Genomic DNA, 285,830 nt, shown 5'->3' with positions numbered 1-285,830 from the left:
TTAAACTTTTTTGCCCCGTCATTATTGAACTCAGGGTTGTCATTCTGACTCTAAATACAGAGCTGGATCCAAAAACCCAGTCAGATTGTTAGCATGAATGAGCTTCAGTTAGCTCACGCTGTACTCTGTGAGGAAAGCCACCCTCACCCGTTTTTTATATTTTATTCATATTGTGTGTGTTTATAAGTCTCCGTTGTTAAAGGAACAGGTCACAGTTTTTCCATACTGTGACATGTTCTTACCTGAGCTTAGACGAGTTGATGCGTACCTGTCTGGTCTTTGTGCCCGTGGAAGAGCGTGGTAGCTTCCAACTTCTAATAGGAAATAATAGGAATATATTGGGAGAGGCTAAATGCTAGCAACATCTTTGGTCTTTGACTGAGGGCACACACAAAGACCAGACAGGTATGGTATGGAAAAACGGTGGCCTGTTCCTTTAATCATCAAGAAAACTGGTTCAATACTGCCACGGGATTGGCCCAAACCACTTGTGGGGCGAGTTCAAACATATCAGTGGGAGCAGCACCAGATGGATTCTCAAGTGTTTGTAAACTCACAAATGCGCCAGAATCTAACAACCTTTTGTAAAATGTTGTAAATCCACAATTGTCATCAGTAAAACCAATTATAATAACTAGAAATAAGTAAGTAAGTAAGTAAACTTTATTTGTATAGCGCCTTTCACAGACACAGAGTCACAAAGCGCTTCACAGTGTTAAAACATAATTATAAAACAGCATATTCATTGCAATAATTCAAAATTCAAAATTCAGTAATCATGATACAAGTGGTGTCAGTATTGCATCAACCGGACTCAAATGCTTTCTCAAACAGATGAGTTTTTAGGTGCTTTTTGAAGGTAGCTGCTGACTCCAATGAGCGCAAGTCAAGAGGAAGTTTATTCCAAAGTCGGGGCGCTACAGCTTTGAAGGAGCGGTCTCCACGGGTTTTAAAGTGTGTTCGTGGAACCATCAACAGGTTCTGCCCAGAGGACCTCAGGTTCCAAGACGTACTATAGGGTTTAAGTAGGTCAGCAATATAAGTGGGCGCCTGGCCGTGTAGAGCTCGAAAGGTCAGCACCAAGATTTTAAACTGAACCCGATGTTCAATAGGGAGCCAGTGCAAGGACTTCAACACAGGTGTGATGTGGGCTCTTCTGTAATGCTCGCTGTTGTTGTGTCCAGGCGCAGTGAAGTCGTGGCGTCTCAGCAGTTCCTGTGCGCCGGCTGTGGCACCGAGCTGGAGGCCAGTGAGTGACATCAGTAACATTCACTTCAATATTTGCTCTTCGTACACATGAAGTGACTCTCTCTCTCTCTATCTCTCTCTCTCTCTCTCTCTCTCTCTCTCTCTCTCTCTTTGCTGCAGGATACATTAAGAAACTGCGCTACTGTGAATACCTGGGCAGGTGAGTGCGGGGCAGCAGTTTTTGATCGTGATGGTAATAATAGACTCACTTTCGTGTTTCAGGTATTTCTGCGATTGCTGCCACAGTGGAGCTGAGGCCGTGATTCCCGCCAGAGTTCTCTCATCGTGGGATTTCAACAGGTGAGACCGTTTTTTATCATCGATTAAGCAAAGCAGGCTCACAATGAAGGTGAGACGCTGCAGGTGAAGGGAGACTTTTTAAACTTAGAGATATCAATTTGAAACTTTTGCTATAGATTACTGACTGACTGAAAAATATCTAAGCCTAAAAATGCCCAAAATTTCACACAATGACAAAATTTGAATCATGGATTGAGCCAGGTTGAAAAGAGTGGTTTTATTTTGTGACATATTAGTTACAAAGCTTCTTCTGAGGGATTTTTTATCGTATTTAGTTTTAAAATAAGCTTTTTACTAGTGTTGTCATCTGTAAAAATACAAAATTTACCTTGATTTTTGACATTCAAAACTCAATAAAACAGGTAAGGAATAAGGAAGAATGTAAATGCCTCTTGATTTCCATTACATCTATGGGGAAATATTGAACTTGTGCAATAATAACCAGGAGTAGGGGAAAGCTGCTGACCCGGAGCTGAGCCCGATCTACCATGAAGCGAATCCACCGTGATAGTACGCCCTCTGCTGGATAAGGCGGATCTAGAACGATCAGCTTTTAGGAAGGTTGATAACATAATTTATTAAAAAATAATACCTTTGTAGATCTGCTTCTACCAGCAGAGGGCGCACTATCAGGGCAGATCCGCCTCACGTTGTGGATCTGTTTCGGCTCCGGGTCTGCAGCTTTCATTATTGATAACAAGGGCAACACCTCCTTTGCTCTGCTCGATCCCGTCAGATCTCGGACGCTAAGCAGAAAGGACCTGGTCGATACTTGGATGGGAGACAGTTTGGGAAAACCTGGGTGAATGTAATGTGTGAGGGAGTGAGTGAGTGGTTGGCACACATGGCACAGACTGGTTGCCTCGCCAGTCTACCCCAGGGCAGCTGTGGCTACAATAGTAACTTACCACCACTGAGTATGGAGTGAATGAATAATGACGACAGTGCGACGCTTTGAGAAAGAGTTTGTAGACACCAAATTAAGAGATGAAATTGGCCCAAGAAAAAATGATCCAAACTAGACTCCAGCATCTGTAGCTGTGAAGATCATTTTAACATATGAAAGCTCTTTGTCATGGCGGTATCAGTGTCTGACTAGGCAAGGCAAGTTTATTTGTAGAGCACAATTCATACACAAGGCAATTCAAAGTGCTTCACAGTTGCATAAATTACAAGGAAACAGATCAAATTTAAAAAACATCAACATAAAAATGAATCAATTGTAAACCTATTATATTATTGTATAGCCTATTGTCTCTTGTAAACCTTGTGCACACGCAGGTATCCCGTGAGTGACTTCTCGAAGCAGCTGTTGGACGGGGTTTGGTCTGAGCCGCTGTTCGCTCTGTCCGCTGTGGGGTTCACTCTGCACAGACAGGCCCGAGACCTGCACAGGTTCATAGTAAGTGCACCAGTACATCCTAAAGACCAGTGGACTCTTTAATGTTCCTTTTGCTGGTTTCAGGAGCTGCACAGTGAGCTGATGGGACTCCAGAAGCTGCTGAGGAAGTGCAGATGTTCTGACGGGTAAACAAAACTATCACGAGACTAATACTTCAATAGAAAAGGAATGTACAGACTGAGCAACATTAGGGGTTACAACTTATTTTACATGAATCCCCCTGAAGATACGTTCATACCTGTGTGTCAGAGTGAGAGCTTTAGTTCTTTCTCTTTTCCCTCTCAGGGCGTTGAAGGAGTTGGAGGTTCTTCCCGCTCACCTGACGCTGCAGCCTCCTCTCGTCTCTTTGGATGATCTGTTCAGACTGAAGAAGGGTCTGCTCCTGCCTCAGACCAGAGCCGCGCTCCAGTCCGCCCTGCAGCACGCACTGCACTGCCAGGTCTGTAGGGGGCGCTACACAGGGGTTTGCCGGTCACTATGAAGTGCCACACAGGAGTCATATCCATTTAGAAAGTGGAAAGAAGTCTCGCTCTTGTGCGCCATGCCTGGGTTGTTTGTTATTTAGGGCAGTGGTTCCAGACCTTTTTAGTCCCAGGTAACTTTTGAAGCATTCATTTATATTACTCAGTGTTGGACAAGTTACTTTAAAATGATAATATATTCTATGTTTTACAAATCCAATATATTTCAATCACATAGTACTGTTTAAAAATGTAGCTGAGTTACAGTACTTTGAGTTACTTCTGAGATGGGTGAGGAACATGCTTCTGTCCTTATGGCGGGGAGTTGATATTGCTGTAATGCCGCCCCCTGGTGGCCAGGGGCGACTCCAAGAGACACTTGGGAACATAGATTCTAATGGGACTTCAAACGTCCCAAGAAAGGTTTAAAAGCCTGGCTCCAAAGAGTTTTTCTTTTTCTAAAAATCGCTAGACCCATGTGTCCACACTGGGGGAGGTGAAATGTTTTTAACCACCATCAATCAAGCTTGAGTGCAGGGCTTCCCGCCTTTTAAGGAACAGGCTGCGTAGGAGGAGATAGAGCGGCCATTAAGGTTCACACACGACTCGGGAACCTTTTTCAATGAATGGGGCTGAATGGGACCCGCTCATCTTTATTGTATTATATCTATGCTTTTGAGTTACTTTAGGCAAAATGTAAACGGAAAATAATAATAGTAATTGTAATAGTAATAATGCCACTGAGAAAAAGAGCAGTCAAAGATTTCCTTTTTCTTTTTCTTTCCCCATTCTCTCGTGTTTTGTTTTTGTGGCATTATCCACAGACAACTGCAGATCTTATTCACCAACTTACAGCTTGATTTGGTGCTGCATTTAATTTGGGGAGAGTTTGGCTCTTTTTTTCTAATGTATTACTGTATTTTGTGAACAAAGTGAGCTACTTCACATAGATCGATTTGTGTTTAGTGGAGTGTTTTGTTCAAAATGTAGCTAAAATACTCTAAAAGTCAAAGCTTTTACTGACAAACACGGACTTTTCTTTGAAAGTGGCTGAAAGTCCAAGTGCCCCCTCGAAAGTGTGGAAGTACCCCCTGGGAGACACGTGCTGCTCGCAAACGACATGGGACGGCAAATAAACAAATCTGTTTGCACAAGGTCCGTTTGAGTTTGGCATGAGCAGGAACAAGAACGAGACTGATATTAAAATGAGAGTATTAAAATTCAGAGGGGTATTTTCTGCCTCCGCCTACATTTTGATTTGGCATATTACCCAATAATGTCATTTAAAAGTCAAACTCTGAGCCTTTGTCCCTGAAGAGGAACTGAAAGGTCAATGGGATTTCAATTTAGCATGATGGAAACAGATGGTAACTACAAACTAAGAATAACAGGGATGGATCCACTTTTACAGTTCTGTTTCCATATTATATCCACCAGGAAAATCAAAAGTCTTCAAAATGCCTTCATCTCTTTCTAACTCGCCCTCCCTCTGCTTCAGTGGTGTCGGGCTCAGGGATTCATCTGCGGGTTCTGCAAAGACCGAAACGTCATCTTCTCGTTTCAGAGGGACATTTGTAAACGCTGTCCAGGTAAAAGTCTTCTCCTCCTCCTCCTCCTCCTCCTCCTCCTCCTCCTCCTCCTCCTCCTCCTCCTCCTCCTCCTCCTCCCCCTCCTCCTTCTCCACCTCCTCTTCCTCCTCCTCCCCCTCCTCCCGCTCCCCCTCCTCCTCTTCTGCTCCGCCCCCTCCTCACTCTCCTCCTCCCCACCTCTTCCTCCTCCTCCTCTCCACCTCCACCTCCTCCTCATCCTCCCCCTTCTCCTCCTCCTCCTCCCCCTCCTCCTCCTCCTCACCTCATCCTCCCCCTTCTCCTCCTCCTCCTCCCCTGCTCCTCCTCCACCTCCCCCTCCTCCTCCCCCTCCTCCCCCCTCCACCTCCTCCTCATCCTCCCCCTTCTCCTCCACCTCCTCCCCCCTCCACCTCCTCCCCCTCCTCCTCCTCCTCTCCACCTCCACCTCCTCCTCCTCCTCCCCCTCCTCCTCACCCCTGCCAGTGTTTGAAATAACCTCAGTTGTCTGTGTGTTTCCAGGCTGTAAGAGGTCCTTCCATAAGCTCTGTTTTGTGGATAAGACGTGTCCAAACTGTGCGGGCGCCAGATCCAAACGTAAACATCAGGACGGATCCAGGAAGTGACACATCGCCTTCTCTAAACAGGGGGAAAATCTTCTATGATTTTGCAATAGATTCCATATTAAATGTCAGCTCGCTTCAGTTTGGAGAAGTAACATTTTCCGCTCACAGTCACTGACCTTTGATGTTGATTGAAAAAAGACTGAAATGTGTCAAATGTAAAAATGTATTAAAGTTTCTATTTCCGTTTTGATTGGGCTCATTTACTCATTTTGCACAGGAGCAAACACTTAAAGGAATAGGCCACCGTTTTTACACACTGAGATATGTTCTTACCTTAGCTTTGACGAGTTCTTTAGGACCTGTCTGGTCTTCCCCCGTGCCTTCTATCACGTAAACACAGCGCAGACGGCGTTAGCATTTAGCCTCTCCCTCTCTCCTCTATAGCTCCAAAACAGGTCAAGATAGAAGCTACCAAGCTCTTCCACGTTTTCCCTATTTAAATATGGTTACGTGAAGTGTTCCACTACAAAGTATAATTACACAAAATTAAACAATGTCGATTTTCTAAGCGGATAAAAGGGAGAACTACAATGTAAGGCTTAGTAATACCAGGAGTAGTTTGGCATCCGCACAGTAAAGTGAAGATTACTGCGCAGTAAAGTGAAGATTACAAACTACAATCTTTGTCTCCACTGTGAGTTCAACACTGTCCAGCTCCTGAATATATCGATCCTGCTCTAATGCCAGTATTAAAGAGGGGGTGTTATGCAAAATCGACTTTTTCAAGCTTTACATCATGTTATTATGTCATTCCCTCATTAAAAACATGCCTGAAGTGTTGCCTTGGCACATTCACGTATTTTTGAGTAATCTGTAAAAACTCTGATGGCAGCCATTATAGGGATAGCTTTGCCTGAGTCCTCCTAGGAACGCCCCCACCTCCTGGAGACGCCTCCGAGCTTTCGTCACCAGCCGAGTAACCGACCACTGCTACTCAGCAGAACCCCCTCCCCACTGATGCCACAGACAGCGTGTGGAGGGGGCGTGTCGGAAAGGCTCAGAGGTTCTTAAAAAGACAGAGGCCTATTTCAAGACATTCGCTAAAGCCATTTTGAGAGAGCAATTTTATACAAGGCAGTTATTCTAATTTACTGCATTTACAGACCAACAGAAGGTTTGGTCATCATTGTAGTGTGCTATAGACTGGTGCTATGTGATTGAAAAAAGCATCATACCCCCTCTTTAAAGAGGGCGGGGCAAACTCCACGCTGCGCCCCCCACACCCACCACTGCCCACAGCACCGGAGGAAATGATTCCAGTCTGGTACGGTCTGTAGGAAGTACCACAGCTGTAACACTGCTCCAGGTCTGAAGCTGAAGATTTCACAGAGCGCCCCCTGTCTGCACAAAAGTCTGGTCTACTACAGTCTGCATTACAAACACAAGATCGAAGTCACCTCATGATGGATTTTATCATGTGACTTTTCATTGTTACTGGGGCCATTTTGAGAACTACAATACTCAATACACTACAATACTACAATATTCAGCATGTCTCAGATCGAGGGCAGTGCCTAACAGCTCTAAATAATAGCTCCTGCGCCGCCACTTTCACCTCAGTTATTGACGCTGATGGAAAAGACCATAAACTTGATGTGACTTTATTTATACATATAGAGTTCATAACCGTGTCAAATCCTTCACAATATGACGGTTTAAAAGCAAATTCCACCACATCGTAAAGACTCCGCCCATGTTTCCAGGTGTCTCCCTTTCCTGCCGCGTATCAGACTTATCTTAATAATGAATGACCGTTTAGGCCCAGGCTGTAGCTGTGCAGTTATCAACGTCTCGTGTTTGTCCAGTGAAAAGGTGGAGTTGGGACTTTGAGCCGTCACACCCGCCGTCGCTGTAGAGCTACATCAATAAACAAATATTAAACTCTGTGTTACTGCGGCGTCACGGAGGTCACTGTAAACTATATTTGATTATGATCACGTTGAAATAAAACCAAAGTGCTACAGTGACAAAAAAATTACAAAGCAGTTCACTGTATTCAGTTACTATAGTGACACAAAGACAATGTACAGGACAGACAGGAAGTGACATAGATAGACATTCTGGTTATGAAATTGTCCCTGTTACAGAGCATGGTGTCCTGCACTGGTCAGCTCCTCCACCTTCCACTTCCTCATGTGTGGCTTAGCTGCGAATCTTGCCCAGATACCTCCTCGTTTGTCCCTGTTTTGCTTCCTGTTGTGACGCCTCCTCTGTGCTGCAGGTGCGGGGGCTCTCGGTGCCTCTTCAGTGTCTCACATGCTGCTTTACACCTTTAGATCATCAGCTGTTTGTTTAGTTTTATAAACGCTGTTTCCTTCAAGGCCAGTAAAGACTCTCTGCAGTAAAAGATTCGCTGAAAAGAACTGAAAAAACATGACCAAGATGCACAAAAGCCTCTTGTAAAACAATGTGGAACACACTAAGTGCAAAAGCGGAGTTAACATGTTGTAAATAATAATAATAATGTAAATAGTGACGTTCCAAGGCATTTGTCCAAGTGGCAGGCCATACATTCACCAGCTGCCCAGGGGCGGATCTAGAGGGGTGGCACCAAGGTCTTGCCACCCCATTGTCATGTGACGTCTCACATCTGCTCTAGAAGCTTAATTTAGCCTCACAGCTAGGTCTCGGGTTGGATTCCCACCCGGACGAAGCCTTTCTGTGTGGAGTTTGCATGTTCTCCCCGAGTCTGTGTAGGTCTCCTCCGGGTACTCCGGAGGAAAGTACCTTCACAATGGATTCCCCTGTGTGGCCAGGACTCCCCTGAAAAAGAGATTCTTAATCTCAGTGGGTCTATCCTGGTTAAATAAAGGTCAATAATAAAATGGAAGCTCCTTTGGTGCTTACAGAGGCTCACTCTCAGGCAGTACTGACTGACTGTGGTTCCCAAGATGTTTTTTTTTACCTGAGTTCGAAACCTCCAATTATATTACAGAAAATGCTACTATTTGTGTTTAATTTTGGGAGGCTCAGCTGCAAGTGACAAAGTGGGTTTGTCCCATTATTTACTTTGGACACTTTGCCATTCGTTTGCCATTGAGAAGTTCCATTTTGTTTGAAAGAACACATTTTGCCTGATGAGAGTTATATGTTTGTTAAGTCTGCTCATTTCGATCACTCGTGGCCTTGCCTTGTGATCAAACAAAACTTGACATTGTTAAACGTGGACCCCAGAGATTCTCCCTGACCCTGTTTGCCACCCCATGATTTTTTTTCTAGATCCGCCCCTGCCTTTAAATGTGTGGGCATTTGGAGAGCTTTATGTTGAAGCATGGCAGATTTGTGCAGGAACTCATTTTCATATGAAGAGAATGGATGGAAATGGTAATGGTAAAGCAAAAACACCCATAATGAAATGAATGCTTATAAACTGTTACGCTGTGTGTCTTTATCATTTTACTATGTTTTGTTTTTATATGAACTATTTTGTTTTAATCTCTCCTTTCTCCGTAATATCGCAACACGTCCTAAATAAGGCGTCAGTGTGTCATATCTGTAAATCTATACGACTCTATAGTTAACTATTACACACCCAAACACAGACAGGGAGACCACACCCCAAAGCATCATGGGACTTCCCTGTGGAGGTGGATGTCGCGTTTATAAGGAAGGGAGACAGACTCTGCCGTTCACTGGATCCGACCGAACAAACGGTGAGTCTGAACACGGCCGTACAAACACTTAAAACTGATTTAAAGTTGGATAATAATGAGGTGTTTCTCATTTTCAGGATCCAGTTTGATCCGACATGTACCCGAATCAAGGTAAGAATGATTCGTGTGATTATGTTCATTTAATCCAGTTCTGTGGTAAGAAATGGAAGTTAATGAAAGTGTTTTGCTTCAATGTTAGAGACAATGTTGTAAAGACGAGACGCTGCAGGTGAATTACTGCACATTACTGATAAGAAAATGTGTTGCAAGTTTTATGTCTTATATCAAATAGGCCATTTATTAGTGGGAAAATAATAATATTGTTACTATTATTTGTTGTTGTTTCCCAGTTAAGAAACCAAATTTGGCCCAAAACCTGAAAGTAGAAAAACAAGATGGACTTTTATCAGTTAATTCATTTTTCCTCGTCTTTGATCGTGTAGTTTGTTGCATATTTTCCAAATCTCTGAGTGGGTGAAGGTGTGGCGTTATCTAAGTATTGAGTTCACCCGAGCTCTCCACAGTTAAACATTAGCGTTTGCAAAAGGCGTTTGCCACGAGCATAAAACACAAAGGCTGGGATTTCAGTTTCCCCATCGCCACCTGGTTTATTTCTGCTTTGTTGTAAATAACATCACCTTATTATGTAAGTGCTTTACATCTTATACTTTCATCATTTATGCTGTAGAAGCGTCATAGGATTGTAGTAAACTTGATGAAATCAGGAAAACAAGACACAAATCTGGCAGAAAATACATTTCCCGCACAATAAAGGGACTAAAATGAAACATATGAATGAACGTCTCAGACATTGTAAATATGTTTCATTTTAATATTACCCAGGTAAAATACTGCATGAAAAAACTACTGGCAAAAGTACAATAACTTCAAGTGACTTAAAGGGACAACACGGAGTTTAAAAATGTTAAAACTAAGTACTTTCCTCCCCCTACATGTTCCAGCCATGTCCTAATGTGTAAAATCGGCTCTAAAATCCTGCACTGTCACTCAAAAAGTTCATGCACGAGCTTAACATAGAAGCTGCAGTTACACATATGACCTGAGGTGGCAGTAGTGAATATAAAATGGTCACCTTGCATCTAGTCTCTTTAAAGGTGCACCATGCATTCATGTAAATAGATATTATTGATTGACTGCGGAATTCTTCCGCAGTCAATTATTGGTTTTCATGTTCTTTATTATTATTCCTCTTCCATCTTTTTCCCGATTTTCTCCAGCTTTCAGCACCTTCATGCTTTGTGCAATTTATGCAAGTTATGCATCAAAACGTTCCGCATGTTGAGGAGAAGGGTGCTATTACTTTTGGGGCTTCTGCAATTTACGTTTTTTCCGCAATCGGCCAAAATGTTGGAGATTTTTCCCATTGACTTATAATGGGGCTGCCGCAAATCCATGCTTTTCTGCACTTTTTTCTGCATTTTATGCCATTTCTGCACTTTGTGCATGTTCAGCTTATGCAACAAAATTGGCATTCTGCAGTTTTCCATTTTTTTAATACAGGAGTTTGAAATGTTTGCATTGGTGTGTATGGGGGAATCCAGCCAATGGGGAGACTCCAGGCCTTTCAGCCATTTGTGCAGCTTCTGCCAATCAAGCACTGAGGCCATTTCAACAGTTTGACCAGTTTATGGAATATAAAAGTTTATGCAATATTAATAATTTATGCAAAGTAACCACTTTATGCATTTTAAAGCGTTTATGCAACTTAAGAGTTTATGCCATTTAGGATTTATGAATTTTAAAGAGTTTATGCAATTTACATAATTTATGCAAATTAACCCATTCATGCATTTTACCATTTTATGCAGTTTATACAGTTTATGCAACATGACATTTTATGCATTTTGCCAGTTTATGCAAATTAACCCATTCATGCATTTTACCATTTTGTGCAGTTTATACAATTTATGCAACATGACATTTTACGCATTTTACCAGTTTATGCAAATTAAGCAATTTATGCAATTTGAACAGTTTATGCAATTTCTGCATTTGCTTCCCGCAATTCCGCAGTCAATCGCAATGGCGCAGCCATTGCATTTCTAGTTGATATTATTGTGTATTTGACCTTTCAGTGACCCAGTGGGTGTTTGGGTGGTTTGCATAGTGCCTTTACTAACCATCCCGATGGCCTGTAGGACGCTCCAGAATATTTTTCTGGTTTCTGGGGGGGTTTTCTGCTGATTAAACCGTCTCCATGGTTACGTACACATTCCATTCTGAAAACCTACCAGAAACCTAAAAAAATCTGAATTTTTTTTTATCCTGAAGCATCATAAGAACCACCGAGATGGAAAGTAAAGGCGCCATGTTAACCACCCATACAAATACACAATAACATCAAGAATGTCTCTTAAAGGGACTAGATGCAAGTTGACCATTTTATGCTCACTACTGCCACCTCAGGTCATACATGTAACTGCACCTTCTATATTAAGCTCATATGACGGCACTTCGGACTTAGCTTCAGTACGGCCTCACTCTTTATTGAAACAGCTGCACAGCAAAGGGGAGCAAGAGGAAGGGGTTGGGTGGGACTTAGAGTGAGATCACTTGAATAACCAGGAAGTGAAACTACTGGATGTTTAGTTTCAGCTGTCTTAGATCAAAGTGTAAAATAAATGTGTTTGAGATTTTACCTGTAAAAAGCCTCTCAGTCCAGCCCTCTGTTCCTCAGGTTACCCCGGGGGCTACCCTCCGCAGCAGCCGGGCGCGTACCCTCCTGGTCAGTACCCCCCAGGACAGTGTCCCCCAGGAGGGCACCCCCCGAACCCCCACGGACCTCACCCAGGCCAGCCCGGGTATCCTGCGCACCCGGGGGGTCACGGCTACCCGGCCGGAGGTCACGCATACCCCCCTGGTGCTGGGTATCCCGGGGGCCCTGCAGTCTGCCCCCCTAACATGCACGGGCACGGGCACGGCCACCACGGGCACAAGAAGAAGAAGAAGCATAAGCACGGGCACAATCACGCGCACTGCCACAAGAAAGGGAAGAAAGGGCACGGGGTGAGATTTCAGATTATGATTCCTTATTCCTTTATTCGACCTTATTTGTTCTTTTATTGTGACTATAGGGCCTCAAATGTATTTCCGGTGATGCAGTACGATGATAAAACTTTTCTTCATTTCAAACTTGTCCTTATTCTGTGTTTTGTCTCTCGTTGTGTTCCAGTCGTCCAGCAGTTCTTGCAGCAGCAGCAGCAGTGACTCAGACTGAAGATTTGGACGTGAAAACTCCATTGTTTAGATACAAAATCCATCTGCTTTTCTTCATTTAAAACTCCTTTGTCAGCACGGTTTAATGCATTATCTTCACGGTCTGTTAAATAAAGATTACTGATGTTGAACCGTTTTCCTCATTGTCATTCCTAGAACCAGAAATGCAGAACACTTTATAAAGGTAATGTTAATACAGAAATAAATTGGTTCTAAATTAGGAATTGCTTAAAGGGGCATTACATAACTTTCTATGCAAAAAAAAAGTTGATATTTGTGCGTATTTGACCTTGTAGTGACCCAGCAGTATGAGTGGTCAACATGGCGCCTTAACTTTCCATCACAGTGGTCTCTCGCATACTCCAAGATCAATTATTTGGAAGGTTTTCACTGCTGATGGACCCTCTGACCAGAAAACCTGCAAAACAATTGATCCTGGAGCCTTGTAGAGACCACATGAACAAAAGTAAACATGCCTAGTTGAATCACTCATACAGCCACTGGGTCACTACAAGGTCAAATACGCACAAATATATATTTTCAAAAATCACACAAAAACTTGCATAATGCACCTTTAAGAGCTGAAGCACTTTATCAGACAATTGTAGACACATTGATGCACTAAAAAAAAATCCAAAGAGCCAAGAGAAGTAGTTTTATGTTTGTGAATATGCAAAATAGAATTTAAAATGTGATAGCCTAACAGATGACCAAAAATAAATATTGCTATAGCAAGACTGCAGTTCAAATAAGACAAAACCATGACTAAAGCAGTTCCAAACAAGGACACAAATATAATAAAAAGCCACACAAATAATGATCTAATTAATCAAAGCAGCGTTAATTATGCAGCAGGTGCAAGGTGTGGATTTTGTTTTAGTTTCATAGCCTATATCCCTTTGTTACATTCTGGACAAACCTGGACCAGATTAGTGAAAGTCTTTTGCAGCTGCTTCTTTAGAGGTCGCCTTTTCTTATATTCATCTAGGATTTATCTTGTCTAAATTGGCCGTAAAAGAATGCATGAAGGGGGAGATATTTGTTTAGGATATTAATCTCGTAAAATATACAGTAGTTATTTTTTTTCGAAAGAGTAAACCAAGAAAAACCCACCACAACACAAAATAGTTGGGTTTGCCTGTGTGGACCAGCAGAGGGCGCTGTGGTATAAACTTGTCTGTGGCCTTGAGTCGGATCCACCAATCAGAGCGCGCCGTGGCCAGATCCCGGAAGTAAACTCGTAAACATTGAAAACATTCGCCTCTAAAGTGGACGTTTGACTCGTGAAAGAGGTCAGAAGTGAACATGTCCCTCACGGTGCTGACACACGCCTGCAGGTACGTCCACAGATGTGCGTTTTAGCAGGAATATAAATGATAAAGTCGTGTTTTGATGCCGGGTGTACGAGTTATGCTACAGACAGCAGCAGCAGCAGCTCCTCCTCACTGTGGGAGACACACATGCAGCTTTGGAAGAGACTGAAGGATTTTAGGCGTTTATGTAACAGTGCTTTGAAAGACGGGCCTTGGGTCAAATACTTAATAAAATGGAGATTAATCACGACTGTCCTAATGAGTTCTGCATTAATGGTAATTTTGCACATAATCTGATAGGGCTATTGAATTCAGGGGCTTATTAACAACTAAAGTTCCTGATCATCATAGTCATTCATCCACTAACCAAAAGGTCAAAGGTTTGATCCTTACTACTAGCAATGCATACAGCTGCTGATGTGTCCTTGGGCAAGACCCTTCACCCACTTTGCTTCTTCTTTGTTCTTATGTAATGTGGTAAAGAGGCCATCGGCGCAGAATGACACTGACAGCCAGATCTGCATCAGCCAATATTTAATTTTCTCATTCTGACAGTTGGTTAATGTAATGTTAATGATCATAGGAAAACAGAACATTTGCTTGACATTTCTTTATATCTAACATTTTTCTGTCCTGTTTTGCTCCCACAGACTGAGGAGCTTGTGTCGTCTGCAGAGAATCCAGAGCCACATGGTGAGACATTATTGTGTTGACTTATCTATAATGATCTGTATTTGTATTAGTTCATATTAAGAAAGCAGTTACTTCACATATCTGTTGTTTGGAACAGGTAACAGAGACGTGATTTATCAGTGGGTACTGTCCAAAGCAATTCGATATTTCCTGAATTAAATGATTTATTGGTAGCTCTTTGCAGCACAGTAATAGCAGGGCAATGTGATGGAATTAACATGGTCCCTAAGAACAAAAAATATATATTTATGGTAAATACATGGGAACAAGACATGACACACACCTAGTTTATTTCATGGCTCTCCTCACCCCAGTATAGAAACTGGGAATGACCTTGTAACGGCACAATGTGACATAGAAACTGTCACAATTCATCAAAAGGTAATTCAACCTCGAGAGAAACGGACAAAAAGCAGTGATTAGAAAACTTTATTCACATGCACGAAGAAAGGTTTTGGGAGAATCCATGACGGGCAGAGGCGGAAGTGACTTGCAGTACTGTTGGCCGTGAAGGACAAGAGTTAAAAGCAGAATCGGTGCGACGATAGGCTGAAGCGGCGGTGAAGGAGGTGTGGCTGGTGATGAGGTGTTGAGGATGAAGCCTGGAGACAGTGGCTGCGTCCGAAACCATCAAATCATAGCCTCTATGTCCTAACTCCTGATCCTTAACCTTTCATGAGGTCAGCTGTTAGATCTCTATGCAGTTAGTGAACTTTTGCTTCAGCCGCATTTGCCAAATTTGACCGTCCTTACCTAGGGGAAGGGGAAGTGACATCGCCAACAGCTGCTGTTCTTCTTCTTTAAGGTATTGGCAGGCAAACAAAAGCGCATGTCGCCACCTACTGTATTACATATGCAACAACATGGGGCCAAATAAAGACATTTAAGGAGAAAAAAAAATCCAGATGAGCCATCACATTTCCCTTTAGCGTTATTTTATCTCAACAGCTGTTTCATAAAGCTACAGTATTCAAATTAGCCATGCGACTTAAGTTTCTTCTAAAGTGGCTAATGGGATGGCACATAGCTCCTAATCACCGAGTTAGCACCAGAGGTCCCTATGCTAAAGTGGCTATGATAGTTAGCATTGATGCTCCTTTTCCTAACTCCTTCCTAACTGACAGCCCAATTCGGAGGCTTCTTATCATGGCGGACACTGACGCACATCCGGTTTGGAGTAAGACCTCTTACCAATCTGCTCGTTTCGGAAAGGGTCAGTGTAATGAGTCTTCCTAGTTGAGTTCACGCCGAGGCTTTAATTAACTAATTAATTATGGATAAATCGCACACACACCCCTGGATCTTGAACGTTTGCTGAAAGATGCACCTTTACCCAAATCTAAAAGCTTGCCTATGGGCCAGTGTAACGCCTCATTTGAAAGCTAAGACCTGTAAACAAATCTAAATGGATCTTTTTCCTTGTGTTGTTGCCGCTTTGTCTTCACTGAGACATTTTGCTTCATATCCTGTCACCAAATAGTGTGGTAGTGGTATTTTCCTGATAATAATATGGTTTATCTTCTCCTCTCCATCTGTCACCAAACCCCAAGTGAATTTCCCTTGACTGTAGTGAATAAAGTTCCTTTCTGTGGTCTCTCTGAGCAGATGTCGTCGCAGCCGGAGCCCGAGGTGCTGCTGCAGAGGGTGGGCCGGGCCGGAGTCATCACCATGAACCGGCCCAAAGTCCTCAACGCGCTCAACCTCAGCATGATCCGGCAGATTTACCCACAGCTAAAGGTACGACTCACACGGAAACCTGTCACTGTGGCAGAGCGGTTCTCCTGCCTCTCAGTGAGCAGCTCGAGGAACAGATTTCTGAGCTCTTTGAGGGAAAGTATGTGTTAAACTTCTTAGAAAAATGCCTAGTTTGATACGCAGAGGATTTAAAAACAAGGGCTGAAACAAATGGGAAAAGATGGCGATATTCTGCTGTAAGGTTCCCACAGAGCGTTAAGTCATTAAATAGTTAAAAGTATTGTCTCCACTTTTGGACACCTTTATTAAGCAGTCATGTGACCCTAGTTCATATGTGCTGAGAGGTTGAAGGTTTTGTGACAGTTATTGTCTCATGCAGATATAGGGTCCAGCCGTTAAAGATATAACTCCTAAACCCCCGACTTAAAGCTGCTCTAAACGATCCCGTTTTGCCGGTCCGGCACCGATGCATTACCAATAAGCGCCTCTAGATGCGCCACCATGTCCGCCACACTCGCACACAGTAGCCAGACCAGCACTGCATCTCCCTCATGTTTATTATAATAGATCCATGCCCTCACCTCACAGCACACCCCTCACCCCCACATGCCCCCCCCCTTGCACCATGTAAACACAAACACATGAACAAGAGATGCAAATGTTCAAAGCAACAGTTAGCGGCTAACAGTTAGCGGCTAGCAGTTTAGCATTATGACAGAAGTTTACTAAAAGATGGTGAACTGACAAACATGTGAGCGACCTGCTCTGATGCAGCTGAAATGTTTATTAATCCAGTATCTACAGGAGCCTTAGATCTTTTTTCCCCTTTTTTTTTTACTCAGAAAGCAAAGCGGCACCAGAGGAGAGGCTCAGGCGTTCAAGGGTTGTGGGAAAATGTAATGTACTGCACTGTAAACTTAGTTCTAAATGAAATTATTATGTTATAAATGTCCAAAAAGTGACTGACTTTCATGAAAGTTGTAGTTTAGCAAATAAATGTAAATCTCACAATATTTGCTTTGTACATATCTTATTTGTGAGGATGAATGTGAGATTTCCGTAGCTCATTGAATGAAATCAGAGCAGCGTGTGGCCTAAACAGTGTGGAGGGGAGTGAGGGGGAAGCCAGGTGAGGGTGGTGGTGGTAGTGAAGCAGAGCAGAGTTCACAGCTCCACCTACTGATGAAAACATTTCAGAAAGACATCGCTTAAAGCAGCTTTAACCCAGCGCATTTTCTCCAGTTTTACCCAAATCTAAAAGCTTCTTGACTGGAGAGTTCACAGCCTCTAGGCCAGTGGAACACCTCATTTGAAAGCTCCAAAACTGATCTAAACTGATCTTTATCCTCGCGTTGTTGCCATTACTTTATTGACTTTTTCATCTTCTCTCTTCAGTCACTTTTTTGCTGCGTTTTTGTCATGTTTTTGTTGGTCTTTTGTTGCTCTTTTTTGTCAGTAGAAAAAGCGCTTTTTTGTTACGTTTTCATCCAATTTCTTGTTGCTCCTCTTTTTCTTTTTTTTTGGCCATAAAACAAGTCTAAAACTCAGCATTTTGACGGTTAAAGCATTGAAACATTGAACATGACCTAAAGTGATGAACTGGTGTTGCAGGAGTGGGAGGCGGACAGCGACACAGACCTGGTGATCATCAAAGCCGTCGGGGGGAAAGCGTTCTGTGCCGGCGGAGACATCAGAGGTGACGCTTCACTTCACTGGGTTCAGATCCACCTTATTTTGCAGATTTCATCATTAAAGGGACTATACAGAGTTTAAAAATGTTAAAACTAAGTATTTTCCTCTCTCTACATGTTCCAACAATGTCCTAATGTGTAGAATGAGCTCAGACCTGCCTAAAGGTGTTCATTCGGGTCTGAAGTGCCGTCATGCACAAGCTTAATATAGAAGCTGCAGTTACACATATGACCTGAGGTGGCAGTAGTGAGTATATAATGGCTAACTTGCATCTAGCCCCTTTAAACCTCTGTATTCCAGCTGTGACCGAGGCGGGGAAGGTGGGCGATCCTCTGTCTGAAGACTTCTTTAGGGAAGAGTACATCCTGAACCACGCCATCGGTGAGTTTATACTGACGTCAAAAGCATTTCTGAATCGTACCTGAAATAGACACATTTTTTTGATGTTTCAGGGACGTGTAAAAAGCCGTACGTGGCTCTGATCGACGGCATCACGATGGGAGGGGTGAGTGTTTGAGCATCTCGCTAAAGAATAAGTTCATTTGGTGTAAATTAGTGACCGTTTTGTGGCTTCTCTTGTGCAATTGCGTTTTTTTTTACTAAAATGGCTTTTTGTTTTGGAAAATTTGGATCTATCTAGCCATGTGTCCATCCTTTCTTCCTTCATTCCTTTCTTTTGTTATTCCGTTCCTTCCTTTCATCTTTCTTTCTTCCTTTCTTTCTTCCCTCTTGCCTTCATTTCTTTCTTTCTTTCTTTCTTTCTTTCTTCCTTCCTGCCTTCCTTCCTCCTTTCGCTCTTTCCTTGATTTCTCCCTTCCTTCCTTTCCTTCTTTCTCTCTCTCTTTCCTTCATTTCCTTCTTTCTTTCCTTCATTCCTTCCTTTCCTTCTTTCTCTCTTTCCTTCATTTCTTTACTTCTTTATTCCTATTCTTCCTTCCTTTCTTTTTTCTTCCCTTCATTCCTTCCTTTCCTTCTTTCTCTCTTTCCTTTATTTCTACCTTTCTTCTGTCATTTCTTTCTTTCTTTCATTCATTCCTTTCTTTGCTACTTTTCTTCCTCTCCTTCTTTCTCTTTCCTTTCTTTTTCCCTTCCTTCCTTCATTCCTTCCTTTCCCTCTTTCCTTCCTTCCTTCCTTCCTTTTTCCTTTCCTTCATTCCTTCCTTTCCTTTCCTTCTTTCTCTCTTTCCTTCATTTCTTTGCTTCTTTATTCCTATCTTCCTTCCTTTCTTCCTTCCTTTTTTCTTCCCTTCATTCCTTTCTTTCTTTCTTTCTTTCTTTCTTTCTTCCATTCCTTTCTTTTTTTCTTTTTTTCTACTTTTCTTCCTTCCTTTCTTCCTTTCCTTCTTTCTCTTTCCTTTATTTTTCCCTTTCTTCCTTTCTTTCTTTTCTTCTTCAAATCAAAGGCAAATTTACTTTAAAAGGGTGATTTTACTTGTTCCATAGTAGCTACATAATAAGAGGAAAGTCTGCCTCTTACTATGTAACTTATCTTCATCCTTTTCTTTAAACTTAGACAAACATGAAAACCCGTTGCATTTGCTTTACGTCAGGTCATTGTTGTCTTTGGGAAACAGGTCAGTGGTCGTAATATTATCCCCAAAGGAACTGACGGAGGCCAAGAAATAACATGTTATAGACACTGGAGGTATAGTTTATGCTCTCCCTTTAATAAAACCGCTCCGACAAGTTATCACTTTACAAATGTTTGGCATTACATCATGGTTTCAAAAGTAAATGAATGAAATTTGATTTGATTCGAACAGGCATGAAAGAAAAAATCTTTAGAAATGGCGACATTGCTCGACTTCTTTACATGCTGAAAATTCTTGCCAAATTGTGGTAAATTTTGCCCTAATTATTGCTGAAAAGTTTCCTGTTGTGTCCAATTTCAATTCAATATCCCATTTTATTCCATAATTCTTCCATTTATTAGAATGGAGACAAATATTTTGATTATAAAAGTATAGATTTTCTGCTTTGGTAGCATTAAAAATGGCATTATTTGTGACTTGCTCCAAGATGTTTTAACTTTGTGCTGTAGCCAGGACTAATTAACATAAACCTTTATTCACATGTCAGTCTTACCGCCTTCGGCCTGCAGGTGGCAGTGCAGTCATTACCTGCTCTTGGAGCAAACTGGCTTAGCTATTTACTTGAATAAAAAATGTACAAGTGGAAAAGTATTTGGTGGAAATACTTCTAGAGTAACTGAGTGTAAATACCTGATTTTTTTTTACAAACTAATAATAAAATAATCCATGTTTTAGTCCAATTTTAATCAGTAGGAATGTTACTTTGACAAAACCTATGGGGGGAAAAAAAACACTAGTCGCTTATGATGTTACTTTACGATCCTCTGTTTCTGAAGGGACAAATCTGAAATGATTAATCAAAGTCAGGTTGTTTTTAAATAGAGTCTGAATATGAATAGCTTCCAGTATTCCCTTTTTCAGAGCCCACGGGGACAAACAGAGGACACAGTGATTCATGACTTTAACCTGAGGTCACTGAGGCTCACAGCACTAAAATTATAAAAATACATTTCCCCAAAGCGCTCTGCCTCTCAGTCTCACACGCAGCAGTTTCTGAGCACAACTTTATTTTTTTAGTGACATTAAATTCAGTGTAGAAGTGTAGAAGAAGAACCTTACATACTAATGCCATACTTTATTTCATTTATCCTTCGAGTGCATACTGCCAATCTGGCTCTTCTTCTTTAATTGAGCTTCTATTCATCCTCACAGCTCCTCACCGCTCCTCACCGCTCCTCACCGCTCAGCACCGCTCAGCACCGCTCAGCCCTTACTTTCTAATCACACTTTTCACGGACAATGTAGCTCATCAACAGGCGTAATCATTTCTTTTTCACGTTTTGTAAATGCACGTATCCGTCTTTGAAGCCTTTTCTGATCTTTGTTGCTGCTAGCTTGCACAGCAGGACTTTTATTCACAAAATCAATCAGCTGATTTAATTAGGGATGCACCGATCCGATACTAGTATTGGATATATACGAGCCGATACTGGAAAAATGCAACTATCTGATACTGAACCTTAGTTCCCCTGGTTCCAACTGCATTTACTTGAAAGTTAGTTCAGTCCTTGTTCACACACGCTGTGACCATACACTGACTCAGCCACAAATCTCTGAACAGTACGATGATTACGCTTCATCTTTCATGAAATATCAAAGTTTTTACCCACCTAGTTCAAGGGATTCAACTATTTCACACTTTTCATCAGCAGAGAGATCCTTTTTCTTTTCCTTATTGCTTGAAAACGGTGGTCTGCATGATAATGGCTGATGCCCTTTTTCAGTAGTTTTTCCCTTAATCGGGCTAGATGCAAGTTGGCCATTTTATACTCACTACTGCCACCTCAGGTCATATGTGGTGTAACTGCAGCTTCTATATTAAGCTCGTGCATGACGGCACTTCAGACCCGAAGTAACAACTTTTTGAGTGACTTCACATCACACCTTCTCCGTGTGTGAGTGTTACTCAGGCCGCTCCGAGTCCACCTGTTTCAGCCGGACTGAAAGTGCCGCAAAGTCCCTTTAGTCGACCTAACTAGAGCCTGTGTGAAAACGCCCTAAATCTAAGCGAATATAATATAATAGTGAATAATATAAGCCATGCTGTTATTTACATTATTTTGAAGCTTTGAACCTGGAGACCCCTCCTGGAACCGCCACCTTCACGTGGTGGAGGGGTTTGAGAATCCAAATGATCCTGGAGTTCTGTTGTCGGGGGCTTCGTGCCCCTGTAGGGTCTCCCATGGTTAACAGGTCCTAGGTGACGGGTCAGACAAAGAGCAGTGCAGAAGCTCCTTATGAGAGACAAACAGGCCCGTTTAATCGTGAGACTGTCCTTCTGTGGACCCACCACCTGCAGGACGAGCCATGGGGGGCTGGTGCAATGTGATTTGGGCAGCTCCAACAGCTGCCCCACGACCCGGAAACGGACAAGTGGAAGAAAATGGATGGATGGAGAACCTGGAGAATTCAATGGCTTGGTTCTTAACCAAGATCGCTGAGCAAAATTCTACAGTATTCTCAAATTTAAAAAAAGGTGGTTCTAATGGTTCTAAGATGAAAAAAGAACGATCTGATGAAGGCTATGCCGAAACTTTATCATCTTGATCAAAAATTGGACATCAGCTACTTGAGTGTGCGATGCTTTTTTTTTTTATTTATGAAGATTTTCCTCAATATCTGCTCCTCTGAAAGTACTTCTGGTACTTCTATTTTTTCATAGCAACAGTATTCTAACAGTGATCCTGGTTAATTAATAGTTATGATTAATTATTGATCTGTAGCATCATGACAAGAAGACTTTTTTTTTTCTTCTGTTACCACACAGTCTCTCCTCCTCCTCACCCACGCTGACCCCAGGTGAGCTGATAAGGCTGACTGATGAGGAGGGAGGTCCGGAGCAGCAGATTAGTTGCACAATAGCCCAATATTGGCCAAATCAAACATAACAAAGGAAAATATGATTTGATTCCCCCCAACAAATGGTCACTGTGCAGTAATATCATCATCCAAAGGTTTTCCGTTCAGTATAAAAGCCCTGATGAGTGAATGCATCTCCTGTGTTTACTGTAACCACAGAAGGCCCCAGTCCAGCTCTATCTGCACATCTCCCACGTCAGACTTCCTCTCAGAGATATCAGCCCACATGTCGTTAACAGGCCACAGTAAACACAATTATCCTGCTGCAGTGAGAGCCGCCGCAAACAGGAAAGAAGGTGGAGTTTCAATGTTTTTACAATAATTAGTCAAAGTCGAGTTGCGTTCAAGACTTCAGCTGTAAGACGTGTTGCTCTGAGGGCGGCGCTTTGGGCACCTGTGCAAAGCATTACTTCACTGCTGGTCTTAGAGCTGGGCAATACATGGTTTTCAAGATATCAAAATCGCTGCTTGGAAGATATGCAAATTAGATTTACAAATGTCAAATGTGGATAAATGCTACAAAACTTGAGAACATTGAATGAAAATTGTGGAAAGATTGGTTAAAAAAATAATTATGGGGAAAAATGGGAAAAATATGGGGAAAGATGTAGAAAGTCTTTTATTCCATTTATTAACAGCAATTTCAAGAGTTTTTGATGATATTATTTTATCTGTTGACTCTAGTTTTTCCACTGTTGTGCTTTTTCCACTGTGGATCACCAAATTTTGCTTTCTCTACACAAGGACTTACAATGGTTCAAGTTGTTTCTTAAGGCCGTTCTTTTATGTCCACTTGGGCCCTTTTAGTTCCAATGTTATATATTATGTATTGTTTTCTGTGTTTCGTTTCACTGCTTTGCCGGTAAATTGCCTCCAGGAAGTGAAGCTGTGGTTGGATTTAAAAAATATATACTGTATATATAAAACGGAGGTTGTAGCGTTTTGGAATTCTTTTGATTGTTATATTCTAAACCCACTGAGAAGTCTGGGTGTGATTATTAACGACTCCTTGAAGTTGGATTAGCAGATGAGTTCTGTAGTAAAAGTTGGCTTTTTCCAGCTACGTCTTCTCAGTTAAAACGGGGCCTTTCCTGCCACGCACTGAACTGGAGCGTTTATCTCGTGCTGGTTGGACTATTGTAACTCATTATACTACAGATAAGACCAGGCCTCCGTCCATCGTCTGCAGCTGGTCCAAATCACTGCAGTTCACTTTCACTGGCTCAGGAAATATGAGCATACACTGTAACTCATTGCGGTTTAACTCCTATTGATGGTTTTTGAATGCTGGAATGGCATGGCCCAAAAAGGACAAACCAAATGTTGCTAGTTAATCCGAGATCACGGATGAAAACAAGGGGTGTCAGAGCTTTTGCTGTTGCGGTGCCCACACTTTGGAACACTCTTTCCTCGAGTGTTGAAACAGCTCAGTCTTTGAAAGTTTTAAAATCGTATCTTTTTTTATGCTCAAATGAGCTGAACAGGATTTCTTGGCGGTTTTCGTACTATTATTTGTCATTGAAAAGTGCATTAAGCAACTTATTATGCGGAAAAAACCTTGTAGTGACCCAGTTGCTGTGTGAGTGGTCAACGTGGCACCTTTACTCTCCATCACAGTGGCCTCTAGGACGCTCCTGGACCAATAGTTTTGTAGGTTTTCAAGTGAATTGCAACAGGTCAGAGTCACCAATACACACTCATGGAATCACAAAGAAGAAGCTCAAAGGCTAACAAACAAAGCTAACTGTGGGCTAGCGACACTTAAACAGTATTTGCAGCCAAGTTTGAGTGAAAAAAAAAGTTAAAAAAGTGTCTCCATTGTGTAATTGGATGAACAATATCCCTCTGTCCCTTTGTCTTTTCTGTCAGCGTAGTATTTACTCTCACGGACCATTAATGTGTAAAAAAAACTGCAGCATGATACGACACCTGCAGTGGCGCTTATGGCCTCTAGGGGCATGAGTGACTGCTAGTTCTGCTTTATGTGTTTTATAAATACATTTGACCATGACAATTATGTAAATTTCAACAAATGTTTAAAAGGTTCTTCTCGAAAAAGACACAAGGGATAACAAGTGTTTTTTCCTTTCCTTTTGTAGTCTCATCAGGACAAGTCGCGACGTAAATTTTTATATATTTCTGATGCTTTGCAAAAATATAGCGTCATCATCGTAATCGAGAAAGTCCCAGAAATATTGAGATATTCATTTTTGTCATTATTAAGCTTAAGTTGTTCTAAGGCTGATTGAAACCGCTTCGCCCGTGTGCTCGTGCCCTCCGCCTGGTGCACCAATGGAAAGTCTGTATTTGGAAAAAGAAGCCAGTGCCAGGCTGTTTGTCTCCTTTAGTTTAAACATGTCCTTTCTCATTCCTCCTCTCGTCTGTCGTTTATATGAATCCCACTCACATGCGCTTATAAGGCCCTGGCACCTCGTCCGGTGGGAGGCTGAGGCTGGTGAGACCTGTAATCAGAGTCACTTCTCTGCAGGCCGTCTCGTTATACCCGCCTTCGGGCACAGCAGAGTGTGTTTTACAGCCAACATCACACAGATCCACTGACAAAACCCTTTCCTGATGATGAAGGAAGTGGTCGGCTCGTCAAAACCGTCCATGCAAAGCAGCTCTTGGCAAAAAATGCTAATAAATCCTGTCATCAATGAATAAAGAGCGTGTCTCTTAATTGCTTGATTTGGGGGTAAATGCTGTATCTATAAAAGGTGTTATTTAACTCTTAAACCCCACCTGAACTTCCAAGTTTGGCTTTACCCAAATCTAAAAGCAAGAAAGTGGCAAATGAGCGGGGAAGAAAGTGCCATAAATCCAACAAAAACACGACTACTCTGCGTTCCAAATTATTATGCAAATGACATTTTTCTAAGATTTTCTAAATTGTCAACTCAAATGAGAGTCAGCATAATTTTCAAGTCTTTAGCTGGTTTAGGATCAATTAAATGTGGTGGAAAAAATTTCCAAGTGATAACGGTATGTTTTTCAAAAATAAATATAGAAAAAACCTCAAAATCCACTGTTCCAAGTTATTATGCAATTCATCGTTTCAATACATTTTAAAGCTTGTAATTAACTGAACATGGTCATTTGTTGAATGTGTAGCATTAGGAGGTCATATTTACTGAAATCAAAAGCTATTTCAATAAAAAAAATATTAACAGGTCAAGTTATATTTGACCATAGGAGCCCTTGTGTGAGAGCAGCTTCAAAATTCTTAAATCCATTAAACTTGTGAGTTTTTGGACAGTTTCTGCTTGGATTTCTTTGCAGGATGTTAGAATAGCCTCCCAGAGCTGCTGTTTGGATGAAAACTGCCTCCCACCATCATAGAAGTTTTTTTTTGTTGAGGCTCCAAAGGTTCTCAACAGGGTTGAGGTCAGGGGAGGAGGGGGTCCACATCATGAGTTTCTCTCCTTTTATGCCCATATCAGCCAGTGGTGCAGAGGTATTCTTTACAGTATGACATGGTGCGTTGTCATGCATGAAGAGGATCTTGTTCGGGAAAGCACGGCTCTTCATTTTGTAGCATAGAAGACAGTTGTCAGTCAGAAACTTCACATATTTTTCAAAGGCCATTTTCACACCTTCAGGGAGCCTAAAAGGGCCTAAAGGAGCCGACCAGCTCTCTCCTCATGATTCTGGCCCAAAACATGACTCCGCCACCTCCTTACTGACGTCACAGCCTTGTTGGGACATTGTGGCCATTCACCAACCAACCACTACTCCATTGATTTGACCATCCAGGGTTACACAGCACTCATCAGTGAACAAGACTTTTTGAAAATGAGTCCTCATGTATTTCTGAGCCACTGCAGCCGTTTCTGTTCATCAGCATTCAATTAACAGTTTAGGGGGGGGCCCGGATAGAAGGTTTATGCACAACTGCAGCCTCTGGAGGGTCCTACACCTTGATGTTCGGGAGACTCCAGAGGCACCTAACAGCTTCAAATACCTGTATGCTGCTTTGTAGCATCTGTTCTCCTAATCTGATGTGTTTGTCTGGCAGAAACCGTCCATATTGTGCCTTTATCTGCATAAACCCGAGTGTGTCTGAATCATCCACAAATCTCTTATCTGTATGATGATTACGCTTAATCTTTCATGAAATATCGAAGGTTTTCATACCAAGACCAAGGCATTCAACTATTTCAAACTTTTCATCAGCAGAGAGACCCTTTTTCTTTACCATATTGCTTGAAAATGATGATCTGCATAATAAAGTGGAACACCCTTTTTCAGTAGTTTTTCCCTTAACTGGGCTTCACCTGATAACTAATTATCCCAGGTCTCTGAGATTAATGTCGGTGATTCATAGAGCCCCGAGACACGATACCATCCACAAGTTTCATTATTATTATTATTTTTTTACCTTTTTGACACAAAAATACAATTTGCATAATAATTTGGAACACAGTGTATAGAGAGATAAAAACACAGCAAAAAAGCGACAACAATGTGCTGGGAAAGAAATAGAGAAATCAACAAAAGGTGATGAAAAAGTGACCAAAATAAACTACAAAAACACGACACAAGCACTTCAAAAATGTAACAAGAAAGCAGCGACAACACAACAAAATAGATCACTCTGGTCGGTCATAGCTTTCAAATGAGGCGTTACACTGGCCTATAGTCTGTAAACTCCTGTCCAGAAGCTTCTATATATTTGGGTAAACATGCGCTCGGTTAAGGTAAGAGATTAAAAAGGATACAATTTGATTCCAAATGGCATTATTAGCATAAGTTTGTCAAAAATATAGAAAATTACGGTCTAAAACATATTCAGCCGCATTTGTGGTTGGGAAGTTGGGAGAAAATGGGAAAATTTTGGGGGAAAATGGAGAAATTAGGGGGACATTTAGAAAAAAAATGAGGAAGAATTGGGATTTTGTCAATGTTGGCCACCCATATTGGGACGGCATGGTGGCACAGCGGTTAGCGCTCACGCCTCACAGCTAGAAGGTCCCAGGTTCGTTTCCCACCTGGACAGGGCCTTTCTGTGTGGAGTTTGCATGTTTCCTCCGGGTACTCTGGTTTCCCCTACCACTAAAAACGTGTACAATAGATTCCCCTCTGGGACCAGGACTCCCTGACAAAGAGATTCTTAATCTCAGTGGGACTTTCCTGGTTAAATAAAGGTCAATAAAATAAAACAAAATTTCAAACACAAATGGTAAATGGTCAGACAGTGCCGCTCGAAAGTACTAATACACCTTGAACTTTTGTACATTTTGTCAAGTTTACAAACATAAAGATTTTATTTAGAATATTTTTTACTGAAAGTTCACACACAAGTAACAGACAACTGTGAAGTGAAAAGCAAAATGATTCTGTGACTTTGATTAAACAGGAGAATCTTGTCCATGTTTCTTGGATGTCGCCGTCATCATCATGTCTTTGTTTTGTTGTGTTTCAGGGCGTTGGTCTGTCGGTTCACGGACGGTTCAGAGTGGCCACAGAGAAGACACTGTTCGCGATGCCTGAGACTGGGATCGGTAAGAACTCATTATTTAATCCACAGGTGTCACTTGTCGTGCTACACATGGATACCAAACACGGGAACATTGTGGGAAGCGTTGATGTAAAGCACTGTTTTCTCCACAAACCTCTGCTCGTCTCTGGTATTAGATTTCATATCCCACGCTGCACCGGGGCGGCAGCTGGAAAGAAAACCTCTCATTAATTATGCAGAGGCAGAGATTGACCGATGTTTGCGGTGATTATAATCCGAGCCAAAGCTGATTAGAAAAGCATTTAAATCGATGGAGTCACAAAGGTTTAACAGTCAATGAGATCCGTTTCGTGGGTAATGTTGGTAATTGGATGAGATACAGTTCAGGTAGATTAGATCACTGGCCCCAGAAGAGAGTTAGACGGACATCTGGGTCAGTGTGGCAATTTTTCATTCTTTTTAGCCGTTTTCTGGCGGACTCAAAACGTATTTATCACACACAAATAAAGTCAAGTCAAAATCGGGTCCATATGAATGTTTTGACTGACCAAATTGTTCAGTGGAAGCGAAAAACTGTCACTCGGAGCTAGTGTTAGCATGTGGCATAAAGCTAACGTTAGGATATGTGTTAGCATTCTGTGTTAGTTATGTATTTATGGGCTGTTTGTATCTTTCTTTAGATATAATAGAAAATCTATTCAGAAGTCAGCATTTGTTCAAGTAGTTTTGGAGTAATGGGTGAAAGAGAAGTTCTTTCCCTCTTTGTTTTCCATCTGGCAGCTTCAAACATGACCATTTATTGACGATTCCAGAGATCTGCTTCTGTAAAAATCGCAGAAATGCCTTTTAGTTATCTGAGCCTGTTTCTACATATGTGTACTTGGAGGTAGAAGAAACCGGAGTACTGCCTTCAGTCTCTTCTGAAACAGTGCAGCTCCTCCTGGGCTTGTCCCTGTTTCAGAGCGTGGTGTCCTGCACTGGTCATCTTCCCCACAGCCTCCATCCTCTTCCTCCTGCGCAGCTCCCTCCACTCCACAACAGTCTTCTCCATCTGCTGGGAAGATCATAGCAGACGAATATAATCCGACTTATTCTCCCGTGAACATCCAATAGCCAGAACAATAGTAGGATAGAAGGCTTGTGTGGCTTAGCTGTGAGTTTTGCCCGGATACCTCCTTGTTTGTCTCTTTGTCTCTTTGTTTCCTGCCTCTTGTGACGCCTCTACTGTGCTGCAGGTGTGGGGGCTCTCGGTGCCTCTTCAGTGTTTCAGAAGAAGAAATTTGTAGGTTTCAAATGTCTCATAAGCAGTGTTGGGCAAGTTACTTAAAAATTGTAATATATTGTATATTAGGGATTACAGCTCTAAAAATGTAATAAGTTTGTATTACATATTACTGTTTCTAAAATTTAGCCGAGTTACTTTTAGCAAAATATAAACTGAAAATAGTAATAATGCCAGCGAGCAAAAGTGCAGTAATGATTTCCTTCTCTGCACCCATTCTCTTGGGTTACACACAAGAGTACACACAACTGCAGATGTTATGCACCAGTATCCAACCTGATTTGTTATACTGCATTTTATTTGGGGGAGTTTGACATTTTTTTTGTTCATACAAATACACTCGTAACTCTGGTTACTTGAAATGAAATATATTCCTGTATTTTGTGTTAGTAATATGTTATACTCCTTAGTTACTGAAAAAAGTAATGTATTTTTGAAACTCGTTACTTTTGTAATACATTACCCCCAACGCTGCTCATAAGCGCGCAGCTTACTTTTAAAAAATTAAAAATGCACAAACTTAAAGTGCATATGACAGGTTTTAATGCTGTTAAAAATATTATTTATTTAGAAGGAAATTATTTTAATGTAGAAATGTTGGGCAGAAAAGTCATTTCTACTTGAATTTTTAAGCTTCTGACAGGAAGTGACGTAGATAGAGGTAAAGTTCATAGCAGTTTGACTCATTTCCCATTGACTTAATATGGTCGGCACAGCAACAGTGTAAAATTGTTTGCCTTCATCTATGTCACTTCCTGTCGGTGTCCAATAAGGAAGTGAAAATATAAACAAACCGGTCAAAGTAAAGAAAGCTGGGAACAATCTTTAGCAAAATCTTAAATATAATTGTGTTAACTATGTTTTTACACTAATTCTTGTATAACGTGAAATCTCAAAACATCTGTACAGGATTTCTAATTAGGCTTTGACTTAAATGAGGTCAGTGGTTGACAACAGCTGGAAACATCTGGACCTTATGCTAATGGCTATAGGAAAAATACATTGAGCAGGCTAATGCTAACGGATTTACCGACTTGCTAACTGTCCGCATACGCTTCTCCTTTTTTTTTCTGGGTTTATGTGTTTACCGTGTAGTTTCCGGTCCGTGTGAAGTGCTAAAGTAAACATGTTTGGAGTTCGCTAAGCCCCACATCGGTGTCTCCCGGGTAAATAACGCCGGTTTATATGTTGGTGCTAATAGACTCTGGGACAGATGGCTCTTTCCGCTTTGGACTCAACAGATTAAAGCTCAGTCTTAATGAAATACATCTGTTTGCGGCAGGAACTGTGACCCCCACTCACCTCCAGGGGGCCCCGGGGAGTCACTGTGCTTCATACAGACAACAGTTCCTAAAGGTCTCACATTGAACTGACTCTTAATTTAAGCATTTATTGATGTTTTAATGGTTAGATTTGGACCTGGGGGGATGTTTTGTTCCATTCATGTCACGCTTCTGCTTCCACCTGATGATGTCATGAGTTGGTGCGCTCATTCTCCAGGAAATACACCTTTTATTCAAGTTGTTACAATCATTTTGAGTGCAATTAATCCCACAGAATCAGTGTTAATTTCAATGAGTAAAATATTTCATCATCATTTCAGTCAAAGTATGATTTCTGTGACTAAAATGAGCCTAAAAATACATAAAAAGTTGTTAATGAGACTAAAACTCTGACTAAAATCTCTTCGTCGACTCATAAAACTAAATAGAAAGATGTTAAAGCCTCAAATGTTGTGCTTTGTTCATGTGAAAGAAGAAAAATGAAGCGGAGAATATGATGAATACTGTACTATAAATAATGTACTATGAATAATGTACATGTAAAATTAACACTGTCCATGAGTTCGATCAAAAAATAAAGGCCCCAAACACAATAGTTTCTACCGTCGTGTAAACTGTATTTATATTTTTACCCATCATGTGCCTTAAAGCGATTATTCAGGGTTCACACAGAGGCACAATGTGTTATATATGTCATTTTTCTGTCATTCGTGACATTCGTAACATTACTTAATGCATCATAATAGGGTTCTTAAAGCAGAACTAAGTAACTCCTGCCCCTAGAGGCCATAAGTGCCACTGCAGGTGTCGTATCATGTTGCGTTTTTTTACTTATTAATTGTCCGTGAGAGTAAATACTACGCTCACAGAAAAGACAAAGTGACAGAGGGATATTGTTCATCCAGTTACACAATGGAGATATTTGTTTTCACTCAAGCTTGGCTGCAAATACTGTTAAAGTGGTGCTAGCCCGCACTTGGCCTTGCCCGTTAGCATGTTAGCTTCTTCTTCGTGATTCCATTAGTGTGTATTGGTGACTCCGACCCGGTGGCAGTCAAGTTGCAATTGTGGTTTTCTGGCCAGAGATACCAGGGGGAGATGAAAGACCCCCCAATCATCCCATTAACACTTGTATTACCCCGAGAGGGACTACGAAGGATTTATTAAGGTAAACACGTTCTGCTTTAACAGAGCGCATCGGTTCGTGACACTCGTGATCTTTCAAGAATGTTAAAATTCACTCTCTGTTTGTGGAGGTTTCAGCAGAGCGTGTCTTTCATGATGATTAGTAATTCAGTGTGAGCTTTGCGTAGTTTTGTTTTGGCTCATAAACGAAACTGCAAATCCACATGAACTCCCACGATGCACAGCAAACGACAATGGGAGCGATGTTATTTATATTCATTTATACTTACAGGTGTCACATAATCGGTGGCATTAATCATAACAGTTTGTGGCGAAATTCCATTACTGCTCAAAAGTTCCCGGTTGTGTCCAATTTACTTCTGAAATGTCTGAGTTTGTCCTCGTTCCTTTGTTTTTTGTGGACGGTTATGATTCTGAGGAAATGATGGATTGGTTGCATTTGGGCATTAAAGTTGACGCTTCCTGCTTTAACCTTGTACATGTTTCTTTGTGGCCAAAAAGATTTAAATTCATCCAGACTTTAATATCATTCTATGCATTAATCATTTACTAAAAGCACAGCGCTCTTGAGATGAACTCGCTGACGCCTAAAGCTCCCCCTGGTGTTGGATTAACGGATATGACACTAATCTGGCACATTTATGATATTACATTTTCCTCCGAATCAGGTCACAGCTCCCATAATCCTCTGCTCTCTCTGACTGTATCTACAAATCTACCACGGTAGTCCATATTTTGTTAAGCATTTGTCTCTATACTGTTTCTAATCCTTGAGGGTGGGTTTAAGGTAAATGAAAATGGTGCTTTATGTGTGACAAAATACAATAAATACAATAAATATTTCTGATGAAAACCTTGGGTTGAAATGTCCTTCTCAGAGCAAAGGATTTTTAATTAGTCGAGTCCCTCCGAGCGCTTCTCTTTTTGTGTGAAGCTTTTTACTTTAAGTGTCCTTGAAGCTCTGAAAAAAAAGCATTGATGCTTTCGCTCTTGAGCTGAAAAGATGTTTTTTTTTATTGTCCCTTAAAGCCGTATTTCTGTATAAAAAAAACTCATTGGCTCGATGAAGTTACACTGACGTTGTGGTCACTTAAAATGTCCTTATTTCTGAAATAACCTATTTTTAACACGGATAACATTAAAGGGGCTAGATGCAAGTTCGCCATTTTCTACTCACTACTGCCACCTCAGGTCATACGTGTAACTGCAGCTTCTATATTAAAGGGATATTTCAGGATTTTTGACATAGGGCCTCATTTCCTAGTTATCCAGAGTGTTGTTGATTTTTGTAATTCAAACAGTTCTTATATTTGAAGAGTTTTGTGGCGCTAGGCTCGTGCAAGGCTAGCACATTTCTATGGTATCAGCTAGCCTGCATTAAAAACAGTGTGACCCGCTCAACAGTGCACCTGAGGCAAATCACTAATAACACCAGACTAACCAGATAAATGTCTGTGTCCATAGAGTAATTTTAACCATTTTGCATTTAAAATAACTTATATTTGAGCAGCATCAGCTTCGTGGTTGTATAAGCTACGCAGCGGCGGAGTGATCTGCTAGAAAATAGTCCCTCAAAATGCGATCATTCATGTGATGCAAGGTCAGTTATATTCCAAACATTACTATATCAACACAGACATTTATATGGTTAGTCTGGTGTTATAAGTGATTTGCCTCAGGTGCACTGTGGAGCGGGTCAGACTGTTGTTAATGCAGGCTAGCTGATACCATAGAAATGCACTAGCCTAGCGCCACGAAACTCTTCAAATAAAAGAATTGCATGAACTACAAAAAAAATATCTCCAGAAATCAGCAACACTCTGGATAACTAGGAAATGAGGCCCCATGTCAAAAATCCTGAAATATCCCTTTAATGTCAGTTGTCAAATGTTATTGGTTCTGTAATATCAGTCTGGCTCTTGGCAGGTTGAGTAAAACTGTCCTTCCTTTAATCTCAAGCATTTGTGAGTTCAATTAAACTCTCAAAACGGAAAAAGAGCACTTTCTTCTAAAACTCCACATTTTGTTCTTGTTCTGGGAAATGAAAGCTACTCCATCTGAGACTTCCTGGAAAACATAAAATCGTTTGAGTCACCCCAAACGTGCTACTTCTGTGATTTTCCTTTGTTACAGATTCTGTGAGACATAATCATGGGCATTCATCACGATATTGTCCTTAATATATTCTGCTTCAGGTTTTGTGTGTGGTGTGGATGAGTAATGACTGCAGTGTAGCTCTTCTGAGAGTCATCGTTCGTGGTGGAGATGATTCACAAGTTTGTCTCTGGATTAAATTTTACACAACGGCGAAAATGCTGCGTCCGTAAATAGCCTTTTTATGTGGGTCACTGCGGTGCGTCCGAGGACAGCTGCGTCATTTCAGTTTGCTGCACTCTGAAGCTAAAGCTAATGTTTGTTGGTGATAGTTCGGGCGCTCTGGGAGAAGCACCTGCTCTAAAGGCTGTGAGGAGAAGATAACGTGGACTTTCCTCTGTGGTTTCAGGCCTGTTCCCGGACGTGGGAGGGGGGCACTTCCTGCCTCGGCTGCAGGGGAAGCTGGGGCTGTTCCTGGCTCTGACCGGGTTCAGGCTGAAGGGACGAGACGTGCATCGAGCCGGAGTCGCCACGCACTTCGTCGACTCCAGCAAGGTGAAAACTGTCAAACACTGAACGGCCACGTCTCAGCAGCGTTTATGTAGACTCTCAGTGTTTGCAGATCTCTATTATATTTGATTATTATTTATTTTCTAGCAGTTCATTCCTGATTAACCCATAATACTACAATGAAAATAATGTCACCTGACTTTTAAATGATTATTATTTGACCCCATGAAATAACCAGCAAAGGCCCACAGAGAGAAGTTCTTTATCACCACCCCTTTGGTTTAACATGTCATTATAACAAACTGCAATACTTTACCCAAAATGTATTGAATAAGGAAGAAAAAGTTGAGTTTTTCAAAGTTTATATTATTATAATTATTAAACTTTGAAACAAGAGAGATCGTTTGTGTTTTTGAATGGAGAGGAGTTTGAGTTAGTGACCCACTTTAAATGTCTTGGAGTAGTTTTGGATCCCAACCTCACATTCAGAAAGCACATTAAAAATGTCACAAACACCATCAAATTGTCTTTAAAAAACTATGAACAAATTCGACCCTTTATTACAACAGAGGCAGGAAAGTCATACCTCCACTGTATGATATTCTCCCATATTGAATATTGTTTCACAGCCTGGTGCTTTGCTGGTGCCACTGCGCTTAAACCAGCTATTAAGGTACTCGATCAAAAACCCCAGTCTTTTCACATATGTGCTCTAATTAACAAATATAATTTTTAAAATTTTGAAAATCTAAATGTTTTAAAATTAATTGTCTTGTTTATAGAGTGCTACATGACCTGACCCCGCCTCCTCTTAGGGAATTAATTAAAAAAGAAATTGTGAGATCAGCACTATCAACAGTAAAATAAAAAACTGTGAAGTACAGTTTCGGAGACGCACGTTTTCTCAGAACATGCTTTCCATTAAGGCTTGTTCCAGTTGGAACGCTCTACAAATGACAAAGCAGCGCCTACGTCTCATTTAAGAGGCAACTGAAAGAACGGCTTCTTTGCCCACAAAGTTGTAACCATGAAGAGGCATTAGACAGGAACATATTTTTATTTATATTTGCAGGTACAGGTGTGTGAGTGGGAGGGACGAGGGGAGTGGCGTATGAAAGAGATGCACTTTATGTATTGTGTAGTTGTTGTCCTCGCCTGTTTTGTCTGAATGTACTGCTGTGTGTTGTGGCTTATGTGTTTTATATTTTGTATGTTCTTAGCATTTTACCTCATGGAACTGCGGATGGAAATTAGCCTTGAGCTAAATCCGGCATATTTACAGCACTAGTTGTTCATTAATATGCACTGTCCCATTCAAATAAATTAATATATGAAATAAATCAGTCAGACATTGAGTAAAACTGTATTTTGAAAGTTTCCTCTTTTGTATCAACTTTAAAGGTGTATTAAGAAAGGCTTTGGTCTGACATAAAAACATTAGCGCTGTGTGAAAATGTAGTCCATAGTTGTTTTTTTTAAATAATAATAAAAATGAATAAATAAAATAAAGATTTTTTTTTTAAGGGAACAAATAATCGTTTGAATAATCGTGATTTCAATTATTACTAAAATAATCGTGATTATTATTTTTTCTATAATCGAGCAGCCCTACATACAAGGAACCACTCACCCATTCACTCCCTCAGTCACACACTGATGTGCGCAGACACTGGGGGCCATCGGTGTCTTGCCCAAGGACACAACTAATGCGTGCAGCTACAGGAGCTACGGGTTCAAATCGCCAACCTCTTTGTGATAGGATCGACCATCTGTCTCTAAATGAAGCGAAATAATAATAATGAAACACAAGCATCTTCTTATTGACTTTTCTTTAAAAACAAGTCTATTTCGAGTGCCCCCTCCTCCATGCTGGCGCCCCCCCCCACCCCAGGGCCCACGTTGCTGCTGTCAGTGTTGTCCTTATGATGTTCGAATGCTTTGTGCACAGATGGCCGATCTGGAGCAGGAGCTGGTGAAGTGTCCCTCTGTGGACGACGTCTCCAAAGTGCTGGACTCGTATCAGAACCAGGTCAGAACAAACTCAAAGTTCACAATAGATTAAACAAGATCATTTGTTTCTGCTCCAACGTGATCCGGCTCCTCTCCACAGAGCAGCCTGGGCTCGGACAAACCTTTCACTCTGGAGAAACATCTCGCTGATATCGACAGGTTCTTTGCTTATTTTTGGATTGACTTTTAAACCAGAGGAATAATGTTTAGAGTTTATTTGCTGTAAACTGTTGCAGATTGTTCAGCGCCGACAGTGTGGAGCAAATCATGGACAATCTCCGAGCAGAAGGATCGGAGTTCACAACCAAACAGGCCGAGGTAGGATTACTATTACTACGACTCTTGTGTTAGTACAACTAGGGCAATGCAGTACAGGCGTGTTTTATTTATCGTCATCACCTCGAAGTTCCCCCACGAGGCCGCGCTCTGGATCGTAAATCAGTTTTATTACAGGTGGAGGATCATTGCACATTGCATCATCATCATTGCACAGGAAGAGAGAAAGAAGACTAGAGAGGGAGGGAGAAAGAAAGAGAGAAGACGGGAGAGAAAAGAGGGAGAAAGAAAGAAAGAGAAGACTGGAGAGAAGCGAGGGAGGGAGAAAGAAAGAGAGAAGACTGGAGAGAAAAGAGGGAGAAAGAAGGAGAGAAGTGAGGGAGAAAGGAGGAGAGAAGACTGGAGAGAAAAGAGGGAGGGAGAAAGAAAGAGAGAAGACTGGAGAGAAAATAGGGAGGGAGAAAGAAAGAGAGAAGACTGAAGAGAAAAGAGGGAGAAAGAAGTAGAGAAGTGAGGGAGGGAGAAAGAAAGAGAGAAGACTGGAGAGAAAAGAGGGAGAAAGAAGTAGAGACGTGAGGGAGGGAGAAAGAAAGAGAGAAGACTGGAGAGAAAAGAGGGAGGGAGAAAGAAGGAGAGAAGACTGGAGAGAAAAGAGGGAGAAAGAAGTAGAGAAGTGAGGGAGGGAGAAAGAAAGAGAGAAGACTGGAGAGAAAATAGGGAGGGAGAAAGAAAGAGAGAAGACTGAAGAGAAAAGAGGGAGAAAGAAGTAGAGAAGTGAGGGAGGGAGAAAGAAAGAGAGAAGACTGGAGAGAAAAGAGGGAGGGAGAAAGAAGGAGAGAAGACTGGAGAGAAAAGAGGGAGGGAGAAAGAAAGAGAGAGAGAGAAGACTGGAGAGAAGTGAGGGAGGGAGAAAGAAAAAGAGAAGACTGGAGAGAAAAGAGGGAGGGATAAAAAAAGAGGGAAGACTGGAGAGAAAAGAGGGAGGGAGAAAGAAAGAGAGAAGACTGGAGAGAAGTGAAGGAGAAAGAAAGAAAGAAAGAAAGAAAGAAAGAAAGAGAAAGAAAGAAAGAAAGAAAGAAAGAAAGAAAGAAAGAAAGAAAGAAAGAAAGAAAGAAAGAAAGAAAGAAAGAAAGAAAGAAAGAAAGAAAGAAAGAAAGAAAGAAAGAAAGAAAGAAAGAAAGAAAGAAAGAAAGAAAGAAAGAAAAAGGAAAGGAAGAAGACAGAAGACTGGAGAGAAGTGAGGGAGGGAGAAAGAAAGAGAGAAGACTGGAGAGAAGGGAGGGAGGGAGAAAGAAAGAGAGAAGACTGGAGAGAAGTGAGGGAGGGAGAAAGAAAGAGAGAAGACAGGAGAGAGTGAGAGAGGCAGGCTACTAGTTACCATAGACATGCACTAGCCTAGCACCACTAAAACTCTTATATATATAATATAATATATATAATATAATATAAGGACTACATGAATTAAAAATATATATATCTCCAGAAATCAACAACACTCTGGATAACTAGGAAATGACGCCCTATGTCAAAAATCCTGAAATATCCAATATCTGAATATTACCACCTAGATCAGTTATTTGTTCACATGCTGTTGTTGCTGTTTTTAGTCCGGTCTCAGTCTCAGTAGCATCAGTGTTCTTAGTGTTTGTAGTGCACAGATTAAGCCCCTCCATTCCTCGTGCTGCTTAAAGATAATCACATTCTACTAATTACTTTGCAAAACAACCCACGACTGTCCCGCCACAGACGAGGAGCTTAGACCCCAGGGCCTCCGACAGGTATTAGAATCAAATGAAGCCTTAAATGTCCGTAAATTGTTGTGTTTTACTCCAAAACAATGTGAAATATACAAAAAAGAGTCTCAGAAGTTTACAATGTGATGATAAAATAAGTATAACAAAATACTGCAATGTAAATATTTCATACAAGACCATAATTAGTGTAAATAAAAGCTTTTAAATGTGATGTAATTACCCTTCATGGACACATCCTGCTCTCATGGACAAAGTGACGTTTTAATTTTTAATGCTGCAGCAGAACAGAGCGACGAAGAGGCTCGCCGTTAATATTTCATCACAGACACTCAGTATTTACTGTGGTTTAAAAGGCTCAGCTCCAGCGTTTACTGAAATACTGCTGTTAAAGACCCAAAGTTCAGGGAATCAGCCCCGACCACCACACATCATTCATCCTGGCCTATTGTACATGTTTTTAGTTGTGGAGAAACCGGAGTACCCGGAGGAAACCGACACAGACACGGGGAGAACATGTAAACTCACAGAAAGTCAAAGTCAAAGCGAAATACAATTGTTTTTATTGAAAACTCACTGTAAAATGTAAACTTAAAAACTGTATAACAAAGCTCCATAAGGTGCACATTTAATTAAAAAATATAAATATTTTGGATAAAATAACCTATAAAATAAAATAGGTCAATCTTTTTCTGAGGGCAGCATTTATATATAAAGAGATGACAAAATAAAGTGCTCAGTTTAAGACAAACTTTTTTAAAAATCAGCTTGAGATTACCTGTTTCTTTATGTTAAAGGGGCTATTTGCAAGTTAGTCATTTTGTACTCACTACTGCCACCTCAGGTCACCTCAGGTCGTGTAACTGCAGCTTCTATATTAAGCTCGTGCATGACTGCACTTCAGACACGAAGTAACACCTTTCTGAGCGACAGTGCAGGATTTTAGAGGCAGTTGTGGTGAACAGGTCTGGGCTCATTCTACACATTAGGACATGGCTGGAACTTGTAGAGGGAGGAAAATACTTAGTTTTAGCATTTTTAAACTCCATATAGTCCCTTTAACCTAATAGACCATATCGCATATATTCAGATCAGCTAATTCCACATCTCATTTTAAAATATATCGATACATCTAAAATAACGATATATTGCCGCACCCATAGCACGTTTCCCAAACGTGGTCACCAAGTGCTTTAGGTACGTCTCCACGGCTGCCCTTTGGGGCAGAATGACAGAGGCTGCACATCTGCACCAACAGGCCCTCGGATCAGCGCCATCACTCATACATAAGGTTCTTTATTTGTCATTATACAACACTGTACAACAAAGAAAAAAAGCTCACGGAAAACTGAAGACATTATCAAAGTTCTTCACTGTCATCACCATATAAAGCTGATATTTTCACAAACATGGTGGATCTTGCCGCACCATAACCACACAGAGGACAGTGAAGTATGAACAAGTGGTGAAGCACACGGGGTTTAAGAGGAGCTCTTTCCTCTTGAAGAAGAAGAGAGAGCGTCTGTTTGTTAAAGTCTTGAGTCTGAGCTGGTCAGGATTTTGAATTGGCACTTTGTCTTGAGTGAATGTTTGGCTTCTGTTTCCGCCGCTGCTCAGGAAAAGTCTCTGAAAATTCCGTCTGAATGTCTTTTTTTCTTCGTAGACTCTGTCGCGGATGTCGCCCACGTCTCTGAAGATGACGTTCAAGCAGCTGCAGTTAGGGGGCGCTCTCAGCCTGAAGGATGTGCTGATAATGGAGTACAGACTGTCCCAGGCCTGCATGGTACGAAAACATACTGACAATTAGATACAATGCATTTATTACCTACAAAATATAGTTATAATGAAGTCCATCCATCCATCCATCCATTTTCTTCCGCTTTATCCGGGGCTGGGTCACGGGGGCAGCAGTCTCAGCAGAGATGCCCAAACTTCCCGGTCCACACACACTTCCTCCAGCTGTTCTGGGGGGACCCCGAGGCGACACCAGGCCAGCTCGGAGACATAGTCCCACCACCGTGTCCTGGGCCTTCCACGAGGACATGCCTGGAACACCTCCCGCGGGAGGCGACCAGGAGGCATCCGGAACAGATGCCCGAGCCACCTCAGCTGGCTCCTTTCGACGTGAAGGAGCAGCGACTCTACCCCGAGCTCCTCCCGGGTAACTGAGCTCCTCACCCGATCTCGGAGGGTGCGCCCAGCCACCCTGCGAAGGAAACTCATTTCGGCCGCTTGTATTCGCAATCTTGTCCTTTCGGTCATGACCCAAATCTCATGACCATAGGTGAGAGTGGGAACGTAGATCGATCGGTAAATCGAGAGCTTTGCCCCGACTCAGCTCCCTCTTCACCACGACAGACCGATACAGCGACCGCATCACTGCTGACGCCGCACCGATCCGTCTGTCCATCTCACGCTCCACCCGTCCCTAACTCATGAACAAGACCCCGAGATACTTGAACTCCTCCACTTGAGGTAAGGACTCCCCACCGACCTGAAGAGGGGAAGCACCTTTTTCCGGTGGAGAACCATGGCCTCAGATTTGGAGGTGCTGATCCTCATCCCGGCCGCTACACACTCGGCTGCAAACCGCCCCAGAGCGTGCTGAAGGTCCTGGTTTGTTGAAGCCAACAGAACAACATCATCTGCAAACAGCAGAGATGAGATCCTGAGGCTCCCAAACCGGACACCCTTCGGCCCCTGGCTGCGCCTAGAAATTCTGTCCATAAAAGTAATGAACAGAACCGGTGACAAAGGGCAGCCCTGGCGGAGACCAACACGCACCGGGAACAGGTCTGACTTACTGCCGGCAATGCGAACCAAGCTCCTGCTGCGGTCATACAGGGAACGGACAGCCCTTAGCAGAGGACCCCGGACCCCATACTCCCGGAGCACCCCCCACAGGGCACCACGAGGGACACGGTCGAACGCCTTCTCCAGATCCACAAAACACATGTGGACTGGTTGGGCGAACTCCCACGAACCCTCGAGCACCCGATGAAGGGTATAGAGTTGGTCCAGTGTGCCACGACCAGGACGGAAAACGCATTGTTCCTCCTGGATCCGAGGTTCAACTATCGGCCGGATCCTCCTCTCCAGCACCCCGGAGTAGACCTTACCGGGGAGGCTAAGGAGGGTGATTCCTCTGTAATTGTTATAATGAAGTATTAAAGGCAAAAGTCTCCCAACAATAACTGCTTTTGTATCAAAATTGGTATTTTACTTTAAATATATGCACAGGTTTGTTGTAAAAATATAGTATTTGGGCATTACAACGCATTTAATTTGACAAACATTAATTTTTAAATAGTGCCACAATCTGAACTAATCCATCTTTCTATCGACCAGGAACTCTTCAATTATGTATAAAACCTAATGATTACGTTGTGTGTTTCTACAGAGAGGCCATGATTTCTACGAGGGAGTTAGAGCCGGTAAGTTTGTATTGATATTCTCGATATTCTCGACAAACTGTCCAGAGGCAGCACATAACTGGAGTATTGATCACATGTGCATTAAGGTTAGGGAGTACAGGAGTATGTCTTTAACAAGGCTTGTTTTTATTTCACCCCCTTCCCTTTTTTTTTCCACCTATATTTTATATTAAGGATTCACCGAGTCGATTCTGAATACCCGATACTGAACCAATACCTGTTTTGGGTCTCACTGTTTTAAATCTTAGTGAATATGTACTTACTGTCGTTTTGAAACTCACTGCGTTTTGCTCGCTGTGCAAAATGCCACTTCTAGCAGGAACGTGCTAATGCTAACGCTAACATCAACTAATCAAAGCTGGGACTGAGGGTATGATTGGATCATCTAAAGCAGGGGTCTCTAACAGGCGGCCCGCGGGCCACTTCTTGACCACGAGATGATCCAATCCGGCCTGTAGAGCACAAATTCCTGAGAAGTTTCTGACCCATTCCTGTGTGGAGTTAGGATTTTTTAAAGAAAAAACAGAATGCTCACTCCAGCCACCAGGGGGCAGCTTAAATTAAAAAGAAAATAATTCCACACGTGTCCAGCAGAGGGCACTGACATAATAAGAGCTCAGGATGTAAATAACACATTATAGCCACTTGGTAAATGGACAGTAAGCCCCTGGGCGGATGTGGCTACAAATAGTATCTTACCACCACAGAGTGTCGAGTGAATGAAATATGACGACAGTGTAGTGGAAACTTGTGACGGAGGCTTGTAAAGTGCAATACAAGTGTGAGCCGTTATATGAGGCTACAGTCCTGTCAGGCTCATTATCATTAATGTAATAAAAAAAGTTTACTATTTTCCCAATTAAAAGACAGTTTATGTTCATGGACATGGATATTTCGGCCCCCAGGGAAATGTACTTGGAGACCCCTGATCTAAAGTAAGGGTCAGCCAGTAGGGCTGGGACAAAATATCAGATTGGATCGCAATACTTTGTGTTGCAATACCAAGTATTGATACTTCGTCAAGTATTGCAATACTTTCAATACTTGTATTTGGAGGCATTTTTTATCCTCCACTCCTTTGTCTTTCAGTAACATTTACACTGCACTTTGATGCATTTTGTGTTAATGCATTTTTCAATCAAACACTTCCATAAATGCCAAATGGTATTTGGTTTATAAACTTTGGACTCCTGACTTAAACACATTTTAAGGTAAAGATTACTTATAATTACTTTCTCTATTGCACTATATCGGCCCCTGAGTACCGTGATACATATCGGGTTATGACAAAAGTAAATCATCCCAGCCCTATTGGCCAGTGCTGGAGTGGTCAAGTTCTTGTACAATAACTGATCTGTAATGCTCAAGTTCTAATGATCAGATCACTTTATGTTGTGAGTTGTTTTTATTCATGTAAAGAGAGTCTTTTTGGTATTTGTTAGTATTCAACATTGATATACTCAAACCCTCTGTATCTGCATTGGAAGCAAAGCTGGATCGGTGCATCTGTATTTTATATTCACACAGCTGAAGGGTCCCTGAAAAGTTCCCATAATAAACAAGCCCTCGTCTTATCACCTCGACCTTTGCTTTTGTGGACAGTATCTCCACTACCCATGATTCATAGCCATCACCTGTTACTGTTCTGTCCTCTCCTTGTGCAGCACAAACATGTTGGGCTGCACAATATGAGGAAGAAATTGTGATATTCGATAGCCATCTTAAACACACACATGGTTTCTGCGGCCACTAGAAAAAGAGAGTGATAGTGGAGTGAATAGGTCTGTGTGTTTAATGGACCGATCTCGTCTCTGTCTCCGTTCAGTGCTCGTGGACAAAGACCAGAGTCCTCGCTGGAGCCCGTCGTCCCTGGAGCAGGTCTCGGAGCAGGACGTGGACTCGTGCTTCTCGTCCCTCGGACCCAAAGACCTGGTTCTGTGAGTGAAGGTCCAGGTCCAGGTCCAGACCCTCCCACAGACGGACAGACGGAGCGAGGCCTGGGACGGACGAGCTCTTTCAGTTTCCACACTCCACACGAGAAACACGGACTGGAGAAATATCTGTATGAAAAGAGTGGACATTTCTGGATTCTTCTGGACAATGGCATTACTTTTGTTTAAGGCGAGACTGGGCAGGTGAAAGCAGTGGTCAGTGTGGAGATGTTTAGCTCGTCTTCTCCCTTAACATCTTAGTTTTCATGTCAGAGAATAAAAAGGCAAAACCTACCCGGTGCAATTTTTATTTTATGATGTTTTGTCGTGAGGGAGCTGGAGCCGGTTTCCCACACTTATTCATTCACAAATATTGCACACAATACAAATATTTTGGGTCGGTTTTCTCAAAAATAGGTTTTCATTGCACTGTTGCAGCAACTTCTCCACTTTAGTCGCTCCTGCAGACTCCACGCTTTCCAGACTTGGACTCAACAACATTTGGAAGGTTTTTTCAGAGGGGTTTTTCAGCCTGATTTATAGAGCTTTGAACCCCAAAAAATTGCTTATTCAAAAACTTCCAGATCCAAGACGTGCCTTATTTTTACATGAAAACATAAAATGGCAGAAAACTTGGAATACATTTTTTTTCTCATATGATTTCTGGAGATATTTTTTTTTTGTAATTCATGCAGTTCTTATATTTGGCAAGTTTCGTGGCGCTAGGCTAGTGCTAGGCTAGCGCATTTCTATGGTATCAGCTAGCCTGCATTAAAAACAGTGTGACCCGCTCCACATTGCACCTGAGGCAAATCACTTATAGCACCAGACTAACCAGATGTGTCCATAGAATCATGTTTGGAATATAACTGACCTGCATCACATGAATGATCGCATTTTGAGGGACTATTTTCTAGCAGATCACTCCGCCACTGCGTAGCTTACACAACCACGAAGCTGATGCTGCTCAAATATAAGGTATTTTAAATGCAAAATGGTTAAAATGACTCTATGGACACAGACATTTATATGGTTAGTCTGGTGTTATAAGTGATTTGCCTCAGGTGCACTGTGGAGCGGGGCAGACTGTTTTTAATGCAGGCTAGCTGATACCATAAAATTACGCTAGCCTTGCACTAGCCTAGCGCCACATAACTCTTAAAATAAAATATCTCCAGAAATCAGCAACAGTCTGGATAACTAGGAAATGAGGCCCTATGTCAAAAATCCTGAAATATCCCTTTAACAGAGCACTTTTTTCTTCATCACTTTCTGTTGCTCTTTTGTTTAATTGGCTTTTTTGTTGTGTTTATATTTACTGGAGAAAATGTGCTCGGTTCAGGTGGGGACTCTCCTGCAGCCTCTCGCGGTTTTGGATCAAAAATATACTGAATGTCCAGGAGAAAAACTGTACTTCACTCAAAGTTTTCCACAATGCAAAAGCAGCGATGGTCAATATAAACCACAACCACATGAATTGTTATGATGTAAAGTCGCTAACGTTAGCTCATTCATGTAAAATCCATGTTGAATAAAACTGATCTGACTAAAGTTGAACCATAAATATGAAACTGTCTTGTCTTGTTGGTTTTATCGCAGAAATATTCAGACACGGCTCAATTATTTCTTCACGTGACGACCCAAGCGTGATCTGCGGCGAGGAGGGATGAGTTAGTGGCGTGTCTGAGTCGAGAGCAGAATGAGTGCCCTGTATTGTCGACTCTACGGTCCGGCACTAAGTGGTAAACGAGGAGTTTCGGACACAGCTTTAGTCTGTGGAATTACATGTGGACGTTGAAAGTGCAGCATCTACTGTACATTTTTCAACAATGGTCAAATCACAGCTTTATTGGGGCATAAAGTCATAGATTCAATAGATTTTACACATTTCTGCTTTAAACTTTTCCATATTTGGTCTTATTTGTTCTAAGTTGCTCTGTCAATATTTTACTCAAGTGAAAGTACTGAAGTTTTTGCCGTAGAAAACGCTTAACCTCTTAACCCCCACCTGAATCGAGCACATTTTCTCCAGTTCGGCTTTACCCAAATTTAAAAACGTCTTGGAAAACAAGCGTCTAAATAGAAAAATAAAACACCACGAAAACAGCCATAAAGAGCAGAAAAAAAGCAATGAAAATGTGACGACAAATCTCCCCAAAGTTATGTCATGTGACTTACACAAAAATGCGACAAAACCGCAACAATAAAGCCACAAATCGGCAAAGAAAAACTGATGAAAATGTGACGAAAACTTGCCCAAAAAGCCACAAGTGACAAAAAAAGTGACAACACGGCAACCACGTGAGGACAAAGATCTGTTTAGATCAGATTTGTAGGTCTTAGCTTTCAAATAAGGACTTACACTGGTCTAAAGACTCTCGTCCAGAAGCTTTAAAGGGACTATACGGAGTTTAATTTTTTTTAAATTAAGTAATTTCCTCCCCCACATGCTCCAGCCATGTCCTAATGTGTAGAATGAGCTCAGACCTGTTCACCACAACTTAATATAGAAGCTGCAGTTACACGTATGACCTGAGGTGGCAGTAGTGAGTATAAAATGACCCACTTGCATCTAGCCCCTTTAAGATTTGAGTAAAGCTGAACCGGAGAAAATGCACTTGGTTAAGACGGAGGGTAAGGGGTTAAAGTGTATATGACACAAGTTTTGCTAAAACAAAGTTAACATAATTATATTTAAAGGGGCTAGATGCAAGTTGGCCATTTTATACTCACTACTGCCACCTCAGGTCTTAAGTGTAACTTCTATATTAAAGAGATATTTCAGGATTTTTGACATAGGGCCTCATTTCCTAGTTATCCAGAGTGTTGCTGATTTCTGGAGATATTATTTGTTGTTAATTCATGCAGTTCTTATATTTGAAGAGTTTCGTGGTGCTAGGCCAGTGCAAGGCTAGCACATTTCTATGGTATCAGCTAGCCTGCATTAAAAACAGTCTGACCCGCTCCACGGAGCACCTGAGGCACATCACTTATAACACCAGACTAACCATATATGTCTGTGTCCATAGAATAATTTTTGGAATATAACTGACCTTGCATCACATGAATGATCGCATTTTGAGGGACTATTTTCTAGCAGATCACTCCGCCGCTGCGTAGCTTATACAACCACGAAGCTGATGCTGCTCAAATATAAGTTATTTTAAATGCAAAGTGGTTAAAATGATTCTATGGACACAGACATTTATATGGTTAGTCTGGTGTTATAAGTGATTTGCCTCAGGTGCACTGTAGTAACTTTACTTTGTTACTTCCCACCTCTGCGACTTCCTAAGCACTTTCCAAATGACTCCTGGGACACAGTTTCTGGAAAAAGTTTGTTAGTTGGAAGTTTTCTTCGTGGATCGGCCTCTGGAGTCGCTGAGTCCTGAGGGCTTTGGTGCATTTCCGACGGAGAACGTGAGGAGCCTCTGAAAATGTGGAATCTGATCCGCTCTAAGTGCTGAAAACACTTCCTCTGAGCACTAATGCGGGAGTGGACCTAATTCATGATAATGCGATTAAATCAGAATAATAGAACATTGTGTGGAAGCAAGTCATGCATTTGAACTTCACAAACTGTGGGTTCCAAAAGTGTCGTGAACTCTTGGATTATACGGACAGATCTCGTAATTATATCCTTTGTTGAAAAGGGTGATTGTTCCCTCTTTTTTAAAATCCTTTTTGCATTTTGTAATTCAATATGTTTGAGGAAAAGGTTTCCTCCAGTCATGAAATGAATATTGACAAAAGTAACGCCTCAAATGTCATTAAAAAGCTTGAAATTGTGTTTTAATTATACCACAATTATACCACAATATCTTGGTAAACAAAGACATGACTCAACATTTTTACAGCATAAGTTCATCAAAAATACAAAAATATGATCCTGAAATGCAGTTTTTGGCTGAAATTGGACACATTTTTGCTCATTGTGTCGTTGTGACGTTTCCAAATCATACAAAGTTCAATACGCACAGATTTTGTTCGTGTGCAGCATTAAATTGTGAGTCAGTGCTATTTGACAGTACACCTGCAGCGCCACCTGCTGTTCTGGAGTGTACATTTTAAGACTTTAAAACAGAGGTGTCCAAAGCTTTTTCACTGAGTCGTATATTGAGTGTATTGCTGGGTTGCAGGTTCTCGAATGTGATGATGTCACAGGAGGGGGAGGAGTCAGTTTTCTCTATTAAAGAGGGGGTATTATGCTTTTTTCAATCAAATAGCACCAGTCTATAGCACACTACAATGATGACCAAACCTTCTGTTGGTCTGTAAATGCAGTATATTCGAATAACTGCCTTGTATAAAATTGCTCTCTCAAAATGGCTGTAGTGAATGTCTTGAAATAGGCCTCTGTCTCTTTAAGAACCTCTGACCCTTTACGACACGCCCCCTCCACACTCTGTCTGTGGCATCAGTGGGGAGGGGGTTCTGCTGAGGAGCAGTGGTTGGTTACTCGGCTGGTGACGAAAGCTCGGGGGCGTCTCCAGGAGTTGGGGGCGTTCCTAGGAGGACTCAGGCAAACCTATCCCTAAAATGGCCGCCATCAGAGTTTTTACAGATTACTCAATATTACATGAATGTGCCAAGGCAACACTTCAGGCATGTTTTTAATGAGGGAATGACAAAATAACATGTATGATCGATTTTGCATAATACCCCCCCTTTAACTGCATTATCCTTTCACAAGGCGCATCTAAAAGGAGAATTCACGAATAACAAAAATGATCATTAATATCGTTCACTGGGTCCATGATCTCTCTGTACAACCACTTCCCCCCATGAGGGCCCCATTTGCCCCGTAGGCCGCACTTTGGGCACCCCTGCTTTAAAATGAAGAAAACGCAAAACAAATTGAAATGTGGAGTAGAAAGTGTTATATTTATCTAGTAGTGAAGTACAAGTAATAAAACTCTACTGAAGTAAAGTATATCCTCAATAATGCTACTTAAGTACAGCACTGAAGTAACTTTACTCTGTTACTGAGCACTTGTTGATCAAACTAAATCCCCGTCTCTGTGGAGGCTTTTGTTTACAGTCGTCCGCACTCCGGCGTTTCCCGTTTCTGTCCGAGCGTTGACCCGTCAGTGTTTGACTTTGGTGATGAATCACTTTTACGACTGGAGCTCGTAAAGCTGCGGAGCTAAAGTGGCTTTTATCGGCTCAAACACAAACCTTAAGTGCTTTCATAAAGTGAGGCTGAGCAGCTGCAGCATGAACGCAGACGACATCACGGGAGGGATGCTTAGGTAAAGCTCCGGCAGTTTTACTGGAACAATGAGGGGAATGAATTTAGTTTGTGCAGCTGAGAATTCGAATGGAACTTTTCAACTTATGGTTAATATCTGTGTGACGGCTGGACTAATCCACATGAAGCAAAAACTGTCACGAAGTTCAGAGTCTTCTCTCTAAGGCCTTACTACTGTCTCATAAAGGCGTCCGAGACAATATTCAAAACGATGAGCTTGATGTGGGTCAGATGACAAACTTTAGGCCATAAGTGGAGTGTGGCAGGTTTGTGAATCAGGAACGATCAGCTGTGAGCCGTCCCATCAACACAACCCAGTTCCAAGATGGGGTGAAATCATTGACAGTGGATTGCTAAATTCTAAATATTCTGTCAATGGGTGAAATACAATAGTTTCCCTGTTAAAACAAGACACTTGTCAGCTATGCAACCATGCGTCACTTACGGGATAAGACTAATACAGGAAAGAGGGTTAAAGTACAGTAGTTTTCACTTGACAGCTGTAATAGATCGTCTGTTTGGACATTTCCTTCCAAAACTATGTGTCTCCCAGTTGTATCAACCACTGCTCCAACTCAAACGGTCACATGACAATCTTGAAATTCTTGAACTTTGGTCCAGACGAGGGCTTCAGGGTCAGCCTTGAGACTCTTCTGTGTTTATAGTTCAGGACCTGCTGTTTAAAGGGACTATACAGAGTTAAAAAATTTTAAAACTACGTATTTTCCTCCCCCTACATGTTCCAGCCATGTCCTAATGTGTAGAATGAGCTCAGACCTGTTCACCACAACTGCCTCTAAAATCCTGTCACTCAAAACGGTGTGACTTCAGGTCTGAAGTGCCGTCATGCACGAGCTTAATATAGAAGGTGCAGTTACACATATGACCTGAGGTGGCAGTAGTGAGTATAAAATGGCCAACTTGCATCCATCCCCTTTAAAGGGACTATACGGAGTTTAAAAATGTTAAAATTAAGTATTTTCCTTCCCCTACATGTTCCAGCCATGTCCTAATGTGTAGAATGAGCCCAGACCTGTTCACCACAACTGCTTCTAAAATCCTGCACCTGTCACTAAAACTGTGTTACTTCGGGCCGAATCACCGTCATGCACAAGCTTAATATAGAAGGTGCACTTACACATATGACCTGAGGTGGCAGTAGTGAGTATAACATGGCTAACTTGCGTCTAGCCCCTTTAAGGCGGCTTATTCTAATTAGTCACACTCATAGATATAATATATGGAGATAACTGGTGTTCCATTCAGCCCCTTTCATAGTGATGATCCTGAGTGGTCTGTGACATTAACATGGCTGCTCAAACTCCTCCTACGAAGCCTGTTCCTTAAAAGGGAAAAAAGTCGGGAAGCTCCACAAAGCTCCACCTGTCAATCATAGATTCAGGCTTCCCCTTTTTATGTATAATATACAAAAACAACGTGGTTAGAAATATGATATAGCCCAGGGTCGTCACGTGGGTCATGGCCATTTTCAGAAAAAACAAACAAACTTAAAGCCAGACTTTTAAGCAGTGCTCGGGAGGTGTGAAGTCCCCATTAGAAGCCTGTTCACCAAGAGTGTTTTGGAGGGGGTGGTATTACAGCAGTGTCAGCTCCCTGCCATGAGGACCAAAGAGAAGGGTTTTCCTCGCCCAATGGTCACGATGACAAGTCGTGACCCAGAATAGAAATAACGTTGGTAGCAGGGCCACGCCTCCCTGGTCCTTCCTCAGCGTTACAAATAAGAAATAAATATGATATATAAACATGATATATATAAACTGCTGTAAATGTTCCTGTACTGCAGCACCGACAGACAGAGCCGGGTCAAAAGGTGAGCACGAGTTTCAGATGCAGACAATAAAAGCGGCCGCACCTAAACCGTAATCCCGGTTTATTAGAAGTCCTGTGTAAATCCAAATGTTTATTGCTGCTTTTGAGCCGGGTTTTATCCACAGTCTCGTCTGAGTCCGTCTGTTCTAAATGAACTTCTGACCTGACTCTGCCGACTTTATAAACTCTATACGACTGTGTACAGAACCTCTACATGTCTTTGAGCAAACATGGCTGCAGTCGATGAGAGCAAACACATCTTCTGTCCTCATGGAGTTTTATGGATATACTTAATGTACGTGAGGAGATGCATGTGATTCCTACTGTACATGTTTTTAGTAGTAGGGGAAACCGGAGTACCCGGAGGAAACCTACGCAGACACGGGGAGAACATGCAAACTCCACACAGAAAGGCCCCGTCCAGGTGGGAATCGAACCCGGGACCTTGAGGAGTTGGGGACATTCCAATTACACAGACATTTAATCCATTTGGAATCCAGTTGAATGACTTTGGATGAGATTTAAGGCGTTAAAAAGTCATAACTGAGCAACTACTGGTAAAAGTACATGTTAAGCAAATAAAATAGTCCAATCGTTTGTTGTGAAAAACGTCACCAGCCGCCATATTGGAAAACGTTTATAAAGCAAAAAATACCTCAAAGCTACAAACTGCAGTTTACACTTGGAGGCAAGAGGAACTACAGCTACGAGGTACTAATGTAGCAACATCTTATAAAATACTTCTACTGCAAAGTCGATGGGCGAGGATCGTGCTTCTCTTTGGTCCTCATGGCAATGAGCTGACATTGTTGTAATAGCAACTCCAAAAGACACTTCATAAACAACTCTCATGAGCACTTTGACCTTCCCTTGAACTGCTCCAAAGAGTTTTTCTTTTTCTAAAAATTGCTTTGACCCATGTGACAAAGCTGGGGTAGGTGTTGTATTTTTAACCACACTGGTTTTTGTATATTATAAATAAAAAGTGGTTCAAGTCTTTGATTGACTTGACTGTGGAGCCTCGTAGCTGGTCCTCCCGCCTTTTTCACAGATCACTCAGATCATTACTATGGGGATGAATGGATAACCGTTTTTTTGTTTTGTTTTTTGTTTTAAGATGGGACAATGCATATTAACTAACATGAGTCCTCAAGGTCCACATGTTAATATGTCCGAGTTAGCCACAATGGCTAATTTTCTATACATATGTTGTACATTACAAAATGATAAATGATTATCTTATGGAGCTAACATAAGATAAGATAATCCTTTATTATATATATTATAATGCACTAATCAAAACTCTTCTGGCTTAAAGAGTGTTCAGTGTGGGAGCGCTGTGGACCATAAAGGCTAATGAGTTTAGTTATTTTCAAACTTTTAAAGACAGATATTATTGATACATTTCTGTCAACTTTTGTCAGTTTTCCTCCAATATGGCGCTGCGTTACCATGGCGATTAGCTGCGATATATCAGTTTCTGCAAATATACTGTAAACACATCACACACACACACTAGAACAATAGAAACAAGACACAAGGACAAGTCGGTTCAAAATTAAAGATATTTTAATAGCAATAAACATTTGTTATAAAACTTTCCCCGAATGTGAACTTCAGACTCTTTGATAATCCCCTGGACAAAACCAGATTAACATGAGATTAGTGAATATTGTGACATTTTAGACGAGGCTCTCCATCCAAAAACATTGCCTCCAGGAAAGCCATAGCCTGCCCTGAAGGTTATTACGAATTCTAACCATTTTTAGTTGATTACCGAAACCAGTAAATAGTTATTGGCAAAAGCCTGAACCCTGATTGTCTTAATATTTGCAATTTTAAGCGCTATTTTTCTTAAAGGCCGATTGGTGTTTTTTAAAAGTGAAGGCAAATCTCTCGACGGCTGCGTTTCCGAATGATGTTTTAGGCCTGGTTTGTGAAAAGTCCGGTCGATGATTTAAATCCTTCAGTAAAATGTGTGTCAATCCGCTCTAAAGCCAGATCAGCCGTTTCTCCCTGAGCCGCCGCCGCTGTGGGAAGTTACCCACCCTCACCCCCGCCCTCACCCCAGCCTCACCCCACCCTCACCCCCCTGAGCGGGATTTAAGAGACGGTTCCCACATGTCTACCATAACACAAACACAACCTCAGTATTTTGGGGATATTTCCTTTAAGCCATATAGGAATGTTCCAGAATGTGCATGTAAATGTATGGAGCGGATACAGACCATTCTTATTCGTTTTTCAGATACAACATTTTAACTTCTTTATGGATTCTGCGTGGGAGCGATTTAAGAGTTTATCATTTAAAGATTTGTTGATCATCTCAAGCACATCGTTAGCATTATCTGGCACTTTGTTGGTTAGAAACTGTAATATTGACCCAAAACAGTGGAAATAAAATGTCCTGTGTTTTTTTTTTTTTTTCATTCAAGAAAACTTACCCTAAGCTCCTCCCACTGCCCCTCCTCCCGCTCCTCTTTGCTGTGCAGCTGCTTCAATAAAGAGAGAGTTAAAAAGAAAATAGTCTGTGCTGCCTGTGTGGCTGTAGTGAAGCTATAGCGAGTGTTTTTATGCCATGAGAGGATTAACAAAAAGCTCTATAAAAAAAAAAATCGATTTTGCATAATAAAATGAAATTCTGTCGGAGTCGGAGTTGTGTCTTTCATGCATGTTTGTTCGAGAGTATCCTGAGATGCTCCATTCCACCTGCTGATGTCATGAGGTGGTGGTGCCCTCCATATCGTCGACAAAGCTGGCCCCCCTTAAAACACAAAGTCATATAACAAATATATGTCAACCGTTTGTGCTGTTTTCACATACTGAGATATGTTCTTACCTGAGCTTAGACGAGTTCATGTGTACCTGTCTGGTCTTCACGCGTGCCCTCAGTCACGCAAACACAGCACAGACGCCGTTAGCATTTAGCCTCCCCTCCTCTATAGCTCCAAAACCTGGTGAAGATAGAAGCTACCAAGCGCTTCACGTTTTCTCTATTTAAATATGGTCTGTGCTGTGTTTACGTGACTGAGGGCACGCGTGACGCCCAGACAGGTACACATCAACTCGTCTAAGCTCAGGTAAGAACATATCTCAGTATGTGAAAACGGTGGCCTGTTCCTTTATGGGGCAGGGTGACCTGACAATCATCAACCTCTTAAGCCCCGCCTTAACCGAGTGCATTTTCTCCAGTTCCGCTTTACCCAAATCTAAAAGCTTCTCAGATGGAGAACGACAGTGTAATGCCTCATTTGACCTACAAAACTGATTCTAACTTTTTTTGTTGCCGGGATTTTGTCACATATTTGAGGGCATTTGTCACTCTTATGTGGCTCTTTCATCACTTTGTTTTCATTGCTTTTCTGTCGTGTTTTCATCGCCTTTTCATTTTGCTACTGTTGCTTTTCCCGAACGCTTTTGTTGCTCTTTTTTTTGTCACGATTTTGTTGCGTTTGTTATTTTGACACTATTCTCCAGACGCTTTTACATCTGCGTAAAGCCAAACTGGAGAAAATGCCCTCGGTTCAGGTGGGGGTTAAGAGTTTGAGTCCGATGAGGGGCCAGCTTCACTCTGGTTTGGGTCAGGGCCGACAATAGTAGAACTGCTTTAGAAGTTGGGCATGACCTGTTTTAGAAAAATGTTGTTATGGTCGGATACTTGTCCCTCCACAATTCTTATCAGACGAGTATCCTTCAGTCTGAAATGACCTTAATGATATCAGTGGGATCAGCCTGACCAAAAAAACAAAGTGTCCACGTGGATGTAACTGTTCTGACCTGGGGCGGCTGCAGTTTGGCAGGTTCAGCTGAACATCCTGACTGAGCAGGTTTTTCCATCAGTGGATTTCTTCTTCCCTGATGGCACCGGTATATTCCAAGATGACAATGCCAGGATTCATGGGGCTCTCATTGTGAAAGAGTGGTTCAGTTAGTCCAGATCTGAACCCCATTGAGAATCTTTGGGATGTGCTGGAGAAGGCTTTGCACTGTGGTCACACTCTCCTAGGGCGATATGGCAAAAAAAGTATCTTTTTTTTTTGATTGATTGATTGATGTATCTCGATTTTCGATCAGATTTTATTATTTCATACTAAAACTGAATAAATGTAGCTGGTTCATGAACTTAGAAAGACAGCTCAAACAAAAGACAAACGCTTTCCTTCAGCATCTTTTTAAGCAGTACTAAGTAACTCATGCCCCTAGAGGCCATAAGCGCCCCTGCAGGTGTCATAGCATAGTGTTTTTTTTACTCATTAATTGTCCGTGAGAGTAAATACTACGCTGATAGAAAAGACAAAGGGACAGAGGGATATTCTTCATCCAATTCCACAATGGAGATCATTTTTTTCACTCAAACTTGGCTGTAAATACTGTTTAAGTGGCGCTAGCCCGGAGTTAGCTTTGCCAGTTAGCCTGCTAGCTTCTTCTTCGTGATTCCATTAGTGTGTATTGGTGACTCTGATCCGGTGGCAGGGAAGTTGCAATTGTGGAGACACCAGGGGAGATGAAAGACCCCCCAATCATCCCATTAACACTTGTATTAAGGATTTATTAAGGTAAACAAGTTACTTAGTACTGTTTTAACACACACATTTTTTTGCCATGTGTTCCATTGTCTGAACTCCAAAACGAGGAGCTGTTTCTGCCAAAGGAATGCTGTAAAAGTCCTATGACAACCATTGAGATTGACCAAAGTAGAGATTTCGATTGCCCCGCCCTGCACTCTCTCTCCCATCATCTATACAAGATCTTGCTGGAAAACTTGAAGCAAAACTGGATCTTTTGACTTTGCAGAAGCTTATTAAAACAAAGCCCCAGCCAAATATAAGAGCGTGTGACCTTTCTTTTGATCATATGTCAGCTTGTACGTGGATGGATCTCCTTTAATACGTCCAGTGTCTCATCATTTTACTGTTTGTAGGTCTCTCGTGACCTGCTCTGAGCTCTTGTGTTTTGTTTGAAAGCACATACCTAACATTAAAAAAATGCTCATACTCTTAAGTTGTTCTTTCATTGTCTCTCAGATTCAGTAAGTTTTCGGTCCCTCCTCTGCTCGGTGTGTCGTCAGGGGACGTCACACTCGATGTACGGTATATCTACGTATCTGCGGTCCACCTCCACCCACTGCTGCACGGCGCGGGCCACGATCTCCTCCGACAGTCTCTGAGCGTAGTCCAGCAGCACGGGGTTCACCGGGGGGAGGCCGTCTTGGGGCCCCTGATCAGACAGCACCAGGTAGGCCTTCTCCCCGCCCCTGTGACCGCGCCCCTTCTCCGAGGAGTCTTTCTTTTTGGACTTGACACACCCCATAGTCCTGAGGAGGCTGTACATTTAGACTGCGGCGCCGGCTTAGATCATACCTCCAAAAACGGCGTCCGGATTAAGAAGTGGTCGTGAGGCGGAGAGAGGAGGCCGGTGGGATCTGACTGAGACTCATTGTAGAAAAGATGATTCTTCTTCAATTTGCAGATTTAGAACTTGATTCTGCAAAGACAAAGAGGATACGAGTAGGTTACTTAAAAGGTACACAGTATAACATTTTAGATTCTACTGTCAAAGCAAAACATGCTCCTATTGACCAGCTTGACACAGTGGGCAATAAAACCATGGATTTGGAAGAGGACCTAACCGGCAAAGCAAGTTATTTGTACAGCACAATTCATACACAAGGTATTTCAAAGTGATTTGAATTTTGAACATTGTCAGAGTTGAGGCCTTTCTCACATCCTCATGACGACTATTCCAGATTTTAGCTGCATAAAACTGAAACGCAGCCTCAACGTGATTATTATTGACTGGGAACCACCAGGAGACCCCTCCCTGAGATGGTTCATACGGCTCTAACATATCAGAGATGGACTTTGGTGCTAAACCATGAAAAGACTTGAAGTCTATTCTCTGAGTGACTGGAAGTCAGTGCAGAGACCGGAGCACTGGACTAATATGGTCGTATTTCCTGGTTCTGGAAGTACTGCAGTTGTCTAACAGTGAGCGGGATAGGGAGCAGGGAGACAAAGGCGTGGATCAGTCTTTCCAAGTCTCTGGTTTTGGGACCTTGTGCCTGTGTAAGTGCTTCCCAGTGGGGCCCCAGTCCCTCTACTGCCCTTGTCAGCTCCGCCCCTGTTCTTCCGTCTGTAGCTGCTCATCGCGCTGAGGCTCCAGACGAGTCTAAAGAGTCAACTTTAGCCTGGATTCATGACTCTATTGTTACCTTTAAACCGCGGACAGATTCAGAGGATCAGATCAGAGGACATACTTTGTGAAAAAGGCCAACATTGCTTCGTAACGCCGCACTGTTTTATAACCTTTTTGTCTTCTTTATGCTTCCTCTAAATCTCTAAAACCGAAAATATGAGGCTGATTGATATGAAATAAAACGCGGGCTAAAGCTTGGGAAGAGTAGACTCCGTTTATGGATTATTTAATGTCCATAAAGTTGATGATTTCGTGATAAATGCTGTTGGATTGAAACACATTAAAGGAGCGGACTGACCTGCTGCTGATCTTATGATTATTTCTCCAGTTTCTCTCAGAAGAGTGGACTTCTGTCCAGCGCAGCTTCCACAAATTAACAATAAAACTACCCAAGGTGCTGGAACACTGTTCCTCTCCCTGGCCCGACAAAGTTGTTTTTTTTTGCATTGATTTATTTCACAGGCAGACTTTACACGTGCAAAAATGACAAAGTTGCAATAGGTAACTTTTTTTTTGCAGGACCCCTCTCCCTCGCCCCTTCCCAGCCACGGAGTTGATCTGGTTGGAGGAAAAAGTGTGTCTCCACCCCACGTACTTCCCACTTAAATGCGCTTATAGGAGCTGCAAGATCACAAAGTGCGCTCCTACTCAAAACACAAGATCTCTGATCTCAGCAATGTTTTCAGATGGTAAAAATCTGCTGATGTCATTGGTTTGATGTGGTGTTTAAGTTCACTTCAACAACTCATATCTGGCTGCCTTTTGTCAACATCTCCATGGAGACGAGTTGGAGACGTCCCGCTCTCAGAAAAAGTTACAGTCAGGTCGGAAGAGATGTGAGCTTCTCACAGCAAACACACATTTGTTTGCTAAGTGCTAACAGTAAAAGTATTTGTAATATAATAATGTCTTGTATTTTATGTTACACTGTGCGGCTTTAAATTTAAAAAAAAGAAAGGTTTTTGGGTGAATTCCTTTTTGCCAGTGTGGGGTAACAATAACATCTGTCCACATTTTTATCATGAATTCAAAATAAAATAAGTGAAAAATAAACATTAATGAAAGGCTAATTACTGTTCCATATGTTTTTTCCATATGGGGAACCTGAAATAAATATTTAAACAAGCAGCTGTTGGAAAATGACTTACGACATTCAGTATTAAAAACACAATGTAAATACTTGTGACTCGTGTGTTTAGTGTTTTAGCCTTGAAGCTAAAGGCTAACGTTAATGTGATGCTAATCTGAACTGATTTTTGTAAAACACACTTGGCTTGACGTTCAGTTAAGTTTTCTTAGTCGCTAAAATGTGGACAGGAAGTGGTCATTACCCGACACTGGCCAACAGGAAGTTAAACAAAAACATGATGATTACAATGTTGCTTTGGTTCTTAGGAAGATTATCCAAGAAAGCAGAATCTACCACTTTGGGTTGCCAGATCCCAGTGACTAAAACCAGTTTGTAATCCACATAGAATGACCCTGAAAACACTATTCCCAGATCAGGTCCACATGAGCGATAGTGTGACCCTCTAAAGCTCAGAGAACATAATCATTTTGAGGAGAGTCCTGCTGCTGCTCCGTTCTCAAGGGAAATATGTGGACACTACAGTCACTATGTAGGTCATGTTTATTTTTACGCTTGTCATTTATCAGAGAGATGCAGAGTCGAACCCACAACCTCAGGATAACCACAGTAACACAGGAGGACGTGCACATTTAGACTCGATCTTTAAGAACAGCATGATTAACTTTACACTGATACAACATTCCTCAACATATTTTTTTGGGAAATTGAAACTTAAAAAAAAAAGAAAACAATTCAAAGTATCTTTTCAGTACTTTCTGGCAACGATAACTCCACTGCAGTCGCATCTACAAAACCACATTTTCCAATATTGTACTTAAAGGGGCAAGATGCAAGTTGGCCATTTTATACTCACTACTGCCACCTCAGGTCTTACGTGTAACTGCAGCTATTATATTAAAGGGATATTTCAGGATTTTTGACATAGGGCCTGATGTCCTAGTTTTCCAGAGTGTTGCTGATTTCTGGAGATTTATTTTTTGTAATTCAAGCAGTTCTTATGTTTGAAGAGTTTCGCGTCGCTAGGCTAGTGCATTTCTATGGTATCAGCTAGCCTGCATTAAAAACAGTCTGACCCGCTCCACAGTGCACCTGAGGCAAATCACTTATAACACCAGACTAACCATATAAATGTCTGTGTCCATAGAATAATTTTTGGAATATAACTGACCTTGCATCACATGAATGATCGCATTTTGAGGGACTATTTTCTAGCAGATCACGCCGCCGCAAAATGGTTAAAATTACTCAACTTACTCCCCGGATCAGTGTTAATTTTGACAACATATTTTAATTTAGTTTTGACGAAAATGTAATTCAATTTTAGTGGAGATTTAGTCAGTCAAAGTTTAGCTTTAGTTGACTAAAATTGCAAGTAAATTTAGTCGACTTTGCATTTATAATATTCATTATAATCATTCTTGACGCTCTGCTTCATGGAGCTGCTCCTTTGGCAGTAAATCTACATGATCTGAGGCTCTTTCAGATTGTCATAGAAGTTTGGATGATTTTAGTCTGTCCTTTTCATTTTCAGTTTAGTCTTATTTTATCCATCCATCTATTTTCTTCCGCTTTATCCGGGGCCGGGTCGCGGGGGCAGCAGTCTCAGCAGAGATGCCCAATCTTCCTGATCCACACACACCTCCTCCAGCTGTTCTGGGGGGACCCTGAGGCCACACCAGGCCAGCTCGGAGACATGGTCCCACCAGCGTGTCCTGGGTCTTCCACGAGGCCTTGTCCCACTAGGACATGCCTGGAACACCTACCGCGGGAGGCGACCAGGAGGCATCCGGAACAGATCTCAGCTGCTTCTTTCGACATGAAGGAGCAGCGACTCTACTCCGAGCTCCTCCTGGGTAACTGAGCTCCTCACCCGATCTCAAACTCATTTCATTCATTTTATGGCCATGAGATTTGAGTCTTATTATAGTCGACTAAAACATCTGGACATTTTCGTCATAGTTTTAGTCTCATGAAAAACGTTTAATTTAGTTTTAGTCCAATTTTAGTCAGCAAAAATATCACTTTCCATATAAAATGCCTCGTTTCCATGTGCAAATATCAAATGAAAGAAAACATACATTTTCTAACATGTCAGTAATCAGTGTGTCTTTGCCCGTAGCTCTGTTTGTCCACGTCGACTCTGGCCTCTCTGTGTTTGGATCATTCTATATTAAACCTCGTCCCCCCGCTGTCCCTCAGAGCCGTGTGAGTAACCGCCGGCCCTCGAGTCCCGTCAGCCCTTGTGCACAGTAACACGCACTGACGGCGAACAGCGTGTGACCGGCGTTCTAAACATAATCAGCCCCACAGCGGTTTGTATGGCAAAGGTTCATGCACAATAGATGGATCCTCAGGCAGGTGATTCTGACCAATAGCCTGGAAACCTAGAGATGGATCCCACTGTGGACGAATGAGGACGGTTCAAATGCAGACAACTAATAATATAGATAATAAACTGTAATCTGAACCATTTCTAAAACATTTACTAACCCTTTCCTATCATTTATAAACCTTTTTTACCATTTATAAATGCTCAGACCATCAATACTGTATATTTAGACTCTCCTGCCCTGGGACAATCCGCTCTAAGTGGCACCGTAGTTCCCAACCTTTTTGGTTTCGCTCCAGCCGAGGCGCCGCTCTGGTGTCGGAAGGAAAAATCCCATTCACAATCCATAAACCTTTCCAAAAATATATGCACAGGGTTTCCGCATTAAGTGAATTGTGCCAAAATTAAGTCCTTAAAAGTCATTAAAGCAGTACTAAGTAACTCTTGCCCCTAGAGGCCATAAGCGCTACTGCAGGTGACGTGGCATGTTAAGTGTTTTTTACTCATTAATTGTCCGTGAGAGTAAATACGACAGAAAAGACAAAGGGACAGAGGGATATTGTTCATCCAATTACACAATGCAGATATTTTTTTCACTCAAACTTGGCTGTAAATACTGTTTAAGTGGCGCTAGCCCACAGTTAGCTTTCCCTGTTAGCCTGCTAGCTTCTTCTTCGTGATTCTATTAGTGTGTATTGGTGACTCTGACCCGGTGGCAGTCAATAGTGGTTTTCTGGCCAGAGGGGGAGATGAAAGACCCTCCAATCATCCCATTAACACTTGTATTACCCCCAGAGGAACCAGGGAAAGGATTTATTAAGGTTAAAAAAAGGTATTCAAACTTAGTACTGCTTTAAAAACCATTAAATCAAACTCAAACTGGCATTCAATCTAATTTTCTTGGAAAAAACACACTTTCCTTGAAGACATATCCCACAACAATGACATTTTTACTGCATACATTTGTCAAAACCACAAAAACTATGGATTTAAACAAACTCAGCCTCAGTTGTGACTGAAACTTTACACATATTTCTGCTCAAAAGTTTCCCGTTGTGTTAAAAATGGTTTTATATATCAAGATTTCCCCTCACTCGCCGGTTTGATTGATGACACTATTTATCCTATTTACTTTTACTGCATTTATGGCATTAAAAAAATTGGCATTAAAGGGGCTAGATGCAAGTTGGCTATTTAATACTCACTACTGCCACCTCAGGTCATACGTGTAACTGCACCTGCTATATTAAGCTCGTGCATGACGACCCTTCAGACCCGAAGTAACACCTTCTTGAGTGACAGCGCAGGATTTTAGAGGCAGTTGTGGTGAACAGGTCTGAGCTCATTATACACATTCGGACATGGCTGGAACATGTAGGAGGAAAATACATAATTTTAACATTTTTAAACTCCGTACATTCCCTTTAAGAAGCATTAAATTTGACTTGGTGCCACCTGTTGAAACCCTGATTAAGAGTTTTAAAAAATAAAAAGCTACTAAAGCATTTGGTATGATCTTTTTTGGAAAACATCCGTGCTGCCTTTTTCAAAAAGTCTATGGAGATTCTGGATGGGATTTTTATTTCTAGCACGGTGGCGCCTCAACTGTTGAGATCGATTCCCTGGAGTTGTTCATTTACCCTGAGGAACCGACCAAACCCTTTATTATGATTATTGGTGATTAGAGGAGTGTTGTATTGAAAATGAAGCTACAGTACTCTGAAATTCTAATCTTTTACAGAGAAGAATCTTTTAAAACTGACTTATCTTTTTGAGTAATATAGAAACACTGCTCAGTTTCACCTTTTTCAAATCTGAACGAACTCCAAGTCCCCCTGGTCGGGACACACAGCGGTAGAGATGAGTAGATTAACATGTGCCTCATTCACACAGAACAGAATCAGCAAAGTCATCAATCTTTCACATCGAGGGCGTCTCCGCAGCGTCACGACCGACCCTCGAACACCACAGTGAAATGAAATGGAGCCGAATCTCACAGTTGTGTGATATAAACGACATCAGGTAGGACATTTGTGCATAAGTTATACACGATAAGTGATCAATAAGCCGCTCAGTGAGGAGGTTAAGGGGTGACTCCTGATCTCTGAGTGCATCTCTTTTTAACTATTCCATAATTTATCTCCTTTGCTTGTTATGCAATGGTAGTTATAACATTGCACTGTTTTAAGGGTTTTATTTTGTTTAGCTCGGTAACATATGGAAACGTTGGTTACAAGGAAAAAATAGCGTTAGGGCGTGTCGGACCAAGTCACAGTACTTCAAAAGTCTTGATTGAATTACAAGGTGAATTAAAGGAACAGGCCACAGTTCTTCCATACTGAGATATGTTCTTACCCGAGCTTAGACGAGTTGATACGTACCTGTCTGGTCTTTGTGCTCGTGGCAGCTTCTAACTTCATCCCCGTTTGGAGCTATAGGAATATACTGGGAGAGGCCAAATGCTAACAACATCTTTGGTCTTTTTGTGTGGCTGAGCGCACGCAAAGTCCAGACAGGTTCACATCAACTCGTCTAAGCTCAGGAATGAACGTATCTCAGTATGGAAAAACGGTGGCCTGTCCCTTTAAGGTACATAACTGACACTTTCTTCTGGACATTGAGACTATGTTGTTACCATGTCATTTCACAATCAATAATCACTCTGGAAGTTTTATGTGATTTACTCTTTCAATTTAATTTTCAAATCTATGTCATCTGGGGCAGGGGTTTTCAAAAATCCTGTGAAAGAAATGCTTGCACTGTATTTCAAAGAGTTCACCGCCTTTGCTCTGCCCAATCCCGTCAGATCTGGGAAGCTAAGCAGGTGTTTGTTCCTAGGAGTTGGTACACAGTTCATTCATCATCTAATGACAGATGTGTTGAGATTTGGCACACACACCACTATCCAGGTTAGTGGTTAGAGTCGTAATTAGTCTTCATTTTTGTCAAAGTGATATTTTTGCCGACTAAAACTAAACAACATTTTTTTCATGAGACTAAACCTATGACTGAAATGTCCAGATATTTTAGTCAACTAAAATAAGACTCAAATCTCATGACCATACAGGCGGCTGAAATGAGTTTCCTTCGCAGGGTGGCTGGGCGCACCCTTCGAGATCGGGTGAGGAGCTCAGTTACCCGGGAGGAGCTCGGAGTAGAGTTGCTGCTCTTTCACATCGAAAGGAGCAGCTAAGTCTAGGGCATCTGTTCCGGATGCCTCCTGGTCGTCTCCCGCGGGAGGTGTTCCAGGCATGTCTTATTGGCCTCGTGGAAGACCCAGGACACGCTGGTGGGACTATGTCTCCGAGCTGGCCTGGTGTCGCCTCGGGGTCCCCCCAGAACAGCTGGAGGAGGTGTGCGTGGATCAGGAAGTTTGGGCATCTCTGCTGAGACTGCTGCCCCGCGAGGAGGAGAGACTAAAATCATCCTAACTTCTATGACGGTCTGAAAGAGCCTCAGATCATGTAAATTCTCTGCCAAAGGAACAGCTCTGTTGGTTCATGTGGAGCAGCTCCATGAAGCAGCGGAACAAGATTAAATATGATTAAAATGAATATTATAAATGCAAAGTCTTATTTGTCTTAAATTTAGTCGACTAAATTTACTTGCAATTTAGTCGACTAAAACTACACTAAAATTGAATTCCATTTTTGTCAAAATGACTAAAACTAAATTCAAATATGCTGTCAAAATGAACACTGGTGGCTCGGGCAGGGTTAAGGTTAATACTATGAGCTGATTGATTGATATAGTTCACTCTCATTACTTGTGATTGGTTGATGTGCCATGATCCTAGGAAAAAAATCACAAGCAGGACGGGCCTGGTCGGTACTTGGATGAGCGTGAGAGAGTGAGAGAGTGAGTGAGTGAGTGAGTGAGCATCTTACCACCACCAAGTATGGAGTGAATGAATAACACAATGTAAAGCATCTTAGAGTGTCCAGAAAAGCGCTATATAAAGCCAATGCATTTATTATTCAAATAAACTCATGATGTATTTGCTAAATGAAGTCAGGTATCCAAATAAACTATTTTAAAAACATACTTTTTTGTTTTTTTTGTTTTTCTGCTTGAAATTTGCACCAGCGGAAATCACGTTTTCCTGCAGGGATGTTTAGAATAGAGATTTTGGGGCTTGTGGAAGGAAAAGTTTGGGAAGCACTGCACTAGCGGCAACAACAATAAAAAGGCATTATCCGATAACTCCCTTGAAAATACCTGTAACTATGTTATTGCAATATTTTATGACATCACTTCAGCACAGTATCTTCCAGTAAATAGGCCTTTTGTTTTTTCAATACAAGATCAGGATAAAATGTATGACAAAACCATGACTAAAACTGAACATTTGCACATTTTTAAGTTCCAATGCGATGTATTAGATTTGCCGATATATTGAGCTTTCTTACGATAAGGAGATTGCGATATCGATCATTTGGCGATTCATTATATCATGTCCGCCATGTGTTAGCTACCGTGACAGCGTCTCCTGGCTTCTGTCGGAGGTTGATTTTCATGTATCCTACTTTATTTAGTGGTGGACTGGCTGTAATCGAACAGGCCACAATATTTACCCTTCTTTAGTAAAAAAAAAAAACAAAGTATTTCCACAGCTCTCTCCCCGAATGCACCTTCTGGTCACCCCGCCGCGGGTCACCAGCCTTTAGACGTGACCAAATGGAGCACATATGGCAGAGGCAGCACTAGCAACAGTCTTAAGGCACTAAAAAGCATCACGCATCACCTACTTATCACAGAGGGGCTCCACTGCGCGAGGCTCGTCTCCACAAAACCGTAAAATTATCCACAGAGACGTCACATAATTCCAAGGTCGTTCGTGTGAATAGTAATCCCTTTTCTCTCAGCATCCATGCGTCAAAACTTGTAGCCACTGCCGACGCCGAAAGCTTTTCCCGAGACAATCCATCCGCGTTCCCAAGTTCCAGCCCTCGGTCTGCGCTGAGATTCCCGAATGATAAGCCGCTCCGACGCAGAAGGGGGTCAAGGCAGAAGAACTCGTCCTGAATGTTGATATATGGGGAGAGCAGGTAAACCCGGAGCCGTGGACCGCTCACAGCAGACAAGACGCGCGGAAAAGTCGCGGATGTAGGGGCTGAAGTGGCCGGGGCGGACTCCCCGAGCTCCAATCCCGAGTGAGGGCAGCGCGTGAGGGGGTAAACAACCCAGACTGAGCCGCTGAGATGAATGAAGCTGAGGGCACACGAGGCTCGCTGTACAATACTGACATCTGCTGGACAAGTCGGGAATTACAGAGAACTGAAGATTTACTTGGGGATTCTACGCACGAACATGGTCTGGTTTTCAGCATTTGGTGGAAGAGTAGTTTGAACGTGCATCTGAATTATACAAAGATTGGCCGAATGCCATATTTTTTTGTCCACAAACAAGAGGAAGAGTGTGAATTTGAAGTGGTTAGTACTGTGACCCAAATCCACCTACTGGACAACTCTGGAATTTCACAGAACTGATGAGTTTGGGCATTTTACGCACGGACGTTGATACTTATTGTGTGGTTTTAAGCATTTGCTGGAGGAATAGAGTTTAATCGTACGTCTCAATGATCTAAAATGAAGGCCCTACATTAGATTTATTTTGTTTACAATCAAGGAGTGCGTAAATTTGTTTGTGACGCAACCCACCTGCTGGACAACACGGGAGTTGCAAAGAACTGAGGATTTGGGCACTTTACGCACGAAGATAATGCCTGGTTTGAAGCATTTGGTGGAGGAATAGTGTCGAGTATTTTTGGATTATTCATCTACGTTTAAACTCAAAGTCAATTTGAAATGATTAGTTGTGACCATAGTGACCCAAATCAAAGGTGTTTATAAAACAAGGTAAGGTTTTCTTTGGAGATATGTTGGTGTCACGTGGGCTACAACAGCATCCCCGTGACAGTCAGCTTAGACTGTAAATCAAGATACGTCATTTACAACATCATTTACAAGTCTGTGAACACACCTGACTATTATTCCTATGAGTTGGATTCCTGCGCTGCACCTGCTCCATGTGAATATGAGAAAAAAAATCAAACTTTACGTGCACCATCTTCCCGCTGGGGGGCGCCATGTCCTCACGCCACACGCGCAGACCCCTGTGAACTTCAGTGACCCCTGCAGCAGGTTTTAGATTCGGATCTTTTATTAAAAACGTTAATTTATGTAAAACCACCTGCAGCAGCCCCACGCGCACAATAACAGCACGGACAAACCAACGCACGCGGCTGGCGATGAACTTTCATAAATAAATCCATGTGTTCCGTGATCAGTGAAAATATTAGAGTTGACACTTTGAATAAAATGCCGGGACTTCATGAATGTTTAGCCCAGTTTGTGTTATAAGTAAATGATGAGTAAATCTATAGTGTAAAAGGCAACATAATAACACACGCGTAAGCCATTATTATCATTAAATCTTACACATGTTAAATATGTTTGGCGTCACGTCTAAATCAAGACTCAAACAGCTCAGTGCGCGTTCATGTCGTTAATAAAAACCCTAAAAACCCTAAAGGTTTTGGGATCTGTCCCAGAGCGCGTGGTGCGCACTTGTTGCGCACTGCCTCTCCCTGAGCGCGCGCAGAGCCCCGTGAGGTTTGAGGTGGTGACAGTCGGTTCAGACATTGTTGGCTCCAGCCAATCATAGTTTTAGACGACACGCAGCGGCGGCGGGCTCGGTATAAAAGGTCTGCGCTAATGAAGCGTGATGCGACATTAATCTCGGTCCGACAGAGAGATGCGGGTGACGGAGCTGACGCTGTGCGCGAGCCTGCTGCTGACCCTGGGGCCGCTGGTGCTGGGTGAGCTGGAGCCTGCCCCGGTGCAAGAGGAGACGGACAGACCGTGCTCCAGCTGCGAGGCGCGGCAGCACCTGCGGACCCTGCGGCTGAACGCCATAAAGACACAGATCCTGAGCAAACTGCGCATGAAGGAAGCTCCGAACATCAGCAGAGACACGGTACGTGCGCTCCTGCCCCGCGCGCCTCCGCTGCAGCAGCTCATGGACCAGTACGACGTGCTCCGGGACGACAACCACGAGCCCGGGCTGCACGAGGACGACGAGCACGCGACCACCGAGACCATCATGTTCATGGCCACAGAGCGTAAGTCCGGCACGGCTTTTACGCACAGAAAAGTTTACGGACATTCCGGGAGGTTCATCAGATGATGCAGTAACTACTGGACTTTGTGACGCGTAGATTTAGATCAACTTCTTAAAGTGGACATTTGGAGAAATCATATGCCCATATCATGATGTTTAACATGTCCTACAAGCTCATATCATAATGGAAATCAAGAGGGAGATAAAACTAGTCTACGTGATGCATAGGGGGACATTGGGAAAGGCTGCAGAAACATTGATTTACTATATTATTACGAGGATGATGCATAAGCAAGAGTACATCTGAACATGTCATTAATGCTTTAATACGAACAGAATCTGGGCAAAATATTGTTTATGTAGCCATTTAACATGCATTGCATTATTTTAATAGGAAAAAAACTATTAACAAGACGTGGTTGTGTAAAGAAATAACTAATATGAGTAAAGAGATTATTTAATTAAAACAGCCGTTGAAAAAGTAATACCAAGACTGGTCCTTTTAATCTGAAGTTGAAATGTGCGGTCATTAAGTTTAGGTTTTAGGTAATGACAGTGGTATACGGCACATATAACCTCAGCAGTGTTCTGGCCTCTGCAGTTTGCACTGACTCCCCCTGTCCTGTCCTACAGCGGACCCCCTGGTGCAGGTGGACGGACGGCCTCAGTGCTGCCTGTTCTCCTTCGGGCAGAGGCTTCAGTCCAGTCGAGTGGTGAGGGCTCAGTTGTGGGTTCATCTGCGCTCGTCCCCGGAGCCCACCACGGTGTTTCTGCAGATCTCACGTCTTGCTCCAGGGCACGACGGCAGCAGACACATCCGGATCCGCTCCCTGAAGATGGACCTGAAGCCGGGGTCGAGCTCCTGGCAGAGCATCGACGTGAAGCAGGTGCTGAGCGTGTGGCTGCGGCAGCCAGAGACAAACTGGGGCATCGAGGTGAGAGCCCTGGACTCCAGAGGGCGAGACCTGGCTGTGACGGGCCCCGCGCCGGGCGACGAGGGGCTGGTGAGGAGCTGCCTTCATCTCATATAGATAGACTCTGTTATTCTGAGGGTTCAACACGTCTTTGTTACTGCACTGTTACTGCCTGATGTAATTATGACTGGTGAATTTCACATCAATAACCACAATCATCAACATATTTACACATCCATTCAGGCAAGTGGGTGAAGTGACCAGGAACACTGTAATAGTAAAGGGAGAGGTCAGAGATGCCCTGAGACTCGGTCAGAGCTCAGCACGGGACAAACTGTTCACTGTTTAGAGCTCTCACGATTCTAAACTGCCTAAGACTAAGCTGGTCCTTTTGGTCTAAAGGAGAACAAAATGTCTCCCATCTAAAGGAGTGGGGCTCTGGGAGCTCACAGCAGTGTAGAGTCAGCAGATTAAGCTCTCACGCAGAGCACTGTGTCAGACAAACTTCACCTGCTCATTCTTCTGAGCCGCACACACCAGGCTGCGGGCAGTCAACCAGAAGCATGATTTAATCTGTCATTTCATAGTGTTACCGGGGCATGTTTGGAAACAGCTGCAGGAAGAGTGTGAACTGTGGTGTGGACCTGTCAATTAGCTGACGACTTTCATTTAGTGCTGAAACAGTGGAATGTGGGTATTTAGTGACTTGAAGAGCAGGGCTGAGATGAAGACTGTCATTAAAGGATGACTTTTAGAAGCATTTCAGCTTGAAAGGAAACGGTATTTCATCATTAGTTCTTAGCATATGAAGAGTTAAAGTCTTTAACAGGTCAGACACAAGCTGAACTCTCTCTCTCCCTTGGTTTCTGTAGCAGCCCTTCCTCGAGGTGAAGATGGCGGAGGGTCCGAAGCGTCTGCTCAGAGACACAGGTCTGGACTGTGATGAGAACTCGCCCGAGTCGCGATGTTGTCGTTATCCTCTCACTGTGGACTTTGAAGACTTCGGCTGGGACTGGATCATCGCCCCCAAACGCTACAAAGCCAACTACTGCTCCGGAGAGTGCGAGTACATGCACCTGCAGAAGTATCCACACACACACCTGGTCAACAAGGCCAACCCCCGCGGCACCGCGGGGCCCTGCTGCACCCCCACAAAGATGTCCCCCATCAACATGCTCTACTTCAACCGCGAGGAGCAGATCATCTATGGAAAGATCCCCTCCATGGTGGTGGACCGCTGCGGCTGCCTCTGAGAGGAGGAGGTCAACACGCACCCACTCACAGTGACCAGACACTCACCGAGTCTCAGAAATGGGAACTTTCATCTTCAAATATCAGCAATAGCACCGGGTTTTCATATTTAGAACAAGCTCCTCGTTCTGAAAGGCAGAGTCAGTGCCAGCTCATTCAGAGAGGAAGCACTTCAGTCAGACTGCAGTAGTTCTAGTCCACTGCTCACTGTAGGTGGGTGCAGCTGAACCAAAGCAGAGAGGAGCCCAGGCTCACCATGAATGTAGGAAAAATAAGTGCAATTTACTGAACGTGGTTCAGTTTCTGTCCAAATAAACAATCTGAGATTATTATTCAACAGCACCATTCCACTCCAGGCTTCAGCACTCGTCATTGTGTGATCAGACCCTCATGACTTTAAGGGCTAAATAACTGCAGTAAAATGTAGCTCCTCAGTAAAACTCACAGCAATAGTTCAGGCCAGAGACTGTTTCACTCCGACAGAAGGACTGGACTGACAGAGACACGAGAGAGCTCTGCTTTCTGAATGACACAGATTGCACTATGGCACACCAAAAGACTTGGTGGCTACAGAGTTGTACAAATGATTTTGTTGTTTGCTAACTTGTATTATATCTATGTGCCATTTCAATTATAGCTGCCTTTCTAAACCAGTTGGTAAATGTAAATCTAGCAGCAACTGTTCTGTATATGTTCAAATAAAGTCTTCTTTACGACGTCGGTTTCTGTGATTTGTGGAGCAGATTCATATCGTTTCACTTCAGCCGTTTCAGCAGCGCCTCCTGCTGAGAGGATGTGAACCGAGTGCTCTGACAGCGTGACCTTTACACACTCATTCAGACCTGACTTCCGTCCAGTAGAGGGCGCACACAAACACTTCCTGTCCCGCTGGGAGCTGGAGCGTGGCCTGGTGCAGAAGGATCCAAACTGTTACGGACACATCAGTAAATACAGTATGTAACTCGGACCAGCTGATGATGGCACAGGCAGGTTCAGCTCGACATCAGTCTCTCACCGAGCTCAGGGTCACCAGATCAGCTCCGAATCACTATCTCAATGTTTGTCACAATGAGCAGAGTTTATAAAGTATATTATTTACGTACAAACGCCATGTACGTTTCCTTTGTTTAACCCTCTAGAGTCGGCAAACACATTCTGAAAAGCAAGTGATTGTTGGATTAGTTTGGCAGTTCATATTTCAGCTTAACTATAATCTTCCATCTTGTATCCAGAAGATTTTCAAACATAAATCGATATAACCTTAGGTGGACAGGAATAAAAAAAAAACAAAAAAAGCAACAATTAAAACATTTACCTGGACGGTAAAATAAAAGAATCCGACATGTTTAAAAGGTGGTTTGAATGTACAATCTTTGACAAATATCAAGCTCAGGAATGTATTTTACGTCAAAGTACAGTTTAAGTTTGGCCGACCAGAAATGCAAGTTTCCTCTGTATCGACAGATGTTCTGCTGATGAAATATTTTAGTGTTTTGTATCATTTTGGAAGGATTTTTGTCTCTAATTACTTGAATTGTGCACATTGTTAAAACTTCAGCACATGTAGGGCTTAATCAGATGACTTTGTACCCAGGACTAAACCAGTTCTAAACAAGGTCTGAGCCTTTTTCTTTGAGATGACACTGGTAAAAAAAAATATGTACCTATTGGTCTGTTAAAATGCATGAGAATGCACCAAACTGCACCATTAAAATAAAAAAGATCTCTGTGGGAGGACCCCCAGGGCCCCCTTTTAAATGAGTCCCCCCACCAGTCTGGCAGTAGCAAAGGTTCTTCCGCGAGCACCACGGAACTGAAATTGGGGTCATTATTTTATATTTTTAAAATAGTACTAGAAGTTACTTTATTTATTTATCCTGTCATTGTAGAGAGAGACAAATCAGACAGACAAATAGTATATGTGGGGCCCTGAAAAAACGTTTTACTTAAATCCGGCCGTGACTGCTACTGCTACTATCTTTGTGTGCGCCCTCAGTCACGCAAAACGACCAAAGATGTTGTTAGCATTTGGCCGCTCCCAGTATATTCCTATAGCTCCAAAAGGGGGTGAAGTTAGAAGCGACCGCAGTCTTCCACACGCACAAAGACCAGACAGGTACGTATCAACTCGTCTAAGCTCAGGTAAGAACATATCTCCGTACGGAAAAACGGTGGCCTGTTCCTTTAAAAAGTGCACAAGTGCAAGCAACAAACACTGCCCAAATTCACGTTTGGTTCTGATTTTGCCTCAGTTTAAGAAAAGATCAAATGAGCCTTTATTGATCTCACAATGGAGTGTGCAAGTGGTGGATGAAGTGACGTAGATACAGAGATTATGGCATCGCTTTAGATTAAGGTGTGCTCATTAAGCATTAGTAAGCATTTTAGGGTCAGGGTTCGGTTAAGGGTTGGCGATGAAAAAGCATATTACTAATGGCCTATTAGCATATTAACAGATAAAAGTAGAATAAGCAGTGTGTTAATACTTCCATCCATCCATCCATCCATTTTCTTCCACTTTATCCGGGGCCGGGTCGCGGGGGCAGCAGTCTCAGCAGAGATGCCCAAACTTCCCGATCCACACACACACCTCCTCCAGCTGTTCTGGGGGGACCCCGAGGCGACACCAGGCCAGCTCAGAGACATAGTCCCACCACCGTGTCCTGGGCCTTCCACGAGGCCTTGTCCCACTAGGACATGCCTGGAACACCTCCCACGGGAGGCGACCAGGAGGCATCCGGAACAGATGCCCGAGCCACCCCAGCTGGCTCCTTTCGACGTGAAGGAGCAGCGACTCTACTCCGAGCTCCTCCCGGGTAACTGAGCTCCTCACCCGATCTCGGAGGGTGCGCCCAGCCACCCTGCGAAGGAAACTCATTTCGGCCGCTTGTATTCGTAATTGTTAATACTTTACAAGCATATTATTAATGCTTATTAATACCTTATTAATACTTTATGAGCACACCTTAATATAAAGCATTACCGAGATTATTATTGCACGGAGTTTATTGCACGTTACCTTACAGTCGTGTTTAGGCAGAATTCAAACCAGATCCGACACAACTTTTGGCTATTTCCACAGTTTCAACTTCATAATAGAGGCCTCCTCAGTTTATTTTTCAACATCCCGAGATAGGCCTCGGCCAAAAATAAAGTTTGTCGTAGAATAAATATGAAGGTGCAGAAAGAGAAGCTCAATCAAAACTCCAGAACCGCAATCGCCATAATACTGCATTCCAAAATCTCCAAACTAAGACCCCCCCCTAAAAAACAATATTGTAATCTAAGATCGAGAGATGCGATTCCTAATTGTAAGGCATTTGGGTTATTGTTACTGATCGTGCTTGGTGTAATAACGACTCATTTTGACTCTTTGTAACTGTTGTTTTGAAAAGTGCTACACAAATAAGTTTATTCTGATTATTTTTTATTAAACATGGTCAGTGTTGGGGTCTACATGACTCCAGTGTTTAGTGCTTCAGACTCTGAATGTGACATTTCTGTGTGACTCCTGACAGTCTCCTCGAGCTGTGGCTCATTTGGCCAGACATACAGTTCAGTATGTATGAGAGGAGAGTAATATATGAAAGGTTTGCATCATATACTTACATATCCTGGTCATCAAGACTCCTTCAATTCTCAGAGCTGTCCTGACGCAGTGATGAAGTCTGTAATTTTTCAGATTTTTCCTGTAATTGCTCTCTGGTGAGCAGAGTTTTACAGATTGGAGCCGGGGGAGCCCTCTGACAGGGAGCAGGACATCTGGAGCCAGTGACATTCCTCCGAGCGGAAGACTGAGGCGGCAGCTGCAGACGCCGTTAGAGACGATCCGCCCCAGGGTCAACAACAGGAGTCAGAACAACCTGCAGATCCATCAGCTCTGATGGAAACCGGCTCTCCATCATGCACCTAAAGTCCGGATCACTGCAGACGCTGCACCTGTCACTCTCCAGCTCCTTCCCTCAGTGTGAACCAGACCTGAGATACTCCTGCAGGATCGAGACGGCAAAAGCTCAGCAGAACAATTCGTTATGTTTCCCTAATTAGCGTCACAGCCGGGACACAGGGTTTGGGTCGGAGCCTGGTGACCGGGTCAATAGGGTTCAGGTCAAGTGAAGACAGCGTTAGAACACAATTCAGTAGCTAGGCAAACATGTTTTTTAGAAGAAATGATGTTAGAGCTACTAATTACTCATCTTCAAAAACAGAAGTGCAACAGTAAAAGACTGATGTGCTACGGACAACATTTTAAAAGTTCTGAAGTTCTGAAGTTGGAGACACTGCCCCCTGCGCTGTGACCGTTGTAGTGACAGAACTATTATGGAGCAGTATCAGACTGCAGTCATTGTAAAGAACACAATGACACAATCCTCCAGAGAGTTAGGAGTGAGGGCCATGTTACTGTAAAGCCACCACCTGCAGAGACGAGCCTGAGGGGGCAGCGCTGTGTGACTGGTTCAGGCGGCCAAGGCAGGTTCCTGGAGACCTGAGCCCCAACACTGACTCATCCACAGACTCATCTGCACATACTGCCTGAACTCTCATTTTATAACAAAGTGAGTTTGTGAAGATCTCGGAGGCTCTTCCTGGAAGAACGCTGTTTCACCACAACATGCTGAAGTTGTTCATTAAGAGCCTCTTGATTCCGTTGCACAAGAGCAGAACGATTTCTTCTGGTCGTCTAAATTACACTGTTTGCAATGTCATTTCTTAAAATGGTCCCAAAGCTGCACTTAATCTGCAGACAGTGGTAGCGCATGTGGCTGTGGGAGTAGCAGGTGGGAGAGGAATGGGCTTTTCCAGGAGAATCCAAAAACATCTGCAGTCAACAGCTGTACAAACCATGAGTCTGGAGAAGTGTGAGCAGAGGCTCCGGAGACCAGCCTCCTGAAGAACACGTGTCTACAGCTATTTAAAACCAAGCTCTCTCCAGGAACCATCAGGAGACTATAACTCTTAACAACGTGATGAATGAATTACTTACTCTGTAGGTGAAGTAAATGTTTTCACCCGTTTTAGACGGTACATTCCCCTCACAAACCAATAGCACGTCCTCGACCTCAGTCCTGTCTCAGAAACGGACTGAACTCAGGGCTCCAGATGTTTGGTAAAAAGGACATTATGCATGTTCATCTGAGGCCGTTATTATCTAATGAAAACATTATTATGACCTGCTACACCACAGCTCTGATGAGACGATCATCTCGCCTGTCAGGAACTCCCTCTGGTGCCGTCAGAAGCCAATGAGAAGTAATAAAAAGCTTAGTGTTGTCGCGGTGACGGAGCCAGATGCTGCTGCTGTCTTCACCTCTGCACAGATTTATCCTTTCCGTCTGTGGCGTGTGCTTTTCCGCTCAGGGACCAGGATCCTCTTCCGATCCCGGCCCGAGTGCCGCCTCTGGGACTCGCTCTGATTTATGGCTGGGATGGACTGATCCAGAGCAGTTTGTCTATGGAGTTTCAGTGTGAGTTTGTTTGTGAGGAGGGCCCTGACAGAGCAGCTCCCACAGGAGCCTGAGTCAGACCTATGCTTCGAACACGCGGATGTAGACACGTACCAGGTATGTGTCAGGCCAAAGACATTTACATCCCATAAATAACTTTGAGCTGGATTTTACAGGTTACTGCAGTCAAACAATTACCAAGAATCTCCAGTGATTGACATCCATGTTGTGGCACGATTAGACCGTGGTCAATAAACACAGAAACTGTCTAGACGCTGTTTACACAGACGGAAAACATTTGATCATTAAGTCAATAATTTTGATACACAAATAAAATGTTCCACCTGTAAATGATGCATCGTCAGAGATGCTGAACTTAGACCAGGACAAGACACAGCTCCTTCCTCCATGAAAGAAATGTGGAAGCCGTTAGTTGAGCCTTAAGTTTCTGAAAGTGCTTTAACAGCAGACCATTAAATATTCCTCAGTCTGCCCTAGGGCAGAACGGTGGCTGCAATTCTGGCAGCATTGGCAACAAACACAAGACCCAGAGTCACAGCTAAACAGCCACAAGAGCAGACCAAAGGCTCATCAGCTCCCTGTGGTAACAGCACAATGATGTGGAGACCTTATAGACAGCACGAGTGGGACATTGACTGACACTGACCGACTGTGGAGTTACCTTTATCCGTATAGAGCCTTTCACAGACATGGTCACAAAGCGCTCTATGTAGCCATGGCTGCCCTTTTGGACCAGATTAACAGAAGTGTGGCCTCACACACTTCTGCAGCAACGTACCCTACAATACAACACCATTCATCGTTCATCCCGGCCTATTGTTTTTTAGTATAAAACATGTATAACGTATGTAGCAAAGTGTGCAGCAGAACGTCAAACCGTTCCTTTGTGAACAGCTGACGTGACTTAAAGGCTTTGCCCTAATTGCCCCATAGTGACCTGTGAAGTGGCCCGTTTCGTGGCTGTAAAGTCTCCAGCGCCCAGGAGCTGTGGCCCTTTGACTCCTGTCACTTCAGACTCAGCCATTAAAGTGTGGAGCCTTCACAGCAGAGCCTTCAGCTGAAGTTCAGCTGTAGGTGTTTCCATATGGAGCAGGTCTGTGACGCATTACAGCTGAGGCTTATAGAAATGTAGGAACATTATAAATATGGTTATGTTTTCAGACTTTGAGTGCGGTCGATGTTCTTCACAGAAGCAGGTGTTCTATGCAGCGCTGCTTTACTGTGGGACAAAAATAGAGTGCGAGGGGTTTAAATTTAGCCGCGTCGTGTTATTTTGGATTTGATGACTCTGTAAAAGTCGGGCTCAGATTCTCTAAACTCGATCTGCCGTTAACTGCACCATTAGTGGCGTAAGCCGAGCCGCTCCGTGACGCGGTGAGGCTGATACTTTCAGAGTAGAGTTTAGGGCTTATTCCCACCTGAGCCACTTCACTTCAGTGCGACAGTTTCAGACACAAGTGTCGAGAGACGTGAAGCCGAGAACTGCAGCATGTGCCAAAACTGATCCACTGGAGGCTGAGTGGTTAGTCATCGAGCCTCACAACAAGAAGGTCCTGGGTTTGGTTCTAGAGCCAAATAAAGCCTTGCTGTTTAATGGCTTGTTCTCTCGGTGTCTGGGTTTATTCTCCAGTTTATGCTCCGTGTGGGACCATGAATCGAGCCCAGGATCTGAACATGGGTGTGTGAGTGTCGGCGGAGCAATGCAGGGGATAAACATCCCTACAGGGGATACAATAAAGTGAACCCAAACCTTAACCTTCAGTGATATGCCCCAGGTGCCCGAGGCAGCATGTACTTAGCATTCTGCTCACTGAGCAACACTGAGAACTTTTACACCCCTGTCCCGGAGTCAGTCTTCAGCCGAGGGCACGAGGCAGTTACATTTTTCCAGGAGGTGATTAGCGGAGCATTAGCCCGATGCTAAAGCCATCTGTGGCCCTCTCAGCGGGGCCCGTAAAACAAGACGCGCTGAGCCTGACCTTTCGCTGCCCTAACTATAATATTATCATAAGACGAGCGCTTCGGTATCAGTGTGCGGAGGCTAACGTGTCAATACGCACGCAGAAGCAGAGAGAGGGATATCCGAGGGAAGCAGCATGTGTCTCAATGTAAGAAGCCTGTCAGGACTGACATCGACTACATTTATACGTACCATGGTAAATGTACGACCAAAAGCAGAGCAGAGACACGTGCACACAGCTGCCCTGATGGTTTCAGTCGCACTGAGAGTAAGTCAAGTGTCACAGTCGGCCCAAACTTTGTGTCTAAATTATGGTGCAAATCTCCGAAGCATCCGATGCAGCTGGGACTGAGAACAAGTATCTGTCAATGCTGAAGACACCAGCTGCACTAATTGGAGCTGAGAAAATATGGGTCAAAGCTGGCAGTGTCCATTTCAACAGTTAACATTCTCTGGCCTCAAAAACACATTAAGTTTGGACATGAGCGGAGCCCTGTGTTTACACTGCAGGTGCAGAGATTACACTGCTGACAAACAATGAGTGAACTTTGGTTTGTAGTTTGGGCAAAGGTGTATTTGGAAATGCATGGTACAAAAACATACAGAAAAGTGTGACTTGGAGATGCAGCGATAAAGCGGTAGGCTTCTCTTACCATCAATTAAAGTAACTCTATAACTTCACAACAAGTTGTCAACGTCCAAACATGGAACCAACGGGAAGATGCTAACACTGCCCGACCAAAAAACAAGTTGCCACCTGGATTTAAGCGTTCTGATCTGGGGCGGCTGCAGTCGGTCAGGTCTCAGGTCAGCGACCGTCTGAGCCCAAAGGATGAGACCAACGACGAGACCAAGGACATCCTGAATGACCAGGTTATTCCATCAAGGGGTTTCTCCTTCTCTGGTGGCAATGCCAAAACTCATCGGGCTCAAATAGTGAAAGAGTGGTTCAGAGAACATGAGACATTTTCTCAGATATGTTTTGGTGAAAGTATACTTTATTATGGCCATACCACCTTTGCTCTGCCCAATCCCGTCAGACCTTGGAAGCTAAGCAGGGAAGGGCCTGGTCGGTACTTGGATGAGAGACCGTTTGGTAACACCAGGAAGCCTAGCGAATGTAGTGAGTGAGTGAGTGGTTGGTGGTGGTCGGAGGGGCCGATGGCGCAGACTGGTTGCCTCGCTTCCGTCAGTCTACCCCAGGGCAGCTGTGGCTACAATAGTAGCTTACCACCACCAAGTATCAAGTGAACGAATAGAGCAATGTAAAGCGTCTTTGAGTGTCCAGAAAAGTGCTGTATAAAACCAATGCATTATTATTATTAGTATTTATCCACGTAGGGAAATGTGTCCTCTGCATTTGACCCATCCTTTGATGCCGCTGGGGCGACCCGTCAGGAGCAGTGACGGCAGGGCCGCGCCCAGAGACCCATATCCAGATGTGGAGCCAGGCTGATGGTCAGTGTCACCTGATGTTTTAGATGCATTGGCTGCCAGAGTCCAGACCTTATGGGTATTGTAGTAACTTGTGATATGCGATACAGCTGTGCAATATCACGATAACGATATTATTTTTGTGTATCTAGTGTATTTAGTGCATCACAGCACTCAATCACCAACATTCTTATGCCCCCACAAACCTCCCATCACACTGTTGCATAGAAATATTATCCACAAACACTATTCATAAGTAATTAATTTTTCAGCAAATTGTGTCAAAAGAAGACGTAAAGAAAGACGAAATTAGGACCAAAACAAGACTAAAAACTAAGTGAGGTAAATGTTTAACTAAAACTGAACTTCCACATTTATAAGTGTGTAAAAAATGTGTCGATCTCTGTCAGATGAAGACGCGATTAGTGAAGATGAGATATATTGTGCAGCCCTACTATACGATATGTATCACGATTCAAATGTATCGCGTTAGTGTCCAAGGTTATATCCTAAATCTTAAGAAAAAGGTGCACAAAATTGAGCTTTTATTGCGCTGAATAAGCTCAGGGTGAATTTAAGCCTTTTATTGGAGCAGGCAGTGCATGTTCGGAATAAGGACGTATCACGATACAGGTGACTTGATATGACGCTTATTGTCACGTGCTCCATAACGATGTATTGAGCACAGCTTTAGACCTTTAACCCTATTGAGAATCTTTGTGATGTGCTGGAGAAGGCTTTGGGCAGTGGTCACACAAAATATAATGCAACACTGGATCTTTTGACATGGCAGAAGCTTATTGAAACAATGCCACCACAAATGCTAAAGGCGGCCACACAGAATATGGTGCGTTCAGACCTAACGACTCAAAAACATCAGGTGCTGGTGATTTCTGTGTATTTTCTGTCAGTGGTTCTCAACCTGGGGGTCGGGACCCCCAAGAGGGTCGCGAGACAAATTAGGGGGGTCACCAGATCATGTAGATAAAATATACATATTTTTATTAGCGTATAATCTAATATTTCATTGTAGCATGTGTGTGCCATTATTTGTATGTAATTTGATGAATTTTACTTTAGCCATTTGTTTTTTGTCCTTGTTTTTTAAGAATTATGTAGACTAATGTGCCTATTTCTCACGGTGTGACCAGGGCGGGGGTCACAAACCCCTTTAACTGTTATAATGGGGGTTGTGGCTCCAAAAGATCCCAAAAGGATTCATGAGACACAGAGCGGTGCCATCAGTGCGTCAAAGGGTCTCGCTCTGTAGAGTGCGTGAATGCGACACAAGGTCATTCTGGTTAAAGGACACAGAAGATCATCTGTCTGATTTTGGAGAAACATAATCTCTTCTCTACTACATCATAAAGTCAGGAGTCGAACACCGCCTGAAAACAGGAGGAAAAGCTTCATGCTGTTGTATGAAAGGCCTTGCAGAACCCAGGCATGCCGATCAGAGGAAATATTATGCTTCAATAAACTAAGACAGACACAATAATGATCATGTTTTAAACAGGATTTTATCATGACATGAAGCTGGACAGACACTCAAAAACATCGTTGCCCAAAGCTGAAATAGTGTTTAGGCTATAATGTAAACCGGGGAGATTTCCCCACAGTCCAGGGAGGGGTCTGAAGGCATCTCTGAGTCTTGCAACCGTTGCAAGTGACCAACTAGAAGCGCGTAATGCGATTTGACGTGTTTGGTGTGAACGTAGCATTAGAGTGTGTGGCTGGTTCTCGTGGTGACTTCTTTAGTCCGTTAGTGTATGTTTGAGGGTTCATGCATATGAGTTAATGTACAGTATGTTAATGAAGCATATGACGTTTTAATCATACTGTATATTAACTCATAAGAAACACACAAATGTCCCATGTTTAGTGTGTCCTACTGGTCACAGGTGGAGAGGCGTGGCCACGGCCCGGGCCTCCTGCTCGGTGGAGGGCAGCTCACACAGGAGATGGGTGAACGGCCGCTCGTGGAGGCAGGTTCTGTGGCTCTGCTCCAGCTGCGTCTCCATCCGCCGCAGAATCTCGCTCACCTCCTCTCTGGAGAAATGAGAGGGCATCTGACGCACCAGTCGGACGGCTTCGCCCTGAGAGGAGGAGGCAGGAAATTAAGACCGTTCCAGGTTTGAATGAGCTTAAAGCCACACCGCGTAGAATATTACCCAATGACTAAAATTGAAATACAAGCATTTATTTTATGACAGATATTTTCATCATTGAAAATTACCTCATAAATGTACAAAAAAACATGTGCCTTTGCTGTGAGCAGCTCAGCTCTCATAAGACATAACTGTAACTTTCCCGGGAAGTGGGTACGTCTCCAGCCCGTCTCCATGGAAACGTCGATTAAAGTTAGCAGAATTTGAGATTGAAACAGGTTAGGTCCTCATCCAAATCTACTCGGGACCATTACAATCTCTTTTTATTAAATCTATGACTCGCGTAGACATATAGGACAAGGACAACTCTTCTTCCTTGTTGTGAGTCCACCTGCACAGCGCCACCTACTGTTCACAGTGTGCATTTTAAGGCTTTTAAAATGAACAAAACCCTTGGCCAAATATACTTTTTACTTTGGAGCCTTTTTAGAAATGTAGTGGAGAAGAAAGTGTTATATTTATCTTCCAAAAGTAGTGCAGTAAAAGTAGAAAGTTCTCAACAAACACAGTACTCGTGTAAAGTAAATGTAATGTACATTAGCTTAGCACTTTTGAGGATCTGTACTTTACTTAAGTAAATTTACTTTGTTAGTGCCCACCACAGCTCGCAACTCCAAATCTACGTCTGCAGGCGAAATCCCTGGAAACAAGAAATTTTGTTTACCTTTATTTAACCAGAAGAATCTCTTTTTCAGAGGAGTCCTGGAAATCGCACCTACTCATAATACTTTTACATATACATTTTTTCCAAAAGCTATGATTCTTGCCGGAACACGTTGAAAAATATCAAAACTACACAGCAGTGTCTAAGAAAACCTGATTCCTTTGTAACTAGTGAAAGAGTGATAAATACTTTGAGGTGGTTGGAGACTTTGAGCGGCCGGCAGCCAGACACAGCCCTGGTCTTCTTCTGCACCACAGCCGTGAGGATCTCCCTCAGGTCCCCGAGGCCCAGGAACGGCACACACTCCGCCATCGCCGTCACCTGCACCTGCTGCCGGTCTGACGGCCAAAACAAGCACAGCGTTAATGCGGCGCACAGGCGTCTGCAACCTCCAGGAAAGAATAATAAATAAATGTTGTTCTTCACGGCTCACGACCAAAGCAAACAAGGCAGGGGCCAAATGGAGTGTTAGATTACGGAGACGAGCCCAGTGGAGGCAGAGACCGAGGAAGAGCTACACAGACAGACCAGGGTCTTTGACGGGGAAAACTGGACGATTCTGACCCAAGACTCTGACCCCCGAGGCTCTGACCCCCGAGGCTCTGACCCCCGAGACTCTGACCCCCGAGGCTCTGACCCCCGAGACTCTGACCCCCGAGGCTCTGACCCCCGAGGCTCTGACCCCCGAGGCTCTGACCCCCGAGGCTATGACCCCCGAGGCTCTGACTCCCGAGGCTCTGACCCCCGAGACTCTGACCCCCGAGACTCTGACCCCCGAGACTCTGACCCCCGAGACTCTGACCCCAGAGACTGCAACCCGAGACTCTGACCCCCGAGGCTCTGACCCCCGAGGCTCTGACCCCCGAGACTCTGACCCCCGAGACTCTGACCCCCGAGACTCTGACCCCCGAGACTGCGACCCCCGAGACTGCGACCCGAGACTTTGACCTGAGACTCTGACCCCCGAGACTCTGACCCCCGAGACTCTGACCCCCGAGACTCTGACCCCCGAGGCTCTGACCCCCGAGACTGCGACCCCCGAGACTGCGACCCCCAAGACTGCGACCCGAGACTTTGACCTGAGACTCTGACCCCCGAGACTCTGACCCCCGAGACTCTGACCCCCGAGACTCTGACCCCCGAGACTCTGACCCCCGAGACTCTGACCCCCGAGACTCTGACCCCCGAGACTGCGACCCCCGAGACTGCGACCCCCGAGACTGCGACCCGAGACTTTGACCTGAGACTCTGACCCCCGTGGCTCTGACCCCCGAGACTCTGACCCCCGAGACTCTGACCCCCGAGACTCTGACCCCCGAGACTGCGACCCCCGAGACTGCGACCCGAGACTCTGACCCCCGTGGCTCTGACCCCCGAGACTCTGACCCCCGAGACTCTGACCCCCGAGACTCTGACCCCCGAGACTCTGACCCCCGAGACTGCGACCCCCGAGACTGCGACCCGAGACTCTGACCCCCGAGGCTCTGACCCCCGAGGCTCTGACCCCCGAGACTCTGACCCCCGAGACTCTGACCCCCGAGACTCTGACCCCCGAGACTCTGACCCCCGAGACTGCGACCCCCGAGACTGCGACCCCCGAGACTGCGACCCGAGACTTTGACCTGAGACTCTGACCCCTGTGGCTCTGACCCCCGAGACTCTGACCCCCGAGACTCTGACCCCCGAGACTGCGACCCCCGAGACTGCGACCCGAGACTCTGACCCCCGTGGCTCTGACCCCCGAGACTCTGACCCCCGAGACTCTGACCCCGAGACTCTGACCCCCGAGACTCTGACCCCCGAGACTGCGACCCCCGAGACTGCGACCCGAGACACTGACCCCCGTGGCTCTGACCCCCGAGACTCTGACCCCCGAGACTCTGACCCCGAGACTCTGACCCCCGAGACTCTGACCCCCGAGACTGCGACCCCCGAGACTGCGACCCCCGAGACTCTGACCCCGAGACTCTGACCCCCGAGACTCTGACCCCCGAGACTCTGACCCCAGAGACTCTGACCCCAGAGACTCTGACCCCCGAGACTCTGACCCCCGAGACTCTGACCCCCGAGACTGCGACCCCCGAGACTGCGACCCCCGAGACTCTGACCCCGAGACTCTGACCCCCGAGACTCTGACCCCCGAGACTCTGACCCCAGAGACTCTGACCCCAGAGACTCTGACCCCCGAGACTCTGACCCCAGAGACTCTGACCCCAGAGACTCTGACCCCAGAGACTCTGACCCGACACTCCATCAGAGAAGACTGATGAAGGTAAATAATAATAATCATAAACTTTCTCAAAGCGCTACACTGCTACACACATTATTCATTCACCCCATACTTGGTAGTGGTAAGCTACTGTAGCCACAGCTGCCCTGGGGTAGACTGACGGAAGTGAGGCTACCAGTCTGTGCCATTGGCCCCTCTGACCACCACCAACCACTCACTCGCTCGCTCACTATATTCACCCAGGCTTCCTGGTGTTTCCAAACGGTCTCCCATCAAAGAACCAGCCTGGCCCTTCCTTCCTGACAAGATCCAGCAGAGCAAAGGCAGTTTGGCCTTGAAATGCCATGTTTAGGACAAAACATACCTCCCCATACATTAGTATTACGCCTGTCCTCCCTCATTTGTATGGAGAGAGAACACTCAGGTTGAATGGGTCTGGCATTCGACGGCTAAAGAAATGTGCAGGAACAGATAGCTAAAGGCCTTTCTATGATTTCTATGGGAACACTTGGTTTCTGGCGATCACAACACTTCCTTAGCAAAGGCGGTATGGCCAGGTAAACACGTTCTGAGTGTGCTACGAATAAAAAGTCCTTTCCTTTATTGGATGATTGAATGATTGGATAATTTTTGACTTCTCTCGAGTCCACAGCTGTTTTGACCTAAACAAAAGTTGCACAATGTCTTTGTTTTCAGACCTGAAGTGTGCCGTTACACCACCTCTCGCTCCGGAGCCAAATTCCCCACATTTCTTCAAAGGGCACTGGTTCTCATCAGCTGCAGTGCGGCTCATACCCCACTGAGTCCCACTGAGTCCCACTGAGTCCCACTGAGTACCCGGCTGAGAGGCAGAAACAGCGGGCAGGGGGCCAAGAGCATCTCAGGTCAACCACAACAACCACATACAACTCAAGAGTTTTAGCTATTTCCGGAAACTGAACTGATGTGAAGCACCTACTAGATGATTCAGCTCGATAAAGCATCTCGATTATATATGTCTACATTTGCATAGTGGGGATGGCAGCGCTGCAGGGGGTTTATCTACGAACTAGAGTCAAGTGTCAGCGTCCACTTCACGTATGAAGGAAAAAAGGCCACTCCCACTTTCTGGGGAGTGGCAGGAGCGTCTGGGACCTGGAACAAATCATTCACTCACAGGTTTGGAGGCAATGCACTTATTTGTAATGTGTAACTCTCTCAAAAATGTCATATAATTCAGAGCAAATTATACCCAACGTTAAATGCTATGTGTTTTGATTCTGCAGAAGTCTGTGCTCCACTGTGTGATTTGTTCTTTTTCATGTCTTCATAGCCTGTGAGGTTTTCATACAGACATAGTTTCTCTGATCTGTTAAAGCAGTACTAAGTAACTCTTGCCCCTAGAGGCCATAAGCGCAACTGCAGGTGTAGAAAGTTGCGATTTTTTAACTTAAAAATTGTCTTGGAGAGTAAATACTACGCTGACAGAAAAGGCGAAGGGACAGAGGGATATTGTACATCCAATTATACAATGGAAATATTTGTTTTCACTCAAGCTGTAAATACTGTTTAAAGTGACGCTAGCCCGCAGTTAGCTTTGCCCGTTAGCATGTTAGCTTCTTCTTCGTGATTCTATTAGTGTGTGTTGGTGACTCCGGTCCAGTGGCAGTGAAGTTGCAAACATGGTTTTCTGGCAAGAGACACCAGGGGGAGATGAAAGACCCTCCAATCATCCCATTAACACTTGCATTACCCCCAGAGGGACTACGGGAAGGATTTATTAAGGTAAACACGTTACTTAGTACTGCTTTAATTTGCCAATAACGCCCATCAGAACTTCAGTAAAAAGCACTGGGCCCAGACTGCAGCTTTTTGTGCAGAATATAGAAAGTGTGCAGTAATACTGAAAAGAAAACTGGTCTGAGATAAATATATCTAGGGCAATTAATTGAATTTTAATCTAATCGAGATTTTAATAAAGGTCGATCACCATAATCGCGTAAATATGGACAGCGCAGCTGCAGCGACTGTCAGGTCAATCCCAGGGAAACGCTCGGCCCAAGCAAACAGGAAGCACGGATAATACATGCAGCACAAAGCGGACCTGGTTTTTCCAAAATCGCCCAGCCCGAAATATATCCATAATAATTTCAAAGACTATAGTAACATAAGTATTTACACAAAGATTATGTAAATATCATGAGAAACAAGTAGTTCAGTGAATGTTTATAATGTAAAAATACCAATGCTGCTAATTACAGTTAAACATAATGAAGGAACTTCAAAATAAAAGCCTCTATTCTTCATAGGCCACACAGTATAGTACAGTGTCAACACAGTATAAGTGCAGTAATGTAATGTCATCATCATGTACCTGGACTGAGTTTGATTTTGAATCCGTTTGCCACGAGCCTCAGGTCTGAGAACACGACGCTCCCATCGAGCTCTGGACTCTGCTTCTCCATCGAACACAGGGCGTCCATGTTCTCCGCTCCGCCCAGGCTCCTGCGAGGAGATCAGAGACTGTAGTAGCTTTCATGGTTTAATCTCCGTCCATTGTTCCTCTTTCTCAAAATAAATCAGTAAATGAATGATGCTTATAAAAGTGAAATCACCTCAACCCAACTATTGAAGCATCACTTCAATAACCACAATTAATCTGACCTTTAATGATAGGATTATAGATAATGTATTTGTGTGACAGTGTTTGGTCCATGTGCTGCCCTCTACTGTCCTGACTGTATTCTTGACCATTATCAAAAGTACGGAAATCGGCGTGAAAAGTATCGTATTGTGCCACAAATCAGACCCCTAAATTTAAATCACAACACTGTAAAAAACCTATAATAATTTTAAGTTAGTGCAGTCATAGAACTAAACAGAATAAGCGGCGGTCGATCCAAACGTATGTGGACCGTTAGGAAGTCGGCTAGTCCAGGAAACTTGTCAGAGTCAGTTGGCATTAGCCATGTTGTCCACACTGAGATCAAAGCCTCGTTAGAACTCATTAATGAACGTACAAATCTTTTTAGATTTGACTTTAGATGCAAATTAGCTTCTAAAAGCCAACTCAAATTAATTAAAGTTTCTGCAGGTCAGATACACATCCAGTGGCCACTAAACATACAAGATGCTAATGATAACTAAACCACAGAAATTATATTATAATAATAATTCATTCACACTATACTCGGTGGTAAACTACTATTGTAGCCACAGCGGCCCTGGGGGTAGGACTGAGGGAATGAGGCGACCAGTCTGAGCCATCGGCCCCTCCGACCACCACCAACCAGAGCAAGAGCAAAGGCGGTTTGACTTTTAAATGCCATGATTAGGACAAAACATGCCTCCATACGTTAGTCTTCCATATTCATATGGAGACAGTTAAGTTAAGTTATACTTTATTCATCTCTGTAGAGAAATCTGTTCTCAGCATCTGACCCATCCTCCAGCCTGGCTGGTGGTCAGAAACACCTAGACTAGAGGATTAACCTATTGCACATGTTTTTACCACTAACCTACACAGACGCGGGGAGATCATGCAAACTCAGAAAGGCCCCGTCCACGTGGGAATCGAACCTGGGACCTTCGAGCTGTGAGGCACGCTCAGGTTGAACATTTGCAGGAACAGATACTGCAGCTAAAGGCATTTCTATGATTTCTATGGGAGTCAAAATGCAGATTTTTGGACTTGTTTTATGGTTAACATCTCTGTAGCGGCTGGACCCATCCTACCGATATAAAAACCGTCACAGAGTTCAAAATCACATGACTCTCTCATAAAGGCACATGGAGACTTTACAAACCGAGTGCATTTGGAGGCGTTTGTTGTTAAGGTAATACGTACTCCTCCGTCAGGGGAAGAGGATCCTTCAGAGCCACTGTGGGGAGAATGTTATTGTCCATCAGTCTCTGAAACAGCAGCGCCTCCTCCACTCGGAACGGGTTCAACACCAGGAGCTTGTGTCCCGCCAGGAGCAGCCAGGAGCCCTGAGAGGCCAGTCTGCTGATGGGGCAGGGGCTCAGAGGAGCAGAAGGGGGAGAGGAGGCGAGGCGGGGGAGGTTCTGACGCAGCGAGGCCAGGCTGCAGCCGACCGTCCGAGAGGGCTTGGACACAGAGTTCTTCAGCTTCTTCTGGGGCTGAGCAGAGAACAGTTCGTCCAGGAGCTGCTGGTTGGACAGAGCTTTACGTTTCTGCCCCTGAGCGGACACTCGTCTGGGGGTTTCAGCCGACGCAGCCCTGGCCTGTTCATGGTGCTCCATGTGCTTCTGAGCTCGGTCTTCAAACCTGAGGCAGAGAACGGGACACGTCAGCAAAAGTGACTCAGCTCGTACCTAACAAGTGCTTTACATTTACAGGACGCTTTCTAAGTATCGGCTTTTCTTTATTTTCAACACTCTAAAGAGACTAGATGCAAGTTGGTCATTGTATGCTCACTACTGCCACCTCAGGTCTTATGTGTAACTGCAGCTTCTATATTAAAGGGATAGTTCAGGATTTTTGACATAGGGCCTCATTTCCTAGCTATCCAGAGTGTTGCTGATTTCTGGAGATATTTTTTTTTGTAATTCATGCAGTTCTTATATTTGAAGTGCAAGGCTAGCGCATTTCCATGGTATCAGCTAGCCTGCATTAAAAACAGTCTAACCCGCTCCACAGTGCACCTGAGGCAAATCACTTATAACGCCCGACTAACCATATAAATCTCTGTGTCCATAGAGTCATTTTAACCACTTTGCATATAAAACAACTTATATTTGAGCAGCATCAGCTTCGTGGTTGTATAAGCTATGCAGCGGCGGAGTGATCTGCTAGAAAATAGTCCCTCAATATGCGGTCATTCATGTGATGCAAGGTCAGTTATATTCCAAAAATTATTCTACCCAAATGTTGTGTTCCCCTAGGGCTGGGCAATTAATCGAAATCACAATCTCTACTTTGTTCAATCTCAATAATCGTCATAGGACTTTATAAATTCCTTTCTAGATTTCTTTGGCATAAACAGTCCCTATAGTTTGGGAGTTTTGACGAGACAATGGAAGAGTTTGTGCCTTAAATGAGACTTGATGAAAGTATTTGTTTATGTTTGAGCTGAGGTTTGAATAAAAGATGTATCTAACTTCATTAATCAACAAGATGTATTTCATTTATGATGAAAAAATCAAAAATCGAGGTCGATCTATATGAGGAAAATAAACAAGATTCTTTTTTTTTCCTAAATCGCCCAGCCCACCTGATTTAAAAACGTCATGCAGAACCTCAGCAACAGCTCGTCACATTGTAGTTGTGTTTCCAGGTAAAATGACGGGGATATTAGACGTGTCCTCATACATCAGCTCTGCTCCTAATATGATCTGTGAGTGTGTGAGTCTGTGCATCCATGAGTGTAAGAACTGGCTGTACCGGCGGCGTCTTGGCCGTTTCGATGCAAATCTCCACAGAGAACATTTCGATCCATTTTGTCGTAATTATTGTGAAGCTATTTAAAGGAAGTGCAAGCTGGGAAAACTGGCCCTTATATAAGGTATGGCCGCGCGTATGGAAAAAGCCATCTGGCCTTTACGAACATGACGTGGCAGATACTTGGCTCCTTGAGGCCAGTGTTAAGTGGCGCTGCATTTCTAGGAACTACACACTCCGTCATGACAATTAGACTTAATGTCGAACACATGAGGAGCTGTGGAAACATCTGTGCGTCCGTCACCTCTCACCTAATTATTATGAATGCTGAGGCTGCATTTAAATGTGTTGCCTGATGTATTTGTTAGTACATGACAGACATGCACGTGGATACAAACACAGTATCACTCAGTCATTCACACTCAACACAGTGTTTGGCCAAATGACATTAGGGCTGATGCCCGAGGGGCCATTGCCCTTATTCTGCCACGCCTACTTTTGTCTCATTTGGGCACGGGTCAGCTTTTCTTTGTATTGACTCAGCGCGAAGTCCGTTCATTAAAGGGATATTTTAGAATTTTTGACAGAGGGCCTTACTTCCTCGTTATCCAGAGTGTTGCTGATTTCTGGAGATATTTTTTGTAATTCATGCAGTTGTTATATTTGAAGAGTTTCGTGGTGCTAGGCTAGTGCAAGGCTAGTGCATTTCTATGGTATCAGCTAGCCTGCATTAAAAACTGTGTCTGTGTAATTTTTGGAATATAACTGATCTTGCATCACATGAATGATCGCATTTTGAGGGACTATTTTCTGGCAGATCACTCCGCCGCTGCGTAGCTTATACAACCACGAAGCTGATGCTGCTCAAATATAAGTTATTTTAAATGCAAAATGGTTAATATGATTCTATGGACACAGACATTTATATGGTTAGTCTGATGTTATACGTGATTTGCCTCAAGTGCACTGTGGAGCGGGTCAGGCTGTTTTCAATGCAGGCTAGCTGATACCGTAGAAATGCACTAGCCTTGCACTAGCCTAGCCCTACGAAACTCTTCAAATATAGAACTGCATGAATTACATCTACAGAAATCAGCAACACTCTGGATAACTAGGAAATGAGGCCCTATGTCAAAAATCCTGAAATATCCCTTTAAGTGGAGAGCGAGGAAAAATGTTTGCTGCTAAAATCTGATGTTTAGTGATTAAAACGTGTAGTTGCTGATTTCTCTTGACTTCTCCAGTCCTATGTAAACTAATAGGAGTGACGGCAAAGGCACAATTCATGGCAGCGCCCGAGGGAACTTCCGGAATAAGGTGAAAAGATTTTGTACGAAGTGTAAAAACAGGCCGGATGCTCGCATTGCAGGCTTTCATCCAAAATGGCCGACAACCAAAATGGCCTACAACCAATATGGCGGACGCCGTTGCTGTAATAATATTTCACTCAACTTGTTATGATTTGATGTACATGTTGAAAACTATCTCAGAAGACGACCATATGAAGTTCATGGAGAAAACGCCAAGAATTAAGGGCGGCCATTATGAAGAATTTAGATTATAAAACATATTTGGAGTTATTTCACCTGCTTTGGTTTCCTTCATAATCCCATGTGTTCATTCAGAGTTTAAGGTCTTCAGTGAGAATTACAGTGTGTTAAAGATGCTGAAAATAAAGAAAAGCCAAGCCATAAAAAGTGTGTCCAAACTTTTGTATTGTATATCTGTATCAATCTTTTTTATCCTACGTCAAACTTCATCTTTTGGCCTGGTCCTATCTCGCAATGTTAAAAATAAACTGAGGTGGCGCTATTGTGCCATGATGCTGCTTTACAATTATACAGTAGGAGCCTCTTCGCCAGGCCTGATGTCGCTCAGGCTTAATTATATATGTTAATAAAATGAAATGGATTTGGATGAGGACCTAATTTTAAATCTCCCATCTGGCTGCCTTTAGTCGACATCTCCATGGCGACACCAGAGTCGTCCCGCCCCCAGTGAAGGTGCAGCAGCTCACAGCAAACACACGCTGGTTTGTACATTTTTGGGGTATTTTTCAACAATAAAAATAAAAAAATGTTGAGAAATGTTACACGGTGTGGCTTTAACCTCTTAACCCCCACCTGAACAGAGCACATTTTCTCCAGTTTATCATTAACCAAATCTAAAACCTTCTTGAAAAAAGCGTCCAAATAGAGACAAAAAACTAGATGAAAACGAGGATGAAAGTGCAAAAGAAAACATAAAAAAAAGTGATAAAAAAGCAACAACAAAGCAAGTAAAAAAGTGGCCAAAAATGCAACAAAAAAGACACAAAAGAGCAACAAAAAAGTAATATAAAAGCGATGGAAAAAGTGGGAAAAATAACAAAAATAGACAAAAAATGACACAAAAAAAATCTAGATCATAAATGTGATAAAAAAAAAAAAAAAAAATGAAAACATCACGGCAACAATGCACGGAAAAAGATCCAATTAGATCAGTTTTGTCAGTCTGGCCGTTCCACTTCCCAGTCAAGAAACTTTTAGACTTGGGTAAAGCCGAACTGGAGATAATGCACTCAGTTAAAGTGGGAGTTAAGAGGAGGGTTATTATGCAAAATCGACTTTTTCAAGCTTTACATCATGTTATTATGTCATTCCCTCATTAAAAACATGCCTGAAGTGTTGCCTTGGCACATTCACGTGTATATTTTGAGTAATCTGTAAAAACTCTGATGGCGGCCATTTTAGGTATAGGTTTGCCTGAGTCTTCCTAGGAACGCCCCCACCTCCTGGAGACGCCTCCGAGCTTTCGTCACCAGCCGAGTAACCAACCACTGCTCCTCAGCAGAACCCCCTCCCCACTGATGCCACAGACAGCGTGTGGAGGGGGCGTGTTGGAAAGGGTCAGAGGTTCTTAAAGAGACAGAGGCCTATTTCAAGACATTCGCTACAGCCATTTTGAGAGAGCAATTTTATACAAGGCAGTTATTCTAATTTACTGCATTTACAGACCAACAGAAGGTTTCATCATCATTGTAGTGTGCTATAGCCTGGTGCTATGTGATTGAAAAAAGCATAATACCCCCTCTTTAAGACCAAGCAAACATTTCTTCAAAACAGGAATGAACAAAAATGTTGAAATTCGAAGATATTCAATAGATACAAGGGGCAATTTTAAGCAAAAAAGTGAAAATTTCAAAGTTTAAACACAATGTTTGTATTCATCAAACGTATGCAGTAAACATTGCTCTAGTAGAAGTAAAAATGCAGAAATGCTGACTCTACACGTACGTTCTTCAGAAGATTACCACACGTCTGATGTAGTGAATGCGTTTGGAGCAACAGCTCCACCTGCGCTGTTATGTTGTCATCTTATGTCATCCTCCTTCAATGACCACCTCAGATCGCGGTTTGTTTTGCTCAGACGACTCTCAGATTGAGGCCAGATAATTGTAATCCAGAGAGGCTCAAACGGAAGCTCATTATGTCGGAGTCCAGAGCCAAAAATGTGCCACTCACGCTCCCAAAGTCAGAGTGCTCTTTACCAGCAGCAGGTCTGAGAGGAGGACGGAGAACAGCCTTTCTGCTGACACAGGGAAAACTACAACATTAGTTACTTTGCTCTCATTTTACATTAGACATTTTCAGATGGACAGAATGCACTGAGGTCCTCTCTCCTGTATGTGTTCATCTTTATCCACCTTTAAACGAATGGAGACACATTATACAAAGACAAGGATCAAGAAGCAAATTTACCATCAGTGACGTGATGAAGGTGCGTTTGGAACTTATACTAGTTACTTTGTGGGCACAAGGCAGCAGTTTACATCGGCCCTTTCATTGCGCCTCTGCCTTTCTCTCGAGGAAGTGCCGTCTTGGTGTAAACTTCTATTGAAGCCTACGGAGAATTCAGCAGATTCCAAGCAAATATTAACTTTTAAAATTTTAAATTACGTGCTGGACAGCAAGATTCATTGGGAAAACCACAGAGAGCCCATTCAAAACTGTCCTCAGCTATTTTGTCTTAAAACTAAAGACAACGAAATGGCATGTATACATATCTGTTCATTAATATGCACTGTCCCAACCAAATAAAAATGAAATAAATAAATATTGTTCGAGGGGTCTCCAGTCTACTGAAAGGTAGGGGCTTTGACCTTGCCTGGCTCTGCCATACTACTCCCTGTCCATTCCACGCATGTAGTTAGTCTGGGATGGGTCTAACGCGCACAGATTGTCAGTGAAATAAACCAATTAGCAATTAGCGGACATGACCACAGCTGTAGCCCAATTCACGAAATGTGAACTGAATATAAACTCACGCGAAGGCAACATCCTCGACTATTCATCCCTGATTAGTTTTGGTTAATGTTAATGTTAATTGAACGACAACATAGCGGTCATAACCTTGTCATGTCTCTGTGACGGTCGTGATTTGTTCGGCCTCAGCCGCCAATCAGCAACTTGTTTACCGTGTATGGCCACACCCACTTTCTTTCGAGCAGAAAAAAGTGGGAGTGGTTTATCAGGCTAGCTATGACCGCCATGTGGTGTCACAGAATACAAGTAGTTTGTTGGTTGGGGTTTCTCCACGTTCTCCCTGTATCTGAGCGATCAGCCCGAGAACCCGGCACAAGCACAATACTAGCACGAATCATTTTTAAATTGACTTTATCTGGAGGATGAGTCCGAGAAGGCAGCTGAAGGGGACTGAGGGACTGAGGGAACAATTTCCCTTTGAGTGCAATAAAGTCTAATCCATAGTAAATGGGCGGCACGGTAGTACAGCGGTTAGCGCTTGTGCTTCACAGCTAGAAGGTCCCGGGTTCGATTCCCACCTGGACGGGGCCTTTCTGTGTGGAGTTTGCATGTTCTCCCCGTGTCTGTGTAGTTGATCTGGTCAGATTTAAGGGGGCTATATGGAGTTTAAAAATGTATTTTCCTCCCCCTACATGTTCCAACAATGTCCTACTGTGTAGAAAGAGCCAGACCTGTTCACCACAACTGCCTCTAAAATCCTGCACTGTCACTCAAAAAGGTGTTAATTCGGGTCCGAAGTGCCGTCATGTATGAGCTTAATATAGAAGCTGCAGTTACAAGTATGATCTGAGGTGGCAGTAGTGAGTATAAAATGGCAAACTTGCATCTAGCCCCTTTAAGAAGCCGCAGTTCGTTTGCATCGGTATTAGACTGCTGCAGTTAACACTACCAGCCGAGCATCAGAGTGGAGCATGTGATCGTTCATCTTCACAAAGGCATCTGGAGGAGCCCAAAAGCCCAGTATTATATTGAAACAGGGTTTATGCAGGGAGCAGCCAGTTAAAGGTAATGTTTTTAATGCCAAGACCACAAAAGCTAATCAGCAAACAATCCTCAAAGAGAAATAAAAGGACAATTAAGAAGAAAAGAAATTTGAAACAGGCAACTTTTGAGCAAAACTGAAGTTCTGCCAAACCTGCAGTTTCATGTTTGAGAGTCTGAAATTCAGACTATAACTGTACCTCCATAAGATAAGATATCTTATCTTATCTTATCTTATCTCATCTTATCTTATGTTTGAGAGTCTGAAATTCACTGTACCTCCACTAACATGTGGAGTAAAAAGACACTTTATTATTTTCAAAAAATCCTTGACTTAATGCAAGAGGAAATGTAATGTTTTTATTGGCACAATTAATTTCATGACCTTCAATGCTTTATATAAAGCTCCTCTTAAAGACTGTTTCAGTTTAAAGTAATGCATAATTATCACGGCGCTGCTGCTTCCATCGATACGGCCTTAACTTGGTGCTTTTATTAACTTTGGTCCTGGAGAAATGGTTTGGTTAAAGACTAAATGTTGGCCATCTGCATCGAGAAATGTCCATCTGTCTGGATTTATGAGACTTTGTTTATTTATCACCTGGACGTCTGAGGATTCCTGTTTAATTCATGCAGTTGGAAACAAATGTCATTTTCTGTGGAAACTCCTGTCCAGCTCTGGCCATTAGACAAAAGCTGTTAATCACGTACACGGCCCAGATTTCCACTTGCTTCTCGTACTTAAGTAAAAGTACCAGATACAGGAGCAACGCGTGGTTTTCTTCTCAAACTTAATGATTAATGTCCAAATACTAGATTTTAAATCACAGAAAACATAAGATTTGCAAACATTTCATCAGAGGAAAGAGAACTGACCATAATCTGGTATTATCCTTGAGCTTGGAAAATGACATCACTTAACAATTTTTCATGAAATTTAGATTTAATGCCCGACTTTAATGCTGTTTAATGACATTCTTGATTTCTATTTATGATTTTTAATACTTTTGAATGTCCCATAGACACCCTGATATAGCATATGATTTATTTCTCATGCAAATGAGCCTCGAGCTGCAAATGAACTTCTAAAACTGCTGTTAAACATCATGGGACTCATTTATTCCATTTCAGCTTCGTTCAGCAACAGGATCCAAATCTGCGAGAGGCGTTTATAGTGTTGTCAGCAAAACATGCTTAGCTTTAATCATTCTCTGATAATGTGGCGCTCCCCATTAAGCTACATTCTTCGAATCGTAAGCTGCAAAACGTTGATTGTTTTATGAAAATCCAGCTCCCATTTACATCAAAACCCGTAAAGACCTGGCTTAATACAAAGGAACGCCGTACGGTGATGAGCGGAGGCCTTTAAAAAAAGGTTCACTCAGTCGTCTTAGTTTAAACTATTGAAGATTGTTCTTTTAGCAAGACTTACTACTCTACTTTTTAGTAAGTCTTTTAGTAAGACTTACTACTACTAAGACTTAGCACTCGGCCCAAACAAACAGTTGCTCGTCCAGGTGAAGGGGTGACAGAGGGATGTTTTTATTGTGATGCGAGAAGTGTGGAGTTTGTTTTTGCTGCAGCTTTCAGTTTGGCCGCAACATCGTTTACATTTATTGTTTTTTTCTTTTAAGCAACAAAAATCGAATTGAAAATCGAGATCAAACAATATGGGGAAAATAATCGTGTTCATTTTTTTCCATTTTCGCCCAGCCCAAGCTAGAGGTTCAGGTTCGATTCCCACCTGGACGGGGCCTTTCTGTGTCGAGTTTGCATGTTCTCCCTGTAAACTAAAAACATGTACAATAGCTGAATCCTGATGGGTCCCCGGGCGCAGCTCTGCTCCTTGCGGGTCGTCCAGTGGCGTCGAGGGATCGGCTTTTTTGACCACCTCAACACGCGCTGCGATAAAAGGATGATTCTGTGACACAATCTGACCCACAGGTCGCAAGACACTCAGCGTTTGTTTCTAGCGATGAAAATAGTTTGCAGTTTTGTTTATAGCGACAAACATGTTTCTCCTGCAGTGACTTTTGATTGGTCGGCAGCCAAAGGAAGCGAGGCGTGATCATTCTGACTGTCGAACACATTTATCACTCATAAGGCGGAGACGCAAGGCAGGAAAAGAATGAAAACAACACCTCAGCTCCTTGAGGTTTGGCGAGAGAGAATCCATGATGGCAGCTCAGGTGCAGTTTCCACGGCGACGACACAGTGGGGTGTTGGTATCGGAGGCACATATCTTTTACACTACAACGCACATCGTATCACCGGACACGCAGTGTTACTGAAAACTCTGGAGGAGGAAGTTCCACGTCTCAGTCCGAGGCCCTTAGAGGCCGATCTGCCTCAGGTGACCAGGAGAGAACGAGGACTAATGCAGAACAGTCCCGTCATGGCCCCATCTGAACACTGACTAAATAAACACAATGTATAATGACAGGGCTCGAAATTGCGACCATTTTAGTCGTATATGCTCCCAAATTTAAGCCTTTGCGATCTAAAAATAGAATCACTCTCATGTTTGCGACCAGCGTAAATGCTCCGGTCCACCTTAAGAGACAGCCTTCTCGTTCTACCTTAAAAACAGCTTGCCTCATTGTTTTCACAAACAGCAAACTTTCTATTCAATAATAGTTCGAGAGCATATTGTAAACTACGATCTTCTCTCTCTTTAGGCTCAGCACCGCCGTCAGTCCTTTCAGTCACAGGCGCGGGGCCGACCTGCACCAGCCCAGTGCGTGTTCTCTGCGTATGTGCCCGTGCACCGCTCATATTCATCAGCTTTCACTGAATCAGCCAATGTATTTACGCAACTGTAGTCTCCTTATGATTGTGACAGGGAATATATATCATTCATAAACTCATTCGAAATGGGGGCATCTCTCAAATGACACTCGAAACTTCAGTCCAACCCACTCGCTCCCTCGTGCAGCGCTGAAAGTGAATCATCGCCGTGCTCGCAAAATACAAAACGTAAAGTCACAAATGCAACGTGAAACACGTGTTCAAAGGTCCTGGCAAAGGAGTTTGTCATGGAGCGCGTGTTATGCAGCTGCCTCCACAGCACAGAGTGAGGAGAGTGAAGGTGCAGAGTGAGGAGACGACGTGCAGTGAGTGAAGCAGGGGCGGAGCAGAGAAAGAGGGGTTGGGAGCACGGGTGTATTATATTAATGGTTGGGAGGCACAAAATCTGGTGTCCCATTAAAATATTGTAGATTGCAGTATCAATACAAACAGCTAAAATAATATATCTCCACGTGGTGGAGGGGTTTGAGCACCTGAATGATCCTAGGACCTCTGTTGTCGGGTGTTTGTGCCCCTGGTAGGGTCTCCCATGGCAAACAGGTCCTAGGTGACGGGTCAGACAAAGAGTGGTTCAGAAGCCCCTTATGAGAGACCAACAGGCCCGGTTAGAACCATGAGGCCGTCCTTCCGTGGACCCACCACCTGCAGGAGGAGCCATAAGGGGCTGGTGCAATGTGATTTGAGCAGCTCCAACAGCTGCCCCCACGACCCGGCAACGGAAAAGTGGAAGAAAATAGATCGATGGATCGATGGATCGATGGATCGATGGATCGATGGATCGATGGATGGATGGATGGATGGATGGATAAAATGCAACAGAATGCTGGAAGTGGCATGTGGTATGTTTTAATTCCCTTCTCCCCTAAATTTCAAAGTTAGGAGCACAAGTGCTACCAAGAAAAAAGTTAATTTCAAGCCCTGAATGAGATCCTGAGTTCAGCCAAATAACGGTCTGTTTTACCAGAGTTGCCTTGTTCTTCATGGTGTAAAAAAGTAACAATATTTCACACATATTTTTAAACCATCGAAAGAGTATTTTTCTTATAAATTGCACTGTTTTCATTAAACCAGGGCTAAACCCGATCAAAGGTCAGAGACTGAATCTAAAGTAGTAACAGCTGGATTGTTTGACATGAAAGCTCTAAATTAAAGTATTTCTCTATTCTCCTGCAGTGTTTACTTAATGAACTCACTTCTGTCGCTCTTCCTGGCTCAGCGTCTTCCATTTTTCCCGGACGGCGGCGTTGATTTGATGCAGACTCGCTTTGGGATTGTCCGAAACGACCTCGGCTCTGGTTTCCTTCTCGAACAGCGCGGCGGGAGAGAGCGGCGCCCTCACCGCACGGTTCGCCAGCACGTCGTACGCCGTCAGAGCCGCGCGCTTCTCGATGATCGCGTTCGAGATCGGCCTGGAGGAACTCGGCGAGCTTTTATCCTCGTCTTTAGCGGGTTCCGAGCTCGGCCGGAGGATCGTAACCGGCTGCAGCGGCTTGTCGGAGTCCGGGTCCCGTAAAGCGGTTCCTCGGCTCCACTCTTCCGTGGAAAAAGCGCCCAAACCGCCGCCGAGTCTTTCCAGGGAATTTCCGTCCAGATTTGCCGCCGTTAGGAAATTCTGAGTCGCTTCATCGTCGTCGCAAAGGGAGAAGTTTGCAGGGATTTGGTCGACGATCCAGTCGTCTGCGATGGACGACGACGAGCTGTTGTTCGACGTCGGACAATGAGACGAGGCCTCGGTGTTAATGCCCTTCTTCATTTCCTTGGTAGAAACTAACGCTCTCGGTTTAGAGTTTGTGGAAGTTTCTGCACCAATGTCTTTACTCTTCTCAGTTGGATCTTCTCGTATTTCTTTGGTGGAATCAGAAGAAGCCTTGGGAGCTTTTAGACCCGGTTGCTCCTCTGCGTGTTGGACTTTCGCAGATGTTTGAGGCCCGTAGAGAGAAACCAGCAGGTCTTCAACCGCAGTCAGCACGGCCTCCTGGAAGATCAAGGGTTTAAATTAAACCAAGAGCGGGAAAGACGTTTGGAAGAGCTGGTAGAAAAGCTGATCATTGTAGAGAAAAATTATGTGTAAATGTTGTGTTTTGTTCTTTTCATGCTTTTTTTTGGCAGCATTTTCTTCTATTTGGGTAAGGTCGAACGGGAGAAAATGGGTTGAGGGGTTAAAGAGGGAGAATGTTTTGTCTTGCAATGGGGGCATAAAGTATATTCATTAATTTAGAGTAATTCTAGTGTTCTATGTATTTGATCAGTTTTCTTTCAGGGGGGGCAGTCCCTTGACTCCTCTCTCAGCTCCGCCCCTGCTGCAGATTCAGTCTATGAGCCTCAGCCCGACTGCACCTCGTGTATCTATCTATCGCAAATTAGTGGACTTAAGGCTTGTTTAGAAGCAAAAACAAAATCCGTTTTCATTTGTTGTTATAATAATATTTAAAACTGAGACATTGTGCTCTGGTACATTTACTCCTGATCTGCCCTGTTTCACCTGTGCCTCTGTGTCGGGTCAGAGACCCAACCCATATGGATTTTTGGAGTCTGATACCGTTACGAAGGGGGGTTGGTTGATATGTAAGTTATGCCGATAATTTGATAGTCATTTTTTGAAACATTTCAAACAGTATACAGTTAAACATTTATTATTATAGTAAAGGTTTCAATCAATGAAATAGAAATATATCTACTACAGTAGTGGTTCTCAACCTTTTGGAGCCACGACCCCTGTTATAATGATCAATGGGGATCAGGACCCCCACCGTATTTATGTATCCAATTATTCCCACTGTTGGGTCACACGGTGGGAATCGGGGACATTCGCCTAAATAATTCTTAAAAAACAAAGAAAAAATACAAATCAAATAAATCAAATAATTTATTGGTTTATTTGGTCAGGTCAGTGCATGTTAATAAACACACATGGGCTAATTTCCATTCGTCGTCCCCCACTCGCCCTCTCAAACACACTCTCATTCATCCTGGCCTATTGTACACGTTTTTAGTGGTAGGGGAAACAGGAGTACCCAGAGGAAACCTATACAGACACGATGAGAACACGCAAACTCCACACAGAAAGACCCCGTCCAGGTGGGAATCGAACCCGGGAGCAGTGAAGCACGAGCTCTAACCACTGTGCCACCGTGCTGCATTATAGAGTTCGGGAAATTCCACAGTTACCATGGAGATCCGCCATCTTTGCAGCTGTTTGCATACATTTCCACTGACTAACACTAGCTAAAAACAGGATAAAAAGTGGAGAAATAAGCCGTGTTCCTTTAGATGTAGTTACCAGCAGTAACTCAGCAGCTAACTCACCGTAGTGTCCAAGTGTTTTAATGTGAACAATAACTCCAGCATTTTAACTTTTAAAATCTCCATTAGTTTACAATTGCTGCAAATCCCATAATGCTTAGCGATATGACGTCACATTCCCAAACTCTATTAACAACAAATAATGACACACACACATTCGACAATGAAATAATTATAAAGATATTTTTACATGATCTGGCGTCTTGTGACCCCTGTGGGTGTCCTGACCCCCAGGTTGAGAACCACTGTCTTAGAGGTCGATCCATGTGGGTTTTTCTCGGGCCGATGCCGATTTGCACCTCTGATATTTTTGGCCAAAATGTCTCGTCTATAATCCAGAGTCTGATGCTTCTAAATGTGTCAATATATAAAAAGCCTGAATATCGTCCCTTCACCCGTGTGGAGGAGAGGATAACTAACAGAGGATGGATACGTACAGTATCTTTGGAAGTTTGTAGTGGACATACAGTAATCCTGCAGGCTTATGGTTATACGAAGTACCTGCGTATCACATAGACCACACCCCTGCTCCCAACACAACATGCCTCATACATAGCACTTATACACCAAAGTTTAAATGAAGTAGTTCTCGTGTACCTTGTGGTGGAGCAGGACCTGGGTCTTGTCCGGGGTCAGGTTAACGTCGACGGCGGCCGCAGAGACAGAGACTCTCAGGACAAATGTGGGGAATCTGGCCCTCGCTTCCTCCGCCTGCAGCGCCCCCAAGTGCTGACGGACCATCTGAGGAACACGTGCAGGAACGTGGAACATCGTGAGTGTGATGGATCAGTCACTGTGCATCATAATCAGGCATTTACGCCCACACATTACAGAGAGATCGCTCGCACACCTATTATAGCAGGGGTAGGCAAATCCGTTATCATCAAATCATTATTAGAGTTAAATGGGAGGGTAAAAATGGTAAAAATACTGTCAATACATGAAATATCAAAGTTTTTCATACCTAGACCAAGGCATTCAACTATTTCACGCTTTTCATCAGCAGAAAGACCCTTTTTCTTTCCCATATTGCTTGAAAATGATGATCTGCATAATAAAGTGGAACATCCTTTTTCAGTAGTTTTTCCCGTAACTGGGTTTAACCTGAAAACTAATCATCTCAGGTCTCTGAGATTAATGTCAGTGATTCATAGAGCCCCAAGACACGATACCATCCATGAGTTTCATTATTATTGTTTTTTTTTACCTTTTTGACACAAAAATATAATTTGCATAATAATTTGGAACGCAGTGTATATTAAGCTCGTGCATGACGGCACTTCGGACCCGAATTAACACCTTTCTGAGTGACAGTGCAGGATTTTAGAGGCAGTTGTGGTGAACAGGTCTGAGCTCAGTCTACATATTAGGACATGGAGGAACATGTAGGGGGAGGAAAATATTTAAGTTTAACATTTTTAAACTCTGTATAGTCCCTTTAAGGAAGAAATGACGAATCTTCCTGAATTAAGAGAATAAATCTAAGGATTGAGTAGATTTGGTCTGGTCTTAGATGAGGTAAAACCTCTAGTAGTTGTTCTCTTAATTCAGATAATTTTGTGTCATTTGAACTGAAAAACAATTGTCTGATTTCTAGTGGGTTTTATTCTTGTTCCATTGGCGCTAGTGTTTGTATCTTGGATTAGTCCAAACAGACTCAAATTCAACATAGAAGAACTTTTATTCAAGCAATATTAAGTCATTTATCTCATTTAGGACGGTCATATTTCCAGTGTTGTGCTTTACTTTGGGCTAATAATCAAATAATTCAGCCCTGGGTCTATTTACAATAAAGAAAATCGGCCCCTCGCCAAGAAAACTTGCCTCCCCCTGTATTATAGTCTACACAGGCAGCAGCTTACAAATGTTTTCATTTTAATGACCACATACATAACAAATCTGTGCATAAATCACTTCTTAAGATCAACAAAAATTCAATCAAATACTGGAATGATTAAATGTTCGTTCAATTATTCCTGTATGACACTTCACAACACTGAAACAATTCCATTATTTTAAGAAATTGAGATTTAAAGAGCGGGCATGATTCTTTTTGTAGGTATTTGATAAAAACAACACAACTAAAGGTCTGTTTTTGATGAGAGGATGACTTCGTAGGTAAAAGGCTCAGAAAAGTTGATTTTGCACAATACTCCTGTTTAATGCCAGCTTGAATCAAATTTAAAGCTGTTTACTGACATTTATCTCTTTAACCTCTTAATCCCCACCTGAACCGATCGCATTTTCTCCAGTTCGACTTTACCCGGCGTCAAAATAGCGACGAAACGCAACAAGACAGGCAGCAAAAAAGTGACAAGTAATGGAAAAAGCATCCAAAGAACGACAAGAATGCCACAAAACTGGCAACAAAAAAAGCACAAAAATACGACAAAAAAGTGACAACAATACAAGGAAAAATCTTAGGTCTGTTTTGTAGGTCTTAGCTTTCAAATGAGGCGTTTCACTGGCCTGTAGTCTGTGAGCTCCTTTAGATTTGGGTTAAGCAGAACAGGAGAAAATGTGCTGATAAATGTTCTGTCTGCTGCACATTCAGAGTTGATATTTTTACCTTGGTGATTTCTTTGTGCTGCACAGGCCGGTCGTTGACGTAGATAAAAGCCTTGTCTGCACTGGAGGAGCTGCTCAGACTCAAGTCGGCCCCAGGTTTAGGAAGGAATCCATCTAAAATGATCTGGAGAGAGAAAAAAATCCAAGTGAAACAGTTTTCATTATGACAAGTCTGACGACATGTTTGATGTTGTTTCAGAGGGAAGATTTAGTCAAATCATTCTTTCATGTAAATTTTGACGCCTAAATCAACACTTGGCCTGTTACGAGAACAGCAGTGGCGGCTGGTCCATTATGGGCGGTGGGTGCCGCCCCTCCTATCAATTTTGCAAATAAAATAAAAAGTTTTAAGTTTAGAAAAGTCATAACTTTCTTATGTACAGGTGTTTTTTACACTGAGGGAGGGGGAGCGGAGGTGAAGGAGCGTGTCAGTTTGTCTGCCTGGTTCATCGTGTGCTGTAAGCGCTGTAACAGCATCATAAATGTGTAGTTTTGTGCTCGGGGCGGCGAGGAACAGCGCCCCCAAGCATCTAACCAATGGCGCTCTGATATGGTATAAAAACGTCACTGTATATCATTAATTCAACCAATCAGAGACGCGCAATAATAATTCTCCGATGGGCGCTGAGGCCAAGCGCCCATCGGAGAATTAACAGGTGAAAGACGAGGAAGCTCTACTGTAAACAAACGCGAGTAGCTCGTTGTTGGAGCAGCTCTGAGCTCACGGACGATCGGAGGAGAAACTTCTCATTTGAGAGACCGGAGAAGCTTCATGTTGTTTCCTGAGAGGAGGTAAAAGGATTTAGTCAAACCAATGGACTTGGGACAACTTTCTTCACTCAGAAGTCACGTCTAAACGGACTTTCCTGGAGGTAGCATGGCGATGCTAACTAGCTCGCCTGTTTTAGCTACTGCTTGTTTATCTCACACTTTGGGACAACCCTCGCTGACTTGGACACTCATGTCCCAGGACGTGGACATTTGATGGAGAGAAGATTCAGGACCGTGAGGAGGAGCTACGACAGGAGAGGGGAACGTCATTCATTCACTGAGGGAAACAGAGGTGGAGCTCCAGGTGCTACAGGAGGAGGAGGACTCTCTTCTAAACGTGAGCTGCACATTATTTCTGAGCGGATCATTTGTCTGTCGGTTTATACGGGTTTAAACCTGTGGCTCTGAGGCTCATAATGGAACCATAGCAGGTCTGGGACTAAAACTGTACATGAAATCAAAGAGGAAACACCTCCTGCCTTTGTTCTGGTTTGTTGAATAAAACTAAACAATAAGTTTTGAATATATTCTACATAAAATAATGATATTATTACATGCCCCAAAGATAACTTTCTTTTTTAAGTTAAAAACAATGTTTATAAGCATCTTCTAAAATATAATTGAAGGCAGGTAGAGGCAACAGCCCCCCCTGGTTTAAACATCACCAGCCGCCACTGGAGAACAGTATTCAAAGTTCGATATATTGAGTCATATCAATACATGATATGCTATATCTGGAAAAAATGTAGCTAAAAACATGATTATTTGCTGCTGCCTATGGCAACTGATTGTATTTTAAGTAAGTTTAACACATTGAGGCTGCTCTGTTTTGGGGATTTAGCTGTAGAGCGACAATCCAGACCATTTTATCCTGATATTTGCAGCACCACAACATATTCTATGTTATAACTATGGACACATGCTGTGGCTCGTTGGAAAGGTGAGACTCTAAGCTCTTCGTAGGTGAAAACAGTTCTACGTGCCTGGGTAACTGAGAAATCTAAGCTAAACAGAGGCCAGTTTTTATCAAAATCACAGATTTTATGAAACACTGATTAACTCCTCTTCCCCTCTCCTCTTCCCCTCTCCTCTTCCCCTCTCCTCTTCCCCTCTCCTCTTCCCCTCTCCTCTTCCCCTCTCCTCTTCCCCTCTCCTCTTCCCCTCTCCTCTCCCTGTTAAAATCTCAACTGTTTCGATCTGTCCATGTAAAGCCGCTCTGCTTTGTCAAACGCGCTCCAGTGTCGGGTTTACAGCTGTTCACTACGGACTAAAAAAAAAAAAGGAATGAAATGTCCAGATCCTCATGACTCTTCACGAGTTTTGATCGTCATTTATTTCACTTCTGTTCATCACAGAGTTCCCAAAATCACAGATAAGGTGTTTCAGAGTGTCTAGTTTCATATTAATAATAAAAAAACACATGCAAAAACAAGTTTTTCACGTTTTTGGCACTCAATGTGTTAATATATGCATATATTTTTAATGTAATTGTATCGACTGATTTGTTTTTATTGCTTTTATTGTATTTTTATTATGTTTGTGAGTTTGCTGTTACTGTGAGACACATTGAGTCGTCTTGCCTTACTTATTATTGAAGACCTTTTTAGTGCCACAGAAATGACAGTAAAGCTTTGTTTGAAAAGTACTTAATCTTAAAATATACTTAGGATGAAAAATAAAAAGTTGTTTTGTTTAAAATCAGCACCAAATCTAGCCCCGTAAACGAAAGGTTGTAAAGGCGCCGCGTTATTGGCTGGATCTCTGTGCGTGGCCGCGGGCTGTCTGTGAGGCCGGGCTGGACCTCTGCTCGGGCCACATGTGGTTCTCCGTCCGAACTGCACTCAAACTCATTACAGGCGCTTTACGGGAGCGACAGGGGCGACAGGGGCACCTCTGGCCTCATTTACACCACGGGTACGGCTGAGAGTCCAAATACAGGGTCACATTCACTCCCACACCTCAAACTGTCCCCAGGAAAAAAGCCCAGGGAAAAACTGCAAACTATAATGTAGAAGTGTGACAAATGAGTTGGTTTTCTGATTTGCACATAGTTGTCGGCCATTTTGACCCGATTTAGGTCCATCTAGTCCTGATTTGATCTTGGTTTTAGCCTGGTGGTTTTTGGAAAGGGAAATGTTGGTGTGAAAAGTTACTGGTCTATATGTTTTAACACCTGATTTTAATAATAAACTTTGATCTAGTTTTGGTCTGAGTTTTATTAATGTATTTTAATCTTGATTTGGTAAAATACTTTTCATTTTGAGTTAATTAAAAAACAAATTCAGTCCGATCTATATTCATACTTTCTTCAAACACAGTCAGTCATATTGCAGCTGCTTCATGGGTTTAGTCCAGGGTAAGTCCAGGTTTAGTCCAAGTTGAAACCTGCTTGCTGCAATTTTCCGAAAACAATCGCTAAACAGCGGCACTATTTGCACCTAACTCATTAACTGCCAATGCACAATTGAAATCCAAACATTGACTGCCAATGACGTCTATAGACGTCAATTAGGTTTTTTCAATGTGAACAGCTGCAGCAAAGCCTTGAGCATGTCAGGTGTTAAAATCTTAGTTGTGCTGCCTAATGCTGCCACCTAGTGACTCAATAAAAGATTTTATTGAGTCACTAGGTGGCAGCATTGGTGTTTCGTTTTCTCAACTTTTTGGTCACCTATTTTCTACGGACGATTACTAAAGAATGGAAAGAGGTACAAACAAACTTTTTTTAGATGAAAGAAGAGAGTCTAATCTTTCTTTTGGTGGGTTTCGTGTTGACATAGACCTAAATTTTCTGTGGGTTTTGAAAAAAAAAAAATCTAAATCCTAAAAAAGCTCTGGCAGTGGGGAGCTCTCTGATTTGAAAATGGCTGGCAGTCAGTGAGTTAATGATCGCCATATTTGAAATATGAAAAAGAGGCAGCTCTTTCAGTTTATCTTGGTTTAAGTGAACTCTCAGAGGGCGCTGATGATCAGGTCTGAAGTTCGGATCCACACAGTGTTCAGGTCTGCTCGGGTCTTCTCTCCTCCCCTCTCCTCCCCTCTCCTCCCCTCTCCTCCCCTCTCCTCCCCTCTCCTCCCCTCTCCTACTCTCTCCTACTCTCTCCTACTCTCTCCTACTCTCTCCTACTCTCTCCTACTCTCTCCTACTCTCTCCTACTCTCTCCTACTCTCTCCTACTCTCTCCTCCCCTCCTCTTCTCTCCGGACAGACACTATTGTTATGTTAAGAGGAAAATGCCTAAATATCTTTGTTTCAAGTCAATTTTCAACATCATCATTGACACGTTTTGAAACACGCGTGTTCTCGATCTCTTTTTATGGCGTGTGCATTTAAACAGCCTGGTTCTGGATTGAGAAAAATATCTCTAAAATTGGTTTGGGCATAAAAGTTGGAATTGCAAACACCAGTTTTGACGCTAATTAGTTTAAACAAGTTTTTAAGAAGCTTTTACAAAATGTTTTACTTTTATTTAATGCATAACTTTTCGAAACTAAACATGTGCTTTCAGTTCATTCAGGGTAAAGTAAGGCAGTTTGTCAAAAAGCATCGTATCAGACACTCAGCTCTTATGGACAGATCGCAGGATATTTATTCCTTACGTTCTTAGTCACCTCTTCTCATTTGTATTTACTTAAAACATCATTAACTATTTACAATTTCAGCAAATTCTAGGCAACACAAATATTTACTTGGCTAAATCCTGACCTATATATCAGTGATACAACAAATGCAGCACATTTTCATCACTGCAGCCGTTCAAACATTCCGACTGTGATTTGCTTCAGATTAATCCGAGCTGGAGAAAGTGCTGCTCCACATCTGTCCCGAACCAGCTGGACCCGGAGTCACATGACCCAAAACACCACAGCACAGAGTCACTGTGCCAGCGCCGTCCCGTCAGAGCCAAACGCCGCGGGGTCAGTGAACGCAGCACTCAGGAGGAATCAGAGCGAGGCGCGGAGAAAAGGGCACCGTGCACCTGCAGCAAGTCTCTACAGGGTTTACACGACACTACAGGGTTTACACGTCACTACAGGGTTTACAAGTCACTACAGGGTTTACACGTCACTACAGGGTTTACACGTCACTACAGGGTTTACACGTCACTACAGGGTTTACACGTCACTACAGGGTTTACACGTCACTACAGGGTTTACAAGTCACTACAGGGTTTACACGTCACTACAGGGTTTACAAGTCACAACAGGGTTTACACGTCACTACAGGGTTTACACGTCACTACAGGGTTTACACGTCTCTACAGGGTTTACAAGTCACTACAGGGTTTACAAGTCACTACAGGGTTTACACGTCACTACAGGGTTTACACGACACTACAGGGTTTACACGACACTACAGGGTTTACACGACACTACAGGGTTTACAAGTCACTACAGGGTTTACACGTCACTACAGGGTTTACACGTCACTACAGAGTTTACACGTCACTACAGAGTTTACACGTCACTACAGAGTTTACACGTCACTACAGAGTTTACAAGTCACTACAGGGTTTACAAGTCACTACAGGGTTTACACGTCACTACAGGGTTTACACGTCACTACAGGGTTTACACGTCACTACAGAGTTTACAAGTCACAACAGGGTTTACAAGTCACAACAGGGTTTACACGTCAAAACAGGGTTTACACGTCACAACAGGGTTTACACGTCACTACAGAGTTTACACGTCACTACAGGGTTTACACGTCACTACAGGGTTTACACGTCACTACAGGGTTTACACGTCACTACAGGGTTTACACGTCACTACAGGGTTTACACGTCACAACAGGGTTTACACGTCAAAACAGGGTTTACACGTCACTACAGGGTTTACACGTCACTACAGGGTTTACACGTCACTACAGGGTTTACACGTCACTACAGGGTTTACACGTCACTACAGGGTTTACAAGTCACTACAGGGTTTACACGTCACTACAGGGTTTACAAGTCACTACAGGGTTTACAAGTCACTACAGGGTTTACACGACACTACACGGTTTACAAGTCACTACAGGGTTTACACGTCACTACAGGGTTTACACGTCACTACAGGGTTTACACGTCACTACAGGGTTTACACGTCACTACAGGGTTTACACGTCACTACAGGGTTTACAAGTCTCTACCGGGTTTACAAGTCACTACAGGGTTTACAAGTCCCTACAGGGTGAACAAGTCACTACAGGGTTTACAAGTCTCTACAGGGTTTACAAGACACTACAGGGTTTACAAGTCACTCACGGTTTACACGGGTCAAAACAAGACACTACAGGGTTTACACGTCTCTACACGGTTTACAAGTCACTACAGGGTTTACAAGACACTCACGGTTTACACGGGTCAAAACAAGACACTACAGGGTTTACACGTCTCTACACGGTTTACAAGACACTACAGGGTTTACAAGACACTACAGGGTTTACAAGACACTACAGGGTTTACACGTCACTACAGGGTTTACACGTCACTACAGGGTTTACACGTCACTACAGGGTTTACACATCACTACAGGGTTTACACGTCACTACAGGGTTTACACGTCACTACAGGGTTTACAAGTCACTACAGGGTTTACACGTCACTACAGGGTTTACACGTCACTACAGGGTTTACACGTCACTACAGGGTTTACAAGTCACTACAGGGTTTACAAGTCACTACAGGGTTTACAAGTCACTACAGGGTTTACACGTCACTACAGGGTTTACAAGTCTCTACACGGTTTACAAGTCTCTACAGAGTTTACAAGTCTCTACAGGGTTTACACGTCACTACACGGTTTACAAGTCACTACAGGGTTTACAAGTCTCTACAGGGTTTACACGTCTCTACAGGGTTTACACGTCTCTACACGGTTTACACGTCTCTACAGGGTTTACGCGTCACTACAAGCTGGGAAAGATTGGACACAACGGGAAACTTTTAACATAAAACTGACAAAGTATAATGAAAATGCAAAAATACACCTGGAGCCGTGTTTCGACCCACTCGCACATCTTTGAGTAATCTTCTCTTCGCATATACTGCCTCGGTGGTTGCTTTGAGTTACTTTTGGAAAAATATAAACTGAAAATTGTAATAAAGCCAGAGCAAAAGTGCCGTCAGAGATTTCCTTTTCCTTCGCTTTCCCCCATTCTTTCTGTTTTGTTTTGACCAGAGGGTGACCTACTTTTGCGCCGCATCTGGTTAATACCAACTCTCTCCCATTCATTCTCAATGGTAAATATGGATGCAGTACACCGTTTGGCCACCAGAGTTAAACTGGGGACGCTGTTTCACTCTTTTCGCAAACACTGTTGTGGTGTCTTAGTGTTTATCACAGAGCTTTGTAGCATCAACTTTCCCATTTTTTCAACTTTTTTTGCAAAGGTTGTTGACGTCAACAAAGGCACATGTTAAAAATTGACTTATTTATAAAATATGGCATTTTCTTTGAGTTAACAAATAAATGAGGTAAAGTCACTGTAGGCACTGCACGTACAGGTGTTGTTTACATTTTGCAGTATATTGCTGCAATTGCTGCTTTTGTTCAACTAAAACTTGGCTTCTGCCATAGTTAACATTTGTTTTAATGTAGCAGGTTATTTGCATTGATAGAATTAAATCAAGTAGAAAAATCAAGTAACTATTATTAGATGCAGTTATCTGTTTTTCCCCTGGTTTTGACGATGTAGTTAAGTCTGCATATCTGAAACATCAGTGTCCGTGATTTGGGGAGAGTTTGGCTTTTTTTCGTTCATACATTTAAATGCACTTGTAACTCAAGTTACTTGAAATGTAATGACTAATATATTCCGCTATTTTGTGTAAGTAATATGTTAGTGATAAAAGTTATATATTCTAATAACTCGTTACTTTATTTTTGGGTCAAACTGAACTGGAGAAAAAGTGCTCGGTTAAAGCGGGGGTTAAAGTGTAAGATAGCGGTAAAGTTGTGCCTGACAATATTACCAAAAACTTCTTTGAAAAAATTACCTTTTTCTTTTCTTTTATTGTAATGCCCGGTGAGCTGATTAATGACCTAATGTTTTTGATGTCCTGCAAAAACCTTGTACAAGGCTGCAAATAAAAGTGCAAAGTTTGTAATTTTCAAGGTAATATTGTCCAGGCTGTAACCAAAGCTCCCTGAGCCTCCAGCGTCTTATTTTGCATAAAAGCCGCTAACACAGGAGTTTAGATCTGCTCTGAAGTGTACGAGCTATTTCTATGTTCTCTCAAATGCAAATGTACACGCGTTAAAACATGCTCACTGTGAACCAAAACTCACAGTTTAATCACAAAACCTGCAGAGAAATGGTCATAAAGCGTCTTGTAAAATAATAATAATGTCCTCAGTCACCAGGTGAAGATAGAAGCTACCAAGCTCTTCCATGTTTTCCCGATTTAAATATGGTTAAGCGAAGTGTTACACGATAAAGTATAATTACACAAAATTAAACAATGTGGATTTTCTAAGCGGATAAAAAGGGGAACTATATCATAAGGTGTAATAATACCAGGAGTAGTTCGACATCCGCGCAGTAATATCTTCACTTTACAGTGTGGACACCAGACAGGTACACATGAACTCGTCTAAGCTCAGGTAAGAACATATCTCAGTACGTGAAAACAGTGGCCTGTTCCTTTAAGCAGGTCTGGGCTCATTCTACACATTAGGACAGTAAGAAAATACTTAGCTTTAACATTTTTAAACTCTGTATAGTCCCTTTAACCGCATTTTCTCCAGTTCAGCTTTACTCAAATCTAAAAACCTCTCAACTGGAGAGCAACAGTGTAACACCTCATTTGAAATACCTATAAAAGTGATTGTAACTTTTTGTCACGTTGTCGCCGCATTTTGGTCACAATTTTGTTCATTACTTTTTTTGTGGCTTTTTGTGGCTTTATTGTTGCTTTTTTCATTGATTTGTCGTTGTGTTTTTGTCACTTTTTTGTCTCGTTTTTGTTTCTTTTGTCATTGCTTTTATTCGTTGCTTTGGTGTTGTGTCTTTGTGGCTTTTTTGTTGTTAATATGAGAGACGGATCAGCCGCCAGAGTCCAGATCTTAACCCCATTGAGAATCTTTGGGATGTGCTGGACAAGGCTTTGCACGGTGGTCACACTCTCCCATCATCAATACTAAGATCTTGGTGAGAAAGTGAATGAAACACTGAATCTTTTCACACTGCAGAAGCGAATGTGCTGTAATCAAAGCTATTAGAGTGAGTGACCTTCTTCATTCAGGCAGTTTATAAAGTGGAATGTTCCATAAAGTGGCTTTCACTTCCTTAATGGGAGTGGCCACAGGACATGCTATAACGAGCCGGTACCTCTGGATCTTCGTGTCGATGGTGGAAGGGCTGCAGGTGGGACACGACGTTGGGCCCCAGAGTTGCCACCAGGGCACTTCTGTGGTCGGCCATCTTGGATTTCTGCCAAAGCATCACCTGCAACACGAGCACAGACCAAACACACGACTGAATAAGCTTCTGTGATCTGGCAACTGGATCCCTAGTTCTTGAGTAATGCACTTTATTCACAGGTTCTGCACAATATATCGATAAATTATTGTCTTTGCGATAGGAGAGAAAATATCCATGACACAAGAAGCAGAAGAAGAATATTATCACATTTTTGCAAACAAAGCCTAGGACAAAAACGTCTCCCCCTGGAGCCTGGACACTGGTGCTGGTATAGGAGACCCGTGAAGAAGGGCTGCCATGAAAAAATAATAATCGCGATTATTTTAGTCCTAATTGAAATCACGATTATTCAAACGATTATTTGCTGCCTTTAAAAAAAAAAGTCTTTATTTATTTCCATCCATCCATTTTCTTCCGCTTTATCCGGGGCTGGGTCACGGGGCAGCAGTCTTAGCAGAGATGCCCAAACTTCCCGATCCACGCACACCTCCTCCAGCTGTTCTGGGGGGACCCCGAGGCGACACCAGGCCAGCTCGGAGACATAGTACCACCAGCGTGTCCTGGGCCTACCACGAGGCCTTGTCCCACTAGGAGATGCCTGGAACAGGAGGCATCCGAAACAGATGCCCTAATCACCTCTTTATTTTATTAATTAAAAAAAACATATGCTGAATATTTTCTGTTTTCTGAACAGTCATAAAAGTACAAATGATTTCAAGTTTACCTCGATTAAGGAGAGGTCTCTGTTTCGCACCTGCCCCCTGCTGGCCAGCTCTCACACCTGCGCAAGCAAACTGAGCAGCGCGGCCTGAAGCGCGCCGTTTGTTTTTATGTCATGCATGAGCCATGGCACGTGAAATGCGAAGGGAAAATAATCCCAGCGCCATGAAATAAGTCTGCTTTGCAAAAAAAAAAAAGAATTTGAAAAAAATTGAAAAAGAAATAAAAAACTTTTTTTTTTAGATTATGCTAATTTTGTTATCGTTTAGTGTAATAATAGAAATTGTAATTGAATTTTGATTAATTGCACAGTCCTACATGAAGATGCAGCAGGAAGAAGCCGTGGATGGAAGAGGCGGAGATGGGGTGGAGGTGGGTCACAGCACAGCCGGGAAGCAAACAAACCATGATTGCTGGGGCTTAAAAGCGGAACCGTGATTGGTTGTTACGCACGTGCGGCTCTAACGCTGACGGCTGAGGTGGAGGTGATGCTACGATTAGTCTCCCAGGTTGAATTAACGCCTAGGCTTCATTTTAAAAAAAAGTTAGTTTTCTTAATCTCACAACCCCCGTCTGAACCTGAACCACATTTTCTCACAGTTTGTCTTTATCTAAATCTGAAAGCTTAAAAAAGCGCATCAAAATAGCACAAGGATGAAAACACAGCTAAAAACCAACATGTTGGACAAAAAACAAGGGCATGAAAAAAAGAGCAACAAAAAAAGCAATGAAAAAGCAAAAAAAAAAAAAACAGACAAAAACATGATTGATGTGACCTCGTCTAAGCTCAGGTAAGAACATATCTCAGTATGGAAAAACGGTGACCTGTTCCTTTAACCTCTTAACACCCACATTTTCTACAGTTTGGCTTTACCCAAATCTAAAAGTTTTTTGTAAAAAATTTTTTAAAAAAAAGGGTCAAAATAGCAACAAAAATGCGACGACGACGCAGCAACAACACGAGGAAAAAGATGCATTTACATGAGTTTTGTAGGTCTTAGCTTTCAAATGAGGCGTTACTCTGGCCTATAGGCTGTGACCTACTGGATTTGGGTAAAGCTGAACTGGAAAAATTGCACTCGGTTAAGGCTTTTAACAAACATTTTTGAAGACTGGATTAATATTCTTTCTTTTAAAGGCCTTACGCCGGATTTTTTTCTATTAGTGGAACAAATTTACTTCCAATTATAAAGCATTTGTATCGGTTTCATGAAATTTCAGGCCAGTTTTCGAGCATTTCTGTGCAGTGACCACGAAAAGTGACCCTGAGGTTGTGAAATGGGACGATAGAAATATTTGAGGAAAGTTAAGAAAGAGTTTGGACACAACCCACATTTTCATTTACTGACTTCCTCTGTAATTAAAAAAAAATCAGGTATAGTGCTTTAAAGACACAGACTTACACTGCCCTCTAGTGGTTTCTTTAAGTACACACATAATTAGTTAACGTAAAAAAAAACACTATAAACTTTCGAAATGTACTTCACAAAATTGTGTTTAACATATAACATGTATATTATTCATTTGTTTTGACAAAATTAACTGGAAAGACACCTGATTTAATTCACATTTAAAAGATACACTGCATAATATGTTGGACTTTACTGTAGCCAACAATACAAAACATGCTCCTAAAAAGCTATTTTTGCAGTGGGTGATCAAAGAATGGATTTAACGAGGACCAAACCGGTTTGAATCTCACATTTGGGTGCCTTTAGTCAACATCTCCATGGAGTCGAGCTGGAGACGTCCTGCTCCCAGTAAAGTTTTCGTGGCTTTTTGTCACTTTTTTGTTGTGTTTTCATTCATTTTTTTTTTCTTTGTTTAATATGAGAGATGGATCTGTCGCCAGAGTCCAGATCTTAACCCCATTGAGAATCCATGTGCTGGAGAAGGCTTTGCACAGTGGTCACACTCTCCCATCATCAATACAAAGATCTTGGTGAGAAAATGAATGACACACTGGATCTTTTGACAGAAGTGAATGTGCTGTAATCAAAGCTAACGGCGCTACAACCAAATATTAGAGTGAGTGACCTTTTATATAAGCCGAAAGCCCGTTGCATTATGGGTAAGGGAATTTCTTTGGCTACCAAACAATATTGATAGTTAGCGTAAAGCAACAAAGAAAGATCTGATTTGGACCGTTTTAACCGCTGGAAAATGAATGATTTAAAGTGTTTTTGTCGTTGCCATGAAGCTTGTTACAATATTAGCATAAAGTCTACCACGCTATGGTCCGCTATGGTCCGCTATGGTCCACTATGGTCCACTATGGTCCACTATGGTCCACTATGGTCCACTATGGTCCACTATGGCCCACTATGGTCCACTATGGTCGGAGTGGTTTGGAGCCTGATTGACCCACACATGCGCAGTCGAGATGGACATTCGGCTTATTGTGGTGTGTAGTGACTTTCTTATTCAGGCAGTGGATAAAGAGGAATGTTCCATAAAGTGGCTTTAACTTCCTTAACCCCCACCTAAATCGAGCGCATTTTCTCCAGTTCAGCTTTACCCAAATCTAAAAGGTCTGTCACTTTTATGTTGCGTTTTCATCACATTTTTCATCGCTTTTTGTCACTTTTTTGTCATGGAGACGAGCTGGAGACGAGCTGGAGTCGTCCCGCTCACAGTAACGTTACAGACGGTGCCGCCGTGTTATTGATTGATCTCATTAGTCGTCCGTCATGGCCGCCACTGCTCCACTGACCTTGTTGTGATACAGCGTGACCCTGAGCTCCGGTTTGACGATGGCGAAGGCCATGAGAACGTCCTGGATCTTCTTCAGCTCCTCTTTGCACTTCTTTGTGGTGGAGTAAAACTGTCTCCTCACAGGCAGGTTCTTAAACAGCCTCTGCACACTCACCGTCGTACCTGGGAAATGAACACGTACTTTACAGTCAGACAGAACTTCAGACCGTGACACTTTTGAAGAAATTGTAATCCATGGAGTACTTTAATCGAACAGTACTTTTTCCGTCTACTTGAGCAATACTGTTTTTAAGTACCATAAGTGACAAACTTTGGTTTCTCAGTATTTCCTTCAGTGTCTTACCTTGACCCAGATGAGACGGTTTCTGAGACACGATGTTCCCGCTGAGGTCCAGAGCGTACTGAGTGCTGATGTCGTCCTCCTTCGTCTTCGTGGTGACCGTGACCTGAAAGAAAAACAACACAGCTGTTTATTTATGTGTGTGTGAAATTTAACAAAAGCAAATAGAATCTTGATCAAAGCAATGCCTGATCTCAATATAGATAAACATCATTCCAGTCAAATCAGGAGCGGGTCACCTGACAACTCCCATAATGCCGTTCTCTGCATAAGTTTTCCTCAGAACAGAAGCTGAGGTTCTTTAGGTCATGAAGAGTGTTGCAATAAACTGGTTTCACTGTTAGAAATATAATCTGGTGGAGCCATGATTAAAAGTCTGTCCACTGCTCATTATAAGTTAACATTAGGGAACCATGACTCACTAAAGCAGTAGCAGGATGGGGATCAACAGCGTCATGGAGTGTTAGTGGAGAGATGATGTAACTGCATCACCACAATCATATGAAAGACTGTGTATATAAAGCGTTTATTGCAGGATTCTGAATAACGGGTTGGTGCATGGGGGCCCTGGACTGTTGGGGGCCCAGGCAGCTGCTTGCCTTTGCTTATGGCAAACTACGTCTCTGACTGTACTTGAGTAAAGTTTTAGGATCTGTACTTAAAGGAACAGGCTACCGTTTTTACAGACTGAGACATGTCCTTACCTGAGCTTAGACGAGTTCATGTGTACCTGTCTGGTCTTCACGCGTGCCCTCAGTCACGTAAACACAGCACAGACGGCGTTAGCATTTAGCCTCTCCTCCTCTCCTGCATAGCTCCAAACCAGGTGAAGAGAGAAGCTACCAAGCTCTTCCATGTTTTCCCTATTTAAATACAGTTACCTGAAGTGTTAGACGATAAAGTATAATTACACAAAATTAAACAATGTGGATTTTCTAAGCGGATAAAAGGGGAAACTATATTGTGAGGCGTAATAATACCAGGAGTAGTTCGACATCCCATTTTGCGCTGTTTACGTGATTGAAGGCACGGGTGAAGACCAGACAGGTACTAAAGAACTGGTCTAAGCACAGGAAAGAACATATCTCAGTATGTAAAACGGTGGCCTGTTCCTTTAATGGTTGTTTTAGTTGAAAACCTATTGAACATTCAGTCCTTCTTTTATCTTTATGCTTCAACTCTTATGTAAAAAATAAATTGCCTAATAATATAATGATTTTGAAATAATAAATAGGCAACAGAATATTATTATTAACAATATCTAAAGGAAGAGAGCTGGAGTGAATGTTTTCAAAGGATATTCTACAAGATATTCTCTCTCAAACAAAACAAACAAACCTATCATTTGATTTCCAGGCGCTCACACTTTAGTTTTTACCGAGACAGAACAAACGCAGCCGCACATGGTTCTTTTGGGACTCTTCCCTTGACAACGTGGGTAAAAATATGACTGAACCTTTACTTTTATTGGAGTAGTATCTGGCCCGTTATCCGGTCTTTCACGTAACGAAACCGAGCACTTTGACCACCTCTGGCGACACGTTTGATAATCTACATCGACCTCAAACCTCGGCCACGGCGCAGATGGAGCCGAGCGCCTCGCCCCTGAAGCCGTAGGTCTGCAGACTCTCCAGGTCCTGGTGGGAGCTGATCTTTGAGGTGAAGTGTCTGACGCCCATCACCGGAGCGTCCTCTGCTCTGACGCCGCTGCCGTTATCGCGCACCTCGACCCGGTCCAGCCCATAGTTCTCCTGGTGGAGGAACAGGCAAACATTATGAGGGTCATTTAAAAACAAGGTCATGTTAAGCCAAGAACAGGCTTAACTAGTTCACACCCCAAAATTGACACATAAACAACTCGGGACCCCCATTGTATAAAGTTATTGACTCTGACGCTACTTTAAGAAAAAAAACATGTTAGAATCAAGTGAATATGTATCGAACAGGGCTGGGACGATCCACTTTTGTCACGATCCGATACGTATCACGATACTCAGGGGCCAATCTGATATGTCTTGCGATACAGTAAGTAATTATAAGTAATATGTTTACCTTAAAATGTGCAAACAGTCATGTGTCATGTTTATAAACCAAAAGCCATTTGACATTTACTGAAGTGTTTAGACTGAAAAGTGCATTAACACAAAATGTAACAAAGTGCTGTTACTGGAAAACAAAGAAGTTTGATTTAAAAAAAATGCCTCTAAACACAAGTATTGAAAGTATTGCTATACTTGATAAAGTATCGATACTTGCTATTGCAGCCCAAAGTATTGCGATCCAAGACTAATCCGATACTTCATTTTATATAATTGAACGGATTTCACTAGTTCTAGGCTGGTTTACACTAAAAACATACTAAAAACAGTAGCATTTTTCTTTTTGTTTCATCTTGAAATCATTTGGAGGACCCCGACCCAAGGCCTTGCGACCTGAGGGGTCCTGGCCCCCACTTTGGGAACCACTGGTCCAGAAGACTGATCCTATTGACCACTTTATCACATTATATCATTGTATACACCTACACAATATGTACATCCAATCCCGTTGTTGTTCTATGTCAATTGTTGTCGTCTTACCATATTTTACTTCTTTTTTTTTTTATCTTATTTATTTTAATATTCTTTATGCATGCCCCTAAAGCCTTATAGTTTCAAGTTTTATAGCTTATTTTTATATAAACTCTGTGTTATATGTTTTTATGTTATTTTCACACTGACAGCCGCTACTACTACAACTTATATATGTTTTTTGTCCTTCATTATGCATTTTTTGGCTGGTGCGACTTATTGTCTGGAAAATACAAGAGGTCTCCAAAGAATACATTTTAAAAAGGGATCTAGCTTTTTTTTCTCACAAAAAGTTCCATAAGTCACCGTGAAGTTGACAAGTTATCGTGATTTCAGCAATTACTTTAATCAAGCAGCCCTAGAGGCATTACGCCTTTAATTTTCACCTGTACAAAATGAATTGCAGTAGTCTTTACCAGTTTGACGTCGACGCTGGTGGCCTCTGCGTCCAGCGAGTTCTCTGTGAGTTCTTTGACCACGTTGACCACAGACGTGATGACCTGAGAACTGGACAGCAGTCTGACCGTGTTTGGGGGAAGCTGGTGCATTTTTAGCTGAAGTCTGCAACAAAACAAGCAGTGACGACACGTGTAACTGTGTGGATTCGTAAGGACTTCAAGGAAATAAGGGATTTATTGGTTAACACAGTGACCAAATGTCATTTTTACATATACTCAAAAAGCAGGGAGAAGTATACGACATGCGATCTGGAGAACCGGTCGGTGATCATGGACTTTGTGGACTGGTGTGAGAGCAACCACCTGTGCTTGAACACCAGTAAGACGAAGGAAATGGTGATTGACATCAGGAGGAAGTCAGTACCACACACACCACTGAACATCCAGGGGGAGGACATGAGGAGGTGGACAGTTCCAAGTATCTGGGTGTTCACCTCAACAATAAACTGGACCTGGCCTCCACCTTCTGAGGAGACTGAGGTCCTTCAGAGTGAGGAGGACTTATGACTCTGTGGTGGCCTCTGCTCTCCACTACGATGCCGTGTGCTGGGCCCCGGGCAGCACAGAGCGGGACAAGAACAGGAAGGCCAGCTCTCTGGACTCTGTGAAGGAGGTGAGGGTCAGGAGGGCCAAGCTCACCTCTATCATGGACAACACCTCCCACCCACTGCACGGGACTGTAGAGGAGCTGAGCAGCTCTTTCAGTGGCTGACTGAGACACCCTCAGTGCAAGAAGGAGCAGGTCCTTCATCCCCACTGCTGTCAGACTGAACAACAAAACTATGTGCAATAATCTCTGTACCAACGTCACTTATTGACAACCTGCACTAGGACTGTGAACTTTACACCTCGATATTCTACTTTTTATCCTATTTTTATTCATTCTTATTTCCTTATTGTTATAATTCCGCCCCTTAAGATTTTTGCTGTTGCTTATTGTACATAAGACACCTCTTTTTTCTACTATTTAACTGTTTGCACATTTCCTGTCTGTTTTGCACACCCTCAGTGATCTTATCTCATACCCCTTTTTTAATCGATAAATGTTATTATTAATACATAATGACGTCTGCATATTAACAACAATAAACAAGATGGACATAACTGACCCCCCATAAAACTGAATCTGGACCGTTCGTTTTTTCATTTATTGTCCACATACATAAAAGGCATAAATCTTTCAGAATTTTCTTATTGTCAATCGCATTTTACTTTACAAAACGCGGGGAGATTGAAACATGAGTAAAAACGAGACTTACACTTTGATCCGCGTGTTGATCCTTAAAGGTTTGAGGTGAAAAGATGAAACATGACGCTGAAGAAGCCTGGAGCCGCACTGGTTTGATTTTATAAACAACATCCATGAGGCACAACGCGGAAGTAAATCAGTTCCCGCGAGCGCCATTCGCTCGTCTCTGATTGGTGGAGAACTTCGGTGTATTTGTCCCTTGGTTTAGTTCGACAGGCGCAACAAACGCAGTTATTTTAGTTTGAACGAAATAAAACGTGCAAGTCCTTGATTAAATTGATTTGCAAAATAAGTCATTACATTAATATTTACTCAAGTAACTGGAACGTCCTTTTGAAAGCAGAGTAAAGTCATCGTCCTATTAAGAAAAAAATAACTGGATGAAAAATCGTGTAGTTATAAAAAATAAAAAAATCTCAACAAAAATAATAATCACAATAATAATAATAATAATAATAATAATAATAATAATAATAATAATAATAATAATAATAATAATAATAATAATAAAAGATGTTTCCCAAGAATACCTTGTACAAATAAGATAAAAGAAATTCTTCAAATGAAATACAAGAGTTCATTACCATGGAGGAGATCTGCCATGTTTGTGGCATCAAAACAGATTCTTTTCATCACATTTTTTGACTAGTTTACATTGCTTAGTTGTGGCTTCTTCTTTTTTTTTAAATCACTTTTTACGTCACTTTTTGTTGCATTTTGGTCACGTTTTTGTCACTTTTCCAACACTTTTGTGTTGTGTTTTCTGTTGTCACTCTTTCACCTTTTTTGTTGTGTTTTTGGCACATCTTTCCATCACGATTTACGTCACATTTTTCTCACTTTTCATTGCCCTTTTGATGCATTTTCATCCTCGTTTTCGTCTTCTTTTTGTTGCTATTTTGACACTGTTTTTAAGAAGATTTTACATTTGGGTAAATTACGTTTCATTACATTTTTGTAATTTTTTGTCACATTTTTTACTTTTTTTTCTTCCAGTTTTTGTCATTTTTTGTCACATTTTTGAACATTTTTCTTCACATTTTTTTTTTTTTTGTCACATTTTTGACATTTTTTCTTCACATTTTTGTCTTTTTTTCTTCACTTTTTGGTCATTTTTTCTTCACTTTTTTGTCAATTTTTGTCATATTTTTGTCCTTTTTTCATCACATTATTGTTGCTCTTCTATGGCTTTTTTTATCACCTTTTTTGTTGGGTTTTTGTCACTTTTTCATCTTCGCTTTCGTCTCATATCTATCGCCATTTTTACAAGAAGCTTTTACATTTGGGTAAAGCCGACCTGGAGAAAACGCGCTCGGTTCCGGCGGGGGTTAAGCGGTTAAAGCGTTCCGCTCGGGACCGAGCCTGACAGCCAAATCCCGGGGATGCAAGCGCTGCTCTTTCTCCCTCTCTATCCCCACGTCTATTTCCGTTCGCTTCAGTCTTGTGCTGTTTTCGTGCGCAGAACAACGCGGGGATTATTCACCCCTTTTCTCTCTTTAGTGGGTTTGTTTTACATTTTACACCAGCGGATCGCGTTTAACAGTAAGTCTCGTAACAATCGCAGCCGGTTTATGTTAAAGTAGGTCACGGACTTGATTTTCTGCGCAATGAGAGGCTGATGATGAACTTGGTTTTGTAATAAATTGCTTTGGGCGATGGAAAACAAAGCTCACTCGCGCTGTGATACACTGTTTGGTAACTTGATGAACTCTGTAGGCTTTGCATGTTTACTTCATCGGCCTCAAAAACATCTTTTCTTCTTTTGGCACAACAGTTATTATGGATAGTTCAATGGGATAGATTTTAATTCACTAAAATGGGCTTTAATTTTAAACATTTTCTCCTAAAGCTTTTGACAGTCTATGGGCCGGGGTCATTTGAAAGCTAAGACCTATAAAAACTGCATTTTTCTTTTGCGTGTTGTTCTGACACATTTTGCTGCTTATTGTGTAATTCCAGCACGTTCTTGTCACATTTTAGTTGAATTTTGTCATCGCTCCTTTTTTGCTGCTTTTTCACATTTTTTTGTCTGTTTTTTTTTCAGCCATTTTGTTAGTTTTTGATGCTTTTTCGTGGCCTTTTTGTCCCATTTTCGTTGCTGTTTACTCGTGGTTTGGCTGCTTTTTCATATTTTTGTTGCTTTATTTCATCCCTTTGTCATGTTTTCATTGGTTTCTCATTACTTTTTTGTCACATTTTTCTGCACATTTTTGACATTTTTTCATTCACATTTTTGACATATTCTCTTCACATTTTTCAAAAAAAAAATTGTCACATTTTTCAATTTTTTTCTTCACATTTTTGTCATTTTTTCTTTACATTTTTCAAATTTTTTCTTCACATTTTTCAAAATTTTTCTTTACATTTTTCAATTTTTTTTGGTCACATTTTTCAAAAAAAATTCTTCACAATTTTGACGTTTTTTTGTCACATTTTTGTCATTTTTTCTTCACATTTTTTTATTTTTATAATTTTTTTTGGTCACATTTTTGTTGCTCTTCTGTGGCCTTTTGACGTGTTTGTTACTTTTTAATAGTTTTTTTATTGTGTCATTCCGGCAGGTTTTTGTCACATTTTTTATTGCGCATTCACAGCTTTTTTTTCATGCCTTTTTTGTCATGTTTCCTTTGCTTTTTTCATAGCCTTTTTATCGCTCTTTTCATCCCTTTTTTGTGGCCTATAGACCAGTGCAAAGCCTCATTCAGAGACTCAGACTCAGACGGACAGACGGTGGACGGCCGGTAACTGATTAAAGAATCGTTTTATTTTATGGTCATAATCAATCTCTAATCTCTATCTCCATCTCTCTAATCTCATCACACTTTGAAACGTGTGTGTTTTTGTCAGTACTTTTGAGAAAGGGCGTTACACTGTCAGCATTTGCAAGAGTGACACTGCATTCTTGTTTTGAATACTCTGTCCTGGTTTAATTTGGTTTGCATACAAGTTTAGTCCTGATGCTTCTGTCTGATTCTCTGATTCTCTGATTCTCTCATTCTCTGATTCTCTGATTCTCTGCGTGTCTGGCCAGATCTTCGTCGCCATGACATTATTACTGAGATCTGCAGATACAAGAGAGGTTTTCCTCAGGTCATATTAACCTCTGAACCCCCGACTTAACCCAGTGCATTTTTGACAGTTCAGTTTTACCCAAATCTAAAAGCTTCTCGACTGGAGTTTACAGCCTAAAGGCCAGAGTAACGCCTTATTTGAAAGCTAAGACCTACTAAACTCATCTAGAAGGATCTTTTTTTCTCGTGCTGTTGCTGCGTTTTCCTCACTTGTTAGACATTATTGTTTTCGTCACACATTTTTGTCACTTTTTCGTCACATTTTTGCCATTTTTTGTCTTCATTTTTTTCATCACATTTTTTGTCTTTTTTTTCGTCACATTTTTGTCATTTTTTCATCACATTTTTTGTCACATTTTTGTCATTTTTTCATCACATTTTTTGTAATTTTTTTCGTCACATTTTTTATCAAATTTTTGTCATTTTTTTCCATCACACTTTTCTCATTTTTTGTCACATTTTTTGTCATTTTTTTTGTCACATTTTAGCGATTTTTTCATCAAATTTTTGTCATTTTTTTTCTTCACATTTTTGTTCTTTTTGTCACATTTTTGTCATTTTTTCATCACATTTTTGCCCTTTTTTCATCAATTTTTTGACATTTTTTGGTCGCATTTTTGCCCCTTTTTCATCACATTTTATCATTTTTTTGGGTCACATTTTTGTTATTTTTTCGTCACATTTTTGCAATTTTTTCGTCACATTTATGTCATTTTTTTGGTCACATTTTTGTCACCTTTTCGTCATTTTTTCTTCACATTTTTGTTGCTCTTCTGTGGCTTTCTGTCACTTTTTTCCAGAAGCGTTCAGATTTGGTTAAAGCGGAGCTGGAGAACGTGCTCGGTTCAGGTTCGGGGTTATGAGGTATTGAGGTAAACTCTGACTAAACTCTGAGCTGCTGCAGAGATGGTGATGAAATATAAACTGTAACGTTGCTCTGGCTCTGCAGAGGAAAGTGTGTCACAGTCCAAAGCTCAACCACATTATTAATATTATGCAACGTCGCGTTTCACTGTTATCGCTTCTGTTGCAGCTTCACAGGACAGAAGATGTTCAGTTTTATTTAGATCCAAGTCGGGGACGGAAAGTGTCGCCTTTTTAATGTTGACGGTTCATAAAAGCACATGATCCATGTAAACAAACACGCTGTGGGGGAGTTTATAACCGTTGTTATAACAAACACTGGAGGCAATGCAGGTGAAGTGTCTTGCCCGAGGGCATGACCACGCCTGCTGAGCATTTCACATTTGTGATGATTATTAGGTCAACTCCCTCATAGGGCTGGGTACTGTGACTGTCGTTTTTGTTTTTGAATGTGGTAGAAAAGTTTAGGTACAACTGGTATCGAAAGTATCAAAAGCAGGTACTGAAAAAAATAAAACTACAAAGTTTTGATCCAGGGTCAGCACTAAAGGAAGTGACTTTGTTGTTTCAGTTGAAATAAATGATATAAATTTAAAAGAAATAGTCTTTTTGTAATATATTAACATTATTTTTATGGTTCTATTTGACATACTTTAGCATAAGTATCGGAAAAAAGTATTGTTCAGGTATCGATGAACTGAAGTATCGGTAAACAGGATATTTTTTATACCATATCGGATCGTAATACTTTTTGCTGCGACACCAAGTATTAATACTTGATCAAGTATTGTAACTTTCACTACTTATGTTTGGAGGCATTTTTATCCAGCACTCACACTTCAATAGTTGTTGATGCACTTTTCAATCTTAAAGGAACAGGCCACCGTTTTCCCATACTGACATATGTTCTTACCTGAGCTTAGACGAGTTGATGTGTACCTGTCTGGTCTTTGTGTGTGCGCTCAGTCACGCAATACGACCAAAGATGTTGTTAGCATTTAGCCTCTCCCAATGTTATCAGACAGGTACGTATCAACTCGTCTAAGCTCAGGTAAGAACATATCTCAGTATGGAAAAACGGTGGCCTCTTCCTTTAACACTTCAAAAAGTCAAATGGAATTTGGTTTATAAACTTTGGACACATGACTGTTTTCTTTTTACACATTTTAAGGTAAACATATTATTTATTGTATCACGATGTCGGATTGGCCCCAACAGTTCTTTTTATCCACGCATTTGACAACTGAAACTATTTTATCTGCCTGTCTGTCTGTCTGTCTGTCTGTCTGTCTGTCTGTCTGTCTGTCTGTCTGTCTGTCTGTCTGTCTGTCTGTCTGTCTGTCTGTCTGTCTGTCTGTCTGTCTGTCTGTCTGTCTGTCTGTCTGTCTGTTAAAGGGGGATTTATGCAAAATTGACTAATTGTCTTTTTTGCTTTCTTTTAATTTTATGCAACTGTGAAGCACTTTGAATTTCCTTGTAAAACAGTTAAGGGGGAAAACCATTTGGAGAAAAATCTAAACTTTCTCTAATTATTCAAAAACTACTTGAACAAACACTGAATTATGAACATACAGTAGTTTTCTACTAATAGTAAGATACAAAGACATGAAGAGGAGAAAAGTGGTTCAACAGCCCATAAATAAATAAATAACTGAGAATGCTGACATGATGCTACATGTTAGCATCGTGCTAATGCTAGCTAGCGCTTGCTACAACTGCTGTTTTTTCCGCTTCTGCTGAACAATGTGCCGTGAGATAATATCCATATGGGCCTGATTTACACTTGACTTTATTTATATATGATAAATAAGTTAATATTTCACCAGAATATGGCTAAAAAGTGTGAAAAACTGTGTTCCCCTCGGAGAAGCCACGCCCCCTTCTATGACACGATGCCGTCTGTATCTATACTAAACTATTTTTTGTCTAGAACCAGAAATCCTTTAGTGCTGTACCTGGACCCAAGTGCATCAACACAGATAAATATTGCCTTCAGTCTCCTCTGATCCTCTGAAGGTGCAGCGCCTCCTGGGTTTGTCCCTATTTCAGAGCGTGGTGTCCTGCACTGGTCAGCTCCACCTCCTCCTTCCTCTTCCTCCTGCGCAGCTCCCTCCGCTCCATAACAGTCTTTCCCCATCTCCTGGGAAGAGCTTAGCGGTTAATCTGTTTTATTCTCCAGTGAACAAACATTTGCCAGAACAAGGCATGAGTGGCTTAGCTGTGATCCTTGCCCGGATACCTCCTGGTTTGTCCCCTCTTGTGACGCCTCCTCTGTGCTGCAGGTGTGGGGGCTCTTGGTGCCTCTTCAGTGTTTCAGAAGAAGACATTTTTCGATCTCTTAACCGTGTCTCTGTGTCTCAGGCGGAGATGAACGTGGGCGTGGCACACAGCGAGGTGAACCCGAACACGCGGGTCATGAACAGCCGCGGGATCTGGCTGACCTACGCTCTGGGGGTGGGCACTCTGCACATCGTCCTCCTCAGCATCCCCTTCTTCAGCGTCCCGCTCGTGTGGACCCTCACCAACGTCATTCACAACCTCGTAAGGAAACGCTCTGCACACACATCTGGAACCAGGGGATTTCGTACTTGTGGAGCGGGTCCGTAACGTTCATAAACAAACCTCTATCAGCTGAGCATCCACACTGGACAGAACAGACCTTTGTCGTCTTTGAAGCAACATAATTAAAGCCTTGTCTGTGCAGCTTTACCGACTGGACACGCTGCGTTTAGTGCACTGCAGCTGCTGCTCTTGGACAAAGGAGAGTTTTGAAGCTGCTGGTTCTGCTTTTTAGTGTTCTGTATCGTCTTTGTGAGGCAGCAGTTCAAACATGTGCTGTCAGTCTGGACACTTTTCCACAGTTCAGCTTTAGTCAAATCTTTAAAGAGACTATACAGAGTTTAAAAATGTCAAAATTATGTATTTTCCTCCCCCTACATGTTACAACAATGTCCTAATGTGTAGAATGAGCTCAGACCTGTTCACCACAACTGCCTCTAAAATCCTGCCCTGTCACTCCAAATGGCGTTAATTCGGGTCTGAAGTGCCGTCATGCACGAGCTTAAAGGAATAGGCCACCGTTTTTACATACTGAGATATGTTCTTACCTAACCTTAGACGAGTTAATATATCCCCGTCTGGTCTTTGTCCGTGCGCTCTGTCACGCAAACGGAACACATACGTAGCCTCTCCCACATGTCATATAGCTCCAAAAAAGCTCACAATAGAAGCTACCAAGCTCTTCCACGTGTTCCCGATTTAAATAAAGTTACGTGAAGTGTTTTCATGCAAAGTATGTTTACACAGAAATGTAACATGTCGATTTTATAAGCAGATAAAAAGGGGTACTATATTGGGAGTCGTAATGATACGAGGAGCACAACGTCCGCGCAGTAACTCCTAAAGATTATTGACGGAAGTGAGCGGGGGGAAGTCTTTAGGAGTTAGAGCGGATGGGTATATATTAACTCGGCTAAGGTTAGGTAAGAACATATCTCAGCATGTAAAAACGGTGGCCTATTCCTTTAATATAGAAGCTGCAGTTACACGTATGACCTGAGGCGGCAGTAGTAGAAATGGCCAACTTGCATCGAGTCCCTTTAAGTAAGAGGCTAAACGTCTGAACAGGACAGTATTCTCTTAATGCTGCGTTAGCGGGACACAGCGGGACACAATGGCTCTGTTCCTTGAGCAGAGACGGCGTTTGTCCCGGGGCTATTTTAAGAGCGTCCTGATGACGGCTGCCTCTGATTCAGCTGTGACTCTATGAGGAAGTCGATGCATTTGTTTTATTCAGACCATAATACAGACTGGGGCATGTCCTCCAGCTGCAGCAGCACAATTACACTTTCACATAGTTTACACATGAGTAATGGAGGTTAAATATAGCGACCGGTTCTTCTCACACGATACAAGAAGCTCATAGTAGAGTCCCATAGACCAGGACATTTTATCCTCACTTCTGCCACCTCAGGTCATACATGTAACTGCAGCTTCTATATTAAGCTTGTGCATGACGGCACTTCGGACCTGAAGGCAGTTGTGGTGAACAGGTCTGAGCTCATTCTACACATTAGGACATGGCTGAAACATGTAGGGGGAGGAAAATACTTAATTTTAACATTTTTAAACTCTGTATAGTCCCTTTAAGAAATTGACCTCTTAACCCCCACCTTCACCAAGTGCTTTTTCTCTCTGATTTCTGACATATCTTTACCCAAATCTAAAAGGTCACTGCCTATAGGCCAGTGTAACGCCTCATTTGAAAGCTAAGACCTAATTATGTTTTCGTTGCTTTTTTTCTTTCATTTTTCTTCACATATTTTTGTCACTTTTTCATCACTTTTTGCCATTTTTTTTCTTGCGTTTTCTTCACACATTTTCATCACTTTTTCTGTAGCTCTTTTGTGGCTTTTTTAGGTCCCCTTTTTGCCGCTCTTGTTGCATTTTCATCCTTGTTTCTGCCTCATTCTTGTTGCTATTTTGATTTTTTTTCTTTTCAGAAGCTTTTAGATTTGGGTAAAGCCAAACTGGAGAAAATGTGCTTGGTTCAGGCTGGAGTTAATAGGTTACAGGATACACCTTTTTTCCTTCGTTTGTGGCATTAAAATAACACCATTTGACTTGCTTGTGCCTGTATAAATCTGCCGTATAAGAGCTTCTGTTTCACCCAAAGTGACGCAGACATTGCTTCTGTCCATATAAAGACCTACAGAAGGAACATCTCCTCTGTCTCGTCCGTAGGGCATGTACGTGTTCATGCACGCGGTCAAAGGAACGCCGTTCGAGACTCCAGACCAGGGCAAGGCCAGACTCCTCACTCACTGGGAACAGCTCGACTACGGAGTCCAGTTCACCTCCTCCAGGAAGTTCTTCACCATCTCCCCCATCATCCTGTGAGTCTGACGAGCAAATCCTATTATCAGTGTGGGGGAGGAGGGAATTTGACTGCCCGGTTCAGAAAATGTGCACCACATTTAACATCTTAAATCTGACATATTTGTGGTGTGGTCAAGTCTAGTTTTATCGCTTAAAGCAGTACTAAGTAACTTGTTTACCTTAATAAATCCTTCCCATAGTCCCTCTGGGGTAATACAAGTGTTAATGGGATGATTAGAGGGTCTTTCATCTCCTCCTGGTGTCTCGGGCCAGAAAACCACGATTACAACTTTCCCTGCTCTGACCCGGAGTCACCAATACACACTAACTGAATCACAAAGAAGAAGCTAGCAGGCAAAGCTAACTGTGGGCTAGCGCCACTTAAACAGTATTTACAGCCAAGTTTGAGTGAAAAAAATTACCTCCATTTTGTCATTGGATGAACAATATCCCTCTGTCCCTTTGTCTTTTCTGTCAGCGTAGTATTTACTCTCACGGACAATTAATGAGTACAAAAACGTAACTTGCTACGACACCTGGAGTGGCGCTTATGGCCTCTAGGGGCGTGAGTTACAAACCTCTGCTTTAAGACAATCGGCAAGAGTCAAATCTAGCTTGTCTTTATTTATTTTTTTCAGTTGTTGGAAGATTGGGGCATTTTTTTTCTCAAACCCTTAAGAAACACGTCATGAATAACCACCGGCATCAGCATTTGTCTAGTTAAATTGTTCACAACTTATTTATGGAATGTAGTAGCACAGGATTGTCTAGTATTTTGCGAGGATTTTAGAATTTGTAACGGGTGGAGCAGGTGGAACATAAGTATGACTTTACTACAGGTTTGAATTGGAATAACCGGATAAAATAAATATGTGCATGAATATGTCAATGTTTTGTGTTTGTATTTATTTACTAAAACTGTGCTTTTTCAGTTTGTAGTTGCCTTAAAGGGACTATACGGAGTTTAAAAATGTTAAAATTAAGTATTTTCCTCCCGCTACATGTTCCAGCCATGTCCTAATGTGTAGAATGAGCCCAGACCTGTTCACCACAACTGCCTCTAAAATCCTGTCACTCAAAAAGTTGCTACTTCGGGTCTGAAGTGCCGTCATGCACGAGCTTAATATAGAAGCTGCAGTTACACGTATGACGTGAGGTGGCAGTAGTGAGCATAAAATGAGCTGGAGCTTTTTGCATTTCTACCTTCTATTCTGTTTTGTCAATCCAAAAAGTGGATTGGACTATATGTTTTCCCCTGAAATAAAAAGTCATGCCAAAGAGCAGGGGAAGGCAACGTCAGGCCCGGGGCCAAATCCGGCCCTCCACACAGAACCTATGGCCCCCCAAGATGGTTTGAGAAATATTTTTCTTTCAAATTCTAAAAATGCAAGAAATAGAGTAATTTAAAAAAATTCCTGGCAGAGCACCCCACTTACCCATATTTATTTATTTATTTATTTATTTATTTGAGCATACATTTTTGCTCAAAAGGAGTAGGCTGAAGCAAAAGCTTATGAGCGCCTACCCCCAACTCAAAATGATGAACTTTTCATTTCTCATAGTATAATCAGTGTAAACAAAACAACAACAAGGAACAATAGCAAAGAAACAAAACAAAAAATTAAGAACTCGTTTCCTTTCAGAACAGCTTTTTGACTCACAACCACTGTATGAGCTATTCACATAATAACAGAAGCAAACACTATTACACTATTACTATTTCCTGCAAGATCGCTACAAAGCAAGTAACAAAGCGACCATTCATATATTTCTTTCAGTTTCCAATGCCAAATATCAGCCACATTCACTAGTTTTCATGACATAAGGGCACATTAATGCACGTATTATAGTCCGTGTTCTTGTTGCTCCAGTTGTCATTACCAGGCTCAACACAATTTTAATCTATGTGCATTTTTAATGTATTATTATTATTTATATATCTTTTATTATGTACAGTGTATGATGTGACCCCTACATCGAGTGGTGCGTTAAAAAGCCGGGTGTAGAGCGGGCCAGTTGAAGAGGGCAGTAGCTCCCCATCAACAAACCTGCCCCCAGCCGCCCTAACAGCCCTAACAGCCCATATATATACCCATATATATATATATATATATATATATGTAAACATGATTCTCAACTTGTCGGTTGGGACCAGAAAGTGGATTGTAGAACCATTTTCTGTGGGTCACGAGCCTATAGGAAATTTTCAACACTTTCCATTGTAAACGCCATGGAATCAGTTTAAAATTAATGTTTTTGGGCTGTTTTTTTTAGATGATGTATGACAATTTACAGTTTTATTTGGGTTGTAGCTCGTCACCCTTGTGTAATGGTGGGTCCCAAAGCCATGACACTTGGCATTTGCAGAAAATGTTCTTTACTTTAGGTTAAAAAGGTAAAGGTTCGGCCCTTCGTGTTTTGGCGATGATTAAAGTCTGCCCTCCACAAAGCAAACATGCCTATCCCTGCCATAGAGGGTTTTAAAGAGACAAGATGCAAGTTGGCCATTTTACACTCACTACTGCCACCTCAGGTCATACGTGTAACTGCAGCTTCTATATTAAGCTCGTGTATGACGGCACTTCAGACCCGAATTAACAACTTTCTGAGTGACAGTGCAGGATTTTAGAGGCAGTTGTGGTGAACAGGTCTGAGCTCATTCTACACATTAGGACATGGCTGGAACATGTAGGGGGAGGAAAATACTTAGTTTTTACATTTTTAAACTCAGTATAGTCCCTTTAAGAAAGTGCAGACATAAACATCCATATGATATATAGTTTTTATTCACAAAAACTGAAATGCTGCCGTTTCAGCAAAACATATCAAAATTGTGAGATGAAACCTGGCCCCGCAGGAAGGGAATTTACAAGTAATGAAATAAAAGACATGTTTTGCCGCTTGAATTCACTACAAGAGACAACTGATTTTTGTGCGTAGTTAAAAATGTGTGAATCCCTGTATTAGATGATAATAATATCAACAACTCTTCCACATATATATTTTTTACCAAATCTCTTTTTTTCCACAGATATTTCTTGGCCAGTTTCTACACAAAGTACGACATGACGCACTTCGTGGTGAACACGGCGTCTCTGCTGAGCGTGCTCATCCCGAAGCTCCCGCAGCTCCACGGCGTCCGCATCCTCGGCATCAACAAGTACTAGACCCGAGTCCGAGAACCGACCAGCCCAACGAGTCCCAGTCCCAGTCGAGACCCCGGAAACTCCAATCCTTTGAAGTTTCAGACGTTTAGACCCTGGTCCTGGGACTCATAAGTATTAGGCCCAGTATAATATATATATATATATATATCTGTAAATGATATGACATTGGTGTTTAGACAAAGTGAACAATGGGTTTGCTGTGAAGAGAGAAGTCAATACAAGCTGAAACGCTATTTAAGAATCACAAAACGTCAAACCATATCAGTGTTAATTGTGTTGACTAATTTATGTTGTCAGAATTTTAGTCAAAGTAATATTTTTGCTCACTAAACCTGGACTAAAACTATCACTAAAATCACAAAGTATTTTTGTTGACCTATAAAGATGAAATAGAAATGTAAAGAAGGGACTAAAAACATGTGAATTTCAGTGGCACCGTTTTGAAAGAGCCTCATATAGGGCTGGGAGATACTGATAAATTAAAGCTAAGTAACTTGTTTACCTTATTAAATCCTTGTAGTCCCTCTGGGGGTAATACAAGTGTTAATGGGATGATTGGGGGGTCTTTCATCTCCCCTTGGTGTCTCTGGCCACCAGGTCAGAGTCACCAATACACACTAATGGAATCATGAACAAGAAGCTAACAGGCTAAGCGGCTAACGGGCAAAGCTAACTGCGGGCTAGCACCACTTAAACAATATTTAGAGCCAAGTTTGAGTGAAAAAAATTGTGTAGTTGAATGTACAATATCCCTCTCTCACTTTGTCTTTTTTGTCAGCGTAGTATTTACTTAATTAATGAGTAAAAACACAACATGCTATGACACCTGCAGTGGCGCTTATGGCCTCTAGGGGCATGAGTTAGTTAGTTCTGCTTAATTCTGTCTCAATATTTATGGGGACTGTGCAGCAAACATTTATGTTGCTTTGTGCTTTTTGTTGTCCTGAACTTTTTCTTTTTCCCACCATTTCCCACCACACACAATTTTCAACCCATTTTTCTTCATTTTTGCCCCCAATTTTTCCAACATTTCTTGACATTGAAGATAAACTCGATATCGTAAATCTTCCAAATAGCATTATCAATAGGTCGCCCACCTCCAGCCTGACTCCAACATGACTAAATATAATAAATAATGCGCTAAGTCTTGACTAAAACTAAATTGAACCGTATACCTATTGCAAAACCTAGATATGTTTGCCATTGTTACTAATACCTGCTGACTAATAAGGCCCTAAAGTCCTCCTAAAAGTTGATGGTCTGAAGTTCTGCCTTCAAAACTCAATATTATTTTCTACATGTTTCAAAAAGTTACAGCTGGTTCTGTAACAGGACACAACAGAAAGTTTTATTACTTAATTAAAGCAGAACTCGAACTCGTGGCGCTCATTTTGCGAGCACCTCTTCACTAGATTTCGCTCAACATCTCACCAAGTTTTCTCTGGTTTGACATTTTTGTGATGTTTGTCATTAACACGTCATACAAGGAATGAAGCTTGTTATGGGAATACCAGTTTTTCAAAGCAATACATTCATTATATTTAATTAAAGCAGCACCTGAACAAGCCCGTACCACAGTTTGAGTAGGACGAAACAAAACTTTTCTTTCAAGTTTGCTCCATAAAATTGCTGTGAAAGTTACCACATGCGTCATACCATGAAACCAACACTTAAAACATGAAAACTATGCACTTTAAGGAAAAAAAAACCTATGTGAATTCTGCTAAGGCGTGTGAACAATCAAGCAACACGCTATTACTAAAATGTCATATTCTTCTCTTTCTTCAGAGCAGACCCAGGTGGACAATAGGTTGCGTTCATGTGACGTTGGAACATCGTAAAGTGCAAGTTTTGTACTTCTATTTCATCTCTTATCTCAGTTATCCAAAGTGTTGCTGATTTCTTGTAATTGTAATTCATGCAGTTCTTATATTTGAAGAGTTTCGTGGCGCTAGGCTAGTGCAAGGCTAGTGCATTTTTATGGTTTCTATGGTTTTTATGACGGATCGCGGGGCTTGTACATTCCATTTACCACACAAACATCATGCGTAATGTTTAAAATGACTCAATAAGGACCAACACAATGAAGCTAAATTAGGAAAACTATGAGTAAAACTGAACTTTTGCACATGTTTCAAGTTAAAACAGACACATCTAATTCCAGAGTGTCCTGAACGCAACCTGTTAGAGAAGACATTTCCATGAGCATTACTAACTTCTTTAAATCTGTAATTATGTCGTTTTTTTGCCTGAGGCGTCCCGGGCTGGCCTGGGACACTTCGATGGCTGCTTTGTCCTTGCGTTTATACAGTGGCGACTTGATAAAATGTTCCACCAAATGTGTATTTTTCACAATGTTTACTGTCCGAAAAACTAGGGGCCAGTGGCTCGTCTAGTTTGAAGGTACTACTGCTATTGTTTTGTAAATGGATAACAAACTGATTCGTACTGAGTGAATAAAACGATTAATGAAAGTATCAGTGTGGGGGATTTGTTTTTTAATGACTGTCACGTACAAACGCAATCTGACATTTAAGATAATATAAGGCGTATAATAACCATAATACTCACACTCAAGGGTATTGTAGTTTTTTTTTAGAAAGGAACCACTCAAAACTACTATTCATGAGCATCAAGCATTCAAGGACAAAAGATATTTATATTTTATAGCTTTTTTTAAAGGTAATCTAACAGCTCACTGATGATCTTAAAGATAAGATAAGATAAACCTTTATTAATCTCACAAAGGAGAAATTCACTTGTTACAGTCGGCGTTACTTCACAGTCTTATTGTACAGTCTGACAGCAGTGGGGATGAAGGCTTTGCGGTAGCGCTCCGTCCTGCACTGAGGGTGTCTCAGTCTGCCACTGAGAGAGCTGCACAGCTCTTCTACAGTCCCGTGCAGTTGGTGGGAGGTGTTGTCCATGATGGAGGTGAGCTTGGCTAACACCCTCCTGTCCCTCACCTCCTCCACAGAGTCCAGGGGGCAGCCCAGGACGGAGCTGGCCCTCCTGACCAGCTTGTTCAGTCTGTTCTTGTCCCGCTCTGTGCTGCCCGGGGCCCAGCACACGGCAGCGTAGTGGAGAGCAGAGGCCACCACAGAGTCATAAAAAGTCCTGAGCAGAGGCCTGCTCACTCCGAAGGACCTCAGTCTCCTCAGAAGGTGAAGGCGACTTTGGCCCTTCTTGTACAGGGCGTTGGTGTTGTGGGACCAGTCCAGTTTATTGTTGAGGTGAACACCCAGGTACTTGAAACTGTCCACCTCCTCAATGTCCTCCCCCTGGATGTTCAGCGGTGTGCGCGGTAGTGGCTTCCTCGTGAAGTCGATCACCATCTCCTTCGTCTTACTGATGTTCAAGCACAGGTGGTTGCGCTCACACCAGTCCACAAAGTCTAGGATGACTGACCGGTACTCCAGGTCGTTCCCCTTAGACACACAGCCCACGATGGCGGAGTCGTCGGAGAACTTCTGGAGATGACAACTGTCCGTGTTGTATGTGAAGTCCGATGTGTAGATGGTGAAGAGAAACGGTGAGAGGACGGTGCCCTGTGGGGCCCCGGTGCTGCAGACGACCACCTCAGACTCACAGCTGCGCAGCCGCACATACTGTGGTCGGTCCGTGAGGTAGTCGATGGTCCATGCAGTGAGATGTTCATCCACTCCCGCGTCCTCCAGCTTCCCCCGCAGCAGCGCCGGCCTGATGGTGTTGAAGGCACTGGAGAAGTCAAAGAACATGACCCTCACAGCGTTCCCGGCGTGCTCCAGGTACGTGAGCGCCCGCTCCGACAGGTAGATGACAGCGTCCTCCACTCCGATGTTGGGTCTGTAAGCAAACTGCAGCGGGTCAAGGGTGGGGCTTACCACAGAGCGGAGATGGGTGAGGATGAGCCGCTCCATCGTCTTCATCAGGTGGGAGGTCAGGGCGACTGGTCTGTAGTGGGCCGGTTCCCTGGCGTGCGCTGTTTTTGGAACCGGGATCAGCCAGGAGGTCTTCCACAGGACGGGGACCTTCTCCAGGCTGAGGCTCAGGTTGTAGATGTGGCAGAGGACCTCGGAGAGCTGGTCTGCGCAGGTCCTCAGCAGCCTGGGACTGATGCCATCTGGTCCTGCAGCTTTCCCCCGCTTCAGTCGCCTCAGCTCCCTCCTCACCTGGTCCGGTGTGATGGAGAGGGGGGACTGGTGTGGGGGTGGACTGCCGGGGGTGGGGCAGGTGCTAGAGGAAGTCCGTATGGTGGGGGCTGGAGACGTGGGTGCAGGGGGGCTGGAGGCAGGTGAAGGTGGTCGGGGGAGGGGGGCAGTGTCCACTGTGCTGGAGACGCGTGAAGAGGAGGGAGTGGGGGGAGAATCAAACCGGTTGAAATGTTGGTTGAATTCATCCGCCCCGCGCTGGTCTCCATCAGCTGTCCCTCTGGCACTCTGTCCAAAACCGGAGATGTTCTTCAGTCCCCTCCACACGTCCCGTGCGTTGCCCTGCGCCAGCTTCTGCTCCAGCTTCTCGCCATAGTCCTTCTTGGCCTTCCTGATCCTCCACTGGAGTTCATGCTGGACTCTCCTCTGCTCCTCTCTGTCCCCTGAGTTAAAAGCCCTTTTCTTTTGGTTCAGGAGGGCTTTAAGTTCAGGGGTCACCCAGGGGTGGTTGTTGGAGAAACACCGTACCTTCCGGGTTGGTACAGTGTTTTCCACACAGAAGTTGATGTAGTCTGTGATGCAGTGGGTCAGGCCGTCAATGTCATCTCCATGAGAGCTGCAGATCATGTTCCAGTCTGTGGTCTGGAAACAGTCCCTAAGTCTCTCTTCAGCCTCTTCACTCCACACTTTCACAGACCTCTTCTGTGCTGGCTCCCTTCGCACCTTGGGTGTGTAATCCGGACGCAGTAGGACGAGATTGTGGTCTGAGCGTCCGAGCGGGGGGAGGGGGGCAGAGGCAGAGGAACAGGCCACAGCTTTTCAATACTGAGATATGTTCTTACTAATGGCCGCTGGCTGCTCTGCTTTGTGACGATGACACTAGAGGCCGCCATAGCTCCACCATTGCTGTAGTACCTCCATGTCACCGCTAGTCGCCCATTGGAAAGCACTGGACTTTAGACACGTGAAAAACAACTTTAGAGCCTAGTCCCTACTTTTCTTAAACTTTCTACAGCTAGATATTCCTCCTGTGATAATGCTGGGTTAGTTAAAGAGACCAGGCTGGTTCATAAGAAAAAAAATTGAAATCTCATACTAATGAGGGTCGGACTGTTAACACTGGAGCAGCGCGAACTGCACATCACACAAGGGCGGAGTCTACAGCGAAGATCCCGCCCTTATGCCCTTTTTAGGAACATGCTTCGTCAGAGCTGGGGAGGAGGAGTCTGTAAATCTGCCATGATTTCCCCCTTGAACATGGTCATTGTGGTAAATGGGGAGGAGTGAGGAGGAGCTGTCTATTTATATATGCAGTCTATGGTTCTTACCTGAGCTTAGAGAAGTTGATGTGTACCCGTCTGGTCTTTGTGTGTGCGCTCAGCCCCCCAAACGATCAGAATAACAGTATATTCCTATAGCTCCAAACGGGGGTGAACTTGGAAGCGACCAAGCTCTTCCACGGGCACAAAGACCAGACAGGTACGTATCAACTCGTCTAAGCTCAGGTAAGAACATCTCAGTATGGAAGAACTGTGGCCTGTTCCTTTGAGCGGCATTTGAGATCTACAAATCCAGATTTCTTCTTCTGAAACACTGAAGAGGCACCAAGAGCCCCTAGACCTGCAGCACAGTTTCAAGAGGCGCTACAGGAAACAAAAAAGGGACGAACAAGGAGGTATCTGGACAAGACCAGCAGCTAAGCCACACAAGTTGTCTATCCCTACTGTTGTTCTGACTCATGTTCGTTCACTGGAGAAGACGGATTATATTCGTCTGCTACGCTCTTTCCAGGCGATGGTGAAAGACTTTTTATATTCACCGGGTCCTGGCTCAACTGTGAGGCAAAGTTTCACAGGTGAAGAACGGCATCAGAGCCAGGGGAGGAGGAGGAAAGGATGAAGAAGAGAGGGAGGGAGCAGCGCAGGAGGAAGAGGAAGGACGATTGTACAATTGTATATTAAAGTAATAGTCTGTAAATTTGCAAAGTAAGGAGAGATAGAGTGAAATTTGAAAGTAAAGGCCTTCCTAGTTTGCAAAATGAGTAGCGCAGGAACAAAAGCAAGCAATCAAGCTCCTCCCCCTTCTCTCCTGATTGAACCGGACAGGCCGGTTCCCAGGAAAAGCTCGTCTCATTGGTCAAAGTGGTATCCCGCAGATTCTTATTAGTTGCTGAAATCAGCAAAGGGAGGGACTTTAGAAAAAATATTATTTAATAACACTTACGTTAGCTTAAACTTCAGACCCGGACAGTCAACTACATACAATCTATTCAATTTGTGAAATACTTAAGCCACTTTAAAAGGGCTAGATGCAAGTTAGCCATTTTATACTCACTACTGCCACCTCAGGTCATACATGTAACTGCACCTTCTATATTACGCTCGTGCGTGACGGCACTTCGGACCCGAATTAACACCTTTCTGAGTGACAGTGCAGGATTTTAGAGGCAGTTGTGGTAAACATGTCTGGGCTCATTCTACACCTTAGAACATTGTTGAAACATGTAAGGGGAGGAAAATACTTAATTTTAACATTTTTAAACCCAGTACAGTCCCTTTGACAAATAAAGCACTTACTTTCTTTCCTTTCAAAATAATGTTCTAATAGTTTTCAGTTTGACCTCTTTAAAATCTTAAACAGTCCCAAGTAGCCCCTGCTCAGTCCTCAAGTACCTGTAGGGGTCTCCGTACAATAAGTTGAGAAACACTGGTGTAAGTCAGTGTTTCCCAACCACGGGGTACTCGAGGACCAAGCAGGGGCTACTTGGAACTATTTCAGATTGAAAAAGGGGAAAATGTAACATAATTTTTTATAGGAAAAGCTATATTTTTCAGTAAAATGTGTTGCTTTGGGAGAATTTTAGGTTTATTTTGACTGCAAAATTGTCCTTTTTCTTATACAAACCACTTTCAAGGAATTACTTTCTAAATAAACTGTAACACCCGTGAGGTAGGGGGTACACGGTTGACCACTGAAAGGCCAAAGGGGTATGAAAGACAAAAAACGTTGGGATCCACTGGTGTAAGTAAGGAAAAGAACTCAATTTTTTATCACTACAAATGTATTGGAATCAGAACAATGCAAAAAGACAAGTTTTAAAATGCATTCACTTTACAGATAACTCAAAATAAAAACTCCTAAAATGAGAACTCAGCCCCAGTAAAACAATCCAGTTACTTCTCCTCGTCTTTACCTTCTTTCCCAGTGTCCAGGTCTCTGCACTGTCCTGCCAAAACTCCCTTAAACACGTCGAACCTGTGATTCAGGTCTTTCTGTGCGTGGATTTTGAATTTCGTCCCCAGCGCTCCGTCTTCTGAACCCGTCCCGTAGAAAACTCTCCCGATCCGCGAGTGAACCAGGGCCATGGCGCACAGGACGCACGGCTCCCTGGTCACGTACAGGTCGTATCCGGTGCAGATGTACGGCTGTGGCACGACGCCGTCACCGTCCGAATCCGGGGAATCGAACCTGCAACCCGGGTGTTCCTCGTAGGAATAGCAGCCGCCGCCTTGACTTCTCGCCACCAAGTCGATGCAGGTCATCACGGCGTGTTGGAGCGGGTGATTCCTCCGACAGTCGTGACCTGTGGCGATGATTTTGTCCAGATTCGGGTCGACGATCACCGCGCCGACGGCCTCCATGTCTCGCCGCTTCCCTTCGTTTGCCGCCTCGATCGCCGACGTCATGTAATTAAGCATTTTCGCCTTTTGTTTGGCGTCGAAAAGCTCGCCACGCAGCGCCACCGTCACCTGCTTGTCCTCGTGGAAAGACGTCGGCCAGTGTTTGCTCGCCAACTCGAATTGCCGCCGGGTCAAAGGCGGTCTGGATGGGATTTTCACCTCGAAAGGCCGACCCAAACCCAGATCTGAAAAGTCCAAATCCAGCTGTGCTTCGGCGTCGTCGATGGGGAAGAGCAGGATCTCCAGAGCGTGCGGCGAGCCCTTGGTTTTGCAGGGTCGAACGCGCTTCACGTGGGTCAGAGCGGTGAGCGGGTGCAGGGCGTTGAGCCTGTGGACGAGCTTCGAGGTCTGTTTTTTGTCCAGAATCGGGGCGGCAAAAGCGTCGATGAGTTCCACGTCTTGGGAAAGCTCGTCGGAGAGAACAGGCAGCGCGTCCCACGAGTCGACGTCGCTGCCTGAGCCCTTCCAGCGCTTCCTCTCCGGCTCCATGGTCCCGAAATTCACCTGGAAAGATCATTCACAAAATAAATAATAAGTACATTAGACCAAACAGTTGCTAGATATTGAGCAAAACACAGACTAGTATCAGCTTGTGCTGGTTTAGAAAATGTGTCACAGTGACTAAACCAGTGCGAGCATGGAAGTTTGTGGAACCTTTAAGGTACAGTCCGGGCTGAGCTTTGAGACCTGCACCTGCACCAATTGGCTTGTTGCACAATGTGGCTACGCTAGTTCCTCTGAGCTGAAGTTGTGGGTGCTAGTACTTCCTGTTCGTATTAATTTCCATTAAGATTAGTTTAGACCCGTTCGAATCATGGTATTTCCTAGATTCTGTGGTGGACAGTGAGTTCCTAGTAGATGATCACTTCCTGCAGGTTAAAGAGTTGCTGTACAGTGTAAATATTTCCGTAGAGGAGACGTCTATGTTTATAAGGATCAGTGAGTTTGTCTTGAAGCTAAAGGCTAACATTAATTTCATGCATTATACAATTTGAAATAGTCCCTTTTATTCATTTTTTTTATAGCATGTTAGCCTTTAGCTTCAAAACAAACTATCAATCCTTTATGATCACAAGTGTCTCCGATCTGAACTCATTACATCAAGATTTGAACACACAGTAAATGATCATCTACCGGGAACTCACTGCCCGCAACATAATCTTTAGACAATATGATTATTATTCCAGGAAAAGAATACAGACAGGAAGTACTGGCGCTCACACCATCAGGTCAGAGGAACTAGCATAGCCATACCGTGCAACAAGCCAATTGGGACTTGATTGAATTGCTTTTACAAGTGAAATGTTTCTGTAACTGTAAATAAATCAGCCTTACAACTGTTATCAGTTAAACCAGCATTTATTTGATTTGATGATGTTCAGCACATATTATGAGATAAGACTATGAATATATTGTTAATTGTGAAAATGCAAAAATCAGTTTATCAGCAATACAGAATGTTAAAGTCAGTTTCAAAAAGCACCAACTGTCATTTCATTTCTACATATTTTCAAATGTGTCGTGTGATCAAGACAAAGGAATCCAGTCACATCAGTCTTGGATATATTTCTCCAAAGAGACAATGCTTTTGCTTGTTTTGTTTCTTTTACATGCAATTTTCATTCCTCTACTTCAAGCAGCAATTGTTCTATAATTGCATACAAAGCTCAACCTGCCAGAAAAAACTCATAATGATAATAGTGAAAATATTTTTCTAAAGCCAATGGGACCAGGTTTGGAGGTGTTTGGGTAATATGATAACCTGGTAAGAGCCAGAGTGATAATCTGGGACCGAGCTCGGGCAGAGGTCACACGTTTGGAGCAGCATTGAATCAAGAACACTGCAAATCCATTCACTGTTTAGATTTGAAAAAAAGTAATGTGTGTTTGTGTTATGTGTTGCAGCACCTCGTGTTTATTTGTGATCGCAGCGTTGTTAACTAGTGTCTTTTTTGGCAGAACCAGTTTTGGTTCAGTCTGAGCGGTGAAGGCGGGAGATGTTCAAGATGGAGTCTCTGTTTGTGTAAACTCATAAATCCCGGGAGAATTCATCTTGCTGGAAAAGTAGCTGCACTGATTAAGATGAGGTTGATCATGCTGTGCTATATTTACTTTCCTGATCGGACAGTAAGGCTGCACAATATATCGACAAAGTCTCGTTATTACAAAATATATTATATATTATATATAAACTTTCTAGTTTTGTCCAATTTAGTTTTGAATATCAACATTTACAGTTGGATTGAATGTTTACAAACCATACAAAATTAAATTTTGTTTTCCTGCATTTGTGGCATTAAACATTCAGTGTTTAGGCATTACAATGGCATTAAAAAGCATTACATTTGACCTGCTTCGACCTGTAGACACCCTGCATTAGGTGATGGAATATCCATAATCGGAAGAAGCCAAATTATATTACACAATCACTGAGGTCTTCCATCTGAAAGTTATACATTTTTTCTTAACACAGCAAAAAAAACAACAGTAGCAATTAACAAAAAGTGCAAAAGTTAAGGATTTTCCTAGTTTAGTTCAAATTTAGCCTTGTTTTGGTCTTCATTTAGTTCTAATGAAACTTTCCGAAATGGAATGTACAACGTTGAAAAAGTTTGGTAAAATACTGTAATAGTAGTGTACTTATTGCAGTATTCAAATTGCTTCTTTTTTTTGCCCCATATCGTGCAGCACAGCTTCAGGTAATTAATTATTGGATAAATATTAATTTCTATGTAGGCCATTCCCAAACATGTCAAAATTACCAAACAAAGTGATAATTAGGGATGCACCGATACCACTTTTTCTAAAACCGATACGAGTACGAGTGCGAGTACTTTGATTTGAGTACTTGCCGATACCGAATACCGATATGAGAACAAGGCATTTTCTTCAACATCCTTACTTTTTTCACAGCAGATTGGTTTGTAAATTAGTTAATTTACTCATTTACATTTCCTTAAGTAAAGCAGGCGACACTTTTAAGAGCAGTAATATTAGAATTGTGCTGATGCCATTTATTTATTTATTTTATTTTCATTCAATATAATTTTAAATTTTTATTGTACTTTATTACTCAGACAGAAAAGCCCATGTCCAAAAGCTCCCCAATACCTGTGCTTTATTCATGTATGTATTTTTATTTAACAATAGTATTGAGATGTTACTTAAATGGTTGCTTTTCATCTTTACTTCAGCTCCGTGTGGATTTTCTCGTGTGTTTGTAGTAACTTAGCGAGTAGCTACAGCGTTTTCATTGTTCTGCTGCAGCACATTTCCGCTCAATATGGACATGCTGTATCTCTTTAATTTGGATTTTCTGAGGACTTCTTAGTCCCTGGGTTAGTTTTTCAGATGAATAAACCCCTGGGCATAAAACGGCGTCAGAATGGCCAAAACTGCTAGCCGCGAGTTGGCAACGTTAGCCTGTATCTTGTAAACACTGCAGACGCTGCAGCACTACCAACATTTAGCTCTGGTTAAATCCAGCACAGACTAGGGAGTGTCGTCTGTAATAAAGTCAGCTCGATGTGGATTATTGTATTTCCACTAGAGAATTGTCCAGTTTGTTGCTTCTTCTCTCCTCAGCTGAGATATAGGTGCGCTGGCTGCACGTCAAGTGGTATCGGTTTCTGGTATCGGGACCTCATGAATGAGTATGAGTATGAGTACAAGCATGTGGTATCGGCCCGATGCCCGATACTGGTATCGGTGCATCCCAAGTGATAATACTTTAACTTTTAAGACTACATGAGCATTTCTGTAAGCAGAGGCTCATTTCCGTCCCAGAATGAGCTTGTTCTTGATCACTTTTGGCACGTGTCGAATGGTCAGCGACACTCTGGTCCCTCGGGTCAAAGTCTCTCCTTTTGCGCCTCCGGCATGAGCCAAATTCATCACTTTCTCCGTCAAGCCGTCCTCCTCGAGCGGCCGTATCCCGTGGAGGAGCTTCTTGTACATGTCCTCTTGCAAAATCAACAAGCTCCTCGGCTTCACCAGCAGCGAAAAGAGAAAGCGGTTTTCCTCAGTCTGCGGTTGTTGCTCTTCTCTACCGATGGGGTTGTAAAAATCGAGCAGCGTGTGTGATCCCAGGCTTATTGTAGTGACCGTAGGGTGGTACAAAGGCCCGTCTTCGTGCGGCATAATCCCTTCTCCAGATTTGTATTCGTTGACTAAAACGTGATTTGCCGTTTTCCCGCTAAACGCACCGAGAGACGATATTCTCTCGCAGTGCGTCTGAAGCCATTCCGGGATCTTCTCGGCGACCATGCCCTTGGGATGCGGCAGCCCTCCCCAGTTTTGGAGCCGCCGGCCCGACAGGTGAGTCCATTTAGTTTTGGGGGATTTGTAAACTTGTTCCAGCAGGTAGGACTCCTCTTCTTCTGTTATGAAATCAGGGATGTAATACGCCAACGGAGGAGCAGAGGTCACGATAAATGTCTGCAGATCTTCAGTGAGACAAGATGGCGGCTCCATGCCTCCACTGGGAAGATAAAGTGCCAAGTGAGTTCCTTGTCTTCACTGGAAGCTGAGAAATGCACCAAGATAAACTGTGAATTAATAGCAACCATGTAGACAATGTAAATTGCAGGGATACAATATATAATACAAGGAAAACAGAAGGAATAATCTTTTTTATTACGCATAGTTGCCGACGCTCGAGAATCATCCAATGTGCAACTAACTACACCTGTGTGTCACCACTTCCCAAACTAACATCTGATGGGATTCTCGAAACTTCAGCAACTATGCATAATAAAAAAGGTCCGGTTGAAGATTATTCCTTGTTTTCTCTTTAAGGAGTGTTTACAAATTGTCGTCATTTTCAAAGTGCAAGTGCAAATCACTCCTCGCAGAACAAAACTGGGATATTTCAGGATTTTTGACATACATCATTTCCCAGTTATCCAGTGTTACTGATTTAACACTGAGATATTTTTAAGCCACAAAAAATGGAGACAAAAATCTAATAAAAAACGTGACAAAAAAGCAACGAAAAAATGTCAAAAATACGCCGAAATAAGAGTGACGACGACAACACGGCAACGACACGGGGACACATCTTATATCAGCTTGGTAGGGCTTAGCTTTCAAATGAGGCGTTACTCTGGCCTACAGGCTGTGAGCTTCAGTCAAGAAGCTTGTAGATTTGGGTAAAGTGGAAGTGGAGAAAATGCACTTGGTTAAGAGAGTACATCAATAATTTGACCAAAACGTCCTGAGCACTTTGGACTTCAACTTTTTTAACTTCTAGAAATGCAGTTTTATTACATCTTATGGATACCTAAAGCTTTTCTAACAATACTAAGCTGAAATGCGTTTTCATTTCTGAAAAAAACACACACACACACACACCTCATTTTGGGCGAGAGAATCTAGAAATCTGTATTGTACGGAGCTTGTATATAAAATAAAGTTTAATCAATAATGTAAAAATAAAATAGACACAAATCATGACAAAAGTAACCTATGAAGTCCATCTTTACATTAATGTCAAAAGTGCGAGTCCATTATTTTATTTTTTATTATTTTATCTGGTCGTATCGAAACTACGCCGCTAAATTGAAGGTAGTTTTGAATCTTAACAGCATGAACTCATCAGCCAAAATGAATAAAACGTTTACAATCCACCATCTAAAAGCACAAACAGAGCAGACACACAGTTATACGCTTTAACATAATTTACCTCTTTCACTTTGAGCGTAATTTAAAGATAAACCGGCGCAAATCAATCAAACGTTGCTGAAAACCACGCCATCAGTTTCTACTTCCGCGTTGGTGCAACCAAGTAACATGCCCGGGTAAAACTCCAACACATTTGGACCTAGTTATAATTAGTTTTATTAATATATTCAGATTTTGTTTCAAAATTCTGTAATCACGGTGATGAAAAAGATTAAATGTTCTGTTGATTTTATAACTTTATTTGAACGCGCGCGGTACAGACGTCACAATCAGTTGCTACTCGGGTTTATTTTTATGACACACCGGCGGAAAGCTTGAGAGCATGGATGGATGTAATTCAACTTTTTTTTGCTCATTTTCGCTAAAAAGAAATAGATGTTAAAGCCTTTATAAATGTTCGGTTTGTATCATGTTTCGTGTAATTTATCAAAGATGTCATATAATTGATTTGTTACTCATTATGTAGTGAAATATTTGGTCAAAACATGAGTTAACCTTGAGGAGATAAGCCATGTTTAGCTCGAAGTTGCGCCTCTTTCGAGGGCTCGGAGGCGGCCGTGTGCGCAGACAGAGCCGGGCTGGAGCCTCCTCTCTGGTTCTGGGCATCGAGACCAGCTGCGACGACACTGGAGCCGCGGTCCTGGATCTAAACGGGAACATCCTGGGGGAGTCACTGCATTCACAGAAGGAGGTTCATCTCAAGTGAGTTTAAAATTGTATTCACTTTCCTGAATCTACCAAAAATATTTACTCAAGTGAGAGTAAAAAAGAAGTAAGTAACTGTTTGAGCGTAAACAGTTTGATCAATGTTTCAATCGTGACATAAATTATGAGGAACAAAACATGAAATAATGTTAAAATATAAATAGACATCACTATGAAGAATTAAGTAACAAAACACAAAATAAATCTATGTTCAGTGTTAGGCAAGTTACTTAAAAATTGTAATACATTCTATATTAGTAGTTACAGCTTTAAAAAATGTATATGTTTGTATCATATATCACACAACTTGCATCTAGTCCCTTTAAACATTTGCTCAGAGTGGAAAGGCTAACTATTATTTTATTCAAGCAAGAGCACAGATGCTTTATTATAATATTACTGAAGTAGAAGTTTGGAAGCTACTTCAAAAAATAAAATGGATCTGAATAAGTTGTAAATATTAATGTTGTAAGTGTTAATGTTCAGTCAGTCTGTTCCTTTTTCCTTTCCCTTAATGAAGTGTACCTGCTGCTGCTGTGTCTGCAATGAACTGATTTTATAATGAACTGATTTTTATTATGTACATTGCTGGGCAAATGTATTAGAATGTATGAGCAAGCCAAAGGCAAATTTCTGCCATCATTATGCATGGTAGACAATAAAGTTTTTCTATTCTATCTATGTACCGGTACTCTTAACTCATTACACACACTCCATTGCACTAACTACATTTGTTTTTGCGTTCAGGACCGGAGGAATCATCCCGACGGTAGCGCAGCAGCTGCACAGAGAGCACATCGAGCACGTTGTGAGTGAAGCGTTGGCTCTCAGCGGCGTCTCCCCTCAGCAGCTCTCGGCCGTGGCCACGACAGTGAAACCCGGGCTGGCCCTGAGTCTGGGGATCGGGCTGGAGTTCAGCCGCAGGTTCGTGACGCGGCACCGAAAACCATTCATCCCCATTCACCACATGGAGGCCCACGCCCTGACGGCACGGATGACGGAGCAGGTGGAGTTCCCCTTCCTGGTTTTGCTGATCTCGGGGGGACACGCTCTCCTCGCCGTGGCCCGAGGGGTGGACGATTTTCTGCTGCTGGGACAGTCGTTAGATGTAGCTCCAGGGGACGCGATGGACAAGGTGAGGCGTTATTAATGAAAATACAATACAAGTACAATAGTAGGTTTATTTGTAGAGCAGTGCATTCATGACATCTAGAAGGTCGGCCGGGGATCTAGTTTATTTTGGAGCAAGGGTTTATGCAACGCAATGGGAGAAACGCCTTTTTTGAAAGAAATTTACAAGCTGAAAATCTCCAAATGTCTCCCTGGTCTTCATTTGACAGAGATTGGATTTACAAACCTGTCACAGTCATCTTGTGTCTGAAAGTCCTGTCATCATTTTGAATATTGTCTCCTGTTTTGGACGTCTTCATGAGACAGTCATGTGACCTTACTTCATCTGCACTGAGAAAGAAGACTCTGAACTTTGTGGCCGTTTTCAAGTCCAGCCCTTACACAGATATCAACCATAAACCAAGTCAAAACTTTAGCATATATTTTTGATGGTTACTATAGTTACCACAACAGGATTCTTAGCTGCAACAACTTTATTTTAACTTATGGGCTGTTCCATTCACCTTAGTATGAACGGAACCTATTCAAAGTGCTTCACCGTTGCATGAAATAATAATTATATCCATCCATCTTCTTCCACTTGTCCATTGCCGGTTGTGGGGGCAGCTGTTGGAGATGCTCAAATCACATGGCACCATCCCCTATAGCTCCCCCTGCAGGTGGTGTGTCCACAGAAGGACGGTCTCACGATTCTCAGGCCTGTTGGTCTCTCATAAGGGGCTTCTGAACCGCTCTTTGACCCGTCACCTATAGGACCTGTTTGCCCTGGGAACTCCCTACAAGGGGCACGAAGCCCCCGACAACAGAGCTCCCAGAATCATGCGAGTGCTCAAACCCCTCCACCACGTTAAGATGGCAGTTCCTGGAGGGGATATTGATAATAATAATAATGATAATAATAATAATAATAATCAAATTCAATTAAAAGATGTGCAATACATATGAATTTGGTTCTTTTCCACTGTCATTTTTCCACTGTGTGTGTTCATATATGTGTGTATATATTCTGTGTATGTATATAGTGTATAGTTTGTGTTTCTGTGTCTTTGTGACGTCAACCTGCCAGGGGTTCTGCAGATGGAAATTAGCCTATGGCTATAATCTGGCATATTTAAAAAAAAAAAAAAAAGTTCATTAATATGCATTGTTTTCCCTTTCTCTTAAATGAATAAATAGACCTCGGGAATCGAGGCTGCGAGTCTGACCACCACCAACACTCACACTCTCTCATTCCTTCTGGCCTATTGCACATGTTTTTAGTAGTCGGGGAAACCAGAGTACCGAGAAAGGCCCCTCTGGCCGGGGATCGAACCCGGGACCTAATAAAACTTTCAATATAATCATCATTAAATGACTTTTAAAGCAAACACTGCTGTTTCCGTGAGTCTTTTCAGATGGAATTCATTTAATTAACCCGTGAAAACTGCCAGATAAAACATGTGTAGAGTCTAATATTATTTGTATAAACCTGTTGTGGATTTGCAGGTGGCCCGTCGCCTCTCGCTGCTAAAGCACCCGCTCTGCTCCTCTCTGAGCGGGGGCCAGGCCCTGGAGCTGCTGGCCCAGAGCGGAGACCGCACCAGCTTCAGGTTCACGACTCCCATGAGCCAGAGTCTGGACTGTAACTTCTCCTTCGCCGGACTCGGGACCCAGGTGTCTCTGGCCATTGAGAAGAAGGAGAAAGAGGAGGGTGAGGCGCCTTTAAAACTCAGTTCTGGAGTCGAATATGAATGTGTTTATTTGTGTAAAATGAGCAATGTGTTCCTAGGGTTATTGAAGTTATGTCACAAAGCTGTGGTAGGTCCAGGTTAAGGAACAGTTGATGCGTACCTGTCTGGCACTTCATCGTCTCTGTGCGGACGTCGAAGTGCTCCTGGTGTTATTACGCCTCACAGTATAGTTCCCCTTTTTATCCGCTTAGAAAATCAACTAGGTTAATTTTGTGTAATTATACTTGGTTCCACACGTAAACATATTTAAATGTGGAAAGAGCTGCTTCTAACTTCACCCTATAAAGGAAAGTCTGCCCTCTTGTGGCGAAGTACTTGAGTAACTTTTTGAGGAAACTGTACTTATTAGAGTAGTTAGATCTTTCAGTACTTTTTACTTCTACTTGAGTAATAGTGTAAGTTAAGTTATGCTTTATAAATCCCCGGAGGGAAATTCGTTCCCTGCATTTGACCCGTCCTCAATGGCGTTAGGAGCAGTGGTCAGCCAGCCTAGGCCGCCGCTCAGGGATCCATCTCCAGAAGATTCATCTATTGTACATGTTTTTTTAGTGGTAAGGGAAACCGGAGTACCCGGAGGAAACCTATGCAGACACAGGGAGAACATACAAACTCCACACCAACCCAGGACCTTCTAGCTGTGAGACACGAGTGCTAACCGCTGCGCCACCGTGCCGCCCTGAAATATGTAGTTTGTGTTTCGTGGAATGTGTATTTTAATATATTTTACTGGTATAAATATTAGGATTTTCAGGTTTTGTTACAACTTATCCACTCAAAGTAACATTTTCTCCTCTTTTTTTTACTTGAAGTTATTATTTCAAAGTTTGGCTGCTCTATCCACTTCTGACCGGCACTTAGTATTTATTTTTAAAAAAGACTTAATAAACCAAACAATATCAAGATTAAAAAGAGGCTAAAATGTAAGTACGCAATGAGGTTTCTCTTTTTGACTGAAAAATAAATAAAAAAATAATCTCAGACCTCAGTTATTTTGTGATTTAATTATATCACAATATAGAAAATCACTATAACAATAATGTAACGGTATTAGTCAGCCCTAATATAAATTGTATGTAATAGTTTGTCTTCTCCTTAAACTTTTATCCATCTATAATAATGTGTTCCTGTTGCAGGTGTGGCGCCCGGGAGCCTGCTGTCCTGTGTGAACGACCTGGCGGCCGGCGTGCAGCACACTGTGGCCTGTCATTTGGCCAAACGCACTCACCGTGCCGTTGTCTTCTGCAGAAACAACCGGCTGCTCCCGGAGAATCAAGCCACTTTGGTATTTTCCCAATTCTGTCTTTTATGCTTTGGGTCCCGAGTTCAATCCCCGGCCTTTCTATGTGGAGTTTGTATATTCTACCAGTGTGTGTGTTGCCCATGCCTCTAAAACATGTACAATTGCTGGGTTGCAGGTTCTAGAATGTGATGATGTCATCGGACCCAGCGGGGGGCAAGAGCCAGTTTTTCCTATTAATAACATTACACTTTCACAAGTCATAGCTAAAAAGAAAATATATGAATTTAAAAAATGATCTTTAATATCAGTCACTGGGTCCAAGATCTCTCTGTACAAGACCAAAAATTTCCTCAAAAACAAAATAATTTTTCCTCTATATAATAGTATAGGCCTTTAGAACGCTGTGATGTCACCTGCAACCCAGCAATAGGCCAGGTTGAGTGTTTGGCAGATGGGGACAACGGATGGAAATTAGTCTGAGGCTAAAATCCAGCGTGGTGTGTTGACTTGTGTGAGTCCCATGTGTGTTTATTCACTTGCACGAAAAATACAATTACTGGAAAATCTCCCCCCTGGAACCGCCACCTTAACGTGGTGGAGGGTTTGAGCACCTGAATGATCCTGGGAGCTCATTTGTCGGGGGCTTCGTGCCCCTGGTAGGGTCTCCCATGGCAAACAGGTCCAATAGGTCCTGACGGGTCAGACAAAGAGCAGTTCAGAAGCCCCTTATGAGAGACCAACAGGCCTGAGAACCATGAGGCCGTCCTCCTGTGGACCCAACACCTGCAGGAGGAGCCATAGTGGAGCTGGTGCCATGTGATTTGGGCCCCACGACCTGGCAACGGACAAGTGGAAGAAAATGGATGGAAAATCTGTTTTTGCAGTTGGGGTTGTTTACTTTATTGTCCCCGTAGGGAAATTTGTCCTCTGCATTTGACCCATCCTTCAATACCGCTGGGGGAACCCGTAAGGAGCAGTGTTTGACAGCAGGGCCGCGCCCGGGGACCCATCTCCAGATGTGGAGCCAGGCTGATGGTCAGAATCACCTGGCTGGAGGATTCACCTATTGTACATGTTTTTAGTGGTAGGGAAAAACCGGAGTACCCGGAGGAAACCTATGCAGACACGGGGAGAACATACAAACTCCACACCCCGTCCTGGTGGGAATCAAACCCGGGACCTTCTAGCTGTGAAGCAGAAGCACTAACCGCTGCGCCACAGTGCAGGGTTTCGGGTTAGGTTTAGGGATGGCAATTATGCATATCCAAATCTCAAAGCGTATCAACAGGAGAGTTTACAGCCTATATGCCAGTGTGACACCTCATTTGAAAGCCGAGACCTTCTAGTTTCTAAAACTATGTGTAAGATCTGTGTGAGGGAAACACAACTTGCATCACATTTGCCGTTCCCTAACCCTAATGTGAACCCCTGACCCTAAATCTAAAATGTGGTGTCTGTTGGTGCTACTTTAAAGGAGTTTAAAAATGTTAAGTACTTTCCTCCTAAGTACTTTCCTCCCCCTACTAGAATGAGCTCAGACCTGTTCACCACAACTGCCTCTAAAATCCTGCACTGTCACTCAGAAAGGTGTTAATTCGGGTCTGAAGTGCCGTCATGCACGATATAATATAGAAGCTGCAGTTACACGTATGACCTGAGGTGGCAGTAGTGAGTATAAAAATGACCAACTCGCATCTAGCTCCTTTTAGTGGAGACATCGTTGCCACAAAGTGAGGACAATGGATAAGATAAGATTGATTTTCAAACAAAGCTTTATTGTTGAAGCGTAGGGTTAGTTTCTGAGGCATTAAAAGGTCTTCAATAATATTGTGTATCGTGATATTTTCCCGCCTCAATATATCGAACTTCAGATTTTGTCATCGTGACAGGCCGAGGCACAATGTTGATCCGTCGGGCTGAACTTTTGAGTTTGTCTTTAAATAACAGCATAAATGTTGCTTTTGTAGGTGGTATCGGGGGGCGTGGCCAGTAACCAGTACATCCGCAAAGCCCTGAGTCTGATCACAGAGCGAGAGGGGCTGCGGCTGCTCTGCCCTCCCCCCAAACTGTGCACCGACAACGGGGTCATGATCGCCTGGTGAGACGCCGCTTTATTCAGGGGACGCCATTATCGAACCATGTATTAGTATTATTCTGTTTTATATCCAGGAACGGAGTGGAGAGACTGAGAGAAAACAAAGGCATCCTCACTCCGGATGTGGACGTCGCCTATGAACCCAAGTACGTTGATAATTAAGAGTGTTTTACATCAATTAAGTGGTCATTTATCCTCAGTTCATTCATTAATTTATTAAACGACACTAGAGGGTCTTTTTGAGTTATCCTTCTAGTTTTAAATATGGTTTAAGTGTAAGGTTTTTCGGTTTAAAGACAGGGATATAGTTACAGTTTGAGCAATGTAGAGGCGTCTCAGCCAAACCCTCCCCTCAGCCAATCAACATTTCACATTAAACCCCTCTTTATGTTGCATTAATGATTAAGTATTTGTTAATGAAGAAGGTAGATGTGACTGGCTGCTGCCTGTATAAACCCATAGACAGATATTTGTTCTTTCTTTGCTTCATGATGATGCTGTTTTGTTTCTCAGGGCTCCTCTGGGCACAGACCTCACAGAGGAAGTGAGAGCGGCCGCCATTAAGGTTCCCCCTGTGAAGATGAGGATCACATGACCAAAGGGACTCGCTACTGAACTTTAAAACCTTAAATCAATTGTACAGACTTCCCATCGACTTCTATTAAACTCTGAGCAGTTTGGAATCTGAGGCTGATTTGCTATTCCTTAAACTATTTAAAAGTACATTTTTCTTGTTTTGGCAGTGGTGCAATGAGCCGTATAATTCTCTGACAATATTTAATTTTTATGAAGAAAAAACTACAACATGCCTACATGATCATGTGCTGACAGAAAGTAGCTTTTTTTTAAAGTATTCATCACATTTGATAGATACAACAGGAAAGGAATGTGTTTCTCTTTGGTCCTCATGACATTGCTGCAATACTACATCTGGTGGCCAGATGTGGTATGTCCGAAACAAACTTTGCAAAACTGTAATGGAGACTTTGCTCCTCCTAAACAGTTTAAAGCAGTACTAAGTAACTTGTTTACCTTAATAAATCCTTTCCGTAGTCCCTCTGGTGGTAATTAAAGTGTTAATGGGATGATTGGAGGGTCTTTCATCTCCCCCTGGTGTCTCTGGCCAGAAAACCACAAATGCAACTTCCCTGCCTCTGGACCGGAGTCACCAATACACACTAATGGAATCACAAAGAAGAAGCTAACGAGCAAAGCTAACTGTGCACGACTTTAAACAGTATTTACAGCCAAGTTTGAGTGAAAAAAAAATATTTCCATTGTGTAATTGGATGAACAATATCCCTCTGTCCCTTTGTCTTTTCTGTCAGTGTATTTACTCTCACGGACGATTAATAAGTTAAAAAATCGCAACTTGCTACAACACCTGCAGTTGCACTTATGCCCTCTAGGGGCATGAGTTACTTAGTACTGCTTTAAAAGCCTGGCTCCAAAGAGTTTTTTTTTTACTTCTAAAGATCGCTGTGACCCATGTTACAACACTGGGCAAGGTATTATTTTTAAAGGGACTATACAGAGTTTAAAAATGTTTAAAAACTAAGTATTTTCTTCCCCTACATGTTCCAGCCGTGTCCTAATGTGTAGAATGAGCTTAGACCTGTTCACCACAACTGCCTTTAAATCCTGCACTGTCACCCAAAAAGTTGTTAATTCGGGTCTGAAGTGCCGTCATGCACGACCTTAATATAGAAGCTGCAGTTACACATAAGTCCTGAGGTGGCAGTAGTGAGTATAAAAATGACCAACTCGCATCTCGTCCCTTTAAACACGCTGGTTTTACTTCTGTTGACTTAAAAAGTCCCTCCAGAGACCCTGAAGCACTGTGGAGGCTTGTAGCCGGTTCATGGGGCTTCCCACATTTTTGCCCTTGTCCCTTTTATTGAAAACTATCAAACACTTCCAATGAAAACGCAGTCACAGATTGGGTTTAACACTTAAATCCACAGGAGAAACAACTTTTTTACATTTCAAACTTAAATCATTCTTGCAGTCTTAACATTTTGTGACATTACAAACTTCTTTAAAACATCAGGGGTGTCCATCTGACTGGCAGCTATCATACAATAATCCTAATACTGTTATCATATCGATTTTTTTCACACACAAAACCTACAAATCTCACTCTCTGTTTGTCGCTATAGTCTGCAAAAATATTACTTGGACTAAAATTAAGGCAAAATAATATTTAAATCGACAAAATGACCACTGCGGAGTTGACATCGTTTCTAAGTCCGTTGCATTCACTCAGCACCATTTGAATCGGTGTGTTCAGCCAGTGCCCGTGTCCAAACTGAACCTTTAATTATGATATTTCTAAAGCCCAGGTCTACAGCTCGTCGTGCTCGTACACGTTGTACTCTCTGGCGCTGATCAGCCCGTCTTTGTTGTGGTCGTTCTTCATAAAAATGTCCTCCATGATTCTCTGGTAAAAGGCGTCGTCGCGAGGGTTCCCCACTTTGGTGTAGTCCTCCTTTAGGTACTCCTTCACCTGGATCACACAACAAAATAACTGTATAAGAAAACTCCACCAATCTCTTTTATTTAGAATATGGTCTGAAACATGGAGAGAAGTTCTCGGATACCAGCGCTTCATTTGACCCAATGGCCTCTATTTTGCTCCAGGATCAATTGTTTTAGGGATTTCTCACCAGAAAACCCACCTATTGGCCACTGTGATTTTCCATCAAGGCGCCATGCTGACCACTCATACAGCCATTGGTTATTAGTTATTGTATGCTCACTACTGCCACCTCAGGTCTTATGCGTAACTGCAGCTTCTATATTAAGCTCGTGCATGACGGCGCTTCAGACCCGAATTAACAACTTTCTGAGTGACAGTGCAGGATTTTAGAGGCAGTTGTGGTGAATTCTACATCTTAGGACATGGCTGGAAAATGTAGGGGAAGGAAAATACATAATTTTAACATTTTTAAACTCTGTATAGTCCCTTTAACACATTAGGTTTGAAGATTCGCCGATTCTCTCAATCACACACCAGATCAAATGAAAAACATGCGTGCGGCCATTTTCAGTTGAGCTCATGCTTCTGGTAATGGTTTGGGCTAGTGATGGGGAGATGATAACTCAGTGTGTGTGTTACACCCTTTACAAATTGTCTCACACTGTATCACACAGTGTTGGTGCTTAGAGGCGCCATCTGGTGGTGAAAAAGCTTTGCAGCAGTGAGCCTGAAAAAAGCTCAACACTGACTGAGCTCATTTATTCTCATTCACAAATATGAACTAAATCATCAGGATTGAAATGTTTAACAGCAGAGAGTGAGAATTTAGAAAGAGGAAAACTGCTCCGGAAAATGAGAACAAAAACAAATGAATGAGAATTAATGAGAAGCATCAGTGATACAACCTTCTAACCACTGACCAAGATTTAATAAAGGATCGTGCCTGTGACAATAATATGACACCAGACATATTTGTGCTTTTCTTTACCAGTGGATGTCAAGTCAAAGAACTAAACCACCATAGGCAACATCTGACTCGAACTCATGACCCCTGTGTGTCAACGGAACGCTCTCCTCACAGAGCTACACGAACACTAAATCAATGGCTTCATGTAGGACAAGCCTATCAGTCTGTGTTTGCATTGCACTTCGATATGGACATGAAAGAGAAGAAAACTATGACTCTGGTGCTTTACACGCTATCTATTGAATAATTTTGTTATTGTGACAGAATTGCCTCGTGCCCAAAGATCTAGGCAGCCCAGGGCGGGCGCTCGAGCCCGGGAGCACCCGCGGGATCGGTGTGTGGTACATGAATCCCAAATGACAACATGAGCCAGGCGTTGCTCTCATTCAACTGGTGCCCCCTGCTGCCCCCTGCTGCTCGCTGCTGCCCCCTGCTGCTCGCTGCGTACGACACTACATGAAAGTGACGCTCGGTGACACGGCTCGGCTGAGGTGTTGCTTTAGCGCAGGACACGTGTAGCGGTGCCTCGGCTAGTTCAGCCCAGCACTAGTTTGGACAGAACATGATGAGCTCGGTGGGTTTTCAGCCCAGTGTCAGATTATCTTTGCATTCACCTGACGTTACATTATTCTAAAGAGACAATAACACTGAGGTGGTGCTGGGGAGGCGACAGTGGCACAGATGGTAGCAGGTTGTCTCATGATCGGAAGGTCGAGGGTTTGAATCCTGCCCTGAAGGTGCACACTGTTGTTGTGTCCTTGGGCAAGACACTTCACCCCCTTCACCTACAGTGTCTGTGTACATTGGTGTATGAATGAGAGAGTTCTTTGCTGTAAAGAGCTTTGAGTGCCTAATGTAGGTGGAAAGGCGCTGTATAAGTTCAGACCATTTACCCACTGGCAAAATTCAGATTTTTCAGATTGGTTCATGGCTATATCTTTGTTATTAAGTTCATTATCTTCTCTGACAGCGCAGATGCACTTAGGTTCAAGTTTTTCTCTATATAGAACATGTGTGTGATGTTGGTCAGGGTATTCTTGCTATTTTTAAATGATCAGGGAAACATTTGGTGGGTTTTTCTTCTCAAAATACCACATACTGACGATAAGACACTGAAGACGATCAATAGTCACCTCTTCTTTGGTGAGTTTGCGGTCCTTGTTCTGGTCCATGTCACTGAAGGCCTCCATACTGCGAGGCCCTCTGTTCACCGCCAGAGCTTCTACTTCAAAGATCACCGTGGCGTTCGGAGGAACCGGCGCTGGAACAGAAACAATAACAACCATCTGATGTTTGTTTGGTACAAAGTCACAAAAATAAGGATTTGCTTTTGCTTGATTTCGTCTTCATTGACGACAAGAACTAAAACAATGCCTTTATTTCACTGCAAAATCAGGATATAATTTATAATATTCAACATTAAAGGGATATTTTTGACATAGGGCCTCATTTCCTAGTTATCCAGAGTGTTGCTGATTTCTGGAGATATTTTTTGTAATTCATGCAGTTCTTATATTTGAAGAGCTTTGTGGCGCTAGGCTAGTGCAAGGCTAGCGTATTTCTATGGTATCAAATCACTTATAACACCAGACTAACCATATAAATGTCTGTGTCCATAAAATATTTTTTGGAATATAACTGACCTTGTATCACATGAATGATCGCATTTTGAGGGATTATTTTCTAGCAGATCACTCCGCCGCTGCGTAGGTTATACAACCACGAAGCTGATGCTGCTCAAATATAAGTCTGGTGTTATAAGTGATTTGCCTCAGGTGCTCTGTGGAGCGGGTCACACTGTTTTCAATGCAGGCTAGCTGATACCATAGAAATGTGCTAGCCTAGTACTAGCCTAGCGCCATGAAACTCTTCAAATATAAGAACCGCTTGAATTACAAAAATAATATCTCCAGAAATCAGCAACACTCTGGATCACTAGGAAATGAGGCCCTATATCAAAAATCCTGAAATATCCCTTTAAAGGTACACTTTGAAACTTATAAGCAGCGTGACAGGGGTCACAGTGCAGGGGTTAATCAAGGAATGGTTTGGGATGAGGACCTAACCTTTTTAACCTCTTAACCAAGTGCATATTCTTCAGTTTGTACGCTTGTTAAGTGGTGACGTCACAGCTCTACTTCCGGGTTCGCAGATGTGCGAGAAACTACAAAAAACTCTTTAATACCACCATCAATATTTCTGAAACTCAACAGAGAGCTACTGAACATACTTATTTATCAGGCCCATTAGCCAAAAATGTTGTACCTACTGCTATAAAAGTAATATTTAACAAAATCGGCACATACGGGTTAGCGGAGATAAATGCTAACAGCGCAGCAGCTACGCTAACCCCGGAAGTACAGACTTTAGTAAATACTACTTTTTAGCAGTAGAAGCGGCATTTTTGGCTAATGAGTCTGAGAAATAAGTAGGTTCAGTCACTCTCCGTTGAGTTTTTAGAAATATTGATGATTGTTTTAAAGAGTTTTTATTTATTTTTCCTCACATATTTGCCCGTCTTCTCGGACCCGGAAGTCGCGACGTCACACTTACCAAACGTATAAGGTGAAAAGCCTCATTTGAAAGCTAAGGTCTACAAAACTCATCTAAAAGGATCCTTTTCCACGCGTTGTAGCTGCGTTGTCATACATTTTTTGTTGTTCTTTTTGTGGCATTTTTCTCACTTTTTCATCACTTTCAGATTATTCAAGACAGCTTTTAGATTGGGGTAAAGCCAAACTGGAGAAAATGTGCTTGGGTCAGGTGGGGGTTAAGAGTAGGGCTGAAACAACTAATCGATTAATCGACAACTAATCGATTACTAAAAAAGTTGTCAACTATTTCAGTAATCGATTAATCGTTTTCTAGCAAACACAGACTAAAATAGAGCAAAAAAGACATGACAATTATGTATTTTGGATGAAAACCTACTTTGTTTTTAAAGTTAGGGTCTGTAGTGTTTTGTGCATTATAAATTTCATTAATATCTGTCTTTGTCTCGTCCAATCAGAAAGCAGAATTAGAACAAAGAGCCTCCTACAAACGTCTAATTTTAGTCTACTCCATCAACATGTCCTCAAGCGGCGCCACTTTAGCTTATGTGATTAAAAAAAATGAAGAAATACAATTTCCATGCACCTTTCACAGCCAAGCGATTAATCGATTAATCGTAAAAATAATCGTTAGATTAATCGATTACCAAAATAATCGTTAGTTGCAGCCCTAGTTAAGAGGTTAAACTGATATTTGGCTGCCTTTAGTCAACATCTCCATAGCAACGAGCAGGTCAAGGTCAAGTCAAGCCTTTATTTGGTTGAAATGTTACACAGTGTAGCTTTAATATGAGTAAAATTTGACCAGCCATGTAGAAATTAGCCAGTGGAATTGGTACTTTTGCACTTTCCCCACCTTATTCCAAGTAAATTGAGATTTGTTTACTCATGTCAAGTGCAATACTTACCTACTCAACTGGAGACTGTTTGCTTTGTTAGTAATTAACATGCTGGAATATTCATGAGAAAGTGAATTAATAAATAGATCTTTAGTGCAGGAAAAGAGTGAGAGTTTTCAGACCTCAAACCATCACATGCCTTTAGCTCATGCCGTGCAGGAGAAGAAGACTGTAAAAACAAAAACACAGAAGAGATTATACAATGAACTAAATGAAGAAAAGATTCAGTTCAAGCCAGTGCACATTTTAAACCTGATCCCATTTTATTTAGGGTTAGGGAATAACATGCATTTCAGAACATGTTTGTAAAAGCTCTAAACAACACAATTACCACAAGACCTCACAGTAACACTGGGTGGGATTGGATTTATCCAAAGAATCAGTTTAACCTCTTAACCCCCACCTGCACCGAGCACATTTCTCCAGCTTCTTGGGGGAAAAAAGTGTCAAAATAGCAACAAAAACGAGATGAAAACAGGGATGAAAACACAGCAAAAGAGCAACAAAAATGTGACGAAAACGCAAAAAAGAGCAATGGAGCACAAAAGTGACAAAAAGCAATGAAAATGTGGCAAAAATGTGATGAAAACCCAACAAACTATGAAAAAAAGTCAAAAAAGTGACGACAGTGTGAGGGTCTTGTTGTGTAGGTCTTTGTTTAGACTCTAGCGCCTCCTTGTATCACTACAGTGTTGTGTATGTTGTCTATATTCATAATCCAGCACTTGTTAAAGTAGTTTTTGAATAATTAGAGAAAGTTTCGATCATTCTCCAAATTGTTTTCCCCCTTAACTGTTTTCAAACATGACCATATATGGGTAGCCTGATAAAAACCACACACACTTCTTTTCTGCGCGAAAGAAGGTATTACAGAAGGAATTACAAAAAAAAATATCTCCAGAAATCAGCAACACTCTGGATAACTAGGAAATGAGGCCCTATGTCAAAAATCCTGAAATTTCCCTTTAATCTCCCAGCCTAATCACAAGTATCAGAGTAATGAGCCCTGATATTACACTGCGTTCCAAATTATTATGCAAATTGGATTTTTGTGTCAGAAAGGTAAAAAAAACACAATAATAATGAAACTCATGGATGGCATCGTGTCTTGGGGCTCTATGAATCACTGACATTAATCTCAGAGACCTGGGATGATTAGTTGTCGGGTTAAGCCCAGTTAAGGGAAAAACTACTGAAAAAGGGTGTTCCACTTTATTATGCAGATCATCATTTTCAAGCAATATGGGAAAGAAAAAGGGACTTTCTGCTGATGAAAAGCGTGAAATAGTTGAATGCCTTGGTCTAGGCATGAAAACCTTCGATATTTCATGAAAGATTAAGTGTAATCATCGTACTGATAAGAGATTTGTGGATGATTCAGAGCACACTCCGTTTTGTGCCGATAAAGGCACAATATGGACGGTTTCTGCCAGACAAACACATCAGATTATGAGAACAGATGCTACAAAGCAGCATACAGGTATTTGAAGCTGCTGGTGCCTCTGGAGTCTCCCAAACATCAAGGTGTAGGACCCTCCAGAGGCTGCAGTTGTGCATAAACCTTCTATCCGGGCCTCCCCTAAACGGTTAATTGAAGCTGATGAACAGAAACGGCTGCAACGGGCTCAGGAATACATGAGGACTCATTTTCAAACAGTCTTGTTCACTGATGAGGCCGTGTAGCCCTGGATGGTCAACTCAATGGAGTAGTGGATGGTTGGTGAATGGCCACAATATCCCAACAAGGCTGTGACGTCAGTAAAGAGGTAGCAGAGTCATGTTTTGGGCCAGAATCATGGTGAGAGAGCTGGTCGGCCCCTTTAGGCCCTTTTAGGCTCCCTGAAGGTGTGAAAATGACCTTTGAAAAATATGTGGAGTTTCTGACTGACAACTGTCTTCTATGCTACAAAAAGAAGAGCCGTGCTTTCCCTAACGAAATCCTCTTCAGGCATGACAACGCACCATGTCCTGCTGTAAAGAAAACCTCTGCATCACTGGCTGCTATGGGCATAAAAGGAGAGAAACTCATGATGTGGACCCCCTCTTTCCCTGACCTCAACCCTGTTGAGAACATTTGGAGCCTCAACAAAAAAAACTTCTATGAGGGTGGGAGGCAGTTTTCATCCAAACAGCAGCTCTGGGAGGCTATTCTGACATCCTGCAAAGAAATCCAAGCAGAAACTGTCCAAAAACTTACAATTTTAATGGATTTAAGAATTTTGAAGCTGCTATCACACAAGGGCTCCTATGTTAAAATATAACTTGGCCTGTTAATATTTTTTTGATTGAAATATCTTTTGATTTCAGTAAATATGACCTCCTAATGCTACAAATTAAACAAATGACCATTTTCAGTTAATTACAAGCCTTAAAATGTATTGAAACGATGAGTTGCATAATAACTTGGAACAGTGGATTTTGAGGTTTTTACTATATTTATTTTTGAAAAAAATACTGTTATCACTAGGAAATTTTTTCCACCACATTTAAATGATCCTCTACCAGGTAAAGACTTGAAAATTATGCTGACTCTCATTTGAGTTGACAATTTAGAAAATCTTAGAAAAATGTCATTTGCATAATAATTTGGAACGCAGTGTAGTTCATTACCTTTCCCCTTCGCGCCGAACGCCAGCTCGGGGGGGACGGTGATCTTGCGTTTCTCTCCGGGACACATGTCCAACATCCCAGAGTCCAGGCCGCGGATCACCTGCCCCACACCCACCACCATCCACAGGGGGTGTCCGGCTTTATCCGAGCGACTGCCAGGACACAAGGAGACAGGGTTAACGTTATCAGCAAAGATGGTGGCAAAGACATCCCATAAGCAACAGGGTGAAGATCAGAGGAGGTCTGTGGTGTTTTTGTGCAGAACTTACTCCATTACATTTGAAAGATCCATATCATACTTTCTCCTCCACTATATAGTAAATGCACACTCTATGAACAGTAGGTGGCGCTATGCAGATGCACTGTCAAATGTCACTGACTCACAACGAAGAAGATTTGTCTTTGTCTTTATTTTATTTATATATTTAATAAAAAATACTATGCTGAATATTTTCTGTTTTCTAAACAGTCATAAAAGTACAAATGATTTCAAGTTTGCCTCGATTAAGGAGAGGTCTCTGTTTCACACCTGCCCCCTGCTGGCCAGCCCTCACACCTGCGCAAGCAAACTGAGCAGCGCAGCCTGATGACATCATCACACAGCGCCGTTTGTTTTTATGTCAGGCAAAAGCATGAGTCATGGCACGTGAAATGTGAAGGGAAAATAATCCCAGCGCCGTGAAATAATGGAAGTCTGCTTTGCAAAAAAAATGAAAAATTAATAAAAAAATAAAAAAAAAAATATTAATTTTGTAATCGTTCACTTTTTTGTTCTTTAGTTGCTTTTTGTTGCATTTTCATCTCGTTTGTGTCACTACTTTGACACTTTTTCCAATAAGATTTTGGGTAAAGCCAAACTGGAGAAAATGTGCTCGGTTCAGGTGGGGGTTAAGAGGTTAAATCGATTAATATCACACAAACTTGGGTTGCAATCATTGACAGTCAATGGTTGCAATAGCTGCACCCATTGCCATCCCCGCTCGACTGCCCCCTCCCGGCTAAACAAGCACATAACACGAGCAGGAATGGACTATAGTTTGATTTGAGAGTGTCCAAAACCTGCACAGAAGTGACTAATATAAGCTTCAACTTTGCTGTCGCTCCTTTATGTCTTTACCTGCAGAAGAACTGCGTCCCGTCGAGCAGATATCCGTCGTAGTGCACGTTCATCAGGTCTCCTTTCTTACTCTTCTGCGCGCAGTCCAGAGGTTTGAACAGGACTTCGATCTTCACCTCCGCATCTTCGGCACTGGCGCAAAAAGAGCGCAAAGTCAACAGCGACAAAAGCGCGAGCAGAGAAGAGGCGCTGACCGACCTGCGCATCATGATACAGGGTTACAGTGTGGAGAGAGGGTGCTTTCGTGGCAGCTGCTTCACTTCGGCCTGACGCCACCAGAGGGCGTGGAAAACCCAGGGAAAAGTTTGGGGAAGTTAGGGATTACGCCCTGGGTTTTGACTGCAAGGAAAGCGCCTTTACAGTTTACAAAATATAATAATTAATGAAAAAATACTTAGATAAAATGTTATTTGATACTGTGAGAGTACAGAGTGTAAATGTCTGATTTATAGTTCAGTTGTGCAACACTGATGAGAATTCCACTGAAAATAGGCTACCATAAAAATGTGTTAAAAATAGATATTATTTCTGAAGACATGGGGGATGAAACACAAACTACATATTTTAGGTCGACATGAAGCTTTGTAGATACACTTCCGTATTAGTAACTTCAAAATGTGCCAAAAAAAAAAAAAAAAAAAGCGTGCTTATTTAAAGCCACAGCGCGTAGAGCTTTACCCAAAATGCATACACATCCTTTTCAGTACAGGGTGAGCAGGAGTGGGGGAATGTCAGGGGCGTCTTTTTTAAACACACCACCTATTATAGGGCATAACACAGTCAATCACTAATGTAGGGCGAGCAGGTGCTGGGCAGCTGTGAGGTAGAACATCTTTCGACAGATGCCCACTCAAACCTTGTTTTTTTTAATGCAATGCGCAGCATAGGGCTCATCACAAATACGTCCATACATCCTCCTCTTCTGTTTGTGTGTGTATGTATATGTGTGTATGTATATGTATCTGTGTGCATGTGTGTATTTGTGTGTATCTGTGTGTGCATGTGTGTATTTGTGTGTATCTGTGTGTGTGTGTGTGTGTGTGTGTTTGTGTGTATCTGTGTACGTGTGTATTGGTGTGTATATGTGTGTGTATGTATATGTGTGTATATGTATGTATATGTATATCTGTGTATATGTATGTATATGTGTGTATATGTGTGTGTATGTATGTATATGTGTGTATGTATATGTGTGTATATGTATGTATTTGTGTGTATATGTATGTATGTGTGTATATGTACACTGCGTTCCAAATTATTATGCAAATGACATTTTTCTCTGATTTTCTAAATTATCAACTCAAATGAGAGTCAGCATATTTTTTAAGTCTTTAACTGGTAGAGGATCATTTAAATGTGGTGGAAAAAATTTCCTAGTGATAACAGTATTTTTTTCAAAAATAAATATAGTAAAAACCTCAAAATCCACTGTTCCAAGTTATTATGCAACTCATCGTTTCAATACATTTTAAAGCTTGTAGTTAACTGAAATTGGTCATTTGTTGTATTTGTAGCATTAGGAGGTCATATTTACTGAAATCAAAAGCTATTTCAATCAAAAAAATATTAACAGGTCAAGTTATATTTTAACATAGGAGCCCTTGTGTGAAAGCAGCTTCAAAATTCTTAAATCCATTAAACTTGTGAGTTTTTGGACAGTTTCTGCTTGGATTTCTTTGCAGGATGTTAGAATAGCCTCCCAGAGCTGCTGTTTGGATGAAAACTGCCTCCCACCCTCATAGAAGTTTTTTTTGTTGAGGCTTCAAAGGTTCTCAATAGGGTTGAGGTCAGGGGAGGAGGGGGTCCACATCATGAGTTTCTCTCCTTTATGCCCATAGCAGCCAGTGATGCAGAGGTACTCTTTGCAGTATGACATGGTGCGTTGTCATGCATGAAGAGGATTTTGTTAGGGAAACACGGCTCTTCTTTTTGTTGCATAGAAGACAGTGGTCAGTCAGAAACTCCACATATTTTTCAAAGGTCATTTTCACACCTTCAGGGAGCCTAAAAGGGCCTAAAGGGGCCGACCAGCTCTCTCACCATGATTCTGGCCCAAAACATGACTCCGCCCCCTCTTTACTGACGTCACAGCCTTGTTTGGACATTGTGGTCATTCACCAACCATTCACTACTCCATTGATTTGACCATCCAGGGCTACACGGCAGTCATCAGTGAACAAGACTGTTTGAAAATGAGTCCTCATGTATTTCTGAGCCACAGCAGTCGTTTCTGTTCATCAGCATTAAATTACCAGTTTAGGGGAGGCCCGGATAGAAGGTTTATGCACAACTGCAGCCTCTGGAGGGTCCTACACCTTGATGTTTGGGAGACTCCAGAGGCACCAGCAGCTTCAAATACCTGTATGCTGCTTTGTGGCATCTGTTCTCCTAATCTGATGTGTTTGTCTGGCAGAAACCGTCCACATTGTGCCTTTATCTGCACAAAACGGAGTGTGCTCTGAATCGTCCACAAATCTCTTATCAGTATGATGATTACACTTAATCTTTCATGAAATATTGAAGGTTTTCATACCTAGACCAAGGCATTCAACTATTTCATGCTTTTCATCAGCAGACAGACCCTTTTTCTTTACCATATTGCTTGAAAATGATGATCTGCATAATAAAGTGGAACACCCTTTTTCAGTAGTTTTTCCCTTAACTGGGCTTAACCCGACAACTAATCATCCCAGGTCTCTGAGATTTATGTCAGTGATTCATAGAGCCCCGAGACACGATACCATCCATGAGTTTCATTATTATTGCTTTTTTTTTTACCTTTTTGACACAAAAATCCAATTTGCATAATAATTTGGAACGCAGTGTATGTATATGTGTATATGTATGTGTGTATATGTATATGTGTGTATGTGTATGTATATGTGTGTATATGTATGTATATGTGTGTATATGTGTATGTACAGTATGTGTGTATGTATATGTATGTGTGTGTATATGTATGTATATGTGTGTATATGTATGCATGTGTGTGTGTGTAAATGTATATGTATATAAGTATATGTATGCATGTGTGTGTGTAAATGTATATGTATATGAGTATATGTATGCATGTGTGTGTGTAAATGTATATGTATATGTGTGTATATGTATATGTGTGTATATGTATGTATATGTGTGTATGTGTATGTATATGTGTGTGTAAATGTATATGTGTGTATATGTGTATATGTGTGTATGTGTATGTATATGTATATGTGTGTATTGCTGGGTTGCAGGTTCTAGGATGTGATGATGTCATCAGACCCAGCGGGGGGCAGGAGCCAGTTTTTCCTATTAACAGCATTACACTTTCACAAGTCATAGCTCAAAAGAAAATGTATGAATTACAAAAAATATCATTAATATAATTCACTGGGTCCATCATCTCTCTGTACAAGACCAAAAATTTCCTCAAAAACAAAATAATTTTTCCTCCATACAATAGTATAGGCCTGTAGAACGCTGTGATGTCACCTGCAACCCAGCAATATGTATGTATATGTGTATGTACAGTATGTGTGTATGTATATGTATGTGTGTGTATATGTATGTATGTGTGTATATGTATGCATGTGTGTGTGTGTGTGTGTGTGTGTGTGTGTGTGTGTGTGTGTGTGTGTGTGTGTGTGTGTGTGTGTATATGTATGTATATGTGTGTGTATATGTATGCATGTGTGTGTGTGTAAATGTATATGTATATGTGTGTATGTGTGTATATGTATTTGTCTCGCTTTTGTTGTTTTTTTACATCGGTTAGTCCATCTAGTTTGTAACGTTTTTCAAGAATGGGGTAAACAATGGCATTTGCAGAAAAAAAATACTAGGCTACTATGGTGACACTCAAATAATGACCCATTGTTTTCACCAAGCATTTTCACCTTGACTTATTTGGGTCACTTTTTACTTGAATAAAACAATTAGGTATATATGAAGTAAGAGTAGATTTCAAGAACCCTCATTTCAACAAAGATAACAGAGAAACTGTGGCTGAAAATGTTTATTGGTGCTATTGTTCCGGTGAAAATACGGTAAACAAAGTCAAAGTCAGTTTATTGGGCCGAAGTTCCTCACGGATGAATAAAGTGAATTTGATTTTTGATTTGATGCGTTAATGGGTGAAGTAAAAGTATCATTTAATCAGAGTCGCTGCTGCTGCTGCACGAGCTGCTGGAAGACTGTGGACACAAGAGAGAGAGAAAACCCTTTAGTAAATCAAACATTCAACATTTTTGTCCCAGAGCAAGTGAGGTAACAGGTGAGGCGTCAGACGGGGAGAGTGTGAGCACATCCATTAATCCGGTTTATCTTAGTGGTGAACCGCTGCAGTGAAAACAAACATGTTACAAGCTACTTCCTAAACCGCAGGTGTTTGGACGTGTTTCGCGCCCCGTGCTGAATTTGTCCCCCAAACTCATGCAGGTCATCACAAACCACAGACATTTTATCATTTAACATTTTATCATTTATATTCTATTTATTTTAGTATTTTAGTGGTACAGGGCAAACCAGGGCACCCAGAGGAACAAGTGTCTGTTTCATGAAGAAAAAAAGGATAAATTCGGTGAAATATTGTGTGAAAAAGGCCGACGTCGCACTGTAACCCTGTGTCATGCGTCTGATCGTTATGTTCCTTTTCTCTTCATTTATGCATCCTACATTCATCTGTAACTCCGAAAATATAATGCGGATTGTTGTGAAATAAAAAGTGGTCAAAAGCTTGGAAAGAGTAGATTTATGGATTAGTTTATGTCGGTAGAGTGCATGAGTTCACAGCTTCTTTCATCCATGGGGAGTGAATGTGCTGCTGCTGAAATGTGTGCTCTTCTTCTCTGTTATTGTATATGTACAGGGGCGGACTAGCCATATGTCCATTCTGGAAGAGCACAGAAGGGCCACTGGCTCTAGGGCCACCAGTCCCGCCTCAACCGCGCTTTACCCAAATCTAAAAGCTAAAAAGAAAAGCATCAAAATAGCGAGAAAAAGAGGATGAAAACATGAAAACAAAATAACAAAAATGATGGAAAAAATAATTAAAAAAACAACAAAATATGACAAAAATGTGGCGACGTGACGAAAAGTTTCCATCACTTTTGTAGGTCTTAGCTTTCAAATGAGGCGTTACATTGTTGACCTCCAGTCGAGAAGCTTTTAGATTTGGGTAAAGCACAGTATAAAAAAGCATGAATCTAAAAGGAATTCCGTGGAGCATGGTGTGCCACAAGGTTAAATTTTGGGACCATTATTATTTATTATTTATATCAATGATTTTGCTTCTGTTTCTACGACCACCTTTCCCGTTCTCTTTGCTGATGATAACAATCAAAAAAATAATAATAAATAGCCGAACTGGGGAAAATGCACTCATTAAAGTTAAGGCGGGTGGAAAGAGGTTAAAATATGTATTTGTGGAAGTGCGCAATTACGCTAATTTGGGCCAGGCTGGTCAAAGTCCAGGGCTGTTTTTCAGTCCCAGTCCGCCCCTGTATATGTATTTGGTGCTAGTGATTGTCAAAGTGGCGGAAGTCAGTCTGTCAGCAAAAAAATTGAAATGTTGTGGTATATGTGTTGGCTTTAGTAGAATAGTTTAGTTTAGGGCAGTATTTACCCCGTGGCAGTCCTTCCCCTTCTTGTGACACGTCTTGTGCTTGTGCCCCCTCTTTCTCCTCCGACGGCACTTCTTCTTCTGCTGCTGCTGCCCTCCTCCGCCGCAGCCTCCATGACCGTGACCGTGACGCTTCGGGCTGTGGCGCTTCGGGCTGTGGCGCTTTGGGCTGTGGCCGTGGCCGTGACCGTGACGTTTCGGGCTGTGGTCTTGACAGCGGCCGTGGCGCTTCGGGCTGTGGTCTGCGAGGAAATGAAACAGGCGAGTGTCAAAACAAGTGGGGCCAAACAGGGTATTTGAGTCATACTACAGAGATGAATATTTTACCCTTGCGGCAGCGGTCCATCTCTGCAACTCCAAACTCTGAAATGACAGGAAGCAGAGATGTCTTTGTTGCACCGTAAAAAACGATAACACATTAATCTATTACACCCCCACCTGAACTGACCATAGACTGTATATATAAATGGACAGCCTCTCCTCACTCCTCCCAGTTTACCATAATGACTACCGTCATGGGTGAATTCATGGCGGATTTACAGACTCCTCCTCCCCAGCTCTGACGAAGCATTTTCCTAAAAAGGGCGCGATCTTCACTGTAAACTCTGCCCTTGCGTGACGTGTAGCTCGCGCAGCTCCGATGCTAACAGTCCGACCCTCATTAAGTACGAGATTTCAAAAATTCTTCCTTTGAAAACCAGCCTGGTTTCATGAATTCTGACTAACCCAGCGTTATCACAGGAGGAATATCTAGCCTAGTCTAGTGTTGCAAAAAAAAGAAACCAGGCGTTAAAGTTGTTTTTAACATGTCTAACCTCCAATGCTTTTCAATGGGGGACTAGCGGCGATATGGAGGTACTACAGCAATGACGGAGCAATCATATTTTCTACAGTTTGGCAGTGCCTAAATCTCAAAACAGCGTCAAAAACACATAAAAACAACAAAAACTCAACAATAAAGTGTCAAAAAAGCCACCAAAACTTTACAATTAAAGGGATATTTCAGGATTTTTGACATAGGGCCTCATTTCCTAGTTATCCAGAGTGTTGCTGATACCTGGAGATATTTTTCTTTGTAATTCATGCAGTCCTTATATTTGAAGATTTTCGTGGTGCTAGGCTAGTGCTAGGCTAGCACATTTCTATGGTATCAGCTAGCCTGTATTAACAGTCTGATCCGCTCCACAATGCACCAGAGGCAAATCACTTATAACACCAGACTAACCATATAAATGTCGGTGTCTGTGATCACTTTTACTGCGCTTGTAAGATAAATATAATACTTTCTGCTCCACAACATTCCTAAAAAGGCTCAGAAAAACAAAAATTCTCTGTTTTGTTCATTCAAGCCTAATAATGTTCTATGAACAGCAGGTGGCGCTGTGGGGATGTACTGTTAATGTCACTGACTCACAACAAAGAAGAAGGTTTGTCCCTGTCGTGTTGCCGTACAGAGGGTGAATTTGGGTGAGTTTTCATGTTTTTGAAGCTACAACGTTATTTTTCATGGCACTTATTGAACATCTTAACCACCGCCTTAACCAAGCACATTGTCTCCAGTTCTGTTTTACCCAAATCTAAAAGTTTCTTGACTGAAGTACACAGACTAGCTGGAGGCGGGAAACATCAGATAAACCCTATTTTATCGTCTCAAATGTCATTCCTCTTGTTCTTAAGCCACAACAGGATCACATTATTTAGTTGTAGTTTTACACTTGTATCTGAATCTGATACTGTATTAATCTCTGTAGAGAAATCTCTGTAGAGAAATTAATTCTCTGCATTTGACCCATCCTGAGTATCGCATGGGGCGATACTCCTGTAGGAGCAGTGAGCTGCCAGCAGTGGCCGGCGCTCGGGGACCCATCTCCATGATGTGGAGACAGGCTGGTGGTCAGAAACACCTAGCTGGAGGATAAACCTATTGCACATGTTTTTTATAACCTACCACTAACCTACGCAGACAAGGGGAGAACATGCAAACTCCACACAGAAAGGCCCCGTCCAGGTGGGAATCGAACCCGGGACCTTCGAGCTGTGAGGCACGAGCAGTAACCGCTGCGCCACCGTGTGCTTCTAATCACTAGTTTTAGTTGAATCTTATTTCTCTTGATCACTTCCTGCCTCCAGCTGATGTCACTGATGATGTCAGCGGTTAAAGGGTCTATAGACCAGTGTAACGCCTCCTTTGAAAGCTAAGATCGAACACTTCTAAGCTTCAGCCTTGTTTTTGTTGCATTTTTAATCACGTTTTCATTACTTTTATTGTCACATTTTTGTCACGTTTTCATTGCTTTTTTTGTCAGATTTTTTTTGTTTTTTTGGAGTGTAATGTAACTGTGATCAAGCCACAAAAATGTGACCAAAACATGTCAAACAAATAAGCAACAAAAACGTGATGAAAACACAACCAAAAAACGACAATCATAAAGGGGAAGAAGCTTAGATGAGTTTTGTAGATCTTAGCTTTCAAATGAGGCTGGAAGCTCCAGTTGAGAAGCTTTTAGATTTGGGTAAAGTTGAACTGGAGAAAATGCGCTGGGTTAAAGTGGGGGTTAAGAGGAGTTTTGAATACTTAAGTGTTTTCAACAGCAAAAACAGTAATATTTGACTATATTGGAGTAATATTTGATCTAAATCCAGTACTCTGACCACATAGATTGCATAGAACTACATTGAGTGTGAATCTGTGTCAGAAATGTGTAATACTCACAGAGGTCTGGAGCCTGCAGGACTGACGCTCCTCACTCCTGCTCCTGGTTTATATCGCCTCAGGCCCCGCCTCCGGTCGCTGTGTCCTCATCTGCAGTTCAAACAAACACCTTTCCTGAAGGCGTGTTCTGCAGCAGGTGCCCAAAGCAAAGATAATAGACGGCTCAGGCACGCAGATGTTTGTCTTTGGCACAGCTGCTTCACAAAGCTGTGTTAGTTTAGTTTATCTCAATGAGGGCATAAAGGACATGAGGCTCATAAATATAAAGTTAAGATGTTTTGCACCAGATTAAAGGGATATTTCAGGATTTTTGACATTTTGCCTCATTTTCTAGTTATCCAGAATGTTGCTGGTACCTGTAGATATTTTTTTTGTAATTCATGCAGTTCTTATATTTGAAGAGTTACGTGGTGCTAGACTAGTGCTAGGCTAGCGCATTTCTATGGTATCAGCTAGCCTGCATTAAAAACAGTCTGACCCGCTCCACAGTGCACCTGAAGCAAATCATTTATAACACCAGACTAACCATATACACGTCTGTGTCCATAGAATAATTTTAACCATTTTGCATTTAAAATACCTTATATTTGAGCAGCATCAGCTTCATGGTTGTATAAGCTACGCAGCGGCGGAGTGATCTGCTAGAAAATAGCAAGGTGATGCAAGGTCAGTTATATTCCAAACATTATTCTATCGACACAGACATTTTTATGGTTACATACATTACATATATGGTTAATTACAAAAAAAAATACCTCCAGGTACCAGCAACACTCTGGATAACTAGGAAATGAGGCCCTATGTCAAAAATCCTGAACTATCCCTTTAAGTTAGAGCAGGTGAGTTACAAAACAGAATGTGCAATATAACCACTCATATGCACACACAGTTGAGCATTCACCCGTTACAACCACTCAGGCTAAGTGGTTAGCCTGAGTTAGCCTCTTGCATCAGCAGTAGGGTCCTGGGTTTGATTCCCGGGCTTCCCTGTGTGGAGTTTGCATGTTTCTCTCACCCTGCGTCTAATAATAATAACGGCTTACTCTTGTATTGAGCAGTAAACATTCTAGCTCAATGCAATAAAAAAAAAATCTCATTTCACAATATTACAAAGGAACATAGTAGTAAAAGGAACAAAACAACAACAAAGAAACATCTCTCACAAGACATGTGTAAAGTGGACTCCTTCACCACATTCAAATCTCGACTGAAGAGTGTGACGTCACGACTTCCGCTTCCGGGTCCTAGCATACCGGCTAATATGCGAGAAAAAAACATTAAAAACTCTTTAATACAACAATCAATATTCCTGAAACTCAACGGGGAGTTACTGAGCCTACTTATTTCTCAGACTCATTAGCCAAAAATGCCGCACCTACTGCTAAAAAAGTATTATTTACTAAAGGTACTTCCGGGGTTAGCGTAGCTGCTGCGCCGTTAGCATTTAAACCGGATGTACCGATTTTGGTAAATATGACTTTTATAACAGTAGGTACAGCATTTTTGGCTAATGAGTCTGAGAAATAAGTATGTTCAGTCACTCCCCATTGAGTTTCAGAAATACTGATTGTGGTATTAAAGACTTTTTTGTAGTTTCTCGCACAACTACTCAGTGAATATAAAAACACAAGTCTTTCACCCAACCATTGTGACAAGACTTCCGTCACAATAGAAGGGATATAAGGCATGTGAGACTGAGCTGCGAGTCTTGCCCTGATACCTCCTCATTTGTCCCTTGCTTGTTTCTTGTAGCTCCTCTTGAGGCGCCTCCGCTGTGCTGCCGGTGTGGGGGCTCTCGGTGCCTCTTCAGTGTTTCAGAAGAAGAAATTTGTATGTCTCAAATGTCTTTCGCTCATCAGCAAGCTGTTTATTTACTTTAAACAAAAAAGCTGTTTCCTTTATGGCGAGACTCTGCAGTAAAATAATTCACTGACGCTTACAAAAATCTATAATATAAAATAATAAAACAATGAAATGAATTCATGAATCTGAAATTACCACCAAAACAGTCGTTTTTCAGACTCTAGTGTTTCTATACGTCTTTAGTTGATAAATGTTGATAAAACACCGCACACCTTAGCGCTGTGGTTAGTGCTCGTGCTTCACAGCTAGAAGGTCCGGGTTCGATTCCCACCTGGACGGGGCCAGAGTTTGCATGTTCTCCCCGTGTCTGTGTAGGTTTCCCCTACCACTAAAAATATGTACAATAGGCCAGGATGAATGAGAGTGTGTTGCGACTGGGGGACAGATGGAATTTAGCCCATGGTACAATCCAGTGTGGCTGAAAAAGTTTCCAATCCTCTGAAAAACAACAATGTTTTCGCCGTCACTTTTTTGTTGACTTTCATTATCGTTTACATCTCATTTTTGGCGCTATTTTGATTCTTTTTTTCAAGAAGCTTTTTTAGATTTGGGTAAAGCCAAATCTACAGCGAGGTGAAATCATGTATTAATAGGATCGAGAGAATTCCAGGGTTATCGGCCCTCATGATGTTGTGTCTAATTACATTTTACTGGAGTCAGGAATGGAAACATGATTCCGCCCACGCTCTGGCCGTGTCAGTCTGTCACTGCTTCGCTTCTGGATGAGCCAGTTTGAAACAATGTTATCGGACACAGAGCTCCTCACGTACGCTGCTCCTGCTCGGAAAACACGTAGTGCACCCTTGAATATGAACACGAGAACTTAAAAATGTGCAAAGGTTTAGTTTTAGTCATGATTTTCCAACTTTAGTTCAACTTTAGCCTTGTTTTTTTGGACAAATATTGGTGGAAAAACAGACTAAATGGAGCGTACAGTGTTGAAACTGTCAATTAAAAGTGTAGCCCAGGCTCACCATCAATCAAAAGCATGTCCTGGGTTTTCCTCTGGTGATGATGTAACCTCTGAGGTCACGCCCAAGAACTTTCTCCATTCACTGCGTAATTAACGGTTCAAATAATTGCAAAAGCTGAATCAATATTTACTTTCCATTGTGAAACGCCCGCACAGCATTCCTCCAGACACACCTGTGGAAACACCATGTCAGGTTGTGATGAAGGTTTGACACAGAATTAACAAGGAGTTCCCTGTTGAAGCAAGTGAATGGGGACGATGAGCTTCTCTCATCGAGGAGAAACACAGCAGACACTTCTAACAATGACACTTTCACCAGGAAACAAATTAATGGATCCCTGTTCACATGAGCAAATGCAGTATCCTGGATATTTAGGCTCCAGAGAGGGGCGGAGCTACATTTCTCTAGCACAGGGACGAGAACTATCCAAGAAAGCACATTTTACAATAGAGCTCTCTCGCAGCTTCAGAAAAGATTTAGAAGCTCAGGTACCAAATCAAATGGCTGTAGGAAAGTTTTTGCTCCTCTTGTATCTGTTTTGAAAGTTCCCACATGCTCAGTACGTCAGCAACGGAGGAAAACCAGGATACTGTGTTTGAGTAACCAGGTTGTTAATGGGGATATTAAAGGAACAGGCCACCGCTTTTGCATACTGAGATATGTTCTTACCTGAGCTTAGACAAGTTGACGTAACTGTCTGGTCTTTGTGCCCATGGAAGAGCTTAGTCGCTTCCAATTTCACCCCTGTTTGGAGATATAGGAATATGCTGGGAGAGGCCAAATGCTAACAACATCTCTGCGTAACTGAGTGCACACACAAAGACCAGACAGGTACATATCACCTCGTCTAAGCTCAGGTAAGAACATATCTCAGTAATGTGTTTTATAGTTTGAGTGTGTTTATGTCGCAGCCGAGGCTTAACTTAAATCAAAGGTGTAGCTACTTTAATAATTACCAACAACGCCACCTTGGATTCTGGGCACAAGGAACCACAATTATTTGTTTACAAGGTCACAGGTTCGAGGAGAGCATGAAAATGGACAGACAAAGCAAAAGTTATTATATAAAATACTTTATTTTAGTTTTATAGAAAAAGCATTTTTTGTTAAATTTATAAATCTACTTTAAAATCATTTAACACACACAACCGCATTCACACTCATTCGTATCCACATCCACTCAAACAATGAATAAAATAAAACAAAATCTAATAATCCTATGGGCTATATGCACAGTGACCCCACGTGATTTCCGCCTGGACAGTCAGCCAGAGGCTGTCCTTCCTGTCTGTCATCTCTTCCCATTAAAAATTAGCAGGTCCCACAGAAATGAAGCAATAGCTTAAGATTTGGTAAAGGACAGCGAGTAAAAGTTCGGATGTGGCTGGAGCAGGTTAAAAAATATTACGTGAGACGCAACGACTTCACTGGAGGAAACCTCCGTGTTCATAACGGTGGATGTTTTTGTCTTGAAGCTAACGCGGCTAACAAAATAAAAAATAAAACTAGCGCAAAGTTTTTAACGAGCCTGCGCAAAAAAGAATCGTCCTGTTAGTAGTTTAAATAATATTTACTTGTTTACATGTTATATTATCATTTTTCAACACTAGCCTTTAGCTCTAAGATAAAAGCTCCTACCTTACGACAGCTGGCGTTTCCTTTGGGTGCTGGATTCACAGCGAACATGATGTTTGTAATACGTTGCTGTGACTGTCCATCAGTAACTCCTTGTCCTTAACCAGATCCTGAGCTATCGCTATTTTTGTGTGGGAATCTGCTAATTGTGAACGTAAACGACCAGCGACAGGAAGTGCTGCGTCTGGCTGACTGTCCAGGAAGACGTCACGTGGGGAAACTGTGCATATAGCCTATTGCAGTGTGGCGCTCAGGGCCAAGCTCCACAACTTGGAGACCAGGATAGGAACGAAGTCTTACAGCAGCCGTTAGGGCCACGCAGATGGCGATAGCCTTGTTACCTTGTTTGTGGAGGAGTAGTTCGTGAGACCAGCGGGGAGTGCACTCAGGTGCGGGAGCCCTCGCGCCCTGGTCAATTGAGTTCAGTTCAGTTCAGTTCGTACGCAGCTTTAACTTGTGCGCCGGATGTGCGCTTACTTTAACCAAGCGACCAGCAGTTCGAAGCGACCACGACCATATGAAAAAGGGGAGGTAGGAACAGGATCCGTCAATTGAAGCACTCCGCACACGATTCGCCCGATCCTCTCTCAATACGACCGCATTGCACAGCATACGCACAGCGAGGAAAATCCCAACGCCACAGCCCACGGGGACGGCAGGTAGAGCACACGCACGGCAGAGGCGTGAGCTCAGGAAGACGCCAACATGCAAAGACGCATACGGCGAAAGCGTGGTTCAGTTGCGCGGCCTTACGCCTTGTGCAACTGAATCGTGTGTTTGGCACGAGACGCCGGCCAAACGCAGCAGCTCCGTCCCCAGGCTAAGCTACGCGACATCAGAGGCGAAAGGGCGGGCTGAAGGTGAGTTGCGCCCCTAATATAGCATCGGGTGTTCCAGCGGAAGTGCGTACTACCACATTCACATTTATCCAGGTTATTAACAGGAATATTAAGTTTCCTGGTTTTGTCTGGTTCATGTACACACAGAATCCTGGTTTCAGTTTCCTGGATAAAACGATATCCAGGTTATTAGAAACCAGGATATTGTCACTGGGAGATTCCCACAGTTTGCAGGGTACTGTACCATGTGAACACAGTATCCTGGTTTTCCGCCATGGCTGATGTACTGAGCATGTGCGAACTTTCGAAACAGATACAGCAGGAGCACAAACTTCCCTGCAGGCATTTTATCTGGCACCAGGGCGTTTAAATCTTTGTGTCTTCAACACAACATTGAAGCAACCTTAAAAACAACATTTTGGCTCAGTGGTTTCTCCAGTGTAAGTCAGTGCTGCTTTTATTATTTCTTTTCAATTTTTCAATTATCAGGTACTTCCTCAAAATGTCACGCGTTGGCAACATATGTTTGTTAAGTAGTGACGTCACAGCTCTACTTCCGGGGTCTTAGATGTGTGAGAAACTACAAAAAACTCTTTAATACAACGATCAATTTCTGAAACTCAACAGGGAGTGACTGAACCTGCTTATTGCTCAGACTCATTAGCCAAAAATGCCGCACCAAAAAAAAAGTCACACTTCACAAATGTATTGCTAAAGTAGCTCCTTACCAGTTCCGTCGTTAGCTCCGCCCCTCTCTGGAGCCTAAATATCCAGGATACTGTATTTGCTCATGTAAACAGGGATTTGAGGGTCCTGGTTTCTCTGACACATGTAAACATCATATCCTGAGTATTGTCATAACCAGGATATGCCTAATAACCAGGTTACTCCTGGGCATGTAAACACACTCTGTACAGTATTCAGGACACTGTGGGAATATCCCACTATCCTGGTCTCTAATAACCTGGATATCGGCTTATCCAGGAAACTGACACCAGGATTCTGTGTTTACATGAACCAGACAAAAAACAGGAAACTTAATATCCCTGTTAATAACCTGGATACTCGAGTACATGTAAACACACTCAAATATAAAACACAGAGTTATTTCACCCTTTTTTCCCCCCTAACATAATCCCATGTGTTCATTCATAGTTTAGCGTCTTCAGTGAGAATAATACCATGCAAATAATGTTGAAAATAAAGAAAAAGCAATACATAAAAATGTTTTCAAGATAAGACGGTATATTCAAAATGCAAAACATGAAATGAAAGAAAACCTGCAATACAGTTTATTCTTACAGGTGAGATCTCTGAACTTAATCCTTGCAATAACAATCCAAACATCGCTCTGGTGACAGAACCGGTCCGTCCGGTCCAATGTTCGGAAAGTGTTTGTTCAGATGAAAACCGTGACCAGACGGAGACAAAGAAAGATTTCCGTGCGAGAAACAAGGCAGCTTTGTTAGGATTGTGGACGTGCGAAAAGCGATGAAGCGACAAGAACACATGAAATCGTCTTGAAATAACAACTCAAAAGGTCACAATGATCCAGACGTGAAAGCTGCAGTTTCTTGGTTAGCAGTTCATAAATTAATAGATTTTAAAGTAGTTGTGTCTAAGAAATAACCCCTGGCCCTCACAGAAAGAAACAGAAGAACCACAAGGACAGTTATTTATTTCTGAATCACGTACTAGCAACATTTTACAAACATCAGCTTCAGTTCATCATCTCGAATTGCACCTTGGTTTGAGGACTCCAGCCTTATCTGTACATTATCGTATTATTTTACATCTCGCTCCTGGAGGCGAGAGCAGAGTTGGGGAACAGAGCGCAGAAGCGTCCCAGCGTCCACACGGGGAACACGTTTCTGTACGAGGTGTAGCTGATCGCACAGCTCTTGTTGAAAACTCCAGCGATGTTCTCCTGAGAAAAGAACGAACATCAGATTAAAGCGAAACGCTGCAGGAAAAAAATGTAATAGATAAGATATGAATTTGGAACTTTTGTGACATACGTAAATATGTGTCTCTATGTTTTATGTGTTTTTCATGTCCCTCTACCAACGTCAGTCCATTATTTGGATGTAAATGCATAACTCATTCGCTACGCCTATGTGATGCCTTCATCCCCCTGCGTTGGAGTTCTCTTGAGTTATGGTTCCCAGATAATCTCGTATATTGAGCAATCGATATAACATTACTCATGTCCCTCACATCATACATAAGTGAAAAGAGTTTATCCTCTTAAGCCCTGGGTTTTATTATTTTGGTCTCAGATCTTGGATCTCTCTGAGTCTCTGTGATCTGATTGGCTTCAGAGTTACACTGTAGGTCAGACACCATGAGTGACAGTAACATGATGCTAAATAGTGAGCTCTTTATTTCCAGTAAAAAAGGCTGAGGCCTCATTGCTCTTCAGTCACAGACTGATTAATAATTAACTAATATTTTAATTATATACTGGATTTTTCACACTTATTACAAAGGAATACTTGAATTTCAATCTTTTCTTGTTACATCCAGCAGAAGTGTAATGTTCTAACGCAGAATCTTCATGACTTCCTTCTTCACTTCTCAGTCTGTGACTGAAGAGCATGAGGCCTCAGCCTTTTTACTGGAAACAAAGAGCTCACTGTATTTAGTGTCATGTTACTGTCCATTTACATTCACACTGAGAAGGTTGGAAGTCTTGTGTCCAAGTGCGTCCAACTGCCCGGACCAGTTTTTTAAATGTATTTTGGTCCCGTAGGTCTGAAGAGGTTATTGTAACACCCTTCAGGACCCACAGAACCTCAGGCCTCTATTTCTATACATCTTAGACAAATGTATGCAAAGAAGTGCATGTTGGGAGTTGTCAGGTGACTCGCTCCTCCCCCTCGTCGTCAGTGCTGCAGTTTGGAAAAAGCTTCTGATTTTCATTAAAAGGATTTACAAAGTTTATGGACTTCTATTCTCACGCCACACCTCCCTAACTCTGTGGTGAGTTTACCATTTCAGCACCTACATCTACAGTGGGATCGTTTGGTTGGTTTTGTGAAGCAGGACTCTTGTGTCGAGGGGTTTCTTACTTGTGGCCAGTCTCCGTTGGGCAGCTGTTTGCTGATCAGAAGCTGAACGCCTCTTTCAACAGCCTGTGTGTCTGGATGCCTGAGAAGGAAAGACATGCAATTAAAAGACAATGATCTTATAAGACATATAATTTACAAAGTTTCCAAATGGGTTTGACAATAACTGTATCAGGAATCGAGGGCAGGGTTGAGCAGAGAAGCCAAAATACCCACTCGAGTAAGAGTAAAAAGCAGTGACCCAAAAGTATTTATACTTATATTATATATTGGTAGAGGTACAATATATCATATAAATGCCTATACTTTACTTTGGGATTGCTAAAATAGCATGATACAGATCCTTTAAGCTTTCTTTAAAAAATGTGAAAGCTAAGATCTGCAAAAGTGATCATAAACACTTTTATTTTTACGGCGTCACATTTTTGACACCTTTATGTTGAGTTTTTGTCTAATTTTGAGGCTTTTTTGTTTATTTTTGCATGTTTTCATCACATTTTCAAGCTTTCACATGTGGGTAAAGCCGAACTGGAAAAAATGTGCTCGGGTCAGGCGGGGGTTAAGAGGCACTATGCAACTTTTTATGGTCAAAAAAGGTCAATATTTGAGTGTGTATTTGACCTTTCAAATGTGTGGGTGGTTCCATCCCGGTGTATGATGTTTCCGGATCAATTTTATTTCAGGTATTTTAGGGTTTCTGGTCGGTTTTCCAAATGAAATCTATATGTTACCATGGATACGGTTTAATCAGCAGCGAAAACCTAAAAAACAATTGATCCTGGAGCGTCCTACATTCAAACCACTGCGTGGTTTAACCTTCTATAACCAAGCATCACGTAATAACAGATTCAACTAACCCGGGTCTAGAATCAGGCAGTTTATGTGAGTTGTACCTGACGGCCATGAGCGCGAGCAGAGCCCAGCAGGTGTTATGGATCTGCGCCTCTGAGCTCTGGACGTATCTCCTCTGTTCACACGACTCAAAGTCCTCTCCCCAGCCGCCTCCCTCCATCTGCCGGGACAGGAGGAACTGACACGCCCTCTCCACCTCCGGACAGGCCCCACTGAGAGACGGGACGCACAGCAGTTATTCTAATATATATTTTAGTTTGTTATTTGAGGTCATGACAAAATATAAACAAAGTACACAGATAAAATGATCCCCGCTCTCACCCGTCCTCATAGACATGTCCCATACAGGCGAAAGCTTCCAGACCAAACCATGTGCCGTAGGTGAAGCAAACGCCCCATGACCTGGACACAAAGGAACAAATAATAAATATAAAACGGTAGAATATTAAAGGTTTAGTGAAAGCCTCACCCCTCCCAGGAGCCGTCCGGCCTCTGCACTCTCCTGCAGTATTCCAGGCCGTCTCTCAGAGTCTTCCTGATCTCTCCACTTCTGTGCTCAGGATGTTTCTTGTGGAAGTGGCTCAGAGCCTGCATCACGGCGGAGGTGCACTCCACATACGTGTAGTCGATCATTATGTCCCCTAAAGACACACAAGGCGGGAGACAGAGGAGACGAGGATCAGTCTCAGTAAGTTGATTAAACCTTAAGTTACTGGTGCTAAACTGGATCTTTGGACTCTGTGCTGCTCATTGTCTGTGCTAATATTAGATTGTGTGCCCTTTTTGTCTGGCAGTGTATTCAGCTTGTATGTTTTTCTGTGAGACTGACCGAACACCTCTGAGGGATTGAGCAGCTCCAGCAGTTTTCCTCCTCGTTTGGTCTCATATGTCGCAAATCCTCCGTCCGCGTTTCTCAAACTCAGCAGCTGGAAACGTAACAACATGAGAAACTTCATGAACTTTAAGGTCATTCAAAAAGAGGAGAGAATTTTCTAATCGCAGGACAAAAAGGAGGCTATGTTTTTGTAGATGTGTCACTGACCACATTGACGGCGTCGTGGAGCCGCTCTGAGCTCAGAGGCTCTGAAATGAAAGGACAGTTTTCCTGCAGCAGCATCACAGACTTCAGCCCCTCGGCCGTGCAGTCAGCCACGATCCACCCACAGTCTCTGGTGCTGAACGGGAAACCGCCCTGGAGACACAGATGGAAGGTCCCACATCAGGCTTTTTCTGCAACTACTTCAGACTAATAAGTCCAGAATGATATCCCTCTGTACATTCTATACACAGGGATATGATTCTGGACAGGACGCAACTCAAATGGATCCGTGCATCAGATTTGTTTATTTGCGTTCGCAGTCAGGCCCCCTTACAGACTGCATGTGGATCCCAGAGCTGATAGAGATCAGGGAGAAGCATCTGCCTCCGTGTTTCCCTATGGTCAAGCCGTTCAGAACATTCTCACCTTCTAAACAGGACGTGGATGGAAGCGGCCCTTCCAGAGTGCTTCACTCACCTATTCTCTTGAGAAAGTGTGTGCAGTGTGTAAGAGCCCTCACTCCCCTCAGTAACAATCTACAGAATGTGCACTGGAGAGAGAGCTGTTTTCCCGGCCCTCGCCTCTGGAACGACGAGGAGGAGCTCAGGGCTGCAGAGAACGTTCATGTTTTTAAGAGCAGGCTCACCTTTTTAGCTTAGCGTTTAAAGAAATAGGCCACCTATTACTCTCCTAAAGGTTATTGACGGAAGTGAGCGGGGGAAGTCTTTAGGAGTTACTGTGCGGACGTTGTGCTCCTCGTATCATTACGCCTCACAATATAGTACCCCTTTTTATCTGCTTATAAAATCGACATGTTACATTTCTGTGTAAATATACTTCGCATGAAAACACTTCACGTAACTTTATTTAAATAGGCAACACGTGGAAGAGCTTGGTAGCTTCTATCGTGAGCTTTTTTGGAGCTATATGACATGTGGGAGAGGCTGCGTATGTGCTCTGTTTGCGTGACAGAGCACACGGACAAAGACCAGACGGGTATATATTAACTCGGCAAAGGTTAGGTAAGAACATATCTCAGTATGTAAAAACGGTGGCCTATTCCTTTAACTGACATCTATTTATTTAGTCCTAATATATAATATATATGGGAGGGTGTGCCAGGCGTATTGTTTTGAATGTTGTAATCTGTAAAGCACTTTGTGATACCTTTCGGTATGAAAAACACTTTATAAATAAAGTTTGATTGATTGATTGATTGATTTCCAATTGCCAAAAACACATCGACAGTAGGTGTGATTCACATCCATCCATCCATCCATCCATCTTCTCCGGGTCTTGGGGGCAGCTGTTGGAGCTGCCCAAATCACATTGCACCAGCCCCTCTGGCGCCTCCTGCAGGTGGTGGGTCCACAGAAGGACGGCCTCACGATTAATCAGGCCTGTTGGTCTCTCATAAGGGGCTTCTGGACTGCTCTTTGTCTGACCTGTCACCTAGGATCTGTTTGCCATGGGAGACCCTACCGGGGCACGAAGCCCCCGACAACAGAGCTCCAGGATCATTTAGGCTCAAACCCCTCCATCCACCACGTTAAGGTGGCGGTTCCAGGGGGGGTGATTCATAACCGTGTTTGAATATTAGAAAACCGCTAAGAACAGCACATCCGCCCTTCACTGATTGGTTTACTCCACTTCCTGTTTGCTCGTGTATGTTTCGCTCTAGAAATGAAGTTGATGCCGACTCTGACCAATCACTGGTGCAGCGTCTGGGTTTTTCCAGGCAAACTTTAGACGCCTTGGCCTTGAAGAGGGGCTCGAAAATCAAAACTTCATGTAAATTGTGAGAGTCGTTTTGAGTGAAGACAAAATCAGCCCAAAATCATCTGTACCTTATTCATTTGTCTGTAGTACTTCTTGTATTCGGGAGGGTTCTCTGGAATCTGTGGGAAACAAAAGAGTCAGGGACATTGACATTACATCAGCACATGTTCTCTGTACCTGTGTGATGTCGAGGAAGTGATGAGCTTGTTTGAGGGACTCCGTTAACGTGGGTTCGTCTTGGGCTCCGGCCTGAACGAACAACGGCAAAACCAGTCATGGAATAATGAGAAAAGTATTGATTTAAATGAACGCACGCTTTAAATGTTGGGTCTCGTTACCTCCAGAAAAGCCTGAACGGCAAAACACGTGTCCCAGAGCTGAGAGCCGTTCGTTCCCTGCAGAGAAGACGGAGAAAAAAGAATCCAGTTTCAAAGTGCTTGGGAAGAATTTGTCCAATAATCGCTTTGTGGTGAAGCTGCTCATTGATGTTTCTGGAGCAAAAGCCAAAGAAAAGCCAAGCCTGCATCAATATATTCGCAAGTAACTAATGATCTTTTACCAAAAGGCTAAACACTAACCTGTCTGCTGCTAAAAGATAATTAAGTGCAAACTAAGAGCAAAGTATACTCACGAAAATGACAAAAAATTAAGTGGGAACAGCAGATAATGCTCTAAAATCATCAGATATACAGTTTATCTGAAGGAAAAAGTTGGTTTGGGTTTAGTTGCTCTTTAAAAACGGAATGTTTTCTGTAGTAAGTTACAGTTTAGGTCCTGGATTGTTGAAGTTTGGAAAGCTCTGAATTTGAAATAGTTAATGGGGTAAGAGCAGACGTTTCAGACACACGGCCCGGAGGCCAAATGCGGCCCGTGAGGTCATTTTTGTTGGCCCACGAGATGATTTCTTATTCACATTATAAGAGGCCCGTAGATACATTGCATTAAACTCGTTCTAACGAACTAACTAGAACTGCAAAGACGCATAACTACAAAATCATTTACCTACAGGTGAGAGCAGCTGTTAATAGAGGGACTGAGCTGAGTTGAACTCCTTCTGGTCTTTATCTAGTCTGCGGACTGAGCTGGAACTTTAGTGTCGCGTTTGACACTACAGAGTACAGAAGACGATTCAAGAACCTTCATTGAAGATGGACAACTCCTGTACGACTGAGAGCCTACACAGACATGTTTTTGTTCAGCTAATCATGGGCTGGAAAATCTATAGCCGCAGAGCATTGCAACCAATGGCCGCTGGCTGCTCTGCTTTATGCCCACAACACTAGAGGCCGCCATTGCTGTAGTGCCTCCATATAGCCGCTGGTCTCCCATTGAAAAGCATTGGACTTTAGACATGTTAAAAACAACTTTAAAGCCTGGTCCCAATTTTTTTGGAACTATCTAGAGCTAGATATTCCTCCTGTGATAACGCTGGGTTAGTTACAATTAAGGGGACCAGGCTGGTTTTCGTAAGAAGAATTTTAGAAATCTCGTACTTAATGAGGGTCGGACTGTTAGCATTGGAGTTGCGTGAGCTACACGTCACGCAAGGGCGGAGTCTACAGTGATGCCCTTTTTAGGAACATGCTTCGTCAGAGCTGGGGTGGGGGAGTCTGTAAATCCGCCATGAATTCCCCCTCGAGCGTGGTCATTGTGGTAAACGGGGAGGAGTGAGCAGAAGCTGTCCATTATATATACAGTCTATGCTCTAACAAAGCATAATCAGCCTTTAAAGGAACAGGCCACCGTTTTTACAATACAAACTCAGACACACAATGTTTTTGTAATAAATCTCATGTTTGCTAATAACTTATTCAGGTAGTTCTAATTATTTATACAGTGACCTGCACATGACTGTTTTTAATCACTACAGCTGCTTTTAGCTTCAAGACATCCATGAAGGATCTTTCCTCCTCCACAGGAGTTCGCGTCCAAACAGCTTCTGTTTCTTCGTAGCATCATGTGCTCGATGTGAGCGTTTATGTCGCTCTGGGAGAGAGAGGGCGATTGAAAGAAACGATCACGATCCAAAACTCCTCACTTCACCGTTGGCACATGAATGTGTTTAAAGGAACAGGCCACCGTTTTTTCATACTGAGATATGTTCTAACCTGAGCTTAGACGAGTTGATGTGTTCCTGTCTGGTCAAAGATGTTGTTAGCATTTGGCCTCTCGCAGTATACTCCTATAGCTCCAAACGTGGTGAAGTTGGAAGCTGCTCTTCTCTTCCATGGTCACGCACAAAGACCAGACAGGTACAGATAAACTCGTCTTTGCCATTTCTAAATTCAGATGCACAACAAATAGTCGTCCCTGAATAAAAGGTGTATTTTTGCTCTTTAATCCTAAAACATAGTTAACATAATTATATTCAAGATTTTGCTAAAGATTGTGCCCAGCTTTCTTTAGTTTGACCATTTTTGTGATGTTCATAAATTCACTTCCTTATTGGACACCGACAGGAAGTGACATAGAAGAAGCAATTTTAAGCTGTTGCCGTGCCGACCATGTTATGTCAATGGGAAATGAGTCAAACTGCTCTGGAACTTTGCCTTTATCTATGTCACTTCCTGTCAGTAGTTTAAAAATTCAGTCAAACGTTTGTTCATTAAAACTGCTGCTTCCCTGAAATGAAATGATAATTATGCAACTGATGAACTTGGAATCTCACCTGCATTTTCATCCCGTCCAAACCCAGCCTGGAAACACAACACGGACACGGATTAAACAACTATAACATGCTTGCTTATTTGAGGACAGTGTGACACAGACCAGAGATAGTCCGGGATCCGGGAGACGTGCTCCTGAAACGCCGCAGACGAAGGGCCGTCCACGTACCAGCGCACCAGCATGTTTATGGTCTTAGAGATCTGACACAAACACAAGAGTCAGAATCCATCAGTTCATTATCCTCAGTTTGCAAATGAGAGAGTGAAAAGTGTTGCGCTGAGAGACTGACCGGCCCGATGCTGATGCAGTGTGTGAAGCGGTCGTCGGCCTGGATGTGGTCGTAGAGTTCGGCCGCGGCCTTCTGTCTCAGAGCGGAGCTGTGGTGGGACTCGTACACGTTCAGCAGCACTGGACAAACACAAGTGTAATAATACCATTTATATATGAACACGCAACCTCTTAACTGTGTTTAAACTGGTGCAAAACATGATCTAGAAAACAAAATCTCTCTTAAAGGTCCTATATCATGCAAAATCGACTTTTTGGAGCTTTTAGCCATGTTGTTAAGCTATTTCCTTTTCAAAACACCCCCAGAGTGGTTTGTGGCTTCAATCACACAGTTCTCTTGCCTGGCTAACGCCAGGCTGTTGTGTGCACTCGAATCATTTCGAACTGCACAACAGCCTGGGGACCATGGCCAAAATGTTCGCATGGATTTCGGAACCAATCACAGAACGAGGAGGGATGGCAAGACGATGACGCGCTATTCGATATACGGAAGCTTGTAGTTTGTTTACAGATAAAAAAATGTAAAGGTTTATTTACGGATCCAACATGACAGCAGCAGACGCGATGGTATTTTTCGATCAAGCTTTAGACCGTGTTCTAAATAGTTTAGCTCAAACGTTTACAGCGGGTACGTCATACGTCATCTCATACGATGATACGATTGGCTGTGGCCACGTACAGACGCATGATAAGACATTCGTAGCGCCCAATAAACGGCTATGGACGATCGTAAACCACACCTCTCCTACGAGAAAATGAATTGGTGGTCCCCAGACTAAGTATCACTTGTGATTTTAAATATCACTTGTGATTTTAGTCTGGCGTTAGCCAGGCTAACAGTTCTCAGCAATCCTCCTGAATCCTGCTCTCTGAGCAGCTGCTCCGCCCTCTGCTGGAAAACCACTGAGTTGTGACACTCTGATGCTTTTTACATCATAGTGTCAAACAGGAAGAGCCCGACGTCTGTAATGTAATGCCTTAAGGCCTGATTTTAATTTATAAAACAGCTTTAAAAAAAAAAGGAAAAAAAAGGAAGTGCTTCCAGGTCAGGGCTGAAAACAAACGCAAAAACAAACGCACCCCCTGAGCGTCTGAACAGACGTCATGTTTGCACTGAAGCATGTGAAGAAGGAGCTCTTTCTAACCTACTCTGGACGCACCTGTTCTTTTTTCTTATCTAACGATAATGTTACGGAGAAAAGCACGTTTGGCTGTGAGAGGTCAGGACGTTTTTCAACCTTCCTAAAGAAGAGGCCACTCGCCACAATTTGTAATTTCTTTCCGGGATTCAGCGACTATCAGCAAAATAGTGTCTCTTGATGGATGTTTGGTGAATCAACTTTTACAACCAACGCGAGTCCCCAATGTGATGGAGAGGCCAGGACAGAGCGGTGGTGAGTCAAAGCGCGTGTTAGCGTGTGCGTTAGCGTGTGCGTTAGCTTGTGTGTTAGCTTGTGTGTTAGCGTGTGTGTTAGCGTGTGTGTTAGCGTGTGTGTTAGCTTGTGTGTTAGCTTGTGTGTTAGCTTGTGTGTTAGCTTGTGTGTTAGCCATTTATGAAGCTGTATCCTGTGTAACTCCTTATAACTGTATTGTGAAGTAACTTCACTTATTGCTGTGATATTTAGATTTCTTTTACTGTTAATAATGCATGGGCAGATCCGCTCAGAGAGTTAACTGAATCGAAGCCTCTTGTCTTCCGGGTTTGCTAAATACCCCCAGAAAATACTTATATTTCTCACAAAAAATAGTCCTCCATAGCGGTAGAGGTACAATATATCATATAAATGCCTATACTTTACTTTGGGATGGCTAAAATAGCATGTGAGGAAGTGTGGTCAAAGTAGGTCCACGGAAAAAAAAAAAAAAAAAACACAAAAAAGCAACAAAAACGTGACAAAAAATTGACAAATATTGCCAATGATTTAATAGTAGAAGTAGAAGCAGTTGAAGTAGTAGTTGCAGATACTGACTGTAGGCGAAGTCGAGCAGAGAACTATGAGGCGTGTACATGTCACACTGGGCCACGTTGTTCCTCTGCGACGGCCAGTGGATGGCGCTATAGTCCTGAACGTACAGCTCCTGAACAAAACACAAGGGGATTTAGGCATGCACAAAAAGCGATGTTAGAAAATTTGAGTGTCTTGCTGAAGGGAAAAGGATTTGGAACTTTAACGTCTTAAAACACCTGCCATAACCAAGCACATTTTTTCCAGTTCGACGTTAACTATGGCAAAATCCTAGTCTTTGTTGAACAAAATCAACAATTGTAGCAATACAGTGCAAAATGTAAACAATACACTTTTACAGTCGCCGACCTACAGTGACTTTACCTCATTCATTTGTTAACTCAAAGAAAATGTCAAATTTGATCATTTTGAAAGTGTTAGTTCAGCATAAATTCTTTTAAAAGTCATTTTTTAACATGTACCTTTGTAGATGTCAACAACTTATACAATAAAAGTTGGAAAACTGGGAAAGTTGATGCTACAACGCTCTGTGATTGATATACCAAGACACCACAACAGTGTTTCCTTAACTTTGCGAAAGGAGTGAAACAGCGCCCCAATTTGACGCCAGTGGCCAAAAAGTGTACTGCATCCATTTTTACCATTGAGAATAGGTCACCCTCTGGCGGGCAAACGAAATTGTTCTGGCAGGCCCCACTTTGGGCACCCCTGGCCTATAGGCTGTCAGCGCCAGTCAAGAAAATTTTACATTTGGGTAAAGCTGAATTCGAGAAAATGCACTTGGTTAAGGCGGGGTTTAAGTTGTTAATAGTCTAACATGCAATTTTTTAAACATTACTCATCCGTTACAACCCAATCATGTCTAATGAATGCCCTACAGCGCCCTCTGGTGGCCTGACCTGTCTGAGGCTCAGTATAAGTGGATCCTCGTCGGCTCGGAGCCTCACGGCGTAGCAGTAGCTCATGGGCAGATACACCTGTCTGCAGTGGCACCAGAGCGTGGACGGGTGAGCGGGCATCCACGACGGGAACAGCCTGGAGACAGAACAATATTCATCTTCATCACGATACTTTGTTAGGCAGAAAATACTGATCTCAAAAACAGCTGAAACAAAAAAATGTAGGTGATCGCCAAAAAAACCCTCCATTCTGTTGCTGTTTCTATAAAGTGAAGCGATAGCGAGTGATGGTTGGACAACTTTATAAAGTGGTAAAATGTAACTCCCTTTAATAGACCCTTTAGTTACATAAGTGAAATTAAATAAAATCGTAAGGATTTGACACTCACCACATCTCGGGCAGCAGCGTGTTCATTCCCTCCCAGCTGTACACGTTTAAAATGGCCAACCAGAACTTCCCCCATGACGGGATACCGACGGCTCCTCCTGCAACAACAACAACAACGCAAGGTTCACTGTAACTACCAACAACTCTATATATACTCTATATTCTTTCGATACTTTCATTTTTCCAATATTAGTCTGGTATAGTAACGGCAGCCAGCCCTAATCTGAACGCAGTGCGGAGCGTGGCGGTTCTCACTCAGACCTTTGCTGTGGAGGTTGTTTCTGGCTCGGAGCAGGTCTGGATCGTCCGGATCGACCCCAAGGATCCGGAGGGACGTGTAGCTCAGGGCGGTGCCGAACACCGTGGACTTGTCCTCTATGTGTCTGCGAGAGAGAAGAGAGAGGGTCATGTCTGTCCCACAGAAAACGGGTCAATCGAATGAGAACTGTCTTAAAAAATCTATGTTTTGGGTCTTTTAGCCATGTTTTAACCTTGTTCTCTAATCAAAACAGGCCTTGCGTTTGATTTTGCTTCATTTACGCACTTTTGTTTTTTAATCACAAACCGACACCGGCCTGGGTAGTGAAGTCTCCTCTACACAGAAAAGTTATAAAACGTACAATCTCAGAACAGGTCCGGTGCTGATTGTGGCCTTGAACGTTAGTATAACGTGGTAAAAAGCTCTAAAAAGTGGATTTTGTGTGTCGTGTAGAACGTACAGCCCCCAGCCTCCGTCCGGCAGCTGCACAGATCGCAGGTATCGGACCATCTCCTTCTTCCACTCGTCGGGCAGAGGGATTTTAGCAACGTGACACGTGATGAGCAAACCTGCATAAACACAAAGACATCGGTTGGTCCAAGGCGTCACAAAACCAAAAGAGTTTGAATGATCTTGCTATTAGTTAAATCCATCATAGAGAAGGATCGGGCCTATTTAACCACCCACCAGGAGTAATTTTGACAACATATTTTTATTTTGAAATGATATTTAATCCTTATTCTCTGCTTTGTTAAGATTCTTCCCCATGGACAAAGCACATGCCTGGCTTCATTGGTCACATTAATATAGTTTTCAAAAGTTTAAGAAGTGGGACTTAGAATAAAATAAATTGAGTAAAGCTTTTTATTGCAAATAAACTGAAATAGTATGTTTTCGCAGCTGATCAAAAAATGTAAGCCCACATGCCTTTAAAGGCCAAATCTGTGCAAAAATGTGGATTCAAAGTAATTTTCTGTCAGGTTTTCACACTGTCCTGTTGTCCTGATGCAAAGGCAAAAAGAAATCCCACTTAGACCGTGTTTAGGTTGTTGAGCTGCATAAGCAGAGCCTCTTTGCACCATCGCACTTAGCCAGAGGATCCGATTGGCTGTCCGTCAAGACACTGGATGTCGCTCGACCCAAATGAAGGCCGATACTGGAGCCGACTTGCCTTTGACACGGAATCCACATTTTTGCACAGATTTGGCCTTTCAAACTTTCGTATGAGCATCTCACCCGGGAGCAGAAACAGTGGTCCTCCGTAGTCTCCAGCCCAGTGCCCGTCCTCGGCCTGGAGGTGTTTGTAGAAGTTCATTCCTTTGAGAGCAGAGTCCACGGCCGTGAGGGCAGCATCAGAGGCAGGGACGAAGACACTCTGGACGATCCACGAACACGAGGAAGTAGAGAAAGTATCAGTCAGGAAAATGTTTGCAGCTGGAGCCTCTCAACTATTCCCCTGAAGTTACTTTAACGGAATAAAAATGTCGGAGAGTCTATGTTTGAGGATAACTCTTAACCTATGCAATATCAGCATGAATTCTGATCGTATGACAATGTCCACATGCCGTTAATTTGTGGATAAATCTTCATAGTGATTCCAAACTCACCGTGTCCAGCCCGAGGGAGTGCATCTCCAACATGCTCTGCTCTCGCTCCTCTCCCTCAGAGAACCTCCAGGTCTGACGGCCCTCCACGTTACTCAGCCTCCACCTGCTCAGGTCTGTGACGGGGGCGGTTTTATACGGACCCCCCCGACGCCGCAGGCACCTGGAAACACACCCCAGAAATGATCCCTGACCCTGCTTGCCACCCCGTGAGTTTTTTTTCCCGCGATCCGCCCCTGCTCACAGTACTCAAGTAACATTTTCTCAAAGTACTTTTTACTCTTACTTGAATAAATATCTGGGTCACTGCGTTTTACTCCTGTTACTCTTATTTTGGCAACTTCACCCACCTCTGCTACCTTCATACATGCGAGGTGGGTAAAGTGTCTTGCCCAAGAACACAACAACAACTTAGGGCTGTGCAATTAATCGAAATTCGATTACGATTTCGATTACAACAGTAAACGATTACAAAATTAGCATAATCGCAAAAAATCGATTATAATTTTTTTTTTTACTTTTTTTTTTTTTTCAACTTTTTTTTTTTTGCAAAGCAGACTTGCATTATTTCACGGCGCTGGGATTATTTTTCCTTCGCTTTTCACGTGCCATGGCTCATGCTTTTGTCTGACATAGAAAACAAACGGCGCTGTGTGATGATGTCATCAGGCCGCGCTGCTCAGTTTACTTGCGCAGGTGTGAGGGCTGGCCAGCAGGGGGCAGGCGTGAAACAGGGACCTCTCTTTAATCAAGGCGTACTTGAAATCATTTGTACTTTTGATTAATAAATAAATAAAATAAAGATAGACTTTTTTTTAAATTAATAAATAAATAAAATAAAGATAGACTTTTTTTTGGATTAATAAATAAATAAAATAAAGATAGACTTTTTCTTAAAGGCAACAAATAATCGTTTGAATAATCGTGATTTCAATTATGACAAAAATAATTGTGATTATTATTTTTTCCATAATCGAGCAGCCCTACAACAACCTCTCGGTAAAAGTTCATGACCCGCACCTTCTGAGCCAGGCGGTGAAGTTGTTCTGATCAGAAACATCAGTATCGTCAGTCTACATTTGAAACAATTGAACAATGTGAACTATTTGAGTGGCTTCTTCTTTCATCCGTAAAACTATCAAATGAAATTACAACTCAAGTAAAAGTACAAAAAGAGTTGGTGAGAAATAAAGAAAGTCACTTACGTGCCCTCGGTCATGGCTGTCACCGGGTTGATGAGTTAAGTCTTCAGAGTCATAGAAAATCATCCATGTGGAGTTTTTAACCTGCGCTCGCACAGAGGAGCCTCTTCAATGGAGAGACATGAGCAGAGAGCCCGCTGTCCAATCAGAGACGAGAGACGAGGCGACGGGGGCGGGGACAGGACCGAAGCAACCAATCAGAACGCAGACACGACATGCGCTCAGGTTTACCCCAGCGGTTCTCAAAACGTGGTCCGCGACCCACCGATGGTCATTTAATACAGTCCCGATCAAAGAGCAGGTGAAAAATGTAAAAAAAAAAAAAAAAAAAGGAATAGTTAAAGAAAAAAAAGAGGAAATTGCTGGATAATAAGGTTCCAAGTAAGAATAAGTCACAAGAAGAAAAGAAGAAATGGCTAGGCTTGTAGTGCAGAGGCTGGAACTTACATTTACAGGCCACAAGTTTCCCCGTTGAGTGTGACGTCACGACTTCAGCTTCCGGGTGCGAGCAGACCGGCAAATATGCGAGACAAAAACATTAAAAAAAACCTCTTAAAACAAACATCAATATTTCTGAATCTCAGCGGAGAGTTACCGAACCTACTTATTTCTCAGACTCATTAGAAATGCCGCACCTACTGCTAAAAAAAGTAATATTTACTAAAGTCACTACTTCCGGGGTTAGCGCGGCTGCTGCGCCGTTAGCATTTATCTCCGCTAACCCGGATGTGCCGGTTTTGGTAAATATTACTTTTATAGCAGTAGATTCAGCGTTTTTGGCTAATGGGCCTGATAAATAAGTATATTCAGTAACTCTCTGTGGAGTTTCAGAAATATTGTTTGTGGTATTAAAGATTGTTTTATAGTTTCTCAATTTTTGTCTTAGTTTTCATTACTGGGAGAATCCACATGAAACTTGTCTTTTCTGTCAGCACATATAAACTAATGTCCAATACGAGCGATCGCTGTTATTGTTTACTTCCGCAATTTTCACCAGATGTTTTGGTGAATGGTAGGCAACAGCTGATGCATACAGGCCTCTAACTTGTTTTTTATAAAATGATAGATCTGTTACAGCGCAAGAGAAGCAATGCACTGTTTATGGACATTGTTTTTTGCTGATTATAGGATTTTAATAAAATGTTTATCAAATATGAAAATGTAAAATGCCTACCACGGCCAACGGATGTGACGACATCGCGATCGCTCGTATTATTTCCCATAAAGGCATCCAAAAGTGGAGACAATATTCAGAAACATGAGTGTGACGTCGATCATTAGAAAGGACTTTTAGACATGAAAATAATAAAAAATCATTTGTAAATTTTTTGTTTTGGAGATTTCTTACAATGTTATGTTGTTCTGTATTGTTTGCTGCAGGTAATCTAATCTATTAATCTACTGATAAAATAAATCCTTTGTGGGCTCTAGGTACAAACAGAACAGATCAGATTCATTACATATAAAATACTGCTTTTATTACAAAAAATTCATAAATCAATAACAGTCCTTTATCAACACTTTGCTCAAATACAATAATAAAAAGGCATTAAACAAGTTACGGCGCTAAAACAATCAAATCAATAAAATACTAAGTGTCATTATTATTGAAAGTAAACTCAGTCGTTGACGATGTTTTGAAGGCGGCTCAGGTGCATCCGGCAGACTCGCTCCGCCTCGCGACTGGACAGGATCTCACGCTCCAAATCCTCCAGTCGCCATGACGACGACGGGCGGCGAGGTTTAGGTGAATCTGAGGGATCCTTCTCTGGCTCAAACGCCTGGGGAGTCAGGAGGAAAAGCCAGAAATTAAAAGTTTTACTGATGTTCTGAAGGGGTGGGGACAAAAACAGGCACTGCAGGTGAAGGTAAGGGGGGGAGGAAATTTGGAGATGTCAATTTTAAACTTTTGCTGTAGATTACCGACATAAATATGACCAAAAAAATTTATTACACGCACATTTTCTCCATTTCGGCTTTACCCAAATCCAAAAGCTACTTGACTGGAAAGCAGCAAAAACGAGTCTAAAGAGTGTCATAAACGCAACAGAAAAGTTACAAAAACGCAAAATTAAACATGTTAATTTAAGCGGATAAAAAGGGGAACTACATTGTGAGGCGTAGTAATATCTTAGGAGCACTTCGACATTACTGATTCCCTGATCTCAGCAACTAATCAGAGTCTAGTCTCCTCCTGTGTTGACCAATGAGACGAGCGTTTCCTGTGAACCAGCCTGTCAGGTCCAATCAGGAGGGAGGGGGAGGAGTTTGAAAATTCAGTCCCTGCTCTCTTCATTCTACAAACTAAGAAGGGCTTTCTGGTTAAAGAGGGGAGGGGTTTGATTATTTACGTTCAAATTTCACTCCATCTTCCTCACTTTGCAAACTTACAGACTATCACTTTAATTCTATTCTAATGATTCTATGTCTAAAAATGGCCAAAATTGCAGATATTTTTAGCCACAAAATCTAAATAATGTATAGACCCAGGTTCAAATTTATGGTTTTATATTTGTTGATATATTAGTTACAAAGAGGGGATTTTGGATCTTGTTTAATTTTTGAATACGCTATTAAGTGAAAAGTGTATAAGTATAAGTGAAAAACTCAAATTTCAGTTTGTGTTTTTGGGTTCAAAGCTTAATAAATCAGGCTGGGACTTAGATATTATAAACCTCTCTGAAATTAACTTGAAAAATATTGTTAATATTGTTAAGTCCAAGACTGGAAAGTGTGGAGTCTGTAGGAGCGATGAAAGTGGAGATGTTGTTAAAGAGTGGAATGAAAACCTTATTTGTAGAAAACGGTCCTAAAGTTTAGTAACATCTGCACATACACCCTGTGAACATTTCTCCAGTCTTTAGCCGCTGCTGTCTCCTACAAAGGAATTGACCATATTTGGATTACAGCGTCATCTTGGTCACAGCTTTTTGCCAAACAGCTATAAAATAAGCAACGTACAAGGTCTTTTTTATACTCTGCCATTAAAACAAAGAAGTTCAGGGGGGAAAAAAAGCTAAAAATCACAGCAAAATCAATGTTTTCACCTGCAGCGTCTCACCTTAAAAAGCACTTCAGTAGAAAGCGTTATAACATGGTGAATAATTCAAAAAAGTTGACTAACAGAACCAGAGTCTCACCTGAGCAGCTGCATTAACATGACCCTCCCTGGTGTGGCCTGTAGGGGGCACCAGCGTGGGCGTGGACAGCAGAGTGGAGCTGGGCATAAACATGGGAAAGTGCAGCTGCAGCAGAGCCTCTCCTTCAGACCAGTGCTGGAATTTATCCATCGCCCTGAGCAGAGGAAGAGTTCACATTACATTCACTTAAACATGACACAAAGATTAAGTGGACCAATGAAGAAACTGTCTTATGAACCACAATTCACTGAAACCCTGAATATGTAAGAAGCTCTAATGACATGTCAATAATATCCACCTCTGGCTCTTCTGCTTCTCCTCCTCCAGCTGCTGCCGGACGTTGTGTGCCTGCGCCTCCTCTGGTGTGGGGGTGTAACTGAAGTCCAGGGCGGGTTCAGGGGGCTGCTCCGGCTCCTTCAGGCTGAAGAACAGTCTCTTCTGCAGGGACAGAGAGGGAGCAGGCGTCCTGGCTGCTCCACACACGCTGGAGAAGGGGAGAATGGCTTAGTACGCACTAACATTAAGAACGTTTAGAGCATTGCTTTGCTATAAAACAATTAACATACTGCTTGTGTTGTATGTCTAGAGTGGGGCAGGGGCTCAAAAATCAAAAGGGCTCTACCTCCCCTCTGCACGGGCCTGTTGTATGTGTCTACATGGACCAAGACTCTACAGATTACATACTTACTTAGGTAGGTACGTGTCCAGTTAGTGTAATTCCTGTGCATATTCAGATGCCCAACAGTATAATATGGATTGAAACATGTATGTAGCAGTCATACCCCTCCTGCTGCAGATGTTTCTCTCTCTGAGTTTGTTTAATCGCTTCTGTCCATTCGTCTGGAGGCGAGAAAGAGCTCAGAGCATCAGAGAGGAAATAAACCAGGACCTCCCCGTCCTGGGTCACAGCGTCTACAGAGGGAAGAGATTCATAGCTTTAATATGACATGCCAGGCTAAGTTCAGAATGCAGTCAAAGGCCAAATTTGACAAGATATGAATGATACAAAGCATGTAAATTTAGGCTAAATCAACATGAAGACAAAACGCTTATCTTTTCAGAAACTTTCTTTGTAAGGACGAAGCCAGTTTAGTAAATGTGTGCGTCCACATGGGTCGACTCAGGTCTGCGATTCATCTTCCAGGCCTGTGTGAGGCGCTGTGACGCTAACACAGATAATAGAACTAGATGTAGAGGTGCATGTGCAGTAAACTTTAGTGGAATGTGTGAAAATGAAACTGATTCAAGGATTTAGGATCTACAGAAGAGATGAGGAGGAGAGTTTATTCTTCAGACGTAAAAACCTGTCAGTGACTTTTACTGTCAGTCCAAAAACACAGACTGACTCGTGTTTTTCTACTTGTCACCTGTGGCTTGTGGACTACAGTGGAGCAAAGAGGGGCGGAGTCAAACCATCATAGATCCAAACTCATTATAAGGTCAGTAGATTATGGATCACAGACTCTGGAGCTGTGATGTCATCGAGACGTCGTAACAATGGAGCCACGTAAACAGCGTTTTGAGATCTTTCCGCTCTAGGACCTAGTTTGGAAAATGCTCGTTTACAGACTAGATTGATAAAATATCTTTGTGTTTGGTCCTCAGCTTGACTTCGTATGGAAAGGGCCTTAGATGTTTGCAGCACATTTTTGCATATTTCTGATGGTTTGCAAAAATATCACTTAATCACGAAAGTCTCCAAAAATATTGAGATGTTAATTTTTGACAATATCAGCCGTACGTCTCACCTTCACAGGGCGGGCGTCCCGGCACCTGCCAGTCCTTCAGCATGTGGTCGATGCAGATCTCCAGCACATCGTCCCAGGGCAGGCTCTGCCAGGCGGGGTTCTCCTCCTCTTCTGTGTGGGCCCATGAGCTCCAGGAGAGCTTAGACCCTTGGGACCTCCCGGCCTGTGCTCTGTAGTGGAACTTCTCCAGAAGGTTCTCCAGGCGGGACATGAGGAGAGGCTGAGAGGAGCGGGACGTGCGGATCTGCCCCGCGTACGCCCCGACGGAGCAGCACAGATCTGACCAGGAGTCTGAGGAAGAGAAGAAACGGTCAGAATCAGCGTTTCCCACACATTAAAGACACTTTACAATAGTGCTGAGGTTATTCTCCGAACTCTAGTGATGTGAGTGAAGCCTTGTGACACTTCAAGGCTTCAAGGCAAAAAGTCTCTGAAGCAGCAACACGACCAAATCAATAATTGGAATAGAAGTTTCCAACAGCAGCTTGTGGCGTTTTCATAATTTCTAAACAGCTGGATATTGATGTTTGAATGATCAGACCAATCATAGGCCAATAAGTTATTTGTGGTTCTGTTCTACGGAGCCACTTCCACCTGCTGCAGCCAAATATTTGCTGTATATCACGTTGCACCAGACGCAGAAAGCTTTCACCACATGATCGCAGTATAGAGAGCATCCTGTCCATTCCACACAGGGAATTAGTCTGGTCACGGAGCAATTGGAGCAGTTTGAACGGCCTAACGCGCACAGATTGTCAGCGAATTAAACCAAAAGAGCAATTAGTGGACGTGACGACAGCTATAGTCCAATTCACAAAATATGAACTGAACATAAACTCACGCGGAGGCAAAATCCTCGACTCCTTCATCCATGATTAGTTTTGGCTAATGTTAATATAACTAATCCCTACCGAACTCTGAGCAGCTTCACTGGCGACATGTTCACTCAGAGCCTAATCTATTGCTTATTTTACTGATTCTAGATTTCAAAAACACTGACATAAATATAATAAAAGATTTTCAATTAGAACTTCAAGTGTTCAAATATTGTGCTGTTCTCTCGAGCGCGCACCTGTAGGAAACAGATCGTCCCACAGGGGGAGCTGCAGGCTGAGGACGGCGTCTCGGATCCAGCTCAAATGCTCGGCACAGTTCCAGTCGGCGTGAGGCACAAACTCCGCGTTGTCCGGCTGACAGAACTCCAGCGGCGGCCATGACAGTCTGGACAGCTCCGGAGATGAGACGCACTCGGCGACGTGATTCAGGACCGCGTTGTAGAGCTGAATGACGGGCAGGGGGCGCTGTGGGGGCAGGGACGACGAGGCGCGGTCCTGCCGATGGCCGTAGATCCTGGAGCTGACCTCTCGGCCCAGGCTGGACTCCACGAGCTGGACAAGAGTCTGACAGGACAGAGGCGGAGCCGGGGGAGCGCGAGGGAAGAGCCAGGACAAGGCCTCGCTCACCTGTGGAGAAAAGAGAAGACATTTAGCCAATGTTTAACCCAAGCCTCACACCTTTACTCAGGTGCATCCATGTGGAGACTAGATTCAAAACAATGAGCTTGATGTTGGTCGAATGAAAGGACGAGATGAATGTGGCGGGTTTGTGAATCCGATCACTTCCAAAAAATGATCTGGGAAAACATTGACCTTTATTCATGCATATTTCCCATTTGCACATGATCATGATCATCCGAAGTTCATCGAAGTTCATGATGCTACGATCGTAGCATTAGCTTTGGGAATGCCCATGCATCATCAAGGCCTAAACACATTCCTATTGTGGATACAGCCATTTTTAATACGTTTTCTTGTTGCCCCTTTTAATCCTGGGTGTTGAGGTAAAATAAACACTTCTGTGTGTCTTTGTAAAAGTCCCAGAGTTGCTGTAGCTCCGGTTCACAACATGATGAAGCTAATCCTCCATGACTGTTTGTTTACATCTGCACCAGTGGTTCTGCTGTCCCCGCCGTACCGACGTCTATGATCACGGATCTGAAATCTGTAATTTCGAGATTTAAACTCGAAATTTTGTGTTTTAAACACAGAATTATACTTTAAATCTCGTAATTTCGACTTCCCGTTGGGGTTTTATTTTTTAACATGGCGGAAACGGGCTTCCATACAAGAATATAAGAAAAAAGACTGTCAAATACCTACAAATAAGACCCTCACAACACGCTTGGGCCTGCCAGGTCTGACCGGCTTCCTCCCCTGCCAGCGGATCCAGCTCACCACCAGGTGGTGATCAGTTGACAGCTCATCCCCTCTCTTCACCCGAGTGTCCAAGACACGCGGCCGGAGGTCAGACGACAGAACTACAAAGTCGATCATCGACCTCCTGCCTAGGGTGTCCTTGTCCTGGTGCCACGTGCACTTGTGGACACCCTTGTGCTCGAACATGGTGTTCGTTATGGACAAATTGCGACTAGCACAGAAGTCCAATAACAGAACACCACTCGGGTTCAGATCGGGGAGGCCGTTCTTCCCAATCACTCCCACCCAGGTCTCACTGTCGTTACCCACATGGGCGTTGAAGTCCCCCAGTAGAACAATGGAGTCCCCAGTCGGAGCACCATCTAGCGCCCCTCCCAGGGACTCCAAGAAGGCCGGGTACTCTGCGCCGATGTTGGGCCCGTCGGCCGAGACAACGGTGAGAGACCTGTCCCCAAATCAAGATGATTTATAAAAACTTGACAACCTGTCATATGCACTTTAAGGAATTTCTGCTTTCTGTTTGGAGAGTTCTTTCCAAAACAGTTTCTCCCAACTACTCAAACTGAAAACATGACTTTCTAGAATATCAAAACCTACTCGATAGTGGGATACCAAAAACAGGGCACCCCCAGAGTAAGTTGCTGTGGCAAAAAAGGTCTGGTAGATACTGATCTTGGAACAGCCCTAAATACCTGCTTGGATCCCTTGAGGTCGCTCGTTGTTTCAGGAATGAAGAAGAAGACGAACTCCGAGATCAGGCCGTCTTCTACAAGTCCGGGCAGCTCCAGAGCTAAAAACACAAACAGAAATATGTATTATTTTCTGGAGATATTAGTCATAGTTTTAGTGTCATTAACAACTTTTAATTTTGTTTTAGTCCAATTTTAGTCTGCAAAAATATTACATGTTAATCGACGAATTTAACACAGATTATGAAACCATAATAGATATGTAAATGCTAGTGCTGGAGTTTTTTTCCCCCTCAGCTTCATTGATAAGATGTAAGTCCTGGGGCTTCATTCATCAAACTGTGCGTGAGACTGACTTTGAAAGTATGTAGGAAAGTAACGTAAAATTCTGTATGTATGGATATATATATTCTTCTGCATTCATAAAGGTCTGCCTTATTATAACACCAGCAACAATGACTCTCTTGATGACTCGAGTACAGCTGGTTTTTATTCCACAATGAAGGGGAATATTTTATAACACAATTCCCATCATTTCTGCAGTTTAAGTGAATTTTTCAAACCTAATATCATGATAACGTCGTGTCAACAGTAGTTAAGGGGGTGGGGCTTTTGCGAAAGGTCAATTCTTTGTAGTTAAAGTGCATGTAAATTTAGTTAGCTAAATCTAAAATTAAATGTATCAACTTTGCATGTTTTTGTATTCAAAGTATTCAAACATAGTAGTGATATTTCTGCTCCATGTTTCTTTTCCCACACAATAAACAGACCTGTTCCTTGAGCAGTGAATTTCAATGAGGTTCTTTCAACCTTTGTCACTAAACTTCACATGTTTTTAGTCTTTTCATCTAATTTGCATTACATTACTACCGTCATCACTGCTTTAGTGTATTTCCCACCTTCTGCCAGGCTGTCCGTTTGCTCCTCTCCCATCTTCGGGCCGGGCACCAGGATGACGAGTGGCAGAGGGCAGTGCCACGTGCTCGCCTGCTGCAGCTGTTTGAGCTGGAGCAGGGCCGACAGCAGAAGCACGTCCTGGTCCAGCAGCAGAGACACCGGGAGCAGCAGGAGCAGAGCCGTGGTGCCCTGGAGCTCCTGACACTCCTCCATCTTACACAGGCCGTCCTCGGACAGCGGGCCGTAGGAGACCTGGGGAGGGGGGAAGACACTCAGCATTGATACTCAGGTGAATAGGACGTAGGATATAACAGGAGCAGTACCTTGACTGCGATGTTAACAGTGTGGGTGCAATGTGGCGTCTCCTGGAGAGAGCTGGACACACAGAGGTTGTGCAGGGCGCCGTCTGGAGGGAGAACACGCTCTGCCCCGAGCTTCGCCGACAGCCAATCACACAGGACCCTGCACAAACATAAAAACGATTATCTAATGAGAAAACAGAGAAGGGCAAAGCACGACCACCATCAAATTGAAATCACTATTTGACAGGGCTGGGACAAAATATCGTATTGGATTTGGATGGCAAAACTTTGTGCTGCAATACCAAGTATCGATACTTTTTCAAGTATCGCAACACTTTCAATACTTGTGTTTGGAGGCATTTTTATCCTGCACTCCTTTGTTTTCCAGTAACAGCACTTTTTTTTTTTTTACATGCTGTGTTTTTACATGTTGTGTTTCTTCAATAACTGTCATATGGCATTGGTTTTATAAACTTTAGACACATTTTTTATATATTTTAAGGTAAACATATTACGTATTGTGATACAATAAGTATGGGATCAGCCCCTGAGTCTCGTGATACGTATCAGATCGTGACAAAAGTGGATCGTCCCAGCCCTACTATTTGAATTAGGTCTGGGCGATATAACAAAATAAAATCTCTATTTTTTTACTCAGTTTGGACACTTACGATTTTAATAGATTTTATTTGAAATAAACTTTAAAAAGTCTCCTGATCTTTGAAGAAAACTGCTGAGAGTCCTGCTCAGTAATATTTCATAATGTAGCTACAATTAGGCCCATTAAGAAAACACAACCCTTTATTTAAAAATTGTTATTTCTGTTTTCGATATTCCTCGTCTGCTCTCAAAAGTAAAACCTCTAAAACACTTTTGAAAACTCCATGGCTTATTAAGTTTTGTTGTCTTCATGCCTCTGCTGTGATTGACAACCGTCTCCATGGAGACTCAAGGGAAAGGGGCGGAGTTAAATGGTCCGCTCAGAGCAGAGTGAGAGAAAGGCAGAGGAGCAGAAACTCCACCACGTCCTCTTAAAACACAAAACTTTGGCCTTTGTGAAGCAGCAGAATCGTCAGAAAGTCTCTGCTTCTCCACTGGAGTCATTTCACTACGGAGCGTCTGAAACATTGATAAATTGTTGGTGGGACATTGAGCGGCGGACGCAATTTTACGATTTAGCCATTTTCCGAATCGTCTGTTTTTAAAAGCATGAATTAATTGAATGAATACGATTTATCGCCCAGCCCTAATTTGAATGGTCACTATTAGCAAATCACAAAAACTGCAGTTAATTAGGTGCCAGGGCTGAACGATATGGACAAAATTTTATACCTCGATATTCATGCCAGATATCTCGATATAACTATGCGCTAGAGCTGGGCTGGAAACGAGACAATGGGACAATGTGCGTTAAATGAAACTGGAAGAAATCACTTGTTTTTGTTTGAGCTGAGGTTTGTATAAAAGGTCCAAGTTCATGAATCAGCTTCATGTGTTTGTAAATCAAGATCAATAAACATGACAGGAAAACCCCCAAAGAATTGTCATGCAGCCCTAACATCGTCATCGCAGCCAGGCTATTTCAAGATGTAAAAGGGAAGTCACAGAATAAGAGGATTTTCAACACGACGTTTGTTGGTTGTTGTCTCTTTAAACCTGGACTACAAGTGTGGCTCGTCACCTGTTGGACTCGCTGCCGTCGGTCTCGTGCTCACTGGGCAGGAGGAGCAGGGCTTTCCAAAACACCTCTGGACGAGGACTCAGGAGGTGTTTCGCCGCTAAAGCCGAGAGGTTCAGGGGCTTCCACGAGGCCTGCCTACAACACGAGTGAGTATTAATGAGGGCAACAAGAAGTTACAGGAAGAATATTTCGCATGACACGTCCACTTTTAATTATGTATTAATGACTGTGTGTTTGATTGTAATGAGAAGTTCTTACTCGAGCAGGAGCTGATGGTAGTGCTGGACTCTCAGCTTGTGGATCACCTCTTCCCTCAGGTTCAACAACCTTAGGACAAAAGAAATAGGGAGAAGTCTTGAAGAAGCTAAAGAGTTAAATAGATTGATTCTGATGGTTGTCGAAGTTCTTAATTGTTTGTTTGTTGTCACAATTAGAAAGAAATCGCAATATTTGACAACTTGAATGTTGCGTTGTTTTACTTAAACACAGATTATCCATTAAATGTGACAAAAAATCTGAAGGAATTTGTCTTTTCATCAAACTGACTCAATAAATATTTCAATTGCTAAACCTAATAGATGAAATCGGAATGAAAAAAATGTATCTAAATAATTATAACTGACTTTTACTGACTTTAAACAGGGTGTCTGCAGAGTTGGACAAGTCAAATTTAAGACTTTTTAAGACCACAAAATCTCAAAAATAAGACCTGTTTTTGAACGCGCAATATATAAATGGACTGTAAAGAAAATCACTGTCACAAAAATCCAAGTGTCAAACTGTTTCTGATATCACAGTGGGATGTACAAATGTAAGAACTTCATTTTTCACATTAGGCATTTTAACAACCATTCAAGTTTTAACAACCTTATCCCATAATAAGAATATTGAGATTGAATAATTACTCACAATTATCGACTGAATGAAAGAAAACAACAGATATTTAATTTTTGTGTTTAAAATGCTTTGTAATACTTGAGCTGGTAAAACATTCACCGTTTCTAAAAATAAAAGCAGCTTTTCCACTCGTTTGCATAGAACAACACAAAATACTGTCAACTTTACAACTAATTAATTATCATAATTATTTTAATTATATTATTATTAGGCCAGAATCTAGTCTAGGTTTTATGTTTTCTAAACTTCTTTGTCAGATGTTTGATGAACAAACTGAGAAACGTGTTTCTAAAGTAACAGGACTTTCACTTTCCTTCTGTCACTGAGCAGAGGAGCGTTAGCTTTGTGTTTCCCAACATTTGGACAAACTTTATTGAGAATTATGCAGTTCATTACCTTGAGTTGGATATTTACAGCGAAGGAATATCTCCACATTGTTTCATATTGGACATATCAGCGCATTTTGCTGCAACTTTCCACCGACAGTAGCATTACGGACGTCCATCAGCGACAACAACACCTTGGTCATGTTTTGGATTCCTAAACACTGAATTCAATCGTTTTTTTGGGAGGATAAAGCTACGAAGGAGAGTTCTTCTGCCTCGCTCGACTATCGGTGAGTTTACACGTTGTTTGTGGCAGCAGCCAGTGGAGGTGTCGCTTCGCCCTCTCGGACCGTGTAAATGAGCGGCACCGGGCGGCTCTTCTGTGCATTTATTTGTCTACTTTTTAAACTAAATTGTGCGCAAATAATTGGGTCGTTGAACGTTAATTTTTAAGACCAGTTTACCATTTAAGACCAAATAGGCCACATCTCACATCTGTAATTGATCCTGTATAATAATATAATGGATAGTACAGTACTGGAGCGTGTGAAGTACCTGGTGGTGGACACAGACAGCGTCCCTGCGTGACCCAGGTTGACCTGTCCCTGTGAGAGCAGCGCTGGGCAGCTCTGAGCGCTCGGGGCCAGAGCTTTGAGTTTAAACCGAGGATCCACGAAACACGGAGCGGCGGGAAACGCCCTCATCTGCCGCTTCAGCTGACGACGCACGGTCACCACGTCCCGCCACCTGAAACGGGACAGACTCTTTAACACACAAACCGGGTTCTGTTTGATTACACAAATGTGATTACACTGCACACACGTTTACAGAGAGCAGCGTCACTGTTAAAGGATTAAATTAAATCACTATTCAGCATATTGGAATCCTTTGATGTAGTTTTTCCTGAAAAAGCTGTGCGAGGCGGTGCATGATGTTTAATAAAGCTGAAAGACTGGCACCCGTCGCTCTGAGTGGCTTCTATTAACCTCTTAACTCCCGCCTGAACCGAGAGGATCTTTTTCAGATTTTTTTCCATAATTTCTTTGTTGGGTATTCAACTCATTTTTGCAACTTTGTCATTTTTTTCGTCCGTTTTTTATCACATTTTTGTCACATTTTTGTCATTTTTTGTCACATTTTTCTTTAATTTTTTCATCAATTTTTTATCAATTTTTTGTCATGTTTTGCTAATTTTTTTGTCACATTTTCGTACATTTTTTGTCAATTTCTTGTGACATTTTTGCCACTTTTTCATAGATTTTTCGTCAATTTTTTGTCAATGTTTTCTGTCAATGTTTATCACTTTTTTGTCACATTTCCATCATTGTTTTCGTCTCAGTTTTGTTGCTATTTTCACAGCTTTTTTCCAGAAGCTTTTGGACTGGGGTAAAGCTGGAGAAAATGTGCTCGGTTCAGGTGGGAGTTAAGGGGTTAAACACAGCCCTTTATCTGTCAAGTATAGGCTATAGTCAAATTAAGGTCCACTTTAGCAGAAAAATGACAGGCGGACAGGGAGTGGAAGGACCACAGGCCACTCGCTGCAAAGTTTGATCCGCGATGAGCGTGAGGCGGGCGGAGGGAGAGGCAGCAGCCCTCACTGAGACTCCGCTTCAGGCTGAACCAGCGTTGACACCACTCGAAAGCAAAAATTTCACAAATATAATGAAGGATTTCATTGAAACCGTCACAGTAGCTTATTAACAAACAGCTTGCGCCTTGTTTTTGAAATGCTCTTCTATCTTAGATTTTGCACTGAGCTGTACACGAGGAGCAGCGATGCAAAAAGGAAACGCGAGGCTTATTACGACGACCGCCATTGATGCTCTCTTCATTCATCAGGAGGTAAACGCAGCACAGTGGCACTGACACGTTGTAAATACAGCCTTTTCTCACTTTTTTATCCTAACAAATACAGCACAAGTCTTGCCTCGACTAACTTTCCTTGCACCAGGCGGAAGATCAGGCCCAGAATCTTTTATTTGGTGCTTTCGATACTTAGATTTTTTCCGATACCAGTCGTGTAAACTTTTTTTCCTCGATAACAGAGGTGGGAGTAAGTCACTAAATGCAAGTCTCGAGTCAAGTCCAAGTCGTGAAGGTCCAAGTCTCAAGCAAGTCCAAGTCAATCGATCATGGGGTCGGGTCAAGTCAAGTCAAGTCAAGTCAAGTCAAGTCAAGTCAAGTCAAGTCAAGTCAAGTCAAGTCAAGTTTTGCTTTAACCGGCAAGTCACCTCAAGTCACAAACGCCAGCGTGTCTACTTTTCATGTGTTTAATCTTGAAAATAATAAGTGCTTTCTCAAGACACCGTAATTTTGAAAATTTAGGCTAAAATCAAACTTTTTAAAATCTCATGGATTTGGATTTAAAGTCTAATTAATATTTAAACACCACAAAATTAAACATATATATATTTTTAATAAACAGTCTATGTGCAAAATTGCTGGGACAGCATTTTAAGGAAGGGGGCCCAGGGGGGCCAACTTAAAAAAAAAGAAATATAGTATTTTTGTAGGATTTTTTTGTTTTTTGTAGGATTTCTGTTGATTAATCAGCTCTTACATCGTCGTTCTGGAGGCCGCCCGTCTGTGCTGTAGGTACAGCCCATTGTTTCAAACGTTTTCCTGTCCATAAATCCCCACCTCTTCACTCTCTTTAGAAAACTTTTAATGCACGTATTTTGACCTCGTATTTCCTCCTGCCTTTTCGCGCTGTATTGATTAGAAGTGCTGTGTTGGGAAACCGAACACGCATGTGGCTAATTACCATATTATGTAAACATAGATGCGCCGCTTTTACGCAATGAATCCTGATCTTTCGACAGTTTCACTCAAATAAATAAATACTTTGTAAATTTATAAAGTATATATTTATAAATATAAAGTCACAGCAAGTCATTGAGAGTCATTGGCCTCAAGTCCAAGTTAAGTCTCGAGTCAAGTCAAGTCTTTTTGGAGCTTTGGTCAAGTAAGTCTCAAGTCATGTGACTCGAGTCTCCCACCTCTGCTCGATACTATACTGGTATCATTTAACGGTAACCAGCCCTACACACAACAGGTTATTTATCCCTCTTCATGTGGAAGCAGAACCAGACTTGAATGGTCCAGGTCCCGCACTGATGGGACGCTTCGCCTCGCTTTGTCGCTCAAAAACATATTTGTCCTGAACAAAATACAAAAGGGCAGAAACTTTTACACATTGTATTCTCTATTTCTGCCTAATTTGTCCATATTTTCTCCCCCTTCCCCTCCATTTTTTAAAACTGTTTTTTGTATATTTTCCGCCCCATCTTTTTACCCTTTGCTTTCCAAATTGTTTCCCACTTTTTCCCTATTTTGTCCCCATTTTCTGTAACTGTTTTCCCCATTTTTAAAACACATTATTTCCACTTTCCTCCCACTTATTATTTTTTATTAAATCTCTTCCCACTTTCACCCATAATTTTCCCATTTTAATTTGGAAAAAACAACCCCATTTATCACTATTTTCCCCATCTTTCTCTCACATTTCTTGACATATGGAGATAAACTTGATACTGTACATTCTAAACGTGTATAGAATAATTTATGAAAAACTGTTTATGTGTGAAGTTCACCAAATAAAGGAGCAAAAACAACGAATGAAATAACTACAATGTATGCACCTCTTCATGTATTTATGAATTCTCTGCAGCTCGATGTCCAAAACCTCTTTGATCAAAACTTCCACGTCCGCGTCCAGAGTCTCCTCGATCAACCCGGCGCAGACGTCCTCTGAGCTGCGCGCCACGAGAGCCGCCTTCTCATCCACAGCTTCCCTGGAGACATTCACACAAAACAACAGGGTCATTCAGTGGTTCCCAACCTTTGCGGACCCTCTGGACCTTTCAGTGGTTGTTTTACGCAGAGGAAATATGAGGTAAAAAGCCGTACTTTATTTCGGAGGCTGCCGTTTTCTCGATGGACTCGTTTATGACTTCGTAAATGAGCTCCGTGCAAAGCGAGAAGCTGTAGTCGATCAGGAAAGCTTCATGCTCTTGTTTCCTCCTGCAAGAAAAGAGAAAACAAACAAAGACTGAGATTTTATGCTTTTCAATGACATTTTAAGGCCTTCACTAGACTGTGGGTCGATCAGTCGAGTTGTACCTGGCTTCTTCGATGCGGCGTTTCTCTTCTGCGACTCGATCTTGCTCCAGTTTGATTTCGTTCGAAGAAATCTCCTTCAGTAAAGCCCCCGTCACGTCACAAACCAGCGCCTCCACCTGGTCACTGCTCACTCTGCGATTAAACAAACAGAATATTATCAATCTGCAAAGACAGGCGCAAACATTCAAGCTAAAGCGACAGAAACATCGAGGCTGAAGGTCCAGGAATGGTTTAGAAAGTCCAGACCAACATATATATCGTCTAAAAGATAACAGCGAAACTGGTGTTTAGAAAAGATGCAAATTGACAATATTGAGTTCATCTTCAATGTCAAGAAATTAAAAATGGGAAAAAATAAGGAGGAAATATGGAAACATTTGGGGGAAAATTTGGATAGACATTTGTAAAAAGTAAAAAAAAAATAGGGGAAAAAAATTGTGGGAACTTTGCAGAAAAAATTGGTAAGAAATTGAGCAAAAAACAAAAGGGAAATATGGGGAAGCAACAGGTTAGGTAAAAGAAATAATAAAAAATAATGTTTGTTTGTTTTATATAGTGCTTTTCTGGACAGTCAAACTTTACATTGCATTATTCATTCACTCCATACTTGGTGGTGGAAAGTGACTATTGTAGCCACAGCTGCCCTGGGGTAGCCTGGCTAACGGCAGACTAAGGTCTGGGGACCACCAATTAATTTTCTCGTAGGAGAGGTGTGGTTTACGATCGTCCAGAGCCGTTTATTGTGCTGAATGTCTCTCATATGTGTCTGCAGGAGCCATAGCCAATCGTATCATCGTATCCGGTGACGTATGACCTACCCGCTGTAAACTTTCAAGCTAAACTATTTAGAACACCGTCTAAAGCTTGATCGAAAGATGGCGTCGCGTCTGCTGCTGTCATATTGGATCCGTAAATAAACTTTTGTTTAATATATGTAAACAAACTACAAGCTTCCGTATGTCAAATAGTGCGTGATTGTCTTGCCGTCGCTCCATGTTCTGTGATTGGTCCCAAATCCATGCGAAAATTTCGGCCGTGGTCCCCAGGCTGCTGTGAAGTCCGAAATGATTCGACACAGCAGTCTGGCAGTCCGGCCCTGGGGTAGACTGACGGAAGCGCAGTGACCAGTCTGTGCCATCGGCCCCCAAGACCACCAACCACTCACTCACTCCATTCGCCCAGGCTTCCTGCTTAGCTTCTGTTTCTTAGCTACCTCTATCGACATAACACGTTTGTACTCACTCCAGGGCAGCAGAGGCGTAGGAAGCAGCAGCAGAAGCCACTTCTCTCACCGCGGCGTCAGTGACCTCTTCGATCACACTGGTCAGCTCTGCCTCAATGTCCTGCCATAATCAGAAGAGCAACATTATCAGAACAAATGTGTCTCAAAGAGATACTGAACAGGCTGAAGTCATAATCTCATGTACCGTAGCTATAGAAGAGGCTCATCAAACAAATGCAGAAATCATGTCTCAATACAACTATTTTCTCTCGACATCTGTGTTCTAGCATTTCCCCCAAAGCCAGGGATAAAGGGTATTAATATTAAAGGACTCCTCACGGCCTAAAGTCTAGTGGTAAAAGCAGCCTAAGAACACTGTCATGGGTTTAAATCCAGCTCCAACAATTTACAGGCGAGTTCTACCCACTCTTCACCCAGTTTCATATTCACCCGTCTCGCCTCATTAAGCCTACATGCTAAATAATCCTAAACCATAGTCTTAAAGAGCATAAGATGCAGTTTCTTAATAAAATGAAGTATTATGCAGACGTCAAACTTTCTCAAAATGCAGGTTGTACCCACCTCGTTGCTGTAGACCGGTTTCGGAGGAGGAGGAGTGGGGGCTTTGACGGGGACGAGGGGCTGAGGCGGCGGTATGGGCTGGAACTGTCTCTCCGGAGCCGGGAGGAACAGACTGGGCTCTCCGGTCTCTGCTGTGGACTGAGGGGGAGCGGACTGGACCAGGGTCGCCCCAAACGGAGGAGGGGGCCTGTCTCCGAACGCAGGTGGTGGGGGCCTGTCTCCGAACGCAGGTGGTGGAGGCCTGTCTCCGAACGCAGGTGGTGGGGGCCTGTCTCCGAACGCAGGTGGTGGGGGCCTGTCCCCAAACGCAGGTGGTGGAGGCCTGTCCCCGAACGCTGGCGGTGGAGGCCTTTCCCCAAATGCAGGAGGGGGCCTGTCTCCAAACGCTGGTGGAGGGGGCCTGTCTCCAAACGCTGGTGGTGGAGGTCTTTCACCAAACGCTGGAGGGGGCCTCTCTTGGGTACGAAGTGACGCCGGCTGGGCTTCAGGAGCTGGAGGTCTGGAGGAAACCGTGGCTGAAAGAGATATCAGCAAACGTTAGCAGAAGTTTCAGTGAAATTTGTTTGAGATTGATTTAACCTCCTCAGTTTGGTATTAACCCAATCTAAAAGCAGAGACCCGGTACCTTTATAAGGCGGCGGCTCCGGGACCAGCGCCTCTCCTCTGTATCTGTTGTCTGCGTCGAAGCTGCAGACTGGAATGTGCTGAGGAGGGTTCGGCAAAGGCCCGCCGTTCACCACTTCACCGATCAGAACGGTCCGCTTGGCCAGGATGACCTCTGACCTGTGCGACGACACTGGGAGCTCCGGGTCCTGGAAACTGGTGCGGCTCAGCTCCACCACACTGGAGGAGAAGGATAATGATGGTAAAGTGGATGCATCATCATTGAAGTAAACAGTAGAGATGCACCGATCCAGGTTTTTTGTTTCCAATACCAATACTTTAGGTATTTCTATCATAGTTTCTGACCCAGCCTTGCCCCCGCTAGCTTTAGCATGCTGTTGATAGCCGCAGTTTTTTGCATGGCGATCAAAAATATGTTTGCAATGGTTAAGACTAACTGAGCGATTGGATTCTCCAGGTTCTTAGCTTTAAAATGATTTATAGCATGTCCATATTCACTTTAGTTGGTGAAAGTTGTGTTTTTAAAATAGTGAGAGCCAGAACTGGTATCAGTTCAGTATCCGATATCTGTTAGCCTAGCCATAGCCATCCGTGAACTCTGGTCAATTGTAATTTCCCTACATGTACGTCTGGGTCTGATCTCATTTGCGCCACATTTGCCGGTTGTAGTTTGGCAATGGCGGCGGATACGAAAGTAATGGAAGCTCTTCAATCCGTTCTGGCTCGGCTCCCAAATATCCAGAAATTAAAAGTGAAGCCTTGGAATGCGCAAGGAATGTCCCCAAGAGTTATGATAGAGTTATTATAGTTATGATAGAGCTATGACAGAGCTATGACAGAGCTATGACAGAGCTATGATAGAGCTATGACAGAGCTATGACAGAGCTATGACAGAGTTATGACAGAGTTATGACAGAGTTATGACAGAGTTATGACAGAGCTATGACAGAGCTATGACAGAGCTATGACAGAGCTATGACAGAGCTATGACAGAGCTATGACAGAGTTATGACAGAGTTATGATAGAGCTATGACAGAGTTATGATAGAGTTATGACAGAGTTATGACAGAGTTATGACAGAGTTATGACAGAGTTATGACAGAGTTATGACAGAGTTATGACAGAGTTATGACAGAGCTATGACAGAGCTATGACAGAGTTATGACAGAGTTATGACAGAGCTATGACAGAGCTATGACAGAGTTATGACAGAGTTATGACAGAGTTATGATAGAGTTATGATAGAGTTATGACAGAGTTATGATAGAGTTATGATAGAGTTATGACAGAGTTATGACAGAGTTATGACAGAGTTATGACAGAGTTATGACAGAGTTATGATAGAGCTATGACAGAGCTATGACAGAGTTATGATAGAGTTATGATAGAGCTATGACAGAGTTATGACAGAGTTATGACAGAGTTATGATAGAGTTATGATAGAGTTATGATAGAGCTATGACAGAGTTATGACAGAGTTATGATAGAGTTATGATAGAGTTATGATAGAGTTATGATAGAGTTATGATAGAGTTATGATAGAGTTATGATAGAGCTATGACAGAGTTATGATAGCTGGTTCACTGACTCGGGAGCATTACATACGTCACGACCAAACGCTAGCGAAAATCAGATCCAATCATTTCAAAGGAGTTCACCCTCCCACCTGATAACGGAGCTCAATTGTGAAGATCCAGACCCTTGTACAAATGAAACGAAATGAGTATGATAGAATGATAAAAACCAGGCTAGATATTTGTAGCCGATACCCAATATTGTATTTCATCCAGTATCGGACTGGTGCATCCCCAGTATTGTATAAATCAATTCAAAATTCGAAGGACTAAACCCCTGACTCACCCGTCGCTGACGTTGAGTCCGTGCTGTTGGACAAAAGTCGAAGCCTCGTCTCTGCTTTGAAACATCAACATCCGAACGACGTCCTCCAGAGGAAAGGCCGTAGAGCGAGTGCCGACTGTGTGCGCCACGTTCAGCGTCTTCAGCCCTCTGGACCTCACCTGCACAAAGCACGTTTTTAAACACTGAACAGAGAAATGTGGCTTGTTTTCAGAGACACGACAAACCTGGTTGAAGTATCGGTGGAGCAGGCAACTCGACAAGTACGAGGCGGACTTCACCAGTTTGAAAAATCTGACGAAGTTGTTGTTGTTGACGGCGGAAAAAGCCTGAACGGCAAATTTCACTTGAGGCGAGTTACGGACTGCGTCTCGAAACTGCTGCACCTCCCTGTAAAGACAACACAGGACCAGGAGGTGAGCGACTCAAGCTGAGTCATTTACGAATATCAAAGATCACAAAGGCTGGACTAAAAACAGCAACCCATTTTTCCCTTATGTTGCAGTTCTTAAAGTGAAGAACAGTTTGTATTGTTTTTACCGCAGGATGTCTCCATCGTTGAGCTTCAGGAGCACGTTGTACTGCCTGATCTCGGCCTCCTGGGGGCAGTACACTCCTGCGTTGGCCAGGTCCTGGTACATCTCCTTGAGGCTCTGCAGACACTTGGTCATGTTCTCGTTGTTGATCTTGGCGTCGAATGAGGACATGTGTTCCTCGCAGAGCTCATGGGCGCAGTGCACGTGGAAACGGGTGCATTTCTCGATCAGGGCCACAGTGTCGGGACAACACAGGTGCTGCTGCGTGATGTCCTGACGCCAGAGAGGGAAGAGGATGGAGATAGTTAAAGCACAGGATTTTACAATCACCCTTCGCCTCATTGTGTGGACAGGGGACAGTTCACAGGTTAAGGCCTTCCTTTTTTGGAAGGCCTTAACCACTCCGCATTTTTACACAAATGCGGAGTGAAATCTGAACAGAATTAATCAGTACAGTAACTTCTGCGCAGTTATCCAGATCAAGATTCAGACTTCAAAGCAGTAGAGCATTTCCACAGTGTCCTCACCTTCCGGATCCCGCGTGTCCTGTTCCACACGAAGTCGTACCAGTCTCTGTAGTTGTCCTGGCCTTGGTCCAGGATCTGGGTCACCAGGTAGTCCATGGTCTGGCTGAGGACGGGGAGGGGGCGGAGATCATGGGGCAAAGGCTCCTCTTGGTCTGCAGACGAGCGACTGTACTCCTTTATCGCCGCAGCGTGGTCGACCTCCTACAATAAAAACAACAGGCATGAAGCACAGATGAGGGCCAACAATGTTCATCTCAAGGTTTCTGGGGACTTTCTCAACAACAATGATGAAACGATGAATTGCAAACCATCAGAAATAATGACAATAGCAATTGTCTCGAACATACTACAAAATAAAAGAAGAGACTACGCATTTGGTCGGATGTCATAGAGGCCATTTTGACCTTTACACTTTAAGTTTTAGTTATACAGTAAATGTATTTATGAAGTTTCATGTATTTTTGGTTTAAATTGGAGGAAAATATTTAATAGTAGATATATTGACACATATAGTGTGTTGAGGGTGGGGCCAGGTGTGCCTTTAACACAAACAGGTGGGGGAGCTGTGGATCAGTGGAAGCCACGGACTAAAGTGTTAAGAATCTCACCGTCTCGCTGTTGGGCAGAACTTCAAACACGCTCAGCTGTTTCCTGGTCTCTCGCATGTACCGCTCTTTCTCCGGACACATGTCTCTGCAAGTTCCAACAAAAACGTTGGACAAACTCAGGTCCGTCCTCTTCGGTCGACCTGAACAAATGATGGAGGGCTAGATATTTTCTTTTTTCTTTCTTTGGTGTTGAATGTATGAAGTGCAGATCGCTGATAAAAAGAAAAAAGCCCCACCTTGTCTGAGGATTTTGTCCCGTTGCTCCATAAGTCGATACTTTTCCTCTGCCGTCTCGGCCGTCTGTCCCACTAGGACCAGCAGAGAGGAGGGCACAGGCCGCTCGACGGGTCGGTCCGAGGTCTGGGGGTCTGAGCTGTACCCGGACTGGGACTCTTCAAACTGGAGAGCACGGGGCTTCTTCACCGGAGAGCTGAGGGGACGGACAACAAAGACCTCAAGCTTTAAAGCCACAATAAGCCATTCTGTTCTCATCCCTCTTCCTCTCGCACAGTACAACCTTTTTGGGCTACGACTTTTTCTCCACAACCTGTACATCAACATACAAATAAATACTGATTTAAAGTGCGCGTTACCTGAAGGTGACGGTGCTGCTGAGAGCGGGAGGCCTGAGGGTCGGTCTCTTCAGAGGAGACTGCTGGACTTGTATCTGGACTTGGTCTGGCTCTGGTTTGTCCTCATGAAGCCGCTGCTGATGTGACCCCTGACCTCTGCCTCCTTTGTCCCCAGAACCTGCCAAAGCGAGACGATTAACTTCAACTCAAAGCACCGGGAAATGATATACGTCAGATTTGTGGTTTAGATTTTATTACTCTGCTTCTTCCTCTGCAAAAAGAGCGACAGTTCATGTTGGTGCAGCATCTTTCCGTTTCTCTTCGCCCTCAGAGCTGAGGCCTGAAAAGACACAACGACAATGAATATTTGTTATATGCTTACATGAGGCAGAGAAGTATCAACCAGGCAGTCAAAAAGGAAGACGTGAATTGTCCGTGAGGGTCAATACTACGCTGACAGAAAAGACAAAGGGACAGAGGGATATTGTACATCCAATTACACAATGGAGATACTTTTTTTCACTCAAACTTGGCTGTAAATACTGTTTAAATGGTGCTAGCCCGCAGTTAGCTTTGCCCGTTTAGCCTGTTTAGCCTTCTTCTTCTTGATTTCATTAGTGTTTATTGGTGGCTCAGACCCGGTGGCAGGTATGTTACAATTGTGGTTTTCTGGCCAGAGACACCAGGGGGAGATGAAAGATCCCAAGTTATCCCATTAACACTTGTATTACCCCCAGAGAGACTACGGAAAGGATTTATTATGGTGAACACGTTACTTAGTACTGCTTCTATTAAAATGGAGCATATCGTGCTGAAATATTTTGTGGAAAAATATTGCAATACCTTTATCGCTATATTGCACAGCCACATCGCTTCAAAATTGTTTTTTTTAAAACAGTGTCACAGGTGCAAATGTGCAATATAGAGATTATGTTTCCATATCGTGAGGTCTTAGTTATTATGAGCCACGTATTGCATTATGTATAAAATCTTAAAGCACTCACAGGTTCCCAGCACAGAACCACGTAAATCCCTCCACTGTTCTGCAACATCATTAATATTTACCAACCAAGAACTTACGTGATCGTCAAAGTAGATGAAGGCCATGTTCCGTTGTGGTTTGCAGTAGATGCGCCGCACTTTTCCAAAGGCTTCAAAGTGTTTGGTAAGAAGCACTTTTTGGTTCAGCTCAGGAGGCAGGTTACGACACTGGAGTGCAGTGCAGTCGCTCGGAGATTCTCCACTGTCTCTACGAGAGGCACCTCTCGCTGCCGGAGGCGTCTGGAGCTCAGACGAGGTGGACGGGGCTGGGTCTAAATAATATACAAGTTTTTTTTAAAAAGGTTATATTTGTGCGTATTTGACTTTATAGTGACCCAGTGGCTGTATGAGTGGTCAGCATGTCGACTTTACTTTCCATCACACTGGTCTAGGACGCTCCAGGGTCAATTGTTTTTTAGGTTTTCTGGTGAGAGGCTCCGTCAGCAGTGAAAACCTTCTAAACAATTGATCCTGGAGCGTCCTAGAGACCAGTGTGATGGAAAGTAAAGCCACCATGGTGACCACTCATACAGCCACTGGGTCACTACAAGGTCAAATAAGCGCAAATATCACCTTTTTGTCTGCATAAAAAAGTTACATAATGCAGCTTTAATACAACTAATACTGGAATACAATTGTTTTTGTATATTTTTCTGTAACAGAGTATGTAACTCTGATAATCACCTGTGTCCTGGGGCTTCTCCACCTGTTCCCTCGTCGCTACAGCTGTCATTGTCGGCGGCGTCGCTACTCTCTGCCTCACCGGCTCCGTTCCTTCGGTCTCCTCCCAGTCCAGGTGTTTCGCTTCCCGCTTGGGCGCCCCTGAAACACCTCTGCGCAGCCCGCTCAGCGCCCTCCCGAACAACCCGGGCGGGGGGCCACGACTCCTGACCAGGGGCCTTTTCAGTTGCTGCCTGGATGGGTCCGACTCCGCACCGGCCCCTTCCTCCGTGACATCCCTTTCCGCGCTTGAACTCATCACCGGAGCCTCGTCCTTGCGGTCGGGCGCTTTGCTAAGTCTCGCAAAGACATTGGTCTCCACGGTGGGCTCTACGGTGCTTTCTTTATCATCGCTTTCCTTTTCTTTAGCTTCTCCAAAGGTTTGTCCGAATTTGCTCGCGCCGAAGAGCGGCGTTATCTGCGGTTGGAGGGTTTTGGAGGTGAAACTAAACGTGGAAGGGGTCGTGGGCTGATTCGTCGCCGCCTTGTTGCTTGAAGGAGCCGCGGGCTGCGAGAACGTGAACTGCAACCCACTTGTAGGCGCACTGCTCGTCGATGTTGATAGGGATTGCTGGGCAGCGGGTATGGCAGCGGGCTGGGAAAAACTAAAACCAGTAGCCGCGGGTTTGGCGCTTGAAAATAAGCCGGTAGACGCGGATGTAGTTGTTCCAAACGGCGAGCTGGACATCGTCGTAGTGGTCGGTTCAGGACTCGCGCTGATGATCGGTTTGAAAAGCGCCTCATTTGACGGCTTAAAACTGAACTCTGTCGACCCAAACCCTCTGCTTTGCGTGACATTTGACGAGGGAGTCCCGAATATGCTCGTGGTGGAGGTAGTAGAAGTCGGCTGCCCGAATACAGGCTGTCCAAAACCGATCCCCGAACTCGCAGTCGAAGCTGCTTGTCCGAATTGCGGCGGCGCCGCCGCTTGTTGTTGTTGTTGTTGTTGTTGTTGTTGTTGTTGTTGTTGTTGTTGTTGTTGTTGTTGTTGTTGTTGTTGTTGTTGTTGTTGTTGTTGTTGTTGTTGTTGTTGTTGTTGTTGTTGTTGTTGTTGTTGTTGTTGTTGTTGTGTCCCAAATGTGCTCGTCGGAGTCTGGCTGCCAAACCCTTGCCCGAACCCACTGGGCTGCCCGAAAGTCGCGCCGAAACTGGGGGTTTCTCCAAAAACGGAGCCCGGCTGGTTCGTTGATGATGTAGTTGTAGTTTGGCCGAACGCGGGTGCGCTGCTGCGTCCGAAGACAGAGCCTCCTTGTTGCTGCTGCCCAAACGCTGGCGCTTGTTGTTGTTGTTGTGGAGGAGGAGCAGAAGCAGCAGCAGCTTGGCCAAATTGTCCGAAAACGCTTGGAGATGATCCGAATCCAGTGCCGAAGAAGCCCGTTGTCGGCTGCTGGGGCTGGGTAGTGGAGCTCTGTTGCTGTTGGCCGAAAACTGGCTGCATAAGACTGGGTTTCACGGCGGTGCTAGGGGCTTGAAACGCACCGCTTTGCGAGCCCCCAAAGGGGTTTGACGGGTTCATCCTGGTCTATCTTATTTCAAAGCAGCAGGAAAAATGCAAGTCACATTTAGATCTTGTTTACACGAGCTGCAAGATCGCGGAGCAACATAGCGCTCACGAGCATCGAGTAAACTACGCAAAAGCGGCAAAAATAAGGCACAAATCTGGCTTTTAAAGAAACTAGTGGATGTGTAAACTATTTATACACACACCCTTAAAGAAAAAACACAGCTCTTATAAAGTTCGCTGCTGTTTTTAAAGTTTCAAACTGCTTCACACCGCACATCCATGGCTAGTGTTAGACTTCCGGTCCGTTGCGTATTTTTGTCCCCTTTCCGCCTGCTACGAAGGTTTCGCTTTTTGTTCCGCTACTTCAACAACTAAAACTTGTAAAATATAAATAAATAAATAAAAACAATTCACCACAAACACAATAAAGTGGTGTTTATACATGTATGTATTTATTTATTTACTTTCACTTACTTTTGATTTGACATTATTTGTTTTACGTTGTAACGTCACGCCTGCAATCGCATCACAGCTAAATAATTTTTCGTTTTCTAAATATAAAAGTAATGATTTTGTTTATATTTCAAATGCTTTCATTTGAAACTGTATTTTATTTTATTATTTTATCGTTGCCTTTCTCTTATTTTTTTCCCTTGTGCGGTAGGTGGCACCAACGTCGTGTTGTTTTTTAGATACAACGTACATTCATCTGAAGAAGACGTAAAGGAAAACCTATGGACATTCAAAGCGTTGGTGTTTATAACGCGTATCTTCTCCTATAAGTATCACCTTTTATTAACGTATTGCAAGCCTCGTACTAAGCGGGTTTAAAATGTACCGTAGCCAAAGAGCTACACGTTGAACTCAGAGCGTGTCACCTTGAATGCCTCCACCTCGAACTCTGTACCATATTATCGCGCGTAAAGCTTTAAACAGCCTCAACATGTGTAGTACACTGACTTATTAGGCTTTTAATAATTGTTTTGGCGTTGTGCTTTTGTGGCACATTATTAGCAGCTGGGAAAGTATCGTAATAAAGTCGTAGTGAGCGTCAGAATGGGTGTACTGCTGCGTAATCTCCAGAAGGTGGTGCCAATTCGGCGCGCGCGGCTGCGCAAAGACGTGGACACGCTCAGGCACATATTGGGGATTCAAAAGTTCGACTTGGGCATCATCTGCGTGGACAACCAGCGGATACAGCAGATCAACAACATCTACAGGAAGAAAAACGCGCCAACGGACGTGCTGTCGTTCCCATTTTATGAGGTAATCGGAGTTGAAGTCAGCGTGAAGTTATGAGTTTAGTCCATAGACGTATTAGAAAGGGTTTGGAGCTGAGGAGGATAGTGAATATGGATACTGGATTGACCTCTTAACCCCCTCTTTACCCAAATCTAAAAGCTTCTCAACTGGAGTTGGCCAGAGTCACGCCTCATTTGAAAGCTAAGACCTACAAAATTCATCTAGAAGGATCTTTTTTCCTCACATTGTTGCCCCACTTTTTTTTTTTTACTTTTTTTTTGCATCTTTGCCCGATTATTTTGTTGTTTTTGTCACGTTTTTGTAATTTTTGCATCACTTTTTCAATTTTTTTTCCATATTTTTTTCATAATTTTCTTCACTTTTTTGTAATTTTTTTCATCATTGTTATTTCATCACTTTTTCATCGCATTTTTGTGATTTTTTTGTCCGTTTTTTTGTCCTTTTTCATTTTTCATCATTTTTTCCATAATTTTTCATCACATTTTTGTCAGTTTTTCATCACTTTTATGTCATTTTTTCATCATTTTTTCCATCATTTTGTCTGCTTTTTTGTCAGTTGTTCAACAGGCGTTTTTGTTGCATTTTCAACACTTTTTTGTCACTTTTTTTGTTGGGTATTGATGACTTTTTCATCCTGGTTTTTGTCTTTTTTTGTTGCTATTTCAACACTTTTTTCAAGAAGCTTTGAACTGGAGAAAACATGCTCGGTTCAGGTGGAGGTTAAGAGGTTAAAAAGGCTTTGGAGTTGAGGAGGACAGTGAATATAGATACTGGATTAAAGGTGAGGGTGGATCTGTCAGGAAGCAGGAAAGTAAGACCAACAGAGCTCCAGATGTGATCCCTAAAACAACATCAGTCAGGAGTCAGACGAGGATCCGCTGCTGTGTGAATCTGATCCTGCTGTGTTTCCTCTTCAGGACATCAGGCCGGGGAAACTGCCCTGTCCGCTGCACAGGGACGAGCTGAATCTGGGAGACGTGTTCCTGGGAGTGGAGTTTGTGCTGAAGCAATGTCAAGAAGAGTCCTCAGATTTCCAGGGGGCACTCACGGTGAGTCGGACACATAACTTTACAAAGCTACTGTACCTCTGCATCAGTACAGTAACGTTCGATTGTTCCATGTGTTTTTCAGGCAGTGACGGCTCACGGCATCTGTCACCTGTTGGGTTATCGACACGAGACTGATGAAGAGTGGACAGAGGTGCGTTTCTGTAAAAACTGCCTCAGATTTGTGTCATTAGATACTTATGTCGGGGTTTCCTTTGGGCATAAAAAGCATTAAAGGAATAGGCCACCGTTTTTACATACTGAGATATGTTCTTACCCTAGCTTTGACGAGTTCTATAGGACCTGTCTGGTCTTCCCCCGTGCCTTCAGTCACGTAAACACAGCGCAGACGGCGTTAGCATTTATCCTCTCCCCCTCTCCACTATAGCTCCAAAACAGGTCAAGATAGAAGCTACCAAGCTCTTCCACGTTTTCCCTATTTAAATATGGTTACGTGAAGTTACACTACAAAGTATAATTACACAAAATTAAACAATGTGGATTTTCTAAGCAGTTAAAAGGGGGAACTATATTGTAAGGCGTAATAATACCAGGAGTAGTTCGAAATCCGCACAGTAAAGTGAAGATTACTGCGCGGATTTCAAACTACTCCTGGTATTAAGTATTTTCCTCCCCCTACATGTTACAGCCATGTCCTAATGTGGGGGTCCTCATACCTTTTTCTCTGGGGGCCACACCATCGTTCCTGACTGTGACGGGGGGCCGGGCCGGTTTGACTATAACATAGATGTGCATGACCCAGACCAAAAGGCCTCATTGTGAAGTACAGATTACCAGCCGTCCCCACTTCTATATCCACAAGATCAACACTTGATTCAGGCACATATTTGTTTCTCTGTAGTGGTTTGCAAAAATAGTAATGAAGTCTTCACACTTTGGTAGTCCAAGTAATAACTGCTCATATTTGTTTTGTGCTTTACAAGCCTGTGTCACAAGTTTCTCAAAGTACACTGTGGTCATTCATTCACCCCTCTGCTGGACACGTGTGGAATTATTTTTTATTTATTTAAGTTGCCCCCTAGTGGCTGGAATCAATATACTGGTTATTTAGTTAAAGAAGATCATAACTCCGCACAGGAATGGGTTAGAGACTTACTCTTTTTTTTACATACTCAGGGATTTGTGCTCTACAAGTCAGGGGCCGGATTAAATCATCACACGGGCCGGATTTGGCCCGCGGGCCGTAGTTTGAGGACCCCTGTCCTAATGTGTAGAACGAGCTCAGACCTGTTCACCACAACTGCCTCTAAAATCCTGCACTGTCACTCAGGGTCTGAAGTGCCATCATGCACAAGCTTAATAGAACCTGCAGTTACACGTATGACCTGAGGTGGCAGTAGTGAGCATAAAATCACCAACTCTCTTTAAATGTTTTAATTCAAGCACTTTTCTTTTGCCAAGATAAGGTGCCATTTTTCCCAGCGAGATCTGGTGTGGCAATCCTTTTTCACCAAGATCTTGTATTATTGATAGGAGAGTGTGACCACTGTGCAAAGCCTTCTCCAGCACATCCCAAAGGTTCTTAATGGGGTTCCGATCTAGACCCTTGTGTGATTATCGTACCAGTTTAATGCTTTTAGTAGGAACATTCTGGCGCCTCCAGCAGAAACAGCTTGAGTTTTCTCTTCCAGATGAGTCAGAGGGAGCAGTACATCCTGAGCGAGTACAACCGGCTGACGGGACGACGCCTCGAGCCCCTGATGAAGAAATGCAGCCAGGACACACTAAACCGGCCGGACTGACGCCGACTCTGAGCTTTACTTCAACGTTCGATATTGTTTACTCCTGACGGTACTTGACAAAATGAACTGCCTTCACAATCCACAACATTTGCACTAGTCATTTTTTAAAACACCGGGCATGATTTGTAACAACTTCATTTAAATGTTTGTGACTGTTTTGCAGAGTTATTTTTTATGTCAATGTACGGATGCAATGGCGTTCATAAAGGATGTTATTTTTCCCCAGTGGGTTTTCATGTTTTGTGTGTCTCCATTTCGCTTTCCTGTATTCTACACTTGTTCTTTCAGTGAACTGACTTTATTGATTAGTTTCAGGCCCATTATCAAAGTATAGGCATTTTCTGTCACTAAAAATAATGAAGTGCAATATTAGTGCAATACCTTCTTAGTATTACTACCAGTCATAAGGGACAGCTTGAGTGTTAATTTTTTTTATCATTTAAGATTGTTGTCATTGGTGTTAAAACTTTTTTAACACTAATGAAAAAATGTATTAGTCTAAGTTTATTAAAACAACTTAGACTACTTAGACTAATACATTTTTTCATTAGTGTTAAAAAAGTTTTTGAAGGGACTAGATGCAAGTTGGTCATTTTATACTCACTACTGCCACCTCAGGTCGTATGTGTAACTGCAGGTTCTATATTAAGCTCGCGCATGACGGCACTTCGGACCCAAAGTAACAACTTTTTGAGTGACAGTGCAGGATTTTAGTAGCCTGGTTATCGCCAGACAAGATATCACAAGTTATATTATGCACATTTGTTTAGTTCGAAATGATTCGAGCACACACGGCAGCCTGGGGATTTTAGAGGCAGTTGTGAACAGGTCTGAGCTCATTCTACACATTAAGACAGGGCTGGAACATGTAGGGGGAGGAAAATAAATTAAGCTCAATGTTTTTATAACACCAGTGACTTTGTTTCAGACGCCTCCATTGATTAAATGTGTGGCAGTAACACCAGTGACACAGTTCCTTTTTCCTTAGTTTTTCTGTCATTCCTGAACAAAGATGGTGCATCACAGAAAAATTGCAGTTTTAACTGTGAACCTGTTTTTAACACCCAGAGAAACAGCCGTAACACCAATGACATTTCAAAATGACCCACAGTATGAAGTGACATTTTGAAGTTACTTTTTTGCTCTTAGTGATGATGTCCTTTATTTTTCCCAGGATTTGGCTTGAGGGACAGATTTTTCTTACTTATTTTAATATTTGTGATTTTTCATATAAGATCTGCAGATTATTGAAGTCTATTCTCTGTTTGGAATTGGCAAGAAAAATATTTATAGATATATTGGAAATTTTCCAGCTTTTTGTTTGGCCATTTTTGTGATGTTTAGTTTCACTTCCTTATTGACAGGAAGTGACATAGATGGAGGCAAACAATTCTTAACTGTTCAAATCAGCCAAGCCTCAAAGAAACTCCCAAACTTCACGTTGTAGCTTATAGATCAACATAGAATAAAACTTTATTTGTCTTTGAAAACATACAATCCATTAGCACCGGAGCGCGGCGCTCATATCGCTGTGAACGAGAAGAGAAACGGCAATAACATTTTAAACAAGGAACATTTCAACCTTTACAAAACATCGTTAGATCAATTTAGAGCAAAGGAAAGGCTCTGAAGGCTTATGCATTAAATATTAACAGTTGTCTGTCTAGTGTGGGCAGAAAGCGGGTGTTTTTGGGGCTCAGGAGATGCCGGGACGGAGCGGGCGGTCAGTAGTAAATGAGCACAGTCTATGGGCGACACAGAGGAGATACAGGTGGGTCTGAAGTTTTAAAGTGGCTGCAAGACGTTTCTCGCGGCGTCCGACGAGCTGCCGGATTTCTCCATCTCCGAAAGCTGCTCGAACACGTCCCTGCAACAGAAGGAAAACAGCGTTAAGAGTTTAGATGAACAATCCAGGGATTCACGATCTACAGAGGAGACGAGGAGGTGAAATGATGCTTCAGACTCACGGGACTAAACCAGAAAAAGTCACCAGACTTACACTGTCAGTCTCTGAAAAGAGGCCAATTCTGCTGGTTCTTTCTCTGCTTTACCTGTGGCTCGCGGTGGAGGATTGTGCAGTAAAAGTCATGATAAAGTCAGTAGATCATAGATAACACACACACTACGCAGGCGCTGTGATGACATCGTTTTAGTAAAAGACGCCATGTATGCGGCGTTTTGAGATCTTTCCAAATGATCGTGTACAGACTCAAAAATGGAGGTTTCGCATGGCTGGATTGATAACATATTTTTTTGTGTTTAGTCCTGAGCCTGAATTATCGAGCCTCGTTTCCTTTGTTTACAGCGACACAAACAGGATTCTCCTGTAGTGGCCGTCAGACAAACTCCCCTCCGCGTGCACTGCAAACTATTCTCACAGTGAGCAAACATATTACATATTACATTAATAGACCGTCATTACTCACTCCTGACAAAATGACTACATATCTACGAATCATCAAAAAGGGCATAAGGGCAGGATCGTCACGGTAGACTCGGCTCTCGTGTGACGTGTAGTTCGCGGTGCTCCTATGCGAACAGTCCGACCCTCATTAGTACAAGATTTGTACATTTTTTTAACTTTTTTTTTTCCACGAAAACCAGCCTGGTTTCTTTCATTGTGACTAACCCAGTGTTATCACAAAAGGATTATCTAGCTGTAGAAAGAAAATGAGAAACCAGGCTCTAAAGTTTATTTTAACGTGTCTAAAGTGCAATGCTTTCCAATGGGGGACTAGCGGCGATATGGAGCTACTACAGCAATGGCGGCCCCTAGTGTCGTCATAAAGGAGAGCAGCCAGAGGCCATTGCTGGCAACAAGCGAGTGTCTCGCACCTGTGGGTCGGATTAGGTCACGGAATACGCCATATGCGCATCATTGTAGCTGCGTCTAATTGTAACATCTTAACCCCCACCTGAGCCAAGCACATTTTCTACAGATTGGCTTTACCCAAATCTAAAAGCTTCTTGAAAAAAGCATCAAAAATTTGACATGAAATGTGATGAAAACATGTCAAAAAAGCACACAAAAAACTACAAAAACACAACAAAATCGTACCGACAAAAACGTTAGGGTCAGTTTTGTAGGTCTTAGCTTTCAAATCAGGCGTTAACCTGGCCTATAGGCTGTAGGCTACAGTTGAGAAGCTTTTGAGTAAAACCGAACTGGAGAAAGTGCCCGATTAAAGCGGAGGGTAAAGTTTTTAGACGTCAATATGAACAAATCCAATAGTGTTTTGCAGCTTGTGATTCATTTATGCAGCTCAATACGGAGAAAGAGTGTGAGAGCGCCACGTCTCTTAGAGAAGATTAAAACCTTTTTTTTTATTTTTTAAAGGTTTTTCTGACAACTCCTTTTAAGGCCTCTTGCAGATTTGCACGTTGCCGCTACATGAAGCTGATGCTAAATGCTCAGTTAAATGGAAATTAAACATATGCTACTGTGTATATAAATATATATAAATATTAAAAACGCAAATCGAATCATAATATCGGTCTCTGGAAAATGTTTGGCGTTCTGCAATGTCTGTGGAGGAAACCGCATCAGTCGGATAACTTCACTCACTTGTGCATGTAGAAGAAGATGTATCCGCTGCGGTCCCGGTCCGTCTGAACGGCGCTCTCTTGTGTTCGAGACACGTCCAGGTCGTTGAAGGTCAACCACGACTGTTTCTTCATGTCGTACACGTCGCTGATATAGTGGCCTGAAGGAACATGAACCATTACAGCTGCAAAACGGCCGGACACAGATGTTCATGTTTAGATTTAGCTACTGACCAGAGGAAGAGCTGCTCCCGATGTGACTGACCACACTGATGAGTCTGAAGGAGTTTGGTAAGAATCCGCTCTGGAAAATGAATTACCGTTAGCAGACGCAGGCACAGTATCACCGTTCACCAGACTGTTAAGTATTTCTGTGAATATCACTCCACATTTAACTCATTAAGAAAGCAGTGTGGATAAATAAATACTTCTTCATTTGTTTGAAACTGAAGTGGCTCTTTTGATCGCTGTATTGAGCCAAGGACACATGAGTCTCATCATATCGCCGTGTCCGAGGCTTTGCTGTGCATTATCGTGAGACAAAATAATGTTCACACACAGAGCGTTGCTTCCCCTGCGCTGTAAAGGATCTATCATTTCAAATTAACAGCGCTACACGCCTGGATAGATCAGCTGCTTGCCCACCATCCACCAGGACATCACAGAAATAAACTGCGAGCCTCTCGTATGTGCAGTACCTCTGCGTTCCTGCGGAGGCTCTCCGCCTCGGCCTCCGTGTACTCCATGTCCAGGACGTCCTCGTTTCCAGAGTCGTCTGAACACAGCAGCTCCGGCAGCGAGTTATTGAACTCTGAAGAGTCGAAAGAAGAGGAAGAGACATGAATATGACACGAGTACATACTTATAAATACAAGTACAGTACAGTATTTTCCGGACAATAAGTTGCACTTTTTTTTTGTTTGGCAGTGGGCGTGTCTTATACTCCAAAGTGACTACTGTGTGAGAGAGATATATATATCTATATCTATATCTATATCTATATATATATCTATATATCTATATCTATATCTATATATATTTTTTTTTAAATATACAATTTCACATGCCACTAGAGGGCACTGCAGGCTAATCGAGCAGCAGAAAGAAAGTTTGGAGTGAACGAGAAAGCGGAGATTACTCTCACCTCTTTTACCACGAAGAAGAAAACAAACCAAAGCTAATCACGGGCTAAAAGCTCAATGGCCACAGTGAGAGGAACAAGTTCACAAATGAGAGCTTGGAAAACGTGCTGCCGGGAGAGGCTTCTCAACGGTGCGGTGGTTTGTTCTTTATGCTATAGTTATCTGAACTGTTTATGTAACGTTAACATACCAGACACCTATTTCGTTTGTTTAGCTTGATATAGCTAACCATTGATGTGTTACGTTAGCAAACCGTACGCCTATTCAGCCTGTTGTTTATTCCTTCATTAGGCATTTCATGGCTGGTGTGTCTTAAACTCCACAGCAACTTATAGTCCGGAAAGTAAAGGAGGCTACATGTTCCACAGCACTGTCCAAGGCTCACCTTGTAAACTGAGCTCTGTCGCCCTCTTCAGGTCGTCGTCCTCCCTCATCTCCTGAGCCTCCTGCACATCCACCAACACAAACACAACATTTTTACTGATCATATTAGAAAAAGTCTACGCTTTAAAATGAACTGAGGGAATGTGCACTCATTTAGAAATTAAAATTGACTGTATGTGGCTGTAACATCAGTGAGTGGTTTGGGACAGTGTTACTCACGTGCTCCTGGAGGCTCTGCGCCAGCGCCTGCTGCAGCTCCTGCTCCTCTCGCTCCTGGTCCAGACTGTACTGTTGAACCCAGTCCAGCTCCTGAGCCTCCGGAGTCTGGTTCTCCTTGTTCTCGTCCATCGTCAGGTCCAGAGAGCCCAACACGTCTGAAGGAGACACACCATCAGCATTGTTTCACTTTTGACTGTTGTTTAACGAGAGCAGAGTAGATGTTCTCCTCCTCCTCACCAGCAGGGGGCCTGTTGTCCGTGTCCATGATGTCGGTGTGATAAACCAGGTCCTGCGCCGGCTCTGCGTCTCCGAAGCCCGTGTCGGGGCTGCTGCTGGGCTCCTCCTCCAGGGGGAGCCCCGCCTCGTGTCGACTCATCTCCAGCACCGCGGCCAACATCTCCTCGTCGTTCACGTCGTTTAGACCGAAGTCCGACGACTCCACCACCACCACCGTGCGCTGGGACGACACAACAGCAGTGAGCGGTCAGTTATAAGCCAGAAGCCATTCCTAAACTATTCTGAACGGCTCATAATGTCAGACTCACCTCCTCAGAGCGGTCGTCACTGTCCTCCGTCAAAGAGCTGCTGAGGCGCCGCTTTCTGCTCACAGAGACTTTTCTGTTGGATTCTTCTTCACCGTCAGAGTCCAGGAGGAGAGAGACGCTGGCCGCTTTCCCTCCAACCCTCCTAACACACAAGAAAACATATTCACAAAACGCCTTTCAAACAGTGACTGCAGCGTATGAAGCGGTTATATCGGTTTTGGAGACTTTCTAACCAACAAATCTTTAGCAGAAATTAAAGAACTAAACCCAGCCTAACAGCAGTTACATCAATAACTAGTTTAATTTAGTCATCATTTTAGTCTCATTAAAGGGATATTTCCGGATTTTTGACATAGGGCCTCATTTCTCAGTTATCCAGAGTGTTGCTGGTACCTGGAGATATTTTTTTTGTAATTCACGCAATTCTTATGTTTGAAGAGTTTTGTGGCACTAGGCTAGTGCTAGGGCGCATTTCTATGGTATCAGCTAGCCTGCATTAAAAACAGTCTGACCCGCTCCACAGTGCACCTGAGGCAAATCACTTATAACACTAGACTAACCATATAAAACATGCTAGCTGAAATCTTAGAAATGCACTAGCCTTGCAAACTCTTCAAACATAAAAACTGCATGAATTGCAAAAAAAATATCTCAAGAAATCAGCAACACTCTGGATAACTAGGAAATGAGGCCCTATGTCAAAAATCCGGAAATATCCCTTTAACTACTTGTTTTGTTTTAGTCTAATTTTAAACGACGAAAATGTTACTTACCAACTAATAAAGACAAAATATTTTAGCCGACAAAATTATTTGCCAAACAGATCAGTGTGAGCTGTTGTAAACACACTAATCTTGTTACAAACCAGCTTGAATCCACTGTAAACTAGGACTAAACTAGGACTCTCTTAAATAGATTTTTTTTGCAATACCAGTACTTTAACGATACTTTTTCCGACACCGATACTAAAATATTTGTCACAATAATATGCGGAAGATCATTAACAACAACATCAGGTTTATCTCCAATGTCTAGAAATGGAGAATAATATGGGGTAAATTGTGGCAAAAATAAGAAAAAAAAAATGGGGCAACAGGGAATAAATTCATGGGGAAATAGGGAAAATATTTGTAATAAAAAATTGAGGGAAACAAATTGAGAAAATTAGAAAAATTGGGACAAAAACAAGAAAAACATGAGCCAAACATTGGGAACATTTTCAAAATAAATAGGGAAATAGGTAAAAATGAAAAGAAATAATTTGAGCTGAAACAACCCTGTATTTCCTTTAATGCCGGCCCAGGATCAACAGCATCAGATAAAGACATATTTTTTTACTATTATTTTTTTCGATACCTGTATTCCCTAAACCTTCTTCTGAAACCATATATATTAGTATAAATTCACAGTACCCAGCCCTAATAATGACTTTGTTGTAAAGATTCACCCACATACACTGATGGTCTTACCTGGACAGAGCCGTGGACGACCCGAGTGACTGTGAGCCTTTGAGAGTCCTGGCCCTTTCACTGAAACAGAAAACACATGTTAAAACCCGTCTTACGGAGTGAAGACTTTAAAAGTGCAGTTTGAGCCGAGTTCCTTACGCTGCCGTCCAGCTGAGGGAGACGGGGGCGCGTGTGGAGTCTGTGCAGTGGGACGACAGGGTCAGATACCGCGGGATCAGGACCTGCTGCCCCAGTTTGGAGTTCAGAGAGAGCTGCGCGTTAAAGCTGTACCTCTTCAAGTGCAGGATCAGAACTCTGGACAGAATCAAAAACAACAAGAGGATACATGAGTAAACAATGACGGGCTGATTTATCAAGACATTTTCATATCTTTTTGTTTTTTAGACACACAAAAAACAGATAAATTAGGAAGGTTATGTATAATGTATGTGCATGTTATGATTTATTGAGCTGAGATGAAAGATAATAAAAATGCACACTTTTATTTAAGGCGAGACGCTAGGGGAAAGGGAAAAATGTAAATTTAGAGATATCAATTTGCTGAACATTACTGATATTAATTTGAGATAAAAATATCTGCCGCTTCATGTTTCCATATTAAAATAAAACTTTTTATGCATAAAAATGGCTAAAGTTGTCAATATTTTCCAGCAAGCGAATCTTAATAATGGATAGATCCAGATTCAAATGTATGATTTTATTTTGTTGACATATTAGTAACAGACTTTTTTTTAAATAAAGCTAATCATAAGTGAAAACTATTTTGCCTTGTTTTCTTGGGTTCAAAGCTCAATAAATTAGGCTGGGAATTAGATATTACAAAACCCCTCTTAAAAACCCTTCAAAATATTGTAAAGTCCAAGACTGAAAAGTTTGGAGTCTGGAGGAGCTACAAAAGTGGAGGAGATGCATCGTTTTGGATACAAAATCTGTCAATAAATGTTAAAAGGAACAGGCCACCATTTTTCCATACTGAGATATGTTCTTACCTGAGCTTAAACGAGTTGATGCGTACCTGTCTGGTTTTTACGCGTGCGCTCAGTCACGCAAAAAGACCAAAGATATTGGTAGCATTTGGCCTCTCCCAATGTATTCCTATGGCTTCAAACGGGGATGAAGTTGGAAGCGACCAAGCTCTTCCACGGGCACAAAGACCAGACAGGTACGTATCAACTCGTCTAAGCTCAGGTAAGAACATATCTCAGCATAGAAGTACACTGGCCTGTTCCTTTAATGAATAAGCGTGGGGAACCCGGCTTTTGCAACATGATGTCGGAGTTACTTCCTGGAAATTTCCACCTCCCTCACGAACAAAACATCATAAAATAATCATACAGGGTAACTTTTTTCTCTTTTTTATACTCTGAGATAAAAACTATGATGTTATTGGAGAAAACTAGCAAAACCTTTCCACATTGACCCCTGTGTGAAAAGATGTTTTCCCTGCCGTGTCTCGCCTTCAGATCATGTTGTCGTCAAGACTCTAAACCACTCGAGATGAAACAGACGACACAAACCTCGGGAGTTTGCTGAACTTGTGCGTCACAGTCGCTGCTTTGCCGTTGCACTTTTCACACGAGTACTCGATCTCCTCCATCTGGGAAAAAGACAAAAGACTAGTATTATATCTAAACTTGTGAAGATCTACTTGAGGGACTGAACTGGACTCACTCTGAAGAACAGGTCCAGAGAGTCCTGTATGGAGCGCAGCGGGAGAGTCTTCTTCCGTCGAGGTAGGTCTATAGACAGGTCGTTGAACACCTCGCGTTTGGTCACCACTTCGCCACAACTGGGAGGGGATTTATAGAAGTTAAGAGTGAAGAAATTACTTAATATTCCTTCCTCAAATTATCCAGCATCAGAAAAATCTCAATGACAGAAAACAGACTGGAAGCTGCAAGTCATATTCGGGCATTCTGCTCTCCTGAAATTTTATCTACTGAGCGGCGCTGTGAACAAAAAATTAGTCTGTTGCAGCATACTGCATTCAGACAGAACAAGATGGAGACTTTTCTGTTCTGTTTTATTGCCTTAATGGTTTGGTGCAGCCCTGTGAGGCGACTCCTGTTGTGATATTGGGCTAAACAGAACCATTGATTGATTTAGACGTCAGGGGCGAGTAAAGTGTAGGAAGGAGCTCTGGACTGAAAAGAACTGCTTTTTTGGATCTAACTAGTCCCTCTTTGTTACTGCCATGTGCTATGGATCTTTAACTATAGCTATACACATAGTCTACGCCAGGATCTCCACAGTATTTAAGCACAAATCCAGCCCATACGTCCAAATAAAGGACTATTATTTGTGCCAGTGGAGGATGGTTATTCCAGGTTAGCCCCGTTAGCTTGTTACAATCGCCTACAGCTCATTGTTGATGAAAAGTCCACAATAAAGCACAAATGCATCATGCTCGAGTTACTGCTTTATTGGTGTTATTAGTGCATAAGACTTGTTTTCACCGGGTCTATGCGTGCTAGCAGCTAAGGAGCGGTTAGCATTTCGGCTACGGACTTATTTATTGACATGGCTGATGTTCTCACATTGAAAACACAGACAGGATAAAGTTGTCTTGGGCAGAGAGAGAGAATCAGAGGCCGTCAGTGCTTTTTACTATAGTCTCCCAGGGACAGCTCAGACACCGGGGGCAGCAGTTAGTTATCCCGCCCGGCCTTCGAGACCGTACAGCGGGGCAGTGTGTGGCTGAGTGTCCGCTGAAGGCAGGAGGGGGGGTGGGGAGGTACGAGCCCCAAATGTAGGGAGTCGGAACGGTCAAAGTCTGCATCATAAAAGATCAGCTACAGAATTGTATTCCTTTTTAGAAGAAGATGAAGCAAGCAGAGCGAACAAAAAACGCTACGGCAGAGAGACCCAGAATTGAGTTGCTCCCCTGCCCATCGGATGAAATTTTGAGAGAGCAGAACGCCCGAATTGAATACTCTTTTAATCTCACAAACTCAAAAACGGGAGCCTCGTCCTCACCATTTGCACGTGATGGTGTGCTGGACCTCGAACTCCATGTTGACGGCCACGGGGCAGGTGTAGACCCGGCTTGTGTCCGCCTCGTCGCCCGGCTCTGGCTTCGAGCCGCCGTTCTCGCCCGCAGCAGCAGAGGGCGCCGCAGATGAAGCTTCGCTCGACCAGCTCCTGTTCATCTTCTCCACGTCGTCCTTCAGCTGGTCCAGACACTGGCTCAGGAACTCGTGCGCATCCTGACGAGAACAAACAGCAGAACTTTTAACTAGGGCTGCTCGATTATGGAAAAAATAATAATCACGATTATTTTTGTCATAATTGAAATCACGATTATTCAAACGATTATTTGTTGCCTTTAAGAAAAAGTCTATCTTTATTTTATTTATTTATTAATAAAAAAAAAGGTCTATCTTTATTTTATTTATTTATTAATCAAAAGTACAAATGATTTCAAGTACGCCTTGATTAAAGAGAGGTCCCTGTTTCACACCTGCCCCCTGCTGGCCAGCCCTCACACCTGCGCAAGTAAACTGAGCAGCGCGGCCTGATGACATCATCACACAGCGCCGTTTGTTTTCTATGTCAGACAAAAGCATGAGCCATGGCACGTGAAAAGCGAAGGAAAAATAATCCCAGCGCCGTGAAATAATGCAAGTCTGCTTTGCAAAAAAAAAAAAGTTGAAAAAAAAAAAAAAAGTTACGAAAAAAATTAGAATCGATTTTTTGCGATTATGCTAATTTTGTAATCGTTTACTGTTGTAATCGAAATCGTAATCGAATTTCGATTAATTGCACAGCCCTACTTTTAACACCACACTTGTACCGGCTCAAAACGATCAACGTAAAACTCAGGATTCTTACGTTCTGCATGTTTCCAGAAAACCTCTCGGCCGTCGATGAAATTGCACTTTTCACTTTCCTCAAAAGGTCCTTCTTTGTCTCTGGGCAGCCCACGTCCTTCTTGGCCATGAGGTGAGCGAACCGCCTGGAAAAAGGGCCACGGAATTACAAAAATGAACTCAAATTTACACTGTGTGATCATTTTCAAATGCTTCAGTACCTCAGTAGTGCGTTGATGGGGACTTTCTTCCAGGGAATGCTCTGCTTTAACATGTCATTGGAGAAAGACGGGAGGCTGAAGAGCGACTGCAGGATGGCGTTCATGTAGCAAGTGTTGCCCAGGTTCGAGAAACTGAAGAAAACAAAGGACAGGACTCAAAAACAAAGGAGCATCAAGGACTCTCCTCACAACGAATAATTTCTCTCCCACACGTTAGATGTCGAACCAATTAAAAACTTCTGCAACAAAGTTTTCTCACAACTAATTAAAAATGTATTTGCAAACAAGAGATTTATTACATTGCGTGTCTGAGTGTTTTGCTTCTGAATTTAGAAATTGCAAATAGTCAACTTAAACGGACTATACGGAGTTTAAAAATGTTAAAATTATGTATTTTCCTCCCCCTACATGTTCCAGCCATGTCCTAATGTGTAGAATGAGCTCAGACCTGTTCACCACAACTGCCTCACTGAGCTGCCTTTAGCCGTGAGGCGCTAAACAACGGAAGTTTCCTCGTTCATATAGTGACGTAAATCATTAGTGATAGATAAATAAATGTGCTGTATTTAACTGCGTTCATGTGGAGAGAGTGGCTGTGAGCCAGAATACATTTTATATGTTATATATTTTCTTATTCTTTACAAAGTCCTGCTTTTGAAAAGATACTAAAGCAGGCGTGGAAAACGTAAAGAGTGCCATCTACAGCAAATAGTGCCAAAATAAGCTCTGGCTGAATGAAGTAAAAAGATTGCACATGCCTTTGAGCAGAGCCGCAGGTGACTGAGGCCCCGCCCACTTGAGCTCCAGCCACTGGAGCTCCGCCCACTAGAGCTCCGCCCACTGGCCCATGTTACAAAGAAAATTACATTGATCAGCCTATGATTGATTTGATCAGGCTGAAAATAATAGAACTGCCACACGTCTGTTTGAAACATCTCTTCCACATGATCGTGTTGGTGCTTCGTCGTGTTTATGAGAAGTCACAATAATGAAGTTTGTCCACAGGAGGTCAGTGTTCAGACAGAATGAAACAGCTCAGACTTCGAAGCGCACAACACTTTTTTTGCAGGAAAATCACTACTACTTTCTGAATCCGTCGGTCAATGTCTCCAATCAGAACTAGATTAATTCCACTTGCTACAACTTTGTATCGAAAAAGAAAAGCCTGTAGTCTTGAATAGCTCTCATGCACAAAGGGGAATAGAGTCTTACTTGTATCGCACTCTGATCGAATAGAAAAGCGTTCACACTTGAACCCCATGTCAGTGTGTGTGTTTACCCCTGCAGAGGCGGCTGCGGCTGGGCCTGGGCGGTGGGTCTCTGCTTGTTCCAGCCTCCGTAGTCCAGAGACGGGCGGACCTTTTTGAATGGAGTGGAGTGGTTCGGTAACAGAAGGCTTCTCTTGGCCGAGGACGACTGCGCAGCGGCCGAGGGTCTGTGGACACAAGGAAACACTTATGAGCAAAATGAGGGTATTCAAAGTCTTGGCTAATGGAGTGAGGAGCATAAGTGCTACAGAGATCATTCCATTTAAGGCGAGACACTACATATTAGGACAAAACAAATAATTTGGAGATGTTAATTTTGAGATAAAACCTCATATCAAGCCAGGTTTGAATTTATGGTTCCATTTTGTTGGTATATTAAGCTACAAAGCTTCCATAAATCAGAAAGGAATTACATATTAACTTCTTAACTAGGGTTGTGCCGATGGATGAGCAACATCACGATGGAGAGGCACCATCGTGATGCCACGCCCCCTGCTGTCAGAAACACGTACTGGTCTTCTGTAGGCCTTGTAAACCTACAAACTTTGCAGGGATTGCTCTGTAAATTAAATCACGGATATAACTAATATGCACGCTAGTGTCAGTAGCCTGCCAGAAGCCATGATGTGTAATTATTAAAGTAAAGACGCAGCGCTGCTCTATTTCTGACGCGCGGGGCTCTCTCTCTGCAGCTCAGAGTTTAACAGCGCGTGGTTTTGCTTTGCTTTGTATGGAAACTTAAACCGTTTTAAAATGACGAGATGGCTCTCACATCGGAGCTAGCTGAGCACGCATGGGTTTAGATTATTCTCACGAAGAACAGAGAGGAAAGAGAGAGGAGAGAAAGAGGCGGTGCAGGAGGTACGAGGTTACGAGCAGACGGACCGGGCGGCGCGTGGAGCGGCTTCAAAAACGTAAGCTACGACTTACATTTTTGCCAATATTTATATGGCAAACTTATAAATATTGTCCCGTTCACCCAGTGTTTCTTAAACATTACGTTAAAACTGAGCAAATGCAAATAATAAGCTCCGATTTACATTCGTATTAATGTGATAAGAGTCTTGGTATTGAGGAGTTGACGCTCTGAATAAGTCGTTCTCCTCTCAGACTTTACGCACGAGTTTTAACACATTTCTTTTGCAAAAGTCGTGTTCCATGACTCAGATAAAGTTTAGTTTAGATCCATTTATCCTGCAATCTCACATTTTCTTAACATACATAGTAATATGCAGCATATATATAGGCTATGTAAATGTCTTTAAAAAATGCTTATAATGAGAAATGGACGATATCATCGTCCATCACGATGGTTCACTGTAAACATCATCAACGGCCAATTAAGGGAACATCGCCCAACCCTATTCTTAACTCCCAACCGAGTGCATTTTCTCAAGTTCAGCTTTACCCAAATCTAAAAGGTTACAGCCTATAGGCCAGTGTAGCGCCTCATTTGAAAGGAAAGACCTAAAGAATTGATCTAGAAAGATCTTTTTTGTTACATTGTTGCAGTATTGTCATCACATTTTTTTCATTGCGTTTGTGAGATTTTGGTCACTTTTTCATCGTTTTCCTGTTGCATTTTTGTGACTTTTTCGTCTCGGTTTTTCAAGAAACTTTTAGATTTGGTTAAAGTGGAACTGGAGAAAAATTCGGATGAAATCTTCAACATTTTGGAAAAAGCATAAAGAAAACCTAAAGTGTTGTAAAGTCTGCCATAAAATATGCATCACAAAAGGTTGAGTTTGACCTTTCTTACTCTGATATTAAAACTAAGACTAGCGGGAAGTCTCAACACTGACCACTGCGTGACAGATCTGTGTGCCGTGTCTCGCCTCAGGTTTTTGTAATGTGTTCAAGTGTTTTTCAGGTTTGAAGAAGGTTCTGGCCTGTTAAACTAACTGGAAGCTGCAGTAAAGAACTGAACTCGCCTGTCGAGGAATGAGTGGCTCTGGCCGTAGTCCTTCGTCACCGATCTGCTCCCGTAGAACGAGGTCGGCTGGAGAGGAGTCGAACCCAGTGGACCTAAAACACATGTATGGATAACTGGGTTTATTGCATGATTAATGGTTGATTTATTTATTTTTTATTTGCAAAGAAATTAAGGTTTACCAGAGTTCCTGTTCTCCTCCTGCTGCTTCAGCTTGTCTTTGCAGCTCTGCAGAAACTTCCTGGATGGATCTGAAGTGGCTTTGTTGTTACTGAAAACACATTAGAGGTTTCTTGAGATGATTCTGGGTCGTTTATTTGCTTCATTAAGACAGATTAAGACAAGCTTTTACCTGGAGGAGTCGTTCTCTTTGGGATAGTCCTCAGTCAGGTCGCTCTCAGAGTTCATGAGCCGCTTTCTCTTCTCACTCCTAAAAAACAGGTCTGTGTGTTAGATAAAAGGCCACGTACAAACTTTAGGATTATCAATAACTTGCTATTGGTGTAAAATCCATTACATTTGCACTAAAATGGTGGTTAAAAATCTTTTCACAGCCTCAAAAGTGTAAACAAGAATCAGTTGCTGAGGACATTTCAGCTGGACCTTTTGCTCAGATAAAGCAGTCACCTGTTCTCAGAGAGTGGCCGTGTGGGGGTGGAGCCGGCTCTGCTCGGACTCCCCAGAGGTTTCCGAGGAGTGGAGTCCTCACGGCCCTCGGTGCTCTGACGACGAGGCGTGGTCTGAAAAAATATATACAATTATTAAATGGTCAAACATTATGCTTCAGATGGAACAATGGAGGTAGCAGGGGGGAATTGTACGTGAAATTATTTTGGGCAATTATTTCTACCTAACAGCATGCTAACAGATAAGATGAGACAGGACTTTACTGATCTTTCAATGTTCAATCAACTCTCAAGAAACACCCAGGGCAAGCAAAATAGATAGGAAATATGTAATAAGTAAAGCCTGGTGGCATACGGGAAGATTTTAAAATTGTCCACAGGTTCTCTAAACCTGCTCCACACATGGCTATAACAAATCACGGGTCTAACAGCTTTGGTGGCACAGTGTGAGGTGTGCAGCGGCAGCCACACGGCAAAATCAACATCACACACAAACCGACTTCACTCACAAACATTCCCAGGTCAGACGGGAAATCTCACAAAAACTCAAAGAAAAGATCAAACGTGACTTCAGAGTAAACAAACATGGCAGACGAAGAAAGGGCAGTGGAGATAGTTTTTTTTTAGCTAAAAACAAACGTCTCCGATGTCAACCAGACTTTCTGGTGCGCCATGACAGCAGTTTTGATTTCGGGTTCCCCTCCTTACTTCTCGGTGCTTCCTTCTGATTGGTGGCGACATGTTTGTCCTCGGGGCTCACCACACACACACAATAAATCCAACATGTTGAAAATCCCCGTTTTAAGATCAAAGCGGTCCAAACGTCCGAGCAGACGAGAGCCATCTGAACACACCACCCAAGATTACCTTAAGATAATCGGAAGGCGAGAATCAGGGGTAAAATTGGCCTAATTATCCTGCGATGTGAACCAGACTTTATAGGGATCTTAGGCTATATCCACACGAAGACAAAACACTTATGTTTTCAGAAACTTTCTCTGTAAGTTATCAAACAAAACAGGGTTTCTCGAGTGTGTATGAATGAAGCCAAATACAGCAGCCGGTCCGTTTTCAATTAAGGGGCAACGTTATAACATGGTTAAAATCTTTTTTTTAAAGCCAATTTTGCATGACATGTCCAATTTAAAACGAGCGTTGAACATCTTCTAACAAAAGTAAATATGAAGGAGGTTCAAGAAGTTCAGGATTACAACAAAACACATGAAATGAATCAACTCCATTGTGTGAGGGAACAATAAACGACGAATTAAGAACTAGAACATCCATTCAAAAATAATAAGGGTTCTTAGCATCTATTCTACAAACCGCATCGGGACAAAGTCGTGTTGGCCGCTTACTCACCTGTCTCTCTCCAGGAGGGTTGGACTCCTTCACGGGCCGGTTACCAAGGACACCGAAGTTTGCGCTTCCATAAGAGGTCTTTAAAACTGGAAACGCACAAACAAGAATCAGTTTGCCACAAAACTTACGGCTACGGCAATTCCAATATTTTCCTTATTGTAAATGAGCACTACATGTACATTAGGGTCATGAGCTCCCTATTTTCTTCTTTTCTTCACTTCACTGGTGTAAAACTGTAGTTAATTCTCACTACTGGCATTAAATCACTCAAATATTATGTAGCAAACATGAAAACTTTTCAGAAGCACTTTATATCGAGCTGAATGTGTACCTGGTTTTCCGAGCTTAAGGTTTTCCAGATAATCTTTGGTCTTTTGAGCCAGAGACTGGGGCAGGTTGTCCAGGTAGATAACGCTGTTGTCCTTCAGCGTCACAATGATCTTATTCGACTGAGGCATGACTTTCCTCACGTTCTGGCTCAGCTGCACAACAAACAAAATGGGAACGTTTATATCCGTCTTAAAGAGGTACATTTTATGTGGTCATGTAAAAAAAAGAAGATATTTCATGCATAAAAATGGCCAGACCTGCCTTTATTTTCAGCGATAGAATCTAAATGGATAGACCCAGGTTTAAATTGATCGTTTTATTTTGTTTATATATTTGTATCTGGCTTAGTTCACTATTCGAAAGCGGAAAAACTGTGGGATCAAAGCTCAATAAATCAGGCTGGTAAATAGATCCCTCTGAAAAACCCTTAACACGTTGAGTGTCGCACTGTTGATAAAATGGAGGGAAAAAAATGAAATGAAATCGCATAATACAGGCTCTTGAATTAAACAAACCAAAGAAAATAAATGTGGTTCAAACTAGACTGAACCAAGAAACATGTCGCTTACGATAACGTTAGATGTAACACTTTAATTAGAGGCCCCTAATTAAAACGAAGAGTTCTGATATTGTTGCGTCAAAGTCTTTTGTCTTTCCCTGTTCGTCATTGTTGCTCTGCAGCTGAGTGGGTGGACACTGACAGCTGTATTGTTTTAAGGGTATAAATAAAGACAGATTGAATTAGAGGCCGGGATTGCGCGGTGCATACCTGAAATGTTTTCACTGCTCCTCCGCAGCTGAATCGAAGACACAGGCTGGACTTGCTGTCCCGCTCCTGGATCTCAAAAGTGCCCTCCTTCCATTTGGTGGTGCCCAGGTCCAAACTGTGGACACGTATCTTCACCAGGGAGCTGCTCGACAGTTTGCAGACTAAAGACGTCATGATCTCTCGCTGCAGTGGGTGAAAGAAAGAGTCCCGAGGTCAGATTTTAGACCTAAATGAGAGAAAAACAACAACTCATTAAATTCAGCATAATATACATGTCAAGTTACCGTTGTAATAGAAGACGACCAACGCAATGACCAAATCGCAAAATCACTGAGGTCTTTCATCGGACTGAGTTACACATTTTACCAACAATTTAACCTTTACCCCCCACTTTGAGAGCATTTTCTCCAGTTCGGCTTTATCCAAATCTAAAAGCTTCTCGCCTTGGCCAGTGTAACGCCTCATCTGAAAACTAAGACCCGCAAAACTGATTGACTTTGTCATGTTTTTGCCGCATTTTAATCCCTTCCATCCATTTTCTTCGGCTTTATCTGGGGCCAGGTCTCAGCAGAGATGCCCAGACTCCCCGATCCCCACACACACCTCCTCCAGCTGTTCTGGGGGAACCCCGAGGCGACACCAGGCCAGCTCGGAGACATAGTCCCACCAGCGTGTCCTGGGTCTTCCATGAAGCCTTGTCCCAAAAGGACGTGCCTGGACCACCTGACCAGGAGGTATCCGGAACAGATGCCCTAGCCACCTCAGCTGCTAATTTCGACGTGAAGGAGCAGCGACTCTACTCCGAGCTCCTCCCGGGTAACTGAGCTCCTCACCCGATCACTGAGGGTGCGCCCAGCCACCTTGTGAAGGAAACTCATTTCGGCCGCTTGAATCCGCGATCTTGTCCTTTCGGTCATTACCCAGATCTCATGCTTTAGTCATATTTTTTTGTCGCTTTTTCCAGGAAGCTTTTAGATGTGGGTAATGCTGAACTCGAAAAAATGTGCTCGGTTCAGGTGGGGTTGAAGAGGTTAAAATGCACAACTCTGTATAAGTTATATTTTAGTCATTTTCTCAATTTACTTCTTATTTTATCTTATTCTTTTGAGTAAATTCACTAAATCTTCCCTAAATAATAAAAAATAAATACACAAAAGGAATAAATTGCAAACATTGATTCACATTTTAATCAACATATTTGTCCAATTAATTGATAAAAAATTACCCACAGCTGTTTGCACTTTCAAAATTGTATTAAAACATTCTTCCAATTGACAAAAAATAAAAAAAAGCTTCAAAGTACTGTATAAAGTGGATTTAATAAAGACGAACTAGGACTTTACATAATGAATTAGAAAAGACATTCAGAGTTTAGCTCATTTTTAAGACCAGATATTCTGCTTCTATTAACACATTTGATGTGAGTTAATGAGGAAATGCAAAGTGTAAACAAATCAGACATTGTGTAGAAAGACCCAACCAAACACATCATCGCCTCAAATAGCCTTTTAGACAAAAGGCCTTAAAAGGAACAGGCCACCGTTTTTACCCACTGAGATATGTTCTTACCTTGAGCTTAGCAGAGTTGATGTGTACCTGTCTGGTCTTTGTGTGTGCCCTCAGTCATGCAAAACAACCAAAGATGTTGTTAGCATTTGACCTCTCCCAATGTATCCTATAGCTCCTAACGGGGATGAAGTTGGAAGCTACCAAGCTCTTCCACGGGCACAAAGACCAGTCAGGTACGGATCAACTCGTCTAAGCTCAGGTAAGAACATATCTCAGTAGGTAAAAACGGTGGCCTGTTCCTTTAAATAAAGATATTATACAAATATCACACTAATCTATCTGCACAAATGCTACATTTAAACTTTGTACTTTACGCAGTTTAGGCTGAAACAATCAGATTTATATTAAACGTGCAAAATAATGTGTATCTAGACATTTGTTTAACACTGACACAACGTGAGCTTCCATGTCTATATGTCTAAAACAAGTTTAAGAAAGTTTGGGAATTAAAAGGTTGAATACCACACTTATGCAAAAAGGTTGAGAAACATTAAACAGTAATACACACTAATCAGACAGGCAAATAAATCTAAAAAGGGAACTCTGCTAAGCTAGCAGTTTGAGGCTATGCAAAAAGCCCATTTCCTCACGACTCACAACAAACTGGAGAAACGCGGTAAAGTGACAACAACATCGCACGCGAAACAACTAAAGTTCGCACATACTTGTGTTGGTAACAGATACGGAAAGTTATTCACCTTGCAAACAGAGAAGTGTTTGATTTCCTGGTCCCGTTATAAAACACAACGCATCCCGGTTTGCATCAAATTAGCTTTTAGCCAAATTACATGGCACAAATAAAGCGAGCAGTGGCCGAGGATATAATATAATTGTGCGTAACATCTTGTTCTAAACAAAACTGTCAAATTAGATGAAAATGCGAGTAGTTTGCGTCCATTTATGCCACTTTAACCGAGTTAAACGCCTCCGATAGCTGTAACTCCCATCGTGCGTGCTCCCATCCATAGAATGGATGGAGGAGGCCGACATTAGCGAGTCTGTTAGCATATCAGAGCTAACTGTGCTAAATTGGCTCCCGGGACTAATTTACTACCAAAAACGCGCTCGTCGTTGGTTTAAACTGCTTCGTGTACTTACCTGTCGATGATACGCGATGGCCTGGACGCTTTTATGCCACAGGGTCGCGTTCCGAAGTCATGCGAAGGCAGAAAGTGACTTTTACCGGCAGTTTGTTGACAGTGGAGCACGACGCCTCACGACGCTGCGCGATGATGGCGGGAACGAACATTTACAACGGAAATGATGAGTGACACGACTTCCGGTTGAGCGCTTAACCTCCGCCTTAACCGACTGCTTTTTCTCCAGTTTGGATGAAAACTGTGTATAAAAAAATAGATTAAAAAAAATCAAACAAAAACGTGACAGAAAAGCAACAAAAAGTGACAAAAACGTGGTGAAAACATGACTAAAAAAAATCTATGAAAAAGCAACAAATAAGCCACAAAAAGTGACAAGAAAGTGACAAAAACACCTGCTGGAAAAGCAACAAAAAAGTGATAAAACGTGGCAAAACATGACAAAAAACGACAAAACTGCAACAGAAAAGTGACACAAAAACGTGACGAAAACGCAACAAAAAACTGAAAGAAAAACAACAAAAAATGCGACAAATAGTAACAAACGTGGCCAAAATATAACAAAAAAGTGGCAAAAATGTGACGATGTGACGATCACTCTTAGCTTTCAAATGAGGCGTCAGTTCAGATGACATTCTTGCTCTCTAGTCGAGAAGCTTTTAGATTTGGGTAAAGCCGAACCAGAGAAAATGCGCTTGCCCGGTTTAGGCAGGGGATTAAGGGGTTAAAAGCTCGTACTTTCGGTGAAATTGAAGAAAATAAACATTGGATTTAAACAATTTCCTTTTTTCTGTCTTCGTTTACTCTTTTTTTTATTTTTTATTATTATGACACAATTTAAATAAAAATAGTTGATTTTCAGCTCTCTCATTCATAAACTGTTAATAAAAAATGAAAATAAAAATAAAAATCTAAAATAAAATACCATGTCAAAATCTCGTGAGATCGCTCACTATGTGTGTTGAGGCTAGCTCCAATGCTAGCTCCATTCTTTGGCGTTGACCAAAGTTTCAATGATTATTTCCTTTCCCTACCCCTACGGTGATCATTTTCATCAACGGGGTATTATTTTAGATATTTTTCAGGATGTTGCGCGTTCGTTTTTGTTGCTCGGACAAAGTGATATAGATGTATTTGAAAGTTTAGCGCGATCTAGCTGCTAGCATTGGCGGCTAACAGTATCTCCACCGTATACATACTGTATAAAGTTACTTATTTCGACTCTTCAACACAAGCACAAGGGTTTATTTTCCAGGCATTGCAGAGTTTAAATCCTGGAAATAATGCTGGCCACAGGAGCTGTAAGTGTTTACCCTATTCAAGATATTGCAGAATAATTTTCTGTATTTTGATGATGGGTCTAAAAACTGTTGAGATGATGTTATGGCACATTCTCGTGTGCATCTTTGAATCTATTTTTTAGTGTATACTTTCTTAACTTAACCTAACTAGATGTTGCCTTTCCTTTTGAAGCTTTCAAACATGTTTATTGGCACATACAAGCAATAGAGATAGGAAATTCCACAGTTACCATGGAGATCCGCCATCTTTGCAGCTGTTAGCATACATTTCCATTGACTAACATTAGCTAAAAACAGTATAAAAGTGGGGCAAAGCCGTGGAACAATTCCATTAGCTGCTGAGTTACTGGTGGTAAATACATCTAACTTTCTTTGGTGTCCAAGTGTTTTAATTTGAACAATAACAGTAATTTTAACTTTTAAAATCTCCCTTAGTTTACAATTGCTGCTAATCCCATAATGCTTAGCAATATGACATCACATTCCCAAACTCTATAGCAATACACCACTCTACTGTTTTGCAAAAGTCTGGAATGTGAAAAGAAAATTAAACACAGCAACAACAACATGTATATATGTTCTATAAAACTATAGATTCTGCTGAAAAATAGTTTCCCTCCCACAGTGGAGAAATTCAATAAAACTTCACTGCTGACTTTCCTGTGTTTTTTAAGCTGATGTTATTGCTTTACTTTTGCAGGCTGTGAGTAACGTGACAGCCCTGGCTCAGGTGGACCGGGAGAAGATTTACCAGTGGATCAATGAGCTGTCGAGTCCGGAGACGAGAGAGAACGCTTTACTGGAGCTGAGCAAGAAACGCGAGTCTGTGCCCGATCTGGCCCCCATGCTCTGGCACTCCTGTGGCACCATCGCTGCCCTTCTACAGGTGAGGGATTTGTAATGTTTAACCTCTGACCCCACGCCTGAACCGAGCGCATTTTCTCAAATCAAAAACCAAAATCTAAAACTGACTGGAGAGCAACAGTGTAATGCCTCATTTGAAGGCATTTTTGCCAAGTTTTTTTCTCTTTTCTCTGATGTTTTTGTCGATTTTTGTTGTTTTTTTATTGCTTTTTTTTCTATGAGTTTTTTATGCTTTTCCAGCATGCTCTTTTGTCACTATTTTGTTGTGTTTTTATGGATTTTTTGTTGCTTTTTCATCGCTTTTCTCATTGCTTTTTTTGTCACGTTTTTGTCACTTTTTATTTCAGTTTTTGTTAATTTTTCCTTTTTTTTATTGCGTTTCAGCTATGTTTTTGTCATTTGTTGTGGCTTTTTTGTTGCTTTTTCATAGTCACTTATTTGTCACTAGTTGTTGCTTTTCCAGCATGCTCTTTTGTCACTATTATGTTTGGTTTTATTATGGCTTTTTCATTGCTTTTTTTGTCACGATTTCGTCACTTTGTATGTCAGTTGTTGTAGGTTTTTTTTGGTAATTTTTTGTTGTTTTCTCATTGTTTTTTTGCATTCACAGTTTGGCCAGTTTTTCATATGCTTTCTAGGCACACACCCGAGCTAACTAATGTGTAAAATGTGTTGTGTTTGGCAGGAAATCGTGAACATTTACCCGTCTATAAACCCTCCCACTCTCACCGCCCATCAATCCAACAGAGTCTGCAATGCCCTGGCACTTCTACAATGTGTCGCTTCACATCCAGAAACAAGGTAAAGATGCAGTTTTAACCTCTTAACCCTCACCTTAAAGGGGCTAGATGCAAGTTTGCCATTTTGTACTCACTACTGCCACCTCAGGTTATACATGTAACTGCACCTTCTATATTAAGCTCATGCATGACGGCAATTCGGACCCGAAGTAACAACTTTTTGAGTGACGGTGCAGGATTTTAGTTGTGAATATAGTTGTAGGGACAGTGTCTGCTTCTTTAACGTGGGCTGGGAGTTTATTCCATTAAACCGGAGCTTGGTAGCTAAAGGCTCTGCCTCCTACAATGATTTTGGAGACTCGAGGAAACACTAGTAGCCCTGAGTTTTGAGAGCGGAGTCTCTGGTTGGCTGATATGGAATGATAGCATCTTGGAGATAGAGTGGAGCTAAACCCTTTATGGATTTAAATGTGAGGAGCAGGATTTTAAATTTGATTCTAAACTCAACAGGAAGCCAATGGAGAGACTTTAGCACAGGTGTGATGTGTTCTCTTCTCTCTGTCCGCGTTAACAATAGGTGTGTTTAAGAGGAAGTGCGCCTCGCCTCGATTCCAGATGAGACCAGGCGGTGGCGTCCGAGGGCGGAGAAAGGCGCCTCTAATCAAGTCAGACACATCTCAGCCCGAGAACAGAGAGGAGCCTCAGATCACGCAGCGTCTCGCGTTTGTTAGAAAGAGTTTGTGAATAAAACTATTGTTAAAGTTTGTGAACACATTTCTGCTTCTCCCACACACCAGACAGGCGCCCCATCACTATAGCTAAAATAATAGACTCTCCTCTTACAGTTTAGGATTAGAATAATAAACTTATGCTTATTTACATGTAGGCCATGTTGACCACACTGGCACTTTCTGTCAAATATGAAGCATTTCCGCAGATTTAAGTAGATCTTGGTGATGAGAAAAAAGGATGCAGGGGCTGCGGAGCGTCAGGGCAACACGCTTCTGATCTAATCACAACTCATATCCAATCATCTGTCAGTCCTCTGTCAGCGTACGTGTTTACAGCACTTCATTTCCCACAATCCCTTTGGCCTTTGTAGTTCAGGCAGCCGAGCGAGGCGGAGAAAAGCAACTTCGCTCGCCTACCCAAGGCGCTCCAGCCGCCTGGGTCTCACGAGAATACGGGCACCGTCGCACAGGTGGCGTCAGAGCGAGGCGGGGCCATCTTGGACACGAATCTGACCGGCCTGCACCGCTCGCCTGCAGCGCCTCGCTCATCTTAAACACACCTAATCTTGCAGCTGCATTTTTAACTAATTGAAAACTTTCAGGGAGCTTTTAGGACACGCTGCAAGCAGGCAGTCACAGTAGTCCAGCCTTGATGAAACGAATGCATGAATAAGTTTTTCTGATTCACTCTTAGATAGGATGTTTCGTCTTATAGCAATGTTGCGCAGGTGAAAGAGCGCTATTTTACAAGCCTGGTTTATATGTGTTTTAAAAGAGAGGTCTTGGTCAAACTCCAAGGTTTTTTACTGTAGAGCTCGTCGATATGCTAACGTTATCCAGGGAGATGATCTGTTGAGATAAAGACTCTCAGTAACATTTCTAAACTATGTTTAGTCCCTTTAACTGAGCACATTTCCTCCAGTTCAACTTTACCAACATCTAAAAGCTGCGTTTTTGTCGCATTTTTTAAAGCATTTTCGTCGTGTTTTTGTCTCTCTTTTGTCTTGTTTTTGCAGTTTTTTGTGGTTCTTTTGTGGCTCTTTCTTTGCTTTTTCATCACTTTTTTTTATCACGCTGTTGCCGCTTGTTTATTGTGTTTTTGCTGTTCATTTGTTGCTTTCTTTTTAATCACTTTTTTGGTTCTATTTTCACTCTCACCTTTGTCACTGTTTGGATGCTTTTTCCAAGAAGCTTTTAGAGTTGGGTAAAACCTAGCTGGAGAAATGAGAATAAAACTGACTTCCTATCGACTAAATCAAACTTGTTTTTTACGCTAAATAGCCCTGATGTTGTGTTGTTCTGCTTTGAAGATTTACTGTGGCTAATCCAGTGTTGTTCTTTTGTGCTTTGTTTTTTAGGTCAGCGTTCCTGGCTGCGCACATTCCTCTGTTCCTGTATCCATTCCTTCACACTGTGAGCAAAACGAGGCCTTTCGAGTATTTACGCCTAACAAGCCTTGGTGTCATAGGTACAACTTCTGTTATTACTCATCACTTTGATGGTACTTTAACAGTTTTGGTTTCTGGCATCGCTGGAATCAATGATTCCATGATGAACCAAATGTTGTGTATTTGTTTGACAGGAGCACTGGTCAAAACAGATGAACAAGAAGTGATCAACTTTCTCCTCACGACTGAAATCATCCCGCTGTGCCTGCGCATCATGGAGTCGGGCAGCGAGCTGTCGAAAACGGTAACACTTCTTTGCTTTTACTATTATTGAGACTAATGGTAAAAGTTGTAAACACTTCAACATGGTCCTGTCATTTGCAGGTGGCCACATTCATTCTGCAGAAGATCTTGTTGGATGACACTGGCCTGGCTTACATCTGTCAGACTTACGAGCGCTTCTCACATGTCGCCATGATCCTGGTAAGAAAGAAAACAAACAAAGAAATGTTTGTTTAAATGCCCTTATGTTATGCTTTTTGTGCTTTTACAACTACATTAGGCCTTTGCATTTTATATATTGTAATGTAAAATAACATTTACTTGTTATATGTAATTATACAGCCCCGATCAAAGGTTAAAGACCAGTTGAAAGATGGCAAAACAAATCTTTGTTGAAAACAACAATGAAATCAAAAGTTTAGGACCACATGCCTTTAACCTCTTAACCCACACTTTTTGAGCACATTTCTCCGGTTCGACTTGATCCACACACACACACACACACATTTTTGCCTTTTTAAATGTGGTCTGTAACAAAAGGTTGTCTTCAAATTAACCTTCATTGCTGAAGTCCAGGGCTCGACACTAACTTTTTTCATGACCGTCCCGACACCGTCCCGAAAACCATTTGGCATCGTCCCGAAATGGATGTGAACCGTCCCGAATTTTATAGAGCTCTCGCTCTTTTATAGGGAAGCATGCACACTCGCTTACATTAATATTAGGGCTGCAACTATTGATTATTTACATCAATTTGTCGAGTAATCAGATATGTATTGCATTTATATTGAAAAACTACATTTCATGACTTTAGAGCAGATTATAAAAGGAGAAAGGATTTTTCTGCTAGAAATAACATCATTTATTCTTAATTTCTTAGTTTGTCCCAAAAGCAGCAACATTTGACTCTCATTAAGAGACGCCTGTCCTTATGTCCATGACGAGGAGCGAGAGCAGCTTCAGAGTGTCTTTATAATATTCAGTACTTTTATTCTTATTCAAGTGAAGTAGGTCCTGACTGGAAACAGAATCTTGAAATGTTCTGCTGAAGCTCAGGTGATTCATTTCTTTCCCAGGATCTCAACCAGAGGGGTTTCCTAAAAGAGGAGAAACATTTTAAGTATTTTTGTCATAGTATTGCTATAGCAGGGAATAATGTGTCAGTGTTTATGGTTCATAAATGTATTTGTTGTGAGCAATGAAAGGATGGATATGAGAAATTTAAAGTACAGATGAAACAGTGTGACTGTTGGAGTTTTATTCTGCTTTTGAAATAGTGTGACCACCATAAATAGTTTAAACAGACCAGTGGGACAATTTGGCAGAACTTTGAAGTACAGAGGAATTAGTTTAGTTTTTTATAGATCAGGGTTTTTTTTTATCCCACTAAAAAAGACCAACCTTTTCATTATTACAACTTTTATAACACTGGGCGAGCAACAGATTGCAATATATTATTAAGCAGTTAAACACAAAAATCATGAGGGCTTCAGTGATAAAGTGGGACATGTTAAGCATGGAGGAGAACGACATGGCTCTGCAGTACAGCCAAAAGAGGGACTGGTGGTCACTCTACGTAAATCTGTGTGTGTTTTTTTTTTTTTTTTTAAATCGTAGATACAGCGTAAAGATATTTAGCGCAAACCACTTTGCAGCGACGGAGGAGTAGATACAGTAGGATGTAAAAGTCTGTGTTTGGTGAGGGGGGAAAGGAGAGAAGTTACCTTATCATGTCACACTTTGAAGTAACAGTGGATGAAAGCGTAGATCGTCCTGATGGTAAATCATCACTGATGCAGTTGTTAGTATTGTTGTGGCGGTAGCGGAGCGGGGGGAGCCGTGTCCTTTCGCCTCGCTAACCTTCGTCCTGTCTTCGCCTCTCGTTGCGGAGTTTCTTCTTGTTTGAGCCGTGTTTTGATGATAACAACAGCCTGGTTCTCTGCTCCGCTACCTGGCTCTGCCCGGCTACGAGTTTTAGCACAGCGAGCTCCGCTCTGATGTTTACAACCATAGTGCTGTGCTCTTCAGAAGCGGCCGTGCAGAAACAAGCGCCACTTAGTTCCGAGCGCGTAGGCGGCCCCGTTTCATACGGTTTTAATGAGAAATATTACTTAAGCAAATCATCGAAGCGGGAAAATATTATTCAAAGCATTTTACTAATCGAGTTCATCGATTTAATCGATGAATCATTGCAGCCCTAAAAATACATATATATTAAAAAGGCCTATCGTCCCGAGACCGTCCCGGGTAAGATCTCATCTCGTCCCGTGCATTTTTTTTTCCGTCCCCGGGACGACGGGACTACGTTAGTGTCGAGCCCTGCTGAAGTCATTTCAAAAATAGGTTGTGCTAAGTGCAAAAACTAACTTTCAGAATCAAAATTAAAATCCCACAGGTCCTAAACTTTTTATCAACTGCAAAACAGCCAATTTCAGTTTAATTGTTTTGCTGCATGTTGAAGGTTAAGATCCAACCATGCAAAATGCTAATTTTTGCCATTTTTCAACTGGTCTTAAAAGGATATTTCAGGGTTTTTGACATAGGGCCTCATTTCCTAGTTATCCGGAGTGTTGCTGATTTCTGGAGACATTATTTTTTTTGTAATTCATGCAGTCCTTATATTTGAAGAGCTACGCGGCGCTAGGCTAGTGCAAGGCTAGCGCATATGGTATCAGCTAGCCTGCATTAAAAACAGTCTGACCCGCTCCACAGAGCACCTGAGGCAAATCACTTATAACACCAGACTAACCATATAAATGTCTGTGTCCATAGAGTAATTTTAACCATTTTGCATTTAAAATACTTTATATTTGAGCAGCATCAGCTTCGTGGTTGTATAAGCTACGCAGTGGCGGAGTGATCTGCTAGAAAATAGTCCCTCAAAATGCGATCATTCATGTGATGCAAGGTCAGTTATATTCCAAAAATTATTCTATCGACATTTATAGCGTTATAAGTGATTTGCTTCAGGTGCACTGTGGGAGCGAGTCAGACTGTTTTTAATGCAGGCTAGCTGATACCATAGAAATGCGCTAGCCTTGCACTAGCCTAGCGCCATGTAACTCTTCAAATATAAGAACTGCATGAATTACAAAAACAATATCTCCAGAAATCAGCAACACTCTGGATAACTAGGAAGTGAGGCCCTATGTCAAAAATCCTGAAATATCCCTTTAAAGTTTTGATCGGGACTTTATCAAACGACAGCAAAGGACTCACTTCTTCCTTTTATACATCACTGACTAAAAACTGTCTCCATAACGACTTCATAAAAGTCTTGCCTCAGTGTAAAACCAATGCCCACATGTTATTTCCTTCAGGGTAAAATGGTGCTGCAGCTCTCCAAAGAACCCTCCGCTCGCCTCCTAAAACACGTCGTCCGCTGTTACCTGCGACTCTCCGATAATCTCAGGTACAACATCTGTTTCCATCGACTTCATTCATTCCAAAAGATCCATGTAATATATTATGAAAACACTAGAGGGAGCTATGAATAAGCAGTTTCAAACAAATGTCCTTGCAGGATTTGTTCATGGGTGAAATTAGGTGGTTAACATGATTAGCACATGAATAGATTATTTTTTTAATTAAAGCATTTCTAGAAAAGATACTGAATGAATCAACTCTTTATTAACATATCTTGTATTTTTATTTTGCTTTTAGATCTAGACCTGTCCTAGTTAGTGTTATTAAGTCCATTAGTGGAGCCTCTTGTGTTAATAATGCATATCAGGAGAGTGCACCTCACATTAGAAAAGCCTGAGCTCTTTCAGGAGAAGAGGCTTGTATAGTTTTAACGACTGTGGCTGATTGCACTTTAGTTGTTGAAGTTCAAAGAGGGAGTGGACGTTTCAAAGGCGAGTTCTGTGTTTTGTTTTCTGTGAATGAAGTAGAAAAGTGAGTCACGCATCTGTAGCTGTTTAAAAGCATTTCCATTTACCTTTAACACTGATACATATGTCTGCTAAAAGCATTGTAACAAGACAAGAGTTAATGAATAATGAATGATGTTTAGTGAGGCTGAGATAACTCCTCGTTTCACACTGAGGTACAAGTTTAAGGTCAAGAAGTTTTCTGTTCTCCCTGTGTCCCCCTTCCACCGAAAACATATACAATAGTCCTCTCAGTCCTTTTAATCATAACACTCCTAGTAAAACTTATACAGGGTGGGGTGTGGAAACATCCTTTTTTGACATTTATTTTTAAAGATTTTTGAAAAGAATGTATTTTAAATGTCAGCCTCTATTGTCAATACACTTATTCACTCCTCAAGCACGTTGACCGTATATTATCAGTTTGGGTTCGGATGTTGTTCTGTAGTTCTTCCGGGGCCTTTGATCGTCAGGGATTTGAGATAACACACTGGTGCCAGTTCACATCCTCCCTCAGGCAGATCATTCGCTTTCAGCCAATGGGCGAGGAAGGTGCTTCTCTATGGTCCTCATGGCAGGGAGCTGACATTGCTGCGACACCATCCCCTAATGGCCAGGGGCGACTCTATTAGATACTTAGTAAACAGGATTCCAATTCACCTTATTCCGCCCCGCCCACTTTTGCCACTTTGTTCTCGGCACTTCCGTTGTCCAAACACTTCCGGTCGAGCGCGAAGCCCGTTCATTTTAACGGAGGCCGAGGTAAAATATTCTCCGCTCAAATCTGATGTTTAGTCGATTGATTTGTGTAAAATGGCCAATGTTCATTTGCACCAACATGTCAACACTGCACCGTTTCTCAGTGCGGCCGAAAAACGGCTTTGTTTTCGTGTAGTGACTGATTTTATCTGGACTTCTCCAGTCCCATGTTAACACATAGGAGAAAAGGGGCGGGTACAATTCATGGCGGCACCCACGCGAGCCTCCGGAATAAGGTGAATACAAGCGATCACGATGTCGTCACATCCGTTGGCCGTGGTAGGCATTTTACGTTTTCATCTTTGATAAAAATGTTATTAAAATCCTATGATCGGCAAAAACAATGTTCATAAAGAGGGCATTGCTTCTCTTGTTCTGTAACAGATCATCACTTTATAAAACCGAGTTAGAGACCTGGATGCATCAGCTGTTGCCGACCATTCACCAAAACATCGGGCAAAAATTGCGGAAGTAAACAATAACAGCGATCGCTCGTATGGGGACTTTACACCTCCCCAAAACAGCTTAAAAGCACAGCTCCAAATAGTTTATTTTTCTCTATATTTCTCTGTGGCCCATGTGATGTTGATTTGACAGGTCCTAGAGCACTGTGGAGGCTTGTAGCCGGTCCATCTGCCCCGTGGGGAGGAAAATACATAATTTTAACATTTTAAAACTCCGTATAGTGACTTTACGGAACATTCTGGGTAGGAAGGTGCGCCAGGTTATTTCCACAAAACAATCGGGACCATGTATGTTCAATCAATCAATCAATGGTTTTGTCAGGCAATGAAACAGAGCAGTAAATATGACAATGTAACGTTCAGGCGAATTAAGTGTCCAGGCAAACATAATGTCCAAATAAGCATCGGTAGCAGGTGTCGACGAGCGGCGTAGATGTCCCCTGTCCTTAGACTCACCAGCACAGTGAGGAAAAACTCAAAAACCCAGGGGGAAAAAGAGAAACCTTGGGGAGAACCACCTCCATGAACGGACAGCCCCTCCTCAACATCACCACTTGCTTTTCAAAAAAGGAAGTTCCCAAACACCCCCCGGTATTTTGGCCTATTTAGTGGGTGAAAATGTAACCCAGTACAGCTTCTAAGATTAAAGAGGTGCAAATCTGGTCGTACTTATGTATTTTTTCTCCCTGCAGAGCCAGAGAAGCCCTGCGCCAGTGCCTGCCGGACCAGCTCAAAGACTCCACCTTCGCCCAGGTTTTAAAAGACGACACGACCACAAAGAGGTGGCTCGCTCAGCTGGTCAAAAACCTCCAGGAGGGACAGGTCACGGACGCCAGAGGGATCCCGCTCGCGCCGCAATAAAAGAACTCTGTCAAAAGTGCATCGGAGTCAGAATGTTTTCCCTGTTTTTAGTAGTTTATCCTGGAAGGAGCTGCGAGACGTCATTTTCAACAGAGACTCGAATGTCATGTCAGTGTGGGACTTACAGACGCAAAGTAAACCGTTTTTAATATGTCAGGAGCCGTGACATCAGAGAGAAGACTGAAATACTCAAAAATCATCAAGTGGTTAGTTCTCTTTCCACACAAAATGAAGGTCCAGGGTTCAATTCCTGAATCTCGTGAAGTTGGCCGTTCTGTGTGGAATTTGCTCGTTCTCTCCGTGTTTGGGTGGGTTTCCCCAAATGCACCATCAACACAAAACAAACCCGCCAACAACGCACTCCGGACCAAACCTGGATCTGGAGATGGACATTTCATCACTGTTTAAGTCGAAGTAATGATTCTGCAGACTGAAAATGGACTAAAACTAAATTTAAAAGTAAGTTTATGAGACTAAATACAAATGACAAAGAAGCTGTCAATGGCATAACAAATTGCCATTGACAGCAATGGCAATTTGTGCCTTGGGCACTAAATTCCAATTTAGTGCCCAAGGAACAGGTTTTTGAGGGAGAAGCTCCATGAAGCAGTGCAATATGATTAGATATGTTTGGATAAAATAATCTAAATACTAGGACTGGGACGATGCATTTTTGTCACAATCCAATATGTGTCACAATAATTAGCGGTCAATCTGATACGTATTGTGATACTGAAAGTGATCATGATAGCAGCACATAAACATAGGCCTACTGCAAATAGCTTCAACTATTTCAACTAAAAGCTAGACTTTGCTTCTCATTTTATAAACCACTTCTAGAAACTGGAATCGCATATTATAACTCAATGTGTTTAACACATTAAAGTGCATATGACACATTAGACACCATTTTTGCTAAAACAGTTAACATGATTATATTGTGTTTTCTTTAGTTTTACATTTGTTGTGATGTTTATAGTTTCACTGACAGGAAGTGACATAGATGGAGGCAAACCATTTTAAACTGTTGCCATGCCAACCATGTTATGTCAATGGGAAATGAGTCAAACTGCTCTGGAACTTATGTGTGCTCCTCGGGAACTCGGGCGACCGACTTCCCCAGTTGTGGAATTCACGTGAACGCTCGGTCAACTGGGGAAAACGACTGAGGAACTCGGGTCTAAACGAGCTTCCCGACTTCCGCACCTGACGCGGAAATCAGCTGATTTGATCTTTTATCGTCTAATGTGGAGCTTTTTAGTGAAACGCTGCTACTTTATTGAGTTTAGCGTGAGCCGTCGTCATCCTCGTTGTAACAAAATTGCAAGTGAAATGCCCGACATCAGTAATAGAATTTACATGAACGTTTAGCTTTTGAGATGCTAACAATACATTTAAATGATTAGCTCAGCTAATCGCTTGAAAATTTTGAAAGACCGTTTTTATTTGACGACATCAAAATCCCCACTTTCCCAAATAAAAACCCATGAACACAAACTGTGGACAACACCCCAGTCCACATGAACGCACCATTAACCTCTATCTATGTCGCCCTGTCTGTAGCTTCAAAATTAAAATAACTTTTCTTCCCAACATTTCTCCATTGAAATAACATGGTCGTTATGACTTACAGCAGATGTTATTCATCTAAACAAGTCATATTTACAGATTATTAAAGCCTGTCATATGCACTTTAACTATCTTGATTAGTTCATCATTTGAACATATTTCATAAAAGTATTGAAAGTATCAGTACTTTGATAAAGTATCGATACTTGCTATCACAACAAAAAGTATTGCAATATATTGCAAAACAATATTTTGTCCCAGTCCTAATAAATACCTTGTTGATTGTATTCTAGATTTCATCTAAATCTTATGGAATTTTTGTCAACTAAAACTAAACCCTTGACCAAAACTAAAAAACGTTTTCTGACGGTTTCCTAAGCGGCTTTGAAGGACGAGTCATGTTTAGGGTGACCAGATTTCCACTGGTACAAAATGGGAATTTGTGGGAGCCGAATGTTGACGTTTTTGTCCCTCAGCTTTGTCAGTTAAAAGGACCAATCGACACTGGGACCTTTTTAAATCTCACTTTTGACTCGTGCTTAATCCTGCAGTCCTGCCTTAAAACCAAACAAGCTACAAAGTTTAAACTACTCTAAACACGATTCTGAGTCTCAATTCAAAACGGTGGCCTGGACGTGACCACGTGGCGAATGCAAACGACTGGACTGTGTTTGTGAATTTCCATGTTCATGTCTAAACGCCACATTCACGTCACGTCTCGCCAAAGTGGATTTTCACCAATAAAACCGTTGAGGGGAAATGTGGTTATTTTTGTACGAGGCCGAGGGGTCAGGAGTTCATCTGACTCTCAGATTGTTCAGTCATGTATGAATTTCAAATAAAACTTCTCTTTTTTTGCAACTTTTGGATCATTTCATCACAGTTGAATTTACAGTGATAATAATACAGACAGTATTGAGTCAGAATTAGTTTCATAAATACCATCATTTCTCAAAGGTTTAGATTCCATAAAGTGTAATTGTGCACAGCTCTCTTAATGATGAACAGAAATAAGGCTGTTATGGTGTCGGGACCATCACTCATAGGAGCCGCGACCCAAATACGACTATGACTTATGAAATATACTGTCTTTTGCTCAAAAATGATTGTTGATTATGTGTTATGTGAGATTATGATCAAAACAACCCCATTGATTGATTGATTCAATGCTTTTTCTCTCGTGACCCACTGAAAATGGTTCTGCGACTCACTTTTGGGTCCCGACCCGCCAGTTGAGAACTGCTGTAGATACTGACATAATGTTTTATGATGTATGTGTATCATACATTATTTAGAAGAAAACTAGAACTTCAGTTTTATGGGTTTATTTTATTGACATATCAATGAATATTTTAGTTAAGTTCATTTGTTTATTTGAGCAGCATAAAAAAAACATTTTCAACAGGAATAGAAGTGAACACTTAAAGAGGGGGTATAATGCTTTTTTCAGTCACATAGCACCAGTCTATAGCACACTACAATGATGACAAAACTTTCTGTCTGTAAATGCAGTAAGTAAGAGATAATGTATCGAACGCTGGTCATTATCAGGAAAATAAGTACCTTCAGGGGCCGGTTCGCCCTCTCGGTGCTTATTTTCCCGATAATGACCAGCGTTCTATACATTATCCCGTGTATTATACGGCCATTTGCCAACTGAACACACACAACATAAACTTCGTACACTTTTATGAAGGTCGAAAGGTTTATTTAATGACTTCCGTGACAAATAGTTCCCAAAGGTTTGCGCGTTGCTCGGCAATGTTTTGCTAGGCTAGAAGCAGCAAGGCTAGTAGTTGAAGGCGCAGTTGGAGGAATGGTGGTGAATCTCTGGGTAAGTTGAAAGTCAGACTCACGCTAACTTCACGAGCGATTCCCCCAACTTCTCTCACAGTGACGGGGACAGATAGTGTCGCTACTACGTACGCGCGGAGTGATATGAAAGCACGAACTCCGTTGCCATTGGCAGCGGTCATTATTTTTTTCAGAGGTCCTTTATCAGAAAATAATGACCGGTAGAACGTTGGGAAATCCCATTCAAATCAAGGGAGCTTCTACTTACGTTGTGAAGAGCCGTATAATAAGTTAGAATAACTGCCATGTATAAAATTGCTCTCTCAAAATGGCTGTAGTGAATGTCTTGAAATAGGCCTCTGTCTCTTTAAGAACCTCTGACCCTTTCCGACACGCCCCCTCCACACGCTGTCTGTGGCATCAGTGGGGAGGGGGTTCTGCTGAGGAGCAGTGATTGGTTACTAGGCTGGTGACGAAAGCTCGGAGGCGTCTCCAGGAGGTGGGGGCGTTCCTAGGAGGACTCAGGCAAATCTATCCCTAAAATGGCCGCCATCAGAGTTTTTACAGATTACTCAAAAATACGCGAATGGCATGTTTCATGCATGTTTTTAATGAGGGAATGACATAATAACATGATGTAAAGCTTGAAAAAGTCGATTTTGCATAATACCCCCTCTTTAAAGCTGAGGTACCTGATTTTTCTCATACAAACTTTGACATTTTTTTATTTGGCCCAAACTCGTTTCTAGCTCACAATCCCTCCTGCATGTCCACATTGTTCTAGCAAATTATTCATATGCACGTTTCACGCCCGTGTACATCTTTGAGCAGTGGAAAAGGGGTCATTTAGAGTGGTATTTCTATCTTTTATCGCTCAACAAATAATTAGGTGAAGACAATTTAAAAATATCAGTTCTTTGCTGTGTTTATAACTCACCCTGAGGTGGTAAAAACAAATGTACTTTTCAACAACAAAAAGTCAGATACCCCAGCTTTAAAAGGAGCAGGTTGAAATTCACAGAACAAATGTATTTTAGATTTTGGGGTTTTATTTGGAACTTGGAGTTACCGGAGGTGAGTAGAGAAGCCAGTAATATTTAGAGTAGCGTTTGTTTTGTTGTAATCCGACAAATGACACATCAAACTTTTGGCTGCCTTATTGACTCTTCGGGTTTTTTGTTGCCAAGAGAAAGTTTCCGTATCAGTCATCATAAGTGACGTGTTTAAATGTTTTACAAATCTACAAGTCCCTAGGTGTAATTGCATGGGCCTGAAAATTGATTGAAGTACTTAATTATATTTATTCAAAAGTTCATGATTTCTGCAACTTGTCAGAATCCCCCATAACTTTGACCAATGACATGAGTTTTCAGGAGCCTGTTTGCTTGTGAAATCTCTCCTCATTTTCCAATCTTCCAGACTCACTTTGAGAGCCAATTGTCCGAAAGCCTCATAATAAACAGGGGGTGAAAAAGTAGTTACTCAATTAAAAGTAAAAAGAGACAATGTGACTTGAGTACTTTGAGCAACTGCAGAGCGTAAAAGACTGATTAATGTTTCAGTTGTGACATAACTCAAGAGAAAACAAACTTGATGTGACTTACCCCTACGGTAACACTTTACATTACGGGCCGGTAAGTCCGTGGTACTTACAGTGGTTATTACTAGTAACGACAGTGGTAATTATTGTGGTACTTCTTGGTACTTCTAATTAGGGTTAGGGAGACACAGAGTTACCACAGTATCTCTCATTACTAAGAGATACAGTGGTAATGCTCTTAGTAATGAAGGTTGTACTTCTATTTACTTTGGTACTTTAAGTGATTGTTTCTAGTAGTTACAGTGATACATCTATGGTACTTATTGGTAATTCAAGGATACTACAGCAGCAATTCATAGGTAGTAAATGTGGTACTTCTACATACAGAAGTAATTTCTAGGATGTTGTGACTATAAAACAACATAAATCAGCAATAGAGAAAACAAGAAGTACAACATTCATTACTAAGAGTTACCACTGTATCTAGAAGTACATACCTGGTAATTCTCACTATAGTATCCTTTAAGTTCCACAATAAGCACCTAGAAGTACGACTATTATTACTAGTATTTACCACTGTAAGTACCACCATAAGTTCTATAAATACCATGATAAATACCTCAAATTACTACTGTATCACTGTAAGTACCACCGTAAGTACCACAATAAGTATCTAGAATTACCTCTGTAAGTACCAAGGACTTACCGGCCCGTAATGTAAAGTGTTACCCAAACTACATATTTTTACTCAAGTAAGGGTTTAGATACTTCACTACAATATTACTCAAGTAGAATTGTGCCTCACAACAGGGAAAGTGTTCAAAGTTAAGGACATATTCCCATTGTTTGACTGTGTGTTTTGGCCTTGACATTGGTTTCCTCAGACGCTGCTTCCCTCCATTATGTTTCGGCTGTTGCAAAGGGAGTCCCGCTGTGGGTAAAGGCGCACAAGGACAGTCCGGGTCTGAGGAGAAGGGTCGGGAGGGGTCAACACACAAAAACAAAAAAAGCCTCCTTTCACACAGGTTTTATAATCTCAAGATGGGCTGGAGTTTTGCGTAGGTGACAGTTGACAAAAAAAGGACAAAATGGACAAAATAACGTGGAAGCTAAAGTGAAGCAAACCTGCACCTGTATAAGTTGTTGATTATACATCCATGGATATCAGGAGCAGAGACTGAACTGCTGTAGAGAGAGAGGGGCAGAGGGTGTGTCTTTGAAGGAAGGAAAGAGCGGATGGAGGAGGAGGAGGAGGAAGAGTGGACTGTATTATCAAGTTACAGTGGAGCCAGTCTGGACTGAGGAAAAAGAGAGAAAGAGAGAGAGAGAGAGAGAGAGAGAGAGAGAGAGAGAGAGAGAGAGAGAGAGAGAGAGAGAGAGAGAGAGAGAGAGAGAGAGAGAGAGAGAGAGAGAGAGAGAGAGAGAGAGAGAGAGAGAGAGAGAGAGAGAGAGAGAGTGGGGCTGATGGTGCAAAATAAAAGTCTGAAAACGTAAAAATCTATCTATCTATCTATCTATCTATCTATCTATCTATCTATCTATCTATCTATCTGTGTTGTTTGCGTGTCCTCTCCGGGTGCTCTGGTTTCCCCATCCCCTCAAAACATGTACAATAGGCCAGGATGAATCAGAGTTTGTGTTGTGAGTGTGAATGTTGAACAAAAGATTGGGAATGATTAAAGAGGTGGGTAGAGTAGCCAAATAGTACTCGAGTAACGTGACTTTTAAATAATACAAGTACAAGTAAAAAGTAGTGACCCAAATACATACGTACATAGAAAAAAAAGTACGATGAGAAAATGTCACTTGAGTACTGTGAGTTGTGAGTAACTGAGCGTAAAAGTGAGGGGAAAAAAAATGTGTTGAAAATATTTATTTTTCTAAAGAAAAAATAAATATTTTAGTTTGTCATGAAGCTTTAACTTGAATGTACTTACAGTGGCACAAGTAACATTTAAGGGGCTTGGATCAATTCAAAATTGCCCATGCCTGGACATCCAGAAAATGTTTCTGTGTGTCCGTTTGTGGTCCTAAAATATGGACTAAACTACATGTAGAAATCAAACGATGTCCAAATATCAGACAGTTTAAGTATCGATACAAAGAGTGGATATAGGTGTATCTGAAGAGAATATATGACTATTTATGTTCAGCTGTTGTGTTGTAAACCAGATGTTGATTGGTAGTGGTAAAAAAAGTAAAAGTATTGAAGAGTTAAGTGTGCAAGATTTTTTGTTTTGTTTTAATCATTTGATATACAACCAGGTCTAAACGATTCAACCACTAACTCAGAACTCAAAAACAGGAACTAAACCTGGACTTAACTGGGTCTAAACCAGATCTAAACAAGGTCTAAAGGAGTAAACCACTAAACCAAGTCTAAACTGGAACTAAACCAGATCTAAACCAGATCTAAACAAGGTCTAAAGGAGTAAACCACTAAACCAAGTCTAAACTGGAACTAAACCAGGTCTAAACCAGATGTAAACAAGGTCTAAAGGAGTAAACCACTAAACCAAGTCTAAACTGGAACTAAACCAGGTCTAAACCAGATCTAAACAAGGTCTAAAGGAGTAAACCACTAAACCAAGTCTAAACTGGAACTAAACCAGGTCTAAACCAGATCTAAACAAGGTCTAAAGGAGTAAACCACTAAACCAAGTCTAAACTGGAACTAAACCAGGTCTAAAACCAGATCTAAACAAGGTCTAAAGGAGTACACCAGTAAACCAAGTCTAAACTGGAACTAAACCAGGTCTAAACCAGATCTAAACAAGGTCTAAAGGAGTGAACCACTAAACCAAGTCTAAACTGGAACTAAACCAGGTCTACACCAGATCTAAACATGGTCTAAAGGAGTACACCACTAAACCAAGTCTAAACTGGAACTAAACCAGGTCTAAACCAGATCTAAACATGGTCTAAAGGAGTACACCACTAAACCAAGTCTAAACTGGGACGAAACCAGTCGTAGAGAGGTCACTTTGAAAATGAAATACTTTTACTTTTAACCCAATTTAAAAATGTAGTGAAGTAGAAAGTACAGATACAGGGCTCTAAAATGTAGTGAAGTAAAAGTAAAAAGTACTCATCATAAAATGTACTTAAGTAAAAGTACCTATAATTTGTACTTGTACTGTTTACTTTGTTACTTTCCACCACTGTTGATTGGTAGGTCATATTCATATAAGGAAGCCTAATAAGTAAAAAGAACAAGATACTGAGAGTACTTAAAAGGGGTGGGACGAAATAAGTTACTTCCCCCCACTCCTTTTCGGACAGCCTAATCTAAAAGGTGCAAAAGGTAAAACTAAATAGTTTGTCCTAAGAAGTAAATGAGCTGCACATGTGAAATTGAGCTCACAACTGCCTCAATCATGGCAGGTTGTATTTTGAGTTCATGTGTGTTTTTATGTTTTGTTTATGGTCCGAATAAATATTCATTCATTCATTCATTCATTCATTCATTCATTCATTCAAATAATATAATAAAATATGAATATGAATAATAATAATTTGATATAGAAACACTGCATGCACATTTCTTAAGAGTTATTTCAACACAATATTACTAAAGTAAAAGTACTGCGTAATAAAACTACACGTACAGTTCAAAAGTTCTCAAGTGCACGTTTGCAGGAGAGAGAGGGACAGAGGGACAGAGGGAGGAGACAGGAGGCAGGACCAGACCCTCCACGAGCCACTCCCCGCTCTTTAAACCTCCAGCTAACGGTGGGAGCTCAGGAATCTCAGCCCCCAAATTCGAGCCTCTTTTTGAGGGGGAGCAGCGTCCGAGAGCCAGCCTCTGTCCGGAGGTCCTTCCCCTGAGGATTAATCGCAAGGTAAGGACGGTGTTATTTTCTTTCCCCCGGTCAAAAGCCAGGATTTGCGGCGCGTCTGAGTCATCATCACCGCTGCCTTTGCAGGAGAGGGAGAGGAGGGTTCAGCCCGTGCCCACAATCTGCCTTCTGTTTCCAATTGACTTCGCACACACTCCCCCTGCAATGTTTTTAGTCTGAGATTTACTGGAAATATTGGCCGGAGGGTGCATTCCTGCAGCTAAATCCCGCAAAACGCAAACTTAGATGTAGTAACAGCTCTACAACATGGGCTTTGTAAAAGTAGTCATGCTCAGTGCGTAATTTGTTACCGGTTGTTACAGGAATACTTCGGGACTTTCGGGATGGAGGGGAAAGCGCGTTTATATCAGTTGAAATTAAAAGCATTTTATGGACGGAAGTATAAATGTATCCTTGTTTTTGTATGTCAGACCAACCCATATAGTAAAATTTGTGTGAAAAACATTTTACATTAACTGACATTTTTACTCTAACTGAAAACGATGAATCGCGGGCAAACTGCGGCCGCACAATCGCTCACAACTGAGTCGAAACTGCAGTTTGAGAGGATGAAATGAGCAAAACCTGATGTTTCCGTCTTGCATATCACGATAACAACATTTCAATACAACATTTTCGATATATCAAGGAAAGAACATTTTGCGATAAACCGTTAAGCCAGCTAAACTAGCTAAAAAACGGGAAATAACGGTCGTAACGGTAATATCTTGTTCTAACGGTATTCGCATATCTTCAATAAAACGTAAGTTGCAATAAGCATGAAACAACGTATTTAGGTAAAAATATTGAAGTATTACAAAAATAGAATAAGAAATTGGCAACTTTGGATAAAAATTGAATTCAGAAAGAACTGGGACAAAAAGCAATACTTTCATTACTTATGTTTGGAGGCATGTTGATCCTGCCCCCCTTTGTTTTTCCGGTATCAGTTACTCAGCACTTTGTTACATTTTGTGTTAATGGGCTTTTCAATCTTAACACTTAAATAAATGTAATTTGGGAAATTCCACAGTTACCATGGAGATCCGCCATCTTTGAAGCTGTTAGCATACATTTCCATAGACTAACATCACCAACTCTATCGGATCGACTCCTGAGTATCGTGATTCGTGTCGGATCGTGACAAAGGTTTATCATCCCAGCCCTTATTGAACGATTAGTCAATAGAAGGCTAGTTATTGTGACCTTTATAAATTGTATATAAATTGCTTGATAGGAGACATATCTATCTAAAAGTTTGAGGCAGCTTCTTTTTTTAACCTGATTGTAACTGCGACACTCCAGTCCATGCGCCCTCTACTGACAACATTGTCATTCTGTGAGTGCAGAAAATAGTGTATTATTACTTTTTTCTTTGACTTGTTTTTCTTCCCTCAAAATGCTCCATACAGTAAAACAGTAAACAAGAAATGTATTACAATTATATTACTGTGTTACCTATACATATAATACAGAGGCTGATCATGTACTCAGGCCTCCTTAGCAAGATATAAATTGTCCATTTTTCCCAGATTAGGCCAAACTTGTCCATTTGAAGTCTTTTATGAAATGTAATTCGTTCCATTATAACAAATATTGAATATAGGGATTATAGGCTAGCAGTCATCCAAGTTTGGGGATAGAGTTTAACCATCTTTTAATAATCGATTTTCGTGCTTCTAAACTCAGCATACCAAACCGATATAACAAATAGTAATTCGTCCAGTTTAAAGTTGTTTGTGGATTTAACATAATTTTGAATTCAGCTTGAACCGAATTCTAAAAAAGTTGTAATAAAATGGGCATGACCAAAATAGGTCATTGTTTTTCTCCCAGGGCACCACAAAACTAGAAATGCCTGATGTGAACTCTGAGCTGGAGTCAGGAAGTATCAACAAAAGCTTTTTCAGCCAAAACATCTTCATAAGTTTGAAGTAGTGATTATTCATGGAAAAGCACAATGTTTTAACCATATAAGATCCAATATTAAATTAGTTGATTCTCTTTCCCATTTTTTTTTAATATAATCTGTATTTACCAGTTTAATCTCTTGAAAGTCTTTATTCTCTATAATCTAGACTGTTTTTTATACTAATATATACAAATATCAGCAATGTAGTGTCCTAGAGTTGTTTACTGAAGCAGATTACCTATTATATGATATTTCGCACACCTCCTCTGCATTCTCCGCTGAAATATTATATGTTTATTTTTAGCGATGTTTTGGTCAATGTCCAGGGTGAGTCACACAGTCCGCAGGGATCGCACTGACCGCTGTTTTAAAACATGAATCACTCTGTTCTCTTCAAGCATAAACCATTTGCAACTGCAGATAATGACACCTCTGTCGGCTCCTCACCTGTGAGAAAGTCTGGGCGGTTTTGTATAAAGCCACACTGCGGAACATTTCACTCGATAAATAGAAGAAATGTAAGCATTCTTTTAATTTTTTTGGATGAAAAAAGAATCCATGTGATGCGGCTCGTCCCTTCAGACAAACATTATGTTCAATACATTTCCATAACTTATTACATTCATTTGAATAGTAAGTTACTGTTTTTCCAAGAAAAGTTTTGTTTTCAGGAGCAAAATACGTCCTGTTTAGTAACTTAAAGTGGACATATATTATGCAAAATGACGACTTTTTAAAAGATTTAATCCTCGGTCCTTTCATTGTTAACTTTGTTACTAAAACTATATAATTTAAGTGAATTATTTGACTAAATCTGAACTTAAACTAAATGACATTTTCATCAAAAGACTCAAATTAAATTAAACATTGCATTGAACAGTACTCGGTCATAAATGAAGTGCATATATCAAATATTAAATGCAGGCTTTATTTACCTTGAGGCTTCAGACATTGGGAGTTTCTGCTGAAGGTTTGGTATTAGCCCTGACTGATGAAGAACAATGGCCTGGGACAAATGAAAGTGATTAGTTTTCTATTAGCCTGCACAATCATAGCCCCGTTCTTCAAATATGTGCCTATGTGCATTCTAAACCAAGCGAGTCAGACCCATGTGCTCTGCAAATGTGCAATGTAAGATCAGCGACACAAGTCGTCCCCCGAGAATTATAAGCTTCTATCTCTATGAAGATTATCTCAGATTATCAGAGTTAATCTGAGATATTTAGGTTTTAAATTTTTGACCACTCAACAAAATGAAATGGAAATATGTTATGTTTTTGCTCATAGAAACCTCAAAAAATGCACCAAAATCTGCAAAACTCTCATATAGTGTATAAGAGCAGTGTGTTTCCCAACCAGGGCTCAGTGAAAGGTTTCAAACTGAGGTTTCAAACTCAATGATTTGAGTTTAATTGATGACTTTGTAAAAAATATTGGCAGGATCATCGAATTCGGGGGTACTCGGAGTGTAACTGAACGAGTCAATGTGAGACTAAAAAGGTTGGGAACCACTGGTGTACAGAATGGAACTCAAGGAACTCAAATATGTAAATAACTCAATTTAGAAAACATGTCAATTAGAACCTTATGATTCTAAAGGGACGAGACACATCAAACATGATCGAAATTAGATAATCATTACTAAATGGACTCCCCTGGGGATAAGATTTTTAATCTCAGTGGGACTTTCCAGGCAAAATAATGGTCATAAATATTCGGAGCAGAGATGGACCTATGCACTACTGAGCAGCTGTTCAATGCTACATCTGTCGGCAAAAGAGCAAATAAGCCTATATAAGACATAAAAACACTTTAAAAGCACACAAGAAATTGCCGTATCTTTCTAAGGCTTTATTTTGAAAACCCACAGCAGCATGTGGGCACATCCTGTTTATTACCATGTTATAACAGTTTGTTTTTCTCCTGTGACGTAGCAATATATGATCTGGAAAGCTCCGCAGTGTCACTTTAAATGCAGGAAAGATTACTCAAATATTACACAGGAGCAGTGGAAGTGTTTGCCTTCGATTCAGAGAGTAGCCATTTTTATTCCGCCCCAAGCGTAAACAGCTCTGTCCCAATAAGACACACAACTTCACTGTGTGGCTGGTTTGCAAAATGACAAATAAAACGATTAAAGATGGAGAACAATAAACTCCAGTGACTTTAGACCTCGCTTAGTCCTTAGTTCTGTAGTTTCATCCTGTTTTCGTCTGGGTTTAGCCCCGGCTTTGTCCTCTTTTAACCCCCGGGTCCGTTTCTGGAACATTCGCCTCACAGATGAAAGTATTGCTGCCTTGATTTTTTTTATGGCTGCGTTATGTGGAATGTCTTGGTACAATGTGAAGAAACTGCATTCCTCAAAAACACCACACGCCTCATGACACTGATCTGAGCTAATCAAACTGTTTGTTTTCTAACTCACAATAACAACACGGTTTATCGCTGCCGCAGTAGTTACGGTCATCGGCAATTTTAGACTTTGTTCTTTGAGCCTTTTTAGACCCAGTTTAGTCCGGATATGATCTTGACTTGGATGGTCAAATACTTTGTGAGATGGATCTTTGTCTGACTGCCAGGGCTGGGATGGAGAGCCCGATACGATACCTATTGCGATACATATTCGAATGCACAAAGTATTCAATTCATGATTTTTCATCGTTACCCCGAAATAATTTGATAAGAAAGTGCAAGATGAGTTTCCAAACTTTATAAATTGAATATAAAAATCAGTCTGATATAGATTAAACATTTAGAAAAACGCAAATGGCAGAAGTATTTCAAAAGTCTGTCTCTTTGTTTATACTAATCAGCACCAAATCTGGATTTAACTATCTTTAAGTCAACATTTGTATATGTATATTTTTTTAAGTTTAGCATCACCCCTCCAGGAACCGCCACCTTCACGTGGTGGAGGGGTTTGAGCACCCAAATCATCCTGGAGCTCTGTTGTCGGGGGCTTCGTGCCCCTGGTAGGGTCTCCCATGGCAAACAGGTCCTATAGGTGACGGGTCAGACAGTTTAATCGTGAGGCCGTCCTCCCATGGACCCACCACCTGCAGGAGGAGCCATAAGGGGCTGGTGCAGTGTGATTTGGGCAGCTCCAACGACTTACGATATACGAAAACACAATCTTAATATTTTGTTGCAGCGCCTTTAGCTTTGAGTTAGAGCTGCATTCACCGTGTCATTGTTTCAATAAGCTTCTGCAATGTCACCAGTGTTGCATTAATTTTCCACCAAGATCTTGTATTGATGATGCACAAAGCCTTCTCCAGCACATCCCAAAGACTCTCAATGGGATTAAGATCTGGACTCTGTGACGGACAATTCATCTGATGCTTCTTGAACCTCTCTTTCTCCATGTGAGCCCCATGAATTCTGGCATTGTCATCTTGGAATTTAACCGTGCCATCAGGAAATCCACTGCTGGAATAACCTGGTCATTCAGGGTGTTCAGGGCGTCAGCTGATCTCATTCTTTGTTGCTGAACCTAGTCCTGACCAACTACAGTAACCCCAGATCAGAGGAGTTGACTAAATCGAGTTTGTTTGGGCAGTGATTTGGTGAGTCTTGAGACAGCACTAAAGAAAGTCACAAAATTTGAAAATAAATTGCCTTTGATGGAATAGATTAATATTATTTTTCTGTTTTGTGGTTCCATTGAACAATATGGAATAAGTTCAGAAAAGGATTGTTAAAGTACTGGTATTGGGGAAAAATAAGAAGCCCCCAGCCCTATTTGTACAAAATGTTACCACTGAGAGGATGCAGTGCCAGATAATCCTTTCCACAATCTGATTTTCCCTTTTTGAAGACTGACAGATTCACTTTTCCATTTCCGAGACGCGCTCTGCCTTTGGCCAGTGCTGCAGTCCTTTGTATTTCAGAAAGCGCTGCAGGGAACTCATTGCTGGCTTTTGTGGGAAATTCTTTAATGAATCGCTGGCAGTAAATTACTCGTTATGCTCTTAGGAGACTGCTCACATTCAGTGGTGGCTGCGTGTGCGTAAATCATGCTTCAGACGCTGCGTTTTGTATTAGATTAGCGCTGAGAGTGACGTGGAGAGTCAGCAGCGCTCGGACGGTGATGCAGAGAGAGAAGGAGCAGGCATTAAGTGGATTGGATTTCTGTGCTGACCAAGAATGTGTGCGGTGGTTCTCCACGAGCCAGTTTGGCAGAAAGAAAGTTGAACTAATGAATCAGATGGTGCTTTTATTTTGGTGTGCTGGATCGAAACAGGAAGTCACTTCTTGGGCGGCGTTGTTATGATTTGAAGTTATGCACAGTCAATTGTCCAAGGGAATTAACAGGAATTCATGGGAATTAACGGGAATAAACAGGGATTTAACACAACTGAAGGTTGCTTCTTTACAGACAGATATAAACTGAAGTACATGCATTTGATTTGATAATTATACACTGAAATATCTATCACAGCAGAACTGAAAAGTGTCAAAGAAATCATCTTCACCGTCTGACATTTTTTTGTTTTCATCTTTCATACATTCAGCATCATACAGTATGTGCCCACTCATTGTACAGTAAGGATTTTTTTATTTGATCTGAGTTAGAGACAGGTGAATGAAACCAATCACAAAAAAAATCATGATATGAAACTGCTGATTGTCCCAGAGCTTATCAGTAAGAGCATTTAGCAGTATGAAGGTTTAGGAAAGTTGTGTTATATTTTGGCATGATGATATGTTCCTCACATTTATTTTATGGATCTGGGGTGTGACATCACTCAAATACCCAACAGGCATCAAAACTTTGTCTCTAAAGACATGCAAACCCGCCATTTTAGCGGATTCTAGCAAATGAAAAGGAATAGACATTTAGTTCTGGAACCAAGTGGGCACGACTCTCCGGCCAATAGTGAACTAGGAAAAGTTTTAGAGCAGCCCCAAAGAAAATATTAGCTTTCATTTCAATAGAAAAGCAGCTGGATTGGGTTTAATATTCCATAAAACCTGTGCACTGTTCACTGACATGTGTCTCCTCTCAGCAGCTGAAGACTGGACCAGAGCCATGGACCGTCCAACCTCATGTAAGTGTTTATTCAGCACGATACAGTCATGCATATGTTTAGATTTAGAGATGGTCTAAGGGGGAACTAATGCTGCCTTCGTTCAAAAAAGGCAACACTTTCTACTCTTTTAAGAGCTTTAAAGGCTTGGTTTGTTCCTCGTGGACAAACAGGAAGGAGAAGAGGTCGTTCACTGATAAGAAAATGGATGGAAGAAACTTTTATCAACTGTAAAAGGGACTGAACGGGTCAAACCAGAGCAGTGACGAGGCTCTGCTGGAAGAGAATGATGCGGTAATGAGGGAAAGTGTCTCCCCTGGGGCTTAGACTGATAATGGCGGTGGTGAAGAGGAGGAGATGGAGAGGCTGATGCGTCTGCTGTTGCGGTGGAGAAGTGTTTGGGCGAGAGGCAATAACTTCTCAAGCTTCTCCATGAATGCAACACAATTCTCACCAACATGCTTATGTCTCTCTTGCAGCTCTTGCAGCTCTCGCAGACGATCCGGACATAAAGCGGATGATGGCGGGCTCCACTCTGCGGAAGGTGAAGTCGCGCTCGTGGAAGAAGCACCGACACTTCCGCCTCCTGGAGGACGGGCTGACCATCTGGTACAAGTCCAGATGGGCCGGCAGAGGGCACTCCACATGTGAGTCCTGCTTTTTAGGAAAAACATGCAACCAATGAGCCACTCCAATGTTGTTTTGAGCACAGAATGTTTGTTGTGGGTCATTCAAATGCAGAAGAACACGTTCCCACTCAAAAAGCCCAATATCTTTCAGCTTGTTGGCAATTACTGGTATGGATTTATGATGGCCACGTTCTTCTTTTCTGGTTTTGGATATAATTTAAATAGAAAATTCCCTCCCTCTGTGTCTGCAGTCTCCATGTCAGATTTAATGAGAAGCACCAGCTCTTCTTATTGAATCATTGAATCATCACATCCAAAAGTAAGGCCTTAAAGATGCTCTCAGCTACTCCAGTTCAGCAGTGTTCTGTCGAGATGAACCACAGTGTCACAAACAAAGTGGTGCCCAGTGCTAGTTTCAGAGTGTAAACTGCGTTCAAACTTTGGATTACATCATTGTACAGGATTTAAGGCTAACCCTAATCCTAACCTTTAGGAACTTTGATTAGAGTCAGTCAGAGACAGTTTTAAATTAAAAATGCAAGTTGGAAAATGCGCCGACAAGTGCAACTCGACAAGCCGTGTGCTTTGACAGTAAACCGGCCCGGAAATGTTGCATTCCCACATTGCATATATTTACGGGCTCCACACCTCCCCCACCTCTCACGATGCCCCCCATCACCCCCCTCACCTGCTCTGCACCAGGTCAACACAAAGACGTGCAGGGATCGGAAAGGGGAGTGAGGGCCGTGGGTGAGGGGGGAGAGCCAGGTGAGGGAGAGGGGAGCAGAGCAGGGTTCACTACTGACACTTACTGACGAAAAAAATCCAAAAGCCGTAGCTGAGGGAAGCTTTAAATTTGATTGACACTGGCACTATATTTCTTGGAAAATAATGACATTGTTTGACTATTTTTACTGCGTAAGTTTCTGCTCAAAAGTTTACTGTGCTTTTGAATATAGAACTGTCCTGTCATTGCTTGTTTATTGATATGTTTGCAAATCTTAAGAGTTACGTTTTTGTGTTTGTGGCGCTAAAATATAGTAGCTGAGCGTTAAATTTGCTGCTGCCTGTGTAAACCCTGGACCCAGTTTAATCCCGACGTTTCCCCCTCTCTCCGCAGTCTCGGTGTCAGACTTGGAGACGGTCCGTGAGGGGCACCAGTCCGAGCTGCTCCTCAGCCTGGCTGAAGAGTTCCCCGCAGACCAGTGCTTCACGCTGGTGTTCCACGGGAGGAAGGGCACGCTGGACCTGGTGGCGGACACCCCCGAGGAGGCCAAGTCCTGGGTCAACGGTCTGCAAAGGCTCATCCACAAATCCCAGACCATGGACGGCAAAGAGCGCCTCGACCAGTATCCTGAACACTTTAATTCAATTTGCTTTATTGTCAAAATACAGTAATTTTTTTATTTTCGATTTTTATTTGTACCAATGATATTAGTTTAAACATGTTGGATGGATGTCCTACATTAAACTTAGGCCTGTCCTTACGAAGTCAAGCTGAGGACCAAACGCAAAGATATTTTATCAATCCAGTGGATCGTCCATACGAGCCCGGCGTTTTGGTGGTCAGTAAACAAACATTTTCCAAACTAGGTCCTAGAGTGGAAAGATCTCGAAACGCCGTTTACGTGGCGCCGTTGTTACAAAGTCTCAGTAACCTTTACTAAAACGATGACATCACAGCACCAGAGTCTGTGATTCATAATCTGCTGACCTTATAATGAGTTTTACTCATGGATCTATGATGGTTTGACTCCGCCCCTCTTTGCTCCACTGCCGTCCACAAGCCACAGGTGACAAGTAGAAAAACACGAGTCAGTCTGTGTTTTTGGACTGACAGTAAAAGTCACCCCGAGATACCTGAACTCGAGACAAGGACTAGCTCTCGATTTACCGATCGATCTACGTTCCCACTCTTACTTATGGTCATGAGATCTGGGTAATGACCGAAAGGACAAGATCGCGAATACAAGCGGCCGAAATGAGTTTCCTTCGCAGGGTGGCTGGGCGCACCCTTCGAGATCGTGTGAGGAGCTCAGTTACCTGAGAGGAGCTCGGATCAGAGTCGCTGCTCTTTCACTACGAACGGAGCAGCTGCGGTGGCTCAGGCATCTGTTTTGGATGCCTCCTGGTCGCCTCAGGGGTCCCCCTAGAACATCTGGAGGAGGTGTGCGTGGATCGGGAAGTCTGGGCATCTCTGATGAGACTGCTGCCCCCGCGACCCGGCCCCCGGATAAAGCTGAAGAAAATGGATGGATGGATGGATGGATGGGTAAAAGTCACTGACATAAGTTTACTGCACATGCACCTCTGCATCTTCCTCTATTATCTGTGTTAGCATCACAGCGCCTCACACAGGCCTGGAAGATGAATTTTGCCATTTTCACAGACCTGAGTCGACCCATGTGGACGCACAAATTTACTGAGCTGCTTCAGGCTTACAAACAAAGTTTCTGAAATTATAAGAGTTTTATCTTCGTGTGGATATAGCCTTAGGCAAATATTTGTCTCTACGAGGACTTGAATGACTACAGATTTTTAAAGGTTGGCTTATTTGTCACAATAGTCGAAGTGAGTCGACAATAATAATAATAATATTAATGTAGGCTCACATCTAAGTACGTTTCGCAGATCCGTGTCCTCTTCCCTCTTTCGGCCAGGTCTCTTCTGTACACCTCTTTACTGTTAGGATCATCCTCTTTGTATATCCAAGGTCTGAAGCAAACAAGCTTTTGGTCCCGGAGTGTTCGTAGTTGATTCCACATGAATGAGTCCGTGTGAGAGAAAATATCCCTGATATCGGCTGAATATATCCAGAAGATACACGATACACTTTTTGTGGAGCACGAAAAGTGGACGCTAAACTGCAAAAACAATTAGCTCCTAGTCGATAACTAGGTGTGAGACTGTTTATTGTCCCACAGAAACACAATAAAGGGGCAGAGAGAGAGAATTATCAACAGAATAGAAACATTATTGAGATTGATCTATCACACGTAAGGAACATAAACCTGGACGAAATAAAGACCAAACCAGCTCTAAACATTTCCTGAGTTTAAAGTTTTCCTGAGCCTTCCTCTCAGATGGGTGCGAGACTGGTTCACAAAAGCCGACAAAAACAACGACGGGCAGATGACGTTTAAAGAGGCCAAGACGCTTCTCAAGATGATGAACGTGGAGATGAACGAGGAGCACGCCCTGCACCTGTTCACCGTGAGTTATCTGAGTCTCCGTGTCCTTGAGCAACGCGCCTCAGCCTCCCTAAACGTCACCTGTCCGTCCCTCAGATGGCAGATAAACATGACAGTGGAGTTTTGGACCGGGAGCAGTTCGTCCACTTTTACAAACTCCTGACTCAGAGGGACGAGGTGTGGAAGGTGTTCCAGGATTTCTCTGCCGACGGAGAGCGCCTCCTGGTGGACGAGCTGGAGACCTTCCTTCAGATCGAACAACGCGAGCGAGCGGGCCGGGCCCAAGAGCTGATCGAGCTGTACGAGCCGTCAGAGGCAGGTGAGAGGCATTTCTTCTTTCTTTAACCTCTTAACCCCCACCTTAATCGAGCGCATTTCCTCCAGTTTGGCTTGGAGAGCAACAGTGTAATGTCTCATTTGAAAGCTAAGACCTACAAAAGTGATTGTAACTATTTTCGTCACATTGTTGCCGTGTTTTTGTCACATTTGTGACGTGTGTTTGTCATGTGTGGGGAAGCTGGCCACAAGTGGTGGAAATGGGCAGGCAGACTGGCAACAAGTATAGTTCTTACCAGACATTTATTTTGCTCACAAAGGAACTTCAATGATAAACATGTCACATGCATGAACAACAGCTCTTAGGGACTACAGCAGTCAGCTTTTATACCTCTCCTAATGGGAAAGGACCTCCCACAGGTGAGAACCATTGCTTGATGGGTAAATTCCAAATATAAGTTTCGCTGGTAAGTTTTTATGTTTTACATAAAACAAGCATATATTGAGCCAGATCTTGTGGCGGCGCACGGGGCGGCGCAGGCTCTTGGCGAATTATTTTCCGAGTGGCGGCGTTGTATGTGCCATTCGCCTCCGCCACCTGTGAGGGGGCGTCACAAGAGGAGGCGACTGCACTGATGGAAACACGGCTGACATTCACTTCCTCGTTTACACTGCGCTGTCTTGCGTTCTTTCTTAAGGCTTAGGCTCTCACAGGTCAAACTAAAAACTTTATTTACCCCATCGTGAGCTAAACCATGTTCACGTCTCGAGAGAGAAAAAGAGCTACAGCGTCCGCTGTGGCGCGGATCGGCCGCGCTCGGCGTGAACGCGAAGCAAAACAAAAGCACATGTTCACCCCCCACTCCCACACAACCACTCTCCTGGACGCGGAGTCGATCTGGTTGGAGGAAAATGCGTGCGTCTCCACCCACGTAAATGCGCTATGTCTGGAGTGGCAAGATCACAAAGTGCGCTCCGACTGAGCGCAAAATGTCACGCTATCGTCTCCGTTTTGATGCACAAGATCGGGCCCATTGTGTCCACAATTATATATAATTATAACTGTTCAAATTACATCAATAACGACAGATACAAACCAAAAATCATACACAAAGGAAACTCAAAGCAAAGTTTAAACTAGTTTCCCCCCCGCCACATGGCTCAGCCTGAGATTTTAAAATAGCCGACATAGACCACGCCTTCCCTTTGTTCCAACCATGTGGTACAGGTCAATTTGTATACTGACTCAACAAATATATAAATAAACTAAGTTTTAAACAAAATATGTGACGTAATTATTAACTTAATACATGAATCCGATGGTTACTGTTAGCTGAAGTATATTGCAAATGAAACAAACAAAGCAAAATTACCAAAATAAATAATGGGACAAACCCACTTTGTCACATCATGTTTTTGTCTCTATTTTTGGTTGCTTTTTCTGCACTTTTTTGATGCATTATTGTCGTGTTTTCGTCACGTTTTTTGACATTTTTCTTTTTACGCTTTTAGATTTGAGTAAAGCTTAACTGGAGAAAATGTGCTCAGTTCAGGTGGGGGTTAAGAGATTAATAAACAATTGAATTACTTTATGTGTGGAATGGATGCTTCTTTGTATTGCGCGTTTCACATGACACATCTCACCCAAAGCGCTTCAAACTCTTTTATGGGATTTGTTCTTCATTCTCTCCACGCACGGTTGTGGTGAGCTATGTATAGTTTCCCCAGGGGCAGACTGACAGAAACGCGACTGCACACCTCTGAAAGAACGTAATGCTTATATAATAACTTGCCGTACATTTTGTGTGACCAAAATTAAACTTACCAATAATAGCTATACAGTATATTCAGTTCAATTATATTAGCCTTTTAACCTCCACCAGAACCGAGCACATTTTCTTCAATATGGCACAAACTAAAAGCTTCTTGAATAAATAGTAAAATAAGACGTAAACGAGGATGAAAATGGCACAAAAAAGACACAAAAGAGCAACAAGAAAGCGACAAAAAACAACAACAACAACGCAAGGAAAAAGATTCATTTAGATACGTTTTGTAGGTCTTAGCTTTCAAATGAGGCGCTACACTGGACTATAGGCTGTAAACTCCAGTCGAGAAGCTTTAAGATTTGGGTAAAACTTTAGAAAATGCTCTCAGATAAGACAGTAGTAGAGGTTGGCTGTACCTTTTCACATTTCAGTGGTCGGACTGGTACCTTATAGTCCCTTTAACTACCTGTGGTGTGGAGAGTGAATAACTCCATTTGAACTGTCCTTCCTTCTCCTTGTGTGCAGCGCGTCAGCAGATGTTCATGTCTCTGGAGGGGTTCCAGCTGTACCTGTGCTCTCTTCACGGATCTATATTCAACCCGGATCACGCGCAGCTGCACCAGGACATGGAGCTCCCCCTGAGCCACTACTTCATCTCCTCGTCCCACAACACGTACCTGATGGAGGACCAGCTCCGGGGCCACAGCAGCACCGAGGCCTACATACAGTAATTTACCTTCTTAATGGGAAATACTATTTGTGACCTGAGAAGGCACCTAATTGGGCTGCGGAAAATATTTTATTTTGTGTCGCAGGGCCCTGAAACGCGGCTGTCGCTGCGTGGAGCTGGACTGCTGGGACGGTCCTGACGGAGAGCCTATCGTTTACCATGGACACACGCTCACCTCCAAAATCCTGTTCAGAGACGTCATCACTACGCTCAAGGAGTACGCCTTCAAGGTGGGCAGTAACAACCTATGATAGTTATTGCTTATGAGCCGATTTCTGTTTTGTTTCTTTTTGTGAATATTGTGGTAAAGTTATTGATAAGAGTTGTGATTACTGATGTCAGTGGTAAACTGTTTCAGCTTCACCTTAAAATAGAATGAAGTAGTGTGAGAAACATGAGTCGTGATGTATAAAATGAATGCTAGTTTGGTTTACATTAGGGATGTACCGATCCGCTTGTTTGAAACTGACAAAAATTTGATTAAAAAATGGATGAAAAAAATTAAAATATGTGACAAAAAATGACAAAAATGTGATAAAATGTGACAAAAAAATGACAAAAATGTGATAAAAATGTGATAAAAAATGGACGAAAAAATGACAAAAATGTGACAAAAAATGACAAAAAAGTTGAAAAATGAGTTGAATACCCAACAAAAAAATGATGGAAAAAAATCTGATGACGTGAGGAAAAAGATCCTCTCGGTTCAGGCGGGAGTTAAGAGGTTAACATGCAAGAGGTTTTGGCTTTAGCTTTGAATTATAAATTAGAAAGTTTTTCAGAAGCAGGTGTTAGCAGCAGAATAACGATAGTAGACAAATTAATTTATATCTTGTGATCTGGATGTTCTGTTATGATTGAGCCTCTGAATTCTGTTTTTAAATGTGTCTTGTTTGGGCTGGGCACTTACTTATGTGCAGGACACAATAATAAGAATAAATCAAATTTTAAAAAATCTAATCTAGCTTAGCGATGGCATGAAGGCCATGAATCGGTGGTTCTGGATCTGCAGCGGCTCCAGTCTGCAGGTTTACCGCTGTGCTGCGATAAACCTGGAAGCGATGTGGTGCGGGAAACCTGGACTGGAGCCGCTGCACATCCATGATTCACGGCCGTCTTGTATCGGAGCCGTCCAGTCATGAAATCTGATCCAATCCGATACTCTCAAAATGCTGATACTGAATATCGTATCGGTACATCCCTAGTTTACATAGTTACTTTATGTGAAATGACCTTTCCACCCGGTTTGTTCTGGTTTGTGCGGGAATGACAATGAGATTTTAATGTAGTCTCACAATTCTGCCAGAAAAGTTCAGTTGCTTGTTTGAAATGTCATCAAACAAGCAAAGTATTTAAACTCCCGAATAAACCCCCTGCTATTCTGAGAAACAAAACCTCCAACGCAGTTCGAACGCACAGACAGAGACGCACTGACCTGGTGCTGTGGATGTGGGAGTTTGGAGACGAGCGGAAACAGCCCGTGCCTCCTGCGTGTCTGTTTTCACCGCAGATATGGACAGGAAGAAGCAGTGGAAAATGGGAGTGAATGGAAACACAGAGTGGTCAGCACATTGTCTCATAGCTTAGGTTGTAACAACGAATACATGGATCTTAGCGCAGATTTATGTGTAGAACATTTTTTTTCCACTCAAACCTGGCTGTAAATACTGTTTAAGTGGTGCTAGCCCGCAGTTAGCTTTGCCTGTTAGCTTCTTCCATTAGTGTGTATTGGTGACTCCGACTCGGTGGCAGTCAAGTTGCAAGCATGATTTTCTGGCCAGAGGCACCGGGGGAGATGAAAGACCCCCAATCATTCCATTAACACTTGTATTGGACTGGCGAGAGCAGGTATACAGTCACCTGGCCAGGACAAGGTGTAATCTAGACATATGACCCTGCAAACACCCACAGCTCTGACAGTTTACAAGTGGTCAGTAAAACTTTCCTCTCGTGTCCCAGGCGTCCGAGTTCCCGGTGATCCTGTCTCTGGAGAACCACTGCGGCCTGGAGCAGCAGACGGTCATGGCCCAACACCTGAAGCAGATTCTGGGGGAGATGCTGCAGACCTCGCTGGTCAACGGACAAATCCCGGAGCGACTTCCCTCTCCACAGGTCGGCTCCGCCAACTCCTCCGATGCATCTATATGAGGCGTAAAGAGCTGGTTTATATTCCCCCATCGAACCCTTCGAACCCTCACATATTCTCTTTCCTGTCTGCCCCACAACTAAATCCATCCATCGCACGGCTTGATAGACCTGACTATTAGTATCCAGAGCCGTTAGCCACATTAGCATCGATTCTCTTAAGTGCCTGTAATGGAAAAAGGTTTGGACGCTACACTCCTGCCACACACAATAAAGCGCACGGTAACACAGGTGGAGTGAGCTTTTAATGCTGCCGAGGTCACTCTAGTCCATTACACTGGCCTTCCGACATTTAAATACATCTGCGCTTCCTGACCTACGCCTCTATTGATCCGAGTCAGAGCGGCTCAAAGGGGAGTTTTTGTCATTTTGAAGAAGTAGGGCTGGGCGATATTTGGGGACTTTATCTACAACAAAGCGGTATTGTTGCAAACTATCAGAAATATGCAGACATTTTCTGGCAAACATCTTCATTTACACATTTTTATCACTCATAAACATAACTTTTCTGAACAGACAACAATAGGGCAGAAAAAATACTTTACACATTATAACCCACATTTTTCAAGAGATTTGTTTCCAATTTTTTTCCCACTCTTTCCACGATTTCCCCCCCAAATTTTCCTCAATTTTCCCTGATTTGACAATCACTGCAGCCCCACATTAAAAGCCCCGTGCCTGATATTTTTCCTGATAGTGAAATGGGAAAAACCTTGAGTCATTTTATGAAAGTAGACCTTTGTGAAAAGACACTGAAGATGAAATGTTTTTTTTTTTCATACAAAAAATTAGCAAGCAAATTGTTGTTATTGCGACAGTGCTCATGAAAAAGTGACCCTGAAAGTTGTGTAACGTGCTTATAAACTCACCCCTGAAAAGAATATGGATTTTAGAAATAAATACTAATAATACTTACTTGCTACTTACTTTATTTCCTCAATGGGTCTGCAGGACATTGACTGGAGCAAAAAATAACTAAATGACTATACGCTGTGTGTCAATGACATTTTGATGGTCTTCATCCAGAAAAAAATTCAGATTCAAGGTGATATCAGCCTGATTTCTGATTGGAAATTTTGTAAACCAGTAGTTTTGATAACCCATTACCACAGCTTTACAAAACCATTGGTTTCATAAACTTTCATAAATATCAGACAGAGTTATTGGCTCTAGAGAATTTAAGACTATCCAACTTCATTGGAGAAATTCCTGATAACTTTGGAACACACTATAACCCATAATTCAACTTAGGAACAAAACATCAGACACATCTGACAATGTTGGTCTGCTATATAAATATTTTTTTCTTAGACTGGGAGGTTCAGATGTGCGGCGCCCTCTTGTGGACGTACGTTTGGGCAAAATGAGTTTTGTTTCAGATTTTCTCCGTTGATAAGTGCTCTTGACTCAAAAACGTGACTGTTTTTGCTTGTGTGTTTTTGCAGGATCTTCGAGGTAAGATGTTGCTGAAGGGGAAGAAGCTGGGAGGCCTGGAGCAACGTTCAGACGAGACGATCACCGACGAAGTGAGCGACGACGAGGACGGAGAGATGGAGCGACAGTCGGTGGAGGACCTCACCAAAGACACAGCAGACTCCAACAAACGGGTAAACCGGTCGGAGCTCACGGAACACAGAGGGGTGCAGATAAACTGAAGGTTACTTCTTTACAGGAGGATATAAACTGCAGGATTAGATTTCACTTAAAGCGACTTAAAAAAATGTTAAAATTATGTATTTTCCTCCCTCTACATGTTCCATCCATGTCCTAATGTGTAGAATGAGCTCAGACCTGTTCACCACAACTGCCTCTAAAATCCTGCACTATCACTCAGAAAGGTGTGGTTTTGGGTCCGAATTGCCGTCATGCACGAGCTAAATATAGAGACTGCAGTTACGCATATGACCAAAGGTGGCAGTAGAGAGTATAAAATGACCAACTTGCATCTAGTCTCTTTAAAGGGGCTATATCATGCTATTTTAGCCATTCCAAAGTTAAGTATAGGCATTTATATGATATATTGTACCTCTACCATTATGGAGCACTCATTTTTGTGATAAATATAAGTGTTTTCTGGAGGTATTTTTCAAACCCGGAAGACACAACGCTTCGATTCAGTTAACTCCACCCCCTCTCTCCGCGCATACAACTTTACCGTAATATAAATAAACAGCAATAAGTTGTTATATGGAGTTGACATCTGCAACACAGCTTCATAAATGGCTAACACACATGCTAATATGCTAACACACAAGCTAACCCGCGTTTGGATTCACTCACCGCTCTGGTCCATCGTTGTTTACATTATGGGACTCGCGTTGATTATAAAAGTTAATCCACTTTGGTTCTGGCGAAGGTTCACCAAACATCCATCAGAGACAATCACAGAAAAACACCATTTTGGCTGATAGTCGCTGAATCCCGGAGAAAAAAACAGCTGAGTGGCCTCTTCCTGAAAAGGGTTGAATATAAACTCCTCGTCCTCGTAGCCAAACGCGCTTCTTTTTCTCCGTCCGTGACATTATCGTTAGTCAAGAATAAAAAACAGGTGTCCAGAGTAGGTAACGAGCTCCATCTTCACAGCTGCAGCGCAAACATGACTGATCTGTTCAGACGCGATGTGTTTGTTTTGGCCACAGCTGACCTGGAAGCACTTCGGCACATCCTTTTTTTTTTTTTTTGTTTTTTTTTTTTTTGTTCATTTTTTACTCTTTGTTTCTCTCTTACGACAGAAATAATGAAAAAGCTGTTTTACAAATTAAAATCAGGCCGTAAGCATAGAATTAAGACATTACATTACAGACGTCGAGCACTTCCGTTCCGTTGTTACGACACAACTGAACACTCAGCCGTTCACCAGGAGAGGGAGGAGCCTCAGAGAGCAGGATTCAGGAGGATTGTGGAGAGCTGCGTGAATGAAGCCGCAAACCACTCTGGGGGTGTTTTTGATAAGGAAATAGCATAACAACATGGCTAAAAGCTCCAAAAAGTCGATTTTGCATGATATAGGACCTTTAAAGATGGACGAGGACAATCATTTCAGTGCATTGTTTAAATGGTAAATGGTCTCAACTTATATAGCGCTTTACAGCAAGGATCCACTCACCCATTCATACACCAATGTACACAGACACTGGGGGCAATGTGGATGAAGTGTCTTGCCCAAGAACACAACGACAGTGTGCACCTTCTGGAGGCAGGATTCGAACCCCCGACCTTCCGATCATGAGACGACCCTCTCTACCATCTGCGCCACTGTCGCCCCAGTTAAAGGGTCTGTCTTAAAAAAGTCTTGACAAAAATGAATACCCCAATATTTTTGGGGACTTTCTCGATAACGTTGCTGTTGCAAACCATCAGAAATGCAAAAATGCTCTGGCAAACATCTTAATTTACATTGCTCTGTCGCTCAAAAAGATTACAGACTACATTAGGGCAGAAAATACACTTTCCTCATTCTGACCCAAAAGCTTCCCATATTTTTCCCCAACAAAATTTCCAATTTCCAATTTTGCCCCAATTATTTCCCAATTTTCCATAATTGTGCAAATACTGTTTTCCCCTAATCATTTCCCCTTTTTTTTTTTCCACTTTTCCCCCAATTTTTCCCACTAAATTTCCCTCACACTTCTGTCAATACCTTTTTAAAAATAAATATCCATTAAGAATTTTCACCTTAGTAAAAATGTAGAGATTTTGGCTTGAGACATTCAGTAAATGTGAGTGAGCGGTGTTAAATGTGAGAGAGGGAGACGAAGGATTAAAAACAGGAAACGAGTGTCTATAGGAGACTGATGCAGCTTTGGTTTCCATTACAGCAGAGAGTGCAATCACTGTCAGTACAGGGCTCCACTATATATCTACTATGTACATCCCTGCAGACAGAGATAGAGCTTCACAGATGCAGACGTTCTGACTTAGATTCAATAAAAAAGAGCAAGTGGATAGTCATTTGTTTGGTAATCCACTCTGAACTGTTTCTGTGGCTGCTCTCCCGAAGCACATGTTGTTAAAGTCGTGTTCCCTTCTTCAGAAATCGAAGTCCAAACTCTCCCGGGAGCTGTCCGACCTGGTGCTTTACTGTAAGAGCGTCCCATTCCACGGGTTCGAACACGCCAGAGCCAGCGGGAAGTGCTACGAGATGTCCTCCTTCTCAGAGTCCAAGGTCAAAAAACTCGCCAAAGACGCAGGTACAAACTGTGTGCAAGGGAAAATCCTCCACACTTGCTTTGTGCGTGATGCAGCCAAACTGTCCTGTGAGGGATGTGAGTGAAATGTCTCGGTGTGTGTCGTCCGAAGGGTCAGAGATGGTTCAGTACAACGTGAAGCAGCTGACCAGAGTTTACCCCAGTGGAATGAGGACAGACTCGTCCAACTACAACCCCCAGGAAATGTGGGCCAATGGCTGCCAGATCGGTAATACACGCACACATATATAAAACTGTCAACACAATAAACCTGTAAAAATATAGCCGAGTAAAAATATTGATTCATTTTGAGTTAAAACAGATGAAAAAAGCCCTATTTACCTTTATTCGGCCCATCCATTTTGCCTCTTTTTGCCTCGGCACTTCCGTTGTCTTGACACTTCCTGTAGAGCGCGAAGCCCGTAACTGATTTTACCTTGACTTCTCCTGTCCTATGTAAAGTAGCTTTGAGTTAAGGGGTCGGCAAAATTCGTGGCGGCGCCCACGGGAAGTTCTGTAATAAAGTGAATAGTTGGTTACTCTTCCCACCGTGAGTAAATGTATTGTATGTCCTATTCATCAACATGCCATGGGTCTACGGATGGAAATGAGCCTATACGGTCATTTACATGTTGTAAAAACACATGTCCATTAATGTGCACTGTCCCAATTCAAGTTGAAGTGAGATTACCAAACCACACTGTAATACCAGTTGTATTACAGTGTGGTTTGGTAATCTCACTCTGAAAGAGAAGAAGGCTTTGAACAAAGTGGTTCGCTCAGCCAGCAGGACCACTGGCTGCACTTTGCCGCACCTGGAGGCCACATTTAAAGCTCGACTACTGAATCAAGCTTTATAACTTGCAAATGACGCCTCAGGCCACCCTGCTAAGGCCTTTTTGAGATGCTTCCTTCAGGGAGAAGGTATCGCTCCATCATATGTTCTACTGATCGACATATTAACAGTTTCTTTCCTCAAGCTGTGATCACTTTAAACAAGGCACTTTATTGTACAGTATTATGCCCTTAGGCTTTTAATGTGGCATTGTTTGTGTGTTCTGTTGTTTATATTGTGTCTTTATACGTGTTTTACATATCGCACTTTGAGCTCTTTGCACATTTTTTTTCCAATGTGGTTTTTCAAACTGCAAATGGCCAATAAAATGAATCTGAATCTAAAGAAAAAAAAATAAATGTCTTCGTCAAGTTTAAATAATCGATATTTCAAAAAACAGATATTGGTGAGCACATCAGCAGGTCCACTTTGTGTGCTCATATGTAGCCCATGGGTGCTGATCACACATGAGGACAGAAACTTTCAACAAAAGCAGAGACAAAGACTTGTACCTTGTTTGTGAATCGTAAAGTCAAAAAGACATTTGAGCGCGTCTTTGTCAGGGCAAAGGTTTTTGTGAATGAACAAGGACTTTTTTTTAACAACTGATTCGATCATGTGATACATGATGTGACCAATAAGATGCCAAGAAGCACCAGGTTTACAATCATTCATAACAATAAAAATGAGAAAAATGTGTGTGTATAATCTTCTAATGCACAGTATAGTGTGGGTTAGAATATTATACACGCACAAACCCTTTTTTAGAAGAATGCAAACACAATATAAATACAAAGTGAACACATATCATCATGAGAGAGAGAAGCTTCATAGTCAAGAGTTACAAAAGGAAGGGTGATAACTTAGTCGTCAGCCTTGAAGGCTCGAGTTTCTAAATGAGAGCCAGAGTCACAGAAAGGGGGAAAAGATTATTTCCTCGTTGAGTCCAAGGTTTGCTGTGGCCCCAAAACATCGATCCAAAATCTCTCCCTTTGGAGCAGTTTTTTTTTCTCCCTCTGGGGTTTCTCTAAATGACTTCCAGCACCATCATTTTGACATCCTGTATGTTTGAGTGCCCTATGGCTTTGGAGTGTTTTGCAAATGGATTTTCCACATTCTGAGCATTCATGACATATTTATGTTCTGCGAGTCTTTCCTTTAGTTTTTTTTTACTTCTGTCCACAAATGATGTATTGCGATTGTGAACGAGAGCACTGGGCGGCACTGAGAGGTTCGAGTTTGTAAAGCTGGTGGCTCGGTTTATGTGGGACTATGAGCTACATTTAGTTTTAGTTTCAATTGTAAATGAAACTTTTTTTTATATTAAAAAGGATTAATTTGATCTAATTCCTGGGTGAATTCTATGAACATATCACAAATGTTGCAGTATGTTATGTTGTGTTTATCTCTGCTTTTCACTTCTACTTAAAGTAACGTAGTATCGTTGTGTATTTTTGTTGTGTGTCCTCAGTGGCGCTGAACTTCCAGACGGCCGGTTTGGAGATGGACTTGAACGACGGGCTCTTCAGGCAGAACGGAGGCTGTGGGTTTGTGCTGAAGCCGGACTTCATGAGGAAGAGCGACTCAGAGTTCAGTCCAGAGAGGCCGGAGTCCAGGCCGGGTTACAGGCCTCTCCGTCTCTCCCTACAGGTCAGAACGAACATCTGCATTTTGGGGCGAGACACTGAAGGTCAATGAGAAAACAGATGAATCACATAGAGGAGAGCATTTAATTAAGCAACCAAGATCACTTTGCTTGTTTGAGGACGTTTCTCACTGGCTCTAAGGTTATCTCGCTTGAAATAAGAAAGTAAAACTGCCGATGGGACAAGTACAATTTTCTTCCCCCATTGGCAAATGAATCAACCTGAAATAAAGATAAAATGTATTGACAAGTACAATTTTCTTCCCCCATTGGCAAATGAATCAACCTGAAATAAAGATAAAATGTATTGAAACGAGTCAGAAACATCTTAGAACAAGAGAAATAATTTAGTGCAAATGTTCAACTAAATCTTAAAGCAGTACTAAGTAACTCTCTTGCCCCTAGGGACCATAAGTGCAACTGCAGGTGTCGTAGCAAGTTACGATTTTTTAACTTATTAATTGTCTTGGAGAGTAAATACTACGCTGACAGGAAAGGCGAAGGGAGAGAGGGATATTGTTCATCCAATTATACAATGGAAATTATTTTTTTTCACTCAAACTTGGCTGTAAATACTGTTTAAAGTGATGCTAGCCCGCAGTTAGCGTTGCCCGTTAGCACATTAGCTTCTTCTTCGTGATTCTATTAGTGTGTATTGGTGGCTCTGGTCTGATGGCAGTCA

At 42.3% G+C, this 285,830-nt stretch overlaps 18 protein-coding genes across 20 annotated transcripts in view; 9 read left to right on the top strand and 9 right to left on the bottom strand.

Annotated features, from left to right (window-relative positions):
• The window catches only part of rubcnl (rubicon like autophagy enhancer), a gene marked incomplete at both ends in the record, with an annotated part of 9,104 nt that extends 3,387 nt beyond the window's left edge, over positions 1-5,717 (top strand). The window contains 7 exons of the mRNA XM_079563745.1: positions 1,185-1,249; positions 1,369-1,408; positions 1,471-1,548; positions 2,830-2,950; positions 3,014-3,075; positions 3,236-3,389; positions 5,499-5,717. Of these exons, the coding sequence (XP_079419871.1) occupies positions 1,185-1,249; positions 1,369-1,408; positions 1,471-1,548; positions 2,830-2,950; positions 3,014-3,075; positions 3,236-3,389; positions 5,499-5,717 (739 nt within the window). The remainder of the gene's footprint in view (positions 1-1,184; positions 1,250-1,368; positions 1,409-1,470; positions 1,549-2,829; positions 2,951-3,013; positions 3,076-3,235; positions 3,390-5,498) is intronic.
• Positions 5,718-9,350: 3,633 nt separating this feature from the next.
• Positions 9,351-12,584, top strand: LOC306968398 (uncharacterized protein; the record flags this gene model as incomplete). The annotated part of the gene is made up of 3 exons (XM_079563744.1): positions 9,351-9,366; positions 11,954-12,282; positions 12,449-12,584. The coding sequence occupies 3 exons, from the start codon at positions 9,351-9,353 to the stop codon at positions 12,491-12,493; spliced, it is 390 nt and encodes a 129-aa protein (XP_079419870.1). The 3' UTR covers positions 12,494-12,584.
• A 1,119-nt stretch (positions 12,585-13,703) lies between these two features.
• Positions 13,704-43,583, top strand: hibch (3-hydroxyisobutyryl-CoA hydrolase). Its single transcript, XM_079562962.1, has 14 exons — positions 13,704-13,829; positions 14,456-14,498; positions 16,104-16,235; positions 17,805-17,889; positions 18,186-18,266; positions 18,338-18,390; positions 27,759-27,837; positions 34,009-34,154; positions 36,058-36,138; positions 36,220-36,278; positions 36,356-36,437; positions 39,810-39,929; positions 41,547-41,580; positions 43,406-43,583. Exons 1-14 carry the CDS (start codon positions 13,798-13,800, stop codon positions 43,519-43,521), a joined length of 1,143 nt encoding a protein of 380 aa, XP_079419088.1. The 5' UTR covers positions 13,704-13,797; the 3' UTR covers positions 43,522-43,583.
• A 12,059-nt stretch (positions 43,584-55,642) lies between these two features.
• Positions 55,643-65,506, bottom strand: akap19 (A-kinase anchoring protein 19). Its single transcript, XM_079563004.1, has 2 exons — positions 64,955-65,506; positions 55,643-56,076 (listed from the first exon to the last, which is right to left on the bottom strand). The coding sequence occupies exon 2, from the start codon at positions 55,921-55,923 to the stop codon at positions 55,657-55,659; it is 267 nt and encodes an 88-aa protein (XP_079419130.1). The 5' UTR covers positions 55,924-56,076; positions 64,955-65,506; the 3' UTR covers positions 55,643-55,656.
• A 1,331-nt stretch (positions 65,507-66,837) lies between these two features.
• mstnb (myostatin b) lies at positions 66,838-70,183 on the top strand. The gene is made up of 3 exons (XM_079562593.1): positions 66,838-67,329; positions 67,962-68,332; positions 69,115-70,183. Exons 1-3 carry the CDS (start codon positions 66,963-66,965, stop codon positions 69,493-69,495), a joined length of 1,119 nt encoding a protein of 372 aa, XP_079418719.1. The 5' UTR covers positions 66,838-66,962; the 3' UTR covers positions 69,496-70,183.
• Positions 70,184-80,192: 10,009 nt separating this feature from the next.
• Positions 80,193-120,110, bottom strand: pms1 (PMS1 homolog 1, mismatch repair system component). The gene is made up of 13 exons (XM_079562879.1): positions 120,004-120,110; positions 118,703-118,847; positions 117,285-117,467; positions 115,720-115,822; positions 115,375-115,538; positions 111,849-111,965; positions 102,760-102,882; positions 100,788-100,931; positions 98,081-98,862; positions 87,241-87,681; positions 85,768-85,898; positions 81,374-81,522; positions 80,193-80,448 (listed from the first exon to the last, which is right to left on the bottom strand). The coding sequence occupies exons 1-13, from the start codon at positions 120,102-120,104 to the stop codon at positions 80,248-80,250; spliced, it is 2,784 nt and encodes a 927-aa protein (XP_079419005.1). The 5' UTR covers positions 120,105-120,110; the 3' UTR covers positions 80,193-80,247.
• Positions 120,111-121,395: 1,285 nt separating this feature from the next.
• ormdl1 (ORMDL sphingolipid biosynthesis regulator 1) lies at positions 121,396-132,453 on the top strand. Its single transcript, XM_079562998.1, has 4 exons — positions 121,396-121,535; positions 126,290-126,469; positions 128,672-128,823; positions 131,838-132,453. Exons 2-4 carry the CDS (start codon positions 126,296-126,298, stop codon positions 131,971-131,973), a joined length of 462 nt encoding a protein of 153 aa, XP_079419124.1. The 5' UTR covers positions 121,396-121,535; positions 126,290-126,295; the 3' UTR covers positions 131,974-132,453.
• A 6,813-nt stretch (positions 132,454-139,266) lies between these two features.
• Positions 139,267-145,559, bottom strand: adat3 (adenosine deaminase tRNA specific 3). The gene is made up of 2 exons (XM_079562512.1): positions 145,467-145,559; positions 139,267-140,287 (listed from the first exon to the last, which is right to left on the bottom strand). Exon 2 carries the CDS (start codon positions 140,270-140,272, stop codon positions 139,277-139,279), a length of 996 nt encoding a protein of 331 aa, XP_079418638.1. The 5' UTR covers positions 140,273-140,287; positions 145,467-145,559; the 3' UTR covers positions 139,267-139,276.
• alkbh6 (alkB homolog 6) lies at positions 143,555-144,256 on the bottom strand (the record flags this gene model as incomplete). Its single annotated transcript, XM_079563743.1, has 1 exon — positions 143,555-144,256. One exon carries the CDS (start codon positions 144,254-144,256, stop codon positions 143,555-143,557), a length of 702 nt encoding a protein of 233 aa, XP_079419869.1.
• A 302-nt stretch (positions 145,560-145,861) lies between the features above and the next one.
• Positions 145,862-153,108, top strand: osgepl1 (O-sialoglycoprotein endopeptidase-like 1). Its single transcript, XM_079562954.1, has 7 exons — positions 145,862-146,167; positions 146,918-147,305; positions 148,787-148,991; positions 150,165-150,313; positions 152,239-152,369; positions 152,441-152,512; positions 152,880-153,108. Exons 1-7 carry the CDS (start codon positions 145,977-145,979, stop codon positions 152,959-152,961), a joined length of 1,218 nt encoding a protein of 405 aa, XP_079419080.1. The 5' UTR covers positions 145,862-145,976; the 3' UTR covers positions 152,962-153,108.
• Positions 153,109-154,667: 1,559 nt separating this feature from the next.
• Positions 154,668-163,242, bottom strand: fkbp7 (FKBP prolyl isomerase 7). The gene is made up of 4 exons (XM_079562517.1): positions 162,991-163,242; positions 161,874-162,025; positions 156,946-157,073; positions 154,668-154,872 (listed from the first exon to the last, which is right to left on the bottom strand). Exons 1-4 carry the CDS (start codon positions 163,197-163,199, stop codon positions 154,711-154,713), a joined length of 651 nt encoding a protein of 216 aa, XP_079418643.1. The 5' UTR covers positions 163,200-163,242; the 3' UTR covers positions 154,668-154,710.
• A 3,806-nt stretch (positions 163,243-167,048) lies between these two features.
• On the bottom strand, positions 167,049-168,949 carry LOC306967812 (uncharacterized protein). The gene is made up of 3 exons (XM_079563002.1): positions 168,920-168,949; positions 168,596-168,834; positions 167,049-167,165 (listed from the first exon to the last, which is right to left on the bottom strand). Exons 1-3 carry the CDS (start codon positions 168,936-168,938, stop codon positions 167,124-167,126), a joined length of 300 nt encoding a protein of 99 aa, XP_079419128.1. The 5' UTR covers positions 168,939-168,949; the 3' UTR covers positions 167,049-167,123.
• A 9,456-nt stretch (positions 168,950-178,405) lies between these two features.
• On the bottom strand, positions 178,406-192,750 carry lss (lanosterol synthase (2,3-oxidosqualene-lanosterol cyclase); the record flags this gene model as incomplete). Its single annotated transcript, XM_079563742.1, has 21 exons — positions 192,632-192,750; positions 191,430-191,589; positions 191,059-191,197; positions 190,283-190,391; positions 189,825-189,946; positions 189,565-189,661; positions 189,176-189,311; positions 188,280-188,388; positions 186,311-186,429; positions 186,124-186,221; positions 186,023-186,050; positions 183,693-183,749; positions 183,532-183,603; positions 183,423-183,473; positions 181,579-181,728; positions 181,366-181,462; positions 181,006-181,177; positions 180,858-180,938; positions 180,578-180,748; positions 179,688-179,766; positions 178,406-178,543 (listed from the first exon to the last, which is right to left on the bottom strand). The coding sequence occupies exons 1-21, from the start codon at positions 192,643-192,645 to the stop codon at positions 178,406-178,408; spliced, it is 2,199 nt and encodes a 732-aa protein (XP_079419868.1). The 5' UTR covers positions 192,646-192,750.
• Positions 192,751-194,194: 1,444 nt separating this feature from the next.
• On the bottom strand, positions 194,195-218,719 carry mcm3ap (minichromosome maintenance complex component 3 associated protein). Its single transcript, XM_079562801.1, has 28 exons — positions 216,901-218,719; positions 216,256-216,488; positions 215,434-215,515; positions 215,197-215,353; positions 214,840-215,033; positions 214,604-214,743; positions 213,996-214,196; positions 213,473-213,741; positions 213,160-213,322; positions 212,936-213,093; positions 211,076-211,293; positions 210,451-210,965; positions 209,889-209,989; positions 208,647-208,778; positions 208,434-208,547; positions 208,166-208,318; positions 205,080-205,271; positions 203,560-203,628; positions 203,302-203,436; positions 201,642-201,780; positions 201,321-201,570; positions 200,425-200,522; positions 198,589-198,979; positions 197,517-197,807; positions 196,551-196,680; positions 196,067-196,252; positions 195,769-195,922; positions 194,195-194,409 (listed from the first exon to the last, which is right to left on the bottom strand). The coding sequence occupies exons 1-28, from the start codon at positions 218,450-218,452 to the stop codon at positions 194,248-194,250; spliced, it is 6,579 nt and encodes a 2,192-aa protein (XP_079418927.1). The 5' UTR covers positions 218,453-218,719; the 3' UTR covers positions 194,195-194,247.
• A 430-nt stretch (positions 218,720-219,149) lies between these two features.
• On the top strand, positions 219,150-222,606 carry ybey (ybeY metalloendoribonuclease). The gene is made up of 4 exons (XM_079562996.1): positions 219,150-219,706; positions 220,621-220,752; positions 220,835-220,903; positions 222,402-222,606. Exons 1-4 carry the CDS (start codon positions 219,497-219,499, stop codon positions 222,510-222,512), a joined length of 522 nt encoding a protein of 173 aa, XP_079419122.1. The 5' UTR covers positions 219,150-219,496; the 3' UTR covers positions 222,513-222,606.
• Positions 222,607-223,965: 1,359 nt separating this feature from the next.
• Positions 223,966-242,931, bottom strand: usp37 (ubiquitin specific peptidase 37). The gene is made up of 24 exons (XM_079563011.1): positions 242,797-242,931; positions 240,130-240,355; positions 239,362-239,512; positions 239,031-239,116; positions 237,670-237,782; positions 237,395-237,472; positions 237,225-237,313; positions 237,044-237,137; positions 235,124-235,279; positions 233,845-233,976; positions 233,646-233,769; positions 232,791-233,020; positions 231,486-231,603; positions 231,332-231,411; positions 229,953-230,108; positions 229,815-229,868; positions 228,346-228,487; positions 228,038-228,257; positions 227,801-227,955; positions 227,583-227,643; positions 226,754-226,866; positions 226,290-226,359; positions 226,078-226,216; positions 223,966-224,379 (listed from the first exon to the last, which is right to left on the bottom strand). The coding sequence occupies exons 2-24, from the start codon at positions 240,301-240,303 to the stop codon at positions 224,298-224,300; spliced, it is 2,817 nt and encodes a 938-aa protein (XP_079419137.1). The 5' UTR covers positions 240,304-240,355; positions 242,797-242,931; the 3' UTR covers positions 223,966-224,297.
• Positions 242,932-243,769: 838 nt separating this feature from the next.
• Positions 243,770-254,071, top strand: LOC306967785 (CCR4-NOT transcription complex subunit 9). 2 transcript variants are annotated; one of them, XM_079562968.1, is made up of 8 exons: positions 243,774-244,096; positions 244,797-244,982; positions 245,646-245,761; positions 247,790-247,899; positions 248,014-248,123; positions 248,204-248,302; positions 251,422-251,513; positions 253,889-254,071. In XM_079562968.1, the coding sequence occupies exons 1-8, from the start codon at positions 244,079-244,081 to the stop codon at positions 254,055-254,057; spliced, it is 900 nt and encodes a 299-aa protein (XP_079419094.1). In that variant the 5' UTR covers positions 243,774-244,078; the 3' UTR covers positions 254,058-254,071. The 2 variants fall into 2 exon arrangements, with proteins under 2 accessions (XP_079419093.1, XP_079419094.1); XM_079562967.1 differs by having other exon boundaries at positions 243,770-244,096; positions 247,790-248,123.
• Positions 254,072-262,722: 8,651 nt separating this feature from the next.
• plcd4b (phospholipase C, delta 4b) overlaps positions 262,723-285,830 on the top strand; it is a 24,885-nt gene continuing 1,777 nt past the window's right edge. The window contains exons 1-13 of one of the 2 annotated variants that reach the window (XM_079563115.1): positions 262,723-262,802; positions 269,724-269,762; positions 270,230-270,388; positions 271,491-271,719; positions 273,454-273,583; positions 273,658-273,880; positions 276,132-276,333; positions 276,422-276,566; positions 278,296-278,448; positions 279,927-280,088; positions 282,515-282,671; positions 282,781-282,897; positions 284,975-285,153. In XM_079563115.1, coding sequence (XP_079419241.1) covers positions 269,744-269,762; positions 270,230-270,388; positions 271,491-271,719; positions 273,454-273,583; positions 273,658-273,880; positions 276,132-276,333; positions 276,422-276,566; positions 278,296-278,448; positions 279,927-280,088; positions 282,515-282,671; positions 282,781-282,897; positions 284,975-285,153 — 1,875 coding nt within the window. In that variant the 5' untranslated portion in view covers positions 262,723-262,802; positions 269,724-269,743. Of the gene's footprint in view, positions 262,803-269,720; positions 269,763-270,229; positions 270,389-271,490; positions 271,720-273,453; positions 273,584-273,657; positions 273,881-276,131; positions 276,334-276,421; positions 276,567-278,295; positions 278,449-279,926; positions 280,089-282,514; positions 282,672-282,780; positions 282,898-284,974; positions 285,154-285,830 lie in introns of both variants that reach the window. The other variant, XM_079563116.1, reaches the window with a different exon arrangement.

This window comes from Gobius niger, assembly GCF_951799975.1.
Source record: "Gobius niger genome assembly, chromosome: 9".
NCBI lineage: Eukaryota > Metazoa > Chordata > Actinopteri > Gobiiformes > Gobiidae > Gobius > Gobius niger.
This window is presented reverse-complemented; position numbering and strand designations above follow the sequence as displayed.

Excerpts from the sequence above, each read along its gene's own strand:
- osgepl1 (XM_079562954.1), top strand. The coding sequence starts at position 145,977 with ATGTTTAGCTCGAAGTTGCGCCTCTTTCGAGGGCTCGGAGGCGGCCGT. Across the intron at positions 146,168-146,917 it reads CAGAAGGAGGTTCATCTCAA|GACCGGAGGAATCATCCCGA; the intron begins GTGAGTTTAAAA and ends TTTTGCGTTCAG. Across the intron at positions 150,314-152,238 it reads CGGAGAATCAAGCCACTTTG|GTGGTATCGGGGGGCGTGGC; the intron begins GTATTTTCCCAA and ends TTGCTTTTGTAG.
- mstnb (XM_079562593.1), top strand. The coding sequence starts at position 66,963 with ATGCGGGTGACGGAGCTGACGCTGTGCGCGAGCCTGCTGCTGACCCTG. Across the intron at positions 67,330-67,961 it reads CATGTTCATGGCCACAGAGC|CGGACCCCCTGGTGCAGGTG; the intron begins GTAAGTCCGGCA and ends CCTGTCCTACAG. Across the intron at positions 68,333-69,114 it reads CGCCGGGCGACGAGGGGCTG|CAGCCCTTCCTCGAGGTGAA; the intron begins GTGAGGAGCTGC and ends TGGTTTCTGTAG.
- fkbp7 (XM_079562517.1), bottom strand. The coding sequence starts at position 163,199 with ATGATGCGCAGGTCGGTCAGCGCCTCTTCTCTGCTCGCGCTTTTGTCG. Across the intron at positions 162,026-162,990 it reads GGGACGCAGTTCTTCTGCAG|TCGCTCGGATAAAGCCGGAC; the intron begins GTAAAGACATAA and ends GTGTCCTGGCAG. Across the intron at positions 157,074-161,873 it reads GTTCGGCGCGAAGGGGAAAG|CGCCGGTTCCTCCGAACGCC; the intron begins GTAATGAACTAC and ends TTTCTGTTCCAG.
- ormdl1 (XM_079562998.1), top strand. The coding sequence starts at position 126,296 with ATGAACGTGGGCGTGGCACACAGCGAGGTGAACCCGAACACGCGGGTC. Across the intron at positions 126,470-128,671 it reads CCAACGTCATTCACAACCTC|GGCATGTACGTGTTCATGCA; the intron begins GTAAGGAAACGC and ends TCTCGTCCGTAG. Across the intron at positions 128,824-131,837 it reads ACCATCTCCCCCATCATCCT|ATATTTCTTGGCCAGTTTCT; the intron begins GTGAGTCTGACG and ends TTTTTTCCACAG.
- usp37 (XM_079563011.1), bottom strand. The coding sequence starts at position 240,303 with ATGACGTCTTTAGTCTGCAAACTGTCGAGCAGCTCCCTGGTGAAGATA. Across the intron at positions 233,770-233,844 it reads CCCATCAACGCACTACTGAG|GCGGTTCGCTCACCTCATGG; the intron begins GTACTGAAGCAT and ends CCCTTTTTCCAG. Across the intron at positions 231,604-232,790 it reads CACACCATCACGTGCAAATG|TTGTGGCGAAGTGGTGACCA; the intron begins GTGAGGACGAGG and ends ATCCCCTCCCAG.
- adat3 (XM_079562512.1), bottom strand. The coding sequence starts at position 140,272 with ATGGAGCCGGAGAGGAAGCGCTGGAAGGGCTCAGGCAGCGACGTCGAC.
- LOC306967812 (XM_079563002.1), bottom strand. Across the intron at positions 167,166-168,595 it reads AGGGGAAGGACTGCCACGGG|TCTTCCAGCAGCTCGTGCAG; the intron begins GTAAATACTGCC and ends TTGTGTCCACAG.
- LOC306967785 (XM_079562967.1), top strand. Across the intron at positions 245,762-247,789 it reads GCTTCACATCCAGAAACAAG|GTCAGCGTTCCTGGCTGCGC; the intron begins GTAAAGATGCAG and ends TTTGTTTTTTAG. Across the intron at positions 251,514-253,888 it reads CGACTCTCCGATAATCTCAG|AGCCAGAGAAGCCCTGCGCC; the intron begins GTACAACATCTG and ends TTCTCCCTGCAG.
- hibch (XM_079562962.1), top strand. The coding sequence starts at position 13,798 with ATGTCCCTCACGGTGCTGACACACGCCTGCAG. Across the intron at positions 16,236-17,804 it reads AGATTTACCCACAGCTAAAG|GAGTGGGAGGCGGACAGCGA; the intron begins GTACGACTCACA and ends CTGGTGTTGCAG. Across the intron at positions 34,155-36,057 it reads ACTTCGTCGACTCCAGCAAG|ATGGCCGATCTGGAGCAGGA; the intron begins GTGAAAACTGTC and ends CTTTGTGCACAG.
- pms1 (XM_079562879.1), bottom strand. The coding sequence starts at position 120,104 with ATGTTGTTTATAAAATCAAACCAGTGCGGCTCCAGGCTTCTTCAGCGT. Across the intron at positions 115,539-115,719 it reads ACCGTCTCATCTGGGTCAAG|GTACGACGGTGAGTGTGCAG; the intron begins GTAAGACACTGA and ends TTCATTTCCCAG. Across the intron at positions 81,523-85,767 it reads CAAAATCAAACTCAGTCCAG|ACCGGCAGCAGGTGCAGGTG; the intron begins GTACATGATGAT and ends TTTGGCCGTCAG.
- mcm3ap (XM_079562801.1), bottom strand. The coding sequence starts at position 218,452 with ATGAACCCGTCAAACCCCTTTGGGGGCTCGCAAAGCGGTGCGTTTCAA. Across the intron at positions 211,294-212,935 it reads GGACTCAACGTCAGCGACGG|TGTGGTGGAGCTGAGCCGCA; the intron begins GTGAGTCAGGGG and ends CTTCTCCTCCAG. Across the intron at positions 196,681-197,516 it reads GGGACGCCCGCCCTGTGAAG|ACGCTGTGACCCAGGACGGG; the intron begins GTGAGACGTACG and ends TTCCCTCTGTAG.
- akap19 (XM_079563004.1), bottom strand. The coding sequence starts at position 55,923 with ATGTACAGCCTCCTCAGGACTATGGGGTGTGTCAAGTCCAAAAAGAAA.
- ybey (XM_079562996.1), top strand. The coding sequence starts at position 219,497 with ATGGGTGTACTGCTGCGTAATCTCCAGAAGGTGGTGCCAATTCGGCGC. Across the intron at positions 219,707-220,620 it reads TGTCGTTCCCATTTTATGAG|GACATCAGGCCGGGGAAACT; the intron begins GTAATCGGAGTT and ends TTTCCTCTTCAG. Across the intron at positions 220,753-220,834 it reads ATTTCCAGGGGGCACTCACG|GCAGTGACGGCTCACGGCAT; the intron begins GTGAGTCGGACA and ends TGTGTTTTTCAG.